This window comes from Pholis gunnellus (genome assembly GCF_910591455.1).
Source record: "Pholis gunnellus genome assembly, chromosome: 13".
Taxonomy (NCBI): Eukaryota; Metazoa; Chordata; class Actinopteri; order Perciformes; family Pholidae; genus Pholis; species Pholis gunnellus.
Genome location: NC_136540.1, coordinates 13915973 through 14159765, shown reverse-complemented (window position 1 = coordinate 14159765; position 243793 = coordinate 13915973). Strand labels below are relative to the sequence as shown.

Below are 243793 nucleotides of genomic sequence, written 5' to 3'. Positions count from 1 at the left end.
CAGTCAGTACCCAACCAAAACAAATAGTTATTTTAAGAAAGTTATTTCGAGATATTTGACATATTAACCAAAATAATACCTTGATCGAACCAAATACATGAGCCTAAACATTTTGCAAGTGTGATGTTTTGCGGTTTAAATGAAACAACAAGGTAGTTTAGAATAAAAAAAATAAATATTAATTATTTAAACAATTTAGGCTATATATGAAATGTATTTTTTTTTTTTTAACATTAATTAGTCCTCCGTCTAGAATAATTATGTTGCTCCATGTGTTTCTAAACCTCAGTTAGCGGGTTTGTAAACTCAGTAATCCGAATTAGAGCCCTTGGTGACCATCTGCTGTCTACACTGTCAGCTCTGCGCACTACTTTGTTACTGCATTCACCTCAGCCCGCCCCCTCTTGTGTGTGTGTGTGTCTCTTTCTCTCTCTCTCTCTCTCTCTTGTGCGAGTGTGTGTGTGTGTGTGCGTTTCTCTCTCTCTTGTGCGGGGGTATCGCCTACCGGGCGGAGTAATTCGTGTTAGTGTCTACTGACTGCTTGTGTGTGTGTGTGTGTGAGTGCGTGCTACGGCTGCTGCTTGTCACTCATTGTGCCGTGAACACGGGTAGCGACAAGGACCAAAAATCCGTCCGGTAGCAGTTGTCTTCCCCTGGAACGGCTCTCTTTACCTCCCCCCCCTTCTTTCCTCAGTAGAGACACCTCGCTTGTTTTAAAAGTGCGTCTGCTCTGCAAGGAGAATATCTGTGACACATTACAATGCTTCAAATACGGGACCTCATCTGGGGATTGCTATTCGCTGGCTGTGCAGGTGAGAAGCTTGTGTTATTTAATATTCGCAGAACGTTATTCAAAGGCTGAAGCCAAAAGCAAAAATCTGTGCAACGCCAAGGCCGAGCTGCGCTGACTCCGGGAGCAGCATCCTCTGGTCCCGCCAGCGGCATCCTTGTTCACTGACTCCGGACAGCGGCGTCAGGTTAGAGCTGCTGGTGCCTCTGCGCAAATCATCACGATCGTACCAAAAGTTTCTCTGAGAAGTGAGAGGATCGTCGCTCGTTTGTGCTGCAAACTGCGTGGAATACCAGAGCCATACTCGGGGTATATTTTCGTATCAGGAGCCGCTTGCCTTCGGTGCATTTTTGAATATCTCCGCGCATTACAGAGGAGCGTGCCAGCTCAGGCTTACCATCCCGAGTTAAGGCACATCGCTTTGCCTCATTTTGACCCACACGTGCTGTGTTGTTTTTTTTTATTTTTTTTGATCCGCCTTAGACTCGAGTTAATTTGTTCGTGGATGCTGGCTGAGATCAGGACTTGGTGGTGATGCAGGGACGCTCCTGTGCCCCCCCCCCCCCCTCGAGCCAGCAGTTGGTGCTTTACACTCTCTTTGGCTGCGTGCAAACCACCGTTTTTCCGCTTCAAATGTCAAATAAGCCCAAAACTATACGGCTCACCCGAAAGTCCAGCTCGGCTGTCTCACTTCTGCTGGGTCAGCCGCGTGACGCACAGGGGATGCGGTGTCCGGAGCGTCTCTCGCTCTTCGCGGGGGATGCTTTGTTTCAGTCCGCTGGAAACCGCTTTAAGGGACATTTTATCAAGACCGTAAAATCAAATTGTGTTTTCTTACAAGCACGCGCTTGAACTCTATTCCCAGGGTGGATTAGATGCGGCCACCTTTCCGTCTCTGGCCATCACCGGATTTGGCACAAAAAACGTTATTCTGCGTTTATGTGTCAGTGTGGGATTTTAGTTTACCATCAGCCTGACCATGTAGGTTAACAGCCTCTGACCTTCTTTATGTGACATAACCTCCGTTTGTTTTTTTTGTTTTTTTTTCTATCTAGCCAAATAAGAACAGTTGAGTTTCCAACTTAATAGCGCAGTGCGTTTTTAGGCGCAAAATGACGTTGACAGCCCACAGGGCCTGGCTGATTTGATCGTTTTTTTTTGTTTTAATTTGGTTGGTTGGTTGGGAGGGAATTCGTCATCCATTGAGGACGACTGAATAGTCATTCAATGTATACAATAGAATCCAATCCGAGCGCTCCCATGGTTATATAGGGAGGGAGGGGGGGACCCATTACCCCCCCTCAACCCCCACCGCTCCCGCTTCTCACATCCTCCTTCCCTCCCTGCATCTGCCCCTCTTTCAGACTGCAACTGTGTGCTCCAAGTGGAGTTTGAGGACCCCCAGGGGTCCTTGGAGAGGGGAAGAATAGCTTTATATATATATATATATATATATATATATATATAATAATGATTTAATTTAATTTATTAGACATTGTGCCTAACCTCAGGTTTAGATTTCACCATTCTTCCTCCATATTCCAATTGTCTGCAAAAAACAGACTTATTTTAATGCTGATGTATATATTTGAGTTAAATATTCAGTAGATGATAGGTGGGTGGATGATAGACCAAGGGCCCATTTGTTATTACGGCATTGTGACCAAGGTATGAAGCCTACTGAGCTTGACATTTTTAAGTTTAAAAATAAACATGTCAGTACCCTCTAGTGGACAAACTGTTCAACGTGTGGTATTTGTGACCTCAAATTGGGCCAATATTGTCGGCTTGGTGAGGAGCTAATGTGTTTTGTGCGTTTGACAGATCTGAGACCTGACAATATCGTCAAACCTTTGCTATGCACGCAGATATGCACCAGGGGAGGCATACACATCGGTTAACAGAGGTTTTTATTTAGTTTTACAGTTTTTACAATATTTTCAAGAAATTTTCAAATCAACACTTTCTTGCCTTCCACCTTTCACACAAAAAACACTGTGTCAACCTGTCACCATACCAAGTACAATTGGGATGTAATACTTTTTCTATGATTCACGATGCTGCTGAAATATTCTGCCACCCCCGCAGTTCTCTGCACCTCATACGGGAGGGAAAGTCAAAGGAACCAAAAGGGAGATAATTAGACAACTGAGCCTTAGCTCTGCTCTTTTACGATAGAGGAAGAGATTCAAAGAAATTGATCACATTATTTGATAGGCCCGGGGTTTATTAAAAGGCTAATGACAGCATCACACTGTTAGAAGGCTGAGCAATTTAATTACATCTATTGATTTCCAGTTCCTGTTCCAGGTCAATGGAAATTAAATTTGGAGTCTAGTCACAAACATTAAGATATGGAGAGCCACACCACCTTAAAAAAAAGCGATTGAATAATGGCCAGATTAAATAGAATATGATTTCAGAAGTGGAGACAGACTGTGGCCTTTCTTGTCGTGGTCTGTCTGCAGCCAGATGGATTGAGTCTAGTGTTTATTACCACTTCTGACCTTGTGCTATCGGAGTGATCTACCATATCCAAAGTCATCATTCTGCAACCCGAAAGAGTGTAAGGTGATGGGGGCTAATCAGAGAGACAAAACTATTCGTCACACTGGTTCTAGAGTTAAAATGAGAGTGCCACCCTTGAGGGATGTGAAGTTATCAGTTGAAGGTTTGCAGAGAGGTGATACTTGGTGATTGCTAATGCCTGAATAGGATTTTATGATATGATTTTCGATTGTTTGCCAGAGTTAGTGATTTTTCTGTTGCTAGTCGTTGAAAGGTTGATTCAGATTTCGAGATGGAGGACAACATTATTTTCATTTTGATGACTTTGCTGAGTTTTAAAATCCTTCCTCATAGTATTTATTAAGCAACGTATCCTCGTACGCATGATATATCTGAAGAAAAGTTATTTCAAAATTTGTGTGCGTTCTCCTACGAATGTCCAGCAACACGGGCGATCAGTGCGCCTGAGCTGGCCTCTGCAGTGCAGAACCTGTTTGGGCTTGGTTAGGTTAAGGAAAATATTGCAGTTTTGGTTACAATACCTTTGTTTGTTGTGTAAAATAACTACGTTCCTGACGTAACTTGCGTATATGGTGTATTACTGTGCAGTACTCCTCGTAGGTGCAAGAACGAGGGCTGCCCGATTAGTCGATGAATCGGTGGCTTAGGTCTTAGTTGATTTCGATTTGTTCTTTTTTTTATTATGCATTTTTCATGCTGGATGACTTATTTCCAAGAAAGTTATTGACACAGTTCTGCTAAACTCAAGATTTAACGTGGTGCTTTTGTGTGATTCTTTGTGGAGAAACTCAGTTTTATTGATCTGCCGATTAAATCCACTAATCGTTTAGTCGACAAAACGGTTTGAGTGTTAGATGACTTTCTTTGGTCCCTCGACCACAGCCGTGTTTCAGTGTCAGACAGACTTTCAGAGTCATGCGCCTATTACTCAAACTGGACTTCCTCAATTGTGTTTTTTCATGTCCTTGGTAACTGAAACAACAAGCCCCCACCAATAGGAAACGCTTTGTGTTGTTAAAATGCTGCTTTTGGTCTGAACGCTCAGTTTCTGCTGTGCACCTGTCATTCCATTGAGAAACTCAAGATACTGAGTTCAAAAGCAATGCACATCCGTGTGCTTTTGAATCTTAAGACAATGTGAACTGTGAAGGTTATTTAATGATCCTCTAGATCTGCAGTAAAACTGAGTTTTTTTGTACATCAAGCATAGAGCTGAACTTCAAAAAAGAAAAAAGAAGTTTAACTTGAAATTTAGAGGGAGAAAAAAATACACAATCCCTAAATGGCTCACATATGGGACTTTAACTGCTGTGGTGAGTTCAAAGCCACTATGAAAATAATACAGGCTATTTTTGACTGAGGGGGAACTGGAAAAAGCGGCCAAACAAGGGAAAATTATAAGGCGTTTTTTAGTCTGCGCTCAGAATAAAACTGGAACTTTGCTCTGTAGTGGCAACACGATCTATGCTGCAGTCAAAGTGACGTACACATTTTGTACCAATTTATCACAGCTTATGTTGTTTAAATTCCCATCAGTGCAGGCACTGCTCGGATTACAGCTGAACCCACTTTGGACTCGGCTCATATTCAGACATCAACTGCATACTACTACGACTACTGTACAGTTTTCATATGGGCAAAAACCAGCATCAACAAGTGATTTATTATTGAGAGTTTAGTTCATTCATTCATCTTTTTCCATATTCTTTTGCTTCCTATTCTACTCAGTCACTTTTTGTGTATTGTTTAATGGTATTTTATACATATTTTCAGCTATAATCCCAGATTTTTTTGATTTTAATACTTACAAATTATTATAACAAAAATGAATGGAGGAACATAGAGCGTAATAAATACAGACCGGGCATAATGTCATCAGTGACTCTTTGCAGATCTGTGGAGAAAACTTCATATAAACGGTCAAAATATGATCAAATGAGAATGAAACACGAGGCAGTGGCTTTTGATGCATTGTCCATACATTCGCGTCATCTCACAGCACTTCTTTGCGCTGAATCAAAAAGTGCAGACCGTTCCAAACGAATGAGTTAAAAATGACGCGGCTGGCTTTTATATTTCTTCTCTCCTGACTGTTAGATGAGGATGGGCTGTCTTTGCATATTAATCAGTGCATGAATAGAGACCAGTGATTTGTATTGTGTGAGCAATGAAGGCGTCCTATAGAGAAATGAATGTGGGGGAGAAAAAAAAAAGAAACAGAAGGAGATGGGCTTGTTATGCAGAATGGGGCCTGCCCCCCCCCCCCCCCCCCCCCCCCCCCCCTCTCCCAACGCTCAACCCCTCCATATAGTTTATTTTGTTTCTTGGCAGTCTACAGTATTAAACATAATTACAAACGTATCTATTTTCTAATGTGCTAACAAGTTACTCTGCTGTTTACAATCAACGACTACCAAGCTTGTTGCCAATGACCTGTCTATAAATAATGTCAAGCAGTCAGATAGATCATTTAACACGAAGATAAACTGTGAATCATATTACGTAGCTACAGTCTGCTGTGTCTTTTACAAACTTTTTTGATCATTGAGAGTTACACCACCCAATGCTCATTGATGAAAGTCATTTTTTCAGTTTTAGAAACTTCTAGTGATCATCATGATCTAAACAAGTATGATTTCAGTGTTGAGTCATTGTGATTAAACATAAGCTTAGAATTTGCAGATTACCTTCTGGCCTGTTCATTGAAATTCACAATAAATTTGGAAATTGTAAAATTTACTGAAAGCTTGTCTGACTTTCCTTGTTCTGGTCGATTTCCCCTGGTTAAACTGAATTTAGCTCTACTACTAAATAACTCCTAATTTCTCTTCAAAGAAGACTTAAGCAGGTTGAACTGGTATCATTTTCTGATGGATTCAGAAAAAGAATAAAGAAAAACCTGTGCTTGATGTGAACATTGAGCAAGGTAAAACATCTCCGGGAGTGGTTCTGATTCCAAACAGTCTTTGAAGCTGCTGGTGCCTGAAGGCTAATAGCCACGCTGCTCACGGAGAATATGAAAGGTGATGGTGAATGGACCGTTGTCTGCTGTGGCACTCGACATCTTCGGCGGATTCCTTTTTTATCCTAACATCACCTGGTTCTCCACGTCAGCACACAGTCTGCTTTGGCACGCAGCGTTGCATTTTTTCTGAGCTCTGTTTTAGCGAAGCTGCCAAGTCTGGTGAGGATGCCCAAGGTGACGATGGGCTACTTTGCTGCGTAAAGGAATCCCAGCATGGTGTCCCTGTCCTCCTTGAACTGCCTGAAGAACTACAAGCACGGATTTTTATTTGGAATAGATACTGTTTGTATCGATGTTCCAGTTCTCTTTATTGTTAGCATGGGGCCCAGTGTTATTTATAGTCACTATTCTAACTCCCTCAGGACTACACTGGCGAACAGATGGTTTTTCTGTCTGTGAAAGTCAAAGAGACTCCTGAGTTGTCTTGTCGCAATACTCCGGTGACAAAAGTGATGCTTTTACATTCCTTTACTGAACACTTCACCTGTTTCAAGCACACAACACGTTGCCTGGATAGACAATACCTCAATATAATAAAACTCCTTGGCTGCAGTAACCTTTATCAGGGATTACATACACACATGACAGCACAGAATATAATTGTATTGTTAACGATGTATAGCTGGCAATGATTCTTTCGTAAGTGCAGCAAGGAGGAGGTTTCGCTTGATCGTCCCTTTGTTCGACAAAGCCTTTTGAGTGATGATGAAAGCAATATCATCCATGTGTCACTTGTAGATTTCTGATGCTGATGCTTCAACACTTAACCATATGCCAGTAAGTGTATGCTTATGCAAAGCTAAGCGTACAATGTAAACTGATATGTGGCTAAGTCGTGCAGTTTTGCATGACTGTTGAAATTTGCGGTCAATGCAATACACTACAAAAAGGACTAAAGGGCATCACATAATTGCACGCATCAAAACACTCATTAACATTCACACACGTCCTTGTTCGGCCCATCCTGGCTACTGTACCTTTGGTACTTCATTCCGTATTGCACGTCCCTCATGTGTTGCAGGCGTCATGCCGTTCAGATGTGTGAAGTCAATGATTCTTGTGATCCCCTGACTTCTTCTGTAGCGTTAACAACAGGTCACAGAGTCCCTTTTGACAAGCAATTTGGCCCACGACGAGGTATGTCCACCATTCTAGCCGGGACTTAACACGCTCCAACTCCACATGTGAACACTTCAGCCTAAGCACGCACCCAATGTAGTCCACCCTGGACATATAATAAATAACGGAGACAGCAAAAGCGCACCCTCCAAAAATAGATTTCTTTGTACAGACTAACGTGCAGCACTGTCAGAACAGGAACCAGACAATGCTGCAGGCTATTCAGCAGGACCGCATGAAAAGTATAACTTTAGTCACCACCTGTAGACTTATTTGGGCATCATTATCCGTCTTTAGTGTGCATCAGTTACACCGATTTGCTGGCAACGTAATCGTCAACACAGCTCTTCCATGCTGTTCGCAGAGACGGAGAGTGCCAGTTCTGTATTGTTTTTGGCTTCTTGTAGCGCTGCAGCTTAGGGACTCATTGAAGTTAAAGTGTAAGACGGTCTAAAGGCAGTTTGTTCCAGGATTTCAGCAGCCTAGCTGATATCACACCTGCTTTATTTGTCTTCAAGGAAGGGGGAGGTTTCTACTCTGAAATCCTGGTTTTCAAACCACCTGGAGAAACAGCTCTTTGTCTTGCACACCTGTTGTCCACAGGGACAATTGTTGCTCTTGTTTTCCACACAGTTCTTTGTGATTGAGTCTCACTATTTAAAGATATTTACCTCTTTTCTCAGCGTCTGTGTTTTTTCTTTGCTTGGAGCTCCTACTAGTTCACAGTGGGGGCCCGTTCCGTCATGCCATTATCTTCACTTGACCCAACTTATTTTTTATGTTCGCCTTTGATTGGCTGCTCAGGCAATCACTCATTTATCCCTGTGTTTTCGTTGTGCTTGCAGTAGATGGGGGGGGGGGGGGGGACAAAGAGAAGCAATGAAGTGCACTCCAAAACCCCAACTGGCACGTTGAATGCACACTATTTCAATTCAGCACATCCCACTTTACTGACCTGAATAGAAGAGGCATTTGAAGCAAGTAAACAAAAAATCGACATGTAGGCCAACTGCATGGCAAACAGCAGAGACAGTTGTAGTAGAGTGTGGATACCCGACCTGAGCCTGGCGGGACCCATCGGGGCAGTTATTTACAGAGGAGGTTCAGGGCGAGTTTGGCCTACTTTACATGGTGCTGGAAGTTGTTTTTAGTAAAAAAATATGGTGTAAAAATAATGTATTAAAAAAATGGACCTACAGTGTGTGTGTGAATGTGTGATTTCAGCTGTTCAGTGGACCGACTGATTAGTTCCATAAGATAACCAAACACTAACAGACAGTAATTTAACATGTTTATGTTGTTGCCCTACTTGATATTAACCTGATTCTAGTTCACCTTTTTACAAGTTATCCAAACCAACAAGTGTTACAACAGTATGTCATGTCAGTTTATGCCAATTTATACAATAAATCTGGAATAAACAATAAACAATAAACTCGTATCAGCCGACACATCGGTTGGCCTCTAGCGTGCACTCCATTAAAATGTGTTTTCCCGCCCTTGCCACTATGATAGAGATTTGCCAAATGGACTGCAGCCAATGTGTATTGCAAAGCTGGGATAATAGCCATTAGGGCAGGACAATCTAAGTTAATGTGTCAATCTGAATTTAAGTTTACACTTTAGCAACGTGATAAGAATATAAATATTAGAGGGTAATTACACTAATTCACATCATATTGTGTAAACAGGCAACAAGCTTGTTGACTTGTAATAAAGCTTTTGGAGACGTCACACGTGTGATCTCTATTTGCTGGCCACCCACTAATATTTAGGCAAGTGTCGGCGGCATCGTGTAGTGTGTGTGTTTTCTGTGAGCACTAGTTTGTGTTTGGCACTCCTCCTTAAAACTCATCGTCCTTCCGGTGTCACTTGCTGGGATGTCTTGGCATTTCCAGAGTTTACCTGAGCTAAAGCTGTCTGACACAATTTGAACAGCTGGAGCTCAGAGACCAACTTCAGGAGTATTCTTGCCTCTGTGTTAAACAGTGTTCATCCATAAGAGCATAAAGACAGACCAAGCTCTTTATCTGTTGCCTACAATCTGAAATCATTGACTCACTTTACCTTTGCTGAGCTGTCATGGATATTCAAGGCTATTTGGTTCTGCGTTTTACTGACTCTTAGTCCCAGGGAGTGACTCACCATCATGATGTAATGCCTAGCAATGGTAGTTAGCTCATCCCTGGGACACTGTGATTGGCTGGCTTCCTCAGGTGCCAAGTCGTCTCAACCTTTGTGTGAAGAACCAAAAAAAAAAACAAGTGCGTCCTCTGGGAGTTGGGAACAAGGGGAGATGTGCAGCCTGCGCAGTATTCTGTGGACTTGTTTACTTTCTAAATTGGCATCATTGTCAGTGAGCACATTCTTGAGACGAGCATCCTCTGTGGCTCCGTGGTGTTTTCAGGCCATGCCAGCAAAAGTCCAGAATTACTTATTTCCCTGCGCACTGTTCACAAGCTCAGGTGGCACGAACTCTGGACAGTTTTGCCAAGCTGCAAAGTCCCAGCTATTTAAATCATGTCTCTAGATTTGGTCTAATCCTAATGAAACTGTGGCCATAAGTAATGTGGAAGCTGTGATCACAATTATTATTCAAGCCCTGTGGAGCTTTTTATAATGCAGCCTTGCTCTGCATTCTAATAGCTCTGTGAGCAGAAACAGCAGACTCAAAACCAAGTAGTTAATTCAGCTGGAAAGAAAAACAAAGAGAATTTTCATTCGTGGTAATATAAAATAATATTGGGTTAGTGTTTCTGGGTAATGGTCTTTGGCGAACTATTCTTTCCTGAAATGAAGAAATGGCTAAATGGCTTCAGAGATGATGCCCTTTGTTTCCTTGTTGGTGTTTTCAAAGAAGGGAAAGGTGCAGCAATTATAACCCAGTGGATGTGTGTGTGGGTGTGTGTTTTTATTCACCATATTCAGTTCTCTCTAAGGACATTACTGTGAAAATGGCTGTGAGCTAATGCTATGGAAACGAGGAAACACAGACACATCTTAGAGCTGTTGACTTGACAGCGGATGCAGCACAGAGACTCTGCGGAGCGTTTGATCAAACTGGAATGTCAAATATCATCTAATTAACTGGTAAAATCATGCCCGCAATCTAATATGGGAGCTGCATATAAGCAGAGCCCCGCTGCTGCTGCCCATGTGGAAGTCGCATGTGAACATTGATGAGGTCAGACTGATCAAAATAGATGGTGTTTTTGTGTTGTGCCGGTAGCAGGTGGTTGCAGGATAACACCATCAAGGTGCTGAGAGGGAGTGGCTGTTGCCACAACTGAAACAAAGTGAACTTAAATTACACCTGAAGGGCGCGGTATCAAACCTCTATATCGAGTATAGGCGTATGCTCTTGGTCCGATTCTTAGGCTTGTTTATTTAGAAGAGTCCCTGACTCAAACCAGGTACCTTTTGTAGCTTAAGAATACATTTAGGTACAGGACTAAACGGCTAAATAAAAATAATACTCTAAACTAAATTGAAAATGATCCTGTATATAATATTTAAAATAGCATCCTAAGAAATAGAAATGTACAATTTTACAAATGTTATAGCTGGGACCAACTTTGCATGAGATCTGTCAGTATTCAACACTCACAAATTAAAATCGAATCTACATTATAAGCCACTTTTTAATAATTGAGTGTATTGTACCGAGCCTCTTGGGTGTCATATGGTGGCAAACAAATATTGATGTGGGAATCTGTACGAACAGATTGAGAAACCAAAGCAAAAGCATTACTATACCAAGCATGTTATTTTAGATTAATTATCAATTGTCTAACTGTGTGCACAGATTAAGATGCTGTGCATTCAGTTTGGCAATCCATTTACACAGAAACTGTGAGGAAAAGAAATATGTGGAGGAGCGCTCAGTCAAGATACTGTGACCACCTTGTCTATTAGGTAAGTCAAAATGGAGAAGTATAATTCTGTGCTTGTAAAAAGAATACATACAAACATGCATATTCCAAAAGCTTCACTTCAAAATATCCCCTAACATGTAACATTTATATGGTGATATTTTTCAACATATGACCCTAAGTAGCCTATAACTATTACTTTTGACGGAGACATAAACTGGAAAGACATGACAGACACAAAAAAAAAGGATATGGCTGCTCTCTTTTGAACAATTTTCGATTTTAAAATAAAGACGGCACACCCAATTTCATTTGAAAGTGGAAGACAATCACAGCGATTTGACCCAACACTAACCCCTCTGAGAGTCCTTTCCATTATGCGTTTATGGTCAGGCTGCTGCATTTGATGAGATCAAGAGAGGTCTGTAATTTATTAGGCTTTCACACTAACTGCATTGTCGAAGAAAAAGCGCCAGGAGTGGCTCACTGTGTGCCGGCGATGGCAGACAAAGGTGGAGGGCGGCAGGCGGGAGGAGGGGTGGAGGAGGACGATGGAGGCGGGACACAATGCAAAGTGTTGTCAAGGAGGAACCACTGAGTCGGCAGGGCTCTTCAACCTCTGGATTCATTGTTTCCCTTTCTGTCCCATTTCATGTAGTAAAGCTCCTTGAGACCAGTGAGGGTGTTAGACATGGATAGATGTCTTCTCTAGACCTTCATTTCATGATTTAATTAAAGAATGATCGTGTTGTTCAGTATGACTTTATACATTATTTAGTTGTCTGTCTGCATGGCAATAGATGCGAGCCTCTCTTCCCATTGCAGATCCAAGACATTGCTTAGAATTTATGTTCTTAGATCCTGTCTTTACTGTTTTTGTTACTAATTTAAATGTATGAGTTGAATGAAACCTCAGATGTCATGAAACGAGCTCTCTTTGCCTTGAATGATGAGCCCATGCGAGGTGCGTTTTTCTTCACAAAATAACGTGCTGACGTTCTGCTGACTGCTGTAAAAGGAGCCAAATGTTAGCTTGTGTTTCGTGGCCTGATTATGTCTCTGGCATGAATAGCCACTCTCCTGACTGACAGCTGTCTCATTTTATCTGCGAGGCTTTTCTGCATAATGCACTGCTCTGCTGCTTTAATAAGCCACCGTTACTGCAAAGTTCTGTAGCTGTGTAATTATTTTGCCCTACTGACAGTTCAGAAAGTATGCCGGCATAAGAAAAATGGATACCATCAGACTTTTTTGCCCTGGTTGGAGGACAGACTTTGTTTTGTTGATACATGAATGTTGACAGGTGATAAAGAAATAGTATTTATTTGGCAGTCTTGGCACAGTTGTTTGGTAGTTTGTCCTCCATATTATTTGGCAGCTTACAGTGTTTGTGCTGCATGATTTACTGTAAAATACTCAAAGATTTAAATGAACAGTCTCTGGCATATGAATTTGTGAATAAGAAATTCTGCAAATCTGCTGCCTTCACTCGTTGCCTTATGGTATATTTGCACAAAATACACTCTCTTGAAAAACATTAAACAATCTATAAACTCCCAACTAAGCTCTGTCAAGTCTTTTTTAATTTAAAAGGTAATGTCGGCAGTGACTACTTTAACCCCCCTGAAGACACATCTAACTTTTCCCTTATGGTTGAAATGCGGACGACATGTTGTACTATCACTGGATTTTAAAAAGCCTATATAATAGTGATAGTTTGGAGCATTTAACTTAAAGTGATAAATACATAAATAAATATATATATATTTAATAAACCATTTTTTGTCACTCAATTCTATCATTATAAGAACACCTTGAAGTGAGTAATGGTGGATTATACATTGGAATATGTTCCTTTTAAAAGATAAAAAGGACCCTAACATAATGACTCAATTACTGGTAAAGGGGCTGAAGTATGGCGTGATCAACTGATGAGTCAGTGATAGTTATGCCAGTAAATAATCCTAGCTAAAGATGAGTTATATCCATAGACACAACGTCTTTTCATCTGTAGAATAGTGTGATCAGATACTTCATTGGCATTGTAGTATCCGCCCTATTTTGAACTAAGCATAAAGAAAGAAGAAAATACTGTCACATGTACAATAAAATGCAGATTAAGCTGCCCATCTTCATGCTGTATAGGTCCTGGCTTCTGAATCTAAAGTCTCTCCCATGGTTTTGTTGCACAACTGAAAACTTTACCATGCTGCAGTTGTCACATGCTAATATTGGAGCAATAGACAGAACGTTGCCATAGAACATTCAAAACAGTCATCATTAAAAACAATCTGGGGTCTTGCTGAATCGTCCATTTTCAAAGTGATAGGATTGCACAGATCACTAAACTGGTATCAGAAATGTACACTTGACTTTTAGATTGTTTTTACCAGGAATGGGTGATGCAATTGCACAGTTTATTTTACTTGCTTTAAGAAAATGTATTAACTCTGTACACATGATTCAACTATTTCCTTTCCCATTCCTGCATCAATCTTTCACTCTATTTTGAAAATGTACTTAACATATACAGTGTTTGTTAGTCGTGTATGTGTGTACAAATGTTAGTGGAACAGCAGAGCAGGAAAAATAATATCTACTATGAGGTTCACCACTTGGAAATGTCTCCATTTTGAGACATGTCTAGAATATGAAAAGGCTGACTATGTCTCCACTGTTTTACCAGTTACATCATCAGATAGCATGTGCCTGCCTCTCTTTCCATCATGCTGATGTTAAGTGGACCAGATGCTGCCTTGCCAGAGTATTAATGGGTTTGGAGCACATGTAGTTTGGCCAAGTTGGTAGACATCAAAATCAAGATTGACTGCTTTGTTCAAGCAATGCAATAACTGTGTACGCTGAGTTATTGCTGAGCTCAGACAATGAACTAGTCTCATAAAGCCTACCTGGGCCAAAAGCAAAGGGTTCTTTTTAAAGATGGTAATGTTTTTTTGTTCTGTCTGTAAAACACTTTGATGACGACCAATATACCGTGACATACTGCAGAATGTCATGAATTCTGGTCTGGTTTAGTCCAAGAAGGATGATTCAGAAGTTTTTAGAGAACCTCTTATCTATTTTTTATATAATCCGCAACATATCTAAAAAAATATCAAAAAAGCTTGACATTTACTGACTATATATATATTTTTACTCCTTTATTTATGCAGGACAACCTTGTGATTTACACCAAAAAGGGTGTACGATAAAAACATATGGGTGCCAGCTGTGATACAACAAAAATATGTGTTTCTTAAGGGTGCAAGATCTGTGATTGGGAGCATTTGGATTGCTTTCAACGGATCTCAACGTGTCGACGGTGAGCCGACGAGGTGGGAAGCATAACTCGCTGTTTGATAACATCCAACGTGTCAGAGTCAAAACAAGTTCGACATTAATTATTTACAGCCTTTTCTTCAACAGCACAACAAGATGACTACAACTCTAGTCCTAAAAAGAAAGCTCTGTGATATTTAATAATACTTTGTTAATATTGGTCTAATAAACTTTGTTGCCTGTAGGGGCTCAGGTCACTAAACCTCTATTCTGTAGTCGCTAATCTTGGCATTGGTTTTATTTTCCTCTGGAGAAATATTTAACTTTTCTTTGAACAAAGACCATTATTGCATTCATGATGATTTATCTCACAGTAGCCACTCTCATTATTCAGAATCACTGTGACTAGTGAGCCATAGGTAGATCACTTATCAGTGTCTGACCCACTGTCAGTGAGAAAGAGCAACTCCAAATGCCACATCATGCTCCCATTTTCCACTGTTTGTTTCCCTGAAATCTCTATCTCAACATCTCAAAGAAAGCATACTCTGGTATGACCTGCTAACACAGTGAAAGCCCACTGTTGTTTTTGACTGTGCTGTTTCATTCAGCTCCACTGCGCTTCGTAGCCGGCCAAGCAGCTCACTTAGTTAGCCACCCTGTGCCATAGACACCTCCTGGGACTTTGTCGACTCCCACTTCCTTGGGACGCAACCCTAAAGGAGCAGGGAGCGAAGTCTCAAATCTTCATGAATCACTGTGTCAGATTTTCACAGGCCAAAGTCTCGCTGAAGTGACTCTGCGTTTCCTGTCAGGACGGAGAGCGAACGGTAATTTCCATGGGAAGTGGAGTACAGAGAATGAGGGAACAATGAAAATGAGGAGCTTGAGGACACAAATGAGCCTGTTGAGAATGGCCCGGTTGTTAGTCCTGAGGTGCAGGAGACTGGGTTTGCATACAGTGTTAGCTGACATGGCCAGCTTCCCAAGGACAGAGCCCTTTTTACAGAAGCATTTGCTCATTAGAGAGCACATCTCGCATTGTTTATGGACTTTAATGAGCCTTACCAAGGGTAGAAGAACAAAGACGAGAAAATACGGGCCTTGCATTCAAAAATGTAACAGGTCCACTTGCCTCGGAAAGGAAAGATTTCAAAGGGATTGAACCCCTGCCTCCTCGGTAATCTTTCTTTTCTGAACAGTACACGCCCCTTATGCGTTTGAGGATGAGGTCTAGCATCCCCTCACACCCCCATCCCCCAGCTTTTTTCTCCAACGTTTTTACCCTTCTGTCTTTCTTTTTCTCATTACTGCTATTGCACAGAACAATCTCAGGGCACCATTTTGCCGAGGACATTGAGGAGCTTAATTAGTTCATTCACGGATATGGCTCTTCTTACTAGCCCAATGGCTTTAGTACCTCTGGAGGGCCTTAAATGTCAGCTCCCTCTTGCAGAAAAGCCTCAACTGTACAGAATATTAAATATCTGTCAGGTTAATAAGGGAGAACACCAGCAAGCTCTTCTGCATGTATTTAAAACATTTGTACCTGATTTGAAGGGCTCAAAGTGGCAGTCCTTTAGCACTGTAGTGGAAGAAGAAAGAGAAAAATGGCAAGTGATATAAGAACGTCCTTATAGTCAATCATTGGTTTTTATCACCGCTGTCTTTCTGTCTTGATTAGCTCGATGCAAAAGAAGACTATATTGCATAAAGGGACTACTAATAGAATGTGGGGCTGAAGAAATGAGGTTCAGGCCCAATAACAATCCGGCCCCTACACCCACTCGTGACAGAGTGAAGTCTGTTTGTGGTCACAATAAGCTGAATGAATCATCCTTCTTTAAGGTGTAGGGTGTAAACTCCATCAAGCTTCCGGACAAATTTCCCTCTCTCCGATGGTTACCATGGTTTCCTTTTGGCATCTTTGAGAAATGGCAGCCTGAGCCAGAAAAATAAAACTTCCCAGCTTGTTTGGTGGCATTTCTTTTTCTTTTCTTTTTGTGAACATCAGGACTCCAGACTAGCTTTTTACATTGGTTGCTCCTAACCTTTTAATTTAGGTTCACTTGCATTATGTGAATTATTGTGAACAGGAATAAAGGTGCAGATGCATGTTTTTTTAATTCAGATTATGCCATCTCCACCACGTTGGGTCAGAAGGATGCTAGAATTAGGGGGTCCATGGGGCCCTTGGACCCCCAATTTGTCCCTGTACTGAGAGTAGATTAAACTTAAACCCAGCCTTTTTTTAAATCAAAATGTCTCCTGTTGTTAAATGTACAGTGTGTCACCCACCCACACACACACTTCTGAAATTAATCCGACGTCTCTGAATTGGATTAGGCATGTTACTGGGGACAGGGGTGACAGGTGATGAAGCCGTTATGTCCGCCAATGATGTCGGGTCTGCGCTTAACTGCTTAATGTCAGCACCAGTGCCACACAATTAAAATGTTTAGTTGCACGATTCTTTGGTCGCATGTGCGAACTGTGGTGTTCCATGACGAACACAAAACGGCATTGCATGTGGTCGCTAAGTGCAACTGGCTAATTCAACATCGATAGAGACTTGCTGTTGGATGGTTTTATAACCCACTTCCACTCCTCGATAATTGAATTAGCATGGAACTGAATATGGTGGACTCTCCACGAGAACGCGCAAACAGAGTGGAAGTGGGCAGGGAGGGGATGTAGGGGGAAAGATTGAAATTGATCTTTAGCGTTATGGAAAGGTGTTCAGTTTAATGAAATATATGTTTAAAACCAATATTTACTGAAATATACAGTACTTTTGCCACAATGGCATGACTTTATATGTTTATCCCTAATAAAATAATATATTTCTTATTTATTGTTTAATATTATATTTTAGTTTTAGTTGTACATATTCATTCATGTATAAAATATATATATTTTATTGATCTTAACTGACTAATGATACAGGTTTCAAATTGATGGCCTGAAAAGAAACAACCTAGAGAGGCATTTGCTAGAGTGCTTTTTGTCTTCAGATTGACAAAAAATTGTTAGCCGGCTTCTTGGTTGGACACTCAAAACTAAATGAACTGCCTCTGATAATGTGATTTCAAATTACAGAGCTCATAACTCGGTATGCATTGATTGAACAGAGGTTTAGGTCAGTCTCCAGTGATGGGAAAATGATACCAAAAACTCAATAACAGCAAGATCCTCCTTTTAGGGAAGGTGCAATTAGGTAATACTTTCCATCCTATCCTCACAATTTCAGTGACATCTGAACTGTCATTAGTGAGACGGGCCCCAGAAAATGGATGCAGTGGAGAACTATAGAGTGCTGGGACTGAAATGTTTAGAGGCCTGGGCTGCTTGCAGGGCATCCTGTAACACTATCCTGTTTGTGGAATGGGGGGTATTCCTGAAATGACATTCAGTTTCTGGGCAACAGCGCGGCAGCTGTGCATATCTTTGTATCCAGGGGGGACGTGGTGTGATAAAAGCCCATTGATGCAGCTGTGTTTGAACAGGGAGATTGCAGTTCGATCAGTGGCTCGGGGGATTCTCCGACCAACAGAGTTGATGGAAAGAACCTCATAAGATTCCTGCAGCGCCTACTTTTTTTTTCTTCTTTTTTTTTTAAAGGGAGGCACAGGCAAAAATATCGTTGGAGACAAGAGCAGACGGCCGAATGGATGACAGTTTTATGTTGCGTTTTACACAGCGGATTTAAAAAAGAAAACAATGTTGGATGGCATCATGGGATTTCTGTTCAGTGCAAGGCCAAAGTGGTTGGCATGGTGATTTTGAGAAATGGAAGTTAACTCATGAAGTATGCATTCATAAAATAAAAAAGCACAGTGTCACTGGTCTTTGTCAGTAGTTCATTTAATGTACAATTGCACAATTGGCCTCACAAATTGCTTTGTATTGTAATATTGTCATTTCATCCTTGACTTTGACATTTTGGAGAAGACACTATTCACTCATAAACCTTTGTTGGAAAATGGAACGACAAACATGGAGCAACACATTTGTGGCAGATTCAATTGACAGAACTATGCAGAATTAGGGCTGAGGGACGATTCAGCATTATCTTTTATGGTCTCACAGTGGAATCATATTGTGATTATATGATTTTATCATGGTATTGTTCCACATATTTCTGTTTTCCAAATTGATGCTTCCAAGCAAGCTTTCATTTTTTTAAACCTATAAATGAGTTTGTAAGGTTTTTGTTTTACACGCAAGACATATTTTGGTCATTATTTTGATTATTTCATAGTTCAGCTGCACCTAATGATTATTTTCTTCTTTCTTTTTTCTCTTAGTCGATTAGTCTAACAACTAATTACCAGAACATTCTAAAGCATTCTTTAAAATTCATATATATAACATTTATTTACCGCAAATTTAAGAACTTGCATACAAATGTCCATATCTTGGATAATGGACCCTAGATTGTTTGCTGTGACTGTCCCTGTATGTCATAAAAACTCTTTCCCTGAACTAGAGAATCAGTATTGTTACCTATGCACTTGACTTAAAATTTTAAATATTTATGACGGGGATTAATTTCATCACTGAAATAATATGCAGTAAAGTTATCAAGCAAAGGATACAGACAGCAACAACAGTGAAAGACTTAAAACATTTGTAGCGTTAGAAAATCTATTTTAAGTGACGGCTGCTAACAGGAACACATTCCACATGTAACATATTTTGGAGGGGACAAAAAGTAAACAATGTGTGTTGTTTTGCTGCTGCTGCCCTATGGACAAAGCTCTCCGGGATGCTTTCACTTTCATAAGTGTCCGCGCATAACAGTTGCACTGCTGTGATAAGCCATTTCCAATTTGCAGAGTTTACGGAACACCACATTTCTGTCTCCACACTTCGGAGGATCGTGGGCGAGGTTTTTTTGGGCTGCAGCTCGTTCTCCGCGGGAATGCTTTCTTTCCCCGAGCGCTGCCATTCTTGCGAACTGCCAACGAACGTTATCTAAATTGAAATAATTTTGTACTCGATGATGCCAATTACTGTGATTCGAACCACATGGGCTCGGTTCGGCGTCTCAGTTACAGGCCTGTGCAGAACTCTTAATTCATAGCTGCGACTAAAGATACAACAATATTTAACCTATCGCACCAAGTTGCACTTTACCGCAGCACTGATGGACTTAAATGCCATCTAAATAATTGACATCTAGTTTGCCTCCAGCCATGTACCACCACCATACAGCCTACAAGGTGATAAGGACTGCGATGTTTTCAGGAAATGTAACAGAGGACATCTTGGCTGTCATTAGTTACTTGTTGACACTCTTACTGCTGAAGCGGAGACGAGAGTGGAGGTGGATTATAACGGAGCCACTCTCCACTGCTGTGGCCTCATTAATCACTGTCCTCTGGCTCTCCATGGGTGTAGGGGGCTCTTTGTCTGTGTTTGGAGCATTCTATGTTGGATTTGATGCAGTGCTCAGATGCTGTAGCCTCCATCCCAGTTGGTGTCCAGGAAAGATGGCGGTCTCAGAAAGCCAACCGACATTCATGCTATTTTTTTGGGGGGCTTTACAGTAAGAATTCCCACTGAAGTCTAGATTAGGACTTCATTAACCTACACAGAAGTTATGCCACATCAGCTGTGAGTTTGTAGAGCTTCTAGACTTTTTTCCCCCCCTGAATTCTACATGCCGCTGTCTCTCTGTGTTTCGCTATTGTCTGATCAGAGGTGCTTAGAGACTTATATTTCAGGGTGGAGAGATTTGTCTTCTATTGTTCCTCGTTCATTCACACCGCTGACAAGTCTCTCAGCCAGCCATTTCTCAAGCCGAGGTTTTTATAAAGAAAGAATGAAAAAAAAGCAAATTCCTAAAAGAATTATTATCATTTTACGAGGCAAAAGTGTCTTTTTGAGGGGGATTAATTTTATGAGAGATACAGAAACTGCAGCGGACACATAATTCTTTATGACCAAATGAAACTCGGTTTCTTTGCAGACTTCACAAAGTTTCGAGAAGATGTATGAAGATAATTTCTCAGTTTGGCTTCAAAGCTCTTAGTTCTTGGCTTTTCACAGTGCATGTAGGATATCTATAAACAAAAGCCTCACTTAGACAGATGCTTTGCTTTGCTTTTTTGCATGAAGATGGCCTCAGAAAAGACTGAATGTGTCTCAATAGGCACAAGTCACTGCTGATTTATAGGCTGCCGAATCGTCTCATCAGAGTGGTCGGTAATGATGAGCATTAAGACTGCGGAGAGCCACGGCTTGTGAGCGTTAACCCTGACAACTGTTTTTACACGGTGATGAAACATCACATTTTGGGCCAGACCTACAGTACAGACATTTTTTATTGTATGTGGTGAATGTCACAAATTAGTTTTTATATTGAAACTGTTCGCAGTTCTAAGACTGAACAAAGTATCGGCCAATTTGATGAATTGTCCTTTGATAGGGATTTTTCTTCCTCTTCCTGTCTGTCATTTGATAGGCAACAATCTCCGCAACCGGTAATTGGTATCGATCAGCAGTCATGTTAACCCCTTGTAGATACGTTATGGTCAATTTGTGGCCATAATCATAGAATTAATCTTCCTGTGAGTGATTGCTTGCATTGCAATAGCGCTCAGGAACTTTGATTGTACTTTGATAATACCATTATTATGATAGCAACATTTTGTCACAAGTTTTGTCAAAAGAGCATTAGATGAACCACTTGAATGTGACTGAAAATACTTCTTAAATAAATAAAAGCTCAAAGCAGCATTCATTATATTAATTAATGATACTTGGCCACTTGGTTGCCAGAAAGCCATCCGACATGTCTCCTTATCAAGTTGTTACAGTTCCATTGTAAAAAAGAAAAATGACAATTTTAAGCATCTAGCAGATGTATTTCTGGCCAACTGATGAATCTAAGTTCAATATGTATTCTCATTATAGCTCTGTTTCCTCCAGCAACTCCGGAGAGTCATCTGGCGCTGGGCAGGTTGAGTACAGTGGGTTTATCAGAGCTCTTTAGCTAAGAGCAGCTGGAGACAAATCAAGATTTTGGGGCCATAAAACCAAAACAATGAAATTAAAGAAGCTAAAAAAGTCTGTTACGTTGAAAATTTGTCATTACAAACCCTTTAGCCATAAAATATTGGTTAGTGGAGCTTAAAAGATGGCTTCTGTAAACAAATGTAACTAACCCTTATGGATGCACTGATTGCATTTTTTAAAAAGTCTTACCTGCAAATTCCAATTTTCTTCCTAAGCCATGGAATTGAAAGGCTCTAGACTAACTAACTTGAAGTTGTGACCAATTGCAAGCTTCATGTCCTCTATATTCACACTGCAGAACTTCCACACCGACGACATGAGTTGTGCGCGTGTATGTGAGACATTACTGTCGGTGCCGCTGTGTGCTGACGTAAAACTATCAAATATAAATGTGACCGGCAAAATATCGCAAATATGACACTGACTGGCTGGTCACCTCTCATGGACGATATAGGATATTAGAGATGCACCGATCGATCGGCATCCTAGTCAGCCCACCGAACCCTCAACAGACACAAAACCAACAGCAGAGGCTGTTATCACAGGCTTGCATTTCTAATGTTGCTTGTATGAATTCATAATCTTGAACAAAGAAAGAGTTGCCACGGCTTTGATACTGCATCAGTATCATACGGACATGATTAGAATATTTACAGATGAATGAAACCATTGTTTGCTAGATGACAAAGTGATTAGTGGAAGGGAAGCAGGCAGCACAAGTTTCCCCCCATTAGACTTTGGGAGCGCCGATCACGCTGTCGCCAGTGATCACAGGACCCATAAACAAAACCCAATTAGAGATGTGGAATAACAGGGCGTTGACGGAGTGGGCGGGGCTTACTCAAGGACCTGCTGGGCTCCAGAGACACCACAGACGTGACGTGACTGCGTCTGGAAAATAAAATATTTCTGATGAATTAATAATCGTGGAGAAAATGTCATAAATAATGAGGACCGTCGACTGGTTTTGTGCTGAAAGTGGAACAGTGCTGAGCCCTCCCCCTCCCCCATCCCCATGTTGATGGTGGCAGGAGGCAAGGCGCCAGACCGATATGTGATGTGATCCCTGAAGTCCCTCAGCAGACAGGCTGAAAAAACGGGAGTCCCTGGAGTGGCGCTAAGGAGGTGGTGGTGAGGTGGGGGTTTATTGTTTGTGGCTATGTGTGTGTGTGTGTAAGTGTGCGTGAGAGAGAAGGCGGGACTCTGAGGAATGGGGCGGCCATGTCTTCTGCTCGGCTTCACCTGAGACAATGAGTCACCCTGGCACATTTGTGCCAAAGGGGGGGCTAAAGGTGATACCGAGCCAAACAAAGTAGCACACACCCAGATGTACACAATGTACAGCTTCCCCATTCTTAAGCTGCATTCATCGATCTTTAGTCTTTATGGAGCAGAAAAGCATTAAAACAAGCAAACATATAATCATCTCGTAAAGTGGTTATGACTAACAATGGTCTCATATAATATTCTTAGTCAACAGTGTGCAGTAATAATAGCAGTAACACTAACTGTATGCAGAAATATGAATTCAACTGTTTCAACACTTAAGCGTAACCCATTTATAATAATTATGTGTTTCTAGTACTGCATATTGATTCTAATTACTTTAATCACAAATTTGCTGTAGAATATTCTTCAACCATGTTTATAGTTCACAGCTCAAAATATTCTTCTAATGACATAAATTGGAGCTAGACTGTCATTAAACAGTGAAACTACAGGATATTAGTCTGCTTCTTTATTGTTACATTTGATATGTTCAACATTTATTCAGCCTCAAAAGGTTTGAGAGGACTGAAGTCCTTGTTTGAAGTCCATCCACAACAAACAGGGAAACTTGAAATGGTCTGCGAGCTGGTCAAACATTTTATTATTTAAACTGAACAAGTGCAAGAAATTCATTTTCCACTGCTACTGAAATGAAAGGTATCAGTTCAAAAAAAGACCTTCCAAACATTAGATCTACACTGAAATCATCTTTATGTTTTTGTCATTATCTCTCTTTCCCTCCTTTTCTGTTTTTCTGTCTTTCTTTCCTTCCTTTCATACCCTCTCCACTCTTAACATCCCTCTCCCAGTAGCCCTCTTTCCCCGTAGTACGGTTTCCTCTAGCAACAGTCCGTCATGGTTCCTCCATGCTTCATTTCTTCATTAGAGGTTCTGAGCATTTTGCAGAATAGATTTCTACTATCAGGGATCCCATGCTGGTCTGGAACGAGGGAAAGTCTAGACGGTTTGGAAAGACTCTGACAATTCACCTTCACACTGTGGACTGCAGCTGCTGTGAGGGTGAGAATTCCATCTGTATTGGTAGCAATGGAAGCACACCGGTCGGTGACGTGCGTCCGTTAGGATGATGGGGCATCCGTCTTTGTCAGATTTCCGGCAGCCTTGATGGTCATAGAGGTTACCTGAGTGTTTTAGTTCAAACTGAAGCTGTTGGAGGAGGCTTTAATGGATACAATGCACTCTTAAAATATTTTGTAACTTCTGATCAAAGGATTCCCTGGAACCCTGAATATGATACGTGGTTACAGATAATGGATGGATGATCAAAGGATAAGAAAAACAGTTAAAATTGTACTTTAACTTCTTCTGTAACATATACACTATTGAAAGGAAAGCCTATTTTTCAACCAATGCTTACTCCCTTACTGTGCATATGCCACACAAACCTTTTGCACGATGCCAGCTAACCATTAGATAGAATTCTAACCCTAAAAAAAACTATTTATTTTATGGATTAGCATTACCGCTATCGTAGCCTAAGGGGAAGAATGTACAACTACAAATCAAGTGTTAGAGCATTTAGCAGTGGGAAATAACACTGGCACATGTTGTAAAAGAAGATCATATGAGTCATCAGTAGTTCATGGAAAGGTTGGGTAGCCATCATGAGGTGTCTCTGGCCTTGTCTGCTCTGCCTAACTTATAGCCAATAGGTTGCAATGCAGCTTTCAGCCTTCATTATCCTGCGCGTTGTCCTTCCATGTAAAATAAAACCCTCAAAGCTTTCATTACGCCAAGAGAATAGTGAAAAAGACACTAAAGAAACAATTTCACAATGGCCCCTCACTTTCCACCCCCCTACATCAGGCAACCTTGCTCGGACAACTCCCGTATTAGCACTCTGCTCTCCTGTTAATCTCAACTACCGACAAATATCCTTTATGAGCTGTTTCATTTTTGAAAGCATTATAATGTCCCACCATAATTCATTTGCCAGTGATTTATTAATACGATTACGTTTTCATGTCTACGCTCTACTCCTACATTGTAATCAAGACTCACCTATTTTCACATCTGTCTCATACACATTGCTTACATACATTCTCTTTCTGCTCTCATTCAACAATCACCATTGTTGCTGTGGTTGTACCCGTGTTAATCCACACATTAAGCTTGAGAGGACTGGGTGTGGTAAAATACTCTCTCCCACCTCCACAGATCTGACACCAGAGCTGATGTGTGAACTCCTAGAAATATGATACTCAGCAAGTCACTGGACTAAACTTCCACAGATTCATCTTCATGAGTTCTGGTTTCTCTGGATTAAATTAGGACAGTCTAATGCATCCGCACCAATGGATCCTGACTTCCTGCTCTTGTAGTTTGATAGCATTTGGTTGGCCATGTGAGTGGAGTGTTGAGACAGTCAGAAAGGGCAAGAAACACATTTGTCAGGTGTTCTGATCTGTTTTCGCAATGCCACTAGGTTAGCCAATCGTATTTGGAAGAGAAAACCAAGGCAAACAGTCAAAATATGATTCAGCCACATTGCCAGATCTCAGCAGTTATTATGAGGGCAGTGTTAACTAAACCAAACAGAAATAATTGCATAATTGTCTGTAAAGGTTAACATCAGCAATTACAAAAAGCCATATCTAAAGAGAGAGCTCAATTTTAAAAAAGGTTTAAAACTGGATTAGTGTGGAAGGAAAACAAAAACAAAGAGAGAAAGGGAAAAAAAAACACCTACACTTTCAAATCTATTTGCGTTTGTGTGTAGGAGGAAAAATAGAATCACATTTTGTTTGTTTTTAATGTTAAACTGTTTGAAAAGGGCATTCTCAGTTTTGGAAGCACTCTTCCATTACATCTCCTACACCTCTCCATGCTCTTTAGCAGCAAACAATGAAGACTTCCTCTTTTGCGTTTTTCGCTCTCCTCATTGCATTTTACAGCGCTCACGTTGCTTGCAGCTTTGGCAGCGGAATTGCTGCTTTTGCTCCACTGGAGACACATTGCTTTGTGTCCCTTGGTAGCTCTGTATCCTTATGACTATTTCCATCACTTTTTTTCTTTTTTTATGGTCCGATGTTGACAGGTTTTTGGAGTCCCCCAGCAGATGTGCTTGCACAGTAGTTTAATCTACAGCTAAAAAGAGGCATTCTTTAACCCTATTATGCTCTCCATATTAACATAATGCACAATGGCACGTATCTATTTTGCTGTTGGATGAAACAAATACATTGATACAACCCTCTTTCCTTCTTCCTGAGGGATTTTAACCATTTCCGTGCCTCAGACAGTGCCTTATGTGTCCTGTCACACTAGCTTACAGTAATTACTTGTCCTCCTTACATCCCCTCTCCTTTTTGTGCTCAAGCAAACTATATGAAGATACTGTCTGAGCTGGCGACACAGTCCAGTGAACCTAAAAGGGATGCCAGATGCACCTCTTTTCCATTAAAAATTAATTTAGAGAAAAGACGAGCAGATGTGCCCCCCCATTTTCACAAGAGAAAGAGTCAAAGCATGGGATCCCTGGCACATTCTATCTAACAGACTCTGTCTTTCTGAAAAGAGAGCTTTTAGTTTCCACACAGCTGAATTCACTTTTGCAACTCTGCAGACACTAAAAACCACACAAATTGCGTTGGTTTTCTTCTATGTGTCTTGGTTACTAATTTAAACAGGATCCCAGCCAAATGCTGCGTTCCTTTCGCCGTGACACTGCACTCAGTCAAACATTAGGGATCTGGTAAGAAAAGCCCTTGGACCCCATAAATGCAGGAGAGGTACTAGTGTCGAAGTATATTTGTGTAGGCCCTCCAAAAGCACACAGAGCTGGTACTGAAAAAAATATCACTCGTGAAATTTGCTTGCTTCGTTTGCACAACTGTCAGGAGTTGTAACAGGATATGAGAGTTTCAGTTGGTGGTCCTCGCCATAAGGATTTGGGAATGAGGGGTATGCTCTGGGAACGTGGAGGTGAAGGGGGTGTGAATATGTCAGTTGGAGTGGTAGGAGTTCAATTTCCCTTTGGAATGCACTGTTGGTATATTTATGCTGTCAGTAAGGCTGAAAAAACCCAGCCACGTACCCCTGTGTAGTTCCAAGTGCTGTCCACAGCTCATGCCAGGATGTAAACAGTCTTTTTTTTTTTTCTTTCCTAGAGTCATAAAAGAATTGGGAGTGTGCAGGGAGCTTCAACTATCACCACACTATCATAATGTGGTGATAGGAGACATAGCAACATTCCTGCTGTATGTTTTCTCCAATCATTGGTGAAGCAAAGAAGTGTTGTGGTTCTGTGAGGCTCAGTTTATTATTAAATGTTTGAGATGCCATGGTACGCCAGTTTTATTTCAATACTACAGATGGGTGGAAATTCAATATCTAGTCGTAATGAAAGAAAAGCCTGGGTCCCTTTTGATCAGAGGAGAAAATAAATGTAAGTTAGCAACAGGAGACACGGTATACAGTGCTCTGAAGCAAGTGGGTGTATGTTTGTTAGTTCTGCCTGTCACTGCCTTCACTTCTGGGCAGCCTCTCTTTTAGCAGAGAACTCTATCATACTGTTAGTGAACAGAGGTACAGTTGTAGTGTTGAGAACAAATGGTATAAGTCTGTTTGAGTTGCTGGGAAATGAAAGTACTGCTGAGTAGCCTCTTGGGGGTCCAGATAAATGGACTTGTCTCTGTGCAGCTGCTGTCTATTGTCCGACTGGACGACGGCTGGAATTCCAACCCTGATGATGATGTTTCCTTTGGTCTGGAGCTGTTTGTCCGGAGCACATTCTGATGAAGTTTTCAACTTGACCTAATCTTAGACGTGTTTTTCTGACCTCGGTCCAGCTTTGTTTTGAATTATATTAATGTAGAAAATATGGTCTTTTCCGTCTTTGAACTTCAATGCATATTTTTTAAAGCCCTCTGCATCAATTAGTTGGATGTTGAAGCTTTTAATGGACCTCCTGCATTTTAGGGGGATATAAATTCAGAGCACATATTCATATCTCCGCTTCATTGCCTGGTCGATTCCCCCCAATTTTCGGGTCGTCAATGATCATTTTTCATGCACGAATTGAAACGCTGCCCTCCAGTGAATTTGTGCTGTAGTCATTAATGGCCCTTGCCCTCAAAGAACCCCATTCATCAAGAAAGATATGAAATAGTCTACTGGATAACTAAATAATACTACCTGAGAACACGGGTGTAAACGTCAACGTCTGAGTTTTTATTGTATGAAATTTGAAACACACCTTCACGAAGGTCTCATGCACTGGAACTCACTATGGCATCCTCTGCTTTTTTCACTGTTGCTTTAACAGGATGTTGAACTATTTCAATTATAGTTCCATTGTAAAATCTAGCTGATGCTCTTAGAGCAAATTGCAAAGAATGCCAGAGGCTTTCCACTTTTCTAAAGGAAAGCAAATGTTTGCAAATCAGCTTGGACTGTTATGACTTCACCAGTAGTCTCAGCTCTTAGTGTATGCCGGAATGATGATTGCGCTTAAACGGCAGTGATTTACTGATGTAGTGAAACTCCAGGAAGATTTCTCTTTTTTGTTCCGTGGCTGTGATGGGTTTAAAATAACTATGGTTGTTGAAACACGTTGCCCAATGTGTGTGCAAGGGTACAAATCCACTAAAGTTTGTGAGATGTATCAAGGAAATTGCAGGTATTCCATTACTGTTAAAAAGAACTTGAGCAAAACACAAAGAGATGGATGAATGAGGAGGATTGTTCCCGTGCAGATGTCCGTTGCCAGCTGATAGGGCTGGAAAATCCTGCACTGCAGCAAGTTCTTCCGTGATGAATAGATGTTTTTCACATCTGCTCATCAACACATTCAACACGTCTATTTTCAGATGTGTTCATTTTTCAAGGAACATGGTAACTGTTTGAATGATTCATGCAGAAAGGCCTCTCGCTCCTGTTTTAATTATGACTCGCATTCGCTTGTCAGACAGGCACTTTGTGAAATGGAGGACTCGGTGTGTGCATTAACTGCACAGCAATATTCTTATATTGCTGGATATACCTTTCATGTGTTACAGTTATTCACCTAATTGGTTTTTAAACTCATGCTGTTTTATTGGAAATGTCAATAGCTGAAATCCATTTTTTCTGGCTTTGCTACAGATTCCTACTCCATACTTTACTCATTTTACAACCAGCATATATGGACGTGCAAATATACAGAATTTGAGTCATTCACATATTTGCCCGAGATGACACATTTCAACTCGAGTGTTGCACAAGCCAGTCAGCATTGACATTCTCCTCCTGTCGTCACTGACATCCTGATGATGTTGAATCAGACAAAAATATTGTAGCCGTCTGTGGACACCCAGAGCTCTTTGATAATATCTCATATTTGCACAGAGACCAGATGAAACCTTTAAAAAAATCAGGATCATTATGTCGTTTTTTACATTAATTCACCACAAAATCTGTTTTGGGTTCATATCACTGTTGCAAACCAGCGGACGTTTGGCTTGGTAGATAAAGTGACTACAGATAAGCAAAATTCACAGAGTGCCTGCGGATGACACGATTGCTTTTGGTTTTCTGACGTATCTCGGACTTCCACAACATGTACAAAGCAGGAATAGTGGTTATTTTGGCCGTGGTTGTTGAAACGTTTTCCGTATCTTCATGGAGGTAGACCCCTCCCTCCTCTTTGGTGCGTCTAGTGCGAGTAATGAAAATAAACACAAATTATCCGAAGGTCCAACTCGGGAGAGTAACGTAAGGCAAAAACAAGCTTTGCGTCTGAACACATCATGAGAGCTTGGCACACAACCACTTGCTCCTGACCGCATCCCTTAATTAAACAAACAAATTTAGACTTTATTGCAAACCAATATCTGCAACCATAGTAAGCCACCAGCAGTATCACTTTAAAACACTTTTATTATACCCTCATGAGTGGATGCTGTTTCATTGCAAACATAGAAAACAGAGCCAACACTATTTAAGTTGATGGCAATTCTCCATGTTTCCAAATCCCACCCTCATACCTAAAGGCACACATACCAACCTTTTGAATTATCAGAGAGGCGCTTGGGCTGTTGGATTAAACTGGAATGGGAGGCCTGGTATTGGCATGGACTACTGTGTTTGTCCACCCAAATGTGAATGTCGAGGCTGAGGCAACATAGCCTGAATATCAAACTGAATTGCTATTTTGTTTTCACTTCATTATTCTGTCTGACATTGTGTTCATGGTTGCTTTATTTTGCCCTAACCAATCAGTAGCAAATGACTTATCCTATCCCCCTAAGACATTTTCAGTCCACACAAAAGTTGTGGAATAGGTTGCTAGGAGCAGTGGACACATTAATCAAACACAGCAGGTGTCGGTTATTTCTGCAAGTTGCTATTTTTGCAGGTCGACTTCCAACAACCTGTAAACCTGCGTCAATCTCATCAATAAGCATAACACCAGACCTGTTCGAATCACTGAAAAACTGAGATGTTGGTAGTTAGGCTCGAGGCTGCACTTTTTTGAGAGACATTAACCGGTAGAATTTATATTGGATGCTTGCTGTCTGGCTATCAGGCCAAAATATCCCCCCACCTCTCTTTGAACCTTTTAGTCTTCTCTCTTTCTGCATTGAAAGATGAAGATATCTATAGTTTTTAATGGTAGGTCAAAGTTAATTTCATAGGTTATATATCATTGAGCAGAGCTGGAAGTCTAATTTAAAAAGGAGATTTTTCACTGAGGTGGTCAATTAGTGATTCAGTAGATTCAGGCAGGATAAAATATGCAGCTTGTGTAAACTCTGTGGGTTAGCTAAGGTAAGTTTGATACGCAGTGATACAGGGACTTATCTCTGGAATGTTCCATGACTCACCTCGCCGGTATTCTGTGGGCAGGGATCCTCCTCTTCCCAGAGAACATGGTCTACTCCATCTCTGATACAGTGAGGTGGCGAAGGCTGGTGGACTCCGACTCTTCAAGGCCATTTTCACAACCACTGCTTCATCACTAACTTCATCCACACTTCATTCCCCTAAGTGTGATTGATGGGAATGTCCTGCCTGGCCTAGCACTGTGTCATGGCTTGCAGCCGAGGGCAAGGAGTCCTGTGAGAAGAACAGAGGGGAGGAAGGGGGTAGAGGATCTGGAACTTTATCGGTGCCACTGCAAATCAGTTTGAGCAGAGTTTGCACTGACATGATATATAAGAGCAAAGTCGCCACCTTTGACAACGTGATGCCGTGCCAAGGCCATAATAACTCAGGGACGCTGGGACAGGTTCAGCACACCTCTGCCAGGCAAACGGGGGTGTTAAGACATTATAAGTATTAAGAAACCGTTATACTCTTGCGAAGTTCACAGAGAGTTTGCATTTAAAGTGACAGCTGCATTTGTAGTTGTACTCATTTCCAGAGGAATTCACGCAGTGTCTTCTTAATTAGTGGGGGGGGGGGGGGGATTTGTTCGGTCCAAGTAGTATGCACAGAGCCACACAAGGTAAATGGTTAAAACAAGACTCCATTCAAACCAGTAAAGTTACTCACCCCAGTAAAGTTTTGAGATACTCGTAATGCAGTCTTTCCTTTTTATGTGTACTTCTGTATACTTCAATGGTCATATTGTACATTCTATTCCAGTCCATGTATTTAACTGCTCCACTTATTATTTAGTACTGCTGCTGCTTTACAGATCAAATCACACATGTTCACCCAGGTAATGACACTTATTTTGAATGATTAAACCCATTTTCAGGACTCAGTTAGCATGGAGACTATGTGCTACATTGACATCACATCTCTCTCACTACTAAGATCTTTAATACTGTATGTTCATTCGTCCGTGGATATGAAGATATGGCTTAACCAAAATATCTCCAGCATAAACTGAGCAGAGAGAGATTTCACATACATTACTAATATGATCAGCAAATTTGCTCTTCCATTTAAAAGCAACAACATCAAAATGCAGTAATGTATCAGTAAAAATAAAAGAGCAAACATATTTTTTGGATACAGATACTGTCATACTTTAGTAAGATTTTGAGTGCATGAAGCTACTTGTAAAAGAATATGTTTGCAGAGAGGTATTTCTACATTTAAATGAGTAAAGGATCTGTAGAATACTTTTCAACCACCGCCTGAATCCGCCTTTTGAGGATCAAACACTCGCCCTCTGTAGGCTTGAAGGACGCTGCAAGAGGTTTGAAGTTTCATCAATTCACTAGACACAGTCGCCTCCAATGGTTAGACCAAAAGAAGCAGCAACATCTGTCAGGACATCCTTTAACCCCTTCTGAACTGTTTCTTCACCATCATTCTGTTTGCTCAAATATGTGACCGATTCATGTTGTTGACAAATGAATTGAAAGTGAGGCAAAGGCAGTAGCCATACTGGTTTTAAACCCATTACTTTACTGATATTTACATCCCTCATAAACTCAGGGGACGTGAGAGCCTCCATTGGCCTTTACATGACCGTTGCCTTGGTCACATACATTTAGCTCCTTCAAACGTCTTGCTCCAGCATTAATTAAAACGTTCCCCTCTGCACTCTGTCGTGGGTCATGTGACTTCACATCCGTAAACCTTGATTACTCGGCATCTCTTTGGGAGGCACACTTCACATGCATGGCCTGTAGGAGTGGTTCCTAAACAGTGTGTTCCCTGACCTGCATGGGCGAGGTCACATGAACGCACAATGCACAACACAAGTGTTGGCCACTACAACTTAACAGAAGCTATTTCACTGTGATATATTCATTTTATTGCATTTAACCCGATGTGGCCCAAAGTGCCTCCACTGATGTTTCTATGTAACAAACATCATTTGCTGTATAATTATACCATGCATGGTACTGTAAGGCAATGCTTAATTCATGTTGTGGATAGAAGCAGCTCAGCGTAACTTTGTGGCCTTGTCTAAAGTTTGGGGTGTTCAATTCCAAAGAGCTCAGCACAAGAGGTCGACACCAGCAGCAGTAATTGAAAACATTTTTCAGGGTCATGCTCCGTATAGATCTGAGGAGTAATTCTAGCCAGCCGAGATGACAGAAACAGAAGTCCATGGAAGTTATTTCCTTGCTAGTGGGGAGCTTATTGCTGAAGATCAGAAAGGAGGCAAATTCAAAGATGGAAACCCAAGGAGACACCCGACTCTTAAACCCTTACCCATCCCTAGGCTGGGTGTAGAACCACAGCACCTTTTGCACTCACCGATTGAACAGTGTCCACAATGCCATGTTTGGAAATCTGTAAAGTCCTGCAAATTGGCACTGGATGCTTGATCAGAGTCTTGTTTGCTACTTATCCTTCCAAATATATTTCCTATTGTTTGTGTGATTCTTGTCCATCTCTGTTAAATGGAATTAAAATGATAGAAAATAATTGTAGAGGAACATACAATGGTCACCAAAGCAATGTATCAAATAAACATGGTTTTGCTACTCAAGTTTACAGATATGTTAATATTTAGTCCGATTGATGACAATCAGTTCAATCATCATAGTGTTAAATAAAGTTAAACTGCTGATAGTTATTGGCCGATATAAGTAAAAATAAGCCATTGGGAGATCGGCGTGGATACTTCGCCGATCCCTGATAATGCCACATTGTGATGAACAAATCTGTGCTGAAATTGAGGAGAGCTGGTAACATTGGCAGCACTGAAGGTTCCATTTAGTTCCATTATGATGCATTAAAGTTGTATTCAGCAATAATTAGTATTGGGCAAAGGTAAATGATAAGTTTATTATTCGGGTTTCGGACTTCCGTTGTAATCGGCAGCAAATATTCAACTTAACCTGCAGCTCACACGTGGTTCGCAGTCATCGGAGGAGCGCTATCTCTTCTTGGTTATATGATCTTATTTTTCCTGCTCATCTCATCCGTGACTCAAAACCATTTTTACATCAGAACCGTGGGTTTTGTTTGTCTGATTGCCTTATTTCTGGTGTTTTCTCTCCCTGTCAGGCTTTGCTTTAAGCAATGTCATCATCTACTCAGATCTCAGTAGTTCACTGGTGATCACAATGTTATTATCAGTGATACAAATATTGGCCAAAAGAAGTACACAAATTTGATGCAAATTGTAATTCTACTTTCAGCTTTCCCTATGATCACTTTAGAAAATGATTTATAATCTCTATATTTGCCTCTTGTTTTTATCTATTTGTTGAAAAGCCTGTTGTATTTTCTCTTTATTTTATGCTTATCATCGTCATAGTGGTTTGGTTATATGCAGTGTTTCTTCTTGCAAAGTGACAGAGCACACAGAAAAAGCTTAGTGAAAACACAATGCATAATGACTTTATTAAAGGCAGACGGTTTGGGAGAAATGGTGTGATTGCTAAACAAAGCAAGAGTCTCTAGAGGTTTGCCCCAAAAATACTACATTCAAAGTTCATTTCATCTAATACCTTCACGGTAGTTTTTCTATCTCTATCTAAGGAACATCACTTGTCTCTGTTGGCTTTGTGTAGATGCTCAACTAAAAAAAGATATTCAGAACTCTCTTGGGTTGCCCGCAGTTAACATTGTCGGTGATGGTAGAGCGGAGATCTATGAACGAACTGGAATAAACAGAAAGAGGATCTACTGACTCCCTTACCAAGTCATCTTCATTGTGTTTTGCTTGGTCAAGCTCTGAGCACATGATCTCTGGAGAGAGAGAGGGATTACAGGAGCACTAAGCTCCAGATATTTTTTCCATCTTCTATGGCTCTAATTAATCAGGGCAGGGTTCTACCAGGGGGCTTAACTGGCCCCTTGTCAATTTGCAGCCATCGTTGCTTAGACAGGCCTCAACAGCACCAACCCAGTTAACACCCACAGTAGGTACCAACCTATAATGGGAAAGGCTTTCACACACTGATGAGATGCTGAGCAAACAAAATGCAACCAATAAAGAACCAAGGTCGCGAAGGGAATATAGCAACTTTTGCCTTTAAATTGATTTAATGAGTGGTATAATCATAAAAATGACTCTCATATATCATAATTGTGATATTGGGATTAAGCCTGCCTTTTATAAGAACAGTGTTTCCAGGGACGGTTAAGGTCATGGAAATATTTGCAATATTTTGCAATCCTGGGAATGTTTTTTTTTTTTCTTGTGCTCTAAACACAATTATCTGGGCTCAGGCTGATTTCTCTGGTGGCAAATGGATTTCAAGCATCAAGAGGTGCATCTAGCTGCAACTGATTCCAAGTAGTTTTTAAAAGTCTGATGACACTTTGGTGATTTTTGTTTTTTACATTATTGTTCACTCATATTTGAATTTACTTAAAATGTTAAGGAAAGCACCTGGATCAGAAATAGTAATACTATTACAACTGTAACTATATGTTTCAACATGCAGGGCATTTGTGAACAGGGCTCATTGTGATTTTGGTGCTCAATAAGCATGTCAACACAACAAAATCAGAAATTATTATATAAGTTATTAAATATAATTCTCACTTATTCTTACTTGCTCTGGCTCACCTTTTCTCAATGGTTGGGCCACATTCGTCAGGCTTTATGAACAGCCCCATTATCTCTGCCACTTAAAAAAGGTTCTATTCCTTTCATTAATAGTCCATTAATTGTTTCTTTTTACTAGGGCTTCAAGCCAGAGCCAAAGAACTGTCAGCCATGCCCTACCTCTATTATCGTTTAGTGAACAGTGCTGTGGAGCTGATGTTGTAATGCACACTTGGTTAGTGTTGATTCCGCTGGCCCATTATTTGCTGGGCCAAAAGGTATTTATGTTGTAATATCTGCATCTAAACAAGGTGTCAAAGCTGAAGATGAATATTGCTATCTTTAAGTCACACATTTGCTAAACTGAATACATGTATCTTTTAATCCCGAGTATGGTACATCATGCTCTTCAGCTCCACAATGGCTGGCACTTTTTCAACTTTTTTTATTTGGAGATCTGTGTCCCGATATGACATTTTAAGTCACAATGGCGAAACGCTTTGTGCAAAGCAATAACTCTTATCTTTCGAAGGATTTCAAGGCTATGTGATACAGTAACTTGGAGGAGTTGCTGTTGTGAAATGTACTGAAACAGAAGTAAGCCTGGGTCTCACTTTCTTTTTTTAATTATTATTATCACTGAACGCAAGGCAAGCTCAGGCCATGGCCAAATTCAGGCAGCACAGGGTGAGAGAACCCAGCAGCTACTTTGAGTTTTGATACATGTCGTCACAAACAAAATGTAAAGAGGTTTATTGTGAGCTAATAACATACCATTTTACTTGAGTTAATTTATCATCCGCTGGTCATTAATTAGCTTCTGCTCTCAGGCATCATGCTGTCCATACAACTGCAAACCCCTTTCAGCAGCACAAGCTCTCGTGTTGTCTTTGGCACCGCCCGCCTCAGGGCTTCGGGCTCTATTGACAATCCGGTAGTATGTTTCAGATTTACTGGTTCGTGTCCAGCCAGCCCTTTTATTTACAGTATGCTGGATTGTGGGATCTGAGGCGAGGAACATCTGCGAGCGATTGAGACAAAAGGAGGACAGGACCTCGTCACCAGTGCCGCTGACGTTAAGCTGCTTTTCAACCGGAGCCCACTTTTCACCACAAGAAGTGTGCTCAGAGCTCGCAATAATTATTAGGTTTGACTGCTACCAATGACAAATTTACAGAAGATTGCTGATCCACTGTGTTGGGAGAAAGAGCACATACTGTAGGTTGCAAGTAGTTGGATTCAGCCTTACATGTCTAAAGATGTGACACAGATACTAAGGGAGATGGAGCTCATTCTCTATATTTTATACCATATCTTATATTAGTGAACTAGATGTTTGTGCATCCAACTCACAGTCAAAGAGAAAATCATTAAATGCTCAAATTTGAGAAGCTAGAACATTTGTGTCTTTGACATTTTTGCTTGAAAAACAAGTTTGGATTAATTAAGCAATGGAACAACCTATTTGGCGCTCTAAATTAATAAGGCAAAATGCCAAAATAGTTAGGAACAAAGCAGTAATCTTAAATGTAAGTTTCTAGACATTGATTGGACATACACCAGGACAAAGCAGACTGACAAAACCCTGCCACAGGTACCAGTATTATGTGGAGTCCCTATCCAATCATTGCAAATATGCATCTTTGCTGGGTTTTAGAGGGTTTTGTGAGCTGTCAAAGCTTTGCAGACTGGCAGGAAGCTCTCTCTGTTTACTGGCCAGCTGGAAAGGAATAAAGCAAGGTTGTGATTAAGTCTGCCTATGAGGTAGAAGGCATGAGTTAGTTTAGAAACGATAAGCCAAGGGACCCAAGCGTTGTTATGTACCAGATGGATAGATATTGCGAGAGGCTTAAAGCAGCGTGGAAAGATGAAGGGATTACAGCAGCCAATCTTTCTGTCAATAAGTGGTTCGGAAGCAAAAAAAAAAAAATTACCTACAACAGTGTTTCTAAGAGACAGAGGCATACACAAGCAATTACATTTTCACTTGGAAAATATCCTTCAAATGTGTACCTGTTTTTATCATAATTTCTAAAAAAGGTTGCAGATGTTTTTACATGGCAGTTATCATTCACTGTCCTGATTTGCTGGGTCTCCTCTGTCTTTTTCACACCGGCAGCGACTTGCGTGAGAAAATCACGTGTCACAAAAAGCTCTCAAAGAAAAAGTTGTTTATTAGTTAAGACTGCAGCCTGACCACATGTGTCATAAATAATGAGAGACTTGTTGAAACAAGCTGACAATCTCAGTTTTTAATGAGGAACGGCAAAAATACGATCTCTTTTGAACCTCTTTTTCACTTTCTGATGTATCTGAAATGCTCTTGCATAATTATATAGATTGCAAAGGAGAACACTCCCTTGAGTTCCCACCAGAACCAAATGAACTGCAGACATTTGACTGAAGTTCGAATGACAGAATCCACACCAGCCTCAAAGAAACCAAACCAAAGGGGAACATGTTTGTTTAAACTACACTAAACAGGTCTCGTGGGATAGCTTCCTTAGGATAAAACTTCCACAGTGACAAAGTTTTCTAATAGCCGCTACTTATTCTGGAAGGCACGAGGGAATTTTGGCAAAGAGAAAAGTTACTCTTGACACTCCACTGGGATTAAGACAAAAAAAAAAACTTCCGTTCTTGTCACATTTTTCCGTCACTGCACCGCTGAAATGATCATTACTGTTGACATTTCCAGCTGCAGCAGTGGTATCAAGCCGTTTGTCACGGTGAAACCAGTCGTAACAACGCCCCCTGTGTGTACCTTTAGAGCGACATGCCATTAAACGTGACGGGTGTATTGGAAATGATATTAAATTGTGGTTTGGAAGCCATCACTCACTGGTTCCTGACAGGTTACTGATGAGAATCACAACTATTTCCTGTCTTCCCCCCACAGGGATATGTTTCTTTGGGCGGGAAGGGTCAGAGCAACTCAGATTGATTGTGAAGATGGTTTTGACAAAGAGCATTTGTTTTTGCTCTTGACGACAACAAGTGGTGAAGTAGCATGTTACCGCTCTCCTCTGTTATTTAGGCCGTGTTGTTCTTAGCTCTGACGTAGAAGTCCGCTGAGTTTGTGTCAACTTTTATCAAACAACGAAAACATTCATGTTATAAATATTCTAAATATTCCCCACATCTGAAACCAGTGATGTTTATTTTCGAACTTTGTTCATTTCCTCAACATCCTGTAACTTCCATAATAAAGCCATTTAAGGAGCAGACAAACAGCAGATTTCAACGGTGTCAGCTAACATTGAAAACATCCCAGGCTCTGTCCTGCTACCTCAATATTTGTGCTGGAGATTCTTGCTTTTTAGAAATAGATTTGACTCATTTCTTATTATGGAACACAATTCAAACACAACGTTTGTACTTGTAAAAGAAAACGACAACTTGCATTCAAGCGAAGCACATTTGTGTCTAAAGGTAATGCTATGAATTACTAGGTATTTAAAACTAAGTATTGTATATTCTTACTATAACTAGTCTTCACCAAATAGAGACTTTATTTTGGTGAACTACTCAAGTAGGACCTACAATATTTGCTCATGTTTTTGCAGAAGTCTGTGCCCATTACAAACTTCCAGGGCTCGAGAGAAACGGTCCAAAACCCAATGATATTCAATTTCAATCATATATAACAGAGTAATGTGCCACATACTCACATTTCAGAGGATGGAAACACAGGATATTTGGCATTTTTAGTTAATTTATTTTTGTAGCAATTCTCTGTCAATCAACTAACCAATTAATGCACCAATTGTTTCAGCATTCATCCTAACAAAAATACACTCTACGTGGTGTGTCATATTAGTGTTGGACACGTGCCGCTGAGGGTACATTGCACACTTTTTAAAAAAAAATATGTTCTGGTACACCGCAAGATGTTTTCTCCTATTGAATTCCTCTGGTGCTGAACATTTGAGCGGATTTCTGTTTCCACTGGGCAGCAGTCCTATTGTTCATTGCTTACAATACACAGCGTCTCTCCCCTGATTCAGTCGTATCGGGAAATGACGGCCCAGCGGCGATGCAGGAGGAACACAAAGGCATACTATCTCGTCTATGGAGAGGAACTGTAATGGAAAATAAAATAACTGTAGCAAAGATTTTTGGATTTCTTCCACAGCTTCAACTAAAGCATGGTAGAATCTGTTCAGAAACTTTTGCAATAACTTTTCAGAAGTGGCGCTGTTACCTCTGTGGCTTTTTTAATTTGGAAAATTACAAATCTGACACTGGTTTGGCTCTTATTGTGTTTTTGCACATCTTATATACGGCATTGACTGAAGTAGAATATCTCAGACCTCCTTTACTCGAACGTACACCTCTGAGAGCTATCTGAATCTGTGTCTTGACTTTTTGTGGCGCTTGTCCTAATGTAAAAGATAAGCTCGCCCGTTGGATCTTCAGATCTTTTATGGGAAGACACAGGGGTCATTGCTCCTATAAAAGCCACTAATGACGTTACAATTGAATTCGCTGGCATACAGGACAAAAGACAGCGGTAGAGATAATAGAGGTTCCGATTATGCATCTGGCTGTCCGGGATATAATGAGATTGCCTAGGTATGAGTTGATTATGCTGTCATATTGATAAAAAATAATTGCATTTCCATAATCCCCTTGAGGGTTTGAGGGTGGAGAGGGGTCTAACAGTGCAAATACACGAGAACTACAGGGGATATCCTCTCCCAAAGAGCAGCATATAGCAGGTGCGTTGGCTCAGAAGGGCCATCCCGAGAACACCGGTGAGTTATTTGGGAATATCTGATTTACGTCTGCTGAAATCTATGATGTCTGAGTATGAATTATTCTGGATCTGCAGCACTGAAGTTAAATTTCTTCCCACATTCTGAATACTTTTTTAACCCTCAGCCACCTCATAGTGTTTTAATCTCTCAGGCGGTTTTGTGAACTCGAATATTCAGATGCTTGTAGCGTGGATGTCAAGATTGGAGAAATTTATTCTTTCCCATATCCTTTAATGTGTGTCCTGGCAAACTTGAATGGCATAGATTACTGTTTTTTGCATAAAGCATAAAGACTCTCAAAGACTCTTTTGCCCTTTCTTGCCTCTTTTAAGCATCTACAGAAGGAGATGGAGGGGGGAACACTGATGCAAATTAGAGGTGTGGAAATGTCGGGATTTTAGGAAGCATCAGGATGTACGATTTTGCATCAATGCAGGGATGCAACATAATCAGGAATTCAGCTCAGTGTGAGTCTACACTGTGTTTTACTGTCACGCTCGTATCTCACCTCTTTCCTGTTTGTTTTTTGTGATGTTTATGTACTGAGGAGGATCACACAGATACAGGACTAGTCTAATTTGACTAAGCACTGTCAAGATAAAAGAGTGCAGATTTATCTGACTGCTTGCCGAACCATGTGCACCGGTGTGGAAAATTGTGAGTTCGATGCATTGAAATGCTTTGGGAACTGTTGTGAATTAGTATCGTTGAGAGATGAATGGTAATCGAATCAAGAGGCCAGTGAAGATTCACACCTCTAATGCAAATAGTTTCTTTCTGTTTCACTTTAAAAGAGCTGTGTTTAACAGTCAGGGCATTAATATAGCAGCAAACGACTACGTAGAGGTAAAGCGGAGTAATGTCTACCCGAGCAGAGACTGAAGTTGCTCTCCCTCTGTGTTTTGCTGTTATCCAAGCTTCTCCTAGCTTTATTGACATGGGAGGGACGGCTGCGAATGCTTTCAGTCGCGGAAGGGCAGCACCCACCCTCTGGGCCCCCCTCAGGTAAACACTATTAGCTGTGCCAGCACCTTCCTCGTTGTTTGTGCTGTTAGCACTGTTAGCTGTGAGCCGCCAGCTGCCAGCTTGCACCTTTTTAAAGCCAAGCGCCAAGGTTTTGAATCTCGGTCACGTTCATTGTTCAGCATGACATACATTAGAAACACAGTCAGCAGTAAGAGATCAGAGCAGATTATCAGAATGTATGTTTGTTATGATTCTTTCTCTGATAGTAAAGACAACTGTTAAAGAGCTAGTGATGCTGTGGTAATGCAAAACATTTAGAGTGATTTAAAAAAAAAATGGGGTGAGCTACGTAATAGTCAATGTGTGTTTCTCCTATAAAGAAAAAAAAGAAAAAATCCCCTAATTTCCCAGAAACTGGCTTGTTGTTAGAAAACTCAGCATGGTTGTTTGACAGACTCCACTGTCTCCTCCTGAGTTATAGCAACAAGCTCATTAGAGCAAAAGTTGATTGACTGTGTTTGCAACTGTTTTGATAATTACATCTATAATTTTAGCGTTGCAAATTGTCCTCTGCATAAAAACCGATCGTTATATTTGATTGAATGTGAAACATTCAGAAAGAAACGAAATGCTCAACGAATTTTTAATTTGATGCGTTCTTGTGTAGTTTCACACAGTGCACTGCAACTCCATGACAGTTGTGTATAGCCCGCATAGCAGCAGGACTGGTATTATCGCTAGTAGCGTTGGCATTGTATGTAGTAATTTGATATTCAGCCATGTAGTCTTAAAGTGTTGTGTCAACAATTAAAGCCGCATATAACCTTTGATTTTGATGACACTGACCATGAAATTGATAATGACTGTGGAGCTTGGTGCATACAGTAAGTGGGAGCATTGAGACACACTGGCGTGTAAATTAAGGATAACAGGAAGTAGCAGGCTGGCTTGTGTCAAGCTCTGGTGTGCTCCTCCAACTGAAGGTACTCGATAAACAGCATTTAGAATTTGTCAGTTTACCATTGAGACGCATCAAAATGTAATGACGTGCTGTTTCCTGAGCACTTTTTCTCGTCATCTCTTTGCTCTCCCTTCCCCGCTGACAACTCTCACATGTCGGACTCATGGGCTTCTTTTCAAGCCGAGACATCAGACACAAAGCAGCATCACTTATCGCTGCTTCCTCGCTTCTCCCCACAGTCTGGCCTGTTATTAGACTTCTCTCTGACGTCCTATTGATTTCCAACCCTCCATTATTTGGGCTTAATAGTGCCAGTTTTTGTACAACCCTACCACGTCCTTCAAACACCCCTTATAGACAAACTGAGGGCAGGTTGAATTCTGACTTGCTGGCCTTGCATATATTCACAGGTTGCCCAGTTAAGGTGGAGAACAGTGTTTAGGCGCAGTATTGGAGATGCAATACTTACTCTTTGCACATCCTTGGTGATACACTAGCACTACCTGGATGCAGGACTTGAACCCCATCATGCAACACCAAAGTTTGGCATGTCATGTGCCAAACGAACCTGAATGTCTTTGTGAAAATAGATCAAGTCAGGCTTCTTAAACAGTAGAGATGCAATGAGTAAGTCTCGAAATGTCTCTTGAAGCTGATAAGAATTTAAAGAAATGCCACGTGTGTTATGACAGTCGGGTTACTTCGTGGTCCGTGTCTAGTCAGAACTCGACTGGGAGCAGTTTGGCACTAATTCGGTGGCTTTGTTGGAAGAGTCTGGAGGGAAAACAAATGAAAAACGTTTGTGGTCTTAATACTGGCCAGCGCTTAAGCTAGTTATCTGTGCCCGCGTGCTCTGCAACTGGCACACTCTCGGCTCCGTTGTGCTTGTTTTCAGCAGTCAGCTTGGATGCCACCGCACACGGAGCAGACACGGTGGCGAATCCTCCAGATCACAAAGCAAACAGCCAAAGGCTCTTTTTTGTTTTTGTTTTGTTGTAGAAGCAGATCCTTACCTTTTGAGTTATCGGCTGGCAAAGTCCAACTAAGGCAGGCAGAGCTGACTCATGACCAGTCGCTGTAAACACACACTTCGTGTTCATGGCAAGAGCTGGAAGCAGCTCGTCTTCATGTTGGCAAACTGACCAGCTGATAACAGCGTATGAGCTCTGATGAATGTACTGGCAAAACACATAAATACAGTGAACAACCAGACTCATTAATTTGTTCTTACTATTGGCAACATTTTCACAAGATCACTCAGCTAGTGAATGACATAGTGCATGTTCAAACCTGAATGCATTGAAAGATCATTTTATGGTCAATGTATGATATTTATGAATGACATAATATGAATTGATTTACATTTTCGTAAAAAAAATGGAGTCGGCCTCCAGATCCAGTCCATATGATCCAGTCGCTTTGCAGTTGCAAGATATTGTTAGCCCACCACTGCTGGTCCATTGTCATAATCAATAAGTTTTACATCATATCAAACACCATTTTTGATATTCTTCGATTTTTTTCAGCAATAGCAATTTAATAGTATTCTTTATTGCGCTGTAAACCGCTATCCCAGTTGCTCCTCTCCTGTTGCATTACAAAAGATTACAGTTACTTAATGAAACAATGCAGAAGTGGTTCCCTGTTTTATGGCTGAGCACAGACTTTCTAAACAGATTCTAACAACGTTACCAACTTATATTTGGCTGCTTAGATAAGTACAACCAATACTTAGGCACCACACCAACCACAGTTACTTACAACACTCTACTTTGGCGAGCTGTCGATTTTCCCAAAAGGCTGGGCAAATTCCAGAAATATTCCCTGATTTTATTTATGTGCACTGACAGACAATCTGTAAACAGTCAGATCTCAGTTTCACAAGAGTCCACACATGACTTTGCCAGCTGTGAAAGTATAGACTGGGCCACCTGAGAATGAGCGTTAGGCTCTATCAAACAGCAGTTATTTTTCACAATAAGTCATTAATTTTAGGAAGGGACACACTATTTTGAATGCAATTTCACATTTAAATAAACAGAGCACTTTTCAATTCAGTGCATTTCTGCTCATATGCTCTATACCAGTGGCTCTCAACCTGACTCACTGAAGGCCATCACACCACACGCAGTGGTGGGAGTCTCTGTGTGGCACCCTTCCTTTCCACAGTTATCTGACTTTTTACAAGAATATCATTTAGGAGGTTGTTATCTCTAAATGCTATTTTCAGGATGCTGCCAAGTGATGCTACAAACGTGGAGTCAAAACTGAGGGCTGGACTCTTGAGACATTTCTCTTTTGAATATTTCTGACCTTTTCATCCTTTTGCTTACACTCCTATCTCTTCAAAGTTACTTTTGCCTCTCTATTTTGCCCTTTGTCTGCCCCAATTATTCTTGCGCACTCGAGAGGGCCACGATCATTACCACTCTGGGAAGGTAAAAGGACAGTGGAGCTTTTCTTCAGGTAGATTAATAAGTTGACCTTGGCATTCTCTCTCCCAACGCCTTTTCAGTCTTGAAAATTGACGCAATTTGCTGGCTATTAAAGGGCATGAATGAGGAAGTGTTTTCTTGTTGATTGTGACGAAAGGAAATTTGACTGAAAAGGGGAGAGCTATTGACTAATATATCTCTTACCGATATAGAGAAAAGGTATTTCGCTAATAAAAAAGAACTGTGGCTGTTTGATTGTATTGCATGAATGGGGAAATGAGGAACACAAACTCCAGTCGCCTTTTTTGTGGTCAGATTTAGCCTTTTATACAGCCTCTACAGTATGTGTGCAATCCAAATAACAAAGACTTCAGTAGTGTCAAAAGGAGAAGTAGTCTTGTAAACCCTTTTCAGACTCATCTCGACAGTGTTTACAGTTTGCAGCTGAGAAACAATGAGCCACCCAACGAAGACAGATGGAACGAATATGTGTATTTAATGCCCTGATTATAGCCCGGCCTCAGTAGTAAAAGGTCGCCAAGTAACCTGAGACTGTGTTAATCCTTTGAGCTGACTTGAATTAAACAAGCAAACAGTACTACGCCGCGCTGCAGGGATTTACATGTTGGATAAACACTGCAGCTCTGACATCACACCCTTCAAAGTTAGTTTGGAAAGGGCACACCTTCCTAACAATGCGTTACTCCACCACGTCTTTTTCTGGTGCGTCATTAACATTAACACCAAAAAAAAAACCCCACGATCAACCTTGTACAGGGTGGTGAAGAGGGAGGAACAGGCTGCGGTTTACTCTCACACGTTGACTTTATTTAAAGGTCAGCTGGAAATAGCATGGTCTTTATTTTGTTCTCTCTTTAGGAAACCCAGCGTTTGTAAAGCTGTTCTGCTCAAAGGCGTCTTGGCTTTATTCACCTTACATCTAGAAAGGTGTCTCATGTGTGACTTTGTGCACTGAATGTACCACTTGAAATTTGTTTACAATGTAACCAATTTCTCTTTTTTTCTCTGTGTCTTTCTTCTCTGCTCCTTTTGGATCCCTTGGTGGCTTCTTCTCATGTCTTCTTCAATAGGTGAGTCATCCGGGTACTTTTACTATACCAGTTAATCAGCCTTTGTGTAAAAAAGAGGGGTAAAAAAATCCAAGGTGACTCTGTCTTTTGGAAATGATAGAAAGCCATTATTTATATGGCTGTTGCTGAAGGCCAATTTGCCCTTTTACTGGTGGGCCTTAAAGATCGTGATTGTGGTCGGCCTGTCAGCTGTCTATCCACATCTTGGGTCCAAAGCCAGATGCCTTCGTAAAGCTATCTTGAGAACTCAGATTTCCATTAACTTTGCTATTATTATTCATGGCCTATGGTCCAAAAGTTTGTGTTCTGAACTTTCCCACTGCCAACATCAGGCCAACGTTTGCTCTTGTATTCTCAAGATGAGGGCAGATTTTCCTGAAATGATGCACTCTGTGGAACTACCACTACTCTCAAGACAAATGTAGACAATAGCCTACTTTTATTACCAGAAGGCTTTAAATGCCCAGGAAATATACTTTCTCATTCAGCTTCTCACTTTGAGCGATGTTTTGCCAGAGTTAAATGCTTTTTGTTACTTCACATTAGAGATCTTTGTCTGTGCTGTTTAGTCTGTGCCCTTCGTGAACTCAAAATAGCTGATGTCTGTTAGTTGTTGTTATTGTAAGTCATCTTTAGAGTACAAAATACCAAAAAATCTAGTTTTGGCTCCTCAAATGTAAAAAAAACAAAACATTTTAGATGTGTCACCTTGAACTTTGACGAAATTGTAAGAACATTTTCACAATTCAAAAGAAAAAAACATTTTATAGGCCACAGGATTAATCCATTCATTTGAAAAATAATCAGATTAGATCAGGTTTTCCTTCCTAAATTCTTAAAATAAATGATAGCTAAGTATTTTGACTATTGATGATTTAATCACACCATGCTGCCACCAGAGGTCACTTAAAAATGTGTTTATATAATATTATAAACAATTAGTTTTAAAGAAAGGCCCTGTGAAGACAAATTGCAAAGATGTTAATACTGAACTTATCAGTAAAATGTTCCTTTTTATGATTACGTTTCGGCACTAAACCTAACCACACCAGTACTTAAGGATGTGAATCCAATCTGTGCTGTCAACATCCTCCTGGTTAATAAACGTTGCACTCTCCCCATTAATAAAGAAAGCTGCCAGGGAAAATAATCCTGGCAACAATTCTTATAAAACACATTCAGTAATAGAAATGTGTAGTGTATGCTGTGAATGAAATTCCCACGAGATGAGAATACTGGCTACATGCCAACATATGGCAATGACACAGGGGGTGAATAATGCTGAACTGAAACTGTCAGCACGTCTGTCATGACTGGGTACGTTGTAAACATGACAGCTAGTGTAGGATATAGGATGTGACTGTAATGACTTTCTTGTGATAATGTTGCAGATAATAAAGTGTAGTGTAGGAGACACACACACACACACACATACACAGCTCTTCAAACAGTTGCAGTCTCACCTTCCAAAGACCTCATGAATTTTACAAGCTTCCCCAGTTTTGTTTTCATCTTAAATTTCCAAATCTGGTTGTGATTAAGCTGCTCAGCAAGAGACTCTGGACTCCGTCCAAGGCCCTCGCCGCACGGGTCCCTCCTTAAACGCTCCCGTCTGCTGCCGGTCGTCCGCCACTGTGCGTTTATTCAAAAGAAAGGGGCCCCATCAGCCCGCTAAACCCACTGTTTCAGGGTCCAGGGTCCTCTCCACGGGGAGTATCCAGTGTCAACCTCGTGCTCCATGAGGTGATCCATGATGGAGCTTTGCTCCTTGCACTAAGGTTTCAGCTCAGGATTTATCACGGTCTACTCACAGCTTGGATTGCATGAAGCCCTCACAGGACCACATGAAGGCTATTTTAAACTCTGCTTCCCGTCAGGAGCACACTGACGGGCGTAGTATTTGGAAATGTGAAAAATGAGCATTTCACAGGACCATACTGGGGTTTCTAAAATGTATTATTGTTACATTTAATGAGCCAGGTCACCAAAAATACCAAACACTGGTATCTTGCAATGTTGTATTGCTTTTATTTTTTGGGGTTTTGAGATTTCCATCTATGAGATTTCTGCCTCCATCCCAATACAATTGAGGTTAATGGAATCTCATTTATGGCTCAGTAGCGTGTGCAGCCGTATGGTCTGGCAGGAAACTAGCAATTGTTTGTGCAAAGCAAGTGGAAAAGACACTGAAGAGGTGGGGCTGATTAGAAGTAATGAGCTGCAGGGTTGCCACACAGACTACATATATATACACATAAACAGAAAAATAACAGTTCACCACAGATCCATCCGCCTAAAGACAAGCAAATACAGCTATTGACAGAATTGTGTGTAAAATACAATCTTAGCTCCATTTCATTAAGTGGCTTAACTGCCCATTTCTAATTATTTGCACATTAGTTTAACAAGCCCCAACATGACATGTGCTATTGAGTATTGCCATTTTAATCAAGACAGCAAGTCATGAAACATTACTTTAGGACACTAACGTGGCTCTTTTCTTTGTCCTTTGTGTTGTGAGTCTTTGATACAAATCATGAATACATCAGAATCTGTTTTATTGGCCAAGTATGTGTAAAAGTGCAATGAAGTGTTCTCACCCTCTACTGTTATACAAGTAACATTAGAGCTGGGTAGCATGGCCATACCCACCATTGAGGTCACGGAGGTCTGGACCTCAGTGTTTTCTGACTAAAGATAATTTGGCTTTGGTGCGGCAACTTAGCTTCACTTTCACCCCAACAGTATATAGCCTACATGTGTGTACTTATAGCCGACATGTGTTTACTTTCTTCCCCGAGACGGACAAAAAAACACAAAATGACCGTCAATCCGAGCTCAGCGTTGGGAAGGGAAGAGATACAGGACAAGATGAGGAGACATGAGAGAAAAAGAAAGAGAGAGGCTGATAGAGCTGAGAGAGGAAAAACAGTTAATACCCACTGTGCCCAGGATAGGATTATCACCTTTTAAAATCTGCATTTAATTCTGCAGTGACTCACTCTCACCCAACCGTGGAATCATACGTTGAACGTGTTTGGTTTGAGATTTCACCTGAGTACCAAATTGTGGTTCCGATTGATTGAATTTGACTGCGACAATATTTCTTTGCACAATAATTCTGTGTCATGGGTAAGCGACCTTCTGTTGAGTGATGCGCACGAGCAAGTTTACAGATGCAATTTTAATTGAATGCTGATCATACGCCCCTGGCATCGCTGCTCGCTGTCATCCTGGGGCGGGATTGACGGCTTTCTTTCAGGACCGTATCACCTTCACGTCACGTTCGGGGTGTGCTGGCAGACGGGATAATTGCAGAGAGGGTACAGCCTAGAGAATGTGTGAAAAAGGCTAAGAAAAGAATACAACAAAAAAAGACTTAACTGCATCAAAACCGTTCTTTCCTTTCATGTTTTGAGAAGGATGGCAAGCGCATTGTTTGAAGGCCCTGATGGCTGACACATCTATAAATCACACTAACTGTTATTCCTGCTATTTGAATGTGTCAGTATGCAGGCAGACTTTGGTTTCCATCCATTTTAAATTCCTTTGATACCTTGTAATCCATTACAGTGAATGTTCATGTTTTATATGGTGGATTTTTATAGTTATGAGAGCGGGCTGCTGTACATTATTGTGTTCATTACCTGCTGTATGTTGGTATGAATCCAAACTTAAAACACATGGACATGTCGTCATGCCATTTCTGTCCGCACAAATGCTTAAATATATGTTTGATATGCTGCATAATATTTCTAAATATAGATAGTTACATCTGCGAAGCCTGTCTCAAACCTCCAACAAGTAAATGTGGTACCTACCCTAAATCCTCTTTCTGTAGTTCCGTACAATTGAAGGGCTGGCCTGCTGGTATTATACTCCACAGCCTGTACTCAAAGTTCCATTTTTTTATTTTTATTGTGAATAGCTCATAGGGGGTGAAAAGGAGGACAAGCTGTCGGGGCAACACTGCTGGGCACGGAAATAGAGGTTACAGATAGTGCCTTTGCTCAGGTAGGAGGTCACCAGTCCCACCTCCCACCTGTGTGGAAGTGCTCAGAGGCCTGTCTAATCAGCCGCCATGACTACGGCGCCGAGCGAGCCCGGGCCAGTAAGTGAGCGATGAGAATGTTTACTCCTCATTCCACATACCCACCATGAGCTCTTATGGGCCCGCCCTGCTATTTTTGCACACCCTCGTCCAGTCGGACAGCTGTGAAGGATTGCGTCGCCTTCTCTCAGCACATGGCATTCCCTTCCATCTGTCGGCCGCGCGCTGAGCCGGTTCCAAAGCAGGTCGTCTCCAAAATCTCCCCCCCCCTCACCCGCCCACCAAGTCGTCTGCCCCACCCCTTCACAGCGATGGCTCGCTAATGACTCCACTACCCCAAAGACATCCAGATCACTTCCAAATTCCCTCCCACAGGGCTGGCACACCCATCCCCAGCTGTCACTCAAAACAACAAAATGTCACAATATTGTAGGCATTCCAAAAGGCCGCCGATTTTCTAACAACATATTGCCGGGCCCTGATTTTCAAAGACGACCACACTCACACTGCACCCCCCGCTAAAAAAGGGAAAATGGGCTACTGCCCTCGAAATTGTCCCCTAGGCAGCCACAATTACAACCTTTAGAGGATGGCTGAGCCTGCCAGCATGAGGGAGGAGGAGAGTTTTGTACAGAAAAGAGGTCAGATGAAATGTGGGTGAGTCAAGGATTTGACTGGCGTTGTGAGGGGCTTTCCTCTTAAGTTTAAGGGACATGTCATTATGCGTGGATCGGAAAATTGCTGGTCAACAACAAAACATTTTTACTAGTGGGAGCACAGTAAATCGCTCTTAATTTGATAAAAAGCAAATATTGCAGAAATCTCAGCCAACATTGTTCTACCCTCTCTACAGAAATGTAGTGTCAAATTACATATCGTTAACAACAGTGCCGTACATTCGGCCCAGCACTGTTGTCACATGTGCTTCAGTTAATTATTTTTTACCATCATTATAATCCCCCGAGTCTTGTAATGTGCCTAAACTACTTCAAGCTAATGTATCACCACTGCGAAGTCTGAGTTGTAACAGGCTTGTCCTCTCTAGGCTTTTTCAGCGTGACTCACAGAAAGCTGTTTACGCCTCAGACAAGTAAAATTGAACTGTGTCCCTTTTTTTTCCAAATAGATTACAGCTCAAGTGAAGTCTTTGTGTCTGGCGCGTTGGTGGATAAGTCATTTCCAACCCTAATCTTCCTCCTGTTTGTCGTCATTATGATTGATAGTGTTCATTGTTTCATTTCTCTTCTACACTTTAGAGCCTGACCTAAGAACACTGTTCTACAGCGTTCACCCACAGGACAAAGACTCCAAAGTCTCCAACAGCTAATCACACGAAAAACATTTCCCTCCAACGTTATAACGAAAGCTATAAAACATTTCATATTTTTCAGCATTTGATATGTTTTAACAGTGCGGGCTGCGAAGAATGTTCCCATCAACTTTATAATTATACAGTTTGGCGGATATGTGAATATTCCCAGCACGTACTGCAAAGGGCTCTGTTGACGTGAATGGAAGCATAGGAGAGAATATGCAGTCGGAAAGATAAGATGTCTCAGTTGCCAGATATATTTACATTCATGCAACCTGCCAGGTGTGTTAAATTATACGTACAGTGGATTGAAATTAAAACATGAATATGTATTTGTACTTGAAGCTAAAGTCACTGGTATCTCTTTCAGTCGGTAGTACTAGTACTTTCCTCTTGTGGCTAAAATGTGCTTTATCTAAGCACTTTAGGTTTCAGCAGGGCAACCTCTTTCTTTGGAGCTTATTTTAGAAAAAAACAACCACATGGTTGTTGAGTTTTACCCATTTCTTTACATAGTATAAGGAAACCAACACATCCCAGATGCAAATGTTAGGTAACACGCTAAGTTTACTTGGTAAATGAGCTACTACAATGGAATTTTCAGAAGGGGTTCACTCATGACTGTGATGAATGTGTTTGGCAACCATGGTAGCCCCACAGAAAGGAAGCGCAACAAGAAAGTCAGCCCCCTGATGTGTTGACTCAAGAATGAACTGACCGGAGCAGAGCTGTCAGGATGCGTTGTAGCTCAGCACACATCCCACCAGTGTCCTTTAAGCGTGGGCGTAGACTTTAATTGCATGGAGGCTAATATCGGGCTAATAGAAAACAGCTGCCAGGGGGCCTGACTGACAGAATGCTGGTCCATGATAGCTGCTTAGTCAGAGATACTCCAAACATTAATGTGAGAAGCAGCCGCCGAAGACCACATTGGGACCTTGTCTGCCCTGTCTTTTTCTAACGCTCATTACATGACATGAAGTGCCAAATATAGACGGGGAAAAAAAGATTACAGGTTGTTGCAGAGGAGAGCCTCCCACTCTCTGCTGCTCTTATAGTTTCTCTCATTCTTTTTCATTATTGTAATGAGAATACTTTAATTTGGTTAGAGTGTCTTTTTCTTCACGCATTGTTTAACTGTTTGATGATGACTCCTGCAATAAAGGGTTTACAAAAATAATCATAGCAAATGAGAGTTTGGGCGACTAGCTATACAAAACGTTCACATACAACTGCACTTCACCATTAGTAGAGTCAAAGTAGCTAACAGAGCAAAATGGAGAGATAGGAAGCAAAGTATCTTTGAATGGGAGTAGACCAACATGTTTCACTTCAAGAACAATGTGGCTAAAGTGTAATTCATTCAAGTTAAAGTTCGATTTTCAGCTGTCTCTGTCTCTCTCTTTACCCTAAACAAAGAGTATTCAAGTGTCTGCAACTGTGCTGGGGGGGGATGAACACTCTTTTTCCAAAAGACTTTCTCTCGTTTGGTTTGATGGCGGTGGTGGAGAGAGCTGCCCAACACTTCGCGCCTAAATCTCCCATAGAACTGCATGCTCAATTAGGTTGAGACAAAACATACAGTAGACTCTGATCTGTAATTAGGTTGACCTTTTAAGTTTCTGCTGGACAACTTGATATTAAATGTCAAGCTCAGTTGGAATGAAAGGAAGCCAAAACTAAGATGCCTCATTTGCATAACTTGAATTTGTCGCTGTAAGCCCCCCACACCCCTTTTTTTCCCCCCTCGCATAGTTTTGTGCTGTTACTGCAAAATCCAGGCTTCTTAGTCAGTGGGCTTTGTTCTGGATGTAATCTACATTTATCTGTCCAGTGGAGATGAGTAATCCAAATGTCTTCATCCGCGTGTTTATTATTCAGCACAACTCCTTGAACTCTTAACCTTTCAGTTACTGGATTTCTACATTCTCTACCATAAGTTCTTAAGAAAAAACAGTAACACATGAATACCTCGATGGCAGCAAGCAATAATGAGCCAATCGGCTTGCAGTGTTTACTTATGAGTATGCGCTGGCAGGAGCCATGCTGATAGCCTGCGCCATATGGTGCATCAAGGCAAACGGTTGGAAATCCATGTGTTCGGGAAGCTGCTCAGCTGCCATCCTGCGCCTGCACCTAGGAGAGTGATGGGGTGGGGGAGGATTTTGAGCGGGAAAGTTGGAGCACCCAGTCCCGCCCACATTCATCATAGGGAGCTCGGTGTCTGCATCTAATCACATCTCTGCTGTTAGCCCCACCCAAACTTGATTAAAGGCTGGACTCCTGGCGTTTTACTAGCTTTCTGTGCCACTTAACTAGCCTTTCACCACCTGCCCTCGTAAAAGTATCTGCTGCTATAATGTTTATTTATGTGTTTATTGGCTTTGAGCCATTAAGGAAGCTCTACTCCTCCCTCACTCGCTCAACCTCTGCACTACCCGACACTTGCCATCCCATAAACAGGCATGGTGTGTTGATGAAGAGAGTGCTGGGGGGGGGGGGGGGGGCAGGTTGGTGGATAGCGGTTGTCTTGCAAAAATCCAGAGTTGGGCTGCTTTCTCATTTCTTTTTTTGGGTGGTTTCTCCTATTTTTTCTCTTCTGATCTTTTCTTTTCTCACCAGTTCTGAACTAGGTATTAACATACTTTTTTTTTTTACACCATGCATATCTATAATATGCTTCCAATGAATCATATTGAGGAAATTTTTAGTGTCTTGAAGAAAGCATCACAGGCCGCGGTTACACTTGTCTCTTCAATGCGACTTTTGTGATCGCAAGGTCCCATGTCGGAGCAAAACGACTTGACAGATATTGCGTCCCCGCATGATTGGATGACAAAAGTAGCTTTGAAAAGTGTAACCACGGCCTGCCTATTTTTAATGTCACTGAGACGGTGTGGCTGACTGCAAAGTGCCTGTCCACTCCTCACTCAGCTGAATTGTTCCTGTTCCGTTTTCACTCAGCAAGCTGTCAGCGGGTATTCTCTGAACGTTTGTGAACAAAGCCTCGGGTCTTTTAAATAATTGATGGGAGCCAACTTTATTTTTCCATTCACAAATTGTGGCCCATTTTGTGACCGACTGTCGAGTGCTGATGCTGAAATGCCCAAAGCCAGCCGACGGTCTGCAGAGCACAGTCGGTTCCTGACAATGAGTTTAATTTCAGAGGAATGAATGTAGGACTATTAATTAGCTGTCAAGAGATGGCCAATGGCGGGACATTCCAGCTTATTACAGATAATGCCATAGAATCAGTTAAAAATAATTATGATGATAATGTTCAGTCCAAGTCGGGGCCGCCATAGGAACAGATGGCAGGTAATCAGCGCCTCATACAGACCAGTCAAGTATAGCGGGGAGGAAAGAGCCCGTTGCCCCTCGCGCTAAGATTTAATTTGTCTGCCACTGTATGTCTTTCTGCCACTAGCTGCAAATGTCTTTGAAGGGCAGAAAATGACGCTCTCTCTTCACAATGGGCTTTAAAGTCTGAGTGAAATGAAGGATGCACTTACCCAGTTTTAATCCTGTGTCCCTGAGTTAATTATTAATTTATCACTTGTTATTTAATTTAAGTATATGTAAAAAAAAAAATCTGTATCGGAGTATTTTTAATTAAAAATGCTTATTAAATCCAAGCCTTTTCGCTTCTGTAAAACGGTTTCAAATTTTGTATGACTCATCCGGCACTCTTTTTCAAAGAATCCTCCAATCAAATGTGACTAGCTATAACCAGACCGGTCATATTTAACCACTCTGAACCGTTTATGGATCGTAGTAGCTGACAGCAATATGGACGGAGAAAGGAATGTGTTTTGGGATATTGGTGGGCAAAAATCGTTGTTTTCATTTCCAATACAACGTGGCAGACGTGTCACGCATTCAAAGGAAACATTTTGAGGATTCTCATCCAGTACTGTGTGACAGCAGCGCGGGCAGGACATGCAGATGAACGTCCGCCGGATGGCTCAAAACGAGCAGTGGAGTTTGGCCGGCGGGTGAGCGGACAGCTCGGGCGCTGCCTGGGGCCATGGAGGGAGGGCTGGGCACCGTCCATCAGCATGTAATCCCCCCCCCCCCAAAAAAAGAAATCTGAAAAGTTTGCCTTTCATCTCTCCCTCTCCTCCTGCATGTAACAACAGGTAATGGAGGTGTGTGTGTGTGTGTGTTGAGCCAACAGTCCTCTGTAGCTCTGTGTCCTGCTAGTTTCTAAGCCTTCGAAGGATAATGTCTCCCAGGTGTTGGGATATCTGCTCTGTTAAATATTTAATTATCCAGATTGAGGTGACGACAAACTACATACTTTAGTTTGCTCTATTTTTGCTGGTCTCAGTGCTGCTCCGGCTGCTTCCTCTTTAATATCTGTGGCAGTGGTGCTGCTACTCACTGACTCAATTCACAGAAGGCTGTGGTTTCACATGGAAATCTGAGAGTAAGATGGCCTTAAAATGCAGTCATCCTGGTCCGGGTTATGGCGGGAATGATGACCGTATTCATTCCTTTGCAAAGCTCTGATTCACAGAGCAGCTAAAAAGCTGTTATAGCTATTCCATTTCTGACTGAAGAGTATGTGGTGCAAAGGTCTAAAACTTACACCACCCTTATTAGGTTTTTCAACTGATTTAGTCAGAGTTTTCTATTTGTTATTCACCGATCCGTGCATCCTCGAAGGAGACTTCAAGTATTACAAAAAAACTATATACGAGAACCCCCCAAAAACGTCAAGAAAAAAGTTCTAAAAACTGTTTAGTTGCACATTCATGGGAGCTGGTGAACTCATGGCCTGATGTCTCAGGCCCTTACTTTTCAAGAGTCTTTACAATTATTGATCTTGACAGTTGAGGGGGAAAAAAAATGCAAGATGCCAGTAGTGACAGCGGATCCCCAGGGCAGCTCATGTCAGACACAGTCTGCACCTGAACTCCTGTGGATGTGTTTGTGTAGAAAGGTGAAAATAGTTATTTCAAACTGGAAAAGCGCGCTTTAAGATACAAAACCTGTCATTGACGATGAATTACATTGGAAAAAATAAATGACTCTCCTCCTGTTAGATGAGTGATTTTTAATCTACTTTCTATAGTTAATGTTGAGGTATTTAAAATGATGCTTAGGACATGGCATCTGTAGTGATAATGACCAGCATATATAATTCCCATCTCTAACCCGTCACTAGGAATTAACAGTTTGGAGTGACGGCTTTATGTTTGCATTGTTGTCGATCCATATATAACGATCCCATATATTACATTACAGCAACCGTCTGGAATGGTCTCAAGTTCTGCAACACTTATGCACCTATCATCGTATCGCATAACTACAAACAAAATAATCATTACAAATAAAAAGTCTTAGGCTACTATGGATATCTTACTTAAAACCTGACACAATTTGTTTTGCTTTTTAGAATCATTCTTCCATTAAGAGGAGCTTAAGATTTTGAAAAGAGGGATGGTTGGGCATTTCTTCCTGACTGATTGGTCACAGTCACAACCCATCACCCTCAGCTGAGGGTTACAGCCTGCTTGTCGCACTGCGTTTCCTTAACTTTGATTACAAAAAAACCTGAATGTCCTGGCCCTGGTATGGACACACTGGTGGCGGGCAGCGCAATCAATCCTTAAAAAAGGAACCATTTGGTATTGAATGGGGTATACCACGTACACTGCATCAGTCACTACGGCATATAAATGAAACACATTTCCGTGGTTGACATTTATCTCTTCCAAATGATGCATAATTCTATTTGCACGTGTAAATACAACATTCGTTTTGAATCCATTAAAAGCCACAGCTCCATTTGTCAACACCTTCCCCTGAAAATTTCAATACGACGACACTTCCTTAGTGTAAGCCGAGTGTTTCTCCTTAGATCTGTCAGGAGCTGTAGGTTAGTATTAATTACTTTGATCAGGTTCATAATTTCAGCAGCCATTGGCGTCAGCTCCGCTGGTCTTTTTCCACCAGCACCAACCCTGTGTTCAACCCCCCCCCGCAGCACTAGTTGTGTTGAAGTGCTAACTCAAGCCACATGTTTGCTCGTGGCCTGGATTCGACTGTATTTGAAGCTCTCCATCCGTCATATGTGGTTAAGATGAAGAATCGGCAACACTAATCCAAATGCTCGTTCACTGACCATTGAACGTGTTCTCCTTAATGTGAATAGCACGGTGAAAAAGCAAACTCTTCCAACCCAGCATCTAAAGAAACTTACTGAACCTCTGATTCCTGATACCGATACCACCATGAGCAGATCAGTAGGCACCATTTACCTAACTGATTTTAAAACAGAGTCCTGGGAGGTGGTAGGCAAGAGGCTGATAGCTTTTTTTAGTGCTGGCTGGTGAGTTAAAGTGAGGGTTTTTAGAAAAGTAATCTCAGAGAACATAGCGTGAAGGATTGTTTCAGAAATCAACCAGCTGGGCTTGCAGCCTTGCCAACAACGCCATGATCTATTCATCACTACGGTGTATTTAAAATGACCCTTGCTCAAACAAACTGCATTCATTTTAACTCGCAATCCTCTGCTTTCAATCATGCGTCTGCATCAAAGAACTGCCGGATTATTTGACTCCACACTCAGGCTTTCTTTTTTTTTCCTTTTCTTTTTTTGGAACTTCCTGCGGTTTCTGTTCAGTGGTCATCTACAGTACGTGTCAGAGAGATTGCATTCATGCTATCAAACTTGAAAAGGGTATAAGATCTCTCCTCTTCCACGCTAACGAAGACAAGCAGATGATTAGAGTCTTTCCTTTCCGCCACTTGGCTCCAAGAACAAAGCGAAGGAACCTTAGCCGACTCCATAGTGTGCAGTTGCTCCAAGGCTGGGGGGCTGATAGGGCACATGATAAACACTGAAAATGACTCCGGAACCCAGAGGACGGCTAAAACAAAATGAGCTGACAATAATAATTTTCCCGGGCCCAAATTTAGATTGTTATGCTTTCAGTAATGATTTTCGCTCAGATGAGGGAAAGTAAGTAATCAAACGTAATGAGAGAAACTGTACGTTCTCAGAATAGACCTGCTTCTGGGGTATTATTTGTTTCAGAAACAGGTGAGTGTTTTGTTATCTCTAGCATCTCTGCGCTAAATGAGAATTGTCTGAATGTATTTATCCACTTAAGTTTCTGAACCTGTTTATGTACATGCAGCTATTGAGTAAATGTGAAATCCCACGCTTTTTATGTCTACTGCAGCCATTGATCCTGCCCGCACTGATGTCTACATTTCCCTCTGCCTTGTGAAGAACAAAATGAAAGGCACTCAAAGTCCATAACTAATAGGATCAAAATGGCGCTGTAGACTACATGTGGATAATTGAGTTTCAGCACTAAATCAGGATGTACTTACAGGGCTGCTGATCATCTTCAATTTGAAAGTCAGTCATCTCACTATCTATTGATAACCAGCTCTGACCACACAGTGTATTAAGAACATAAACAAATCTAAATTATAACCTTTTTAACATTCAACAAAGACCTCCACAGAACACATGTTGCCTGAACACTCTGCACGTATAGATGTGCACCTTTAACCTCATTATTATCAACAGAGAACATGCTGTTCCATAGCTCCAGCTCACTGCTGGGGGGGGGGGGGGGGGGTTGCTATTTTGGAGTTACATACTTAGTAGTAGCCGGTCCAGTGTTTATCTAGTCTCTTTTATGTGGGGTGTTATTCACACAGGCTGGCTGCACTTCTCCATCCTCATCCAGCCCCCCCCCCCCCCCCCCCGTACAGAAGGAAGCCTGGAAACATGTGCTGCGGAGTAAGGTTACACTTTTAGACCTCCGCACAATTTCAGATAACTCTCTTAAGTGCTTATTGAACTTTGCTTCAGAGCAGCGTGGCTCTAGCTCGCAGTCTGTCGGAGCGGAAGAAGGCCACTTTTGCCACACATTCTCCAACACCGGCCATACATCTTCCCGTCCCGGTGTCCAGTTTAACTTCATTGACTCCATTGGCTTTTTCCCTCCAAGACTCGCCTGCTTTTGTCTAGACAGCTGTGCACTGCTGGCGTCTTTGTGCGCTTATCCCATAGAAGCGGAGGACGGGAGAGACCCCATATGCTACCAGCTGCTATACACATTTGCGCTTACCGCTGGTAACTTAACCCACCGAGGAGGAGGGAGGGCCTATTTCAGCTGCTGCCATAACTGAATTAAAGGGACATCCGAGCAATTGCCATATAGGTTATATAATGTTCTAAAAGGCTTCCTGTCATTTGGAGGTATATACAACATATATAATGGTAACATGAAGTGGGTAGGATCACTGTAAATTAGTTTAACATTGATTGATCTGCAGTCTGGCACATTGCTTTTGCTCCTCACCAAAAGGGAGATTTAGACTGGAGGCTCAGTTATATTCAGGATATTGTTTGCCTAAGTAATCAGGCTCCATATATGGTTGCATATGCCTGTTTGTAACAAAGAAGGCCAGCTGCATCAACCACACTTTTTTTTTTTTTTTAAGAAGCTGCTTTATGGTCGAAGACATCCCTCTAATTTATGTCCCCACATGGGCCCCTTAAGGAGCATATGAACCTGAGACTCATTGGAGGGATCGGGTGTTCAATTCCCCCTGTGAATGGATTTACAACCCTCCTCACTCATGGCCGCAGGGAAGAGCACATTATTCTGGCCCAGGTCAAGGACAGCTCCAAACAGGACTAAGACCAGAGCTAATCATATATGGACATTTAAATATGTTGCTTTCTTACAGATCACACTTTTGTTCTGTATGCAGATTACTACAACCTTAGTGTTTTTTTTCAGCAAGTTCATCATCCGTCCACTCCAACCTTCTCCTTGTTATGTTTTGATGCTCAGTATTAACAACACGCTTCTTCTGGCTTTGCTCCTGACAGACAGTTGCTCGCACTAAGTTTCACCACCAGATAAACTGATTGCTTGTTTAGCCTGATTGTCTAACTGCTCCTAATTAATTCCTTGTTTCACTCGTTTTCTCTCGGCAAACTGTGAACAATTACTCAATGGGTACAATTTTATCAGAACTGATAGAAGTGCGACACAAGTTGTAGTGCATGGGATTATAGATTGAAATTGTCGCTTCGGAAAGATTGAAATCATATCTATTCTTGTTCATGACTCCTACAGCCGGACTTGATGATCCAGGAATAAAAGGCATTTACAATGGATCCAGATCCAGTACTCTGATCACAGCCTGCCCATGCCCCCCCCCCCGCTCTTGCATGCCCTTTTAGTGATTAAAATAGAACTAATAATGTTTTGCAATGACAGACATGATCTCAACAGAGAGAAGCTTTTGTTAATAACCCAGCCGTGATGTGCTCATTTCAGTGAACAGGATAAAAAAGTAAAGATTTTAAACCTCACTTCGTTTGTTTCTCGAATATCATAGGCCATGGCCTGACATTAACAACAAAGTCATTGCCAGCCAGCTGGATAGATTTGTACTTTTTTGCCTGTGTGCTGGAGGGTGTTGGCACATAGACTGGGATTAGTAGCTCCAGAAATACCAAACAGCAGACCAACATCTGTTGAGTACTGAACTATTTTCGGAGAGATTTTCCTGCCTCTTTACCAGGAGGGCTTTAAAGTAGATCCATTAGATTCCAAGCACCTATTTGCATCCATCGTCTCATTGACCTAGTGGAAAATCACACTCGATGCATTTTGATTCCACTGTCCAATTTGGTATCATTGACGAGTGACATAATTCTACAGCACCAACAACAACTACAGTGACTTTTCTTGTGCTACAGTGTTGAGTATGTGTGATGTGTTGTAACACTTCCATCAGTGTACAAAAGCTTCCCAAATTGTCTCACTGATCCGAGCAGAATAAATGAACAGCTATCTATTTACATATCAGCACCCTTCTCCACAGCCTTTTGTTGTTGCTGTGAGAAGCATGATTATGCACATTGTAATGATTTCCATGTATATTGAAAGAGCAGCGCCAACTGGAATGCAAAATCCACGAGGAGCACAAGGCTGCTGAATGAAAAATGCCTTTGCTCTGCCTCTGTATTGTGGCCTCAACAGCTCTCTCGTATAGAAACCAGCTGTGACCACTCTCACTACCAGCTCGCCTTGATGAAAAGATTATGAACCCCCGTCTTTGATGTACACTTCTGTACTGTAGTCGCCGTCTGCTCACACCGAACCCACTGTTCCCCGGCCGTGGTCGGCATTAAAATACAGAGACTCCCCATTTGAATTCCAAGTAAAGGGTTTAGGGTATCGTCTGCGAAGATATTTTACATTTTCCTCAGCCTCCTCCACATCTTTGCAGCTGTGTACACTTAAGAGGATCTTGAGAGGTGTCATTCGCTCACCAGACCCCAGCAGCCGTGGTTTTTATATTGTGCATGACAGAGTCCTATGGGTTAAAAGTAACGCCTGAGAGAATTCATAGTATGAAGAGTTAAACAGATGACACAATAGAAATGAAATATGTCTGCTGCGGCGCACTGACCTGTAGACTCGGCTGGGAGTTGGGGGTGAGCGCGGGGGATGGGGGTTACCTTCATACTGCAACGCTGGCTGCCAATTTCCATGTGCTTTACAGCGTTGCAGCAGACTGTCATTTGGTCAGCCATGCACAGACTGCATTCATCCCTGTCTATTATTCTAACAGGCAGACTTTTCCACACTAATGTAACAACACAATATTTCTTTGTAGTCATTGTAAGAAACCAGAGTTAAAGATTATTTTGATTCAGTACCACATGGGTTTTTTACCATTATTTCTACCAGTTATAATTAAAGCACCAAACAAACTGATCTGGGAACTCAGCAAGAATGCTACAGAGAAGTCTAACTGGGGTGGAAACGCCAACAGCCCGAAGATTAAACAGGTTGTAAACAACCAAACAGATGATCTACACCACTTTTATCATGGTACATGACCTTAAACAAAAATGTTGGTTGTAAAAGTGTGGGTTCATAAGTAGGTCAAAGTTTAGCAATGAAATCAGTTTTTAAACCCTGCATGTTTACAACAGAAAGCAGTGATTATACCATTTGTTCATATTCTCTTCTGAATGAGATTTCCTCACCAGATATGTGTCTGACATCTGACATGGAGTGGAAACTTTACTTTTCACTTTAAATCCAAAGAACTCTGCAAATCCTTCCGTATACAGCGTTGCCCCCTTGACCTCTCCTGATTTGTTTGGAGCCACAGTTTCTTTGACTGATAAACTATTCATGGGGCATAGAATTTCTCAAGCCTTGTATTTGCCCACATGCAGACCACACAGATAAATATGTTATGGGGTTTGGCCAAGGCAAAGAAAAGAGAAGGGATCACACAAATAATGGACGGAAAAAGTCACTGGGAGGGGTTTGGTTCTCGCTCCTATGGAAGCACTTGGAGGGTTGTTGATTACTTCCTAACATCCGTCTAGACAGAGTTAACAATCCTGGAGTGTCATCTGGAATATATGTGTTTGCCAGACAGGATCTAATTGGGATTTTGATATACTGCAGAATATACAGTATTTTATGTTTTGTCTACTTTATTGAAGAAAAAAAAAATGCTTTCACGGTGACTCATTCCTGATGAACTGGATCACCAGTTTCCATCTGGAAATCTTTTAGGAAACTGTAATATTTTTAGCCTTCCTACACAGGGGAGTCTGCCTATTGAATTATTCATGTTGAAAATCTGTGCTTTATGCTGTGTGTTATCTTAAACTGTTTAGTTAAAAAATAGATTTTAAGACCAAGTCTCAGCAATGTAACCATAATCTCCATGTCAACTTCTGAGGAGAGTTTTCTGTTAGAGAGGACTCCCTGAGGCATGCTTCCCCCTCTTGAAAGCGTTATGAAACAATAACAAATCAAGACACCCGAGAAGCGAACAAAGTTCCCAAGGCCGATCGCACTTGTCACACTTAACCTCGTTGTCCTGACAAATTTTCCTGACAAAGCGATGTCAAACAGCATGTAAAAGCTTCCCATGCTCTGGAACTGGTCTCATCCACTTTTGTCTGGTTGGCATTGAATTAAGAGGCAGCCATGTAAAAGCTCCCTATGAGCCTGGAGGATAAGAGGTTGTTTGGAGGTCAGCGTGGAAACCTGCAGAGCTGAAGGGCACCAACGATCTCTGGGAAAGTGGTACAATGGAGGCCTTGGTCATTTCAGAGGCAAGACAATGGAGCCAATTGTCATCTCCCCTTTGACCTATGGTACATTTAGCAGCAACCATTTTAACCCACAAATTTATCATGTTGATAATGTCTCCTTTCACACAGTGGCCGTGGAGGCAAAATTCATGTGCTTGTTTAAGTTGGCGTACAATTCTGTCTGTGTTTTACAACCATGAAATCAGGCGCCTGCAATCTTGGGAAATGCACCTGAAATGCTAAACGTTCTGTTTTCATAGACTCAAAGTCTGTAATGGCACCTGTTGGAAATTATAATCCACAATACTGATGTTTTCAGATTTTAGTTGATCATTTTGAATCATCAGTCTCCTTCTCACCATTTATTAGCAAGGTTTACAAAAAGGAAGCATTTATGCTCTTCTTTTCACCCTTGCATGCCTCTGACACAGCATATTTACCAGCTGTTTCCAACCTTAAAGCAAGGAGCTCCCCAGAGGATCCCAAATTAAATCTGACGGAACATTGGATGATAAACAATGTATGAAAGATTTTTTCAATCTTTGCTCGTTTTGTGTTTTCAGTGAAATACTGGGTAGCTTTATCTATTTGTGGCTGTTTCAAATTAAACATTCATGCTAGGCTAGGCTGAACACAATGTAATCAATCTCTGATCTTTGACAAACACTCTTCAACAATGTATTTGAAGAACAGCGCGCTCAAAATCGGGCCACTACCCACCAGTGCCATCCAAATCAACTGCCTCATTAATTGTTAACGGAACTCAGCTATGCGGCTTTATATCACATCACTGAACATGTATAGCCCACACAGAATGGTTGGCCAGCCTTCGCAACACAAATCCCTGTCTGTTACTGGGGGAAGGGCAGCAGTAGTCCTGGGTTGGTTGCCTGCCACACTAAATAAATTGGTTGTGTGACTGGGTGAACATGTGTTAGCCATGGGAATCTATCATGCTCTTTTTCCCCTTCAGGTTTCAATTGTTGAGCTCAGACTTTTGGGCCACTGTGTAACGTACGGCTTGTAACTAAACCAACAGGGACCGTGTAGAAGCCCATGAGCAGTCGGGTGGTTAGGATAGGACATAGGAAGAAATTCAGAAATTCTGGCAATCCAAAGCTGTGGCGAGCCTGTCAGACAGCTGTAAAGGCTCATTATTTCTGACAGCTCAAGCTGAAGTGGATTCATTTGTGTTGGTCAGTACTTCCCTCTGTGAGGGCATGTCCGCCTGAATGGCTGTGCAGGATAAATTAAGAGCTAAAACACAGTAGAGACACGGAAATTCTTATGTAATTTCTAACGCTTCATAGTGTGAAGTACAGAGCGCAACCAGGAAGTGAACATTCTTCAATTCAGAGACCTTTAAGCAGGGATGAACTCAAGGCGTTTTGGCACTGGTCCCAAATCAACAGGGCATATTGAAAACAGAATAAGGGCCAACATTAACTATCTAGTACATCCAACTGCTACATCAGTGCAGAGTTGTGCCAGTGCTGCGACTACAGCTCTAGGAAAAATACTTTTTCTGCAAAGAAAACTCTGCCTTTTTTTTGTCAGCGAGCCTCAGATTCATCTCTTCTGGGGTGAAATGTGCTTGCCAGGGCTGCTGAGAGTTTCATTCTGTGCCACTTAGTACAAATTCATCACTGCTTTCATCCTTTATAGCATTGTGAGCCTAAGTGGCTGTTCATTGGTTGTGAAATTTATCTTGCTTTAGCAGGTGGTGAAGGGAATCCACACAAGGATGGCAGAGCCTATACCAAATTTTTCACAGCCATGTTTGAAATGGCAATCACATCTTGTTGTTTTTGTCCCTCCTTTGTGTTATACTCGAGAGGTAAATAAACCCTTATGGTTGATTACTGCCTGTGTTTACCCATAGACTATTGGGCGTCTGTTGAAAATTTGACAAATACACGATTAAATAGCAATACTATTCCTGAGTTACTCCCTGCTGCTGAATGAGTTTGTTCCCCTGATGGATGACCTATTCTGCAAAACCCTTGCCGGAATTTGGATTAAGTGATTCCCCTGGCCCAGTGGAGGTCTCGTTAACCGTCATCAACAATCATAATTGAAAACGTCACTGCTAATCAGGCGTGCAGTGACCTTTTCCATCAAGAACGTGGGTTGAAGGGACAACAAGTTGAGATTTTTAATTGGTGCTGAAGTACTTTAAATATTTCATACTTTTCAGGTCATGAATAAATAAATTGATGGGGAAGTTTGTTACTTTGATATTGATATATTTTTTATGTTGTTGGTGGTGATATGATACTGAACTATTTTTTTAAAGTATCACAGCCACACTCTTTTTCTTATCTTCACAAAATAACTGTTACTTTAATCTTGGTGATTTAGTGATTTACTTGTGTGTCCTGAAGTGGCTCAGGCTAGCTGTGTGTTGTTTTGCTCCTGGCAAAATGAAATCAAAGAAGCAAGCTCTACTGGCGGTGCTCCTCAGTTGGAAAAGCAAGTTTACATAAAATCGGATGGTGCAACAGAGCTAATATGGAAGCTTCCGCCGTTTTGGACTTGCTCAATTGATAAACAGTGCAAATTTGCATGTCGGAGTTTACCAGACAAAAGCTTGTTGTGTTTCAGCAGGCCATTGCACTACGATATGATTTCAGTTCAAAAGTTACACAAGTTAATGTGTGACTGAGCCTTAAGCCAGCTACAGTCAAAAGTAGAAAAGCACTACTCTAATTGCTGTTTTTACTCAGAAATCAATGAGAGGATCAATATGAGTTTGCTGCTCAAGTACAGTACAGCTATTGGCTAAATACCTCCCATAGTCACAAAGACTGAGAACAGGGGAAACTGTTAGCCTTGCTTCTTCATATTACACACAACAGATCTGTGTTTACCAACCTGCAAGTTTCCAGTTGTCACTCCCTGTGGGCAGAGAGCACTTACCACCAGTGTCTATACCAGATGTTAATTTGTGCAAATATCAGCAGGTCTGTGGCATTCCAATCAGTAATATTGCTGCAGGTCTCTGTAATGCAGCCTTACCACAGACTGATAAACCAGCTGTACTTATAGAGATAGTGCTTTCAGGAGAGGCCCTGTTATCTATCACAACACCTATACTTGGCCAACCACGAGATTCCCATTAACATGTTTGACCGGCATCTGCCCGGGGATTTCCAAATGGAATGGGCACCATTTGAATCAGAATCCCCATTTTTTGTGTGTTGCAATATTTCAACATGCTGGGCAATGACAGTTTATCACTAGCCATCAACACGTCGACCTATTTCTGAGATCCAGTTGATCCATCTTCTCTGACAGGGCAGTTCTGGATGGGTAAGTCATGATGTCGGGATTCATTCTGCCCACTCTGTGGAATTGATGCTGTTTGTCCACAGTTCACTTCTCCCTGGTTAATGGGTGATTAAGTTGGCACAGGAGGCCGCATGACTGATGAGGCTGCATGACTGAATTGCCAACTACAGTGGGGACTGGCTCCTTCTGTTTTGCAGAGCTAGTCCTGCATAAGTGGTACTATGGGCTCAAAAAATTAATACGGTGAAAAAAAAAAGTCACTTGATATGTTTCTCAAGAATATAAAATTAAAATGAGTTCTCAAACTTTGGAAATAAACCAAAAACAAACAGAAAAAACACCTTGCATTAATTTCTTACTTCTTTATTCTATCTAGCTTCATGGTAGATAATGTCATGGATACGATATGACGTAAATGTCCTCGTATATAGGAATCAAACGGAAAATCAATATGGTATAATATTACACTACATTGTCATGAAGTAATCTATTCACTGCTGTCATTTATTGACGATTAGATTAGAAGAACAGGTGCACTGACATGCTGTCCCTCATTGAATCTACCATTTTCCATTTTGGTAGAGCTTATACTGATAAATAGTGAGCAGAACTTCAGTTCTATCAACTAAAGAAGAACGACTTCAATTTAGTGGCACCATCACTTTGCAAGTCAAAAGCCCTGGCCCCTTTTTGGATTTAAAGTTCTCATGGGATATAATGAATATATAATAAAATAGGTTATCGGAGAATGTCTAAAAATAACACTTTATGCACTGCCACGGCGCTCATAATCCTCCTGATTATGAGAGCAATGCTCTCACATTGATTCATATGAGGCGCAGGCGTTTACATCCTTCACTGCAGACATTTTAACCCTGAACTTGTCTTTGAAAAATGTTGTGCAACTGACTCCCCATCAACAATATAGTGCATTAGTTTACTACTATAATTTATTACCGATACAGTTTGTGATAGATTACTAGCCTTTTAATGGTAGGTGATTTGTCATCCAATTAGAGATACTGTGATGAATTGCGGGTTGAAATCTTGCTATCACAGAATCCTACTGTGATATCACTGTTTTCACAATGTTTGAATAATAATTTTACTACCCGCCTTCATTTTCTCTTCCAAATAAGCTTGATGTTTGTTTACAACCTGTTGTCTGACAGCAAGTTTCTTGCCCCATCTATTTTCTATTAAATAAGAACCCAGATCCAATCATACCATTACATATAGGCATTATGACCAAAACTACAAAGCACAACTTTTGTGTAAAGCAGGTAATGCTACCTTAAAACCTAATGCAATGTTGTGCCTACTCGAGCAGTTGTTTTTCTTACATTGTACACCCAGGCGGCCCTCAAATCCATTCCCCACTCAGCCAGTATGTGCAGGTTTATATCTTAAGTATTAAAATCTGGACATCAGGGATAACTTTGATGTTAAAAGTCAGATATTGAACCCTTGAACCCTGCTACCTCGCACTGCATTCCTAATCTAATTCCAAAAATCCACCCGGGAGTGTTTCACTCCAGAACCGACCACACAGAGCCGAGTCAGCCAGCAAGACTGCTCAACAATATGTGTGAGTGTCTGCCAACCGCCACTGAACACTTCATACGCACCGCAATCCCCGTAACCCCTCTGACATTCACTGGAGATATTAGGCAAAATCAATAGCCAACTTCAAAGTAACCATCATTTACCATAATATTTGCAACACCCGGTACATTCAGAGGATATTAAATGGTTTCAGTCCAGGCATTCCACAGAGCAAAAACAACAGATGAAGCAGATAACCTTAGATCCAACCTGAATAAAGACAACTTTGCTTTGCATGGGAGCTTCGTGGAATACCAGCACCAACTCTTTCTTTGAAACTACAATGCCAGATGTTTTTCTTCCTGTGCCTTCATTTCTGAAGAAGTGTATATGCGACTGTGTGACCGCCGTCTTGTTTTCAAGCTTTTGTTCAGAGGAAATTCAGCATTGTTATGAGATCCAAAATGTATTTTAGGCATGATTATTAGTTTTTCCCCATCAAACTGAAAGATTTCTGTTAGCGGTTCGGACCCCAGTCTGTCTGTTCAGAGCAACAACACTTCAACATTAAACTGACCAGATTTAATTTGTTATGGATATTCATTATCCACAGAGGATAGCTCCTGTTGATTTTAGTGACCCCTGCTTTTTTTTCTAGTGCCTCCATATGGTCAAGGTGTGCATTTTTACAACACTTTGGTTGATGACAAGGTTTGAAAAAAAAAAACATTCGCCCATAACTTTGTAAAATTGTATGTGGATATTCATCTTTCCCCCAGGGATTATTAACGCATTGACATTTATTCTCTTTCAACTTTGCTTATCTAATAATCGAATCTCAAAACCTGCTGAACACTTCCATGCCCCCACGGGAATAACACCTTTGATTCTAATGACCCTGTGTCCTTTCATTTCACTCCAACCCGAGGACACAATTATCCCCATTATATTTTCATCCGTTTATGAGCTCCATCATTCATGCAACTTCATATTATGGAGTGGTATACATCTTACAGCCTGCATCAGCTTCCTCCAGGATTATAAGAATTTTAAGTGTTGTTACACACTTAAAGCATTTTTTCACAAAAGTTGTATCTACTTAAAAACTTTCATTGACTTAACTACGGTGAAAAAAGGCTTCGCTTTGAATCCAGTATGATTTCTGAATTGTGCTGATTCGGTCTTAATAGGCCCGAGAATGTTAGTTGTTCTGTGTGTCAGGTTGATAACATTCTTAATGATATGTACGGTCACTGAACTGTTGATAAGACTATACATCTTATTGGGATCTGAGACTAACAAATACAGTTAATTCCAGTTTGCTGAGCAGCCTTAGCACAATTGTTCCTCTCTTTGTGTTATTGTACTTATTATATTCATTTCATAGCACTTTGTAACCTTGCTTGGAAAAGTACCATCCATGATAGTGGAAACCGCTTAAAGTAATTACGTTTACAGTGATCAACCGACCAAATGGATCTACAGAACTTGGAATACAAGTATACAAATGCTGCAATAATTTGCTTATAGTACCAAGTACTCTGCTTACAGCGTTCCTTATGGGTCAGCTCATGCAGATGAACAGCTCCCGCCAACCTCAATGATGTTCAACGGGGGAGCGAGAAACCCCGCCTGGCAATGGGGCGTCGTTCATCTGCATGCACCGCCCACGCTGCAGTGACCCAGAGCCGACCTAAAACCGGCAAAGCCTCACCCTAAGAGGGCCCTTGGTGAGGGAAAAGGCAGAATAATTGGCATAGAGCCAGTAATGTCAATTAGATGGTAATCTGCATGAGCAGTAAAGAAAGGTTATTTGTAAAATGCATATTTGTCCTTGGCATACATAAATGATCAGAAAGGGAAATTCCACTCAATCTGATGTAGACATTGATTTGTACATTTTAAATCTCCATATCTGTGCATGAAAGGGCAGCCTTTCTCACAAGACCTTGAGAGATCACAGGTTCAAGGCACAAAACGCATTAGTAAATGTCTCGCTGTAACATCTGATCTGTGGATTGATGCAACTCTTTAAATGTATATACTGTGTCTCCTTGGTGTTTAGTATTAACCACCACTCACTGATCCACCCATTCAACCCCCATCTGCTTTTGCAGAAAAAAATATCAATTTCTTTTTTCTTTTCTCTTTCTTTTTACCATTGTGCATTTGAAGGTCTAAAGGACTCTTTTGCATGTGATGCCCCTCCTTTTCATTAACCAGACCCCTCTGATTTATGACGACTCTAAAAAAAGCACAACTGTCAGGGATAGAAGCAGGCCTGACAGATGCAAATTGCTTTGAAGATTTATTGATGAACCACTGCTTTACAATGTTTTGTTGCTAGCAAAGTGAAGCCGTTTGAAAGCATTGTAAGGCTTTCACCAGTTTCAATTTCAGTCATTTTGAATTTATAAAGGTACAATGAGTCATTTTTGGAACTTCAATGGGAACTTCAATAAATAAAATTGACATTCCTGATGACTATTTTCCAAATCATACTGTCAGTTGTTTGATATAGATTTCCTCAGGAAACAATTGGTGTCTATTCATTTCACAAAGCTATAAAAACAGCTTTCAAAAGGTGAATCGGTCACTGGGAATCCTTAGCTTTCTTCATTTAAGTTTTAAAAACATTCAAACGAGAGCTAATAAAAAGTGTTGCTTTCATTAACTAGCCCAGAAAAGTGTGCGCAAATATAAACAAATACAATAATGTAACGCTAATAATGAAAAGAATAATGTGAATGAGGTTGTTTTCACTAAAAGATGTTGGATTGGTGTTCAGCAGTAACCTCCTATGTTCAAGTGTTCTTGAATGCACCATCAGAGGAAGAGTTTTCAAAATGGCCCCTGCTCACAGCTACTTTATTACATGATGAATGCCTTACCTCGTAACAATAAGTTTTACAGCTGAATAAACCAAAGTTGCCTGAAAGGTAATAAATCAATCTAAAAAACTCAAGGTGTGTGGAAAATGCTCAGCAGGAATGTAAAATATATTTTAAGTTAAGTTAATGGGCTAAGCCATGGGAAATTACCGGAATGGCCTTTTCACTTTCTTCATGCAGCACCCTTTCCAGTGGATGTGCCATAATCGACAGCCCATATAGTGAAGGAACTCTGCCAATGTGTGTCTCTGTTTGTGTGTGGGTTTATATGAGCTATAGGATGGTCGTAGGCTTTCCCTAATAGTGATGAATGATTCAGGCCAGCATGGCACCCAAAGGCTAAAGGAAATCAGTAGCCAGTAAACACAACAGAGCAGCACCGCAGTTCATTAAACCAAAAGCTCTCCATCTACGTCCTGTCGTGGTCTCAGATCCTGTTTGTGCTGTTGTGTCTTGTTTTGGTTTTTGACATATTTACAGAAATATATGCCTGTTTTTGCTCTATTTTTTTAATGTTGCTCAGTTTCAGCCTATACAACATGTATGTATTTATAGGGATTAGGTGATCATGAAATATTGGTTATGTTAGTCTTTCTATTGGGGTCTCGTGAAGTGTCCTAGATGTTGAATTGGTTGTCTTCCGCAATAGACCCTTTTTCTGTGAGTACACATAGTGATTTATTTTTATGGGCGGAGCATAAGTGGAGGCAGAATATTGTATCCGAACATGTTAGCTAAAACTGGCCAGGAAGTTTTGTTGGCTTGTTTTTTTAACTTGAGAAAGTTAACAGCCTACAGGACCAGATTGACCAACCACGCCGCCGGCTCAATGGCCAGACCTTTACACACCTGGTAGAAAAACAAAGCGTGCATACTAAAGAGAAGCCGTGGCCATATTAATCTTTTGATGCCTATAGCTATCCTACAGAAAAAAGCTCTCTATCACACTACATGAGATTAAACAACAAAATGTTGTGCTGGATTCTCATTTTTCTTCCTGACACCCTGTTATTGGGCTGATGTTGCATTATTTGTTCCTAGCATCCACATTTCAGAGGCATACATATTAAAGTAGGTGTCAGGTCTTCAGTCAACGCAACAACTTTTTTGACTACGGTATAGAAATGAACTTCTGCACTTGACGCACTTTAAAAGCACAAAAAAAAACATTCAACATCCACCATAAAACATCAACGTGAAGGGTCGGCCTGATTGAATCACTCACTTGCACACCATTTATCCAGTCACCAGCCTGTCATTTAAAATCCAACATGTGCAGACAAAACAATGCCGACTACCATTTGAGTCACTCTGATTAGAACCCACTGCGGCTTTCTAATCTCTGGGTATGTAAAGATAGTAATTTCACTAATGGACTTTCTTTTTTTCCTCCCCTTCCTCCCCGGCGACCTTGACTGGCCTTCCACTTATTGTCATTTAAAGGTAAGAGAACTCACTACCATTTAAGATTTGTGTTTTCCCCTAGAGCTTTTCTGAGAATAAGACAGGTGAACTGTAACAAAGGAACAAAGCCAGAGCACTAACATTGCCCTTGAAACCACACAAAGTTCTGTTGTACACTGTACAGGCAGCGGTGAGTTCAATGAATATTAGTGTATCGTCTGAAGAAAATGTTTTTTGTCTCCGTTCTCCAAATCTGCCTCTAAACCTCCTCACACAAGTTCAGAGAGGAAGCATTTATCGGTCTTACTTGAACACTGTACCCTGAGCGTCTTCATCCTGCTGGCTCTGTGGGAATTTACGTTCAAAGGAGTCCTAGTTTAGCTTCTGCTGCAACATTTTAAGCAGAGAGAAGAAACGTATCCCCCACCTCTAATTTTTTTTTTATCTGTGTCTCATCCTCTGAGAAATGCCACTATTTAACTGTGGAAATGGAGAGCAGGTGTTTTTATATACTTCTTTTCTGTTTAGCAGTGTCTGCATTGAATTCTGTTTTCTCTCAAACTGAACCATGGGAGGTTTCAGTTGCTGCATGACAACCCTGATTACTCTGTGGTGGCAGTAATGTGTGCTTACCGTCGAACCTCTGTCATTAGGTTCAGCCTGTTTCTCAGACTCGGTGCTGCGTCACAGATCAGAGATGTCCTCGACTGTAATTGTTTGATGTTACCTTCAAACATTTCTTTCAGATCTGTTTGGAACTCTCTCTCTTTCTCTCTCTGTCTTTGAACCAGATTGACACAATTTGGGTGAAAACTCGCGCTCCTTCTCAGAGTTGTAACTCCAGAAATCGAGACACATGTCACACACACACACACACTGACAGGCTGACTTACTGCTTCCAGTGAACACCATCATTCTGCTTAGAAATCAAATACAATGGGGGCTGGTATAACTTGCATGACCTCTCATGGTGCACATTCAATCAAATGTAAAATGGGAACCCTTGAGGCAAAAAGCGTGACCAAATCTGTGAAGATTGATAATGGAAATTGACAGCAGGAAGGCTCAGAATGTCCTATCAACAGAATTATTTCATCCCTAGAACACTGACATTCTCCTATGCATTTATATATAGATATGTATGGAGTGTTGAAAACCTGGGGACAGACATGCAAAAAAACTGTCATGAATATTATAGTACCACTGGCGATTTAGAGATGTTTCTGGTGGAGCAGCATGTCCGCCCACGGGTGACGAGTGAATAATAAATCCTTATTAACTGCAAATCAGTAAGCCGTCTTTTTTTCCATGGATCTGGCACTCTGCATCTCCGTTCTCTAGATGCCTGCTCACCAAAACTTTGCAATGCGAGCAGCTAACGTTATGGATAGGGCTGTATCGAGTGTATTTTTATACATACGAAGCTTTGATTGAGGTTTTCGAATTAAGCTTTGAATGTCATTCGCAAAAAAGTTGATTTCTGCCTCAAGTGGGAGTTTTTGGACCACAGCGAAACTGTTGTTTTTCGAAAGGCTAAACGGCAACAAATACCGATTGAAGCGTAATATTTCTTCTGGTAAAAAAATGTGAATTTGGGAAATTATTTCATCTGTCTTTTGTCGATTGTATGTGTGTGTGTGTGTCAGATAGAGTGACAGGGAAGAAGAGAAGGTGCAATATTGCACGCAGCGTTTCTGTAAGTTATTCATAGTAATAGTTAGAATCTCAACGTTATCAATGAAGCTTTGAAGCCTCAAACATTGATACAGCCCTAGTTTTGGATGTAATTTGGATTGTGATATTAAAGATAATATAATTATCTTAAATAGAACAAGATGCAAGAACACAGACATTTGAAAGGGAGCTGCAGTTGAATAGAGGAGACATTGCTGAATATATTGTTTCTATTGTTAAGATATTTAGTTTGAAGAAGTTCACATTTTGTTATTGTGTATTCATGTAACTTTATCTGTATTGCTTGCAAATATGTTAACGGTTCTATTATTCCAAAGCTTACAAAGCAGATTTTGGGGCACGCTGGTGATCAGATCGCCTGACGGTGATCTTGAGCAGTTATGGTAGCAGGTGAAACATTTAGATTAGAAGTAGAACTTGTGTTTATGGTTCGAATCAGTATTTGATTTGTTTCAGGAAAAGTCTTCCCGCTAGTTTGAGAGAGCATTAAAAAAGTATTGGATTGAAAAAGGTGTACGTGTGTGTGTGCAAGTGTGAGTGCACATATGGCCTTGCATGCCCTAGTTGTTTGTCCTCCTTTCCAATTCTCAGAAGGTTAGATGCTCATTCAGGTTCGGTTTTTCTTTTGGCACGAGGTAAGTGAGGATTCATTGTCTCCAGTCTAACCACTCACGGTTCTCGTAGAACAAGGCCACTGTTGATTTAATGATTTTGCAACGCAGACTGGGCAGCGTAACTGGAACGTATCGCATAACAATATCATCCCCGCGTTCTCAGGAACACACATCCCACATTCTTCTTTCACTTCAATTATTTTTGTTTCAGAATTAGCATAACCATAATCACATAATGTTCTGGCTTAATTAATCTCCCCAGTAGGCAAACAACATGCCTTTTTACTTTTAATATGTGAGAGCAGAACAGTGGTGTGTCTGCTGTGTGTATCAGAGAGCCTTGCTGGTGATTCACACGGTTGTACTTCTGTGTCTGGGCGGACATAGGGGAGAAGGTAAGGACGGAGAGAGCAGGTTAGAGGACATGTTAAATGCAAATATCTCTCCTCCCGTCTCCTGTGCTCTTGCTGAAACACTATGCTGGATTCTGTTTGATATGGATGAGTAGTACACTCTCCCTCTGTCTCTGTCTTGCTTCCTCTGAATATTTTTCACAGTTGTCCATGAGGGCTGAGGGGGAACTCACTGCAAAATGTTAGCAGTCTGTGGCTGTGTCTTTTGTGGCAAGGCAGAAATGCAATTTGGTAATGAGGGGAGGAGGAGGGTTGAATTAATGCCAGATTCATGTCACCGTGGAAGGAGTGGAACAGGATGGCATTTCATGGCTATCACTTTGATTAGTATTCAAGTGTTTCACTTGTTGGGATTCATCCAGGTGCCAGACAGATGGCTGCCTCTGTTTAAATCTGACATGACATGACCCACAAGTTACATAAATGGTATTCATAGACATGTCATGTCAGAGGGACATTTCCTCTTTTCATCCCATAAAACGTAACCAGTGAAGAGAGTTGTGAAGAGCTTCGCTGCCTTGAAATCTGCGCCAGTAGATGAGGAAACTCTCATTGCATTGAATGCTTGATAAAAGGCCGAACTTCTGCCGTGATAGACAATCTGATCAAAGTCTGGTTCAGGTCTCAGTGGCTAATTTAACTTTTATGGTAGCGATTTTTTGTTAATTATTGTTCATCTTAAGGGATAATAGGGCATCGAGAGAACTGTGGTCTTCGTTTGTTGCTCGTCCCAACTCACGCCAGCCTAGGCTCTATACCCATTAGACCAAATTGGCATTTTCTGGCTCCAGCAACTTTGATTTCACTTCAGTAGATTGTCTTCTTTTGATGTTCTACCTTAAGAGTGTCTCTAGTAATGAAAATTGTGATGTAGAAGAGAAGGGCCCTTCAGGTCGTCGGCAAGGAAACATGAGCAAGGAATCAAACACCCCTGGCAATCAATAAAAGGGGAAGTCCTGCATCGCAATCTGTTCTCCATTCGAGTGAACGTGATAGTCAATACAAATGAAGGGTTTTTATAAGGGCCAACAGTGGACAGTCAATATCAGTTTCAATGTATGAATTAAAATGAAAATTGTCCCCAACTAAGTGTGCTGTTTTCACAAATGAGTGCTCCTCATTTCTCTTATGGTTATTATTTATTCATCTATCAGATGTCCCTCTCCCCAGCAATGTCTTCCAGCTCTTCCTAGAGACTCTCAGTTGTTTCCGGACCAGACGAGATACATACTAAGAATGTAGATGAACTGTTAAATAAAGAGCTTTGCCTTCTAGCTAAGCTTGCTCTTCACCACAAGGGTCCGGTTATTGTTATTGTCTTATATTCTAATATTTATGCCTTAGGCCATTCTTTATTGCAATGCAACTTGTCTGCGTTGTAAATGAAGCAACAGGGAAATCTTAAACTTTACTATTTGAATATAAACTTGAACTTACATGTGGACCTACAGTGACCCTCATGTTGTACCTGGTGAACTGGGATTGAAACCAGAATGTTCTACCCTTGCTGGGTGAAAAGGAGGGATTGAAGGAGGGATTTTTCTCCCTTGCTTAATATCAATTCAAAGTTAATTTTGCTTGGCTTTGTAGTCATCTTCCATCCAGACAGTTTGGGGATTTATTCTCTCAGTTTAAATGAAAAAAAGATGCCATCTTGCTTTGAATTTAATGCACCCCAGACTTCAAAACATCTTTTCAGAGGTGAAATCACAGATGCTAGAACGTTATGATGCTTCTGCAGTTCATGATGTCAGTCAATAACAAAAGAGTTTTGAAAGACTATTTAACAAAATACAATACACTTTTCCAAAAACTTCTTTTACCATTTTCAACCATTCCATATAAATCCATATGTGTTGAAAATATAATCTTTAATTATATGCTTCTGCTTCTGAATGAACTGAATTGAGTTCAAGCCTTTTAGGCGATCTGATGCCAGCTTAATTAGAAAAGTATTGCGCTGGCCTGCAAAACATAATGAGCTAGAGCACTTAATGTTCCACAGTTAAAATGTACTACTCAAGACATGCTCAATGAATAGATTCAGGTCTGTCTTGTGCATTCAATTTGTACATATCCAGATTGTGGCCTCCTTCGAAGATTCACACAGTAACACACACTCGTCTATACCGATATCTGCTGACTGCAGCTCTACCAACACTCAGCAACTCTGCGAGGCCTCTACCCAGTGGCTGGGCTGGGATGGCAGGCTGGGATGAATACATTAGAAGACGGAATGGAAAACGAGAGCAGCACAAAAGATGTCTGTAATGCAATAAGAATGAATAAAGGGCTTTTAATGAGGAGGCCTCTTTTCCTCTGATGGTCCCTCTACCAATCCAATTGTTTCATTATTCCTAGTGGGAAGTAAGAGCAGCAGTGCTTGGAAGCTGGGTTTACTGGAGACCCGGGTTAACAAGGTCAAAGCACAATGAAATCATCAGTCAGAAGGACATTTGCTATGATTTCACATCACGTAAAGGTCACCGTTCATGTTCCACCCCCACTGCAGCCACTGCACTGGTGTCGTTTTACCTTGGGGCCAGGCCCATTGGTACCAATGCTATATGTTTCAGAGAATGATTCATCTTAAGATAAACTCAATGTTGCCTTGAACATCAAATCACGTGTGTTGCCTCTGTGATGTCAGCCATAGGTTTCGGAGGCGAAGCTTTGAAAACAGAAAGATCCATATTTGGTCAAAGGGATGCAAGCTCAAATGGAGCTGAGGGAAAATGTGCAATCGTGAGAGGCTGGCTGACAGTGATACGCTGAGGCATCTGTCAAACAAGCAATCTCCTTCGACAGGAAAAATCATCTCGGAACCACTTCCATCTAGAGTGTGGCTCGGAACGCATTTTTCTGTCCGAACCCGACCCGAGCCCGATGCTTACCTACGAGTTGTGTTCATGCGTGGTCATGTAGGCTAATTACAAACCCCAGCGGCACTGAAGAAGAAGTAGCCCAACGCAGTCAATAGTTTGTATTTCTTTTTTAGACTTTATTTTCACTACTAAGAACTATCAGTGCCATGTCGAACGCAAACCTAAAATGAATTATTACATATCTGTAAGGACCAGGTCAGGTAGCCACACTGTACTAGCATGACACACATTAGAACCGGACCACCAAAGTTGCCAAAATCAATCTCTGTTAATAAGAAAAAGTCAGTCCTGGGAGCCATTCAACGTTTCCGTAGTGACTGCATCCTTTTTGTCTATTTCTACCCGTTGTACAGAAAGGATCTGTGCATTCACCTCACACGTAACGGGTTGTTTGAGTTTGTCTTTAGTGCTCACAGAGGAATTGCACGATAGTGTGGCTTCAAGGCATGGCTGGTGTTGACTAGATTTTCTGCCATCTCGGTCTTGTTGCACACCAGAGTGGAAGATCATCCCTGAGAGCAAACAGGCTCACATGAGGTCAGTGCATTAATTAGACACACCGGCATGTATCTGCACTTGTGTGTTGCTTTCGCTTTATATTGTTTGAGACCAAATGGGAATAGAATATCGGGCAACAATGTTTTGTCAGTTATCAGATGATTATTGCATGTAGAGTATTTTCTGGAAGGTGTTGTACTGCTGATCTGAGGGCTGTTGCTGACTTGGGTTGAACCCATTAGACCAAATCCTGGGCAATTTGCTGTGCTATTTCTCCCTCACTTATTTTCATTTCACCTGAACTTTAAGATGGTCAGTTTGATTAGAAAGGGTTTTGGAATTACTTTTTTCTGCCACACTAGCAAAGCATTCTTGGGTAGTTTCATACTACCGGACTAATTTACGTGGATTTCTTTTTCCAGTTTCTGGAGTTCAAACTTTCTTTGTTTATGTTTGGAAAGTGAAGAATGTGCAGGACTACGTTGTATTTTAGTTTAAACCAAGTTCATAATACAATACTCTCATGCCATGTGTACGTTGAGCTACTTAGCAGTAGTGTCAGCTGAACGCTAGGATGCATTTTTTTGTTGGAAAGAGGACTGTTTTGTCCATCATTTCTCACAGCGCATTCACTCACTTTGTGTGAATATTTTATTAATAAAGACTCCAAACATATCCTTTAAATTTGGTCAAATATCCAAAGGGTTGTTCTGTCTGATTATAAACTAAATTGCCATATACGGGTTAGCCACTTGAACAAGCCTGCAGTTTAACATGTGTGTTTTTTAAAGCCTTTTGTTATCAAATATAGGCAGGATGGTATGTTAAATAAATGAGTAGATACACAGTTTCTTTGCCCCGTCTTTTCAACACGAATTAGATTTTGGAGATAAGTCAGGTTTGTGTCCTTGAAAAATGGATCACACCACTGTAAAGGGGATCAATACACTGCACGAGAAGAGTTATTGTATTTGAGGTGAATGATTTTTGGCTGGGAACCAGAATAAATTAAACTCAGCGGGGAACACAGTATAGTATCTGGTTTACAGTATGTAGCTGGAAAGGCAATATTGTCCTTATCGTTGCTTCCCATGTGAGGTATCGTAAATAATTGCTCCCGGTAGAAATGCCTTCTCTTCTCATAAACGCAACATATAAACGGCAGGAATTGATCGCCACTTTTGTTTATGTATCCATCTCCTTTTGAGGCTTTGTTTTTGTAGCCTTCATGTGCTCATGCGGTTCACTGCGAAACACTTTTGAGTGATTTTTCTTCCAAGGTTGGATTTTGCATGCAGATAAAAAAAATCCTTCTTGAGCTCTCCAAAGGTCACTGGGTGCTTTGATGTTGTTTGACAGCAGTGCGCACAAATAACCCCTACCTGTCCTAAGAAAGCACTTCTGATGTTTTCCTGAAGCAGTAGTGATGGACTTTCTAGGAGAGCAATATGCATGCGCATGTTTTTTCTAGGTGAATGTCTGACCATGACCAGGTGGTGTCTGAGGAACCTCTGCAGCACTTCAACTTGGGAGCATTGGAAGAAATGAGGAGTAACTATTATGGATCAAAAAGGTTTTCCAGATTATTCAATTGATCACCATTACTTTTTTGTGTTGTTGAATGAAAAGGTTTCACTCTTCTACATCTTGCTTTGAACGGACGAACCATTCAATAACAATGACCAACAGTGTAGCATAACCTTGGCTTTTTCAAAGAATATTTTGGTGTCGCATTTGTGATTTGACCCACGCGTTTAAGAGGGGAGGTGTTGAAGATTAGCTTTTGTTGCTCGTCCTTGGTCGGCCAAATTGGGGAATGATTTGAGCAAAGAAGAGAATGGATGAGGGGAGCTGACCATGACTAACTGTGATCAACACACCTGCCGAAATGATCGCTTGATTTCTCCCAACTAACATGATGAATACATAACCTTCCTCATAAAACATTTGCAAAGCACATTTTTGAATATTTGGATACATTATTCATGTCCATGTTTGGTCTTTCGTTGGTGCACAGCTACGCTTTTTAACAAACCTCTGCCACAAGCTGTCAATTAGTGAAATAACGTGTAACCATGGGCAAGATCCCATTCTGCTAGAATCATCCCTCTGCGGGGATGCACAGGTACACCTCTACAGATGCACGTGTTAAACTAGTGTTTAACAGTGTGTGCACACCTCCCACATCTCAACAATGCATTGTGTAGCTGTCCGTTTCTTACAGGCAGATCGGTTGAGTCAACTTCTTGTCAGTAACGCTGAAAAGGAAATAGCCATGCGATGTCTCCGCACACAACCCATTCTCACTTTCACCTTGTCAAATATGGCAGCTTAGTCCTATGCATCCAACTATTAGTTTGCACACGCAGGGCTGCCTCGAGTGGCCATAGTGATTATGACGGGAGTAGAGACATTAACTATTTTAGCTCACATTTCTTGCTTGATTTTTGCATTGAGATATTGGAGAGATTTTGGAGAGATTTTAATACAGCCAGATAATTCTTGAAAACAGCATCTCATGGCCATTAGCCTGTGCACCCCACAAGGCACTTACCTCCCGGCTTGTGGTTGCTGCTTGGGTACAACATCTGAAAATATAGCTTTCATGTTACTTCTTGCATCATCCTACTCTCTGATGAGCTCTAATTTGCAGTTCTCTTCCTATTCCTTTGGCAGTCTTCCTTTGTAAATTAGTTGCATATGTAAATGCTGCATGCAGTGGGTTTTGCTGCAGAGTTTTAGAAGCATAGCCCTGTTACCTATGACAAGCAAGAAGAAAAAAAAAAGCCAATTTGGCTTCTCTGAAATCCTTTCTCTTCGGGGAAAGCTACATCTTAAGAGCCCGAGCCAGCTTTCTCCTTCTTTTTATCATCATTCTCTTATACAGTGTGTATCACCTCGCCTTGAAATCCTTCCAAAGTGCCTCTTATTGCACAGTTTCTTTCTCCATTTTTTTGTTCTTACCTTCTTTCTCTTTACTTTAACTCCAACTTTGTTCGGTTCTTTCTTCTGCTGTTTTTTTCTTTTGTTTTTTTTCTCCTCTCTCCCTCTTTGTTTTCCCGTCCCTGGTTCCCTCTCTCTGGGGGAGTTTTGGATCAGAGAGGCGTTTTGGTGCCAGGCTGCGACAATACTTCACGTTAATAAAAAGGATGGTTAGAAGCACAGTGGGAGCAGCACAGAAACATTTTTTTTTTTCAGCTAGTTTGCCATGCCTCATTTTGTTGTGGTGGGAAAGAGTCCGTATCTTTTGCAGCACGGCTCCATCATCATCAGAAGCAGCACTTTGTAGTTGAACCCATACTAATATTTTAGCTGCTGTGGATTTAATCTTGAATTTGAAAATGACCTTCCCGTCATAAACTAGACTATAGTGAAATGATGTTGACTTGAAATTGGAAACAGAGGTAGACCAATTCACTAAATTGGCCTACAGCAGCTTTCAGGGAGTGACCCAATGGGCAGCTCCCTGCAAAAATTGCCTGTTATTGAGTTAGTGTAAAGTGAGAACATGAAGCAACAGTTCTTCAGTCTGGTAAACAACGAATCAGCCTTTCAAACATGACTGACTTCTTATTAGCCTACAGTAAGTGCTACATGTCATCACGCTCATTGCAACTCTGTAGGGGTGTGTGTGCAATTTACTCTTTCAAATAAGTACACTGCTGTGTTCTGCACCGACCTTCCAGGTGGCTCTACTGTTTGACGCATCTTCCAGTGCAAGTGCACACAAAGTGGATATTGAACAATACATTTGCTCTTTAAAGCTATAGGTTATATTTTACTTTTGTTATATTACTTACAAGAGAAGTCTATCAGCGCAATGTATATTTTCTGAAACCGAGAAGCCAGTTTCTCATCTTGCAAACTGGGAACACCCCGTCAAAGTAAAAGTCTGTCTGTGGAGTGTAACAATCCCACACTCATTACTTAAAACGACTCGCTGAGGAAAGGCCTACCGGCCTCAGTCACTCTCTTAAGTCGGCAGCAGCACCGGACCGTATTGTTATTCACATAGGGTGTTCAGCTGCTGAAGACGTCGTCATAGCAACCGGCAGATCCGTTGTTGCTGATGTTTATTGAGACTAATCTGTGGATGTGTGTGTGTGTGTGGGGGGGGGGGGGGGGGGGGGGGCTGATGTCTAATTGTTAGAGATGCTGACCTCGGGGGTCTTGTCATGCAAACAGCTGATGACACACTGAATCACAACAATGCAACATCTCTCTTTCTTTTCTACGGGCCTCCAATAACATTCAAATCACACCCACTGGATTGGGATCATTAATTCTTGAAAAGAAAGACGTCATGGAAGGAGAACAGAAGCCTGCCGTCTTGTGCCTGAAGCAGAAACATGTCTGTGATCTAAAAACTTAATTGCTAAAAAGTACACCGGGGAGAGTTGGATGTCTTGCATACATTTGCATTCCAAATATGTTGTACTTGGTTCATAGTCTTAAAGTGAGCAACTTGTCTAGAAAGCATTGCCAAACAAATCACTTTTGTATGTTTTCATTTGTTGCGTCTGCAGGAATTAACAGTTACCCACAGAAATGCATTTTAACTGTGAAGGCCAGTTTGGTGCTTTTGGTTCTTTTGTTGTGTGGGAAATGTTTTGAGGTTGAATACCTTGACCTAGTGTACAGATGGTAACTTTGTCTCTACATTGTATTGCTGCAGAGCTGAAACTGGCTTGTGGTACACACACATTTTATTTAATGCATTTTTGCTGTAGTAAAATAAACATACTGTTCCAGTTTCGAAAACAGTTGCAATATCTCACTAATCTGTTGAGGCAAGTTGCTTGAAGTTGCCCCCTTTGAAGTATTCTTGCTCAGCTATGATTGGAGTATTGACCCATAGGGCCGGGGCTCAGACACGATTGGTCAATTCCAAAAAGAAATTCAGGCTCAGGCACAATGTTTTTTTTGGGGGGTTTTTTGAATGGAGGTTAAGGAAATACAAACACCACTTGTGTTGATGCCGTCCTTCCCCGGGGCGTACAACAAGTGTGGCATTCCGCTGTACTCCAGATGCAATTCTTCACCTGGCTTCCCTCATGACACTGTGTGGGATTTGAGACTGATGGCTGTGTGACACAGTCCACTTCTCCCAGATTGTTTTCTGAAACTATAATCGCAAAGGCCATCTAATTTTACTGCTCCTCCAGCCGTGAAATCATGCAGGAGTAGGTGGTTGGGGAGGGGGCATTGAAAAGATATTGAATATTGCTCAGCAGAGAAGAAGCCATTCGTTACAGCAATGCTTAAAAAAAAACATCTTTGAATGATGGGCAACAATACTTTGTGTTGTCGTGCAGTAACATCACTGATGGAGCAAACAAGCATAAAGGGCTGAAGTTAATTACAACTTTGGAGGTGTACAGCGCTGTTGTAACAACACGACATAGACACACAGTGATTCTTCAACAGATAACCACCAATCAGAATTGAATCGTTTGCACTCTGATCAGAGGATACCAACCAACACAAACAAAAGATGCTTCACCTACAGGACCAATGTTATCACAAATGTAAGGCATAATCACACATGTAATTAAAAAGCTTAAATTATAGATAGTTGAGTTCACTTCTTGATCTTGCCTCGAAAGAAAGTTCTCTGTGGCTCTCTGGTGGTTCATAATCGCCACAGACATGTAAGTAACTAAATCCTCACTTTTGGGCGAAAATAAAAAATGCCTTAGTGTTTTACTTTGACAGTAACATATATAATTATTACTGTAAAGTTGTAATCATTCTTTTCACCGTTAACAGCAAACGAGGTGTGTTTAGGTGCATTTGAAACCTTCTAGCTTTACCAAACATGTTATTGTAGACTGAATGGAAAATGTCCCCTGAATAAATTTGAACATTACTTTATTGTTAAAATACTTAGTAATGTTTTCAACACAGTATAACTCAAATCTTATCTTCAAATCTTATCTTCAAAAAATACACCTGTTTTCATCGCAACTTCTTGTAACTACGCCACAGGGACGGACCCTGATGGGCCTATCGAGCTCAACGAGTTGCTATTCTGTTTCAAACTAGGTTCCAACACTGTGCTTCCAATAGCGTGGCATCCCTTTAGTTAACATTAAGATCATGGATTATTCCTTTAATACAACTATACTCAAGGTAAGCCTGTCGAACACAATGTAGATCAAAGAGCTACAGCAGGGAACTGTTGAAAAGCAGACGGGAGTGTGTGTGAACATGTGTGCACCTACTGCATGTTAATACCGACTGCTTAGCGCTTCTGTGGCCTTACAGAAAGGAGAAACATGAATTAGATCTTCGACTAGATTCGCCTTCGCTTTTTATCCTAATACCGAGTTACACTATGTGACAGATTTCACCTCTGATGGTAAGATGTGAATTTAGCCATGGAGCTCTTCATTTGTCTCCCAGTACTTCAAGTATAATGGAGTTATGTCGCCCTGCTTTAGGTTAGAATATTTGTAATCGAGTTGAGCAAGTTTTCGCTCACCTGTGATGTGCGCCACTTGCTTCCCCACGCCCCGACTTCCCTGTATGTCAACAGTGCAGTTCATCAACACAAGTGTCTGAAAGCATAAAGCGTTGCTGTTAAAATACCATGCTACTTCAGCCTCCGTTTAAGACAGACAAGTCACAATTCATGTTGCCATGATTGTTCTAGCCAATTGAGCAAATGATTCAAGCTCTCGTTTGTCTTGTGTGGGCAGTTCTCTAACCTTTCCAGGAGGGGAGGCTGCAGCAACTTTGTATTTGCTCCATTTCACACTCTTGTAAGATGAAGATATGCACCAGGCAGTGGCATTTTTATAAGGTGAGCCCGGTAAATCCAGCTCTCAACCAGGGAACACAAATGTAGTGCAGTTATAATACGCTTGTTGATACGCTCATGACCCTCCGTGTATTAAATCAGTCACCAAAAAGGTTTTCTGCCTGGGCTACACATTGCTCAGTGGTTTGTGACTGACATACAACACAGACTTAATGCAATACGGTGCTCTGTTAAGCAGAAAGGCTTATGGTCAGGTCTAGTTCTGTTTTCTGATTAATAAATACCAGCAAATTGAACCCCACACTATGTTGTTTTCACAGTTGCAATGAGAAGAATCTGGAGCATTATCATGGAGGTGGTGTGGGGCGAGTGATTAAAAAGTGAATAGGATAAAAGCGGAACCAGTACCTTAATGATCTAATAATTGAGATGTTTCATACGCGGTCATTTTGGGGCGTTAGAAGGTTTAATGGACTAGCATAAATGCCGGCATCTGGGCCGCAGGATATGGCTCATAAGCCATCGGCAAGCCCTCCAATGCCTGGATCAATGAGGAACAAGGCAGCACAAGCCCATTAGAGGATCACTGCAGCTTCAAGCTACTGTGAAACACTCTCCAGGCTCACACTCATACACGCCTCACGAATGGCTGGCTTTATTTATCTGCTCTGTCAGATGAATCAATAGCTGCTGATTTCAGAGCAAAACTGCACTGATCATCATCCGTCCACACAAGCACACAGACACACCCACGCACACACACGCCTTTCAGCCTTTTAGTGCTTTGGGCCCGAGGACAACAGCGTCTACGATACCATTCAAATGAGCAACAGGCTATGGCTGTTTCTGAATTCTGCTTGGATACTCTGCAACTTTTTAAAAACCTGGTCTGATCACAGCTCGAAGAGATACCGTGACATTTTAAACTACAGCGCTTTTGAGGGAGGATCAGTAACAAAAGATAAAGTCGTTTAGGGAAACAGCAGAATAAAAGCTGAAAATGTTCCCCAGGATAGCGGAAAGAAATGAAATTCAACGCGGAAAGCTATTACTTGAAGAGCTCTTGAGCTTATTTACTGTCTGTTCTTTCACCCGCATTAAGCCTGATCTTCATTATAACCCAGTAGTCCCAGGTGTGACTATGATAGATGGACATACAGAATACAATATTTTTGAAATTACAATCTTACAGCTATTGATAGGAGTGCAGTAATTACAAAAGGATGTCATCCCTGCAGCACTCTGTAACATTACTGCTGTCTTCATACTCACTGTCGCTCAACAGTACACAACATACAGCGGGCAGCCGGGCTTCTAATACACTGGCAGAAATCCTGATTTCATTTTCCCACCACATCACCCATTAGGTCTTTGATGGATGTGAAGTTTTTCAAAATTAGCCTGCCAGACTACATTATCTTGGCTCAGCAATGGCAAGGACTACTAAAATGTTCCACCATTAACAGGTAAGCAATATATTAAAGTTGGCATGTTTACCTAAAAGTTGTCTCCCGTGCCAATACAGACAGATTACTCTAAATTGTGCCACCCATGCCTCATACCTTTGTCACAACTTTTTCTAGAGAGCACCCACCATACCAACAGTACCCTGACCTGGTCGTTCTAGTGTCTGGTGTGGGTTTGGTTTAAGGCCGCCCCCTTTCAGTCGATGAGTCAATTTAGATTTCTTCAGTCAATAAATGTTTTTTTTATGCTTTTTTCCTGCTGAATGACTTATTTTCTAAGAAACTTATGGAACAAGATTTAGAGTGGTGCTTCTGTGTGAATCTTGGTGGATATGACGTTTGTTCTCCTCTCTCACTGCTTCTATATTTGAGACATACTGTGTAGGTGATACTTTGTAATTCACCTATCAGACCATCTATGTATGGCAACCATATTCACACACGCTGCAAGTAAACAATGTGTTTTCTGAAGCAGCAGCTCCTGCATCGATCAGCTCTATTCTGTGTGCCTCTTTGAAAAACTCACACTTTTATGATAAAGCAACTCTGAGAAACAACAATGCCAAGACATGGAGGAAATCCATGCAGGTCACATTTGTGCCGAGGTCTGTAGGGGGATGTTCGACAGTTAGTTTACAAGAAGAGTCAAGGTTAAACAGATTCCCACTCAATTGATACAAAAACCTGCCAACAAAGTCTATTTTGCTGTTTAAAGGACAAGGGACCTTTTTAACCTTAACTTTAGTCTCAAGGATTTTACCAAGATGTAAAATGCAAAACATCTTAAAATTCAAGATTTGTAAGTTATGCCAGTTCTTTATGGGATGCACATGTCCTTGAGTGATGTGGTTTTGCACTGTTTTTCTCTTTGTTCAATATGCAATACGTGTATCAGTAAATCAGTATCTCTACAAAACATCCCGATGGCCACTAATGCCGGGATTTTGCTCAGTTTGCATGGAGCTGACTCAGATGTCAGTAATTCCAGTGTTCAGTGATTGAATAAACATATTTAGTTCTGTTCCACCATGACACAACTGTCACATGGTGGACTTTACTTTACTGTGGAAACCTCTTCCCCTCCTATAGACTAACACTGTCCATCACATCAATACCTCCATCTGTCGAGGCAAACAGAGGCAGGGCTGCTAATGTGGGCTGTATTGACTCTGTTTTACCTCTCACTCTTTTGTGTGTGTGTGTGTGTGTGTGTGTGTGTGTGTGTGTGCGTGTTCCTCTCTCTCTGAATATGGAACAGCCAGGATCAATATCTTTCCATTAGCAACAGCATGGAGATTGGATGGGTGCATGGTCACAGATGGGCAATCTGCAAAACAATGGGCATTGGCTACAGCCACTTAGTTAATTACAAGATATTTGGTTTAATTCCCCCCCTGAGGACCAACACAGTGAAGGTTGTGGCGACGTCTCTTTGATACGCAGAAATACCGCCTCTGACGAAAACCCTTTTAACTTTCTAGCAAGAAGGAATCCGTTCTGGATTTTGTTCAGTGCACTTTTATGATCCCAGAGAGCCAGCAATATTAAAAGACGATACATGCTGTGCAAGCTGTAAAAAAAAGGAAGAAAAACAAACTTGGCAATAAAATCCAAAAATCTCCCACATACACACCCAACTAAGGCCGAAAAAGGACAGTTGTTACATTTATGGGAATGTTTTGATCCCAACACCATACCAGTAAAGTACCAGTGAAGTATTGAAAGAAATATAAATAGCGATAAAATTACTTTAGTGACATAGTGGTCGGACTAAAAGACTAATAACTTGTGCCTCGCATAGCTCAGACAGAAAACATTTGCTGCAGTCCTGCTTTCCTGGCTTCATGAATTGTTAACATCAATTTCACGGCAAAGCTTGAACACAACTAATGAAGTTTTAAGAAGTTAAAAGGTGTCACACCAACAATTGTGCAAATCTTCATAATGAGCTTTAATTAGTACCGTCATGGATACAAATAGCCTCAACCACCCTCATTGTTATGCATTTCGGCTGCTGGAAGTACAATAAGGTACCGGTGTAGAATAATTTATTTTTCCCACAATAAACTGGTATCTTGAATGTTGACCTTGTCTCAAGAGTTGAGAAACAGCTTTTGATGGAGTACCCTTTGATGGATTGATTTTTAAATCAATGTGGGTTTTTAGAAAGGCATGGTACGGAGCAAAATATTGTTTTTGTGTTCTCTCGAAGGGCACATTTTGAGATAGACACTGTACATGCACTGCATTTGGCACCCAAGTTGCCCTGACCAATGCACTCAATTTACTTCTAGAATCAAGTATGCTAACTGTTTTTCTTACATATTTTGACCAAACATTAAGCCCCGTGTGATTTCTCAAATTTACTCAAATTGTCCTCAATCCCTATACTGTAATATTGGAAGAATCAATACTTGCAATTGGAAGATTTGATGAATAAGTAGAAGAAAGTACTTGGTTGGTTGGAACAAACATGTGTTTTGTAGCATTCCTGAGACTCATTCAGAGCTCGGTGTTGTAATTTACTTTCTTGTTACATAAATTGCTGTACCTTTTCCGTTATTATCTTCAAGTCATGTCAGTTTTTTGTCACTTTAGTTGAATCAAAAGCTTTCATTCGTGGGATGAGGTGCAGATTGGACTCTGGATTTGAAATAAACAATAAGAATACAGAGCTTGATAACAGGGATTTCAGGCAATTCACCATTCAGCGTCCATCAAGTGATTTGGATAATGCAAAGGTACTTGTCATTAGGACAAAAGGAGCGAACGCCAACCCGTGTTATCCAGCCTGTTCAATGAGGAGTTTAGGGGGTGGTGACGAGTTTCTTGAAGAGTGGAGATAATCTGATTAGTAACATGATACACTGCCGGAGGGAGGGAGGGAGGGAGGAAGCAGCGAGCCCTTTTGAGGATAGAAAGCGATGCACATCTCCCTTCACATCTTTCAAAAAAAGAGGACACACCATTTAAGTAGCTAAGTGCTGTGTTACGGGAACGATGGACAACAGGCTCAGTTTTATTTTGTGTTTTTTTTTTTGGCCTTAAGAGGTTTTGTCATTTCTATTTCTGGGTTACTCCATTGGGCTGGCGGGGAATTGCACTTCAGCTGTTTTCTATGGCTACATGAATATTTATGAGGTACCCAAATAGTATGCTAACATCAAACTGGTAAATGTCGTAACCATAGACTACACCACTTTTCACCTTTTCTAGTTTCATACGGGGCTGAAGCCAAAATGATACGTCTCTCACTGTCTCCAGCATCGAAATGAAAATACACGGAAGGCTGACACTTATCTTTCAAAGCCTCAGTTAGTGAACTGCAGAGCATTTGACAGTGAGTACATGCATTTGATGCCCACTAATAGTTTGGGGTTGATGTTTCCTAAGCCAGTATAGAGTGAAAGGTGTTGCTCGGCCATTTTAGAGAGCATAAACACGTTTTCAGCTGTGTCTACAGACAACGTTAAGATGATCATATCAAACGTTATTTATTTATTCTGCTTTTTAGCAGTTTTGCTCAGCGACAAAGCAAGCCAAAAACGACATCAGCACTTTAGTCCTGCCCAATGGGCACTAATTAAGAGGCAGCTGAAACCTACAGCATGTAAATTGTCTTTGTCATGGATGTTACCAGCTCGGCCTACGTCCAGTTTGTTCCGCTGTTCTTTATTGGCAGTGAATGGGTGGGCGCATGGTCCAAGCTTTCACATGGGACAATTAAGAAGAAGAAAAAAAAGATTTGAATGCTGTAGGTTAACACCCTGGGCTATGCCAGGTGCATGTTGGTTCAGACTGTTATTCTGCTGGCTTTATGAAAGTACTATTGCCCTGGATGGACGCCTAAAGCTGACAGTCGTAGTGCTTCAGCTGTTAATGTTGTTCACACCGACCTTTTGCATTACTGTTACGTTGTCTTAATTGGATTTTCACAGCTCATTTACAGGCACCTGGAACCTGGTTCTTGTTATTGCATATCCGAAAACTAAGTCACTGTGTTGACTGGTCGGTCCCAAATGATAATAATATTAATAATAATAACAATAATAATTATAATTGCCCCCCCCCAAAAGATCTCATGCTATTTGGTGCTGCATTAGACACACTGGCCGACTCCACTGGCCGACTCCATTCATGTCTGGGTATTTGGCAAAGCTTATGAATTCATCTCATCTCATTCTCATTCATCTGAAGTCTATTTCGTATTCCAGGGCTGCATTTGGTTCCACATAAAATGTTTTCCTCCGGATGTTGTCGTCTTATCAATCAAGTGGGGAATCCCCTAAATATTCAGATGAAAGATAGCTGCCAAAGTGAATATCTTTTCGGATTTATGGGACGCAAGGGGAGCAATATCCTCCCTTGTTTTCTTCCTCTTCCAGCGACGGTATAAAATGTTTTTTTCAGCGGCGTATGTGGCAATTCTTCACAATGTGATATTGCTATAAATGCGTTATGGAGAGGGACCATATGCTTCTCCGTTTTATATTTTATCCTTTGCATGTGTTGTCTATGGAAGCACATTTCATTTGCCACAGGAAAAACAAGGCCTGCAACTAGGTCTTGTCTGTTTTTTGTAATTATGACCTCTTTTATTGCACATTAATCTATAGGATGCTTTGTCACAATTACGTTTAGTACATGAAAACAACGCTTCCCTTTTTTCTTTCGGTAAATACAACCCATTACCGTAGTAATCATCATTTTTTTGTTCTTTGCCTCATTTGCAACGTAATGATGATTTTGTGAATCAAACAGCATGTCAGTCACTACCAGGCAGCAACCTCCGGTTCTGAAAAGTGAAGCCAATACAGAAGTGCCTTCCATTCTCAAAAAAGAAGTCCGTCTCGAAATCTATGAGGAAATGACCCTACTCATGTATGTCCACATTAAACATTATAAACATGAGTGTATGGTCTCAGTCGCTAGTTTCAAGGTCGCTAAATTACTTGAGTGCTCAGTGAAGGGAGCACATAAGCGGAAGACAATATGCTGTGAGGAAACTATTTTAGCCCAGGCTATGAAGGACATCACAGGCTCTACATTTGTGTATTTCAGGCTGCGGTTTAAATACTCAGTAAGACAATTTAGCACCAAGCTGATCCCAGCTGTCATTAGTTCAGTACTTATCATGTAAGTCCACGCTACCTATGGTTTCATTCTTGCTGAACACTACCCCTGTTGTCTAACTCGCTATATAAACTGCAATGGACAGTGAGACTTTGTTACAAGCCAAGAGTACAGGCCAGTTCATGTGGTTAGAAAGTTATTGGTAATGTTTGACAGATATATTAAGCTCATTTAGTGCTATGAGGCATGAAAAGAAAACTTGTGCCAATCCAACATTGGATATGATGATAGTGATATTTTCAAAGGATTACTTCATCAGTGCTGTTGGTATGTGGGGGTTGAGCATCCATAGGAGCAACACCTCATTTTCCAATCCCCTGGTACAAGAAGTATGGGGGTCTTTTCAGAGGCACTGTGCTGATACAAATTCATGCTGGCATTTGCTGACAATGGGGAAAAAAAAAAAAAAATCACCCTCTAACGTTGGCTTGATGAGCCGTCCTGGGAAAAAAAGGGGGGAGAGCTCGCAGACTGGATTCACCAGTGCAAGCTGCAACTGCACACACTCTGTTTATCACCCCTGAGAAGGCATGATTATCTCCCCCTTAGTCATCCCCCCCCCCCCCCCTTCCCCCCCCTTAGGTCTCAATTAAAGTATGTCGCTGAATTTAGCACAAATGGGCGCCCACCAGTTTTACCAAGCTGCATTTCAGTGATCTGGTGTGAAAAAAAGAGGACACATGCTCTGTTCTCTTCATGTCTCAGAGGCTTTATCCTCATGTTTCAATCACGTTGTGCTCTGGGTCAGACAGGTGTTCTTAAAACTGTTCCACATTAAAGACCCCTGTTAAGACGAGCTTAAGACACTGCAACCCTCCTTTTGTAAATGTTTTGTTCTGTTAATGCCCACTGGATATTTTCTGATCTGGGGGTGGAAGTCAAGGACTGAATCTCGGATCAGAGTGGAGTCGTTTTGTCAACTGTGCAAGCCTCTATATTTTTGACTTTGAAAAGTTATAACTTTGGTGGTTGGATCAAAGAGCCCATTGTGGCGTTTAGCAATGCCCCACCCCCAACAACACATAGACTGCACCAGACTCCACCGGCTTCCTCTTGCTTTTCTCTGAACAAAGACATATGCCATCATAATAAATGGAAAGAATCTGTAACAAAACAAAACCGACACATGGTGGCTTTAAAATAATTCAGTGAATATTTTAACTAATTTTAATTCTGCTGGGGATTCATTTGAAGTGTCTGAAAGACCAAAGGAGATCCCCAGGCCCCACTTTGGCAACCGCTGCTCCAGTAGATGAAAATACCAAGTTAATACAACCATCTGTTAAAATACTGTTCTGGAAGATTATTTTCTGCTGCAGACGTCTGTTGCCCTAATGCCCACATTATGAAAGCAGATCCCCTTAATTAGAAACAAACGGTTCATGAAATCTGAGGAGCAAGCGTTTTACATTTACACTGTGATGTGAGTGGACCCTGATCCCAAAGACAGGGAAAGGCTTTCATTGGGAGTGTATGTGTGTGTGTGTGTGTATTATGTTTGTGTATATTTCCCAGCACCATTTGTTTTTCAGAGTGGGTTGGATCGTCTTTGTTTCCTGCTGCTACGATCACATGTAGTCCATGTGAGGTGTGTTTATTTGCCATATCTGGTGCCCCTCAAGATTCCAGGGTATCTCTTTGCCTTGTTCACTGTTTATCTTGGTTCAGTCTTTCAACTCATTCTTAATAAGCCTGCTTTCAGAAAGCCTTCTGTTTCACTGTTGCAGTTGTGAACAGTAACATCAGGCCATTACAATCATCATTTTGGTGGCTTGCATGAGACTTAGAAAGTTCAATTTGGTGGAAAAGTGGACTTGTTTTCATTTTATTTGATAAACTATGTTTTTTTTCACAACATTTCACAGTCGAAGCTCAATCCATTTCTTACTTTGATTTATTTTAATATGCAATCAAAACTGTGCTCTCTGAATGTGTATTAGATTACCACACTAGTGCTGCGGTAAAATAGTCTTTTCTGCTCAAGAAAGATTCTAACTCAGTGAAAGGACCTTGAAATGGCAGCCATGATAAGAGCTGCTAAAATGATCTAAATGCAACAGCAAGATGCTTAGATCCTTCCTTTCCTATGTCCTTTTGCATAGGGAACACTGGACCATCCTTTACCGAAGGAAAGGAGTTCATGCCATTCCACATTTCCTTGCGGCTGCAACATTTAAACCATTCGGCCGTCAATTCCATCTGCAGCCGCTGTTAAATTGTACATTTTTGATAAATTGAACACATCCCACTTGGGAGGTGTGATTCTGTTTCAGACAGGAATGTTTTTTTGTTTTTACAGCATTGAGTGATGGATATAAAGTTGCTTACAAAAAAAAAAATGTGTCCGCTATTGTGTAAGTGCACTTGGATTCTCTTAATACAGCGGTTGTCTTTTCCGAAATCCTCATGAATTCTCCGTCACATCTTTCCTTGACCTCATGGCGTTTTCCATCAAGGAAAAGTGGTTGACTATTTCACCGCAGCCTAGTGCTGGATCAAGTAGAAATGGAGAATCATGCTCCGTCGGGAGTCGACATCCACATAATTAAATGGAGGTATTTGGGGGTAATAGCGTATGACATTAGCAAGTCTCACATTACCAATTTTCCCTCCTTGACGGCTCTTTTAAACTGATTCCAGGATGGAAACCAACGACTGCATTTGCCAGCTTCGCACGTTTGGGGCCCTCCCACACGGCAGTGAGAAATGACCGAAGAATTCTGGCTTCACAGCCAAAACTTGACATCAGTTACTGTAACTGCACACTCACAGACAGTTGGTGATTCAGATATCAAAGGATGTCAAAAGCAAAAGAGAGGGTAAAGACCGGCGCAGCTCTTTCTGGACAAAGTGCTTAGTCACTGCTGATTAAGAGCCACAGTATTCCACTATACAGATTCAATTCATTATGGGTGAGGAAGTGACCATGCTGATTTAAGGATTACTCACACTGTTCTCAAGTGCACACAGTCTAATTCAGGCTGTTAAAACCAGTGTATCCTTCAACAAGTCATCTGTACTGCTGAAGCAACAAAATAGGTCCATCATTTTCAAACAATTCATTTTGTGATTTGCCTCTTCTATGGTTAAGGTTGGGTGAAGTTTTCAGTCACAAACTTCTTTTAATAACCCCAAGGCTACCAAGGCCCCAGACCATAAAACAGCCTGAGAGCTTTATGCTCCACTTTAGAGAACACATGTGTCCACTGTAATAAGTGTGTGCTTATTTAGTCTTGCATGGAATACCTTAGAATCATAATCAAAGTCACTTCCTTCTCTCAGTTCGTAGATTGTCTTGTGTTTTACAAGAACTTCATCTCCACTTTCCTGCTTTAAAGACAAATAAATCCTGCATGCCTCAAAATAACTCTTTAGGTTCCAGTCATAATATTGTCAGACTGAGTTCGGACTGAGTTCTCAGGAAATGAGGAAAACACTCAGCTGTATTTTCTTGTCCTTGTGCTGCTACCCAAGGCGTTTTTTTTAGAACACACACAAGGAAACTTTGAAAGCCAGGATGGTATTGTGATTATTGTGATATTGAAGCGCTTATTCAGATTTGCTCTTGCTAAGGAATTGAAATCTGAAGGTTTTTCTTCAAGCATCACTTGCAGTGATAGTTTTTTGGTTCCCTTTGCTTGAGAGGCGAGAAAAGTTGTGAGGCCATAGAAGAAGTAGATGAGAGAATTCATCTCACCACATGCTCACTTCAAATGTCCCCTTTCCTCCTTTATGTGATGACTTTTCCAGTCGTGGAGGAAAAATGAGTGCACTCTGGAAATCTGAGGACTCCACGTGGTTACCGCAAGTGGTCGAACCTTTCAGCCAGAGCCAGTGCTCTCATCAGACTGCTATGTGCATTTGCATAAGCAGAACCTGTATGCGGAACCATCTGAATCAGCGTTAGCGGTAGATTCTGACTGACTGTGGCATCCCAGGGCTGAGGAGTGTGAGCAGACTGCACAGTGTCTACCTCTGGAGGTAAAGAATAGCACTGTGTATTGGCAACAATCTGGCAATACGTTATGTATTATGATACAGGGGCTACAGTTCAATATGTTGCAATATATTGCAAATTTTAGGTGAACATAGAACCCACCATGTTATGCGGAAAGTCAGAGTAGAAAGAGTTTTACTGTACTTTTTGAAAGCAATCAGAACAGATCTGCATTTGCATTGATCACAGTCCCTGTGGCATCAAACATCATAGCACTAGCACTTTGAGAGGCCACATGCACTGAAAGGGCTCATGTATTTGCAAATGTAATAAAGTATTGACTGTGTTATTCTTTCCTTGTAAACTATTAAATCAAAATCATATTTTTGAAAATTGATACAGTATCACAAAATCTTGGCATTCAATGTTTTCCATATCTTTTCACATACAGATGATGATATATGAGACTAATATATTGTTTTACACAAAAAAAAGAAATCCTTTCCTTGCAAAAACATTTCCTTTAAATACCTGTTTTTATCTGGAATTTGACATTGTTCCATATGATCTATGTGTCTTTTCCCTCCATTATAATCCATTGCTGTTTGCAGCTGCCGCGATAAATTTCCCCGTGGGAAATCAAAAATGTTTTACTTCATCTTGCTGATGGAGGGTGGTTCTTGGTCACCACCTGTCTGCCAAAACTTACGGCAATCATACAACCTTGGCAGAGCATCTTTGGAGGAATATTCCCAGCAGTCCATCTGCATCTGAATTATGTGCCCCTCGTCTTACTTAATGACTATGCACAAATCTAATGGGTTGCAAATGAGGGGAATGTCTGGAAGAATGCCACCACAGTAATAGCTGCAAAAAACTTCTGCCATCTTCTGCTTTCTTATCACCCGCTCAGGCTCCTAATTCACCTGCCTATTTATTTACCCTGACAAGACTACCGGTCTTGTCCTTAGGTTGTGTGTACCTGCATTTACAAAACAAAGCTATAAATGAATCGAGGCCAGTAAATAACCAGACAGCTGCATGCAACACACTGAAGAGTTATGGAAGTTTGCAACGGATATCTTGGCTGTCTTCAACCTAGACCTTATTAAATTGTTGTTCCTCATAATTGTGCATAGAATCTACCAAAAATGGTTCAGGGATGTCTGCAGGTGTGGGTATGTGCTGTGCTAACCTTTTTTTTTGTGCCCACTCTCGTCGGACCACCTTTAACTCTTCCGTATGATGTCATCAACTGTAGTAGCATCAGCTTTGCCGGCATTAATTTAATTGAAGGAGCAAGTATTTATTTTAAAAGCTACTGCCAGTTTGCAGTTTACAAATTGCACAAAACACTGAATGTTTAGTTTTTTGAAAGCTGTCTTTATTTCTAACACTGATTCATGGACTGTAGCAGAGGTATCACACCTCCATGCACACCTCGTATTATTTTTCCATTTCTGCTGTGTGTTGCAACAGTGTTTATCAAATACAATTTAGTAAATAAAAAAAAACAAGGTTAGAATTTGTATATTAGTGTGCACTTAGCTCTGTGAATTCACTTGTGACTTTTGTAGAAAAGATGACTTGTGAGCTTCCTTTTTATACCAGAAAACAAAATGTGTCCATTTTTTTAAAGCCTAATTGATTGGACAGTGAGATGCTTTACATATATTTGGTACTCACAATCAAAGCTATCAGTAAATCTGTGAAGTGCACGATGAGAAATGATATGAAACTATATTTAAATCAGCTCTTGGGTGGAAAATAGTCAACCTTTCTCTGAAATCAGATTGAACATTCCTTGTGATCTTTGGTCATGTACCCTATTTTCCCTCCCAGAAAGGAACAGCTTACATTTGCAATGCAATCTGAGATCTGTGTAGTGCATCATTTATCTGCTCCTTGTGTTGCTGGCTGATAATTCTGTGTTTTAAATCCCAGCATATTGCCTTGACAACATCATACCCGAGATACATTACACAGTCATCGACTGAATATGATACCCCCGGCCTCACTTTGTCCTTGATGGCAGCACCCTTCCTTAAACTGTAATTCATTTGTTGTTCACTTGTCACTTTTGTTCGTCATCAACCATGCATTTTACCTCTAGCGATAGCTCATCCGTTTAGCATTGCTTTAATAAGAAAGATGTTAGCTGAGAAAAGTAATCCATCAGCATGCACAGGATGAAATGGCTTTCAGACAAATAGGGGCTATTTTGCTGATAAATATGGACAATATTATAGAGAAGATTAAACAGTGCTCTCAGCAAAACAGGGGAAGGAGCAAAGAGATACACAGTTGTGGGCAAGTAACAACTGGAACACTACAGAGACTTTGACATATTCTGTTTATGTCTACTCAGAACAGACATTTAAACCAGAATTTTTACACAGCCTATCAATAATTTTTTATAGTTATAGTTCATTGTGTATTTGGCATATTAACAGATGTCATAAAATATGTGCCACCATTGCTTCCCAAAAAAGCAAACAAACAACTAGGACATGCATTCACTACCAACAATGTACTTTTATTGCAGTGTATGTTTTAGAAGGTGGTAATTGGAACAACCGTACTTATGCCACTGGTTGACAGCAGACTGGAATGGAAATGTGCAACTTTCACATTATCTGTTCTCAGAGCCATGCCCTGAAATTTGTCAAAACACCTCTACTAGCAGTCCCTAGACGCTGGACAGTTCATTACACCCGAATGGTTTGTTAGGTGGAATGAACAACATAGGCCCACTGACAAGTTTGCTGAGCAATTGAGTTGGAGGACTTTTGTGCTAGAGGATAGGCTATGTGTCTTATTCAAATCAAAGGGTGTTGCCTCTTTGGAGCATGAATATGCTCAGCATATTGTATGTCATGCCAATAAGATGCCTTAGATTTAAACAGACATATGGGCCTGATAATTGTGACTCTATAAGGGTCAGAGTGGCAGCAAAACCATTCGGGATCATCCTCTGGGGATCATGAACCAACCCTTTTGGTGTTGTAGTAAAGCGCTAAACATGAAACAAGTCAGTTCTAAATTTAAAAAAAGAAAATGTTTTTTTTCAAATGTACCATTTTAATTGTCAGCATTCAGAGGCCAATAGGACTTGCTATTGCCATTCATTACAAGTAGGACATCTCACAGAGGGATAGAGTAGTCACCTTTTACGTCTAATCCCCACACAGCATTTGGATTTCTCTCTCCAGAACTGCTAATTTCCCTCTATTACCCAACCGCTATTAACTCTGAGTAAAACAGTGCCTCTCTGTGATTGAGGCATTTTAATGAATGGAGCCCTTCAACACAACGCATATTAAAGGTTATCCCCAGGGTTTAGGTTTCCAGGCTGTGATAATCATTTAATATGCATGCCTGAGGCCAAGCCGGGAGCATGGTGATCACCGATTATCATACTGTCTACTAATGAGTTTATTTTCACAAAATGCTCATCTTGTTCACTGCCCTCATGTCTTTGGCTCATACTTGAATATGATCTCATGGTGATACACAAAATGCTTTAATTTGCCAGACTTTTATTTTAGAATTTTGTTGGCAAACCCATTCATCAGTGTAACAGAGTGAGACGGACCCTGGTGGGAAGTGATCAGCTTGGCTTTTGTTTGACAGCATCCAAGGGTGAATAACACAACTTCGTCAAGACCGGAAGCAACTTCTGTTACTTCCCAGTCTGTCATGAACGTGGACGTCTCATTTTTATGGAGGGGAAGCCCAGCAAGGGTGAATTGCAGAGCTGCACTGTAGATTCACCCGGACGATGCTTGCGTTTGCCTCAGGAATGTAGAGTTGAGACCCACAACACATCCACCCTCCACAGCCAGGCTGATGTCTCGAGCGGGCCCAGTTGTCGTTCCTAATCTGTCATATCCATAGCTCAACACGAACAAGGCAGATCTGTTGTCTTCCATGTTGATCATAATCAGAGATGTCACACTCATGTTCGAATCAATAGAAAAAAGGGCGTCTCTGAGTCATAAATATTATTAATTAAATCACCATTCCCCTTTCATTGGGATGTTGTTCTGACAAGATCGACCAGCCTCTAATCTAGTCATCTGTAATTAACACAAACAACAAAGTCACATTTTCACAATGAATTGTGGTAGAGGTAGCAATGTACTCTTAATAAAACAAGTCGAGCTGAGAATTGAAATGTGGGTTAGCCATACGTAGAGATCATCCTCTCCTGACTGGTCGTATAAGTGCGTACACTCTATTCAGTTTACCAGAGAGGCGACTGTTTAACAGTGGCAGCTCCTGAAGAGGTAGGCGTAGATGCTGCAATGACATCAGTTCTATCCGAACTGGAGAGTATTTACTCATTAAAAGAAGTGCACAGAACAACACTGAAGGATTTTCTCTATGGAAACAACATTTTAGCTTTTCTCCCAAAGAGTTTGATGGACAGATGGTTCATCCATTCCCCTGCCGTGTTTCTTTTTTTTTAAAGTGCCTGCCCCTCTCCACACAGTTTCCGATGACTGCTTCTCGGATTGTTCTGTGTAACAAACCATCTGGCGGGTCAGGTTACTATTCAGCAACTCTAGCCTCAGACTGATTCATCTTGGAAATGAGGAAAGAGAAATATGCATGAATTCCACTTGGAATGGAAATTGACCAGAAATCCAGAGGACCAATTAGAATTGCATCATGTGAAACTGCTGACCCATTGCCGACTGTGGTCACGGTGTGTTGGAGGCTATGTTTGGTAATTTAGTGTCACATTGAGACAGTCAAAGCCAATGTGTGGATTTTGGTTGCAACCAGCCATTTTCTTTGTGCAACCATATTAACTGCAATACTGTTTCCATCATTTCCTCGACATCCTAAATTTCCCTTTTGTCCTCCTCTAAATACGTTAAGCTTACCTGAGGGTTTGTTTACAGCCCGTATTGTCCTCTGATTGCAGATGTTTCTTGCCCTGTCAGACGAGTGCACCTGATAAGTAATCAGTTCATCAGTATTGATGAACCCCTGCAGAAATGTCATGGCTCGCTTGTGCTATTGACAAAAAAAAACAAGTAGCCTAAAAATGTAGCTCGAAAAGCATCAATTCAAAACAGTGTTACCGATATTAAATGGCTCACTTCCATATGCAGTTCACAAGAGTGACTCAGACATTCAGCAGGAGACATTCGAGAACTCTCTTTATCCACTTGAAAAGCTCATTTCTGCCTATATAATTAGTTGAGCTGCTACGGCGCTTTAAGATCCCCGGATGGTTTTGTGACCCGTCACATAAACTCCAGTGTCCCTCTGAGGCAAGAGTGAGAGAAGGAGGAACTTGATGGCAGTGAAAGACTCTTATCGGTGTATTCATTGGTGCAGTGGGTAGTGCTCTGCGCCTCCGACTGGACCGCTGCCACTGCTGTTGGGACTCAGACAGGGAGGCCGCTTGCTTAGGCTCAGTATCTGGCTCAGTACCTCGTGGCTAGCTGCTAGCTGCTTCGTCAGGGAGCAAATAGGGCTTCAGCAATGAAATTAGGTACACATTAAAACATTCAAGTCTGCTGTGCCGTCATGCCATTCCACAGAAATGCGTAGGAGGGCGAGAACATATGGCCGTGTCGTCACCCTGGTGCAGTGCAGACGTTTGCTGGTTGTGTTCCACATCATAAATAGTTGAGGAGGATGCCGGCACAGTTTACACTGTGACTGTATATATCACACCTTCAGCAACTCGTAAATCTCTCACTAATTACCCCGCCGGGCTACTCTAAGATTAGGCCCTATCCACAGTCAGTCAGCGTCTACTGCTGACATCATTTTTCTGCTTTAGAGATGAGTTTCTTTTTCCACCAGCAGATGCAGATCCAACGCTTGCTATTTTTTATTACTGGTAACCCATCCGCTGTGGAGGCCACTGCATTGGTCCCACTGATCAACACTTCCTTGTATTTTATTTCCAATGATTATTGTGGCACTAATCTCCAGCATTGCATGTGTTGTTCTGTATTTGTGAATTCTATCCTGTCTTAGGTTAGGGTACTGATTTTGTCTGTATTACTAAACACTGTTTTTTATTAACCTGAGTCAGACCTGTAGCATATCATGGGTTTAGCATCATTTGTAGTCTTACCTGTTAAAATATAGAACGCTCAAGCTTCCCTTAGATAGCTATGGGAATAAGGGAGCTGAGCAATTCCCTCTCTGAGCACCTTTAGCAGAAGTAAAGCACTATTAGGCAGGACGCCCCACATCGTATTTCACATTTAGAGAAATATTCTCTTTATTAGAATGCCAATAGATCCCACTTTAACAAGCCTCGGAGGACTTTTAACGTACTATATCAAAATGACTGGATGTTACGGAGGACTGGTTCACTGCCCAAGATGTGGGTAGTGCCATATTTAAGATACAGTTTGGAATAGGCTTACTTCCACCAGAGATTTCACTGTTTATTCCTTTGAGTGATTAAAAATTCATTGCACATTGAAATATAAAAAACATAAATACAGAAAGCCAAACATCAGGAAAAGTACTGCATTACAAGGAATGTTTATGATGTTCAATGTTGTGAGAATTATAAAGCATAATTACCCAAAATGTTTGAAATTAAGTCTGTAATGTAAAATGTAATCACGTGGGGTTGGGGGATGTACAACAGTACTACAACCTTTAGGTTTTCCTCTTGTCATTTATAAAGTGGAGTTTAGTTACAATTACTGTCTTCTTTCTGGTTCCCTGCACAGGCTTCATGAATCAGGCCAATGAATTCTTTGAATTAAAAAAAAAAAGATAAAAGAAAGAACAGATACACTCACCTCTATCATGAGCATTAGGAATTGTCTTTTGGATAATTTACACCTCTCAGATTGAGCTTTCTCTCATACAGTTTGCATACACATTCGAATTTCTTTGTTAGAATTTAAAGACGTTTACTTTTGTCATAGCTCTCCAAGCTAACTCAGCAATGACCCACTGTTGCTCAACACAGTACACATTATGCAACACAACAATATCAGGTCAGAAGCTTAACTTAACGGCAACGTTCTAATCATTAGTTACTAATCATCCTATTATGTGGGTTGCTGGCTGCTAAAATTATATTTCACATTCTTTGAAATATGGCATTCATTTTATATTTTGCAATAGCAGCAATAACCACAATTAAATCCGAGCTCCAGAAAGGTGAAATTAAAATGTAATGTTCTGTAAGTTTATTGCCACAATAATACAGAAAAGCATTTCCAGTTTTTATATTTAGCTTCCACTTTTATGAATGACTAGCGGTAAGTATTTAATGCTAATGTTTATGGTGTGATGATAGTGTTGATGACTAATGATAGTCAGGCAGTTGTCATAAATGCACATAGATAAAAATGCAGGGAAAGGCATTTATATATTTGCTGGCAGAGGACTCCTGGAGTCCACTATAAATAGATCTATGCGTCAGGGTCACGGTGATGTTGGTGCTGTTTTTGAAATGATGAGCCCGGAACATATACCAGAGCCCCGCTGACAGGAGATGGCTCCTGCCATTCATCATTTAGCCAAAGACAGACTGTTCCTGTTCGACATCATATCATTTATCATAAACATGTGCAGCCTGACTAATGCAACACTACGTAATGACTTTATCAATAACTCTGCATCTTTGACCAGTTCATCAAAAGCACCGTTAGCTTCATTTGTAAGGACAGGAGTCCATTATGTTCTGCTTGTCAAACAAACAACCTCAATTAGTCTATTTGATCGGAGCCACGTCACGCCACAGAGTGCGATGTCTCCTGACTGTCGGCAATAAAACAAAAGATCGGTCACTGCCGAGTGCCTTTGGTTACCTGAGAGAAGCAGCCACATTAGGCTGGTGAAAACCACATTACAATGACAATTCACAATTTAGTGGAGAAAGCGTTTGTTTGCTGTACACGACGCGGTCAAAATAAATCCTCCAGCAGCGTTTCGGAGTCACACAAATGAGATTTTCAATCTGAGAGATGTGATCATGGAGCTTGAAGCCACTTGTCATCTCCCTATTTGCACTCCGTGGCTGTTTGTCTCAGAAGAAGCTATCTGTAAAATTGCAAAGGAAGTGGTCATGCAGCAGAAAGAGAAGGTGATGATGACAGCTGCTTCTGATGAGATTTCACCAGATAAAAAAAGAAAAGCAGTGTGCTGATAATGGAACGGCAGCTTTTAGCACAGACTGTGGTAGAGCTTTTCTACATGTCCTGAAGGCTTGTTGTTGCTAAGCACCTCGGAGCAAAGGTGGCGTCTCTTTTTTCTCTATCTCCGTCTGTTCAGCCTTGGTGACTATTGTTGCTCATGCTCAAGTACCTCATTTTTTCAACTTGTGTTCAGCCCAAACAAACCACAGTTGCGGCTGCCAGATACATTAAAACAAAGCCCTTCCAGTGCACCAAAGCAGTTCTCACCAGGAGGATCTCCCTGATTTCACAAAGCTTTGAAATCGGTATCGGCCGTCATCACCACCACGACGCGCGGCCGATACTGATTGACCACTGTCCGTGCAGCTAAGATACGTTAATATATAACATTGATATCCTTAAGCATCAGGGCTCTGTAGTTTTTAACAAACCTTACTCAAACCGGAGTGAATGTTGCATTTGTTGGGGTCTATTTTCAGCGGCGGATTTGGTGCTCTAGTGAGTATTTACGGCAGCAGGACGTGTACACCAACAATTGTTGTTTGTAGGATAACTTAGTTGTTGCTTTTGGTCATTTCATGGGATATGTTTAAAATACATTTATATAATCACCAGATGTATAAAGTAGCCTACTCGTTACGTATGAATAAAGATGGTCTTCATTATTGTAGTTACCCAACATAACTGCAATGTAAAACCACACGTTGAAGAATTTTTCCCCTGTTGCATTATCTTGTTTCATAGCAACTTAATAAAAAATTCTCCCAACTCACAATTGGGGTTTTGAAAAATAGCTGTAGACTATGTTGAGTTTCAAAGCAGGCTGGGCACGTATTACTACTACGGTGCTGCAGGAAAATTGGAAAAACACAAACCTTTAGTTATCAAAAACCAAAACTAAAATACCATTTGCTCATTAAACCATCATGACTCCGGGCTTAAATAGACTCCATTTTGACTCTGGGATTTCAACACACGCCTAAAAAGTCGTTCAAAAGTAATTTGTCATTTGTGCAGCTTTTATAATGGCCTGAAAATGGCCTGAGCGCTTCGTGAGAGAAAGTCCGAACAGAATGAAGAAAGAAAAAAAAAAGAAAAAGACTACGTTAGAGCTTTTCTGATAATGGATAAGAACTCAGCCAAGGCAGCTCTCACTCTGTACACTCTCTTTACCAACTGCCGCTCCTCCCTCTCTCCTCTCTCCTGTCTTACCATCATCCCTCATCCGCTTTTTGTGTTGGAGGTGGAGCACTGCTGGCTGTGAAGCATCTGTCTCTTCTTAGGTTTGGGATTTTATTCGTCCCTATCTCTTTCTTTCCTCCCATTGATCCCGTTTCTTGTCACGTATCCAGCACTGCTTATCCGTCACTGGCACAAACACCCCTCCACTTCATATCCTTCCTTCCCTCCATCCCTCAGCATACCTGCCTTCTGCCTATCGAGGCACAAGTGATCCTAAGCTCTTCCTGCCAATGTAGCGGGGATGAGGAAAGACATGAACTGAGCCCCAACAACATGTGGCAGGATTAGCAACCTGCAGAACATAAAATGTCAGAACAAAACCGCTCATTAGTGTGTTGATACGCTACCGCTAAAATTAAACACTGGAAGATGTCATTTACTTTGGATGGCACTAACACCGTCGGTTGCATGTTTTAACCTATTAGCTGCACATTGCCCGGAGGTTTACATAACTGCCAATCATTTTTCAAAGCATGTGATCCATTTTTTAGATTGATTTCCTGCCATTCATTTTTTTCAGTGTGCTATGAAAATCGTAATTGAGAGAAATTAAACGTGTTTCAAATGGGTAATCTATCAACCACGGCAACCACGTTTTAACATATAAAAGGATAGGGTCAGCAAACAGTAAGATGTTAACCCGCAGAATGATGGCAAACATAAATGTCAAAAGTTATGCCCCTAAAATAATGCAGCTGCAAGCAGGAAATGTATGGAATCTGCTCTCGCTGGTGTGTTCAAGGGCACTCTTAGACATGTTGAAATCTGAGATTTGCGAGTTGGCTCCTGAACACATTTTTATTAATGCAATAAATTCAATAATTTGCATTATCGTTTTTGATAACGACCATGTTGGCTTCTTGTTTGGCCTCTGGACTTAACTTTCAGATAAGATAAATATACTGCTATGCAGTGCTTTCGGGCAGCAGACCTTCGATTCTTAGATGTCCTTAAATGTAGAACCAAGGAGAGGTCTGAGAGTTGTCTCTACCACGCTGCGGGGAGAAAAGAAAATGAATGAATGAATTTCTTATCAACCTTATTTTAAACCATTGTAACCTACATGTTGTATTATCCTGAATGCTGCTTTGAAGGTAGGGACATTTGCAATAATGTGAACAACATGTGATTTGTAGTTAATGGGCTATAACAAGTAAAAACCTCTGGTTTGTTCCTCAGCAGCGATAAAAAACGGCGTTCATCAGGTCCAAAAAAGTTAAGTCCACAATATATGTGCTTGTGCGGAATATTTTTTCAAAGCTGAATTACTGGGAATCATGTTCTCAGGCGTTTAAGAACAGCGGACATATTTCACAGGTTGTTGAGACATTCAAGTCTTCACTGCTGCTGTTTTATACCTCTCTCTGCAATCAGTCGTGTTCCTGAGGCTTATTATTTTCATGCAGTCATCGGGCCTTTATCTCTGCAATAATGTTACACTTAGCAGGTTTATATGTCTTTATATTGCTCTTTCACGAGCTAGTTTTGAAAATAGCAGAACTATATCACCATCATTATACTTTCAAAAGACAGATATCATCTTTTCATCAGCTACGCTGCTCACTTGTGCTTTTACCCATCCACACCGCATGTTACATTATATAAGTGAACTATTTTTCCATTTCTCTCTCTATTCCTACCGATTATCAGCCTTAATCGTAGTTATTTAATTGGCTATCATCTGAATTGACACACCTCTCAACATTTGAGGATATGCATCATAGAAGATTTGTGTGCGATCAGTCAACACATTACTTCCTAATTACCTCGACAGAGCAGAGCTTTGACTCTACAAGACCTGTCAGCCAATTGAGCCTCTCCCAATGCCCCAGAATCTGTCCCCACTTTGTTCCTCCGGTATCTCAATCCTGTGCGCGACTAGCTCCATCTTTGCCAGTCGGCATCAAGCTTCAGCTGACGGAAAATGCTGCTTTTGTCTTGTCGCTGTCAACTGTCGCAGATACCCCTGTGGGCAGCAGCATTGTGGCAGGTGCATCTCTATGTGAATCATAGGCGTGCTTATGCCTCTGTGACTGAGTTGGCTGACTAACATCATTTGTTACACTGTGCCTGCCGTTAAAGTCTGTCCTCCAGACCTTCCTTAAAGGCATGGTTTGTGTCAGGGAGGCTCCATGACAGAAGATAAGTTTGCCGCTCTGTAGAAACATACAGCTGTACCTGTAGCTGTGTTACCATTCTGGTATTACCTCTGCCTTCCTTTTTACATCATCACTCAACTGGCAGCAGTTGACAGGCAACTGCAAGTAGAGCTACCAGTGGAACATCAGAGCGATTTTCCTTTTGCAAGGTTACACTGATAATATGAACATGAACGAAACCAAATAATTGGACTGTCAACTTCACAAAGCCCAACTGATCTATTTACATTGAAGTGACAAAGAAAATATTCAAAAATCTATTTCTTTCATTCTTCAAGTAGGGCTGCACAATAATTGAATATTAATCGTGATCACAATTTCGGCTTTCCACAATTAAATCAACATGATTGCCTATGATATTGACATTTAAGATGCATAATTCACTGATATAAACCCTACTGTATATCCAATAAAGTGCTTCCTAAACCCACAGCCAACGATGGAGATTGTTTGGCTTTACTGATGGGGAGCTGCTGTGCCAGTAAAACCATTGCTTGATAACCTGTAAATGACATTTCCCTTTTTCCCTTCAATCCATTTAAAACAGATGATGAACAGCCTGTGATGTCTCGCTGATCACTCGTTTACAGACTGCTGTTGCCTCAGACTTGCCAACAAATCGTTTATCTTCTCTCTTCTCGGTTGTCCTTGCGAGTTCTTAAATGTTTCACCGTGGTGAGTCTGAATGTGGCATTGAATATTATATTCATTGAGCACTGAAAAGTGCTGTGAACACTCTTGAGTCCACTTCTCTCCTTTTTGGATCAACTACGGTCCGTTACACCACAATCCAGCCTAGGGCCTACTACTCTTAATATTTTGACCCCCATTGGGCGTATAAGAAAGGCATTTAATTGAAAAAATTGGAATTGATGTCTTTTCTGCAATTTTTCACACAAAGTCATCCAGTGAGCCAGATTGGAGCCTTTGGTGGGCCAGTTTTTGCCCTCGGGCCATATGTTTTACACCCCTGGATTAGGCAGTCACGGCTTAAGAATGATCCACCTGTAATGCTCTAACACTTTTTCCACTGAGACTAGATTTGCTACTATTCCCCAGTCTATAATCAATCCTTCACAAAGTGGAGAAAATGAAAATACTGTAAAAAAAGAGTTTGAGTGTTAAAGTGCAGACAGACTGAATCACCTGTGCTGGACACCCTGTTGTCTGGGATCTGTCTGGAGGAATTTGCCAATGCTGCAGTTGTGTCTGACATGACAGCTTTTCTTCCCAGGGAGGTTAAGCATCATTCATATTCATGAGAGCGATGTCAGAGAGCTGCTGGGAGCCGAGCGCTCTGTGAAACAACTGCAAGGCTTTTTTAGCTCCAGTCCCTTCCTGCTCAACATTTTCTGACGGAATGTCATGTCTCTCTTTCCCCACTCAAATGCAGCCAACACAAACCCACCTCGTTGAAATTCATGAAAATAATCCACGGCATTTAAAAAAAAAGGCCAAATCAATACTTCAGAGCTGCCTCAATCTTAGCTTTATTTTTCTGCATCTGATGTTTCCAAGAGGGACATGTTTGACATGCAGACATGTTTACTAAATCTCTTGCTTTGAATTAAAATCAAGAAAAGTTCTTGTGTATTTATTGCGCTTTACCATATTGCTCTAAGATTTAACAATAGAGTTCTCGGATTCTGGAACAAACAGTGTTTTCCAGTGGTTTGATTTGCACTTGGGCACACAGTCTTCTTCCTGATGGCTGACATTCGTATTCATAGAACAGCTACCTTCGTAGCTGTTTAATGCATGCTGGCAAGCCTGCTAGTCAGTTGCACAGGTTGCCATGCCATCCTATAATTCTGTATCTAATAATGCTACCTAGGATTGTCCTTCCATACAGCCTCAATCACTTCAGAAAGTAAAAAAGTCTCGGCTGCATATTATTAAAGTGTGTTTTCCAGCAAAGCAGCTTGTCCTTGTGGACAACTCAGTGTTTGTACAAGAACACCTGTTTGTTTTTCGATGACCACTGGCTTAAGGTTTTTTTTTTATACTCTCCTCCAGTCATTTCCGTACAATGTGAAGAGTATATGTGATACCACACAACCTTGTTGGGCTCCTGCATTGCTGTGTTTGGTCTCTGACAGCATCCCATGGACCTCCTATTAGTTAAAAAAAGTATACAGCATCTAATCAGGGTGGTGGTAACACTCATATCCTTCTGTGAGGCCTTTTCTTTGGATTTTTAATAAATAACTCCGAGCCAGTGTTAATGGCACTCTCTTTAGCTACATTTTCATGTTGGCTCATGAATGTGTCTGTTTGGTCTATCGACTATAGCAGACAATGGGTTTTCATGCCTTTGGGAAGGCTTCAATTAAGTTGAAACATAATCACAATACAAACATTTTAGTACCCTCCCCAACTCCCATTGAACCATTCTCTCCTTCACTATAGGACATTTATACGTCCGAATACAAGGCTGTGTGGCAACAGTCAGTGCAGGACACCATCCAGGCCTCTGTGGGGGGGCAGGTCACTTGACAAATGAGTTATAATGAGGTTTCCACAACAGAGATTCGTAAACAGATTATGCAAATGCTAATCAAGGTTATTTGGCATGAAATGTCAGAAAGAGAATTAGGTTTTGGCTCACAGGCCAGTAACAGTAATGTGCTGAGATTTGTTCAGTTTTGTCAATATTCCGCTTTGCTGCAGGTTTATAATGCCACAATATTACCAGATGAGTTTTTACAATCGAGACTTAAAGTCAAAAGCACTGTTAACAGCTCCTGTAAAGTGCAATGTCCACTACACCCCACATTGTGAACGTGTCTGATGGAACAAACATACTGTTGATTGTGCTTGTCTTGATCATGCATGGTGCCAAAGATCATGGTAATTCAATTCAGAAGGGGTTCAGTCAATTTACAGGAAATGCTCCTGTTTGATTGTGATATATCTTGCGTTTAAAGTTCAACATAGCAGAATGTGTGTAAGAGGACCCGCTCCCTAAACTGCTCATTCTTAAGTAACTAAAACAAACCTGTCTGTTTTTGGCAATCATATTAGTGTTTGTACATTTACCATTAAAGAGTGAGAAAAGCCCAAATAGCAATAATACACGCTCGAGCAGAATATCTGGAGTTGACAGCGACAGTAACAAGGCACACTGGGTGAGCACTGGGTGAGCATATTACAAAATAACAAGGCAACACTAAAGTGACAGATTTCCTTAATCCTAAAGTGATGACTCATCCTATAAACCAGAATGGCAGAAATTCAAGGGAAATTGAATGTGCTTCTGCAATTATAAAAATAAAATGACAAATTAAAGGGTGAGATCTTGCTGTATTAACAGGCCAATCAGCCAGACTGTGGTAGAAATGTGGATTTAAATAATTCAGGGAGAAATTACTTTTCAGAAGGAAAATGTGAATAATTCAGGGTATTATGACTTAAAAGAACTATCAGCTGCATTCAGAATGAAGTGGAATTGTGATTAATTCAACATCTGGATTAATAGTGCCCCATTCAGAGCGTCAGTTTACATCGGCGGTTGTAGCTGTCCGCTAACCCTTTAACCACTTAAAGAATGGAGGGAAGAAAAGGATTATTTTCAGCTGTAGTCCTTTCCTGCATTTTCGGCCCGGTGCCAGTTCACTTGCTGTGCTGTGTGCTAGCACAAGAAGAAAACTATCTGGGGAGCTCCAAGTCTTGGAGTTTGACTTCTGTGGGTGACAGCACAACGCAGCGAGTGCAGTCTTGCTGTTAAACCGTCGAGATAATTGAAGGAGACGTATCTAGTGTGCTGCCCATAATCGCTTGAAAATGCGGATGGGGATAGTCATCTCAGCGAGAGAACTGCTATTCTGGAAGCGGTATATCATGGGGGGTATATATGAAGAAGCACTGGAGCAGTTATGTAATGACAATGTACACAGGATGGGGAAATAAATCTAGAGGCTGGAGACCTGAAATTGTGGCCAGAAGGTCAAAGATTACAATCAGTGTACCGACTGGAGAATTTCAATGAGTGAACCTCTGTCCTCCCTCCTGACTGACTCAAGTGCCCTTGAGCAAGGCCTTCAACACTTAACTGTGCAGCTGGAGTGGCAAAGACTGTACTGTACTTTGTGGGTAATTAAAGACACTTAATGTAGATTTTTTTTAATGCGATTATCACCTTTTAAAAGATACTTTAGTGTCCTTATGGTTAAAAGCATGATGCTCCTCGGTTGTAGCACTAGTAGGCTTTGTTTCCTTATATATATCAGTGCAAGAGTGCTTTTGCATTTGAACTGGGCAGGTGCTTCTGAAACTCTCCTGTTTGTTTTTGCTTCCTGTGTAGAGATTTGATCAGCATGCAAATGTTCAGAGGAGAGCAAGTATTGCATATCACATACTCTGACAAAAATACTGACTCTCTTGTGATCATTATAGGAAATATGACTTAAAAACCAAATAAAAATTACAATTGATTTCTTTCAGGGATTTCTTATTTTCACATCATTTGTTCAACTCCATGCCCCTGCTCATGGCTGGGAAAATGCACCAGCCTTGGGTTTATGGTTCTTTGTCAAACTGAATACGTTTAAATATTCAACTCAAAATTCTAATTTAGAACGAAGGTTGCAGTTCCATTTAGAGAAGCAGGCTTATTACCAGCTATCGCTGTATGTCACTATTGGCTACAGTGTCTCTTGGCGCCTTTGTCTCACTGCTTAAATGAACGGCAGACTACACAGATTTCCCCCCGAATTGTCTCAAAAATACAACTATACTATCTGAATTAAAAAAATGCTGCAATCAATGGGCTCCAACACTAAATGTATTTGGCAGATACACACTTAGTTTCCTTAATGACCGGTTGTTACCATTCTGTCCCCCCTTGCTTTATCTTGCACTGTGTCCACGATGGAGTTGATGTCGATGTAACAGTTGCTCACAGTTCACTCAGAACATTAGCAAAGCAAACTCACACTTTGTCAGAATGTGGGATGATAGCATGAGGCTGATAGCTTTGGGCTCCCACGCTGATCAGAGATAAACACGGGGGCTGCTGCTGGGCATAATGACAAATTACGATAGCTCTTCAGATATTGGCTGTTATTTTCGTTCAAGTAATATCTGAAAATTAAAAAAAAAAAGATATTGAGATTGTTTTTTTTAGTATTATTTCTATAATTCAGCACGTTTGGCCAAGTCCCGTTTATTCATATTCCACGGTGGGAGTGAGTTCAAGGGTTGCATTTTGTGTACAAAAAATTCAATTGTCAGATATTGTTTACTCTCCCGAAAAATCAATCCTCCTCCTCCATCCGCTGGCAGACTGCGAGTTTGTCACGTCCAGAGCTCAACCAGTGATAAAGCACTTCCCCACTTTTCCAAATGGATCGCCTGCTTGTTTCCAAGGTCACTGCACTAACGGCCATCTGTGGCTGTGTGTATGTGTGCCTGTAAGCACAACAGAGACATTTTGATCTGTGTGCACTCACATCTGTTGTTGTGTATGGAGGCTATTCTGGTACGTATAGTGATTCGCACAGAATGTTTAGGAACATTGCATGTGAGTCATATGCGTTTGTGTGTGTAGGAGCAAGAATGGATGTAAATATGGTAAAATAGTGTGGTACTCATTAGATATGTAATAATATATGATGAAACAAGACCATAATATTATGCCAGATACAGACATTTCCTTTTTTTCATGTTAACATATTAATTCATTTTAAATAACTTGTTTTCAAAGGGACATAAATTGTATAATTTAAAGTACAAAGACAAGTTAAGTTGCATGTGAGCTAATGGAGTCTGATGGTTGGCCATGAGCAAATGTGTTTTTTAATTTCTCATGGATATTAATTGGGTGAAAGTGTGTGACTTTTCTAGTTTTATTCAAATATAAAATTGCACCAGTTTCCTTTTAAATTGTTAATTATTTGTCACCCTTCATAGAGAGGCTTTTATTTTCCTCCCTCCCTTTCACATGTCAGTTTCTGCTAACTGCCCACTGTGCTCTGACTGGTTTCTCTTTTCTATTTTCTCACTGTGTGGTTGAGAGTTGACAGATTCAGTGTGACATTTTGCTTTGAAACAGATTCCCAAAGGCCAGAACTGTGCTCAGCTTTATTTGTGTGACTGCCACTAAATATGCAATAGCAAAAGGGCACAGACACATGAACTCCATCACTGTTTGTAACCTGAAGATCTCCCTTTCTATCATGTTTGGCCACTTCTCACTTCTAACTAAAATGGAACTGTTCATTCGAAGAACTTTACACTTGGCAGGTGTGTTGCTCAGAACCCGAGGAAGCGCATTGTCGAATGTGAGGTTGATTTGATGGGCAGTTCTCGAGATCGATTCAAGCAGTAATACCAGAGGCCAAGCAATCTGCCCGTCCTCAGTAAGAGATTCTGGCACATCCGGTCATTAATTTGTTCAATGCTCTTACAAACTTAAAGAGTTGGCTTAACAGTAGCATGTGTGGATTAAATAGAAGGGGGGCAGGTATTGGTCCTTGTGGTACTCCACAGGCCATGCTGGCCTGCTTGGAAGTCAAATTGTTTAATCAGATAAAGTAATTAATGTCTTGCAAGTAGAACTTCAACCATGACAGAACAGTACAGAGAGTCCAAACATTTTACTGTGTCAACAAAAATATGTCAACAGCAGCAACAACATCTATCAATAGTACAGAAATCGTGTCTGTTTCTAAAAGGTGATCAGGGTTGAAAAAGACATGTATGGTTTGTCACAATGCTATTATATTGGAATACATGGGTTCATGCAAACCTACGCGTGTGTTGTCTATACTGAGATCATCATAGGACGTATTGTACATTGCTCATAGCACATTTTGTCCTGACAGCGTTTGAGTATTTACACTTTCTGTTGTCATTGATCGCTGCAGCATCAGTACATATCTTTGTCGAAACTTTAGGGATCATTGCCAACAATATTTACGTGAACCAATTCTTCGGTACCAAGTCAATACAGAAATTCTGAAAGCGTGATATTACCCGTTTTTCTGGTACCCGAGGAGAGCTAGTTAACGTTAGATTTTAGCAGCCGGTGGGCAGCACAGTCCTGTGGAGCTAACAGTATCGTGACATCCCTAGTTTTACAGTGACGTTGAACACATGGTCATAGCATCGACCTTGGATACTGAAATACTGAATGTAATCTTTCAGAATGCTGCTTAATAAGTAGCCCAGAGCACACAAAGGAGCTGCTAACAATGGCTAATTTGCTGCATTAGAGAGAGATTGTCTGTGGCGGTTGTTTCAGCGTTTCCCTTTTCTTCCATGCCTACTGCTCTTTTCCTCATCCAAACTATCTTTCCCTCATCCCTTATTCTGCTCCTTGCGTATTATCCAGACATGCAATGCAGACATGGCTGGATGGGTCAGCAAAGCGTGTGACACCAGAGACAGCTGTTTGTGTCCTGTTTGCTACCTTAAGTTGACAGTGGTTTCTTTTATCACAGTTGTTCTCTTGCCTTTTTTTTTTTGCCGAGATTCTCTACAGAGATGAGCTAGTATTATGATTGATAGAAACAGGAAACAAGATTTTTACAGAGGTTTGCTTGTACTTAACTCTTGGTTTGTTACCAACCTGCCTGATTGGCTGTTTCTTAACCTGTCAGACTTTGTTTTCCCAGATCCGAGCAATGGATTCGGTGTATTTCAAATCTGATAAAAATGATGAAAACTATGAGACCCACGTTATTATATCGGAATAATACCTCAGGAACCTTGTTCAAAAAGCACCTTACTAGTGGTCACTTCACTTGAAGAAGCGGAGAATGTTACTCATTCTCTTCCCTACCCATCGCCTCTCAGGCCAGCCAGGGATTCAAACCACCAGCCTTCCTCTCTGACCTCCAGGCGTCCCACATGCAGGGCTTCTAGAAGAGACACGTCTCCTTTGTCTTGACTCTCCTGCAGTTTTCCCCCGCTGGTGTGTGTTTGCTCTCATAGTTTGACACACGGTATGCGGTTTCTACACGTACCCCATCTCCCCATCAATTTCCACTGCTCATCTGAAAAGATAGGTGCAATAGCTTAGGCCGTCACATTTCCTCAGACACAGGCGCTACTCCACAATTGTTTTATCAGAGCAAATAAATAGCTGTGTTTTTAAAGTAACAAATGAGGTTGCCTCGGGGTTCGCAATACATTCTCCTATAGAAAAAAAGGTTGGATTCCAAGGTATCAAGTTCCTTAGAGGGACAAATGTTTGAGTAACTTTTCTCTTGGTCTTTTCTTTTCCATTAAATCTGGTGGGCTTATGAGGCTGTTTATCAGCGGCAAAAGCATCCCTCCCAATGTCCCACGTCTGCTCTCTTATTTTTCATGTTTGAGGCTTTGGTTGCGTTTGGATAGACTAAGGCTGTATATTCATTGGCAAAGTTAAAACTGTGACTCTGAATAAACCTTGAAATGTGGATTGTTACTTCTGTTTGAATTGAATTAAAACCCAGTCAGATGGAAAATACTCTAAAGCCCAATTTTAGAGATCAGGATAGAGCCATGTGTGTGAAACCAGAATGATACAAGGTTACCTATAGAGTGCAGCGCTGCAAGAGGGCTTAATCCTCTATTTCTTTATTTATTATATTTATTTATTATTTTTTCTGCAGCAGGATTTCCATCAAGATAACAGGCAACACTGTGTTTAATAAAATGAGCCATTTACTGCGAGACGGTAATAATGGCCCCATAGGCCAGTAGCTGTTCTGGCTCAGGACCAAGGGGTTGGACAGACAGACACAGACCACATTGCCACGCTTTGGACCTCCATCTAATGTCTGTATTAAATACTTTGTCAAGTCTGTCAGTACCTGTCCGTCAGGTGATAACTGAGCCATCCTCCCTTTATATCTTCTCATTTCCACTTTCCCATCCGAATGATGAACCTAATATGAGAATTTCTAATACCCAATGTGATTGACTTGGGGAGGTTCACATTTCTCACTTATTTTCTATATAGGCCGGCACCATGCCTTGTTACATTTTCTTCACCACCTCACCAGGGTTTGTTTATTGCATACAATGTTAAATTAAACAATGCTTCAAGCCTCGAAATTTGCTCTGCTGTGGCTTTGTGAAAATGTCCCTAAGTTTCCCTTCTACAATCAATACACATTGTGTGTTGCTAGTGCCGTGTCATCTGTAGGCATGAAGATTTCTTTGTAAGTGCACCTCAAATCATAGCTATTCATCTCTGAAAACAGTTGCAGCCACACAAAGCGATTGAGGTTAGCCCTGCATTCAGTATATTCTGTAATAAGCTTACAGTCTCTCTCTCTCTTTTTTTTCCCTCTCCCCCTATCCTTGCTCCCCCATTGCTGCTGCCTGGTAATTTCTACTCCATCCATGTGTTGCATCACCAATCCACGTCTAATTGAAGGTAAGAATATTGTCTTCTATGAGATATGTGGTGCAGCTAAATGGTGTATTTACCAGATATGTGAATAATACACCCTCGGTTTTGAATTCCTTTTGAATGTAAGTGCTCAGTTAAACTATTATACCGCATTTAAGTGGAGACACATCAAATGTGATGGAGCAAGATTAACTTTCCTCGAAAAGCAAGAAACCAGAGAGACAGGACTCCTGGGCAATAACCCTGGGCAATGTGCCTTTTACTTCAGACGAGTAGCTACTACGCTTTGCACGAAACCCCAGGAAAGAGCTGAGAAAGCTCTTGTGTTTGAGGCAGGCTCCCTTATTAAGAAGTGAAACATTTTTTAATACATTCTGGGAAGGTTTGAAGTTAATCTCCCTAACCCCGAAGCCCCTCCACAGCCATTAGGAATCAGCCATCAGCCTTGCTGCCTTTGAAAACAATCAAAGCTGCGCTTCTGCCTGCGTTGCTGGATTGCCTTGGCATTTTTCAAGCTCCACAACTGCAGAGATTCATTTATTAGACCCCGATTATCCTTCTGATGCTGCTGTTTGGGTGAAATTGAATGCACGTGTGAATGGTGTCTCTCATCTGCGGCTCTAGATATTAGCTCTTTTTGTGAAGATAACGACTCACTTATTGGGTACACCATTCAATTAAAAAAAAATCTGTGTATGTTACGGCATCAGCCACATCAGACTCAGTGATCGCGATTAACCATCCTCCAAGGCACGAAGTCAGAAGACTCCGGGGACTCATTCTAAGCACTGCTACAGTCTCCTTGCTGCTCTTTTCTTTATTCATTCTACATAGAGCTCTACATCTGTCACAGATCGTGGAGCGAGACTAGCTGTGAATGTATCTGAATATGAAATGAAGTGGGGATGTTCCAAAAAAAATTCCTGAAGTGGGAGCAGCATATGTGAAAGCTGAAATCAGTACGATATGCTTTTAAGATAACACACTGTATCCGTTAGCGGCGACCTCCCCAGCATAACTGTGCAATTTGCGGTGGAGGACGACAGAAAGTCATAAACAAAATAACTCAAGCACTTAACTACCTTTGCCAAGTGCAACAGCCGTCCCCTTTTTTTCCAAGCACACACTTGGAAACAACACAAAGTTCATGCCTGTTGTTCATTCCAATTTCAAATGTATTTCCGACGCTGTTGGATCAGACATTATTATGAAACGAAGCTGATTCAATTAGACGGATGCAAGAATAGGACCCAGAAACACAAACCATGAAAAATGGCTTTTCCTTGTGCCTTATCTCCCAAGAGCATGCTATTGCAATCCTGGATCTAAGCTTCTCTTTGTTTTTGCTGCCAGCGTTTACCATTGTGTGCATCACTTCTTTCCACTCAAAACAGTTAATCTCAAATTCAAGGAAATGTACACAAAAACACCGTAGGCTGTTTAGAGTGAGGGGGGCCCACTGGCAATGGGGACAAATTAAAATGCCTTTGGCCATGTGAAATATGGAAGAGTCACTCTTTACAAAGCTTTGTATTGATTTTCTGAAGGGCTAGCAATGTGGTCACTATTACCAACGTTGGCACAGGATGCTACTTTTTTCCAAAAATGTCATTCATGTCAGCTTTTGGGTTATACCGGCATGGAATCAGTGAGGGCAGCAGCCTGCAGTCAGAGGCTGGTTCTACACAGTGCTGAATTCTACATCAAACAGCGGCCTCGGACAGACCCCAGAGAAACAGTACAGGGAGTGCTTATTAAGGAGGAAAAAGGTTCCTGAAAAGAATTGTGGCAACGTTAATCTCCCTAACCCGCAAGCTCCACAGCCACCATGAGGCACCGGGCTCCGACACAATGATTCCTCTGAAATCGATCAGAGCTGCCTCGCTGCAGCGTTGTGTTGCATTGGAATGTCCAAAGTTAGAAATCACACAGTGTAGTTATTGCTCTCTGTTGTTTTCTTTTGGCCATTTCTTCTGCTGAGCCAGCTAAGGCGTGATACCGCCATTCCACGCAACTGCATGCACATTTTAATTAAAAGACCTTAGATTTTCAATGTTTTTTACTTGACCATTTTTTTAATCTTTTGGCTTCCACCACTCAGACCATTTTCTTTTGGTTCCAATAACTGACGAAGATATACATAGTAACGTACTTCTTATTACATACTCAATCAGTATGTACTGCATACTGCCTACTAAATGAATGGTTAACACTGACTGATCACACTGAAGCATGCTCAAGCGAAGGCCGGCAACAGTTTCAAGGCACCCCGCCAGCTGCTCGGTCACATCTCCAAAAACTATCACAGTAAATTTCCAAGCATGGGGTTATTTGGATGAACTGGCCACATATTGGGAATTTTATTTGTTACTTTCTCGCATGAAAACATATCAAAACTTAATAAAGTGACATATTAACACCTTTTAGCCTGGCTCATGTTCTCACAAGAGTTACAGTCGGTATCAAGGCACTCAGACGCAATGCATAAGGGGACAGTTGAATATGTGCAGTAAGCTCACGTCTCATACTCTGAAGTACCTTACATCCATTTATCTTGTACACAAAATCCACATATTCTGAAGTGTAAACTACTTTACATACTCCATTTTACGTCATACTTACAGGCAAAGTACTGAAGCCAAATCCAGTTTTCAAAATGTCTGAAAGAAGCCTGTAATTAGGGCTGAAAGCACACTGCTGCTTTATTTAATTAGCTAATCTCACAGTGATGCAGGCTCATGGCGGTAAAGTTCTTTGGAAGTGTTGTTGTTTTCTGACAGACTGACAGGGTGACTTATGCTGCTGGGCGCAGGTAACAAATACTCATGCTATTCTCTGGTACACTGATGGATTTGGCCCCAATGTTTTTCCCCTGCATTTCACCTTCAGAATAGCGGTACCCGGGCGCAGCTTAATCACTCCGTTATTGTGACGCAGCACAACATTCCCTGGAGTTTGATAGCAATCCCCCTACTAAAACTGGATGTTATTATCTTGTTCGGGGCGATGCAACATCAAATCCTGTTCCCATAAGTAGACTTCTCTCTGTGGCTCTCCATTTCTACTTGACTGATCGTCAGCAGATGCTCAGCGAGGGTCGTTGATTGGTGTCATGGTGGCAAGCAGTGAGTACAGACCATGATGTGAATTAGGGAGTGACGCTCATAGCGAACACTGTCGCCCACAGCCTAGCCACAAAAGAGATAAGTGGCTGTCATCGCCAGCTGACACCTGACCAGTTCTCTCAGAGTGAGCCAAACTGCAGAGTTTGATTAAATCCAGCCTAGGCCTGTACTAAAGTCTCGTCCTCACGCTTGCTTCTCCTTATTCTCCCTGTTCTTACCTTGTCTTTACTGTCCTGTCTCATCTTTCTCCTCCTCTGTTTGTTTCATGTTCTGAACTGACTTTTTCGGTAAATTGAGCAGGAAGCACAAAGACTAGGATATCCCGTCGTGAACACTGCACTGAGGCTAGCAGACCGAGCCAAACAAGGTCACTACAAGAAAGAGACAACCAGAGAAACAGTAGACAGCTGCAGCAGTGCAACAACAGCAGACACTTCTCATTTCTTTGACAAGCCCATTGACCTGTTCCGAAGCAGATGGAGGCAAAGTGATGGCAGGAAATTACAGTGGGATGGTTTTAATTTGCAGGTCCGTTTTCTGTGGTGTAACAGCTCTAGTTCTTTTTCTGCTGGTATACTGAGAAAAGGATTCTGGGTTTTCGTTTGAGCAATTTTAGAGATGAAAAAGAAGAGACAGTAAAACATTGTAGTCTTTCTAAACATTTGGCCTGACACCCAAGTGATTGGGCTTTATAATAATAATACAAATAATGATGTTTTTTAATAATTGTTTTTTTTTCATGACTGAAGCTAATTATGAAGCTACAAACAGCTAACTTACATAAATGACATACCCTAACACACAGATTGGATACAGCTATGCTAACTCTTTCCAAAGAAAGACAACAGTAATAATAATAATAATAACAAATCACTATTTTATGAGGTGTTACTATTTATTGGTTGCCACCAAGAAATAATCTGGAATAAAACTCATATATATTTGACATAAACATGATGAGAGGAAGAGTTGTTCAGTTACCCGCAACCCTGTGAGTGTAAAGGATAAGCGGTTTCAGAGGATGGAAGATATGAGAATAATTAGAGCAGTGACATGCAATTAGTGCTTGGTAGAGGTATTTTTATTTCACTGGGTCTTCATGAAATACATGCAAATAGTGTAAATATGAAATAAAAGAGATCGGCCATGAGTAGTTGATGTCTGCCCACAGTGTGACGAGGTTCGCTTTAGCATCCCACTGAGTGGATAAGTAGAACGTCAAACTGTGATGCCACTTTTGCAACAAGGTCCTCCAACACCAATTTAGTTCCAGCCCAAACCACCGCTTTAAACTAAAGCAAACATCATAAGAAGACATGAAGTACGGAAACATTTTATATCAGAGGCACAATGCAGTCAAAACATATCTGTACAGCAAAACAGGAGAATTGAGACTATATTGAAATATTGCATGAGGCCAATTCAAGGGCAGGTATTTAGAAAAATAAATCTGAGGATGCTATTCAAGTATTATTTTGAGTGACATGGTTCAGTTTACTGTCTCCACCTGCCACCATGTTAAGCTGTCTCCACCCCTGAAGCGCCGCACATTGCATCCTATTCATGGGATTACCAGGGATGCAGTTGTTTCCATAGCAACAGCAGAGCAGGCAGTGGCAAACGAGCTGCGATGGGTGGATGGATGGATGGTGGCTGTAATGTGTACGAGAGTGTTTGTGAGAGGACGGCTTCGAAAGAAACGAAATACAGAAAAAAAATCTCCATCTGTGCTGCAAGTAGGTTAACAACTATTAGCTTTTGCACATGTACTCAACAACCATGATTCAATACTGGTGGCAAGAAAAACAAGTGTAGTGACAGGAAGCTGTCTCTCACTTTGTGAAAGTGGTGGACTGACTTTGAAGAGTTGCGGACATGGCGCTTTTGTATTGAGTCTGTTGACTTAGTACGCAAAGCTTTCCTCTGTTGCTACTACCTATTGATGTTCTCCACCATGTGACGTGATGACACCACTGCTTGCCAGGATTATCCCGGAGAACATGTGGTGTTAATCACCTTAGCAAACAGGCAGCATGTCTGGAAAGAGGTGTACTCGCTGAGACAATCCTCTCCCTGAAAACGCTGGCGAAGCATACAAGGAATTACCACGGGGTGACAACATCATTACGGATAGCAGCTTTATATTGTAACGGTTACACTGCAGCTGGTAAATAGCACCCCGGTTACAATTGAGCAAGAGGCCTTATTTTCTGTCTTCCTATTATGTTTCTTTGATTATTCCTTCTAACAACTGTAGACGGGCGACAAATGAAGCTCAGGATGCCAAATGTGGATGCTTTCATGAGGTACAGGACTTCTCAGGAATGACTTGATGAGTAGGAATGTTATGTGAATCATTGCGATAGCTTTCACAGTTGCCAGGTCAAAAATTGAAAATCTATGGAAGATTTTGTAATGACGTCTTAGAACGCTCTCCTCCACCATTGTTAAAACACCATTTGGAGGAATGATGATGATCATCCCATCAGTTTGAGTTGGAGAAGCTATGCTAAGGAGAAAACTGAGACTTTCAAGAGACCCACCCCCAACTAAGACACATTGTGTTGGTTGTTCCTTGCATTGCAAGTTGCTCCTATAATGACCCATGTTGTGTTTTTCTAACAAGTTATGGCAGGCGTGTGAGTCATTAGAAAGCGTAACGTATTATATATATATATAAAGATGTCTTGCTGCTGCCCCAGTCCGCAGAAGTAATCGTTGTGCCTCTCCAAACTGGCGGTATGCCGACTGTCCTCCGTTGTTGGATAAGTACCTCATGCAACTATACTTCAAAACACCAGAGCAGTACCTTTTAAGTATGAGGACATAAAAAGCGCATCACACAATGGGATCTGGGATAGCTCCCTGTGCCCCTGCAATGGATAAGCAGAAATAGATTATGGACGGAAAACAGAGGAGAATCCAGTGTCTTTAAAACATAAAGAGTTCTTCTTCACCATGTTGGTAAATGGCTTTGATGAGCTTTGTTACTTTTCACAGCTAAATCATAGACACTGTGTTTCATCAAAATGATTCAAATCATCCTGTTCACCATCTGTTTAAAATAACTAACAAAGAATCCCATCACAGACACAGCTACGAGCATCTTAACACAATAGATGCAATTGGTACGGCATGTCACAGTGCAGTCAAGAACAAAATGTCCTTCTTCTTGTGTTTGCATATACTCTATTTATTTCTCCAGGCTACACTATCAAAAATGCATTGCCTATATGTGAAATGTATCTGGAAGCAGCAGGGAAGCACATATGAGTGAGGCACGTTGTCTCCCCCAGTGAGATGAATGAGGGGGATTCTTCTTGACATGAGATGATATCTGCTCCACACCAGCGGATTTAAAGCAGACACGCTCTCAAAGAGCCAGAGAGATTAAATGGCCCACCAGCAGATAAGAAGTTGCGATAACGAAAGTAATGCTGCAGTTTTTAACTGCTGTAATGCATTATTAAGGCTTTTGCTGAATTCATGGTTGGATCAAAACTGACAGTGATCACATTGCATGTTCAGGAGTTTGCATTTGCCTGCAAAAAGTCACATTTGAACCTGTGTGATTGTATCGTTGGTACATGGGGATTTTACTGGAATTTACTGAACAGAGCGATTAATGAGCATTAACGGCGCTTATCAGTCTCATAGATATGGGTTTGAAGGTACCGTGTACTTACTAGTAAGTTCAGAAGGCAGAAAGTAACATCTATTCGCGTGATTGATCACCGATACAAATACAAGGAAACACCGCGGACCTCTAGTGGTCGTAGTAATCATGACGAGAGCAAAGAGGGAAGTCAAGGGGCGTAGAATGAAGAGCAACAAAGTCTGCTTAGGGCGGAGGGCGCAGTGGGTCGATGGGTAAAATAAATCTGGGACATTCATGAGAACAATCCATTTCATTCATCATTCGGACACTCCATGGGCTTTCCTGAAAACAAACCTGGTTTATTCTTAGTGCAAGGTCAAAGACCTACATTTTTTCTGTATCAGCTCACCTTGTGCTGCCTTATCTGCATGGAGCACCCATCTCGTTGCGCCTTTCCAGCCACCTTTGCTCCGACGGTGCAGCAGCGGTTATACCAAAGAGATGGACAATGCACAGTTCAAGGCAGGGAAAATACAAAATGCTGTTTACACTGCATTCTGCTCTCATGAAAAGCAGAATTGCAGAATGCAAATACGTGACTGTAAATAATTAGATTTATTCATGCCTTTCACAATAAATCTTCTGTTCTTAAACCATCTACAGAAAACTCTTTATGTGAAGTGGTAAATTGGGTATTCTCTCCTTCCTAATTTTGGCTTTAATTCAATACCAGTAGCGATGAAAAAGGTCTTGAGAAAATCGCAAATTTGGTTTTCTGCAGCAGAAAGATACCCGATTTTGTATAACGGCACCCTTGGGTCTTTTTTAAATTACATCAGTATAAATGGCTATCAGAAAATAGCTTCATCCTTAATAGCTCCATCAAGCACTTCTGAAAAATAGAGGTGGAATTATGAAGGCAGTATAAAAGTAATAATTTGTGTAAAAAGAAGAAAAAAAAGGATGATGAATGAAGAGAAATCGTTTAATGGCTGGTAGACTGTCTCCATGGTCCTGATACTGACCCATCCTACTGGATATTGTGTCTTGTCAGCAAGAATTTAGGAAAAAAGCAGGACCTAAGTTTTTTTAAACACGCAATGCCCATGGAATGTGGTTTCAGTTGGCATTCTGGGTAGGTTTGAGCAATAAATCAGAGTGAACAGGCCGATGTGCAAAGGAGGCAGGGTTAACTGGGCTGGCTTGCATGAAAGGCAGAGTCTGAAGCCAGAGCTGTTTAGTGAGGAGACACATTTGGTATATATTTATCAGGTATCCACTGAGCAGCCTTTTAGTGATTTGAGTGGGTGTAAAATGGACCAAAGGGAAAATTCCACCCACCCCTCACATCCACCGCTGGATATCAGTCTGCGATGTTCAGTGCATTCCAATCGTCATTTTCTGATGTAGAGTTGTAATCTACTTTGATGTTGAAGACGTTTTCCTCAGTGTGCCTCGTCTACATCAAGCGCCGTTACTGGTTTTGCAGCATGTCTTAACACATATAGGTGAAGGGAGAGACACCAAATGAGCAAAGGATAATTATAGCAACAGTGACAGTTTCTAGGCAGGAAAGACTGAAACTGGCACTCCTTAGGGACTCAATGGTGTACCCTCGTTCTGAAGCCCCTCTGAAAACCTCTTCTGATCTGAACTTGTAAAATCCCTGATCCATTGGTTACTCAGAACCGTGGGATATGTAGGTGGTGAGAGCTGGAGCCTAATACAAAAAAAACAGTTTTTCTTTTCTGTTGCCTTGGTTTGATCATGCTGTTGTAACGAGGGCTGCTGACGTGGCATTCACAGAGTAAACATTTGGCCCTTTAACCTCTTTCGAATGTTACTTAATCTTCAAAGAATGCCCAGACTGTGGCAACAGGCCTCAGCGGCCGTGGCTACTTGTCTTTTCAAAGTGCCTTTTATGATCGGATGCGCCAGAATAGAACTCAGCTGTATCTGCATATGTGCGTCCACACCCGACTCTTCAATGTGACCTGCCTGATCGGATAGTTATAGAATATCATTCGTTTCTTACATTTAATTTCCTATAAATTCTTCACAATAAAAGTCCCCTGTTATTTAAGTATTATCATGCATTGCTTACTCTTCCTTCCTGTAGTATTTTATTTAAGAATAACCACTAACAAAGCTCTGCTAATTCAATGATAAAGACATTTTCCTATAACTTCTTCATAATAAAAGTCCCCCGTTGTTTTGTAATTTAAAAAGCTTTGATTTTGAAGCAGTAAAATCAGAAAATATTGGGTTTTTCATCAGCAGAAACGTAACGCCTGTGTGATGATGCAACACCTGCGTTTGATAAATTGTCCCGATTGTGTCCACATGCCGTCCACACCTCACTGGGATTCGAACTCAATGCGAGCCGGGCCACCTCGGCATGATCGGATCTCAATGCGAGCAAGATCCGATATCTGAGCGTACAGACTTGACAGTTAATGCGTCCTGGCACGATCAGATGACAAAAGTCAGATTGAAAAGACAAGTGTGATCACGGCCAGCAATGCGTGTCACTCTAAATACGAAGAAGAAAGCCATCCATTGATGTTGCTTCATTCATCAGAGCAGGGTTGTAGGTAATTAGAAAATCATGCAGCCATATAATAGCTTTCTCCGTTTTTGACTCCGAGGGAACAAAACGAACATCAAAGGCCAACATTGTCAAAGTAACTCTACAAGTAACAAATTAACAACAAATTGCCGACACACATTTACTTGGCCTTCACAAGCTGATCTGTGATTCCATTGAAAGGGATGCTGATGTGACTGAGCACTAACACCACGTCCTCTAACAGCTCAAGCAGAAGCAAGCTCTTTTGGGAATGAAATCTTTTGAGAAGCTGATGAAAGATCTGTTGTTAAAGAACCCAGAACCTTTTGGATCCATTCTAATTTGATTGAAGGCCTAAACATGGAAGCTACTTCTAGATTAAAGCAGACACAATAATGATCTCACTGCCTCCGAAATAGCCTGTCTAAACAGTATGACTGCATGTTGTGGTTGCGTGTACACAGGATGTATTGAATTACTTGCAGACTGCTCGACATCTGCTTGGCTGTGTAGTGACGACTTGAATTGGATTGCACTGGCGATGTTAAGTTTGTCTTTCATCTAACACTGTCTGCAGGCCTACAGCTGGTCTGAGACTCATTGAGACATGCACACAGCCGGTATTGTCAGACAAAGTTCGTATAAAGTTGTTCGCACAAAAGCCAATAATGTTGGGTTTTTGTTTAGCCAAGCTGGTGTTTTTTGAGGGCATTTAATAACGCAGCAACGCATTTAAAATGGAGTGAAACTACTGGTGGCTTAAGAGTGCTACATCTTCAGATATTGAACATTCATTGAAACACCTCTGAACCAATCAAACCACATTGCTCTTCTTGTTCTACTGTAGCTTGCATTTGTATAGATAGTTTTTTTAAGGTTATTGCAGAGAATGAAAGTAAATTGCAACCTCTGGCCTGAAGGACTGTCGACTGGGATCCCTTCTGTAAGAAACATAGCATCATAGCAAGATGTTAACTCATTTCTTCCCAAAACATTACAATGTCGTTTAAAGAGCAAAGAAACAAAAGTAGTATTATTTCAGGAAAGTTACAGGTAGTTTTAATATTGGCTGCGTAAAACACCTGTGAGATAATAAATATATCCTGAAACTTTTATAGGAAGTGAGTCTTCTAGATTTCACCGGCCCACTGCTGATGAATTTGTCTCATGGTGTAATGGTGCCTCACAGAAGCTTGATGCACTCAAATACACATGACACAGTCATTTTTAGTTTGCACTCGATCTAATGTCTATCAGCCCACACACTTAAATGCAGCTGGTTGCTTGTGAAGATAGACAAATAATGGCGGTGTGATACAATATAATTGTAATCAGGAATCCATCATGTCTGCGCATTGCCAATTGGATGGGACATCAGCAATGTTCCCCCTAAAGAGCCAAATTTAGAGAAAGTAAACACCAATAAACCGTGAATCCCAGTAGCGTCTGCACTAAAGGATCTGTGAAGTTCTGGCATTTCATCCGAACATGCCCTGAATGATCTCACCGCTTTATCGACACATTAAAAGCATTCGTTTCAGCTCAGCCATATGCTGCGGTAGAGTGTTTCAATTATGGAAAGACTGTGTTGCCATGTTGGACAAATCCACAGTGTGCAGCCTCTTCTCATCAGGACCGAGGTGTAACAACGTGCCACGTCCCGGCTCACGCTAACTGCGTTTTTATGTTCACGTTTGCTCTCCTGGTGCCTCATTTGTCCAGATAACAAGCGTATGAAACGATCAAGCATAACAAATGTTATGAAGAACAGTTCCCGTTAGACTCGCTAATTGGAAGGTGTAGGCGGATTGTTAGAATATATAGAAGACATATTTGTTAGTTATTGTTCGTGAGTGTTGCATCATTTTGCATGTTGACTGTTTTAAACAGAAAAAAATTAATTACCCAGAAATTCAATGAAGTGTCTTTATCTCACAGTATAGAGCAGAGTTTAAGTTATTTTAGTTAATATTGTCTTTTGGAATACAATTTGTACTTTTCGATTCATCACTTACTATACTCCACATGTACTTTCCACCAAAGTCCATTAATACCATTAATTTATTAATATTGATGGTTCATTCTGTTATTTGGTATATTTTTCACACATCATTTCTAAATGTATTCATTTATTTCACCCAAGTGTTTCCATGTTGTTTGGAGGAACCCCCCGCAAAGATCCATTCAGCTGTTCGCAAGAGCGACTGGCAAGCTCTTTTCCAGATGGCAGGAACTTCAAATTGCTGTAGACGACGGATAAAACTCTGTGCTTCTGTTGATGTGTGTTCAGATGTTCTCAAAGGAATGTGACTGTCTCGGAAAAAAGAATGTTCCCTTCTCTAAAGAAAAAGAAAAAAAAAGAAAAAAAAAAGACTCAGCGTAAGTGTACCAAAGAGACTAGGATGAGGACAAGGACATGGATTTCTCACGTTGAGATTTAAATACAGAATAATATACAGAGAATTTCCAGTCAACACCACAGTATTGGACTTGAACTGTTAAGGATGCACCATATTGGATTTTCTCCGGCATTGATCGATAATCATGGACGTTTCTGAGCCTGATACTTTTCATCTCATTACACTACTACCACCTACACATAATAGGAATTGTACACATTCTAGCAATGGGCCTCATGCAACAACCACTGGTACGCACAGATTAGTTCTCACGGGGCTGGTATCAGTGATTTAGACAAAACTTGCCGCATTCACCAATCTTCTCGTATTTTCAATATTCTGTCATAGGAGTCATGTTCCTTTAGTCTGCTGTTATCCAAGCTTAAGTTGATCACTAATGGATTGTATATTTCATTACTTTGAGGCAATTTTGAGTTTAAAAACCCTATATTAATTAACCACACTTCCAAAATGATGTCGACGTTTTCCTGTTTGACTCTGCAATATAAATTGTAGGCCACTAAAAGTATTCATGTAGCCTAAGAATATCACCTTTTAACACAATTTTCTATTGATGCTATCGTATAATACGACAATATCAATAGGTACATCTCAAACTGCAAAATAACACAATTTATTTGACCCCCCCACCCGTCCCTCGGTCATCAATCGCCTTGCTTTGGCGAGACGTTTTTCATGTCGAACCATTTCTTGTTTATTTCAGTGACGGTATGACCCTCATGTGACGCAGCATGAGTCGGATGAATTAAGAGCTACAAGTTAGAGTCGGTGGGAGGTAATGGGACATACTGATGCAATTTGTTTCCTGGTTTTATGATCTGACTTGAATGAAAAGTACCATTTCAATACCTCATCGAAATGCACGACGCGTCTGAGCTACTTCAGCATGCACCACATATTAGCTGTAACTCTTCCTTTTGAGTTTATTTGAATTTATGACCCCTTAAATGGATTAGCTGATTTGTCGGGAGAGCCACAAGTCAGAGCGACCATGGTGCATGCATTCTGTATCCATCCTCATAATGTTCCTCTCCCAGCTATCGAAAGCCTGAATAGCTTAAAGCTGATGAACAGAAGCCATGCTCTGTTTTTTTTTGTGCCGATCAAAGAGGAAACTTTGGCTCGGGCACCAGGGTTTCATGGGGACAAGACCAAAGAAAACCATGTGACAAAAAAGTCAGCCTCCTAAATATCAAACCGAACTGCTTAAGTCTATCATAGTGTATTTTGATGGTTTTAAGTTTCTTCTCATCCCGTCTCTTTGAGATGTAAAGCCTGTCAATAGTGGGTGTACATGGCAGGGCATGTTCATGTCTGGAGGGAGTAAACGTTTTAAGACCGTAAAAAAAAAGAAATATGTCCCTTTTGTTTCATGTGCATACAAATATAATTGGTGTAGGAGGTTGCCACGGCAACCACTATAACACAGATTAATTCCTGACAGCGGTCGCAGTCAAAATAAATGGCTTTGGGAATTGGGGCGTGCTCCACATAAGCAGAGAGCTGGTGTAAATTTAGCTGCCCTCGGAAAAGAGAGAACTGCTAGAAATCGAACCTAAAATGGAGGAAATCCGACAATCAGCACTCCTGATTTCTTCACAGGATGAGGAAGTGTTACTCAGTGACATGTGTATTGGCCTGCCAACAGGTTACAGCCAGATTATTCTCCATGAACTTAATGTCAGATTTCCATTGATTGATATGGATGCATTAGTAATGCAGATGATGATCAAATGCCATTTGACAAAGCTATTTAGCTCAGGTTTAGTCAATAACTTGTTGAATATTTGGTCTCTACCATGAGTAGACAGGGGTTTATCATTTCCGTAGTGTAGATGTGTTTTTTATATTTCTTGTGTACAAGTGGTGTTTTGGCCTAATGATGGCTGTAGAATAAAGACTGACGGTCAGCGGAATGACCTCTGGGGACACCAAACTTCATCTTTCTCTGAGGGAGGACTCTAAGGGGGGAGATGTTTACCTCACCATGACACAGGAAATGCTCATATGCAACGGTCATATTAGTCATTTTGGACGGTACTGCCCTATTTTGTTAGTTGTGAGAGCTTGTTTGACAAAACACCAGTGTGCTGCACTGCTTTGTTTTAATACAGGTTGTCAAGCAATCCAACAACAGCATTAAATGTGCACTCTTGTACATGGAATTAAATTGTGGAGTTAAAATACCACTCACCAGTTTCTTCCTGACACACTGTTGTAGACAGCCATTCCTCCTTTATTGTAACAATAGTTTTGGGTCACCTGGGCTGTCAGAGCTGTAAACCCACCTAAAAGAACCCATATATCCAACTTTCAGTGTGAAGTGTTGCCTTGCGGTTTAAATAATATTACTAAAAACATTGCACGGCACTTTAAAAAGGTACTCAAGAGACAGAAACAATAAAAGCAATAACAAAACAAACAGGGCAGAGAGATGACAGCGAGAGATTAAAGACTTTGCAGAATTTCCTTTGCCCTGACTACAATGCAATGCTGGAAGAAACGCGTTGGCACACCCCCTCACATCCATGACCTACTGCGTTGTGTACAACCATGTACACATGTGCTCTGGTGTTGAGTAATTGTTGTAACTGGGTAGTTGCCTATAGAGAACAAAGGCAGAGAGAGCAGAAGGACACAAGATGTGGATGAAATGTTCTCTGGCTAAATTGAACTCCAGGTTGTGCTTATGTTGAACCTCCCCCTCTCAAATCTTGGCTGCTTTTACTATGTACATCTGGACCCATGGGAGCCCCCCTTTGTTTCTGCAGCCAGAGGGAGACAATAGATGCTCAGGGTAAAGCACACTACCGAAGGTGTCTATTTACCATGACAAAGCTGAGGGCCACGCACTGGTCACCATTGACCCGGGCAAGGCAGTTCGCCAACATATAAATCCTTCAACTAAATACACACAGTCACATACACAGCGTGCATTGTGTGCAAACACATGTCCATAAACATTCACGCATATTTAAACCCAAAGAAAACACTTAAACACACAGCCCGTTCTGCCACACGCCACCCACAGGCGACCACAGATATGCAGCACACAGGAGGAGAAACACTGCTTCTTTCTTGTCTGTCTCCTTTTTTCTTCACATGACATATTCAGCAAGTCTTCTGCAAGCAATGCAAAATTGAAGTAATCAAAATATTCACTTGTCTCTTGCTGTTCGAAACCTTTTTATTTTTCGTTTGCATTTCCTTACCTTTTACTCAATGTTATGTGATATGGACATCAATATGCCATTCATGAAAGGTTTCCCTTTCCCTTTTCTGTTTTACCCTGCAGTCCCTGGAGTCCCACATTTGTATTTGTCTTGGCGTTTTATTGAAGAACGGCTGCAAACAAAGCTCTGCTATTCGGCGGTAAACACAACGTCCCTTGTTGTGTGGTTATTTAAAAGCTTTTATTTTGAAACGGTAAAATCAGGAAATGTTGATTTTCAATACAACACGACTCCGACTGCAGGTCTCAGCTGTGCTCCAGCCTGGTTGTACCGCCTCTCTTATTTTTGGGAAGATGATGCGAGGCCTACTTTTGATAAATTGTCCGGATTAAGCCCACATGCTGTCCACACCTCACTGAGATTCCACTCAATGCGAGCCGCCTCAACACACTTTGGTTAAAGTTATAGAAAGATTGTGGTTTTGGTTACATTTCAATAAATTGAACACATATTGTCTCATGCTTTTAGCACTGTCAACTTTTTCAATGTTTAAAAAAGCCCATGATCTTTGTCTAACCTTAAAAAGCCTGAATTATTCATTATTTTGCTGCCAAATGGTAAGCAGCTATTTAGCTTCCCTGGTAGTTTCCAGTATTATCATGAGATTATTGAGTCCTTGAGTTCTTCTAATACCACTTATTCTGAAGGCCATTTTAGACATGTCTACCAATGCAGAATGTACATGCATTGTGTATCTGTATCATTTTACAAATAGTCTACATGACTTCACAGGACAGGATGATGAGTTTCTCACAGTTAGTGCAGTAGATGGTGATTTGCAGGCCAGCAGGAGTGGCAGGCAATCTGTTTACCCCTGTAGAAATGATCTGAGCTGAAAAACAACTTTAACCAACCGGGGAAGAAGGATTATTTTTAGGCCATGTAACCGCTCTGTCGTACTGACTAAAGGGTATTAAGAAGTAATATTACATTCTTGCACATCATCCTAGAGCCTAAACATGTGAAAATACATATTTTCCTTTCACTTCCATGTGCCACATTTAAGAATCTCTGCTTTGGTATTTTGCTGAAAACGCTAGAGAGTGTGGTAGTTAAAAAAATAGTCAAAGGAATTTTCAAAAAGTCTAGCTATTCCCTGAAGGCTCGCTGCATACTAACTGTTACATTTATTGGAATCTCCCCATGAGGATGAGCAGCCAGATAGCGTGTTGCTTGCTGCTTTGTTGATAACAGTGGTCAGGGGAGTCAGCCTAGTTTGGCACTGTAGGCTGCAAACAGCAGACTGAGGAGATGAGGCAGACAGCAGCAGAACAGATGGCTTGAGGGGCCAAAGGATGTCATTCCTATTTAAAATGTTTCTTCAGCGCTTCACTTGCTGCAAGATGTTGGCTGTGGGTTTTGTCTATGCTCATAGGTATTTCTATACTCATATTTTAGACATAAATACCACTAAAGTTGGTGTTCCAGGCTCCCTGAGAGCCTCAAGTTTCATAATACATGGTATTTCTGGCAAGAAATTGAATAAAAGGACAAGGTCAAAATTATTGATGGATTCTCACTTTGACAAAAAGCAGATGATTATGATACTCGGCAGCAAAACATTGTTGAAAAAATCCATATGAGATATTAGTCAGAACCGCCATATGCACTTTTTCACTTGGGAACTAACATTGGCCTACTTCTGGCTGCTTGTTCTCATTTTTCAAGGGCAAGGTGGGTTTTTTGTGGGCTGCAGTCACCAATTATCTTCCTCTTCTCTCTGTCTATTCCTATGTTACTATTTCCTCTTTTCTCCTTTCTGGGCCATAGCTCTGTCTTCCCTCCCTGCTGCCTTATGTACATACATTATTTAACAATCTGAAGAGTTAAAATGCTATAATAGAGTGCCTCAGCATCCAGCTGGACCACAGAGACATGTTATTTTTTACCAATCTCTTTCGACCCATTCAGAAGGTTAAATAATGTATTTGTTAGCAGCGCATCCCCTCTGTCGGATGCAGAAGGATGCAGATGGGAATCATCAGTATGCCAAGTGTGTCATTAGGTTGAAACCATCCACTGAAAGATTGCGCACACATTTCACCCTGGGAAAATGCAGTGAAAAGGAGATAGGCTGGGACAGAGAGATGGTGCAGGTATCTGATTTCAATTGCTATCTCCAAATCCCCCTCCCTGTCTGTTTGTTTCTACTCCGACTCACACAGGCCGTGGCCTTGTCTTTTCAATGTGATTGTTTGTGATTGGACGCACAAGATGAAAGTAAGCTGTTTCCGCAATAGTGTGTCCACCCTTGACACTTCAATACGACCTGCCTGATCGGATAGGGATCGGAAATATCTCTTGGTCAATGGATTGGCTCTAAAACGGTGGATTAAAACAGCTAATTTCCTATAAATTATTCACCAATAAAGTCCCCTGTTATATTGATATGCAAAGCTTTTATTTTGAAGCAGGAAAATTGGGAAATGTTGGATTTTTATCAGCGGTAACTCAGAACGACTCTGACAGCGGGTCTCAGCTGTGCTGCCGCCCTGGTTTTCCTCCTCTTTTACCTTTGCTCTTCTGGGGAGAGGAACTAATAACTAATATGTGTGTGTGTGTGTGTGTGTGTGTGTGTGTGTGTGTGTGTGTGTGTGTGTGTGTGTGTGTGTGTGTGTGTGTGTGTGTGTGTGCGTGCGTGCGTGCGTGTGTGTGTGTGGGTGTGTGTATGGGGGGGTGGGATTCGGCCCACATGCTGTCCAGACCTCACTGAGATCAGAACTCAATCTCAGCCTGCGAGCCAGGCCACGTCGGCATGCGGTCTGGCTGATCGGAAGACAAAAGTTTTAGTGTAACCACGGCTATTGTTGAGCTAGTGTTCCTCATCCTTTTGAATCCTAGGAAACAACAGTTCCAGTGTTGCTATTCAGTCAGGGTTTTTCTTTTTTTGTTCTTTTCTTTTGATCCAATTTGTTCGTTAGCATCAACAACCAGGAATGTCATGCTTGTCTGCTTCACCTCACTTTAAAGCAATAATCTTTAATATTCACATCACCACCCACTGTTACTGCCGCACAATGACTTTATCTCTGCGTCTTTCAGCAAATTAGTAGAAATATCCCCTGATCCCCTTGCTCCAAAACAGCTATCTTTTGCTGCATTCATATAAAGCTTCAATAAAAAAACACCCACAGACACACTTACATATTGTCAATAGACCGTGGATAAAGGCCTGGGTCCAACACTACTATAGAGGTAATGCTGAGGTTGCCTCTCCTTGTTGATATTCATGTTTTAGCTTGAGTCATTGTGTTCACTGTAACATGCAGACCAAAGGGCAGGTGTAAGGGTATTATACAGTACATGACATGACAGTGGAGCATGGATCATTCCCCAGTCATGGTCACAGTCACCTGTTTGTCTTGTGACAGATGACTGATATTACACAGGACAAGGACCTGCTGCTTTCATCGTTGTTGTTAGGCTCCTGATGTAACTCCTTCGATGACGGCAACCCTTCCTGGTGTTATGCAGCTTGGGTTGAGCCATTGATGCATGTCATTCCGTCACCAATAGTCAGAACTGTTGTAGATGAAACATCTCTGCTTTCCCACATTGCTTATTTGGAAGTGACAACACCCCATATGCTATGCATGCAATGAGAATACTAAGTAGATATTCACATTTGGTTAATTACTGTTATTTTCCATCCATTGTCTCTAATCGTTATGTTCAGCAACAGGTGTGAAGCTTTCACTGCCACTTCTCTGGCCTTTGACTGTAGAATGGAGCCATTAATACTAAACATAGTGATTAACTCAGGTGAGGGAATGACGCATCGCATCACTCATTTTAGTGATGTGAGTGTTAACTCCCTTTTTTCAGTGATGAGAAGCAATTTGCTCCAGGCTGTCCTATATCAGAAAAAATAATGGAGGCAGTTGCTTCTCGTTTTGTTTTCCATAAAAATCCCTGAATACATCAAATGACAATGTCAGCTCACCTCGTCATCGACACCATGAAACCTGAATGCTCTGGGGCAGTGTGATAAAAATCAGTTGTCCGTAAATCTGCTCAGACATCTAAATAAACACACCTTTCCACCCTTGTGCAGACAGACGGGATGGGATTGCATGCGCTATTTAAGCAGAAAGCATAATACTAACTTACTTTCAGACCATATCCGAGAACTAGAGACCGTCTTGCGGGAGGATCACACCAACCCCAACGCCAAATCAGACCGCGGGTGTCAATTATGTGAGCGTGAGTGTGGGTGTGTGGGCATATACTTCCAGTGCCCTAGATCAGACCACACCCGTCCTTAAACTTGGCATTCATTTTGCTCTCAACTAAACAACTTTCAAGTTTCTTGCCGCCACATCGGGTCGGGTAGGACAATCAATGGCCCCTTCGTCCCTCTTGCTTGGGCCACTCCCACCCTGGAACTCAACCTTCATGTGAACTTCTGTTGCTCAATTTTTCTAAGACGCATTGATAACAGCTGATAGCGTTTGTGTGTCAAGGTATTGATTCGTGGGGTATTAATCTGGCCAATCCTAAAGCCTCCTTGAGGGACTGCTAAATTGTGTGGACACTCTGGACCCTATCCTTGCTTACAGGCATATGAATTTAATATTATGACAATAATGAAAAAAATAACCGATTTGAAGATCAAATTAAAGCAATTATTAAATAAAATAGATAAGTAGATTAGCTCAGACACGTTTTTATCAAGTAACACCTTTGTCTAATTAAATTTGAGAACATATTGGAAAATTCTACCGTCATCAGAAAGAAAAGGGCAAAAAAAAGCCGCTATATTCCGCTCTGCATTAGAATCCAAGGATTGAATCAGGAAACTGCATTGCGAGAAGAGGCGAGAGCTATCAACTATTTAATCGATGGTTCTCTGGCCTTTGTTGACGATGACAAGTGTCAGATCAGGTGTCCTTTTGAGGAAGATTTATTCCAGAAAGAATTGGACAGAGAAATCCAATTAAAATGGAATCTGTCAGAGCTCTTTAGATTGAATGTGGGGATTCACGCCGACTCCTTCTCCCTCCATATCTCAGACTTGCCAGATAACTTGCAAATCACACGTTTTCCTCACCAGACACGCAGACAAACCATCTATTCAGTCTGTCCTGCCTTTCAGCGTGTTTATAAGAGTCTAATGCCCAGCAGCCGTCCACTAAAGTTCAAACACCGCATTCTACCGCCAACTGTAGGAGATTTGCATTTCCAGTGTTCATAATCATGTTTCAACCAGACAAATGTTTTGGGTGATAGGGCGGGTGGAATGATTTTGGGGGGTTGAGAACTAAAAAATATGCGCCTAATGCGCTTTAAGCACTGTCATAAATTAGTTAGCATATATTTCATGGTGAATACATGTTCCACTTCTCCTCCTGTGTCGTCGGTGCGAGCTGAGTTTATTTTGAGTCAGAAGCAATCTGGGAGAATGTCTTTGGATAATAATGATGGGAATAAAGTGCTGCGGCCACACTGATTATACAAAAGTTAAGTACAGCTGCATGGCTAATGAAGTTGACATGGCACTAATGCTCTTGATACAGTTCCATTCAGTTCAGTTGTCATTGGCGTAACAAGCTTAAGCTCATCATACTACTGTATTCAGCAGGCTAATTCAAAACCTTTGAACTGCTTCAATGAGGGATACACTTTTCAAAGCAGTGATTCAAAGTATTGTGCACTGTCAATATGGACACTAAAGTGAGGCATTATAGTCATGAGGTGTTTTATGGCACTGTGCGGAAAGTGGCACTTGATGACATGCTTTAGAGTAGCCATGAAATCAGTAGTCCGTGCTGTGTGCTACTTCATTTTTAGAGTATTTCAAAGGTAATTTCACTTGATGACCTTGATGACTGAAATACTCTCCTCTCACCAAACTCAGCTCTATTTGTTAAACATTTTGTGTGCTGTACTTTTGAGAACTTATTGTGCACCTTTTGAGATTCACTTCAGTTTTGTTTTTTTCATCTTTTGCTTTTAAGCTGTAGGGAAATGATCTTCAATCCCACAAATCACATTTGCATTTGCTTGCACATTAGGCTCAGATTTAGCATTTTGCTTGTGTAGATTTACACACTGGGCACATGCATAAATGGATGCAAAGATGATGAAGGCCCTTCACAGGTTTGCAAAAAATGTGTTTTGCATTTTGCGTGAAAAGCAATGAGAGATTATTCAGAGTTGTAGCAATGTGTGACTTAATGAGGTGAGATGTTTACCACCGTTTTGAAAAATGGTTCTGTCACTTCAAGTCATTTTAGTCAGTCATCTAAGGATTGCTTGAAATTAACAATGGGAACTTTAATCGGTACTATCATGCTTTTTGTGGATTGAAACAAGAATTGTAATGTTACCATGGATTCAGTGAGTTAGCTGTGGGGTATACCCGAGCCAACACTTTTGTTTTTCTTTGATCCCCAGCTCCTCCGCATGTCGAACTGTCCTTGGGCAGGATACACAACATACTGAAGGCTCACAGCTTTTCCATCGGTGTGAATGAGCATTAGTGGCACCTTGTATGGCAGCCTCTGCCATCAGTGTATGAGTGTGTGTGAATGTTGACATGTAGCGCTGGAGAGAAAGGCACTACATCAATTCAAGTCTGTTCACCAATTGCATTTTGGCACATTTTTACAGACAACACTTCATTACTCCTGATCTCAAATATAATGGTCTGAATAAGCTAATGACAAATATTTGGAAGTTGTAAGGAGAGTGTTCTTCATTTGATTTCTAAACAGAATCAATTGTCCTCAAACCGCATTAGAGAAACTGTTATCATAAGCAAGAATAAGTTGCTGCGATTAAGACAGATTGTCTATAATGTCTGTGTCTTCAGGTTTGACTTATTACTGTCTTGCGTAGCCAGATTTGTCTCCACAGCACTGTGTCATTGCTAAAGAAAGGTCAGGCTCCACACGTCATCATTCTGGTATAGGTGGAAGAAACGCTCTGCCTCATTTGTATTTCTTTACACCTTGCAAATTAGATAGGGCAGAACAATACCCACAGTTGAGTCACACTAACGTTTTACTGACACACTGTGTGGTTTTTGGGTGGTAATGCATCAATAGGGTGCTTGGGGGTTAAAACCTCTAACAGTCATTCTCTCAAATTAAATTGATTATTGCTGCAATATTAATGTATTCTTTAATTATATATACACATTAGTTTATTCAATATAGTTTTTCAATTATGTTATTAATAAATATGTTTCTGAATCTGTATGCAGCAGCAGACACACTCTTGTCTTAGTCAGCATTTAGTAAATGATTGTCCTATTTTGAGTAAATAGACGATACAGCAGGGTATGCTTTAGGGTGTAGATATCTTGTGAATGACGCTTGATGATGGTCGCTTCCACAGTGCTGTCCGGACTGGGAGCTTTCATTGTTTTCTTCTTTGTTGTTCAAACGTTAACCCTTTTTAGTTACAGTGCGACCAGATATGTCGCTAGATTTGTTTTGTTCACTTATGTTCTTAGTGAATAATGTATAGCTTGTTACTGAATCTGTATGCAGCAGTAGACACTGTCTACTGTCTCACAAGGTAGTCTGTGGCTGTTGCCTTTGATTGAGATTACAAATACGCCGTGGGAGCTCAGCCCAAGTGGAGAGCTGGATTACTGGTCCCCCTATTGCAGCTGAAGGATAGCCATGTTGCAGCTGTGCGTAAGTGATAGACAGTGTCTCAGTTGCGAGAAGAGAGAAGTTGTCTTTCAGGGGATCGGTATCATCGCTCTGCCGGGTGATAGACAGCAAAGGGTTCAGGAAAGGTCAAAAAAAAGTTCTGGAGCCGACTGTCCGATATACCCTGGTGGTATAAACGCTTAAAGATGAATTGTCCTTTTGTTTGTGGAGGAGCTGTCAGCTGAAGCTTCCATTACAGCAAGCAGTGCATGGACCAATGGAAAGGCTCAAGAGGAAGGCATTAAAAGGGCATTCTCAATTATGTAAAAGAGTTGTATTATATCTCAAGCAGTCAGTGTGAAATACCCATCAATTATGAACCACATCGCAGCGATTAGGGTTTGTGTTTCTTAATATCTGTTATGTGAACGAGTGTCTCTTTGGTATGCATTTATGCCGGTGTGGGGATGATACTGAAAGTGCGTACCGAGAGAAGGGGAGTGTCTCTGGTCCTGTGAGGAATGGTGTGAGGAATAAGCACAGAACTGGCCGGAGGCTGTAAAGCCATTGCAATAGATTCAATTGGATTTAAGGCTAGCGTCTGTTCATGGATCGTGCAATATTCAATCCTTACCGCTGGCTCAGTTTGATTCAGTGGGCTATATACTGTAGGATTAGGGTGCCTGTGTCTTGGACACACACCACATCTTATCTTCTCTCCTCCACCACAGGTTAAAACTACTCAATACACACACATACTAGTCACCCCCAGTTTGCTTTAAAAGTGCTACGTTTAGCATATTTAAACACCAATATGTCACTGTCAGATTAATTGCAATACCTCTGTATAATTTCCCGTCGCTAATGAGAACATGGCTGAGACTATTTCTCCTAAATTAAGATCACTTCCTATGAACTACATTGCTTCGTGTTGCAAAGAAAACATTGCTACTTGACTTGTTTGTTTTAAATATTAAGGACAGGTAATAACAGATGTAATGGCCTACTTGCATTCTAGTATGAACTGTTTTAAATGAACCTGAGAGCTCAGATTTCCTTGCTTGCCAAGTGGTGTATCTGTCCCACTGACATATTCGGTCATGATAAACATAGCTGTAGTGTGTCATTGTGATCGAAGAATCACTTCAATTTAGGAGTTGTTATCTCAGTCAACTTTCAACAAGATGTAATGGTTTGCAATGTCAAATCTATTGGAATGGCTGAACAAATCGGAAATGAGCTTTTGAACCAAACTAGGTCATTAAAGTTACTACAAGGATCCTTTAACTGCTTTTAAAACGGTCTCAGTTTAATACTGATGCCTCCATCAGTGAGAAGATTGGCTATTTCTATATAGTTTCAATATAATGCCTGTCATCAGTTCCCCAGTACGAACCTGGCAAAGTCAGACAAAATCATGCAGGTTCACCAGAAACACCTTCAGCTCAGACTCCAGCCCACTGCGGACAGACCCAGATTTGGCTTTCCTACCACCTTTGACCTGCAGTCAGAACTCTGGCAGGAGTTGGAGAGCTCTGTGCCCAGTAGCGGGCAGTAGCTCGTCCTCAGGCCAAGAGCGGAGCTTCACCTCGCTCCTCCACCGGTCCTTGCTGGGAGCCAACACCGACACCCTGCTGCTGGAGTTCCAGGCTGTATTGCTGGTCCCACAGGAGGGGAAGAGCTGCTGCAGTAAAATTAGAGGTTTTCTTAAGGGATTATGGAGCTGAGAAACACTACACCGTCAAAATCAACACAAAATAAAAGCTCCTGGTAGTAACTTCAAGTAAGATACCCACATGTGTGAGGTTTTGTAGGATATGTCCAAATTGGAGTTGTTATCAATGAAAAGCAAGCTTTTACACAAAGCAACTTTACAATTTTACCAAATAAAATGTGTTGACCCTGTGTTTCTCCCCATTATGGCACCATTAATACTGACCTAATCATCACCCCACACAAATGTCTCTGGCCCCGCATGGTACATTATCAGGCAGCAAAGATAGAAAATTTAAAAAAAACAGTCATCACCCCAAAAGGGATGACCCCAATACCAGAAGTCACTTCATCAACGTGTGGATGGTAATGGTAAAATATCTGATAGAGTTCAGGTCAGCTCCCCCTCTCTGAAAACCACACTGTCATATAGATTAATGTTCTCCCCTTCCACCTTTCATGATCTGTGGCATATGCTGTCCTCCTCTGGCAGAGGGACAGAATACATTTTGTGGTTTTGATTAGGTTTTGTACCGGTCACTACCTTGGTGTTGCCAAGGTTCACTGAAGTTCAGCTGTTGATTTATCTTAGAAACCAAAATCTTGGATTCTCCAATTTGTGGTTATGACAGATCCACTTGAATGAGTTTCATAATGGCATATCCCCCATATCTAGTTTTGAGATTGCTGTTTGAAAATTGAATCCAGATTTGTACATCATCTGTCCACTTCATGTGCAAACGTACAAGTGATCGCATCTGCAGAATATTATTTAGAAAAAGTATTTGGCGATAACCAATCGACCCGAGAGCGATGGGGCTCACTGAGGTGATTGGAGGCGAAGCCCTGACTGACTCCATTTCAGGAAGTTTATCTAAACCACTCGCTGCCAAAAATGTCTCTCGGGTCATTTAGCCACTGTCAACAATTCAGATGAGGCTGCTGGCCCATGAAGGATAACACAACCGCAGCTCCTCAGACACTTTAGGAAAGCTTTATGTGAGCCAGTCAGGAGTTTGAAATGAAATCTGTTTTGGATCATCATGTATCACCTATTACATGGAGGACACGAAGGTTACCGTATGGAATGTTATGATATTACAGCGCCGCTAATTGATATGTATTATATTGACAATTTATTAAATGACTATATGCAATATGGTAAGGGTTACTAGTGAGCTCACTGAGACACCTACTGTAGGTCTGCAGTTCCCCTCATGAGCATTTAACCCTCTTTTAGCTCACTTATTTTGCTTGTGCAGACCAAAAACAGAGAGTAAATATTGGGAATACGTGTCAGTTGGACACAAGATTTAGTACAACTCTGTTTGATTTCCTCTTGAGAGGTTTTTCTGCCCCCACAGTCAACCAATCAATGAATGCAGCTTTAAGGAATGCACATCAAAATCCAATGTAATGAAAGCAAATGCTAGATCCATAATATTGACGTCTTTTGGTTATGAGCAAGGCTGTATTATAACTTGGGTAAAGAAGCGGCCAACTGTCCTGCAGCCCCAGTTGAAGTGTTATGAATATGATTTAAACAGTGGATGGCAATGATTACAAAAGAATATGAGAATTACAACATTGCAACATAGTGGTAAATATAAGGTGGGTAACCCAAGCTTATGGACTGCATCCCAAGCCCAGCCCGCTTATATATCTCTGTTATTTATTGCAGGCCTGGAACCTTGTATCCAAGGCAAAAATTAACCTTGTGTAAGAAGCACAACCCTGGAGCCCTCTACAGTGGAAACAGCTTACATAATAGCAGATGAAAGCAGAAGCTTCACATACAGTACTGTTTCCTATCTCTGCATTGCCTTTAGGTTTGTTCAAAGTTAGTCCATTGGTGCAAACAGCAGATCCACGGGAAGCAAAGCGAGGAAAATGACGAGTTAAAAGCTAAATAGAATGTGAGCAGAAGGGATGAAATCTCAGTGCACATGCTGATTGTGTTTCCTCTGAGGTGTAGAAATATGTTTGTGAAAAGAGAAACAAGACCTTGGCTCAGATGATCTAAACCGACTGCCGCTGTGCGTGGTATATTCATTTCTTAACCATTAGTATGCTAGGGAGGGTTCTGTAGCTCTGCAGTGATTATCAGCTCTGTGAGATGCAGGGTCACCTCAGGGTCAGACGAAGAAAAGTGGATGGGGCAGTGATTTGGCCCCTTTGGCCTCATTAGTTTATTAGGGTGCAGACTGGCAATTTCACTCCCAATGTCCTTTGAGCATACAAAGAGAATACATGAAAGATACCGAACGTATACAAGAACCAAAGCCAAACTTGGATGTGAAAGGGCCACACTAGATATGTCTCCATTTAACTGTGAATTTTACAAACTTAAGTTTGCTTCTTGAAAGTCAAACTTAAATCGTAATATCTGTTTTGGGCAAAATAAAAAAAGAAAGAATCAACTCATGTTGGTCACGTTTAATGCTACAAGTTTCAATAAAACCAGCACGTTCTTACGTCCAAGCCATCAAATACAGCCACTTGGTCAGTGCCAAGCGGAGGTATCATTGCTACTAGTGGAGTCTACCTCTTCTGCACATGATATAACTTGTGTACTTGGGAACCTGTATTATTAAAACACACTTTCTGTTACCAGCTGCACCCACACAGATACCAATGGTGAAATCTTAGGGATTTTAACATTAAACGATTAAAAAGAGCTAGAGATAAACAATGACTAGCTCCTGGCTGTTGCGAATTTGAAGAATGTTGGGGTTAGACTTTTCACAGACATGATAGCATCAGAAAGAAAAGGTAAAAATACACTGCTGTTATTCTATAACACTTGTCCATTTGCTGTTGCTTTGACCCTTTTCAAGGACCCAATTCACAAATGATAACAGCATTAAGTGTGTCTTACTTCAGCAGCACTTTGCTGTCCCTGAAGCTTCAGTTGAAGTGCTTTGCCTCGGATTGGGTGATTTATATCCAGTTTGGTCTTAAGTAACAGCTGCTTCATAAGATTGTGTCCCGTGATAAATGGTTCCCATTTTGTTTTGTGTGGGGATGTCTCCAACACCTTGCTTTACAACCATGTGTAAAGCATCCGGAAGCATTTTATTCTGAAAGACCACATAGGGAGTTGCCAGCAGTCACCACAGTCAAATACATATCTTTGGTTTTGTGTACACAAAACTAATACATGAATGCGGAAGTATCACTTTTTTTATAATGCCATTGATGGTCATTGTTTTGGCTAAGAAAATATCAGCCGTCAGTTCATCTAAAATATATTACATTTTCTTTCTTTAAATTATAGCTTGGCCTCAGCTGTATTGCTGTTAATTATAATTTACCAGGGGATTTGACCTCGTGACAGACAGGCCCCGCAGGAAGCTAATTGGTAGGAGCTAAGGCATTTTCAGGTCAGACCTGCTTAAAATTACTCGGAAATACTTTTCATGATCTGCTTTAACTGAGTAGTGCAATGGGTAGGGTTTGTGAAATAAAGGAAATAAATGAAAGCCTTGCAGAGCTTACTTTTTAAGAGTGTCTTGTTTGAATTTTGTAGGTTAATCATCAACAGCATATCGTGTAGGGTGCAACAATAGCTTGTTTTTTGCACTGGGAGCTAAACAGCTTCATCAAGCTAATGCCAGTCAGTCTGTCTGTCCAACATGTTGGTCCAGAGCAAGACACTCAACCAAAATGAGCCAGATTATAATAGAATTTTGAAAGGTTTTTCTTGGTTCCCGGAGCATGGTTCCTAATTTCTTTGACCCCCTTTTTCTACTAGCACCAACATGCAATCAACATTTCCAACCAACCAATATTTTGAGATGGGACAAAAGGATTTCCATGAAATTTGATGTGGTTATTCGTGGTCTTTAGAGGATGAAACCACATGAAACTAGTGAACTTCTGCCCTTTTCCTCTAACAGCATGATAAAATGTTCACTTATACACAATATTTATCTAATTTGACCTCTAAGAGCTTTCCTGTTGGACCAACAACAAGACAATTTCTCTAAATTTACTGGGCAGAGTGCCACGGATGTTTCTGAGTACTGTCTTGCTTCTCAGCTGCAGCTTTATGAACTGCTGGCAGCACTTTAGATCTCTGCCTTGTGTTTTATAATCTTTAGTCATTCCACCCTTTACATTGACTGGTTTTACATGTAATTTATTCACAGCCAGATTTCTTCTAGTAGGTGTTTTTTTTCTTTCTTCTGCTGCTGCTGCTCTTTTCAGCCTTTTAGCCTTCTTTTAGCATTCTCTCCAGCTTTAGTAATTAGGTGCTGTCAGAATGAGAAGGCTCCAATTAATCGGTGACAAAAAGGGACATTTCACTGTTTGGCCTGATGTGTTAAATATCCACATAGTAATGACAGGAGAGGAGCAGCTATTGGAAATGTGTCAGGAAGTTGTTTGGAGGGGATCAGGTGAGACAGCACATTTCTTTTAATTAAGTGGAGGTAAATATGAGGCTGTACGAAGTAGCCCATGTCACACCATAGTCAGTCTCAAACTTTTTACACTGTAAGTTCTAGGAAAAAAAGCACTTAAAAGGTGTTTATTTCTGCAGCACACGTTTGTCTTCTTCCGGATTCACTCCTCTCCACTTGTAATGCGCTTGGATGACAACTGAAGTGTTGGCGGGTTGGGGGAATGATGGTAACAACTGTAATCCTGACAAAGCTCCGGTGGTGAATGACTGAAAGATGTGAAGAGAAGGAGCTTAGTGGCTGACACGTCCATGTCAATTTGATTAAGTCCTGACACCCACACACAGCACATACAAACGGTTGCTTAGTGCTTTGTGCAGTGTTTCAAAGTACAGCAGGTTAATGATAAGTGGTGGAGACAGTTTTGAACGCGCTTCTGAAAGGCTAATTTATCTTTAAAACAAATTCGAATTTAATTATTCTCAAAGTTAGCTTTGTTAGGAAGCTAACCGCTATTCACTGTTCCCCTGCAAATTAATTTTCCTTTGAAACCAGCTCATGTTTCCTGGAAAGAGACGAGTTTTTCGACTGTGCTCTTTTCGGCGCTTTGAGCACCACAAGCCGAGTGCCACAGTCCCATTAAATTGGAGAGAAGGCAAACATCACCATGGCCCATATTGCCAAAAGCATCTTTACTTGGAACAAACAAAGTAGTTTTTGTTGATCTTCAACAGATTCAGCTGTGAGGAAAGTCTTCCACACTGTTTCATTCATATCCGACATCTCTCCTCTTTTGAAATATGCAACACTCTCCTGTAAAATTTAAGGATATCTCAAGTGGCAACCTCCGAGCCAGGTACAAAAGAAGCTTTTGGTCTCTATAGCTAATATCCCCGTTCATAACAACTGTACGGGGTTGAATCTTTGTATTGCTCACTTGTTCAAATTATATTAAAGCTTAACGTTTTGCATAATTAAGGGCGTGACCGCTTGAAGTGACAGATGGGTGCTGTCACAGCTGCTAGCTGGCAGCTAGGTGTCACCTTGGCGAATAAGAGTCACTGAACTTAACCTCTCTGCCGTGTTTGTGGTGTTGTTGCAAATAATGTGGCTTGTTGTTAATTGTCCTGCGGGCATCCTGTTGGCCAATGCGTGAGCGTTGGATAAGGGGATGCCCCTGGATGACCTCTGTGCATAAAAAAAAAGGCATCACTTTTCAGTTTGAGCCTCGATCTAGGATGGCCCATTTTGAGCTTCACTTTAGATTTTCAGAAACCTAAGTATGACCTCATGGCGATTACGTGCTTGTTTTATATGGTGTAGGGTATTTCTGCTGTCGGACAAACACACCACACCACACCAACACACACTTTTTTTCCCCAAAATTACATATTTACATGTAAGGCCCCCACAGAGTAGAACAGGAGTTAGCATGTTCGTTGTATTTCCATTCACATACCCTACAACGGTTGCAACAGCTCTTCTCTGATGCCATACAATTGCTGGGAACAGAGTATTTGATTGGCATGTCAGAGAATGTGTTTAGAAAGCTGTAGTGTGGATAGGGAGCCAGTACACAGACACCACAGTGTTGGTGTCCATACAGTGCTGTAAATGATGTTTTGGAAATGCCTGCCAGAGATCCTTTTGAAGTTTGTGGAGAAGCTTCTTCAAGTTTGCGTGGGTTAGAGAAGGGTTAGAGGGAGAGCTTGGCTGCGCGTCCGTCCAGTCCATTGACGCTTTCTTGATGTGTTCGACATAGCTTTGGGGTGGTAGAGGAAGGCTTTGCCGAGGGGCTCGATGTGTTCAGGTGAGGTCAAGTCTGACACTTTTTTCTTTAATTCTATGTAGTCAATAGACATTGTGTCAAGCCAATTGACGTATGACGCATTCTTTTTTTTTTTTATATTCCCTATCACACCCATCTGCTCTGTGATGTCAGCTTTGCCAAATCTATGGCTCACTTCAGCTCAGAGGACAGTTTGTACCGACACCTCGCACAAAACATGCGCAATTTAATGCAAAAGCTGTTACGATGGTGAAGGAATCTGCTTGAATGCTGTTTCAGGTTTTAAAAGGAAGGCACTGTAAACGGGAGAGTCACGACTCCAAGAAAGCTCTCACACATTAGAAGACATTAGATGAGAATAACCAGTTCTGTCGCATATTATTTGAAGTCTTTGATGTATTTTTTCTAAGAATGATTATTTAGAGATTTAGAGATCCAGCTATATCCCACCTTTTAAAGTCTGCAGTGCTTGCAGTTATTTGAGAAAGGGTTGCAAACATAATCTCTCTCCAGTCTGGGAAACTGTGTCACATGTCATGTACAGTATCTGTCTGTTTGTGCTTGTTCGTCCAGAATTCCCCCCACCTGTCTTCCCCTCCAATTGTCAAATAATGGCAAAAATGCAATCCAACATTCACATAAAGTGCATATAGCTTCAATTTCAAGGATGAAAATAGTCTCATTATACCTCATGAATTCATTAGTCCCTCCTTACTGCCTGTGGGGAGTTAAGGAGGAACCTATCTCATTTTGTAAGAGATGTAAGAGAAAATTAACACTTCTTTGGGAAAATGGGTTCGCCTTTGGAAAGCTTTGAGAGTGTAACATTTTAGTGTGTACTGGCGATCTTGCTCAGGTCTCTGTCGTCATCGCTGACGCCTTGACATTTCATTCCGAACACAGGGATGCACAAGCCATATCACTCGACAATCTAATTCACATACTGTGCACAGCAGAGAAAAGATTGCTGGACAGTAAATCCTCAGATCGTTGCTTTCTAAGTGTTGGCGCTGGCGATGTATGCATCCCAGTGTGGCTCTACTCGGTGCCGTCTGCCCCTGCATAGTGTGTGCTTGCTCCGACATGACTTGCATGTTAAGCACCAACAGCTGACTGTTGTAGCCTCCTTGTAATCGAGCCAGTCGCCACCGTCTGCCAGGCCCCCAATTAGGCATGCAAACCTCCCAATACAAGACAGGAATGAAGCTGCCTCAAACGTCAGGTTTTCCCCAGCAGGGCCGACCACTTCTTGTCAGTTCGCTTTACAAACTCCGTTAAAAGACGTAATGATGGACAAGTGGCCTGTATAAATGTTTTTGCTCTTACATAATTTGGAATTAAAGAACCCTGCAGTTAAGATGCTAAAAGCCTATTTATGGTACCAGGCTGTAAAGTCCATAATTCTCTCGCTGCAGAATGCCAACACTCACATCTTCAGTCAGTGCTTTTGGTCATTGTTATTAAAACCCCCTCGGGCATATTTGCTTCAGAGTGTGGAGGGATTATCAGTGAATTAAGACACCGTTGCTAATATCGCTTCTGAACTTTGAAAGTAGCTTTGAATGTGCTTTGCCATCTAACTTCTCTCCTAACTTTGTCAAATTAATAACTTGAATAATCAATCTGCTGGCAAGCTATTAAGTAGGCAAACACAGTGTGTGTGTGTGTGTGTGTGTGTGTGTGTGTGTGTGTGTGTGTGTGTGTGTGTGTGTGTGTGTGCCTATGTATGGATGTATATGTAAGTTATTTAATGCCTTCAGTTACCTTGAGCTATTATAAAAGACCCTGCCTCTCTTTGTTTTAATTAAAGGATAATACCAGTGTAATTTCATTTTAATCCTATTGCCCTGAATGCTTTCAGTTCAGACTTTATAGGCAAATAAAGAGAGGAAGTTGCAGTTTCATTGTTTTTATTTGTATCTCTCATATTCATTTTAAAGGTGTGTGGTGAATGTATTAATCCAAAGCAGTTACAGTATGGTTTAAATGTTCTTTTATTATGTTGCTTTAAGTTTGAAGGAAAGAAATATTACCACCTGAGGGGATTACAACTGTAACCTCTGTATTTCTAAAATCCTGGCTACTGGCGACATTGATGAAAAGCATTATTTGTGTGAAGTATTATGTATGTAGTTTTTAGAAGACGGGGTTTGTAAGGGGATATTAAAGAGCAAACAGTACCTGTGAGGAGGAACTGCAGGTAAACACTGTGGGATACCGTCTTCCATGTGGATGCAGTGAAATAACTAGTGGTGTCTTGGGTTACTGTGGCCTCTAATTGCCTCAGTGGATGGTTTCAGAGAACAACTCGTCTGTTTTTTTTCCTGAAAAAAATAAATAATGCTGGAAACTTTCATCTCTGGTTATACAGTTGTTCGCCTCTCAAAAGCTGGGAATACGAGGGACATGGCACTGAAAGTCCACAGGGAGAGAAAGGCAGATTGGAATTTTATTTATACATACATTTGTCAGAGTCAAAGCTGCTGTGCAGACAAAATCCTCAGTGAATGAGTTAAAGCACAATGTGTGAACCAGATAACCCCAATTTCCCAGGGGTCTCTACACTGTGGCTATAGATCTACTGTGTCCAAGTCAGCTCGTTAGCATGACTGAGTCAAGAGCAGAGTAAATTGCTGTTTTTATTGTTGTCCGCACCTCGCCGACTGGCTTTTACATGGTATCTTTACAGTGTTCTCCAGCATTAGCACACCGCTAACTTAAGCCTGCTACTAAATCAGTTGGAGCTACAGTAGGTCACTCTGGGTCGTGTGCATTTGCCAGACGTGTTTCTTGTTTTTGGTTTCACTCACTTCCTCCACATTGGTTTATTGATGATGTTGCAATATGCAACCCAGTCGCCAGAATAAATGTTGGTCCATTTCTTCAAACCACGGATACGTTGAATCTCATAGTCCTCTGAAACAAAAATATGTTTGATATGAATATTTCTACATTTACACCAACTGTATAGTGCTTATGCAGTTTTTTTGGAGCAACACAACTTTTGGGTTCGATTGAGTAAAATATCATGATTTGGGTTGAAGGAGTATGTTACTTTAGGGACACAAACATTGGTTAAAACTAACATACTTTGTTAAAGCAAATGTTTTTACTTCGATTAGTAATTAATTTGTGAGTATATTAAAGCAAGACCCTGAATATATAGACAGACAGTTTTCCTGACAGTCATGCTTAATACACCAGCCCCTTGGTTAAGGCTAGCCATACATGTACTAACCTTCCAACATAATGAATGTCAGGATCCTGAAGTGCTTTCATCTAAAAAGTACTATGCTGGTGGTTGGCCCGTTACTGTAATTGTGAGTTTGGTGAATGGTCCCAACTGGTTAGATTTAATGATCTGCCCCAAAAAATATATCCTTCTATTGTAGTTTCTAAGTCTTTTGGAGACTTGAGAGAGGACTGAAAGTCTTAGTGGAGGGATATTAGATTGGTGTCACGAGTGAACACGTCGGGGCACAGACGGCTTCATCCTTTATCCCTGCCCTCTCCTCACCATGCCAAGCGCTTCTTTCTATCCCTTCTGTTAATCTACAGCTCCTTTGCCATTTTTTGCACGTTTCATCATATTTACAACACATTTTATACAATTTATATAACTGATGACCATTTTCTATAGCATCAGGTCATACAAATCTCAAAAGAAATACATATTATAATAGATACAGATATTTAATGAGTCTTCCAAAGTCCAAATCCAAAGCTCTCCTCATGGATAGCTCTAATCTATTTCAGTATTTTTACAAATCACTTTGTCACTGTCTGTGGCAGTCAGAAAGAATAAAATAATACTCCATTTATGTCCTCATAGTGTTTTTCTGGGGCGAGCACCAAGCAATATCACACATGTATTGAAATTAGTTTTGGTCTATAGAGCAGGGATTAAGTTTCTTATGAAGTAATGAACACTGAATACGATTAAAATGTTAAGAATTTGTTCAAATGTGGCATCAAACCTCTAGTTTATATGAATAATAACCCTGTCTAAAGAGAGAATGTTTTTGACAAGAGAGTTATCCAAACAGGATTTGAAAGGCTTCATCTGAACAGGGAAAGAAAACCACTGTTCAGATGAAGAACAAAGATTTTGACGAAGAACAAGTGTTGTTTCAGATTTCTACAGTAATTAAAGCTGGCATCCTCTCCCGTTTTTACACCTTGATTTTATAACTCACAATATGCTCTCAGCAGAGACACAAGCTCACACTTTTGCTTGACGCATGAGACTTCACAACCACTTCATCCTGGAGACACAGCAGAAGTGGCCATTTAGAGACAACACACTGAGGAAATGGCTCTGGGAATAGCTATCTTTCCCACACCGCCTCAACTCCTTTTTGTTGTCTTTAGTGTTGCAGATATGATCAGTTGATTTCTGGCCAGTTGTCCTAGTCTTAGGAGGCATGGCTCGGGGTTGCAGCATGGTATCTGTGATCTTACTGGATGAGGGAAGAAAATGGATATGTTGTTTTCTTTGTATCTACCTCCAGCCCGTAAAAGCAAACAGACAGTGGGTAGTGGTTTTCCATGCCTCTAGAGCCTGCATTACCTGGAACAAAGGACAGTTCATTTATGTGGCAGCACATCAATATTTGTACAACTTTTTGACGAAGCCATATTGGGGGGGGGGAGATGTTATTCTCACCTTGAATAGTTTACTGAAATCAATATGTGAGACTATCCTCGACCAGGTAATTTACATCATTTGTTGCCTGTTGGTTAACGTAAGCTCGCGTTTTCCTGGCCAGCAGCCATGTCTTAGTATCGTCTTCTCTCAGGAGCGCAGGTTGTGAAGTTGGTTGACCATTTCTGCTTTAGAGCGCCGTGATGCTCACATGCCTGCGTACTTTGTGTGTACTCACAGAATGAAAAAAGTGTTTCTACGAGCGGAAGACTGAATCTTCCATGAGCGTTCCGATTTGACCTTCATATACGCAACTGAACATGGCGACACGCTGAACTCAAAGAGCTTGTTGTGTACATGTGTGCCGTTTGTGAATGCGCCAGGTTTCAGCTTCACAGAGTAACGGTGGTGCCTATATGCACATTACGGAGTGTGCTGGGGAAAAACAGAACAACGAAAGGCCACTGCTGTGACCGCCTCTTCTCAGTCATGGACGCGTTTCTATGGCTATTGACGCTTCATGAAACACCAACGTCTCACTGTGCTGTGATGATAGCTGGCTATCTGTCTTTGAATGGCGGGTCTTAGCGAACCATTCCCATGCATCTCCTGCTGGGAATTGGGCTGAGACTGACTCACTCATTTGTGTGAAGTGGCGACATGCTGGAGGCTCAGCGGGGTTTCTCTGTCAAGCTCCGGATCACGATTCAGTAGTGTTTCTGCTTGGCGGTCTGCGCTGCATTCCCATGCTGCACGTCACCAAAGACAGACTTAAATGAAATGGTTTCACATATGAACATTTTTTTATTTCCATGTCCTGTCACTCTGACGCACACGTGCAAGTGATAATTTCCTGATTAAGCCTTTGAAAATGATTCCGCGTTTTAACACTTTTCATTGAATATGCAAGAGTTTGAATTTGAATTTGTTAGCACGCAGTAAGGAACAAACACCAGGTGTTTGTCTGCGTCACAGCAGCTGATGCTGATGCTGAGAGATGAAGTGCAATAGAGTGTGAGGAAAAGGATATTCTTTGATTTACGGCATTATGCCTTCTTAATCATCTGCCAGGAGAAGCAGAGATGGGTTGGAGGAGAACGAGAACACCCTGGAAGGAAAATAAGATAGTGTTACTAATATATTGAAGATTGCTTCTGAGGGCTGAAGATCATCTTACCCCATACTAATTACAATTGCATAATTTGAAATACCTCATTCTTGAGAACTTAATTATTGTCAATATAATATGCCACGCATTCGCTAGCCTTCTGAACTGAGCCTTCTTCTTCTCCAGTTTCAGTCTGTCATGAGGTGCCCGCTGCATGCTTTCCCTTCCTTTGACATTGGCAGGTGTCAAACAATTGATTGTCACAGAGTCACGGGAACAAGAGTTTATAACAGCTTGCACCTTGGAAGTCTTGGCAGCAAAAGGTATAGCTTTTGATGAGTGAATCACAAGGCCATGGAGGGCAGTCATCTCTGGCACTGCAGAGGCATCTTGTACAGTTGAAATGAAGTTCCTCAGGATAGAATGTTACTGTAGAACAGAAACACACACACACGCACACCCATCTTCAAACCCGGCCTCAGTTTTGATCTCAACTACACACCTGTGAAGTTTCGTGAATACCTCTTGCACGGTTGTGACTCTATCGCAGCGGCAAAATCTGTCGAAAGACACATAGAGTCACACAAGGTGAAAACAAAACCAGCTTGTAATTACTGAAAAATCCAGCATTACAGCATAACCTGGCTCATCAATATGGGTTGCCGCTCACTCCATTTGTCGAGACCGGAAAGGTGAATAAAAAAGAAAGAAAATGTTGTTCTTGTTGTGCGTACAATATATCGAGACTGCTTTTTTTTTTTTACAAAGCCGTGTGCTTAATACATAACATTTTAGACCTCAGCCCTAATACCATATACCAGCTGTGATTGTCCTGCAGGACTAACAGGCTAACAGGAGGGCCAACGTTGGTGATATGTAATCGGTTGACCAAAGCCTAGCAAAGTATTCAAGAGTACACCAAACAGTCGCCACTTTATAACACAGTGAAAAGCCTGAAAATACGAAAAATGTAAAACTGATTGCGCTGATAGAAATGCCTTCTATGTACAGTTTATCCATGACAAGTGCGCCCGCTAACAACCAGACAGTTCAACATTGCCCTTGTAGAAAAAGCTAGACTCCTGACCCATCTGCACATGGAGATGTTGCACTCTAGCGAGCATCGACATTTCATCCCGGAGTTTCATTCATAGAGGGTATGCCTGAAAAATGGTTGATCTTTTGAGCAGGCAAAGCAATTTGATTTTGAGCCTTGCCTTATTGCGCTTTGCCCCTGTGTCACCATTCCTCTCACTGCAACCAGAGACCAATGTATATTCTGCTCTGTCGTCTTTTCTTTTCCCAGCTGCCATCCAGGTGCAAATCACTCCAACACAAGGAGAGATCAGCGTGGGAGAGTCCAAGTTTTTCCTCTGCGAAGGTAAGCGTGATCTCAAACATACCGCATTTAACACAGCTTGTTGCAGATTTCCTCTCTTGTTGCAATACTGGCAGTATGAATTTAGTTCATCTGATAAAAGTGATCTCAGTCAGTTTGAATAATGAGACTGATATCGTTTGATGTACTCTGATTAGAAGTCACGTCTTAAAGAAATACAAGACAAAAGACAAGACGGTGCTGAATAAAAGGCAAGGATAAATGAACTGAGCAGTCTTTTCTAAAGGAGGTAGAGGGAAGTTATGATCACAGTCAGGGAGGAGGAGGAGGAGGGCTTGAAAGAGGTGGGCGAGTGATGCAGTCTGAAGAGATAATGAGACAGGGCTTAGACGGTTGAATGTACATGTGCAGTTATCAGATGACCTGAGTTACAGGTGGGTTTTGCATTTGGTGGGTGAGCTGTCTGACATTTTAGACTATTCGGTACATGAATAAAATCATGCCAGTCAGTAGGTCACAGTTATTATAAAACTTCAGAGCCTACACAATAACGGTTCAGTCCACCCAAATTACAAAAGCAGACAGTATGTAGCCATTCAGGTAGACTTGGTCTTATCCACCAATACAAGTAAGATTCTTTAGTTTGGGTGAACTGACCATTTAAAAATGAATAACTGTGTACTGAAGCGGTAACCATTTGACTCCCGCTAGTAGACCTGTTGCAATGGTCTTCTATGCATTGACGCCCATGTATATAATGCATAATAAACATACGTATATAATACATCACTATTTGCCTATAACACTGTATAATTCTAGTTATAAGCACTCATAAATAGCTATAATACTTTATAACAATAATCATAACACAGAATGAATAATTATATAATGACCTATAAGGTCAAGTAACACTTCACAATTGCTCGTCATTTTTTTGTTGCAAGGATCATATTGCATTATAATTTCTTGTTGTAACAGATTATTTTCTTTTTCTAATGTATTAATATCAATGTTACAATGCGTTATAATGTCATTATAAATGACTCCGAAGTGTTAATTGTTTTTTTTAAGTAAAGTGACAAATATATCATAAACTTTATGCACATGATAATGCAAAGTGATTACATTTCATTATGTGAACATATTACAACTATGACAATCATAATACACTATGATTCTTGCCAAAATATATCATTGAGTGACCATCCATTATGTAGAATTATGATACTTGACGTTATAAGTCATCATAAAATGCTTTATAATGTGTTAGGATTATTGTAAAGAATTATGAATATGTATGAATGTTTTTATCTATTATTATACAGGGCTATAAGCAGATTATAACGTATCATAATGCACTGTAGACATGGGCATTATAGAAAGTATTACGCAACCAATTTATTCTTCTATGTTCTGTATTGCTCCATAAAAGAGTGTGGCTTCAGCTTGAAATCCAATCCTCCCATTGAAAAGGATGTCAAAATGCATGTAGTGTTGACGTTATGTTTCAGGGAATCAAATAATGCCTTTTTCAAAAAACGATCGTTGAAATAATTCATGCCAGTCTTTTTTATGTTTTAGTGAGCATATTTAGTCTGGTCCTGAAAAGATGAGACGCGTTTTGATTTAACAATAATGTGTTCGAGCCATCAACACACAAAAGAATTCTTGATTCATCAGCATTTGTGACTAGAAGTTATAATGACTATTCTGGTTTCATCTTTCATTTTGAGTCAGATTTAATTTGTTTTCTCACAGTAGAGCACAGAGTCTTGCCTAAAGTTGTAAAACAGTTTACATCTATGATGTAATACATCAGGGATGCACCTGATTACTTTATTCTAATAGGTATAGGTAATACACTCTGAATGGACGCGTCCAAATCCAAATATCTAACAAAAAAGGAGGCTAAGCTAATGCAAAACTGGAAAACAGATATCCACTTTATTTTGAAGTGATCATTTAAATGGCAGCTGTTGACTTCTTGCTTCCTTGCCTCACTCTCATTTACTTTCTTGTGTTTCAGTGGTTGGAGATGCTAAAGACATAGACTGGTACACCCCCAGCGGGGAGAAGATCCTCCCCAACCGGCCAGACATCTTTGTGAGCCGTGGCGATGAAACCATGTCGACCCTCACCATATACCACGCCAACGTGGACAGCGCCGGTATCTACAAGTGTGTGGCAAGGAACGGGGACAAGGAAGCCCAGGCCACGGTCCAAGTGAAGATCTTCCGTAAGTCCCATCTTTTTTATACTCATTTGCAGCAGTACATTTTTTTTATATAATGCCTCCTGCATTATGTGTTTTTCATTTAAATTATGAGAAAACTGTTTTTTTATTTTTTTCATTAGACCATTGACATTGAAGGAAAAGACTGTAAACAACCTGCTCCCTCTGTGCAGTACAAAAAGAGCAATTACTGTAAACCTTACTCTGTCTCCTGGAAAATACCTTTGTGTTTCACTAATTGCTTGACAGATATGTTCAATGGATTATATTCACTGGCAACGTATTTTTTCCAGTTAAAGTTCCTCTTTAGCAAAACCTTTTAGTACAATATGAATGGAATTTAAAGGAGGACTGCTTATATATGCTGTATACCTTAGTTTTAAAGACATTTCATGTAACATTTATTCACCCCCGGATTGTTGGCATCCAAGCCAAATGTAAACAAAAGATGAAGTTATACTTGGTCATCCAAGACAACAAGTCTTCCAGGTTAAATAGCCAAACTATTCATTCATAAATCCTTTGTTGGTATGTCTTGAAAAACGTAAGCTTTTACTTAACCCTCTACCTCATTAAAATAAATAAATAAAATATAATCTAGGAAATTCTGTTCATAGATTTAAAAGTTTGAAGCTTTTCAGATGCCAGATCGCTCTACGGCAGTTTGTTACGTGACAAGGAAGGATTTTACAACTCTCTTACAACAGTAGAAATACAGCATTCAACGGAGTTGTCCCATTGAAATGACTGAGGGCGCTGTGCACGGTCTTGGAATCTTTGAACTGTCTTCACCTTGACTACCTTCGCACAACGTCTGCGATAAAGTCAAATTTAGACCAACCAAACATTAATAAGAGGAGCAGAAACCAACCATTTAGGTGCCTTGATTTTTTTAAAGCAATCTTAAATATGACACATGAAAGTTTTCACCTTTTAAGTGTCGGTCTGTCCCTCGCATCTCTCTACAGAAAAGATCACCTTCGAGAGTGCTCCCAGCCCACAGGAGTTCAATGAAGGCGATGATGCTGACATAGTCTGCGATGTGGTCAGCTCGCCGCCACCCACCATCATTTGGAAGCATAAGGGCTCCAGGATCCAGGTTGCCAAAGATGGTGAGCCAGCCCAAACACAAATGTTCCAATGCTTGAGCTACTTTCTCACCTCCAACCTGCCATTCCTTCTCATCCCCCCTCCCTCCCTGAGCAGTCACCTCACCTTCCTACCAATGCCGTTCGCCAATTTGCCTTTTCCAATCAATTTGCCACACTCTTCCTCACCTCCTTTTCCTGCTGCCCCTCATCTATGAGCAAATATGAGCATTTTCAGTGGGGAAGTTTTAGACCTCACAGATGATGTATGAACGTGGAAATTATATTTGTTTGGCCCAGCATGAAGTGGTTATTGCCAGTAGAAAGGATGTATGAGGGCAGATTGGACTTTAAGTTCTCCAAATAGAGGGAGAAGTACTCTGGAGGCGGAAATAATCAGAAAAACTGAAGAAAAAAGGGAAAAGTGGAAGGGTAAGAGAAGAACTAACAATACAATTTCCGTCTGTAACAATATAAGACAATGCAATCTAGACCTACCAAGTTATGCAGGTCAGCAAGTTTAACAAGCTTAAAAATACTGAGGTCATTTATATTTTCTATGTTTTTCACCAGTTTTCCCCTGACTCAATCCTATTTGTTTAGCACATGATGAAATAGAAATGAGGTTTTAGGAGCAGAGACATGGCAGACGTTTTTTGGACCGTTTGTGCAGCCCTGTCCTCATTGTAGGATTGCCAAGTATGCTCATTCTTGTAACCGTACTATTAAAGGAAAATATTTTTTGAGTGTATCAAATACTCAGTGCCTTCAGGCTAGAAAGGACTTTGTATCTTGCTCGCTGACAGTGGACGGAAGCTGGAATCAGCTGGAATTTACAGCCCTTGTCATGTGTTCCTATGGCGAGTTGCAGTCACAGCGGTGAAAGACGAAACAAAACAAAAAGCACCACATGTCCGAAGCAAGAATCCCTCTCTCCACAGTTGATCCCTTTGTTCTACATAGTTGTTGCTTCGCCACTAAACACGCGTTTGGAGCTATGAGGTGTGTAACCGAATCAAGGTATCTGCTGGAGAGAAACACTGAACATAACAGTAAACACTGTAGAAGTGAATGGTGCTGGCGGAGTGGATTCAGTCTGATACATTTCTAAATATTTTCGCTGCTGTGACTCAACTTTGGAAACTATTGTAACCGCTGTTCATATTGTGAAGGATGAACATGTAGTTTTTGTGAAGGATTTCAACTTCAGGCAGCAGAGAACATTGACCTCAGAGAGTTCAACTAAAATTACAATCTGCTGTGTAAGGACTGAGGTGGAGATGAATTATTTTTTACACTTGGACTGGGCCTATTTTAACCTTAGAGTAACCCCTCCCTTGGTGACCGCTGGAGAGCCTGGAGTCACCACAGTGTTGTGCTTAGCCCGCCTTTATTCTTGGAGTCTGGTCAAGGAATGTGTTTTCCACTGGAAAAACCACTAATTGTAACCAAAACTGAAGACTGAAAACTGCTTATGCAATGTCCCTCACAGCAGTTGACCTTAACCATATGCTGCATGTTGCATTGTTGAACCTCCCATCAGAACTGCATTGTCATGTGTGTCAACGTAACACGAGTTGAGCGCTGGTCGATGAAATGTAGAGCATCTGTTTCTGTTCAAACACCACACTTGGCCCTCAAATGTGGGTTGACTTGAAATATATTGGCTGAACTTCAGTTGAGGCATGGAGGTTGTTATACTTATTTACATGTGCATGCAGACAAAGAAACAGACAAAAATATTGTGGAAATCAGTGAAAGATGTTTTGGTAAACATAAAAGAATAACTGCATTCAAAAGTATTAGCAGCTACATGTCCCATACGAATGTAATCAGGATAAGCAGCATTTACATGTTGCCGTTAGCAGGTTGGAGCTATTTTCAACTCCTTTATATGTTGGTTAGTTAAATATATGACATGTGTATAAGCTGATCAAATATTGTACATGTGAAATGCTTAGTAAACTATAGCTGTCAAATATATGCAGCGGAGTGAAAAGAGCAGGATTTGCCTCTGAAATGTAATGGCGCAGAAGTGAAAAGTTACGTAAAATTGAAATACCTAAGTAAAGTAAGCCTAACTGATAATTGCATTTTAATATGTCGGTTAATGTACTTAGTTATCCTCCATGACTGGCAGAGAGCTCCAGAATGGGGACAAAAGTGGAGTTGGAACTGTTTGTGCAATAAAGTGCGCAAATCTCAAAAGTGACGGGGAGAAAACGTTCACAATCCCACAGCAACATTCTTTCTAGCACTCAGTATATAATTATATGCATAGAGTGATTTTATAGCATACACTCTTTCTTTAGTTCACGCTGTGGACTTCTCTATTAGATAGCCGGAGAATCTGAAGTGCTCGTACTAGCATGGTAAATTGAACCGGGAACATTGAAGCCCCCATCCCCAAAGAAGAAATAAATTGGCCCGTAAAAGCCACGCTTAACAAGTACCCCCCATATAGCCGACATTTTTAATCAGGTCAGTTTTAAAGTGCACACTGGCCGGTCACCAATTGTGGAGGAGAAGTGCTTTAGTTCTCTAAATTGGGCCACATAAAGAACAAACAACAAAAAGGGACTCAGCTCTTAAGGCTCTTAAATCAGATGCAGTCAGAGAGCCCTAGATTTTAATAATGTGCGGGAGGAAACGTGTGAGAAACACCTGGTTTGTGTTAGCCAGCTCAGTCTGGTACTGTGTGTTTATGGCTGGTTTAATAAGAGGTGCAACAGATTGTCAGGCTCTATGATTGGTGTAAAACACTGCTGAAATACGTCTGGTGTAGCCGGGGTGTCACGCAGGGCTCACTGTGTTCTTCCAACCACTTGCTTGATTACCAGGGATAATTGGGACTTTAAAAAAAAAAATCTGGCTCCAACTTCCCGTCTGAGTTTCTAAGTGAAACATTTCAGTTTTATGTCCCCGTTGAACCTTTACTTGAATTTATGCACACAGTCAGATTTTCAAGATTGAAGGAAATAACCATAATTCATAAACTTAAACTATGGCATACACACATGGTGCTCAGTTCATCTCTTAACTTACAGAAATCATTTCCAAGGAGATCGACGTATTCTTTCAAGATGCAACAACAATATTTATATATAAATATCCATACTGGGCACATTGGTTATTTATTGTGTGAATATAATCTGCATCATTTTATGTGATAAACTACTGTTCTCTTTGCCATTTCTGTTTTAGTGCGATTCAAGATCATGGATAATGGCCACCTGCAGATCCGCGGCATCAAGAAGATAGACGAGGGCATGTACAACTGTGAGGCCCGTATCATGGCCAGGGGAGAAATAGATTTCAAGATGATCAAGGTCGTTGTTAACGGTAAGCGCTGTCTGCATCTCTTTCACCTTCTGCGCCCTGCCTGTCCTGTTGCTCAAAAAGGAGTTGTTGCTCAACATAGAAAGGAAACAGTAATGATGCCCCCCCCCCCCCCTCCAAAAAAAGGAAAATGCTCTTTTAACCCTTTTGATCACATCCATGGTCATATATAGTACCTTAAAATATATGCCAAAAAAAAAAGTCTTTCTATTTTTATTTCAAAATCCAATTTCCTTTCTGTAAAAGTGTGAATAATACCGAGTGGGGTCCCCACTAAAGTGCTCCAGTATCTGTGAAGTATTCCACAGACTCGACACGCAATGTACAGTATTTCATAGACTAGGCTAGCTTTCACACACACCACCAAGGCTGTTTTTAATGAGGCCACTCACACAACTACACAAACACTCAACACATATATTTATATATATTTGTGAATAAATGTTTTGCAGTTTGAATGGTGAAAACTGCTGTGCACATAGTGAGCTTCAAAATACATTTTAGTACTCATTACTCTTCTATTTTCGTCATCTCTCTTTCAGTGCTCCCCACCATCCGCGCCAGGCTGTCAGAGGTCAACGCTACTGCAGACACCGAGATCTCCGCTTTGCTGGCCTGCGACGCAGACGGCTTCCCTGAACCCACCGTCACCTGGGCACAGTATGTTGTTCCACTGGCCTGTTTTGATGATTCGGATCATTGGTGGATCTGAGCTGTCAGAAGACAAAAAAATAATGAATCCCTGTTTTTTAGTTTTGCATAGGTCCACCTGGTTTTCATTCATTTTAGGTATTGTTGTTGGTTGGGAGGTGGATGAGAAAAACAAACACAGGACACCGTTGTTTGAGACTGGTGTCCGTGTCTCAAAGTGTCATGGAGTTATTTTGAAGTTACACATTTTCCATTGTATTGTAATGTTGTTTTGTAGTGGAGCGTCATAGTTTGACACGCTGGGCAACCCAGTGCGTTTGAAAGTGAAGCCAAAAGTTTTGACAAACAAAGTCAGTATGTGACGAGTTTGGATGATAGCATTTAGAGAATTCCAGCAACTATTTCATCTGATACTTCCTGCTCAGTTCAGTTAGTTACAAACCTTCCTAATGAAATCATCCCTTTTTTATTTTCTATTGTTTTGGCAGGAAAATGATTAGCTTTATGATTGCCACTTCTGTAAGGATGAGCCTGTGCCCTTCAGTGACAGGATACACTCTCTAGCACCGTATCACGTATAACTGGATCAAAGGGCCATGTAGACATCAGGTGGACAGTTTTTTTTCAGGGATGTCGTCGGGCTATCTCTGCCCTCTGTCTCCAGCTGCTGGACACAGTGACAATGGCAATGTCACTGTAGGTTGGACATGTATGTAGAGACCAGACATTGATGTATAAAGATGCACATACAAGGACAGGAACGGTTCATTGCAGGGTTCTGTTACGATACTGTGTGTATGTGACCATCAGGATACTGGATGCACTATAAGAGTGGCTTATTGACAACAAAAAGTCTTTTTTCAATAAGATACTTGTCAGCTCAGTCTCTGTGGACTGAATTTGGCAGTGTGTCAAGGCAGCACTTCGGAATGACCACATAAACACTACTGTTTTACTTCTGCTGAAACTCAAACACAATGGCCGATTTAAGCACACACCTGTCTACAGTAGCATCCTAACAAAATATTCAGACTGAGATTTCAGCTTGGTTCCTTAAACTCAGAACATATTTTCTTTCATTGCGCTCATTCAAATATATGCATATCTGGCTGTGCTCTAAACAAGCCCTCTGAATGGGTACTTCAACACCATCTGGAAGCACAAACGCATGTCTCAGGTTTAGCACTAATCCACCGAGGCTGGTAGCTTTTGTGCCACTTTTATAAATTAAGCCTTCTGATCAAGTCTGAGATATAATAACTTTTAAAGTACCCGGCCGCCTGCTTCTTGCAGCTTTTCTGGACTTACTGGTTGTGGCCCCCGATGAAAGAATTGCAAAAGCACAAGATTCATTTCAGGGAGATGATGATGTATAGTGTTGGTAAATAGGGCATGAATGTGAATTTGTGAATTTGCGTGGCCTTGCTTACAAATAGTTGTGTGGGAGAGATGATACGATGCATGCACTTACACTGTAACAAGTGCAAAAAGGCTTTGATGAGTATGATTACTTCCCACACACTATTTAAACTGCATTCCATTTAGATCTAGTTCGAGTGGTGATGTAGCAGGCGCTCACACATGCACAAACCTGTAGCGACTCTGCACCTGGTTGCACCAGCGACTTGTTACTCTAAACATGGCGTAGCCTTAACATACAGTAGGTGTTACAAGGTTAAGATTTAAGCAAATATGAAATGGAACTTCTATGGCTAATATAGCCAAACAAATAGAATAAAAATAGGCTCTCTGCAAAACAAAAAAAGAATAAAAAGCATTATGAAGCTTAGAGCAACTTGATATGGGAGAAAATGGGCAGCGGCTTTGTTTTTATTGGGTGTCTATGCAAGAGCAATTGGATCTGAAACCCTTGATGCGACTACAACGTCGCTGTTTATTTATTTTTAACTTAATATTTAAATTCATCAATTAAAATGTGATCTTTAAACATATTTTGTTGGCAGAGAAGGTTAAAACTCTTCCGTTTTTTATTGGTGGCCCAATTAATCTTCACGACCTGAGAATACAACCTGAACATGAATGAGCAGTATACATTTGAGAAGTAAAGTGTTGATTAAATAGGTATGTGACATAGTCAGAGAGCACTTAACACTCGACATTGCAACATAATCTGTTGGTTAACCAGGTCTTTCAAGGAGATCAGTAATGACTTTTCTAGCATGGATTTATCATTAGCTGGTATAGTATATCTCAAGTACCTTTATTCAGTATGAATTAATGATACATGATCACCTCTCAAGCTCTGATAGGTACAAATAACCAACATTAATTTCCATCATACAGTTGTTAGCTCAATGCACTTTCATATTCATGGTGCATTATTTAATGGTGTCACGCAGCAGCAGCAGCACCAACAGCAACACCGCTGTGAGAGGAATAAAGCTTTTTTTTGCAGACATGTGAGTGAATAAGTCTATTGAACACCCAGATGCTGCACACAGCTGTCTTCCATGCAGCAAATCTGGAGTGTGATGTGGGTGTTGAGGCTGAGGGGGATGAAGCTCCTGGCCAGAACAGAGAACAGTTGAGACAGACAGCGAGGGTGAAGGGAGGACAGATGGGTGAGGCAGTGAAAAAACAGAGGGGTGAAGGAAGCTTGTTTGTTGTTTGTCATTCACTGTCTTCCTGCAAAATGCCTCAGGAAGGCTGCTACTCCAGGCATACAAATACTTACACAAACAGGAAATTTAACATCCAGTGATCCATTCTGCTTCTCAAGAGTGAAAGAGGGTTTTCTTGAAACTGAAGGAGACATGCATCATCATCATCAAATTGATGCATGGCCTTCTTCAAAACACAGAGAAAAGGGCTAAAGGAGAGCTGAGGCAAACAAAAGCTGTGGAACTGTTGGAGAAGTTTCTCAGAGGCATACAGCACAGGGCAGCTTTTGTGGTCTCCCAGCCTTTGTTGTATACCAGCTGCTCTCTCTCTGAGATAAAATCCCAAGCAGATCATTGTCAGCGAGTTAAGGAAGTTATTTGTAGGCCCCTGAAGTCGTGTAGGCAAACACTTGTGATGTGAACCCTGCCATGTCTTTTTCCTCTGTTTCCCTCTGCTACAGTAACAACGTTGTCCTTGAAACGGGTAATAAGTACAGCCTGAGCGACGATGGCTCGGAATTGTTAATAAAAAGTGTCAAGAAAGTGGATGAAGGAGATTACACTTGCATCGCCAAGAACAAGGCAGGAGAGAAAGCCGAGGAAGTCAGCCTGAACGTGTTCGGTAAGAGAATAACTCCATTCGCCTACAAAAGCATAACAGAGACTGAGGTTCTTTTTCTCTCTCGGTCCTTTTTCTTTTGTACTTATTGACATTTGCTGTACACTTCTCCACAGCTGTTCCAGTGGCTCGGTGCAAAGCTACACAGCGTGAAGTGTACAGTGAAAAAAGTGCCCTATTGAAAACTAATTAAGCCACCCCTTAGGACATTGAAAGATATCACACTAGAGTTTCTCTCCATGAGCAAATTTGCACCCGCTTCATGTAATCATGTGCTTGCAGCTCTATTATCAGTCAATGGGGTATGAAACCACAACTCTAATGAAGCCTGTCTGTATACTTGACTACAGTAATGCTAACAATATGTAACAGCTATTTAAAGCTGCACTCGTACATATTTTCAACATTGCATCAAATGTGCAAGATGTCACCCATGGTGTTGCAAACCACAGCAAATGATCAGCCCACTCTGCAGCTGCTCTGCTTAGTCGTTCAGCCTCTAAAAGCTTATTTTCCTCCAGAATTGGTAGAGACCAAAAGAGAGCTAAAAGGAGAATACATTCAACTTACACTCACGCGGGCAATTGTTTGCTAACACGTTCGCCATTTTTGTCTTGTTTCTAGTGAAACCCAGGATTACCTATCTGAGTAACCAGACTGCCTCAGAGTTTGAAGAACAGGTCACCCTGACCTGTGAGGCCTCGGGCGACCCCACACCCACCATCTCCTGGAGTTTCCAAGACAGGGTATTCACTGAAGGAGAGCAGGTACTCATTTTGTGTTTCTTTCTTTGGACAGTGCCACTTTCAAACAGCACACTTAATCAAACACAGGCTTATTACGATCCAGATCTAGATTGAAAACCAAACAAACAACCAAATAAACCTTTGGGAATAGAGAGACTCTAGATATAAATATTTGTTTTGTAGAATTGGCACCTTTCAGAAATGGGAAAAAATAATATGAATGCAGTATTTTTATTCAAGAAAATTCAAATCTGTTTTTGGTGTTTCACAGAATTCCATTTATTATTTCTAAACCTTTTTTATGTCCATGATGTGATGAACTGCACTCATTTTGTCAATACAGCGCAGACACTGTTAACCAATCATATGTATGTGAACTTCTTTAAGAACTGCTGTTATAACAAACCTCGAGTAAATTGTCGTTTATCTCAGAAAAAGACATCCACTAATATTCCCACTGAACTCAGTCACCGGTCCCCTGGCATGCATTGCTCGTGCATTGCTGGAAATGTGCTTTATTTCCAGCCCTCCCATCTTACAATGATCAGCCAATCAGCTGAAAGTGCTCGCTGTGCTTCATACACTCAAAACGTCTTATTCCCTCTTTGTACAGTAAAGTTTGGATTCAAACATCTCCCTAAACTTTTGGTAGCCTTCTCCAATACTGCTAGAGTTGCATCAATGATTTTGTACGTACATGAATGCTGGAGGGGAGAGTGTGCAGATTGCCATAAATCCAATTTCCAGGCAGTTCCATGGCCTGTTATTCCCCAGCGATGTTAAGAGTACATGTACCTCCCTATTAATCATTAGCATTTAAAAGGGAATATTTTTGTGAAAATAGTATGAAAAGTGCTCATTGGAAATTCAGAGAACATTAAGTGAGAGTCATTTTGAGAAAGAGGAAACATGATTTCAGTGAAATTAGCTCTTAATTATTGCTGTGTTGAGAGCCCTGAGTCTCCCTCTATCTGAAAATCTGATTGTTTTAAACTCAGCTTTAGCTACTCTGGCAAACTGCTGTGATAATCCACTTTGAGAATGAGTGGGCAATTTTTCCCAGGATGAACATGATATAAAAGTAAAGAAGTCCTTGCACGTCCAGACACATAAGGGTCATGCATTTTTGTCACGCCTTGGTATATATCCTCATTTTTTCTCTTTATGTCCTGAAGGAGCGTTGGCAATAATGCTGGATGAAAGCTTTGGCCATAGAACATGGAAAACGACTCCTTAAGATGTATGAGCTATGAATACCGCCCTTGTGCATTTTCTCCATTACAGTGGTCACAGCTGTTGGCAGTCGCCAGACTGGGGAGAGAATCTCATCCCAAGTCTATTGTTATGCTCTTATCAGCTCATTAATATGGTATAATTTTGAAAAATCCATCTTAACGGTCTGTTCTGACAACATGCATCATGTGAGCAGTAGACGGATTAGTCACTTCAGAGCGGTAATTTCCTGCGGTGAATGCAGTAAACAGTATTAAGATAATTACCTTTCTGCCTCTAGCAGGTTTGTGGATTCAGGAACACCTTACAATCCGGTTCTTGCTTCAGCATGCATTAGATACGGAAAAAGTAATAATACATCTTAATATTCTGATATGAAATGGTAGTTAGGCACTGTGTATTTCCCTTGCAGAGGCTCCCATAACCTGGGTTATGGACTGGTGCTAGGCTTTCAGAAATTTGCTAGCAGGTCGTATCAGGAAACTATATGATTTTGTGACAAAAACTGAATAATAATATTGGTTATTTTTTAGGTAATTCTCTAGAATATGGGTCAGTCTGTGCTGCACTCCCATGCCCAACATACACATGTTTGACTAAAGTAGGCCATTGTATGCAAAGTAACCAGTCCATTATCAGCTTCAGAAACACGTAAACTGTTTTTGTAATACAAGACAAAGTTTCCAAACGAGCCGCCATGTTGTTCCATTTTGAAATCTGCGAACAGACCGTGAAGCAACACGTACTGTATGAGCACATACCCTCACCAGCCGTTTGCGGGAGCGGTAAACTTTTCCATGGTAACAGCAAGGTCCATCAATCAGAGACGTAGCCGTTAGACTTCAGAATTGTGGCTAGTGTTGTTCATGACATCGCAAATAAAACATTTCTTTCTTTAAAATGATAATATCATACAGCCTTGTGGCTTCTACATGATTATATCCCGTCGTAGCTCACAGTAAGTCTATCTTGGATGGTCACGACACTACGGCTAACGTTCAGAATATGAATAGGATTGTCTTCACTGTTCTCTATGAAATATAAAAGCAAACAAAGTTAAAGAGTGCATTCTTATTTGTCTTCTCTAGTGTGCTCTCTTGCAACAACATTGTTAATATGAAAGTGGTTACTTAGCAGGAACCCCATGCCTTACATAATCAAACACAGTTGGTGTGTGACTGTTACAAATAATGTATGTGCATGTAACAATAGGTGTTCTATTCCTGGAGACACAGTGAAAACACCTGTGCTGGTATGTCTCAAAGGACACCGAGTTGCACATTAAGTGGGCCATACTGGCCTGCTCTACTTCACGGCTCTGTCCAGCTGCATTCAGCTAGTGCTGTGTGATGAATTATGTAACATCAGAGATGTCACTGTGAGATGAACCGTTCTACCTCGGTATGACAAGATCAAACTAAAAAAAGACCACGGTTATGACAGTCTCTAGCATCTTTGCTAGTGGTACCAGTTCAAATCAATACGGGTAAGTAAGGCTGGTGGTGTTCTGTATTCCTCTTATTGTCAACAATCCCATTAAAGACCAACACCAATAATGTGTTAAGTGTTAAAAGACATGGGTTTTGAATTTACAGCAGCAGGATGTTGACAGAATGTTCGGCTGACTCGTGGTAATAAATAAACCACTCATTGCAGCAATGTGTCTCAGTGATGTGTTTTGTTATTACCAAAATTGGACCAGACCAATTGGGCAGTACATTTTTTAATATGTTGGAACACGTAACATATCTTAAAAAAATATAGGGCTCTCTCCTCCCTCACCCTGGCCTCGGTTTACCATTTTATTTACTGGGTTGAAATGTTTCGTCAAACAAGCCTTCATCAAGGGCTCGGATGAGACTTCATAAATTCAACCCAGAACCTTCCCAGTATCATGAATGTCTTCCTTTTTTTTTTAGGCTGACTTTAATGCAGTCAAGCCAAGACTTTTAAAATCTTGCCCAAGGGAGTGATATATCTTTATTTGGCACATTTACACCATAACGGGCTTTAAAAAAACGACTTTGCTCTGGAACACATCTTGGGTTAATTGTTTTAAATTAACAAAAACATATGAAAGCAAAAGCATTTCAACTTCAAGCTCAATTAGTCATTGAAGCACATGACTCACTGTGACATTTTTCATTTGAAAAGCAAGGATGAATGAAATCAATGATTTCCAATATATGGAGGCATTATTTTTAACAATACTGGGCAATGCAGCGCATCCCAGCCTTGTGGAGCTGGGTGTTGCGCCAACAGCTTTGCTTGCAAAAAGTGTTGTTGCTGGTTTAATGCCTCCACCTCAGTTCCATGCTCGCAGAAAGGAAATATAATGGCAATGGTAAATATTTTGCAAAAGAGTGACGGCGGAGTGTCGATAGTGTGCTCAATACACTCGTCTTGGATTAAGCATAATGGTTTTTGATTTGAGTGACCTCATGACTTGTCCTTCTAGAAACCAAACGTCCCATTTTGCGACTCTTGGTTCTACAAATGCCAATATCAGATGATCAGAAGAGAATTTGATTCAGCCATGGTGTCCCAAGTTTTTCCTATTAAATGTGCCATTTATCACTTCCAATCAGTGGAAGCATTCACACAGCACAGTGCATTCATGGCTGTTTTGCGAGTTACTGAATCTTATCTTCCACCTGCAAGACAGGACTTGCCTGTTGCCACTCATAGTTGTCACGCCGTATCTTCTTCCATTTACAGCCCGTCATCGTCCCTCCCTCTACTATCTATCACTGTCGGATCAATTTAAATTCAATGAGGCTTTAATCAGAACATCCCACTGATCATTTGGTGATAGCTGTTACTAATTTGTCATTTGATCATCATGCATCATTGGTCCGTTTTCTGTTTTCCCATGCTCTGTCTCCCATTCACATTCTAGTTCTACATCACAGCAGCAAGACTGCAAGAGCACAGACACACTGAGAATGTTGTGAAATGACAGAAAGTCATTTTACTGGCTGCCGCTATCTGTTTACAACTTCACTGTCTCGTAAAAATGATAATGGTTGTTATCACGATATTATCTCTTAAGAAGGGATTTCAGTGTGATTGTGTTCCTGAGGTTCTTTCCACATTCTTACATATGTTTTTTTACACCATGAGAGTGTAATTATCCGGATGTACATAACTTAAATCAATGAAAGATCTGCTCACCAGTCTTCTGCACACACATGAAAGAGTTAATCAAAACACAGAATAACACGATGAGAAAGCCACTGATTAGGAAAACAAAGTATCGAGATACAGCTAATGGCTCACTCATAATTAGTATCAAAGCCCTGTTTTTTGTCAGTGTGCCTCCAAATTCTCTCTTATGACAGTACATTCATTATTTTTTGAGAAGCCCCCTTGCTGCTTTAGGAAAATCCAGTTTGGCATTTTGAGCAGTTCTGTAAATTCCCTGACTGCATTGAACTGTCAAGCCAGAAATCCCCAAATCCCGATAGTCCTTTTCACTTTTAGAAAACCTTGAACTTAATGATGTCGGGTTTTAATATTGCTTCTGCTCTGTTGTGAATATTTTAATAGAGAAGTGTAATTAATTTATGATCGAATCACAATTGTAAAAAATACATCTTGGTAGAAAAATCAATCAGTATCATCCAATGTGAAAGTAATTCCCTGTAATCCTCATCAATGGTTTAGCTAATTGTGAATACAAACAATGCCAGTATGCATCCATGTTTAGGCCCCTTGGTCATAAATCATGTATATTGCACATTACTGCTGCACTTTCCAAAGCATGTAGCTGTGTTGTAGATGTTGAAATTACCTTTCAGGCAAGCATTGGTTTCCATTTGTTTCACTTGGGTATGAAAATCAATGCACATTCCTGAAAGTTGAGTTGGGTAATCTATCACAGTGAGCATTATGTCTGCATTAGTTTTGATCAAAGTTACATTAGTGTTGCGTGCCATAAACAATAGCAGACACAAAGTTCATCGTGATGGATTACCTAACTCACCTAGCAATATCAAAGTCACTGCAGGTTGATTTCCCTACAATTTTTGTCAATGGACCTAAAAAAAAAGAAACTACCCAGAGGGTAGAAAATGCACTCTGGTGTGTGCTGGAAAATGATTGGCTGCAATTTATTTGGAGCCAATGAGCTAAAACATTCAAAATCACAGGTATGGTCCTTCAAACATGAAAGCATTACACATGTCCTGCAGGTAAATCCAGTCTGCACAAAGCTTACTTTGCTCCTCTGTGTCGGTGTTTGTCTTTGCTTCCTCTGTGTTTGTTCCCTTCTAGGCTTCTTGGACGCGACCAGACAAATATGAGGTATGGCTACTAAATATGGTAGCCTGACTCTAGTTGTAATAGCCTACACTTACACTGTAGACTACCCCTTTTTTAATGCAGAGCAGAAGTGTTGTCATTTAGCCCGCATTTAGTGCTCACTACATTTAGTTGTGCACTAAATATGTAGACCATTAGACGCGTAGTACAGTACATTTAATCCACTTAGTTCCAGTAGACATTAAACTCCCTCTATTTACTTGTCCCCGTTTATTTTTGTCGAGACAGTCACAGTATCTCAAAGTAGATGTTGACCATATAGCATGCTGCTATTTCCTGCTGCATGGTCTGGTTAGTTCTCAGACTTTGCTCAGTTCAGGGCAGAAACAAATTCCTGCACTGGGTTGTTGATAGGCCAGCAGCTCCACTACACTCTCTGCTCTGCCGTGCCGATAACTCACCAAGCTCTACTAAATCTTAACACAGTGGTTTTAAATGTTAGTAGCCGACTAGCATATGCCAGTCTGCATGTTTTGACTTCAAAAAAACACAACAGCAGCTGACACCTTCAGTGGGGCCTCATCAATATGTTGGTCTTACTGGGTCAGTTCACCTAAAGTACAAAAAGAGAAGAGAAAAAAGGTTTTCTTGCAGGCAGGTTTTGAGGTAGATGTCTCTCAGATTTCTGTGCCCAGCCCGGCACAATGGAAGGAGATGGAATTCCTTTTTTGGTGTGATCGTTTGAGGTACAGACATTACGGGGGCTTACGATTTAGTAACATCCCTTGGATCACATTTTACAAGATGTTAAAAATCAAACCTTAGCATGCCATGGAAAATGATGACAAGCGTGTTCAATTATGAAACGTATTCAATTATGAAACAGTATTATACTTTTATACACCAGCTCCCTGCTGTAGTGTTTGATTTGAAACAAACATGCAAACTCTTGGCCCTCCACTACTGTTCCTAGATAGAACTGACACAATTTAACACCCTAACTTCACTCACTGCCACACGCACGACAAGGGAAGCAATTAATTTACTTTACTAAGCTTCTCTGTGAGAATACTCAATGTACCCCATGAACCAATGGTACCGTTAATAAAAATGCACACAATAAATTAACTTGTGCAGCTCAGCATTCTGGACTGTGTGCAAGAACTCTACCAACACTGACAGTGTGAAGAGTCTCTGCACACGCACCAGTCCTTACAACTTGTTTTTCCAAAAGTAGTGAATTGCTACTTCCCTATTTTCACTTTCAAGTTCATTTTACTTATCTGTTCCAACCCTTTCTCCTCCAAAATTGCATTCCCTTGCATCTAAAATGCATTGTCAATGACGTTTCGAGGGAAACACCTTTCCTCCCAGATTACGGTTGCAGTTTTAAACATGTGGTTAAAGTTATGCATTGAAAAAAAAATATATGTATAATAAATTGGTTTTGTTGAGGTAACAAAACCGCTTGTAAGCCTTATGTAGCCTTATGATTTAGCTTAAAATAATTATGTTTGTTATGCTATTTAGTTTGGAACATAAAGGAACATTAGGATAACACTGACTCTTTGACCCACCCATCCAGCCCGACCCCACCACAAACTATAATAAGAAACTTATATATGATATGTCTAAAATATGACCAAAAATGAGTTTCCCTCAAAACGTTATTGACATTGCAGTTTTGTTGTATGGGAACGCAATTTTTAGGAGACCAGGCCATCCAATCTTGTGCCTGGATTTGTGTCACATTGTTGACCAGTCACCTGGATTTCAGGTTGTGTGATTTAAGGCTATGCCGACCGTCTGCAGCATACGTATTAGTATGTGATTGTCTCATTGCGTTATGAGTTTTCCCGTAGTTCATCTCTTTGATTCGAGTAGCAGAGTACTATGTGGAGTGTGGTACTTGTAGGTGGTTTTCCCTGTATCTCTTTTGTTCTTTTGTAGACAACCAGCTATTAGTAGATGTAAAGTTTAGCCGTTTGCTGTAGTGAAGTACTGGTCTTTGTCTAGACGATTGCCAGTCGAGAGATGTGTTTAGAGTGCATCATCTTAACTGTTTACTGTTCCCTTTCTCTTTTTCCCAATGGTTTCCCTATCTGCTTATCTCTACAGGCTGACAGAAGTAAGAGTAGACATTGTGTTGAACCTGATACAGCAGCTTGTATCTGGCTGCGCAGATAAAAACATTGAAGACAGGAATACCATAAAACTAACTTGTCTCAATGATCTGTGGTGAAGATATCGTTCTTAATATTCTATGTGTCTGAAGATATTGTCAGTCTATGGTTCTGCACAGCAGTGAAGACAGAAATGCTTCCATGTTAAATATTTTGATGTAACCCACCATAGAAAACCAACTGTCGATGAATGCACTTCTATTGCACATTGATCAAACTAATATGTTGTCACCAACAACAGTGTTGGTCCTGCTTGCAGCGGCTAAGCCCAGCTCTGTGATAGGCATGAATCAGGCTGCTAACAAGCAGGTATTATATGATTATTCATGATGATGAATGGATCCTGAAAGGTGGTATTATGCTAAAAAAGAACTGCAAAGCCTTTACAGTGTGTCCGTATTTTATCAAGAAGTGCACTTCAGGAAGCACGGTGACACTTGAACCAGATCAAGGTCTGATTATAATAACTTGCCCACTGAATCCTAGTAATGTCAGCGGTGCTGAATGAAGCGTTCAAGCAATACTCATACAAGGTCTGGAAAGCTCAAAATGCTGTGTTGTATTTACCACAAATTTGTATTACTGTTCATCAGTCATTAGTAAATATGGTTCTCATAGATAGTCCAGACTAAATAATGGAAGCAAGGCCATTCTACTTTGTGTTTTTGTGAGCAGCTTCGAAATCTGCACAGTACAAGCAATTTCACAAAAACTTATTCCAATATGATCTGCTTTGTAGGTTCATGGTAAGTAACTTAGCACCAGGGCCCCTCGGCCACCGGAGCACCCTGAATGTCAAAATGTGTTTCTTTAGTTGACATGGACTGCTTGAATGCACCATCAGTTTTAATTTCTGGAGGAGGCGCAGGTTGACCTTCATGTGTCAAATCCTGTAGGATCCAGCCCCCGGATTGGGAGACAATTAATCAAGAATTGTATTCTGGGTGCAGTGGCCAATTAAAGATATTGTTGTCTCAGCTTGTCAGGCTCTACTGAGGAACAACAGCTCTACTTTTATCAGTTTAATTGTCCTTTTCAATGACAGAATTACAAAAATACAGTAGGCCTTGCTCAGGAGCTCAAACTTAATGAAAGAACTTTCAGGGATTGCCGTCAGGTCTATCAACCTTGATTGGTCAAGCAGATGGGTTTTCACATCACAGCAAGAATGACAGCAGTAAACACAATAGCCACCATGTTATTGCAGCATCTGTATTGACTAGGGCAACCTATATTTTAAAAGAGAAGAACAATGCAGAAAGTTTGTTGGACAAATGAAGGTGACCAGACCCTCAATTGTAATCAGGGATAGAGATTAGGGAGGCGCTGGAGGCAGCAATTAGAAAAGAAAAGGTGTACCAGAAATTCTTTCATACATCATATCGCCAAAATAAACAGGGGATTTGAAGAAAAAAAAAGATACAGGATTATAGCAGAATTAAGGATCAAAATGCATTCCGCAGGGTAAACTAAAATGTTTTCCTCCAGAGTGAAATGTCTCAACAACTATTTGGATTTCTTTCTTAGTTGATCAATAGTTCATGATCAAATACCTGGGAAACTAATTACATTCCCATCAGCCTCGGCTCTATTTAAAACAGGATGTTAAACATTATCGTTGAACACCAGCATGTTAACATTGTTAGTGTTGGCATTTAAGCATTTTGGTCACCGCAGTGTCTATACAACACCTTCCCAATCCCAACTCTTTTAATACAGGGGCTTGGTCAGTTACCCTAAGCTTCACACTATGACGCTCTAGGTACTCCTCTAGCATTTGTTTTGGACGTGTCAGTTTCTGCTCTTAACATGCATAGTGTGCTTTTGAAAAATAAAAGTACGTCTTTTACATCCCGGATCTATTAAGAGTCAGATGAAAGCCGGGTGCATCTCATATAGATGCTAAATGGTGCCTCCGTGCGTCGGTATCAGACACCGAGGGCTTGACGAGCAGGGTGTGAGAACGGCTTGGTCTTTACAGCCTCACAGAGCTGTAGTCGTTCTCATATCGTGGTGTGTTATATTTATCAGATTTGTGGCCAGCTGACAAACGAAGGAGCTAGAAAGGACCTCGAAAATTCTCACATGCCCTATTTGTAATCACCATTAGGCTTCTGATATGAACAGTTGTTCCTAGTCTGCATTCAATATTTACAGAAATCCTGTGTGACACTAATGCCGCATTAACATCTTTCTATAGAGTCAGTAAGGCTGTACAGGTGTTGAAGAGGTGCTAACAGGAAAGAAAATCCTCAAAGTAAAACAGGTCCTGACTACTCTTGTGACAGCTTTGATTTAAATTTAGTACAAAAAGAAGCAGCACAAATGAAGAATGAACTGGGTTTGTTTTGTGCCGGTTCTGGCTCTAGACTCCTCCTATATAATCGTTGTATTGCAGAATTAATGCCAAGTGAAACATGAGCATTGCCGGTTTGCGTAACAGAGTGCCAGCTCGGCCCTACAAAGCAAAGAAGGCGCTCCTGCACAAACGGGGGACACTGTGTGACACCAATCCAATGCCTTCCCTTACAACTCCACTGTTTAATTATTTTAGTGAAGAATCAGAGTTGTATAATTAAAACCATTCGTTGGAATGAAATAAATCCTGTTCAAAGGTCTGCCTGTTCACTTCTACCTCTGTTGTATCATTAAATTATTATTCTTCATTAAACTTATCCCTGTTTACATTCCAACAGTGTGACCAATGCAGCTTCTGCCTGTATCATTGCAGTAAGGCAAGATTAATGCTGCCCTTTCAAAAATGTTCCAGGACACTCCCTCAGATCTTCAGTAAACAGCAGAAATGTTTCTGCCACATCTGCATCCCCTTGCTTTGTAGAGGATGTCAGTTCATCCCATAATGCTAATACAACAAAAATCATTCAATTATTTATAAAACATAAATGCTGATGCACCTAGAATGCCTAAAATATTAATAACAAATCATGGCAGGTAGAAGGAAGACGTATATCTTCTGTTGGTTTGAAAGTGAAGAAAAAATGTTGCTGTATTTTTAACAGCCAGACTTTTTCGAGGACCTGCCTCATGGCTCCTCTAAAATATTGATGTCTTCTTTTTCTTGCCTGCTACCGTCTGCGGCACATTTTTTTTTTTATCTCAATCGATGTCCTGTTGGGATGCTTGCATTAGTTTTCTGGCAAAATACTCAGATGTGACGATTAATGTCGCTGAGAACAAAGAACGGAGCAGGACACCTGGCCTCACTGTTGTAGTTGGTAATGTGAACACTGCAGATCAACCTAGGTTGCACCGCATGATTAATAAGGCAAGTTGAGGTCGTTGGGTATGCCCAGATGTCAGCCGCTCACGCTGAGAGCTTGTTCTGAATAAGGCATCCTCAGTGACCCTGTACATCCACAATACAACAGGTTCAACTGAGCAGGCAAGGCAATGAAGGGGATCTGCCGAGGAAAATAAAAACACGGTTTAACAATGAATTTGTCACAACTGCAATTATAGTGTTCCAACTGCAATTAAACTGCCTGTAAACCTGCAACTAGACTGTTAAATGGTTGGGACAGCAATCGACATACTGTAGGAGTTTTATTTCCTGGGGCGTTGTGCATTCGCTGATTTTCATGCTGATGCAGGGATAGTTTCTCAGTGGCCATTATGTCCACTGTATTGCTGCTTGTATATGTGCGAGACAAAGTGTATTTTATTGGTTTATTTGTATGCTTTTGAGAATCATGCATATGATTTTAAGATTGCTGCGTGTACCTTGTCAACCTCGTCTCGGCATCTGACAGCAATGCACGGAGGTAATCTTTAGCGTCTGGATATGCCACACCGGGCTTATAACTCCAATGCCGTCCCACCAGCGTCATTGTAATATGCTCAGAGCAACTGACATAGTATAAAGACCGCAAGTATAAAGAGCGACTTTGGATTGGTGGTTGTGGATGGGTCAAAGAAACACAGGACTTTCACCCAGGAGATCCTTGTTCGTGTCCCATGTCATATGTATGTCACAAGCGTCCTCACACTGTCCCTGACACATCCAACACTGATGCTAGAGGGGTACCGAGAGCAGCATAGTGTGAAGCTTAGCTTATGTTCTTGGGATTTGACGAGTTGTGATTGAGAATGTGATGATGTTGTTCACCTGAATCCCCTGAACATGGGTCAATGACATTTATCGGGGTCTAGAGCTTTACTCTAAGTTCACACTGTGGATAATGCTGAAGGCTGGTGTATCTATATTTTCTTATTGTCAACAAATCCCTAGTTAGATCTAGTCCCCATCCTGTCTGTGGCACTCACCTTACAATAAGAAAACTATAGAATAACACCAGTCTTCTATATTTCTGTCCATGCATCATTTTTTTGCATTCTGTTTCTGTGGTGTTGTATCTTTTCTGTTGTCTTCATCCAGCTGCTCATCACATGGTGTTTTTTGTTATTAACAGTTATTATTCACACTGCAGGTCACCTTTCGATCAAACAGTGTTCGTTACAGTTTGTTTTTAGTTGATGAAGTTCATTTCCCAGTTCACCTTTTATTTCTTTACAAACAGACTAGAGACTTTTTTTTTTTTTTTTAAAGGAAGCTTTCAGTGTTTAGACCAACAACTATAAAAACTCTATTAAACAATCTGAGGGAATCTCTGAGAGAGTAGCAGGACATGCATCCACGTCTATGAAAATGTCAGGCTTTACAAGTGAGACTAATTACTTTTTCCTCTTTTTTGTAGAGCCTTGATAGAAATATTATGGTACGCAGCCACGCACGGGTGTCCTCGCTCACCTTGAAAAACGTCCTGTTCACGTACGCCGGCCAGTATCTCTGCACCGCCAGCAACTCCATCGGACAGGACATCAAGCAATTGTACCTGGAAGTCCGCTGTAAGTCACCCAACTCTTCCTTACTCTAATTATTTATCACTGCTGTCAATATCACTTTTTGTTTGTAATATCCTACTTCATTTATGAATACGAGTATTAACAGCTGTTTTGCATTTGTCTTTTGCTGTTTTCATTTTGACATTTCATCTCACCGTTGAAATGTTTGTTGAAGAAAAACACAAATGTCTGTGATTAATTATTGCCAGATGTTAGATGATATTTTTAACACAGCATCCCATCTCAACAAACATCCTTAATATGTGCAGTAGAAAGAATAAAAGTGAGTATCAAAATGACAAATTCATTGATGCTGGGCAAAAAGGAAGGGTTAGAGTGATTGAAGGGATTTTTTTGAAGTGGGTTGTATGAGGTACTTTTTCATTGTCAGTGTCGTAGATAACAAGAGTAACAGCATGAGAGCAGAGCAATGTACTGCTGTGGGCAGGTGCATCAAAAAGTATTTTAGACACCTGAAAGTGTATGCAATATTTAAAAGATTTTACCGCTTTACCTTTCCGTCAGACAGCCATTTCCAATGAGCAACAGAAGCTGTTTTATCGATATATACTCTCTTCAAAGCATTTGAACTTGCACTTGGCTTTTTAAATCGATCGAGGCAGCTGCAGTCTGCTCGGTAAAAGGAGTCATGTGGCTATAAAGAGAGCATAGATTGATGCCACATGATCAGTTTCCCGTCAAAAAGCATTGTCTGACGGCCAAATGTGTTGAAAATGTTTTAAATGCAACGTACAGTTTTACTCTACAGGTAATACACTTACTATGGATAACCCCACTTCAAAAAATCGGAATTGTCCCTTTGAGTCAGGATATGAAGGCGAAAAAGGACACTTTGTTCCAGGCATTCATCTGTCTTTTGTTGGCATTGACCTGGTACAGCTGCCGCAGCTGCTCCTGCCTCCACATTTCCCCAGGACAGTCTTCAAATGAAATGTCATGTAATTAGGAGTCAGTTAAAAATGTTAGTGACTAGTCGGCGATTGTAGAGTCCCATGGTTTGATCGTGATATATCACCAGGCTCTGTTGCTCAGTGCGTTCCAGGAGTAATTGTGTTGTAATCGACGTTTTTGGTGCCCAGACATTTTCTCAACATGTCTGTTTCTGCTCAGGTAGTGATTTCCTCTGTTTCCTAAAATGGCTTTTGACAGGACTCTGACAGCTTCTTCTGGGCTTTGTTCATTAGCTGTTGATTTTACCTGTAGGCAGAACAATCAATAACTCAAGCTTTTCACAAACACAGACTAACAGACTCGACAAATATTCTCTAGTAAATAGTTCTGCAGCCCAATGGAGTAAAGGCAACACTTACTGCCTGGCTTTAACAGGTTAGATTAAAGTTGCTACTTTGCTCATTTGCCACATTTTACTGAAATTCCTGACTTGCCCGCGATTAAAACAATGTCGCAGGGAGTGAAGTTTCACCTTGTGTATTTTTGGATAAAAAGGTAAAGAAAGATACTACTATGACAGAAAAGTGCCATATTACACGACTATTTTGTTGACAAAGAAGAAAGTCTAATTCTAAAGTCATTTATCAATTGCTTTACTTTCCTAAGGTGCGGATTACTGTATCACACCTATTGTCAGATAAAAACAGCATCAGCAAGTCTTTGGAAAACTGTCATCTTGGCGAAATGATTCTGCTGAAGTCAACACCTTAACGATCACAAGTTTTTAGTTTCTTTTTAACAAGCAACAAATTGGTGCCACCGGTAATTCCCATCTCAGGTGAAGTGAAGCGAAGCGGCATAAAGTTACCGCACGGCACAAGACTGAGCGTGCACTGTGTGTGTGAATGTAAAGGTGATGTAGTCTGTAGGGAGAGCTACGTTTTGGTTTTATGCTGCAACCCATTTATAGTAAGTCGTTGCATAAATGACCACACTATGTTCAAACTAAGCTTGACCTGACACATAACTGCTACAACAGGCTGCTTGCCATCAGATGCACAAAGCTGACTATGTTCATTTTTCCGGGTGTTAAATTAAAACGGCCTCAACCTGTTAAACAACACACCTCGCAATAAACCCTGCAGTTTATAGGAGCATATAAAGATAAGGAACATAAAAACATTGCAGTGGATGCAAGTAGATACGTATTCAAATCTGAAAATCAGAGGAGGACCAGGGGTGGTGCTTGTTAAGACCAAAGGATATGTCTCAGGATGCAGCGTCTGGCCAGTCACCTCTGTTTTTGGAGATAAGTGAGAGAGCAGAGTTTGCTGGGTCAGTGGTACCACTGCGATTGGTTGCCATGGAAACAAGGGTCTCATTTCTGACATAGCCTCAAGGTACAGTGGCTTTTGAGGCTTAGAAATCCGTGCAACAGTGTAATTACTATTTTCTTTGGGCATCCTAACTCTAGACTAAAATGCTTGTGCAAACCATTTTGTCTTTGATTAGCAGTTATACGTATATTAGAGACTGATAGGGGTTATAACGTCGTGATATGATGTGCTGGACTACAGAGACGGAACAAAACTGCTTTGAAACACAGAGATCGTATATCTTAAAATGAAGCTATCCTCAGGAGAACCCAACATACTTTACCATCAGTCAGCATTGCAGACTCAGAAATGTACCCGATGTAACTTGGCATTCTCAAAACACATCCTTGGAAAGATTGGATGTGCACAATGGAAGCCAAATCGCACTTGATCTTGTTTTGGAATCTGTTGAATGTCGCATGGTCAAAAATAAAGAGATAAATGAAGCCAATGAACGTTTAATTGGATTAATATGCCCTGCTCTCAATGCACCAGCAATTTGCTCAGAGATATAATCACGACGCAGCATTGATGGAGTTGTTTGAGGACTTGCCGTTTGATAGAGTAATCAGCAAGTAATCAGGTAGCTGATTCACTGTTGCCAAGCAATTATCGATAAGAAAAGGTGCTTTGTCTTGAACACAGCTCTCACTCTCTGTCCCCTCTATCACCACTCGCCCACTCACACAATGAACACCTTATCAAAGCATGGAACTTCCTATCTGCTGCACAGCATGATCCCATTAGCTTGGCTGAGTGTGTCTACGTTTGCTGAAGGACTGATAGGAAAGTGTTAATAACTTCTCTGTTTGAGCTCCGTTTTGTCAGCAGCTGAGGTTTGTTTAGCATGAATTTCTCATAATAATGCTGTTCAAGCTGCAAGCAGTTCCCATATCTACTTGTCTCTGTCCTGCTGGCTATAGAGTTCTGCAGGGATGACGTATTTTTGGAAGTTTGTACCGCACTGGTTCCCTCGTCAAAAAAGTCGATTGGATTTTTCTGATGGATTTTTGGAGTATTGCAGAAAATAATCCAAGAAATGAACGCATCTTTTATGATTTTTGAAGTATGAATGCAATCCACAGAAGTAAAAAGCTAACATATAAACAAACTACACCACGGGCACCATGAGCGCAAGTATCCACAACATGGCTGTAAATGGCAGGAGAGTAAAAAGTAGAGTATTTTTACTTTTTTCAATTCAACAATTTTTAATAAGCTACTATCTGTACTATAAATACATGTTATGCACGTACACGGATATCAGTATGTAGATACATACATTTATTTATAAATATACACAATCCCGTGTTTTATCTTTGTTTGTGATCATGGATAAGAATTAAAATCCTCACTCCCAAAGGTGACAAAATACGTAATTCCTAAATTCCTACAAATAGTAGTTATATCTAACCTGTATTAAAGCTGTATGGACTGTATAATACATACAATATATTTATATTATATTATTAGTATATGAGTTTCATGGTACGATTACCATCAGAAAATATCATGGTTTCTTCTTCTTCTGCTTCTTAATCTTGTTCTTGTTCTTGTTCTTGTTCTTGTTCTTCTTATTCTCAGTTACAATGATCCCTAACGGATCGATGAACAAAACATGTTAAGTTAATGTTATCAGCACTGTAGCATGTTAAATAACTACTACATGAAAAATAACATCAGCTTTGAGCGTTTAAAATAATATGCTATGAATTTGAACAATTACCATATATTGTTGGTGTAAAACAAGGCAGCCAAGCTAATCCTTTCTTTACTTTTATCTCTCACACACACTCGTGTTATTTTAGTTTTTACTACTGTAGATAACAAAATGCACACGGTATGATAACCATCAATGTTAAAACCCGCCGGTATACCAATATATCATTACAACCCTAGCTGTAGGTGACCTACATGATTATTTGCAAACGTATCAATAATCTCACCTATACCAGGCTAGGAAGCTATGGAAATCAAACAGGCAGGTCACAGGCACTGTAGTCAGTCAGCGAGAGCCCAAAGCAGCATCGGTAGAAAGAGTGAGAGTCTAATCAGGGCTGCAGGAGATGGAGCGTTTATTGACTCAGCCTCGGCCATCAATTCCAGCAGCAGCACACTGCAGAGTTTTCAAGGATCCAGGGTCAGAAATAAAGCCCCGGCAGTGTCAGGGGCCATAGCATTTCATAGCGCGCAGGAAGCAAAGCATACTTCACTGCATTCAGAAGCACTAATCAGTGATGTGAGCAGGATATAATAAGAGGAAACACTGCTGGAAAAACATTGCCATCTCCTGTTATGGCCTCTTACGATGCTGGTGAATAAGGCTCCCGGGTTAAGAGCTCTGACCATATGGTATCAATTCAATTCAATGAGCACATCAAAGTGGGCTACAAAATGGCACTTAGACCATAGAATGAATGGTAGCAGTGTTATTGGTATCCCTGCAGGCATCAAATATAGAGGTGTCACAGGGAGGAAGGATCTAATTTTCCATCAAAACCTAAAGTTGTTGATAGCAGTCAGAAGTGGCAGGGTCCAGCTCAGTTATTTCTGTTGAGTCCAGGCTCGCTCGCTAACTCATGATCGAGTGACTCACTGTGTAATAGTGGCAATCAGCCCTGTGAGGCGTTGGAGTTTTTGTAATTGCTGAGCTGGTTCATCTCTCAATAAAACCAACTTTTTGTCACAAGTAAAATTGGCTATTTAATGTTCCTGAAACCCCTCATAGGTTGTCTTTAAACCTGAAATGGGTACCATAAAAAGACCTTGTGTTGAATGTACAGGTGTAAGACAAATACAGTCATTATGCTATACTTAGCATTTGTTTGCCATTAAGATTCCAGGTTCTATCAGCATTGTTGTGATTGCTCCAGCTGCCCCCGGGAGTGTGTTTTTAAACGTCTTTTTTGATTGCAAAGATTTCTAAATGAAATGTCTCTCTGGTAAGCTGTGATAACATCAGCTGGAAATGCCGAGAAGAGGAGGCTCGGGGAATGGAGGCAATATTGCCATCCCACAATTCCTTGATGCTGCAAATAGAAGAATCTGTGTGGCCTTTCCCAGATTCCTATCAGTCCTGTGGATTTTTCATACAGAGATTTGACGGGTTTGATGATAATACGTATGCTTGTGGAAAAAGGATGTAGAATCAATTAACATTTCCTCTCTCCACGTTTTCACACACTCTGTGCTCTCACTCTCAAACGTCGTGTAGTGTGAGTGGACTAGCAATTCTGAGATTCTGAAAGTCTTGTAGTTAGCTACTAAGGGATAAAGAACTCGTTCCGCTGTTGGAGATTATCAGGCGGTTAAAGACAAAATCCATAAAAAACTTTTAAAAGGTGAAAATGCATCTTAACATCCATTTTCTCATAAATGTGTGCAACATTATTTAACTTTTTCTTAATTTGTTCTCTTTCATTGAAGCACGAGTATGTTTTCTTTTACCAGGCATCTTAATATCTAATTACAGGCTAATTGTACTAACAGTGCTAATGCTTTGTCTAATGATTTATTGCCACGCCTGGATGTACTGTGCAACATTGGTATCTACTTTCTTCACTTTAGATTCATATTTACATGAAGCATTTCCAGTCAACATTGCATCTATTTGTTGCCTAGTGTAAGTTCAGTTGAATTCTCCTGGGGCTATGGTTCCTCCAAATCGAAATCTCTCATAGACCTTGAAAAATGTTCAAATGTTCAAATGTTTTGATGATTCAGATCCATTGCACAAGCCTGCCTTCTCACATCCAGTATTTATCATTGTTTGAAAAAGATAAACCCTTGGATCTTTTCCCAGTGGTTAGTTGATTCTGGCCGGATGAACCATATTGAAGGAGTATCAGTCAAATGTTCCAAACATGCCTGTTGTGATGTTTTCCATCTTCTCTCCCCTGTGTGTTGCTGCAGATGCTCCAAAAATCCTGGGTCCAGTGACAGTGTACACGTGGGAGGGGAACGCGGCCAACATCAGCTGTGAGGTGGAGGCTTACCCCGGAGCCTCAGTGGTTTGGTTTAGAGACGGCCTCCAGCTGCCCTCTGCCAACACCACCAACCTGAAGATCTACAACACACCAACCATCAGCTACCTGGAGGTACACCTTACTGACATATAAAAGCAAAAGGGTTAATAGAACATATAGAGAATATTGTCAGGGCATGCCATCTTTCACATGAATAGCTAATTAGTAGTTTGAGAGAAAGATACTGAGTATGGTGCGCTATGTGCTAATGAACCCGTGCGGGATGATTTGTTCCTACACTGGATATCTGAGCATCTGCATCACGACCGTTTTCCAAATGAATCATTCTTATTCAGCAATGACTAAACTGCTAAATGACACAAAACCGATAACTAATGATTAAATCCTCAAAGGTACATGTTCAAGTTCTTCACAGGTCTACTCCGTTCCCAGAAGTATTTTATTCTTGTTCGCCTGCAGTGCCTGGCCGCATGACCTCTCAGTGTTTTCGTCTTTTTTTCTGTTTCTCAGATTACCCCCGATTCTCAGAATGACTTTGGGAGCTACAACTGCACAGCAACTAATGTGATGGGCTCTGAGTCCAAGGAGTTCCTTCTGATCCAAGCAGGTTTGCATTGCATTTAAATTAAAGTTTGTTGTGTGTTTGTTTTTTTATCAAACAACAGTTTTAAGAAAAATCTAAATAATATAAAATCCCAAATGGGGGTAAGTGCGAAGTATTGGTGGTTTGATGACTCTACAGCCTAGAAATAATGTGATAGCACCTGTGGCGCAAAAAAACAAAACAAAGAGAAGAAACAGTAAAACGATATGACTTTATGGATCTTACCACCCACCGCGAAATGCCCTGTGTGGAAACACAGGGGGCAATGTAACCAGGCGCAAGGCCCATTCGAAGTAATGGATAACATTTTAAAGCCAGTGTAGGGAGCAACTATATTCAAAATGATGCCCAAAAGGCAGCATGTAAAGAGAGAATATGCACAGAATTGTGAGGCAAGTAATGAGCAAAATTTTAATGACCGTGGATGTGTCCTTTAAGTGATACTTTCTTTGCACTGCAAATCATTTGTGTTAGCTTTATTTGGTATGCAAATTGTTTTGGACCCGTTGAAGGAGGTAGGTCACTCAGGACCGTGTCTAAATACAGAGTGGTCGAGTTAATTGTGCTAACAACCTCTGCTGCCACTGTGTAATATACTGTAGGCCCTTTGAGGTGATTTCTCGCTGCATAACTCATTATATGCCGAAAGGGACTCCCTCCAACCGTCACTGAAGAGTGTTCCGAAAGCAACCCAACTCAAATACATCTCACACCTTACACATTGAAATGTCAAAATCAGACAAGTAGCACGAGGCAACGAGCTTCACTTAACAAAGCTATTTCAATTTCAAGGGTAATTAAACTGTTTCTGCATTACATGCTAATGGTAAACAATCCAGCAACGATCCAGTAGATTTATCCTTAAAGAAGCAGCATTTCCAGTTGTGTGTCTGTTTGCATGATGGTAGTGAGCAGCTCTTGGAAGTTTGCAGACTTGCATAAATGGTTGACCAGAACTCAGCCGTGTGTCCATACTTGACACTTCAGTAGGATCTGCCTGATTGGATAGGGATAGGATATATTTCATGGTCAAACGGTGGATAAACTAATTAAATGTTCTATAAATTCTTGACAATGGAAGTCCCCTGTTAATTTTTCTGCTTTAGTAGACTTGCTTTATTGAATAATCGCCGCTAACAAAGCTCCGCTCATTCGCTGATAAACGCATGTTCCTATAAATTCTTCACAATAAACTTTGTCTGTTATGTTGTTGTTTAAAAGCTTTCGTTTTGAAGCGGTAAAATTAGGAATTGTTGGGTTTTCATCAGCAGTCACCTAACTCTGACTCTGACAGCGGATCTCAACGGACCACCTTGGCATGCGGTCTAGCTGATCGGATCCGACCTTGGAGCGCACAGACTTGACAGTTAATGCGTCCTGGCATGATCTGATGGCAAAAGTCGCATTGAAAAGACAAATGTCACCACGGCCTGAGAATAACATCCAGTGTTGCTTTGTTTTACCAGCACTGAGCAGTGGTTTCAGAAGAAAGTCGTTCATAACACAGAACAATATGACAGAGCAAAAAAAAAGGAAAGTTGATGGTGTCGCTAAACGAAAGGTCATGGCGTCAGTAAAATTAAAAAGGGTTCTTCCTAAAGGCAGCCTGGATGTGATTAGTAAATGTCTTGGTAATCCATCCATAAGATACATTTTCTCATGCAAAAGTGTAAGTTTTAGCTTTATCGATGCACCAGAGCAAAGGTCACTCGGTTAAAAAAAAAAAAAAAACCCGAATTAACTATCACATTTTATGAGCAGTAATTGTAAGAAAACCCAAATTGAATGGATGGAATTAACACCCACCTGGCATACTGATTACCGCCATTAGGCCCTTCCCCTGAAAGATAAAAAAGACAGCATAACATATTGTATCTACAGAGGACTACTGAATCGAGTACGGTGCTCCATCTCTGTGACACTTTGCCCTATCTTCATAAATCAAAGTGTGACTCGGGCTGGAGGTAAAGCTGTCGCTGCAGGCTCATTCAGGCATGTCCAACAGATCTGCAGTACTTTGGTGACCAGAGACTTTGGGGCACCGGAGGCATGCCAGCACCACAAGTGTCAAAGGGGCTGATTTAGAGCAGGACATTATCAGTAGGTGTTGCAGTGCCCGGTATCAATCCGACCAGATTGATACCTCAGCTCCTCTGATGCATTCAAATCGAATTCTCTCTCTGCCCATGCAAATAGATAGCTTGGTAAGGCACACATACACAGTCCTGCAACCCTACATTGTATCTCATACAACAAACCAGATACGCATATAAAGTATTAGCTTTCAATAACGAGCTTATCATAATGTGTTAAAAATGCAATTTGAATTACATAACATTATATAATTGCACTATTTTCAGTGCCAAGTTGTTTCTCATGTGAATCAATAAACGTTTCATACTGTGTATATACTGTGAGTTGCACGCCCTTTGTGAATTTCTTTTATTTCATGGGAAACTTTGCAGCACTGCTAACTTTTAATATGAGTTTTTCAAAAGACTTTTTTTTTGCACTGTATTGCAGAGGTGCCATCATCGCCAGAAATCGAACAAGTGGAACCTTTCTCCAGCACAGCAGTGGTGAAGTTTGAAGAGCCTGACTCCATGGGGGGAGTTCCGATTATCAAGTACAGAGTGGAATGGCGTTTGCCTGGCCAGGATTGGACTGGCAAAGAGCACTATGCTAGTGATGGTGAGTCAGCTGTCTCTCCTGTCAAAAATCTATCCAACCCATTCACCAAAATAATTTCAAAGAAGTCTTTTGTTGGGCTTTTTTGAAGCATATTTCTTTTGTGTTACATTGCTCCTTAAGTCCCTGAGTCACCACCACTTACACACATTTACCATGAAAGCCTTAAAAGAATACTTTCAATCAAGCAAATTGGATGCAATGGATGTTTTAAGATTCTCTCTTCAGGTGCAGTGTTTTCTGCGGTCTCTTAGGATGCATCGCCTGCATCAGTTCCCCCTTAAGCTATTTCAATCCTCAGCACCCAAACGAAACAGGAGCTAATTGACCTTCAGATCTTGCCTTTTATTGAAACGTTACTTACCCACTTATTGTAATTGTTACAGTGCAAAGAGAAACTGACATTTTACTGAATTGACTTTTCACGTTGGAGCTTTCGCGAAAATATAATAGTTCTATAATATATTATCAAACTTCAGTTTGAAAGAAAGAATAAACAAACAGGGCTCCGGTGTACCAGCAGCAACAGTAGCTACTCTCCCTCTTTTCAGTTCATAAGCACATTTGGAACTGTAGTGCCAAAACATAATGTATATGCCAAATGGTAATAAGTAAAAGAAAACCGAGTTTTTTTCATCAGAACATTTTCTCTATCAATATGGTTCTTAAATTTCTGCAACACTCACATTTTACTCTATCCATTCATTAACAATTATTTTCGGGTCTATTTCTTTCAAAATACATCTAAGAAGGGAAATCTGGGCCAAAACTACCGAAAACATTTCGGATAGCAACAACAGTTAATGCAAACTCGACAGTAGCTGATGTCACGAGGAGCGGTGGAACACAGTGTAGCCTAAATGACAGTCAGCTCAGACACTGACAGGCCCCAGATAATACCCCCGTCCCACTGAGGGGTTTGAGGCTCTTACAGATCTGGATGGTTCTCGTCCTGTCTGCCACATGGGACGTATCAGTCAGTGGCTGACATGCTCCATGCTCCGCTGTCAACTCAATGCCCAAGAGCCGCCTGTCGTGCAAGCGTTTGCACAAAACAAAACACGTGCAACCACACGCCAACTGTACATGTTACAGAGAATATCTCATTCAACAACATCAGTTACCCCACAACTTAGAAATGAAAGCCTTTCCAAAACACCCTTGCACTGAATGAACCATGCCTGTTGCAATGTACATGCCTACATATGTTTTTTATAGTATATTTGTAGCATTAATATGTAAATTCAGGAATGCTAAATGCTAAGTAATTTGAGATACAACATGCCAGTATGTGATTTGTCATTGATTAAAGATGAATCATTGAGTTTGAGTTACAAGTGTCTCACATAATATTGTGAACCAGGGCTGCCATCACATGTTTGAATGCAGTACTGCCACATATAGATACCCCACCCTTCTGCAGTGGGCCCATACATGAAGCTACATGTCAAAGTTAAAGTAGCTGCTTTGCTTTATACTGAACCCTGTAAACCTGTTAAACTTAGTCTGTGGCACTCGGACCCAAGCCCATTCAGTTTTTTATGAAAATGAAAATCTTTAATCAATTAAATATTTTAACCGGCAAAATAATTTCCGAAAAAAGCTAGACACTGTTTTTTTTGCAAACATTATTCAAACAGTGGTAAAATGAAAAGGAGGAAGGTTTCTGTGGGATTGGCTGAAATGACATTACCATGAGCACATTGCATGGTAATAAACTCAACTCAGTCCAGCGGTCTAACTCAATGATGTGATTCTAAATCTAACAAATAAGGTTGTTGTCTTTGCCTACACAGACAGCACATTGTTGTGGTCTTTTCATGGGATTTGTTGACCAAAATAAAGAATATTTCAAGCCACATCCTTTAATTGTTGCATTAGTGTCAGTGTTGTCCAATCGAAAGAGACAAACACAAGTCAAAATATGTTTCCTGTATCAGGGTTCTATTTGAAAAATGAACAAAGCCAGGAGAATTGTTTGTTTGTATCCATAAAACACAATGTAAATGCTGTATTTTCAAATACAAAAAAAAACAACAGTATTATTTGTGCTGTAGTTCCTAGGATTGCTCACAATATATGACCAAGATTACAGATACGAACAGCAACAAAGTGCTGTTTGGCACAAATGCATGTTGAATTGTTGGAGAACATCATTATTTGCTCAGTGTAAGCTATTGGTTTACTTGTCTTCACTAATACTCTCGACAAGGTCCACAGAACCTTTGAAACATTCCTGTTGTACTTTTTATTAATGTAATTTTCCAATGCTGTGAGCATCCCAAACCAAATTACATTCAACTCCAGTTTGTTTGGCTGGTGACAAGATATTTCAGAGACAGATTTCTCAAAGCCTGGACAAACAATCCGTTAAGGTTAGAAATAGGCCAGGGCATTGTGAATCTAGTTACATATTGCAGCTTTGAGCCCTTAACCATAATCATAGAGCCTATATGCTTCCATCATAGCTTAAAAGATTGATTTCTCTGACATCAATACACAGTCATTGATGCCGCAGTCAGCATGCACTGTAGCAACACAATGATTAACACACACCGAAGTCATTCGAATTTGCAACGATTATGATTTGTGGAGATAACCTTTTAGAGAAGCAGAGGAAACCAGCATGTGGTAATCATGGGTAAATTACTGCGGGCCGACTGGGAATCTCAACTGATCATAAAGGGCTTCTGCAGTGACATCAGTTTTACTGATACTGGAGGTGCTAAAAGCCCAGCCATGGATTCATTTGGCCTCGTGCTTTTTATCAGGCTGGACATATTTTCAAAACCCCCTAGCCAGAACCCTTAAGTGTACCGTACGTTCATGCACGCGCACATGCACGAGCACATGCATGCGCCTATGCAAGCACCATTAGGTGCATCACCTTAAGAAAAGAAACGGCTAACTCTTCAGCATGACAGCTAACCATTAGCGTACTTGCACGTTGATTGATTGACACACACACAGACGAATTAGTGTTGAATTCAGGCGTGTGGTGCATTGTTTATTTTTTTTATACTGGGTTAGGTGATAATGAGTCAGACAGAACATGATAAACGTCTTTGCTAGCACTGAAAACAAGTATAAAATGATTCATTATTTCAATCCCGGACTAACCTGGATGTCTGGTCTCTGTATTTTTTGTTATATTCATACAGTTTCCCCAAGCAGTCACCTATTCTTTGTGATACACAGGGACATATCAGTCAAGTCGGTCTTTATGTCAAAAGTCAAGAAACACGTGTGTTTGTGTGTGTGTGTATCTGCGTTATCCTGATTGAAATCTCTACAGTGCCTTGCTAATATGGTAATAACAGTGTCTCTCTAATGAAATGTTTTACAACACAAGTGCACACTTAAAGTAATTATTCAAAAACTACATGTTATATTTGAGGCTATCAAAATGCTTTATTGCCGTATGATTAGTTAATTCCCTTCACCCATTCAAATTACATTTATAGATTACAGTGGCAGGCTCGCCTAATAGCGTTCTCTCTGTACTACACGTTGCACAATTTGTTTTACAATTTATCTTTAATCGTATTATCCTATTAAATATGCCAGTGATCATAAACCAAAACCCCACTGTAATTACAACAACTTGCCCTTTTTTTGGCATTTGCTCTTCATGATGCTGCTCTTCTTCGCCCATGTGCTCACTGGTGACCATTCCATGCACGTTTTCAATCAGTATCTCCATATTTCAGTATTTCAATATTTTTTGGACAAAGAAGCTAGTACTAGTTTTTCACAGAAGACATTTCGCATGAATAACTGAGTTCTAATTTAGCCTACTCATCAGCGCATGAAGTTTTAGACGGACACTCGGAGAGCTCGGACTTCTGCCAAGAAAATAGGCCCAATCTCTCAATGTTAACACAAGTGAAAAATAAGTAATCCTTATGACAAACCAAACTGAAAACATAATCTCCTTGACGGCATATATTTTGCCTTTATTCCTTGTTCATTCTCTGTCTCCTCTATACCTGCCTGGAATAACGCTACCTCACCTCCCACAGACATGACCGCGATCACCATCGTTGGCCTGAAGCCAGAGACCACCTACGAGGTCAAGATGTCGGCCATCAACGGCAAGGGCGAAGGCGAGAGCAGCCTGCCCAGCACTTTCAAGACTGAGCCAGTCCGTAAGTACTGCCCTCGCTGCTCGTGTCCCTGCCCTCAGTAAGCGCACATCTGAACTCAATGCTTTGAACCTAATGCTGTTGCTCACTCCACTGCCTGCTCATGTCTAGCTGAGCCCAGATGCTTTCGCCCCTACTCTCCTCTATTCTCACGCCAAGCCCCCCACCATCCCCTCCCAGTGCAGGCCTTTTTTCAGCCAGGCCAAAGGGAATGATAATTCCCAGTGCCACTTCATAATCCAACTTGGTTAATAGTGTAAACTAAGTAAAACCCGTGTCCTTCATCACTGGACAGTATTATGTGCTTCTTTCCTAATGACTGTTTGCAACGTTTAAGGCTCACCGTGCCTCCTTCCATTCCACAGAGCTCTGCCTTTTGAAAGCTGTGAAAGCTTTCTGGAAGGTACTTGTGCATTTCTATAGCTGATTTATACCTCCATGTGAAGAAGTGTCAGTTCAGTATTTATAATTCGGTAACGGCGCACATTGTTAATATAAGCTGCCAGGGGTCAAGCCCCGCTCAAGGTTGTTTATATTTCGTGGAGGAAATGGCAGCACATGATGAAATGGAGGAAATGTTCTATCCGTCTGTGTTTGGGAGAAAGGAGAATGAAGTCACCTTGACGGAACAAGGGCGATACAAGGAGAATACCTGCTTGTCAGACAGATGAGGGAAGTTCGCTGCCACCCTCTGTGTTCTCACCATTTACATTTTTCTTGGTGAATAATCTGGCGTCAAATCACAGCTGTGTTAGGCATATGGCATCATCTGCAACCTTACAGCAAAGAGCAGGTGCGCAACACCTGTCGTCAATCAGAACGAGCCGGCTTGACACCAAATGTGACAATTACGTGTTTATTTATGTGCAGCAGCGTGTCACATAATGCTTTCTCATTGAAGGATAAATTAGGCCCAATAGAGGTCCGAAATTGGCTCTAGGCTGACAGGGTCAATGCTGTGCAGAAAAGAAGAGTCATCTCTAAGATGTACATTTATCCAGTAAGTAACATGATACTACATAATTGCATAGACAAAGGTGTTAGTTATTGGACAGATGTGAGCCATCACTCTTAATAATTGTACTGCCTTACAGCCACACTCATTAAATCCAATGTGGACAAAAAAAAAAGAAAGTGAGACAATTCTGCTTCATCACAACTTTCTCTTATTGTTTTTTAAGTTTCAATTGCCCTTTTTATTGGTTACGATAACATCATACTCACCAAAGTCATTTCTGAGATTTGTGACATCGCAACATTCAATAAAGTCCGGAAACAGGAGCAGTCAGGCAATCAGAAAGGTTGTAATACAGTTTAGCCAGATTATCTAAACCACTCTATTTATTTTTTTTATTTTTTTAGTAATAATCCTTCATTGTGCAGGAAATATGAATGATTCAAAACTACACATGAAAGTCTGTCCTTAAACTATGATGGATGTTTACATGGACATTAGTGGGTGATAATAGCCGTGTCAGACGCTGTTCCCAATTTACTTTGTTGGTTTCATGCGATTATTTCTTATAGAATGAATGACTCAAATCATAATGAACCAGAATTATCCTTATTTCTTTGTATCCACTGCAGAGTGAGTGTACCAAGGCCTCAGATCTAATTCTCAGTCAGCTTTTCAAATCAGGTTCATGAATAAATCTTTGTTTTAGTTTGTACCAGCCTCTATGCCATGCTTCCATCTGTGCTTCATCCCCCTACTGCCTCTGCAGAACAAACCCTCCTCGGCATCCTGATTCCTGAAAGAAAGAGGCTTTGTCCTACTTCAAGATGTCCCAGCAGAACTCAGTGTCTGATGTATTTATTGATTTTACACCAGTCTAACTAGAAAGTGTTTTTTATGTATAACATAAAGGATGAGCTCAAGCCTAGTTCAGTGCATCATTAACAGAAATAAAATGATAACAGACATGGAGGAATCAGTTTAAATTGCATGCAAGTTGTCATGTAATGTGTTATTTTACTTCAGAGAAGCATGAGATTGTCATCCAGAAAGCCAGTGTTCTTTTAAGAAAATGCTGAAACGCTACTGCGCGACCAAAGTCACGTCTGAGCGGGAAATGATTGAAAAGACAATTTTCTAATGTTGAGGATAATACAGTAGCAGTATTATCAAAGCCAGAGTTAGCTGCAGAACAAAGAGAAGCGAGACTTGCTGGAGACAAAGCATGTAATAAGACTCAGTACCAGTGTGGCGGTGGGTTAATGGTGTGGCAGGAAAGCGATGCCCTCTCTCATTGTTCATGTTTCTCATTTCATTGACTTTTGTTTCTTCTTTTTGTTTTGTTGTTTCCTCATCATGGTTTCCCATCTGTTCTGTATTCCACTGGACTTCCCAGGGTATTCTTTCACAAGTAAGTTTCATTTCTCCCTGTCTTGTCTGCTTTATTTTTCTCTTTACTTCCAACTCCACCGCATTTATTTGCTTTTCTTTGACCATTCCCTAAAGAGTGCTGCAGAAATATGTCCTTAAACCTGGAAATGAGTGAGCATTTTGCACTTCAGGTTCCATCGTCTCAAAGTCAGTGGTTTTTTAAATGTTTTGTTTTTGTTTAGAAACCTAAAATAAGGTCTGCGGTTTACACACGCTTGGTTGATTTTTAACATATTCTACGACATAAACTACGTCAGTAAATACCCCTCAAGTGAATTGTGAAGCTTTTGTGTCTTAAAAAAGGTGATTGTGAACAAGTGGCTAAATGAGTCGACTGAAACGTCATCACGCCAACGAGTCTGCTTTACAGCCTTGTTGTGGATACAGTGGTGGAGTTTGTTCACATATAACAAATAGTTTTTCACTGGTGTATTCATTCATGATTCAAAAATCCTAAAGGTGGAGTTCCTTTGTGAAGATAATCTTGCTGAACAAAACCTATAAGTATCATTATGTATCATTATAACAGCTTATTTTCTGCAATAATCCAAAATCCAATGGCTATTGGCTTTTATTCGATGGAACCAGTACGATGCTAGCCTACAAATATAGTCATCCCTGCAGCACTCTATTAGAACATTGATTTTCTGATTGAAGGTTTGAGAGTTCCACAGAAATCATCACCCAAAACCTTGAAATGTGTTTCACCTTACCTTGAAAAACAGTACTCATTTCATGACCTGTTGTACTAATTTTCCAGAAGGCAGTCCATTCCGTTACTCTAATACGGCCTCAGGTTTGTTTTCCAATGTGATAGATTGATATGACTTACAGTGCAGTCTGTAGCAAGTGTGTCATTTGTACCCTCGTCCGTAGTGCCACCATTGCTTCTTTAGTATTGCTTGCCCGTAGCATCCTTCTCTTGGTGTCTCAACAGTATAAATTGCATTGCACTTGTGCACTGCAGCAGTTTAGCCAATGAGTGTTACTGTATATCAGGCCTTTAAAGAAGATATACTGTCTTTAGAGACCACAAAGAGGAATACGGTTGTCCTGCCTTGTAATAATCAACGTGAGATTAGAATATTTACTGGTAATAATATTAAAAGCAGGGCAACCTCGCCCATAAATGGCCCCGTCTGGGAAAATAAGGTTTGAATATTCAGGACTTCAATGCACAGAAATCTTAAGGATTCCCTTTCGTACTCACAGTGTGCCTTTATTTTGTTACTCTGTCATTTGGCCATTACAGTTTATGACAATTGTGTCTCAGAGGTCACATCAGAGTACTGACTGTTCTGTGCTTACTTAACTGTAAATAGTTTCCTAGTTTCTGTCGAGGTGCAGGTGGTTAGGAGCTACAGCTTTCTTTGGACTGAGCTATGCTTTTGGTTGCATCTTTTCTGTTGCTATATATATATATGTAGCATTCCATTTTGGACCAATGAGTTATTTATATGTGCATATTTTAAACAATACCTTTGGCGCTGTCTTGGTTTCAGGAGACTTCCAACGTGTGTGTGTTCTACTTCAGCAGAATGTAAGCTAGACTTGGAGTCTGACAATGTAAAATGACTGCTAGTTGTTGCTGTAAATGATGCCGCAAGTACCAAAACTAAAGTCTATTGGCCGAGGTACAAAAGGAAAGGGAGCTGATGCTGAACAAATAAGAAGTCTGGCAAGCACTAGAAATAGTTCAGGACATATCATAATATAAGGAAATTTGTGCTCAACATTCCCCCCCATCTTTGATATTAAGGAGCAGTGGGCAGCCGGCAGCATTTTTGATTGCCTCTCAATGGCTCTCAACATGGTGACGCCTGAGCCAGCGGCTCGTAGCTCACGAGTGGTCCAGACTTGTCGCACGAGTCGTGCAAATAGTCTGCTGTTATCCAAGCCTAAGTGTTTCACTAAAGTAGGTCCAATGTGTATGTGCTAAGAGGTACGGAAAAACAAGAGGAGACATTGTTCCACAGGAATGAATCACGAAGACGGTATAAAAACAGAAGTGAACCCAGCAGGGAGTTGCTCTTGTTGAAGAGAGCTCCAGCTCTTCTCACCATGTTTTCACCATCTTTCAGTTTCATCAGAGACACCACCCCCTATTGCCACCACCAGTGTGGCTCTTAGTGAGTATGCCAGTCGCGCGGTGTGCAGTGTGTCTCTCTTCACCTCTGTCTCTCTTACCTGCTTGGCCTTACACTTAGTGTAGATGTTAATTTCTTTCTGGTGTGGCTCATAGGAGAGCTCATACACGCTCTGTAGAGTATAGTGACAGCAAAATGAGCTTTGTTAACACTAGATCATGATTTTACTAACGTTTGTCAAGGACATGACGGTTGCCCTTCTAACAGCCTGACTATGGTGTTGTGAATGCATTAACACAATGTGTCTGTCCATGAAGACTCAAATCACAGCACATACTGTACTTAAGACTCCTGGTTGACCTGGTAAACCTGACCTTTGAAGACCCTGGTAGACCTGGTCTACAGAACTCTGTGCTGACACTGAAGACTCATAAAACTGTATCACACAACATAATCAGGGACACGCGACATTTAGGCATAAACAGTGAGTGATAGGATCCATGCTAACACCTTACGTGTTACGCCTTCAAAATGAGCACTTTTAATCAATAATGTCAACATCCAATTGGTTAAGCACTGATTGGTTTGGAAATGGGCTATTCTCAACAATATATTTAGTTTTCTCTTCTAAATGTATTGGTTCACTGGTAAGTCATTCTGACAGTCTACCTTGATGCACGATTAGGCAAAAATAAGAGAGGTACCAACCTGCAGTAATGCTTTTTCCTCCACCTCCTACTACCTACCAAACCTGTTTCTGCCTCTCTCCCATCTACATATTGCAATTCTTATCAAAACCACTCAAGACGTTGACTTTCCTTGAGAGCCCGTCTATGTTTCGTATCATTGTGTCCATCCAGCTCAGACACAGTACCAGATTATCTATCCTTCATGACAGCGTGGTTCACACTAGTCTTGTGGATTTGACAGGCTGTGAGGTAGTTTCCTCTACGTGCTGCGTCAGTGCGTGCCCTGAACAACACAACCAAGAATTACACTGCTGATATTTTGCCATTATTTTGTGACAAAGAGCCAGTAAAAGTACAAGTGATTGCACCTTCAAGCAACTAACCCATCAGACTACTTATTGCTTTAATTCCTGAAGCAACATTCGAGGCAACAGTACGTAAACATACATGATTTGTGTGTTTGGTCAAAGGATAATGGGGTAATTGTTGTACGTCTATTGTCGCTCCTTTTAAATGAGATCCTGTACTGTATGAGAATCGTATGTCCTTGCAGTGTTCCTAACCAAATCTCTCCCTTTGAACTCACTTTTAACAACATCTGGCTTTACTTTCGAGTCAGCTAGGATGTAGTTGTTCATAGTGTGTTTTCTGTAAGTGCATCATTCAAAGCGAATGTCACAAATGCTTACAGACCTTATTTCTCTTGATGTTTCATGTGTTCATGCTGTTGTCTGCTGCGTTGTGAATCGTATTCAGTTGTCAAGATTTGTATTCTCAAAGCTGCAGAGTTTCCTCTTTTGACCCTGGATTCTAGTTTTTCCCTGGGAAACCAAACAAACCGCTGTGTTTTTCTTTTATATCTCAAATTTGTCTAAAATGGCACACTCGGTGTTAGAGCGCACCATAGTTCAAATTCAGATTCTAAAACATTAGAATGACAGAAAATGTGTCCGAGGAAAAGCTGTTGATTATGTGAATGCATGAGGCAATTCTTGATGTCCAGTTTTGGTTGTATCTAAAATCCATATCTTAAAATCAAAATCAATTAATTTCTTTCTTCATTTATTTAGTATTCAACATGTTTCCAAAAACCAAAACTGAAAGTCTGGAATTACTTCATATATTTAGCAACATGTTCATTTACTTATATGTATTCCAAACAATCTATTTATCGATTTTTGTTTTTCTCTCGGTTGTTTGTGTTCCGTTTGTGTCATTTTGTCTTTAACATTATTGTTCATTTGTTTATTCTGTTGACATGTTTTCATCATTTCACAAATGTTGTCTATGTTTTTCATGTGCCCCGCGCCTCTCCCCCTCCCTCCTTCTCCTGTATTGTCCTATCAAACAATCATGTGCGTGCACATCATGTGACTTTGTCATGTGGCTCTTGCATGGTGCTGATGATGTCGTCTTCGCTGGCCAACAGAAGGTAATTTTTATTTTGTTTAGTTTGAGATCGTAAGGTCAGCTATGATCATTCAGAAGGCTTTTGTTAAATCAGTCATAGGCGAAACATTAAAACCCTTTCACTTTTATTTGGCCATGTTTCATCCATCTTAAAGCCATTCTGTAAATATGTAGTGAACATTTAGTAAACACGCACTATTTCATCATCTCATTCATCTTAAGACCTTTTCTTCCTTTCAGCCAACAATGATGTGTTTGCCAATTCTCCATTGCACTCATTAATTAACAATACAAGACTATCTCCTCTTAGTGCCTTATGAAAAATGAATAGTATATTGGCAATATAATATGATAATGGGAGAAATACACACCAGGGCCACATTCTCTTCTCTGTGGTTAACTGAGCTCGCTTAATGCGATTGTTAACTCTTTCACATGCATTTGTCCTGATCCAGAAATGATAACCAGATCCAGATTGCATGTTAATACCAGATGGAACTGAGGTCTCTGATTTGAGCTCTCCAGAGATAGCTCAGATTCATCTAAAGCTATCTGCTACAGCATGGGGAACTACGTCATGACCACGACTGTGTTCTGTGAACACATTTTCTTATACGGTGGCTTCTTTTCATGGAGGCACCAATAATACATTTTAATTGGATTGCTCAACTTATTTGACTGAAAAGAAATCATGTATACTTTGAAAAAAAACATTCCGTTTAGGTGTAGTAAATTGCAATGATGGAACAAATCTAATTGCGATCTGTCTTTGTAACTCTCACTTTGGTTACTAGAAGCTAGGGTTGTTCCGTTTCAACGTGACTCAATCAGCCACAGCGCTGTGCAAGTCATATGAGGATGGACTAAATGTTTCTCTTATTTTCCATTTATTCAATAATCAAAATTATCAAAAAAAACTAAAAACCAAGATTATGAATCAAGAACAAGATCATGTAGCAACATATTAGTCAGGATTAGTTATGGGACAAAGAATTAGGTACAACGGGATTATTAGATACATTTGAATCACACACACTTTTATTTTATGAATCCCTGGTGTGTTTTTTCTTGTTTATATAAAACCTTGATTATAAATGTATTTAGCAATATGTTGGTTTTGATAGCCTTTGTTTGTTTCTTAATTGTAGCTGTAGATTTGCTTCTATGTCCTCTTAAAGTCATAGATTTGATTTTGATAATCAGCTTTCTTTGTTTCATCAAAATGTTTATTTTTGTTATTCACCAATGCATATTGAATGGCATTTAAACATCACAAGAGCACCCTCACAAAGCGTCCCTGATTGAAATCTGCATCGCATGCACTGTTAAACATCGTCCTCCTACTCAACTTTTCCTCAAATGATACAGTAGCTCACAGAGTTTCACTGATTGGACAGCGGCCCATTGCATTACTGCTGCATGCAAGTTTATTCACAGTTTCTTGTTGCGTCCTCCTTGTTCTTCTTGTTCTGCTGTTTCCCAAAGAGAAAGTCAGTCCTGTCTGCATGTGGCTGTGTCTTTGGTGTCATGTCTTCTTCTACATATACATAAAACACTGAAAAAAGAAAAAAAACATGAAACACAAATATGATGCTTTAAATGTACTAATTGCAACAGTAATACAAAGTTTAGTTTTAGTAATCTCAGAAATGTATTCGGTCGGGGTATATGTGGAACCACGCCTCCTACAGTAGATGTGTGTGTGATTGGGCAGCGCTCCACATGTTTCCCCTCCGTATGTGTAGCAGCACCCAAGATTTCCAGCTTGCATGGAGAAGCTTCTCATCCTAACCACCTCTTTCTCTGTTTTAGCCTCAGAAAAAAAAAGACCTAACCAAGAGTGATGCTTATGAATAACAATGCTCAATGTACCAAATGTCTACCTGCCACCATGTAAATGCTGCTGTCACTAACTAACACTGTCTGATTCACTTCCAGCATCTGTCATGCTCACCCCAGTCTCGTGGAATGCTTGTTTTCAGCCAGTGCGCTCTGATGATTACAAGAAAAAGTGCCTTCATGCATTATTCATTTTAATTAACTACAACCACAAAGAGTGTGAAATATTGAATATTGGGTGTGGAAACATGATTACAGGCATTTTTTTTCTGTGTCAATTTGAAATGTATGCCAATGTTATTTCAATCCTTACCTACTTAATGACCTCCCAACTAAAGCATGCGTTCAAATCTTCATCGTTTCTTTGATTATATAAGATATAATGAGAGTTTTTTTTATTTTTTATTCTGCCACCTGCTTGTGGGCTGTTTTTGTCAGCTTGTTATCTCAGGGCAAAGGCTGTAACATCATCAAGTAGTCAGTTTAATAACATGATCCCAATGCTAACTGTGTGTAGCAGGTGTGCATAATTAATGAGTTTGGATTTGCTAGACTCCTCCCTTATGGTGGCATGAGAGTAAAGGCCATGCGCACAAAACACCTCAGCCTTCCCTAGCACAAGACTATGTATGTATTATCAAAAGTAATAGAGTAACCAAGGCCTACAGGCTCATTATCCAGTGACCCAGCAGTCATTACTCAGGAGAGCAGAGAAGGTAATGAGGAGCCTCAAGGAGAACAATAGCTCTTTGCCACAGCCCTCTGTCCCCAGCTTGTTTTCCTGAAAATTAAGTTCCCACATTACAAAACTGCACTGTCAATTAGGTTTCAAGGGAACATATTTTATCCCGGATTTCATTTGTTTTTTTTGACGTCTCACAAATATGTAATCTAAGTCCGCGGAAGTCCATGTGGAGAGGATGGGTCAAACACAAGACTATCACCAGTGGAGACCGGTGTTTGTGCCCTGTGTGTTACCAAAAGTGACGTACTTATTTTAACGCAGAACATGGTCTTTTACGAAGCCTAACCAATTAGTTTTGTTGCCAAAACCTAAACATAATTTAGAATGCCGGTTCGACGTATCCCTGGTTTGCAGGAATGTACAATGCTAATGTTTTATTCTGGCACTTGGGTTGCAGACCCTTCAAGCTGCCCTTAAAAGGATATTCCACTCAAAGTATATCTTTGATAATCAAATACTCCCTCACTGTATGCTTGAAAACTGAGTTCATGTTGGTCCCAACAAGTTCCAGTTATCAGTGCCTTCCAAAACTTCCATTAAATGATCGTTTCCTGATCTGCCACTGCCATCTGTAAAGTTTGGTTTGGTTTAGGCACAAACACTTTTTGGTCGAGTTAAGGAAAGATTGTGGTCTGCGCTAAAATGTGTACTTTGTTAAGTTTAGGGAATGATTGTGGTTGAGGTGAAAATAAACCAAAAAGGACTTTTGGTAAGAAACAGTGAACAAACAGAAGACTCCTGTGTCAAAGTCCAACACTTTGTGACTCAAGACTCAAGTCCTTGTCAGGAAAACATAGACATAGATCCTATGTGGGCATTAGAATACCCAACTAATGAGAACATTGACACCAAAGTCATTCATATGTCCCTAGTAGAACATGGGCTGTGATGCTCCATGCTAACCTTTTAGTTGTTTGGAACTGCTGTGTAAACATAAAGCTAAAAGCTTCTAATTTGATATCTGGTGCGTGTTTGACAATGATCATCATTGCATTTAATTTGACCACTCACTTACATAAACTAGTCAGATGTAGCCGCAGTTCTGTTGAGATAATACTAATGGATAATGGATATGGTCAACATATGACAGCATGGAGCACTGGAGCCAATGATCTGCAGGGATTTGATTTTCAAGATTTGATTGGTTGTGTTGTGGTCCTTGATCCTCAATCACACTGTGATTACAACCACCACATCTGTAACTTCCTCTGGATGCAAAGCTCGTTGTTGAAGCATTTTAAAACAGCATAGGTTGAACTGGTGATCAATTTAAGTTTTTAGTTTAGCTGACCTGAAGGACACTTGCCCATTTGAACATAGCAGGACGGTTTGGAAGCACAGTAGCTAACTACAAAGAATGGTGTGCAAGTAACAGCCATATATATGTATACTAATCATGGTTCATTGGTTTGTCCTGTGTAGGGGAACCCAGTGCCCCCATGCTAGAAGTCAAGGTCCAAGAAAGGGGTAATACTCTTAAGGTCAACTGGATCAAGCAGGACGATGGCGGTTCCCCCATTAAACACTACCTGGTCAGATACAAGGCTGTGAGTATCCTGAGCAAGGAGGTAACTTGGTACCACTTTGCTGCTTAAATTGTTTTCCTCAATTCTTTCAATGGTTTCATAAAAATTGGTAGTGGACAGTGTTTGGAAATGTTTGCCAAAACAACTAGAAACAGGAATAAACTTCTTCCAAAAATAACACCTGACAACAACTCTCAGACACATTAAAGCACCCTTTCATCAGAATGTTGAAGTGGTCCTTCAATGCCTGGGGACCTTCATTCCCTCCTAAATCATCTTCTCAGGAAGGAGTTGTCATCTCTGGGTTGTGTGTTGCCCCCAAGACGCTTCACTAATTCAAATTTTAGCACGTTAAACTGAACCAGCTCTAACCACAAACACATTTGTACTCTTATTGAAACTATGATTGTTGTCAAGTTCGATATTATGAATTGCATTATTTTCCTTTTCACATGGCTTTTTTTGTGTGGAACTGAAAAATGTGCTGTAAACTCTTGTGTAGTGTGTCGGCTTATTGAAGAACAATGCGCATTGGCCAATTTGAGAATGGGATAATTCTCAAATAATCTGAAATGAGCCTTTTCCTCTGTGTCTGTATAGAATGACCACAATCCCAGTTGGTTACGCAGCTTTGACTTTTGTCTCCTCTGCATTCCTTTCCTCAGAAGCATGTATCCGACTGGAAACCAGAGATCCGCATTCCCCACAACAGTGAGTATGTGATGCTGAGCGGCCTGGACTGGAATACAGAGTATGAGGTTCACGTGGTGGCAGAGAATCAGCAGGGCAAGTCGGAGCCTGGCGTCATCTCCTTCAGAACAGCTACAGACCCCACTACCATCCCAGGTACGGTTCCCATCATCTCACCCGAAGCATCCACACACAGCAGCCACAGTGCACCAAGGCTCCCACCGTGACCAGAGAGGCTCTATTATTTGGATCCTTGACTATTTACCAGGTCTTTATCCAAAGCTGGCTGGCTACGCTTGCTGGTAAGGGTCTGACATGACTCATCTGTCTCCGTCTGTTGCATGGGGAGGATGCATTGTTTACTTTACTGTGCAGTTTGTAACAAAGTAGGAATCAAGGATTATATTATTTGCTAAAAGCAACACAAAGTTACATGTAATATTGCAGCCTATACAGTAGGTTTGAAAAGACAAAGTCCCACAAAGATCTGTGAAATGAGCACAAACTCTGAAATGCATACAGGGTGTTGCAGTCGTGATTAATGAGAAGAATATATTCCTCCAACTTGAAAGGATTTTTATTCCAGCAATATGACTGACATTATTATCAAATGAAACGTTTTACCGATGGTTCAAATTACAACAGTAAACCCTTGTTTGAGATCGATGTTCGATTAAGTCCAGGAAACTAAACTAAACATTGGGAATGGCTGAGTTTCAATGCAGACTAATTATAATAGATAGATTATGGCCAATGAGCAGAGTGGGGCATTATTTCAACACAATACGCTGGCCTGAGAGTCCTTGTTTTTTGGACTGTAGAATTCTTATTTCTATTTCCATGCAATAAAGCAGACAGCTATTTGACATTCTTCTACAATAGTTAACAATTACAGAGTTTCTCTGTAGTATTTTCTAGAGGTGTAAAATGCTGTTTGTGAACTAAATGACAAAACAATTGAAAAGACAATGAAATCAGAATCAACTTTATGGGCCAAGTAAGTTGAAGCATGCAAAGAATTTGACTCTGGTTTTCAGTTCTCCTTAAAGACGAGTGAATGTAGAGAAAGATGCACACAGGTGTGTTGATAAACAAAGACAACAAAGCTATGTGCCTATGTGTTGCCATTGAGCAGTCCGAGTGCTGTGTGTGCCTCAAAAGTTGCTGAAAAATCTAACTTTCTTGTAAGTAAAAATACGTAAGTCATGACTTGAAGCTGGGTCATCCAAAGTTTATATTCCACATTATTTACCATCGGCCTGTACTCTCCTTCTTTAAACTGTAAATGTCAAGCCTCTGCTTGTTTCCAGCTATGTCTCCTCCACCTAATCCTTTCCTCTTGGAGAAGTACATTTCTAAGTGTTTTCATGCACGGAGCACCCTATTAGCATTTTAAAATGTTGTGCTCACTTTCAGAGACAAGTCTGCACAAGAGTAACTATTGAATCCAGATGAAGAGCAGATGCATACATTCGGTATATATATATAGATATATATTCTCCTCCTTGATGCTTTGTTGCTACAGATAAAGCTCAGCATCATGGTGCTCTGCTCTCCTGGTCTTCAGTAGCTCCTGTAAAGCAGCCATTACAGCTCAAGTTCAGTGAGCAATGAAGTCGGACCAGATGTCAGTCAGACCCAGAGCATTTTGTCCAGTTAATACCAAATACGTCTCTACCCATGTGGTCACGGCCAGCCTTTGTTCTGTTGTTGTTGTTGTGTGTAAGGTGCACATTTTAACTTGGGCTGCCTCCCCATTGCACTATACCTGTGCTATGAAACAACTCATCTGTTTGTCTGCTACTGAAAAAGAACCCTGTCAGGTTTTCTTTCTCTGTCTCCCTTTTCTGTCTTTCTGACATCCTCCCCCTTCAGTTTGAGGGTTTTTCTTGCCTGTTTTTTACTCAACCACACAAAAGAGATTTTGATTCCCGAAATTATGTTTCCCTTTCAACTGTCAAGTGAGCAGCATCAAGGGATCTAATACCAAAAAATAACACCAAAATTACAAACTAGATTTCAAGCAAAGTAATTGGTGTCCCACATGTCAGATTTATGAGAGATGAGAAACATTAATTATTGATAACCATTGTGAATGCATTATGTTTCCCATTGCATCATGCCCTCATGCTCAGTAATGCCCCATAATAGATACAATATATAATTGTTGCTTTAGTGCAACAACTTGAAGACCATGATGGAACCTTGACTTGAATATGTTAGAAAAGACAAAGAAGACCAAAGAAAACACATTTAAAAATGTCTCATAAATGGTAATATATATAAATATAATGTTTCCAACACATGGGTGCCTTTGTAAAGTACGATTACAGTAACTGAATCCTTTAGGGTCAACATGTGCCAGTCAAACTATCAAACGCAGGACTTTCAGCCAGGAGACCGCTGGTCGTTTCCCCTCTGAAACTAAAAGTCATCGTTGACTTATTTTGTCACGTCAGTCGTCAGTCATTTGAGTTGTCAGTATCGTCATTCAAGTGAGTCACTAGTCAGGCGAGTCGTAAATCAGTCAAGTTAACTTTAAACGCAGTCTTTTCCTGACCCTAAGTAGTTTTTTTGCCTGAACCTAAATGGCTGTGAAAATGGAAGATCATTTTTAAAAGACACTATGCATGTAACAAGCATATATTGACACGCCATCCCTGGCACATCCAGAACTGACGCTAGAGGGCTACTTAGAGCGTCATAGTTAAAAATTGCGAGGCCACTGACCAAGCCTCTGTATTTGACGAGTCAAGAGTCAGAATGTATTGGTAAAACTTACAATAGCACGCCAATATTCTAATGATGGCCCCAAATCCTAAAACGAAGCCACAGCTGAAAATGGTCCTCAACACGTATCTCTTCATCTTGCCCACCTCATCAGTTTTCCACATTCTCTCTTCTTTTTATTCAGTCTATAAGACTCTTTCTCTTCCACTGCCAAGTCTAGTGGGTTTCACAGTTCAGGGTTCAGGACTGACCTGAATATACAGTGTGTGGCCTAGTTAAGTGGGGATGCAGCCCTAACAGTCTTTTGCATGGTGCCACTTCCAACTGGATTAATCTTGACTGTTCTTTACTGGAGACCCTTAAAGGCAACGGCTGCCAGTGCATGGCACAAAAAGAAACCACATATTTTCTTTTTCATGCGCTTGCTGGGCAACAGCCATATAGCAGTGGGAGGTTTGGATCATTATAATACTACCACAGCAGAGGTTCACATGGGCTTCATCCAAGTCAGTCCCCCTTTAATTCCCGTAATTACTTTCATGACATGTTTATTTTGTTGTTGTTTTGGGATGTCGAGTATTTCTTACAAGTTGCTGCTGTTTTTCCTTCACTTCAAGACGTGTGGGGAAATAGCTGAGGTTTATTTTTAGCTACAACATCTGCATTTCATTTCAGCAGCTTTCACAGCTGTTCCTTGTAATGTTGGCTTGAAACTGCTGCTCTTTTATAAAAATATATACTGGCTCTGTGCGCTAAATTGGCACTGTGACGCAAATTGCGAATGCCGGGTTGATCCAGGGTCGAGTTTCAATCTGTTTTCATTTGTTTTCATTTTTTCAAACACGTACTCAAACAAGCAGCCACAAACACATATGGACCAAAGTGAACGCATTTTAGAATGAAAGATCTATGAAAACATGTTAATTTGACTGTTCTTTAGACAAAATGATCTGTTGTGTAAAAAAACCATTTTCATAATTTGCCCTGTGTAATTGCTGTTCTCTGCAGATACAACTGGGCAGCATTTTCATGCCACAGAGTCATAGAAGGCGAAATGCTGCCCAGCTGTGGAGAGATAAAACATCATCATAATTCCTGTGCCGAAAAAGTGTCGAAACAAACACAGTCAATTTGCTAGTATGGACACAGAAGGGCCAGGTGTGTTTACAACTGATCCATCCAAATCTCCCCAGCTAAGGCTGACATTGGAGTAAAACTATGAATCACGGCGATTCACTTTTGCAGTTTTGATAACATAAGATCACCCTTCCATCCATGTCACAGACTTGACCTTCATAACCAGCTTTTGTTTTGGATGTGTGGTTTTGCATGGGCCATTCTCCCTGCCATGACCAGTGGTGTAATGGTAGCTGAAGAAGTGGCCCTACTGTGAACTCTGCCACGCCCACTCCTTTCTATCTGTGTGCACAGTCACACCAGCCATCTGTCTGGTGATGTACTCTGCTACAGTAGACATCTTAGTGCTTGTACCGCTGAAGAATCTAGAAAACAAAAAAGGTGTCAAAATAATGTTTTCCCATTTATCAAACTCAAGAGCTGCCACATTTGTGTAACAAAACTCATTTTTTTTTGTTTTGACCTGATCTCTGCTCTTTTGTTCCACCTGTAACATGTCTATCCTTTACGAGACGACTTGCCTCTCCAATATTGTCTGTGTTTAAATGCACAAAATACTCCAAATATGACAATATTTCAAATTTGATACGGGTCATGTAAACAGCATATTCTGTTTGGATATTCCGAAGTGGGCCTTATTCCGAAAGTAGCATTTTCCCATTAAGACATGTGGGATATGTTGATATTATTCGTGTTGTGGGAGCGTTCTGTGGACATGTATACACACAATTTGGAATATATGTCTAAATTGGGGTTTTTACAAGAGCTTATGCCGGCCTCCTATGCATTGGAAACAAACCAACTAGCCTTCAGTTTGCAGAGATGGATCCCCCAAAAGAAAAGTCAAAATGTCTGGTTTGAAGGAGAAACACAGCTACTTTTAAACCAGCCTGTTCTCCCAGAAATACGTGATATGACTTTCTTATTGCGCATTACATGGTGGTGGCACTTAATGAGTTGAAATCACGTATCGGCTTCTTGGAAACAATGCCAATGGAAAGTAAATAACGATACCTTGTCAGGGTGGACACACAAATTAAATGCATCCACGGGACAATGCATGCATGCACGGCTGCATGTTAATGTCAATATTGGTGAAATACTCATTTTTAAACAGTAAACAGCTTACTAAGAATATTGTCTTTTTCTGAATCAAGGCAACAAAAAACGGAATATGTTGTGCATGTAAACATAAGCATCGTTTCCTTGAGCATTCACTACTAATTGCAAAAGCAAATGTGTTTTTAAGGAAACATAATGCTGCCCAAATTTCATCAGCATAAAGAGAAAACATCTCTAATGAATGTATCTGCAATGTGGCAAAATGTAAATCAGAACATAAAATACAGCTAATGTATGAACATAGTGCTGTTATTTTGTCAGTTGCATCCCCTGCTTCAGTTTTACACAACAGTTGATCTGAGTAAAATCCATATCTCATAATTACTATATTTTTTCTCAATATAACGGTGCTGCTTTTGCACAGTGAGTTCATCCCAGCATCACTGCACAGGCTGCTGATTGGATATTGAACCTATCATTTTTTTGTCATTCAATATACCAACCTTTGGCTCATGCTTCCAAAGACACACACACACACACACACACACACAAAAAGCTAGAGGCCGTACTGTGTCCATAATTTCTCCATTAATGACCCGATGGGTGAATCAATGAGGCTTTTGGATTACTGGCGAATAAGCATACAATTGCATTTGCTTTACATTACACCACTGGCCATTAGAAATGACAGATAATAGCCTGACTACTGGATGTGTTCTCACATCCAGGTTGTCAGCTATCGTATCCTAAACTCTGCCGCTGATCTGCTGCACGATTGATGAAAAAACTATTTTTATTGAGACTGAACCTTAAAGCAGAGAAGTTGGACTGTACTGTCTTTGAAACATCTTCCTTTCTGTTCGTCATTCCCCATGACCTCCATTTGTATGGCCTTCCACCCATGCATGCCATGAACCATGTGTCATTTGCCTTGCTACTAACATGCTATGGCTTCTTTTTACTTTGATCCTCTAACTTAGACTTCCTTTTTTTAAATCCTAAATTCAGTTGTACTTCTGTATTTCTGACCTTATTTTTCTATCTCTCTCCCTCTTTCTCTCCTGCTTCCCTTTTTCTCCGTGTCCTCTTCCTGTCTTCATGTGTGATCTTCTTGGACACCTATGGACCATGACATTGCCATACACACAAATAATTTTTCTCTCTGTTTGTGCTTTTATTATTCTTTTTTTTCCTGTCACTTGTGCTATGATTATCACTCAAAAAAAACAACCTCTGTTGTGGACATTGAAATACTATATTTGTCATCTGTGGTTGGTCAATAACCTCAGCTACCCTTGGTTGCCGATGTGTTACCTACAGTCTGGCAGCTCTTCTGCTGTCCATGCTGACTGTGCTCTGGCTCTCATAAACTGATTTTGTTCAAGGAGACAGAGGATAGTCTAAGCCTTTGAAATCTTGGGGCCCAGAATCCTTTGCTTTCTATGCCTTTTTGACCCTTGTGCAGTCACACGCAAGATGAAAAAAAAAAAAAAATATGAAGAGTCAAGACATTGGTTTCATGACGTTATTACAGGGTGCTCAGTACTTGCATCATTCTCACATTTTGGGGATTTAGATTCTGTTGATATTTTTGTTTTCATCTGTTTTCATGTTGTATATGAATAGATTTGGAAAGGGGGATTTTTAGAAGGTTTTGTCAATGCTACAAGTCGGACTTGGGTGCTCAGTTGGGATACAAAGTGTTGCCGCTTTGTTTTAGATACGATTAGTAACACATTCATAATGCCTTAATGTGATCTTGAGAGGGGTGATGAATAGAATAATTACCTTACACTGTTTGATTACGTGTCTACAATGTGCTAACCAGAAATGGCAATTGTAAAGAGACTTTTATTTTGGAATTTATTGCCTAAACAGACACATCATTCCACCGTTATGTAAAAAATGACGTAAAAGCATGAACACTGCATGAAAGCTGACACAAGGCATGATCCAGTATTCATTGATGTGCTATGCAGCTGCTTTGGAGCTCCCCAGTCAAGCATTATGAATGTGTTAACCAGGTGAAGAGTACACATGCTGTGCCTAATTTCAGTTTTTTTGGATACAAGCTTGAAATGTCCTGCTGTACAAAATGAGGAAAGACTTAAAAAAAAAAGTGTGGGGGAAAAAGATATTGGTTATGGGCAGAGTATTCATTTTTCAAGAGAGTTTATTAATTTTGGACATTATATTATGCTCACTTTCAAATACAGTATTATGTAATCGCCTTGTTAGGAGAGGACAGAAGGTTGTGCAGAAAAACTAATCATGTTTCGTGACAAAGTGTACATACTCTTTTCAAACTGACCTTCCAGAAATACAAGTAATACGCTGGGGGTTTTTTGTGTTGGTTTTTTTTGACGGTTCTTGTTCTCTTTTTACCTGAAAGCAGAGAAATGTCTAAAACGTGCAACAGCTGTTAAACACTAAAAAATTTCATTTTCAATAATGTGAAATGATTCTATTCTCTGAGACATTTTTGTAAGTACATATCAGTGTATTTCCATGTAACCATTGTAGGGTTGAAATAAATTGTGTTTCTTTTTTCTTTCATGAAAGTAATGGCTTTCTGAAGCTTTAGTGACTGAACATACTAAGATGTGTGACGCAGTGCTGACTTGTACTGACTGTTCAAGGCCTCGATTGTGAAGCTGATTTTAGCAACTTTTTTCATCTGGAGCTTTAACAAAATGACTGTATTCTGCATTCAGTGTTGCATCACACCATTCACGACTGTTACACCCAGATGTTGAAAGATTAGAAGCCTGGCTATAGCCTAAAAGAAGAAGATACAGTATGCATTTTGAACAAAAAGATGAACAAATGGTAAATACCGTATAGAGGCTTTGAAATTATACATAAATATATTATGCAAAGATAAGAACGACAGCAATGCTCTTTCATTTTGACCTGTCATTTCTTTATGTTATTGAAAAAATAATTAGCATATCTGTTCAAATAAGGAGGTGTCAAAATTGTAATCACAATTACGTTATCATAGCATTCAAAGATGCATCTTTTTTTATAAACATTAGCGTATAATATAGACAGGAAACTGCTGTCATGTTATGTTTCAACCTTTTGAAAGAAACAAACAAACCATGCAAAAATACAGCTTTTTTTTACTTTGAAGTTGTCTCATCCATGGTATTGTATGATCTCTATTTCACAGCATTCAAAGATGCATCTTTTTTTATTAGCTTTAAGAAATATCCAGCAGCCTAATATAGCACGAAAAGAGATTTTAATATGCAACTAGCCAAACATTGGAACAAATCAGATGTGCAGCGGCAGCATGAGAGCGATGGCTTGCCGAGCAGATTTTGGTTATAGTTAGCTAACATGATGTAAGCAGGAATTTAACGGATCCAGTCCCACACAATGTTTGTAACTGTTGGTTGACAGAAACCAAAGGTGACTGTATGTATGAAGCTCATAGCAGTCCCGTGCTTTGTCGACCCCTACAGTACATCTACCCTAATCCCCCCTTTTTATTGTGTGGCTCAGTGGCTCGCTCGTTCCACCTCCGCTGCTGACAAGACCAGAGTTTTTAATTCCAGCCCAGTCGGCAGGAAAAAAATTTTGCATTATAGGTTCCTGCAAACAACAGATACCATAAATATTGTTGTCATCCAGAGCAAGTGACGTTGTACAACAAGAGCTGGACAGACCTACTGACGTAGCATATTAAGCGACTAATTGAAAGGTCTTTGACATCTTTGAAATCTCAAAAAATACCATCAGAGTGTAGGGGACTCAAAGCCATCTATACAGTTTCCATTTGTTCAAACCTTTGTTCCACACTCTGCTCTAGAAGTCATGAAAGTCCTGCAGAGTCAAGACGATGCAATGCATACATGAAGAGACCAGAATCACCTACAGCCATGATCAACAGCACTTCGATGTGAGAGAATTAATAAAGCATTGATACATTTTCAGTAATCAGACACATGTGAATGGTGATTGTTTTGTCTGTCTCGGTAATAAGAACTACAGAGTCTGCATTATGGTGACCAGTGAGAACAACTTTTACTTCTAAGGCTAAAGTTGACCACAGATGAACATTTTAATGGTCGAGTACAGATGGGTTGGGTTCCCATGATCATGAGAGCAGTAAAAAAAAACTCTTGAAGTATCCATTACTTTTTAAAAGAGACAAAACAGACTCTGGAAATAGAAAATCATTCACTATTTCACACAAATATTTTTGACGGCATACCAATGCAACTCAACTTCCCATTTGGAAAGCACAGTCCCACAAGGCTCCATTTGAAGCAGCCTGCAGCACTTAAGAGCACTTAAACTCCAAATAAGCAAATGTCAAAGGTTTTTGATTTGTAACCTATGAAGGGGGCTTTCAGGGGGATAAGGTGAACGTGGCTTGAGAGGCTCTCTGCCTGCTTAGGATGAAGGAGCACCATAAAACTTGCTTCACCTTTGTACGCCTGCAGGTAAAATAACATTGATATGTGGTAAAGCCTGGATTCCCCAAACAGTAATAAGGACACAGGTGAAGAATTATATTGGCAAAGAGACAAATATACCTTTCATATATATATAGTTTAGCCCTTTGGTAATTTCCTTTGGGTGGTTGTCAGCTCTGAAAAAATCCACCTCCGGCCTTCTTTCTATAGGCTGCAATCTAAAATGAGACTTGTATTCCTTCGATTTATTATCCCAGGCTCTTTAATCTCAACTAAGTTCTGTCACAAGGATAATAAGAGCTTACGACACCCTTGAGGTGTTCTTTGTCACTTGCTAGTCCCTCCTGTTGTTCATCAGTGCCTTCTGAGTAATGATAGTGCTGATCAGTGCTGAGTGATTTTCATTTTTGCTAATCAGGATCTCCATCTAAGTATGTGCATCAGACTTACTTGTATTGCATATCAACAGAATATTTCTCCTCCCTGAAGCAAATGGTGCAGTCGCCCACTGCATACAGACTACAGCGGCTTCAAGAGAAGAGACTTCCCTCTCTTTGCATAGCCTGAACAATTTCCTCAGTTTGTTAGTTTGATGTGCTTAATGAGGTGTTCATACCGATAGAAATTCAAATCAATTTAGTGTGAATGAAGCGACAAATGACATTTATTCCGTATTCTTGAAACGTTCCACCGTTGTCTCTCATGTCTTTTATAATCTTGTCATTTTCCTCAACTTCACATCAAGAAAGACTCCATGTTGTTGTTTTTTGGGGATTCAGATGGACATTTCATATTGTTATTCTGACTGAAGCATTTCGTATACAGCAAAAACATCAGACAGCCTACGGTAATCATCTCTTTAACAATATTGTCACTGTATTAAATTGGATATATTATAGAGTCCCAAAGCTTCCTCCCTTCATCCTCTACTGCATAAAAGTTGGGTTTTTTTCAATTCAATATACTCATCAGTTTGAAATCTTAATTTAAATGCCATGAATCCCATCCAGCCAGGCACACTGCCTCCTGCATACGAGGGAAGAGAGATCTTAATCAGTCAGGGAGGGAGTCAGTTGTCAGCATCACTCTGCTTCCTTGTGCCCAAGACGAAAAACGGAACCCGAAGCTCATGTTATTGGAGGAGCAGTGCCACACTGTGGCACAGCTCCGACAGAGGACACAAACATGGGAGTCATTGTAGAAACTCGAGCAAAATAAGGTCAATGCAATACACATCCATAGTCTGTATTTGCCGGCTCTAATGTCTAAACTTTATGAATTTTTCATTTAGTGAAATAGTCAAATTCAAGTCATGATTTTTGTCAACATCAGGTTGAACTGAAACTATTCAATGGACTGTGGCACTAGTTGAATATGCCTTCCCAATGAGGCTTCATCAGTGATTCCTGGCGAGTCCCAGATATTTACATCAGTCCGGGTTGCTCACACCATGAGAGCCCTTAAGATCATATGGCAGTCATGTGACAGTCTTCAAGGCTTTAGAGTATGTAACAATTCTAAAAGACACATTTATTCCTAGCAGATTTTCAGTATGTAGTGTTTTCAAATAGGAAAAGTGACAAAATGAAGTACAGTCAAAGAACTTACTATATATACTAAAACATAAAATACAGGAGTGTGCTGTTGACGCACTCTCCTGTATTTTCCATAATGCAATGCAGAAACGAAATAGAGAGGCTACTTCCAGCTACGATTAAAACAGTATGCCGGTGGGGATGAGGCAGCTCAAGAGTGATTCAGTGTCATTATTTCTGTCAGCGCAAGTATCCCACCATTTCATGTTTTCAAAACTACAATGATTTCTAGTATAGTGACCTCAAAGACATAGTGATGTGACTACATGGCCTGTTTTACACCTCGGTCGAACCATCTTGTCCTCTCTGTCTACTCTATGAGCATATTGCTCCTCAAATTGGTGTTTCGTCTTCTTGTTCCTCTACAATATAATGTGCCATGCGTTTGGGAGTTTTTTGTCTCTGCCATGTACAGATCTGTACAACAGCACTTCAGTGCACAGAGAATTGAACTATTGATGTTTCAGTATGTGGTCCATCTAGTGAAATGAGTTTTGCCTCACTGCTGCCGTTTAAATGTCTCCTACAAAATGACATTCCCATACAACTAAATCACACTCTCAATTCAAGGGAAACATGTTTTTTTTTTTCTCAGGTCAAGGTCCAAGTTTTAAAACATGAATAAATGTTGTAAATAGAAATATGACACAACTTACTAAAAATAGAATCGTTATTTAGGCGATATACATTGTTGGGTTTGGTAAAAAAAACGTCAATTTGGTTTAAAGTGACTATGAAACTGAAACAACAACAAAAATAAAAAAGTACTTGGTTATTTTAGGAGAAAAAGTACTTGGTTCAGACGTGACATGAACAGCAGTATCCTGGGTGGAAGTACCGTGTTTTTAGACCAATCCACCACTCAGATGTCATCCCTATGCGGACTTCTGTGAACTCATTTAAAGCGTGAAAAATGTTGTGACTCGACAAAAGCAAACAAAATCCACGCCAACAAAAACTCTTCTTGAAACATAATTAATAATGCAGTTTTGTTGTCATGTTTAGGAGAGAGGGCGGCTTTAACTGTACTTCCACCGTCTGATGAATAGTCATTTAGATTTGACCTTGTTGTTTTTAACTGGAGCAACCTATCATCCATCAATATCGTGGAAGTTATTTTATAACCGTTTCCCCTAAATTCAGCCTGACATATTCAGTGTCTTTAGAAACAGATGGATTTTAAGATGATTCAATTACAAAGCATGTTTTACAACATGAGTTTGTAAACAGAGAGCCACCACACAGTCAGGCCGGAGTTTGAGAAGTTCAAAATAAAAGTCTTCATGCATACAGTACTAAGCTTTCCAATCTATTTAAATGCATCTTCTGGTGCTATAATGATGTGTAAATTGACTGCCAATATAAAGGTTTTTCATCAATGTACTAGCACAAGAGTCTGACAGATTGTCTATGCTGGACAGTGACCAGTTATTGATTTCTCAGGAATGTGTGGTTTTCAATGAAATTGAGGCTTATCACATGCAGTCCGTTATTAGCAGTCTTCTGGGGAACCGGCTCAGTACTGTACCTGACAAGCCTGTAAAGAGCAATGTGTCTGTAGTCCATGCTGACACCAAGATTTGTGCTTTCTCCCTCAGCGAAGAGCACTCGTGACAGAACCCCACCCCCGACACTGAATACATGCCACGTGATTTATCGTGCCTGTTAAAATGCAAATGAAGCAATTGGCAGAGGAAAAACAAGTGTTGTCTGCAACACTGTAGCCACCTATAAGCACACAGAGCTGTGGCACGCTCCTGCTATTTTGATCACAGCCTTCAGAGAAAATGAAGGATTGCATACAGGGTAGCGAAGGATAGGAAGATGCTGTATTTAAATGAAATGTCTGGATTGACCATGGCTGTGCTTTCTGTCACACAGGTGCAGTAAATATTACATGTTTGAGAAGCGTGAACATATTTCAAATTTGTCATGTTGCAAAGCCTGTGCCACAATGGCTGTCCACAAGGTTTCAAGAAGTTCATGAGTGCAAATTATGCGTCATGAAAGGCTGTCTTAAAGACCTCTATTTTGGAATCAGTGTTTTAAAGCTGAATATGGGTTACAGGACTGTCCCACTTCAAAGGCCCAGAGAATTGTGCTCATCATTTGCCTTGATTTGTGTCAGTTATTATAATGGTGTGTTCAGGCAGTGCTTGTCAACTCGTAAAGTCTGGAAATTTGAAATGTCAATGGTAAATGTGTCAAACTGGACCAATGAAAAAGAAATTGTGTAAGTAAATAATGGAAGGCATGGTTAAAATGGACATATTCATCACGGCATACACTGTTTAAAACATTAGCAAAATGTCATGAGAGAATTCGTGTGAGGAAGAGTCATGTCAAGTCAAAATGTGAACTTATAATGTTTCAGTCAAGTGTTAACAGTCAAGTGTGGTTTTAAATGATGGAAGGGTTCAGCTGGTCGCCCCAAATCCCATTTGATTGGATAATGTGTGCGTTTGTTCACAAGTGCAGGATGAGTCTTTGGAAATGCTTCAATATTTTACAGGCAGAGAGATGAGATACGAAGAGATAGCGGAACCATTAACGCAGGGATTAGAAGATTAATTTCACTGGGTCTTTAATCATTTTACAGTTGGTTATTCTTGTAATTTTAACATAAACAAGCAACAGTGGAACAACCCACTTATAATCTGGTCCGTGGAGGCAGTATTTTTCTCTTCTAAGATGAATTTGTCTTCATATGATAAATCAGCCTCGTTAAAGGACAGCTCTAGACACCCTGGCACATGAATTCTGACCAAAAAATAAATCCTGACGTTCATGTTGGATGGTTTGGACCAAATTCTGTTGTAGCTGCAGTAAATATGTTGATGTGAGGGCACATCGTCTACATTTGGCCTAGTGTCTGTGATAACTGGGCAGAGAATGGGCTGAGAATTTCAGGGTACAATCCTTATAGTTTGTTAACAAGGCCATTTTAAAATAGTTTTTACAAAGCTGTGACAAGCACTGCAGGGATGCTGTATTTTTGTAGGCCAACCTCAGAAGTTACTAGTTCCCTCTACAAAAAGCCAATGGGATTTATCCATTGGATTCTGGATTATTGCAGAAAATAAGCTCTGCGGCAAACACAAGTTTTATAATACGTACACGTTTTGTTCAGCACGTTAATCTTCACAAATGAACACAATGATTTTTGAATAGTGAATACAATTGGCAGAAGTAAGAAGCTAACGTTAAGCTACAAATTAGCAACACCACGGTCTCATGGGCGTGAGTTGTTAGGCGGACTAGTTGGAGTGTTGAGGTTTTGTAGTCTCACAATATTTCCGAGTGGGATTCTTAATTTATGACGTAGAACAACACTTTGAAATTGCTTAAGCTTGTGTTATCCACAGAGCTCATTTCAGGCATCTAACCAAAAACCCATACCAAAAAATGCTAATTTATTTCTGGGTTTTAGGACTCTATATGCTGTGTTCATACTGTTCATACTGTAGGTCCAGTGATACAGACCTGCAAAACATACATTGCATTGAGTCTATTTCCTGCTGCTCATCCCCATCTTCAAGGACGAGTGTATTATCAGTGTACATAGATTCAGAGATGTTCCTCAACCTGCAGCACTCACATTCTCCTCAGACAGATTGATGAGCCCTTGATCCTTTACAGACACTGGCAAGTGATTGCCACAATCTTTACTGCCTCAAGCAGAGCCTCCCTAACCAATGTAAGAGAGACATTCATTTCACTAAAAAAGCCTTAATCTCTCATTGGGTTCTGAAAAGTCTGCGTGAAGGGACATTTTAAAGCCGGCTCTGCATGCGGTTCTACCTTCATGTCCTTTAGTTGGACAACATCAAGGTGGCCACTATGAAAAACATACCACCCACCACTACTCAAAGGCTGAAAAGGCACCCAGCAGCACAATGTGGGTAAGTTGAAAAGATTCAACTTCATGCAAATCTCCTTTGAAGCACAGGAGCAACAACCCGGAGACATCCAATCACACTCATTTTGATTCCCTCAGGAAACAGAAATAGATGTTTTATATTTCACTCAAAAATACTTCACAATTCTCTTTGCGATACAACTTAAATGGGCCCCCGGAATAAGAATGTGTTGAAAACCATTCACGTCCATAATGCACTGTGAGTCAGTAAGTAAGCATTGTACCACAATTTTCGTTTTCCTGTGTGAAGTATTGTGGTAAGTAGCTTGTGTTTTATCCCCATAAAGTGAAAATCTAGCTGCATGTTGTGTGTTTTTGACAGTTCAATCTCTTGTCACGATTTTTCCAAAAGTGAATAGACAACAAGAAAATAATTGTCGGCAAAACTTGACAGAGGTCAAAGTTTTCCTCAAAGAAATCTTGAGCTTTTCCTGCTAAAATGGACTTGCTGGTTGCATGCAAAGATGGAAATTTGGCTACCATTTAATATCCCAGGTTTGTTCATCAAATGCCCAAAACGAATGACGAGAGCTATTCGAAAGCCGTTGTTGAAATGCAAAGCCGCAAAGCCTGAGCCAGCCTTGAACCTCCAAATCCTGCTTATTCCATCCCGTCTATAAACTGCACGTACATTTGTTTGTATGGAATAATCTGACAGAGAAAATAACCTTTACCCTCAAAGTGGAATCATAAATGTGTTGACAGCTTGCGTATGTTGAGATAAACAGCTGCTCGGATAACCCTTTCTAACCTTTACGTTCCCTAAGAAAGTTTTGAAGCAGCTGTTAAAACGATTGAGTGCGGTTACTCTCTTTGTAGGGTGTGTAAGAGTGGGAAGGGGATGGCTGACCTATGACCCACATCCCCGATATTATCTTTAAAGAATATTCAGTTGCGTTGTTTTTTTTCTGTGATATATTCTTAGCAAATAGATTGTAATTACCATTTATGTCTACGCGAGTGGTCTGCTTCTGAAAATCTAGGGTATGAACACGGATGCTTGCAAGAATGTCTTTATAAATGTGAAGCAATGCATCCCAATAAGAAAGTATATGAAAACGGAAGATGCCACTTGTAAAAATGTAATCTATCATTGATCATGGTTTTGGGGTATTTTGATCAAAGAAAAAATTCGGAAATTAGAATTTTAAACTTTTTAGACCTCTCTACATTGAAGCAGGGTTTAATGATTGTTTTCAATACACTTCATAATTAATAATAGCCAAAAATAAGGTGTCTTTAAAAAGCCTCTGACAAAATGTGCGCAAACTGTCACAACTACTACTGGATGGATTGCCATGAAATTCGGTCCAGATATTAATGTTTTTCACATCAGCATTGTTAACGGTCAAGACATGAATGCCTCAAAACATATGACAAGACTAGTGTGAAAGTAAACATGGAAGCGCTGTGACGCACAAAACGATCAGCATTGAATGGTTGTCAAAGTACAGTGTAATATAATATTTGTTTGTACAAACCAACTAAATTTCTTCCCTGGAGGTTCTGTGATTGTGTGTGAAATTGAACACCTCAAGTGTGTCGGCCATGATGATTTTCAAAAGTAAATATCAAGTAGCTATATAACGAAAGCAGGGATGGTTTCAAAATCGTTTCAATGTGTTCATTTCCTGATGGCTCTCGTGTGATTTAGTCTCCAACTTCCCGCTGAAAGAACGACACACTTGAGGTTGTGACAACTGAAACCTGAAGCGGTTTATTAAAAGCTTGACTGCATTCCTCATCATCTCTCTCCCTCTCTCTTTCTAACTTTCTTTCTATCCCCTCTCCCTCATGTTAAACCCTTTCCTCTCCCCTGACTCCTCTCCTCCTCTTTTTCCTGCCTGCTTCTGCTTGTGTATTCCCCTCTTCCTGTCCTTGTCCTTCAGATGCCGTGGACGGTGGCTCAGGCCTGGGCACCGGAGCTATCGTGGGCATCCTCATTGTTGTCTTTTTCCTGCTGTTGGTGGGCGTCGACGTCACCTGCTACTTCCTCAACAAGTGTGGACTCCTCATGTGCATTGCTGTGAACTTCTGTGGGAAGGCCGGACCCGGTGCTAAGAGCAAGGACATGGAGGAGGGCCAGGCAGCATTCACGTAAGTGAACATCTTGCGACAGATTATCTTCTATTGTCTTATTTAAAGCTACACTAATCAGTGTTTTACGTATGCAATGGATCATGTGACTGTTTAATGTGAAAGGATTTTTCTTATAGTGACAACCCCCAAATTACCAGACTCTCCCCTTACCTCTATGGAGCTTGTTAGCGTCTTTCAGCTCATTGTTTTGGCAGCTTTTTTCAAAGAAGCTCCAACATTAAGGCAAAGTTAGCGACTTGGTGGAGACCAAAGCAGGGCTAAAAAGGGACTTAATTAATGTTGAACTGAAATTCTTCAGGTGGTCACAAACATGACTCAAAATGAATTATGATGTTCTGTTTGAGCTGGAAACAGAATCGTTTACTGACATGCTCATCATAAAGACTCTACACTATGATGTCAAACGTGTTTACAGCTTGTGTCGCTGGTCCAAGTTTCCAAAAGAATTGATCGAATTAAATGTGGCTTTAAAGGAACAGAGTGAGATGAGAAGACTGAGATCAGTTCAATCTTAATGCATTCAGGAACCCGTACTGTATTGAACCGGATTCCGGTACCTTTGGCATTACAAACGCTTCGTCACCAGCTGTGATACTGATTGGGATGCACATGTTTGGGATAGAAAAACTGGCTTTAAACAAAATATGCCACTACTGGAAAAAAAAAAAATGTAACGGCCGATTCCTAAAGTGTCTTTCAATAAAAACAAAAACGCTGACCTATGCATAACTTTAAGCCTTAATAGAATTTCAATATGTTAGTTATATAATTCACAGAATGTACAGAATATAAACAGGTGTTACTTGAAGCTGTAACATCTTTGTTCACCAGAGCTTGTTGTGTGTTTAGCCCACCTACTAAATCCTGTCTTTCAAAGATTGTTATTATTTTGATAACATTTTATGATTGTATTAATAGTGCAGGGATGCTTTGATCAGGTGTGGGGGATACATTCCAATTGAAATTCCAACTTCAAAAGTGTTAAAATGAACAGATTGAAATTGTCATAATGTTGAATTAGTCCTAAAAAAAAAGAATGCCAGCAAGCGTCAACAATAAAATATTCAGAACTGTGTTTAACAGACACCTTTGTAAACATCTAATCATGTCAAAATTAATTTATTCCATGTTGGCCTTTGTTCAATCAAAATTCATTTAAATATGTTGACTGTCTCGCACTGTACCAGCTGTGAACTTCAACAACAAATAGATATTTCAACAAAACGGCTCACATTAAATATGTACAGAGCTGATATTTGGCACTTTAGATCTTAACATGTCACTCCCAGCTGGAAAACATTTTAAAGCTCGACACAATCAGAGAGCAGCGCGACGATAACAGACAGGCCCCCAGGGGAAGCCTACAATCAGAGCCTGCAGGTGGAGGATGATCAAATGGTGGAATGAGGGAATTACAGAGCGTGTGGTACAGCTTCAAGGTCGATGCTGGTGTTTTTGCATGTTATAAACACATTGTTCCTGATCACCACAATGTTCCTTTATGTAGTTACACGTGTGAGGCGGGGTGGACATGTGTTACGGAGGTCGATAGTGTCACTGTGTATGTGGGGCACCACGAGTTGCATGTCTGACCGAGCATAGAAGGCCATGCTCTTCTGGGAGCTGTCGATGTTTAACATATTAATAGGAAATCGAGTTGGCGTGTCAGTTTGCTAACTGTCCGTCGCCATCTGACAACAGGAAAGATGAGTCGAAGGAGCCAATTGTTGAGGTGAGAACGGAGGAAGAGCAAACCCCAAACCAAGGAGGGGGTCCGACTGAGCCCAACGAGACCACGCCCTTAACAGGACCTGAGTGAGTATGGAACAGGACCACTTCCCCAGTCTAGGGAGTGTCTTTGGCCTATCTGCATGAAATCTTCATAGAGAGGTGAATCAAATCATTGGGTTACAATCAGTTTTGCCCAGGCCCAAACTATTTCTATATTGCTCAAGTGTAAACACCATAGGGTAGTACTGACACGATGTAATTCATTCGTACACTCTCTATGTGTATGACATGGGTGCAAACCGTGCTGAACTGATTATACTGTAAAGTACAAGACTGTTAGTCACAGATTTAGACCAGGTCAACATTCAGCAACCCCCAGGTCTGTATGCATGACCACTAAACCATCACAGCCATGTGTATGCGCTAAGTTTCAACTAAGAAATATTCATTATTTAACTCGTCATTTTGACTTTAAGGCATCATTTTGTAACCTGATAAGTACAACTTGGTGTTGTGTCAATTAATGTTTTGATGCTGCTCTCCCATTTGGGAAAATGTGTCCTTGACTAAAGACATCCCCATTACAGACCATTTAAGTTGGTGTTGTCACTTTTACACATCTGTGTGACTGAGTAATCAAACAAACAACTTAACACCAACCTTCAGCAGAGTCGAAGCTAGTCCAAAGTCGGGCTGCCAAGCCACTTAACCCATTCAGACAAACAGCTTTGTTCCTTTATGGGGAAAAAGCATAATTAGCATTCTAATCTCCAAATTCCCACATCCTTTCTGTAGTTTACTGTTTTATTATTTATTTTTGTTTACCCCCTACACAAATATTTTGTTGCTAACATTTGGTTTGTGCAGATTTTGCTTTTTCACTGCAGCACAGTAGCACTCACTCTGCCTTGTTTATGCCCTGACCTGCACTGTCCCTCTACCCCTTTATTTCTATTGTCCTTTTTCTTTCTCTCCTTCACTTTTCTTGTGGCTCTATGTGCTCACTCCTCCCTCTTCTCCCTTGTTTGTCCTGCCCCTCCCCACCAAACAGGCCTGCTGCTGCAGACACCACCTCCACGGTGGTAAACTTGCTCCCCTCCACTGCCACTAACTCAGTTGCTGAAAGCTTAAGCACGGCGCAGAGCAGTCCTGCTAGTGAGACCACCACGCTAACCACCAGCGCCTCCAGCCCAACCAAAGCCGCCCCTGCCAAGGCCTCCCCCAAAAACAGCCCTGCTGCCCAGTCCAGTCCGCTTAATGCTAACACCCAACCTGATGTTGGGCCCCTGGTCGACCTGAGCGACACCCCTAAAGCTCCCCCCTCGTCCAACCCAACACCCCCTGTCTCAGAGCCAGTCAGCCCGCCCTCCGCTAATGCCGACGGGCCACAGAGCCAGCGTGACACAGTCAAAGCCCCTGACAGCACCCAGAATAAGGACTTACAAGTAGACGGCCCGGCCAAGGATGCACCCAATGCCCTGTGCACAGACTCGACCACACCAGCCCACAATGAGTATGAACACTTCCATAACCCCGTTCCTCACCTTGTCACCTCTGCTCTGGTAGCATCCCTGTAGCCCAGAAGTGAGTCTTTTTTTTAAGGAAAAATTCACCCTCAAATGCAAACACTGTTTTTGGTGTCATATACCGACATGAACATCTTTGCACCTGCCAGGAACAGAAGGCAACTTGTGTTCAATTATTATTTCCCAAAACTTCCCAAGCTTTTGATAGTTTTTATTATATTCAAGCATTTAAATATTTAATTATATTCGAGCATAAGCAAGAGAAAGTTGATTAAGGCGGAGACACCCCTGGTGAATAGGTTAAAAGAAAGACTTTCTGAAATGATTTTAGTAATTAAGTGTTCTTTAAATCAGGCTATGGATGATATACGAACAAACCCCTCAGAATGTAGATAAGAATGAAACTGGAAAGTTTATTTGTATCAAAGAGAAACCAAAGTGGCTCAGAGTATGAGATAAAACAAATCCAATTTAGAGAAACTATCCATGTATTGTAAAATACCATATATTTTGCAAGACACCGCAGGTGAATAGGGTAATCAACTTTAATTAACAGAATTTGTCATGGAACATCCCCAGTTGATTACTTACATCATAAGAAAAAGAACAGGTTATACGTACATTCATATTTTATTGAATTTTGCATGACCGTCCTTATTTGCTTATTTTCCAATTTTCTTGGGGGTGAAAAATGGAAAATAAGCAAAGAAGGATGGTCATGCAAAATTGGGAACACCAAACAGTTTTTTGCTTCTACGGTTGATGATTATGAACATTTAAGGGTGGACTTTTCCTTTTAAGAATGCCAGATGTTGGCCATGCAGATAGATGGCATACAAATACAAATACATTGGGATGCCACTAGTGTATGCCTGTCTTCATTTCACCTCCACCCTCCACCTGTTTGTTTGCTCACTTAATGGAGTCGACTCTTCTCCTACCATACAGCTTCTTTATATTTCACCCTCATTATCTCTGTGATTATTCGGTTGGTCGCTTTTTAACACCACGTGTTTTCACTCCAGGTCTTCAGCAATGCTAACATGAGTCGATGATGTTAGCTCCACAGGTTTTTACATAGAAACGTAATGTTTTCAAAACGTATATCTCCTTCTAACCTCTCTTACAACGTTGGCTATGCATTCACTTTGTTTTTAAAACTGTTAAACGCTGAGTCCAAACTGAAATTCAGGTGCAATAATGCACACACAGGTATAAGACACTCCTTATATTCTATTTCTATTTCATTTGCTTCTCTGCATTAAGTCAGCAACTGTCCAAGCTCTATCTTAGCAATAGAAAAAGATTTTGAGTCCATCCAATATTGGTGAGACGACAATGGCAGTGAAGAACCATGAAGTTTTTACTGTACTTGTTTATAGGGCCTGTAAATCTTCGTTGTATATGAGCGCTAAGAAGGGATATGAAGACTTTTGTTGTTACAGGTGACCTCAGTCTGTGGTGACGACTGCCAAGTAGATTGAGACATTTATAAACTCATGCAGAAGAAACAAGACACACTTTTCATCAGAAGAATATTTTTGGAGTATAGACGCTATAGAAACACGAGGATTTGGACTTTGGTGTGAAAATCCCAATTAATGTGCACGTATATATATATATCATAACTCCTTTCAACAAGATGCACTTCTTCCATTCTTACCTTTCACAATAAAAGCCCTAGACATACTGTATACACTGCAGAGCAGTCCCCAAAGGTAACTCAGATTCATTCAGAGCATTTTGCTAAAAGGAAACTCATTGAACTAGCTTACAGTAGATTAGGCTATATGACAATTAACTTCAGGCAGACTGCCTGCCAGACACTGCTCTGGGTCAATAGGATCCCAACAGTTGGTCCTGTGCCTGTGTCAATCCATAGGATCCTTTGAAAAAATGTCGCAACTGCCGCAAATTGGCATTGCTGCAGGTATACATAGTATTGATACGAAATATTCGCAGGTGAGAATTTAGCATTTTCCTGACGTTAATCTGTCCCCAGTGTATAAATGCCACAACAGTAAGTGAATTTCAGTTATTATGTGCACATCAGCCATATGGCTGCAAAAGATGCATTTAGCAGAGCTTAGTTATCTCAGCGAGAGTCTGTGAGGCCCGCTGCACACCAAAATGAGAAATTCTTGTTTACTCTATGAAAGACTAAAGAAGCATCTTTGTGTCGGGAAGTCTACCGAAGAATACCGTCCTTTCCTGTCATGTAGTGGGAGGACTTCAACTTAGCTTGTTCGAGTAAATTAAATACTTGTCACAGAGTGACCTCCAGCAGCACCACCATTGCTCTGTGTCCTCTTCATTTTGCGGGCCAATTAAAATGCCAATCTCTCCAAGACACCGCTCTTCTCTGTTTTAATCCTCGCAGAAAGCCCTCATTTTTGGCGGTGCTATGTGAATGGTTATGTATGGAGTTTTTGCCCCAAGGAGTTTGCAGATGTTCCTGATTTCTGGCAGCATGCGAGGATGTCGAGATAGCTGTGGAATGAATTACAGAGGCTTACTGACAATCACTCCGCACTCTCGCCCTCCTTCATCTTACACTTTGCTCACTCACACGGCCAGAGGAAGATGTCAGTGATGAAGTATGGGGAGTTGAGAGCTAGTTGGAAACAGGGCTCTTGTCAACTCAACATCACCTTGATATAACCAAACTTGTCATTGGAGGGATTTTTCTTCATAACTCCTTGACAGTACCGAAGCACAGCTCCCCCACTGATCTATGTGGCGATCCTTCTTCTGCAACCCCAACCGCGGAATGTCTTGTCAGGCTTCTTGTAGGTTCTTGAGTGACGTACTCCTCCTCAGGACCCATTTGTCTCTCTTGAGTAGAAAACCATCCTCGCAGGCAATTTCCACAGGCTACATACCGCATATAAAACAATGTTCCAAAAGCATCTTTAAACCAGTTAGTGAAGCTTTGAATTGCTCTTGATTTATGTAAGAGCCTTTTTTTTAAGTGTTTCAAGAGAACATTAGCCTGGATTGTTCTAAAAAGGGTGCTTAAAGTATATTCGTTAAAAGTATGATACACCTCTGAGATGATGCCCATTGATGTAAGAGTGACGTAGTTAACAGATGCTGCAGTTTAAAGGTCAGACATTGCAGCAAGGTGGTTGTATAGAAGAATATGCTTTCACTGGGTTGAATTTTTGCCATCATTATGTATGTAAAGCAGAAAAGAAGAAACAACATCACACGCAGTAGAGCGCAAGTTATACCTTCCAGTTGTTAAAATGCACGTGTGTGCAAGTGTGAATAGCACACTCAACAAAGCCGCTTCGCCCACATTAAATGCGCATCGCGTTGATTATGTTTGCATCCAGAGACCAAGGCGGATGATGGGACATAGTTTTGCTTCTCGCAATTTTCTTTCTGTGATTAACAAAACAAACCAGCAAATGTTCCCACTGTACAGTCTGCCTACACGTTTTCTTCGCCGCCGGCAAAACTGTATCTTCTTGCTACAGCAGGTAACAACGATAGAGGAAGCACATGGAGGAAATCTGCCTTCAGGGCTTTCTGCCAAAAAGCACTTATTTAATGATCTTTTCCCAGACCTAACCAGGTTTATTGCCTGAACCTTGGGAGATTTCTGGCAGACAGCCCTCAAGGTAAACTTCTCCCATGTGCAGTAAGAATATGTCTTCTTCTACTTCTACTTATCTTATACACAGGCACTCCCTGGTGGCAAAAACCGTGCAGCACATTCCCAAGCATCAATACTGCTTATAATAATACTGCAGCCTCACAAACTAAATATTTACATTAGTACTTAAATTTGAATAAAAGTCATATTATTATAATAGTGTATTTTCATATTTGGTGTTGAGGTAATCCGAAAGTAGTGAAAAGTAATCCAGTTACTTTAATATTGTGATACTTGGATTAGATTACTGACTACATTTTTCAACGCATAATTGTAACAAAATACATTTTTTTAAGTAACCTTCCCAACCCTGTGTGTGACATGTGCTGAGAACATTTAAAGGTAATATTTGTGCAACGTTCTTGGCAACCTGTGAAAAATCACAATGAAGTCAGCCCATGTTGGCAGATTAGAGCGTGCTCCAACTTGAAGAATTATTTCAGCTGAACATGTCCAGGAGATATCAAGTGACCCTAACTCACTTGCAACTCGTCAAATACCGCCGCATGGCCAGTGCCCCTTGGCATCGGGGATGGAAATACTAGTCATCCCTCTTTGCGTTAGTTTTTCAACTTGTCAGTACGGCACGTCATTTCACGTTTGCATAAAATGTCCTATGCAAAGAAAATAAGTCCACGTCCACTTTTAGTTTTGCACGGGCCACGGACACCAGTCTCCTGCCTGAAAGTCCTGTGTTTGTTTGAGGGTTTGGATTGGAGTTAGTTGAATCTCTTATGTCGATGGCACTGACAATGCGGCGGTATTTGACGAGTGAGAACGGTTGCCACCTGTTGCCAAATAACAAATGATTTAAAGTGACATTCGGGATAACAGTTTTCAAAGATCACATCGAGTAGAAAGACACTCATATAAAGACTGTTTCCGATTTAAATCTGTGGCTCCAACTTTGCAGGGCACACGGACAACAGCAATATGTGTCAGCAGGAAAGAGAAGTATATTGATTTAAATTGCTATTTGAGAGCTGGCACAGAGTGCAGAAGAAGAGATGACTGTCTGTGACATAGCAGTGAAGCACCAATATTTTTTCAAATGGAAGCTGCGGCAGCACATCACTACAAATACATTCCAACAAGGGTGCATATGCTAACACAAGAAAATGTTCCACTTAAGCAACATATGGCTTTAAAGTCTATTTCCATTGTGTCTTGGTTCAGTCCAGACGGCGTGTAATCCTCTTGTGTATTGTAGTTTGTGTTGCAGGTTATGCCTCAGTCTCTCATTCCTCCGTGCATTGTGCCTACTGTACCGTCCCCGTCTCATTCCACATCAGCATTCATTGTTCCTTGAAAATAGCTGTGACATCCATGTACTCTTATTTGATGTCTGGCTAGGATAGTGAGCTTGATCCCATTATGTGTGAAATGCATTCAGTTCCAGAAGGGAAAACAAATTCCCTCAAAGCATCTTGCATGTTCTCCCCCCCCCCCCCCCCTATTTTTTCCTTCTCTTTCTTTGAAAAATGACACAAAAGGCAGCTCAGAGCAGACAGTTTAGCTGTGAGAGAAAGAGCCTTGGCGATTCACTGTTAACATATTCTCCCCTCTCTTTGTCTCATTCTCTCTCTCTCTCTCCTGTGTTTGTCCCCACAGCGGTAAGACTGTGAAGGACGATAGCACTAAAGGCGAGACGGAGGTGAAGAACGCCACAGCCGAGGTGAAGACGGTTCCCAACGAGGCTCCCCAGACGAACGGCAACGAGAGTAAAGCGTAATCTCCTCACCCAAGAGCAGCGGGAAGAAGAGGGTGGTTGGGGGTGGGTTTTTAAGGTTAAATGGCGGGGTGGGGGGGGTCACATTCACTGAAACCTCAAAGCAATGCCACACACCACCCCATCGCATAAAAAAAAAAAAAAAAAAAACAAATAAAAAAGATTTAAAAAAAAAAAAAAAAAAAGAATTCATGGGTCTCTTTCTACAGTGTCTTCTGACCAGGAAAATGTAAAGACCTCATTCACATGCCTTAGTTCCTTTTACGTCAGTTTCTATTTGCCTATTTGTCACAGAAAAAAAGCAAAATTCATACTTGTAGTTCACCCTCTCTCGTATGCTATATTAAATTGATAAATTGTTAAATACGGAAACTATTTTCTTGTAGATAACCATGGTTGGACTGTAGCTTTACTTCACAGATCACTGCCCTCATAATGTACACACATGCAAGACTGGTACCAATTACCAATACTACTATTCTTTATGCAGTATGGTCATCATCGTGGTAATGGATTATGGGTCTTTCCTCCTTTGTTGATATTTTGTTGTGTTTAAACAATGTGCAGACGTTACTGCCTATTTAGCTTTTTCAATGTGTTATTTCCAGAGATTAGAACGTTAGCATGCCTGTTTTTGCAAAGTTACTGTATTTCTGTACATGTTGCTGTCATATGGTTCCTCTTTAGATGTTTTTTTTTTTTTCTTAAGCGTTGTCTCCATAAGGTTCTAGCTGAGAAACCCTCAAGCTCAAAGTTTAGGGGTTTTAACCCTGTCTCCCTAAAAATTCTGTTTATACAGTACATGTATATTGGTAAATGGTTCCGCATAATACATTATGAAAGAAATGATTTTGTTACATTGGAGATACGTTCATTCAAGTTTTTATTATGTTGATACAAATCAAGATCTGGATGACATTAAGTTTCTTTCACAACGTATTTGCTGTTGCAAATTAGCTGTATATGAGCGTCATTTTTAGGAGACAGGGTTGGGTTGGGTTAGGGGTAAGGAAATGGTCACATAGTAGATTTTCAGGGGCCACATCCATCCAATTTTCCAGACTGCATAAGTCATACCGTGTCAACTCGGATGTCTCATTCCAAAGGAGGTGCACTGCCTTATTTTGCCTGAATTTGACGTAAACTGTATTCTGAAATCCACCATTCTCACCAGCTCGTACTGCTTTCAGTCCTCGTTCGTGTGACCAAATATACCAAGTGTGTTCACGTGAGTAAATATATTATATCAACTGGACCAATGAACAAGGATGCTACAGGATGTAAACAACGCCAACTGTTTCTTCTTGGAAGTAGCCATGTAGTGAAAGTTGATTAAGTTATAGAGATAGATTTACCAGTAACATGGCACACTATTGAGTCTTGACATGAAAAACACCTGAACTGAATTTAGTTTGAGGTCAAGTTCCTCTTGGTCATTGTTGACCTCACGAGTTGAGGAGGACCAAGTATTAGTTTTGGTCTCTGTGGCGTTCGGGGTGGGAACTAGAAATGAAGAATCCTCTAGACGTCACATCTCGGTCTGGGATCCCACTAGCCTTCCGCGCCAACGCTCGTAAAACCACGTTCTTCAAAGGAAGCGACCCCTCTGACGGGACACCGCTCACGTGTGCATCGCCAATATGGCCAATTGGTTTTCTTTCCGTCGATGTTAGTACACACCTTTATCTCCTTCTCTCTCACACATGCGCCTCACCCTTTCCAGAGGTCTCCTTTAAACATTTCAGATCAGTTCTTTAACTGACAGGTTTGGGGATTAACAGGGACTCAAAAGGGCCACATGTGTTTTGTCAAAACAATTTCAGTCAGCAGGTTTGAACTGAGAAGCAGACTTTTTTTGTGGAAAGAAAACAAGCTCTTGCAGGCTTGTTGGTCAAACTCTCTGAATTCTTGACACACCGGTTTCCACTGCCTGCAATTGCTCTCGGATAACACATTCAGTTTGTTTTCCTTGGGGTGAACCACCTTCGACTTACTTTCTTCTGTGGTTCATAGCCATTGTTGCCTTCTCTGTGCTCACCACTATTGTTCACCGCTTACAACTGATCGGCCTGAGATTTCTGCACCTCTTTAGTGGCCAAACATCTGTTTCTCTCAGCCGTCGTTTTCGCTCTCACACCACAACTGTCGTCAGAGTGAGTTTGCATCATCACGGCTTCCACCATCTTGCAGATGAGTCTTTAGTCTGTGTGTGCCTGCAGTGATGTGACATATATTGTAGGTTTAGTATAGTTTTATCACTTTATACTAGATTCACTTTTATCACTCTTAGCACAAGGTCCACTTACTGGGAATGTTCTGGAATATGTCTGGAAATTATTAAATGAGCCACAATTGACATGTATGACTTTATCTTGTTATGCCTGGCCATAAATTACTCTAAAAAAAAAAGGAAATTCAAAATTTGTTAAGTTGAACAAATACTACAAAGCCAAAAAGTGAACACAGACCTGTGTCGTGGTGTGTTTGGACAAGTTTTAAAGGACTACACTGACTTACTTGTGTAGTTTACCAGTTTACCCAGTGTCTGATAGGACTGACTACATGCTCATTATCCGTCTCCTATAGAGGTATCTGTTCATTGTGCATGTTCAGTGGCCACAGAGAGCCAACATCAAACCTAACAGCAGCTGAGACCTGTTGTGCATTTAAATTTATTGTAACCAAATGTCATCATTTTAATGCCGAAACTAAACCCAAACTGCTACACCCATGAAAGCAGGCAGGACACTGCATTTAGTTTTGCATGTGGCAGTGATTGGCATCCTTGCTATGTTTGATGGGGCAGCTCTAAGGCTGGATGGTTAGCTCATTTTGATGCATACATCACCAGTCTAAACACTCCAGGCTATTTTTATTTTTTTAAAACAGTAGAATAAAGGCAACCAAAAGAATTAAGATTTAGTGAAACATAGTTTTCTTCATATTTTTTACCCTAGTTACAAAATCAGGTTAAATTGGTTTAGCAACAACTCTTTCTAGACCATGCTGATATGTGCACATTAAAAATGAATAAGCACAATATTCAGTTAATATGACCTACCAAAAAAATAAATAGTATGTGTTAAACAGGTACCACTTTCACCAGCATCTGACTATCTCTGTCCACTTAAGACCAGCTCGGACCATCAACCAGTCAGCTCTATAAACCCGATCCAAGCACAAGTTTTTACACTTTGCACCCCATGATGGATTTTAATAATGAAGCTTGAGATTTTGGTTAATGCCAATTGGCTGTGGTCATTTAGCATGCACAGCTTTGTTAACATTTTAGCATGCACACTGAACAGAAACACCTCGACAGAGGTGACTTTGTTATCAGTCCTCATTACATATTTGGTAAGATAACCAGCCATTAAACCCCTTAAACGCAGTCTAAAACTAAAAGCCCATGTCTAGAGATTCCTACTTAAGGTAACCTGCTGAATAGCCTAACTCTGAAAATGTGGCTTAAATGGAAAGACTAAGAAGGGGTCTTTATATTAATTCAGTCAGTGGCCGTTCAATGTGTGGCATTCGGGGCGTGTGCCCGTTCGGGGCAGGCCGATTGCTTGAGCCCCAGAAGTGCCGCTTGCCACATTCTTCATCGCTCATTGACTCTAGGGAAAAGAGGAGGAGTTTGGTCGTAACATTAATATATTCAGCATCCATTCTGTAAGGGTATGCTCCCTACGACATGCTCGTCTCTGGCCGCACAGCCCCGTCCCCGGGGGGCTCTTCGCTTGATTATTTAAAGTGTATTAATATTGCACCAAATCCGACATTACACTTCCCATAAGTCTCCACAATACACCCGGCGAGTATGAAGGTTCTTGAGATATGCGAAAGACTCAGAGACAGACAGAGATTGCTTGCTTTATGGCTAGATTTACACACTCGATCCATCAAGCATAGCCTTTCAGGGGTCCTTTTTTAACAAAACTGAATCATGTCGAAACTGGGCCTATTTTAACTAACCATGAAGGAAATTGGTGTGGGGTGTCTGAAGGTCTTTTTTAAGAAAGTCTGTTTAGAAAGTCAATTAAATGATTTGAAAATGTTCTCTCTCAAGCTCGTACCCTGCTTGGGATGTAGAAGGTAAAGAATTGAGTCAGACCATTTTTTTTTGTACAGTGTTCCTCCTACCTTCGACTGCAAGCTAGTACACTGTGAATGTGTGAATCCATTGTGTCCTTTGTCATAGAGTTGAGCAAAATAGTTTGATTGTGTAAAGATGTAGTAGTATGCAACAGAATTGTCCCAACGGCAACGTACAGAGATCTAACAGCAGCAAACTGGAAAGACACAGTGCCTTTGAACAAGAAAGTGGTGGCATGCATTCCGTTCCTCTCAGTGTCTGTCCATTAAAAGTTTCACATCTCCATCTTCTGCTGAATTCCTTTTTCATTAACTACATTTCACAGCTGTGAGTTGAGCAGTGCTTAATTCAAATTGTGTCGTATGTTCAGAATGGCTGAGTCAATATATATGATGGGTCTGATTGTGGTTCATTACAGACTTCTTATTTTTGCTGTGTTTTGCCATCGATTCTATCGTTGTGATGGAAATTGTACTTACCAAACAACTGCTGAGTCATATGGTTATTCTACGTAAACTTTAAAAACTAAAACTAAATTATGTAAAAAAGAAAAAAATCAAATGACATGAATCATATCTTATTTTCTTTGGTTATTAGTGTCATATACAGATATGCAGTGATAATTGCTGGGTAATATTTGTGTTTGATGTTGTCCAATGTCAAGTCTCTATTTGATAATCTAATGAGATGATGCGATATGCGACGGCTAGTTTAAGTGCAAAATCTGTCAATACTGACAAGCTGAGCACATCTGCAAGTTGAGGGAGAAGTCACGCCTTTCAAACATTAAAGCAGCAGCAACAAAAGTAGAGAAAAAAGAACAAGAGGAGAAAGAAATAAAGCTCCTTTAATTAGATTCCGTTGGCTTTCCCACACCAGCCCATGGTGTGTGTGTGTGTGTGTGTGTGTGTGTGTGTGTGTGTGTGTGTGTGTGTGTGTGTGTGTGTGTGTGTGTGTGTGCTTCATAACTGGTACCTAACTTGCACTGGGGCCTGTCATAATAGCGTGTGCTAGGGCCCGATGTAACTACTGAGAAACTGAGATCTGAGAAAGTGGCAACATCACTGACAATAAGTTTAATAGGGCAAAAAACACAAGCAGCATCAGACAGGTTGTAAAGATGAATGGATAAATAATGATACCCAACCTGTTAGACCCGTTCCAAACCAACATTTCAGGGATTGCAACCTGCCTGACAGCTTGTGTTTCTTACCCGGTCAACAATGTGACCATAAGAAAGGATGGCCGAAGCTACAAAAATAGAAGCCACGCTGTAACAAACCAGAATTACACCTAAAAGATATTTGGACATTACTGACACCTCATCCTTGATAACTGGCATCACATGAGTCAACCACATCATGCAAACCATAACATTACATAACATTACGTAAGTATCAGACACAATGACACTTTGCTCAGGTCCCATGTTCTCTAAAGTATCTGAAATTGTTGAATTTGTCAGAAGAAAGCATGCAAAATCTATTAGAAATTAATATCACAGTTTCTAATATGACAAAAAAAATAATAATGAAGGCTTAATGTATTGTATTGATCTTCTGTCAAGTGTTGTGTAGCTTGTAGCCTGTTTCCCAAACGCTCTATTTTTTTGCTTCAAAAGAAAACTGTTTTCACTTCACAAAGCTGTGATATGTAATTAAAGAAAGGGATAGTTGTCATAAGCAAATTTTACTTTTTCTGCTGAAATACAGTGTAAAAATATACAAAAACAGCCATGTGAGTCTTTATTGTTTTGTCCACAAACGTGCTCAAATATTCAATGTTCTGGAATTGCAAATGTGAGACCAAGTTGACGTGAAAACTTTTTCTGCCCATGTTGGCTGCTCCTTCTGTTGAGGACATTGGGGTGAGTCAGTCCCCTTTGTTCAGGTACCTCAGCAATGCTCGAATGACAGAGGCAGCCTTGCATTTTTCTCTTTGAGTTCACCACTCGAGTCATTCAGAATAAAGACATCTAGGAGATTTTTTCATCTTGCTCAGCGTTTGCGAGGAGAGAAAGCAACATGAATTTTTCAGTGTTTGAAAAAGAGAAGAAAAAACAACAACATCCTGCCAAGGTTCTCGGTCTTACAGTAAGAATCACCAACCCACAACCGGGTATTACCCAACATGCTTCATATTGAGTCAGACGGGGGACTTGAGCCTCCACTGGCAACAGCAGGTCACTGTCTTTGATCCAGAGCTCTTCTCTGTAAACAGCTCTCATACTGTAGGCCAAGCGATGGTAGGCTCCCTCTCTGACTGTCCTCTGACTGCCCTCTGTCACCGGTGTCAATACTGAGTACTAACTGAGAAAAGGAGGAAAAAAATATCTTGACTTCTGCCAGAAATTCTTGTGTTCAATAAAGGTTAAGAAAAAACTAAACACATTGTCCTTTTGTCCTCAATTACAAGGATTTGGTGGTGCTTTGTAGCATGTTCAACAGACTTATTTATAATCAAATATATATATATATCAACATGTTGAATTCAAGATTAAAATATATTTTTTACAAACAATTAACAACTGAAGCACGATACATATTTGCTGTTAAAATATCATTTATAATATCCAGAATAACCCATACAACATTTACAATAAAGTATTTTAAGGCAATTTCCCAATTGAGAAAGTACAACTAATACTAAATACTAATCTATAATGTATTAAATTTCTTTAACTACACAAGTATGTGAAGTTTATAGAGAGCAAATCCAAAGGTAAATGTTCACGGGTAAACAGTGTCATATTTTGGGTGTTCATGGACCTCTCATGAGTCATGACTCAAACTTGTTCAAAACAACTCTTACTGCCTGTTTGATACTGCCATTGATTGACTGCTGACTCTTCACTCTTAACTGGCCCCACAGCTGAGTGCACACAGTAGCCGCTGCTCTGCGGCCAGAGACACTGTGGGGGGTAAACAGTTTGCCCTGTAGACTTGAAGCATAAATAATCCTAATAATTAAAGTGTATCTGTTATGTGAGACGTGCGTGAAAAACACTTCTGGCATGGTCTAGAGGCGGGGCTAGCCTATTGTGCGTTTTGCATAGTCGATTCCTGTCTGTTTACTATTACAATCTTTGAATTCATCTAGAGTCGTTCAACACCATGCAGGAGCGGCATGTTTGAATGCTTTTTGTTACTCATGTCGGACTCTTGGCTGACAGATCACAACCAAACACCAACAATTCACAAACTCATTGAGGAAACTAAAACATTTCTACTCAACATTACATATTGACACAAAGATGTAAAAGGAGAATCTGAATCTGTTATCTCATTTTCCTATTAAATAATAAAGCAATTCATGCAACAGTGAATTTCTGAGAATCTGATTTAACTGGTTTTATTGTCTCTCTGTACTATGATGACTTTGTTCTTCTACTCTGTCTTCTCTGTTACATGGAGAGGAAAACAACAAAACAAAAGCTGCATATGCACACAATAACATACTTCCGCTGTCATTTAGAGATTCCATATACTCTTTATGGTTTCCTTTATAAATCACCCTTTGCTAAATATCTTGTTAACAAGCGAGTAATAGCGTTTGATTTCAATTCATACCAGAATTCCTTTTTAGTTTTGAGGTTATTATTTAAATGTTTAATATTTATTCCAACTGTTATCAACCCAAGATCTTCCTCATTGCCGGTTTTGTAAAAAGAAAATTGTACTACATTGTCATTTGCAAGTGCCTTCATCATTTCAAGTGTTGATTGTAAAAATAATGATTTTGTGCATCTCCATTAATCACAGACATTGTGTGATGTTTATCCGTGTACCATGCAGCTGTGTATATTGACCACTAGAGGGCAGCATGTTCCTGACATACAGTGACGGCCAACGCTGTTGAACAGCTACATCACAGGAACTTTCTGTTTTTATTAAGTATTAAAGTATTAAAAATACTATTGATATTGAATTCATCATAATTTTCATTGTGAATTAACTGGATGATTACATCTGAAGCATCATTGGATGTAATACAGTACTGAGTTAATAACAACCACAATCACATGGATCCGTCACTGGGATGCAGTGAATTCTGTGGAAAGCTTGTCGGTGCTCAATCCGAGCTCTACATACCTCATGAACAGTTTTCATTAATCCCACAAAATTCTCTGATTTGTCCAAAAGGTGGCAGACTAACTCAATTTAACAAGCAACGCCCACATGTGGGGAACGCCAATCATGATGTTGGTTGAAATGTCTCTAAAGTAGGAATATGACTCACCGCAAATGAAGGTTACACAGACTCTTTGCAAACGACACACGACAGAACCCCGTTTTATATGTATTTACATGCAAACACTTGCAGTGATTAGAAAAGTCTCGAGAGCACCACGAAGTGTCACTTTGGATCTGTGTTTATCCAAATGACTAATAAGACTGGATGATGATTCATTCTGTAATGAGGAGGCGAGACAAATGCTGGTCAATTTGGGTTTACACGTTCTCAAATCCCACCACATTTCAGAAGGGAGGATTGAATGTGTATTCCTTCGTGGTCATTTATTTGCCGACTGGAGACGCTAATCTCTTTGAAACGGTCACATAACATGTATAAGATATGATGCTGTTCCTATAGAGATGGTGTCTACATCACATGAGCATTCAAATGCTTCAATAATTAGGCATTCTGAAAAGAATAGTTCCACAGTACTCTTTTTACTGCTAATACATGCTTAAATTGTACAAATACATGCACACCTGTGTGTTGGTTATTGGTTCAAAGGAACCCACGAGTCATATACTAAATATAAATGATCAGACTCTGTGTCTAAATTGCCATTTAGACATCCTCCTCAAAGCTTTATGCCATTCCTCCTCCCTTCTGCTGCAGACTTCATTTCACTGCCACCATTAAGCCCAACTTTGCACACCCCAGATTAGGGTCCTTTTCAGGGGCGCCATCCCTCCCCCATACTATAACAATGGTCCAGTGTGGTCCTCTATGGCCTGGGATTGATCCTACACATAGATAGCTAAAGGCAGAAAGCCTTGTGGATATTACCTGTCTGAACATTCATTTACTTCTGCAGTCACACACACACACACACACACACACACACACACACACACACACACACACACACACAGCCTGTAGCGAATGTTAAGCTGTTTGGTACACACCTCACCTATCTCTTGGTTAGAGGGGGAGTTAGTCAATGTGTAGTAATGAGTTAATTAGTAAAAAAGCTTGTGCCATTTATATAGCTTTTTGTCAACCTTTTGTCATGATCAAAGGTGCCACATTTGAAGCTTTAAATCACAGCCAGATTGATCAAATTAAACAAACCGTAACTGCAGTCAGTGAAAACCATGGACACAGCATGTGTCACATCACGCATCACTTTCTGGAATGGACGTTCATGTTTGGAATAAATAGAATAGGAGTAGAACAAACATTCCCATTCAAATCAACGTAGCAGTGTGGTCAGAGTGGCAGCCATTTTTATGTGTACCGTTTCAAAAAATGCAGCAAGCTACTCATATATAAACCTCTCTATAAACTGTGTGCATAGCACCTTTAATGTAAAATGCAATATCTTGGAGACAGCACCCTATAGCCATTTAGTGGAACTTCGTTTTCTGTGCACTGCTTATTGTTTGTGAGACTGGAGTTGGAGTTGAGAGACGACATGTACGACCAGATTGTTTTACAAGTAGCGAGTTTACAAGTTCATTTTAAACCAATTAAAAGATAAATCCTCACAAGACAATAGCCGGTGGGTTCCGACATTGTATTTCGGTTTGTTGTTTTTTCTCTCCAAGACTGTTTACCTGCATCAGATTTGATTGGTCAAGGCTAATACTACTGAATTAACCAGAGCGCTTCTGCTACCAAAATCTCTTCCCGTTGGATACAGATTCTGCATATGAATGCATGCTCTGTTCATATAGATTAGGTTTCTGGTGTAATTATAAAAGATCTGTACATCTTTATACTAAAATGTTTTCTTTGTTACAATAATCTGGTATTTTTAAGGAGAATTTTTGGGTGATTACAATTGAGGTAATATCTCTATGGATTGGACTGTTTGACCATCATTAGTACGTTTATTTCTGAGATCGATCTAACATGATGAAGTTGCTAAAATGATATCCAAGCAGGACAGGAGACACAAGCAGTCAGTCATCTTAAAACTCCACAGTATCATGTGATAGGATCATATAACATAATGTGTTAAGACCTGAAGGTTATTAACATGCCAGATAAGAGATGGTCAAGTGGTTTGCAATGAGTAGTGTCAGTCTCGTGACAACTAAGTTCCTTGTTTCAATCTTCGTTTCGACATTTCCTCACTGACTTCCCTTCAGGAACCCGAGATGGACCATTCGAGCGTTGAGGGAGTGAGTCAACAGCCATATAGATATCAGGAGCATCTTGTCCTGAATGCATAGTGGGCAGGTCAATGTGTTGCCCAGGCTGACAGAAAAAAACAGGTCTAAATAGAGGATTTAGACCTGTTTTTTAAACTAACTCAAATGCAATATTGTTAGAATTTTAAAAATTACACATTTTCTATAAGGCTGAGGTATTTTTGACAGAAACCCTTTAAAGGTCATGTGAATGAAACCCTTTTTGTTTTTGAACCTATTCTGTTTTTTTTCATGTAGCACTCTCACATCACTTTTTTCGGTTAATATAAAATGAATGCCTGCATGTTCATTTTGGTAGCCATGTATTATATATACGTTTAAGTGTAATATGCCTTCGTGCACTAGGTGGTGTGTGTATGATAAAGGCCGAGGCTGGCCACAGGAAATCTATGTTCATGACAGTAATTGCAGGTGTTGCTGATTTGGAAAGAAGCAAACAGGTTTGGACCGTGGTTTGTGACAACATTGCATGGCTGTATTTATTCTAACACAAAGGATCATGGGCAGAGGTGAGTCCATGAAGTAAACATGCGATAAAGAATTGGTTACGATTGGATATCAGTTAACTGAGCCCATGTCAAAACAAATCTGATCAACCAGCAGCCCATTGTGGCTAAAGTATCGGACCGTATCACTGTCTTTAATAAATGTCTTGAAAATGTATTGTGCCCATGTAACAACCTAAATGTGTTTAAAAACCATGTATGTGCGTTCTTCTGTGGTTATGTGAAAGGTATTTTTCAAATTTAACAAAAAAAAAGAAGTTTATTTCTGTCAATGCAGAATAAAGAGCAAATCATTCCCTGTACTGGCTGCTGCAGTCCGGTCTGTTGAGGTTTCGGTACAAAGTGTTCTCTTCATCTGCCTGTGGAGAATTAGCATCATGATGATATTCTACGAAAACAGTGTTGGTAGTACTTTGTGCCAAGTGAAAGCTTGTAAACTGGTGTAAACAGTCAAATGTATTCAGTGAAGCTGAATTGATTTGATGAAACAGAAGGCCACACTTCCCATCAAGGTCAGCTTTGTTGAGAAGATTAGAGTGCAGGCTGAATATACCTGAGGCTGAGCTGCAGTTTGTTTTGAAATACACACATAAGCAGATGTTTCCCTCTCTCTTTTTTGTCTTTGTGTGTGTGTGTGTGTTGTTTTTTTCCTTTAGATATTTGAAGAATATTTGTTTTTTCATGCGGAGCCACGTTTCAGCCTTCTCATTTCCAGGCAGCTCCTGTCTTGTCCATTTTTTCGCTTTTGCCTCAGCAAAGAGCCAGCCAGCCATGCATTCCTATCCAGAACACTCTGCTTCATTTCTGCTTCCCAACCTTTAAATCACATCAGTGTTACATCATAGCGCACACACAGTACACACACAGCTCTTACTTCCTGCTGTGGCAATGATGCCAAATATCTTTTTCCTCACACAATCTTTTTCTCTCTCTTCCCCCCCTTCTGTCCCAACGTTCTTGTCGTTGCAAAGAGTCATCATCCACATGTTTTCATCTGGTCTTCAACTTAAGAAGAAACTGTTCTGTTTGTCATTCTGCATCGACCAAAAGTATTTTGGAAGGACATAGAGCTCTGTTTTCTAGATGTACTGGTGAGAGGATAAAATGGGATACTATGTTTCATAGACGAAACAAATATATACAAAAAACTCATGGCATTACAAAGATTAAAAGGCATTATCATAAGAATATTGCAAAATGTTAGAAACAAAAAAAGCTCTAATAATAAAAAAGCTCTAAACTTTTGAGCATTATAGGGCTAAAGATAACACACAACACAAGACCAGTCAAATGTTGCTCAGATTGAGTTCTCCTAGCAAATTTGAAGATCAATTGATTAAAATGTGCATCTTATTTAAAGAAATCCTACCAAGCAAATTTTCACTTTTTACATTTTTCTTTACTTGTTACAAGAAATTCTAATTAGTAAACACCTTGTAATTCCTACAACAGATAGAGGAGTTCTTTAGACTTAAAGACAGAGGAGGCTTTATTATTCGATTAATCTAGTAACATGGTTAGAATCTAATATTATCTTTGAGGAGCAGTTATATACATATATGAGTATTAATCGTATGAGGACACAATGTAACACAGAAATGAGGCAGTTTAGAGTTTTTACAACCATCTCTGATGTAGAACCACTCCAGCCCATTTCTGGTGTAAATCAATGAACAGCTGCACAAACACATATTATTTATATGCAGTTATATATTTGGTTAGTCTGAATAGAAGGGGAATACATAAAGGGGTATAGATGGGTAAAGAGGGAAACATTCCATTAATAATTGATGTCTCAAATGCTTTTGAGAACAAAACAAAAGAAGATTACACAGCTGCCTTGTGCTATATTTCGCTATATTAATACATGTGTACTCTGTGTCAGAAATTGACACATCACTCCCAAGGTTTGAGGAAAAACATGAAAGTGATAATGTACAGTAGGTTGGTTGAACATTGGTTGAACTTGTTGTTAAGCAATAATTACTTTTGTGTTTTTGTGCTTTGGTGCACAAAATAAAACAAGTGTAACCATAACTGACAGATTAGCATAATACACTTTTATTTACACAAAATAAAAAATATATATACTTATATCTAATTGTATTGTCATAGAAATTTCCGATTTTGTAAATATTTCTTGCATTCACATTATGTTTTACAGAAACGCCGACTGCCCATTTTCTTTTCTGTCTTAGCCTTCTCTTATTGCACTGGACCTTTCAAAGAAGTGCAACAGGAGTTCCGGCAAATTACTGAACATTTGGTTTTTGATCAGCAAATCTTCAGAAGGGGGCTTCTTCAAAGAAATAACTTCCCACTTCACTTCTTAAGCTGAACAAAAACTCCTCTTAAATGAATGGCTTTTGCTCACAGCTTGTGGCCGCAGCTGGCAGTATTGTTGCCCACTCTCGTCCTCTGGCCACAGAACAGGCAGACAGAGGATGAAGGGCGGCAGAGGCGGCTGACACAACAGGTACACACATGAAACGACTGCAATTATTGCCCTGCCTCATTCTCAACACCACTGCCTGACTTGACAAGGTGTTGGTTGATTTATGTTGTTTTTTTTCTCGGGGGTGGCATGTTTCCTCAGATGACTTTTTAGACTATCATCAGGTTAAAAAGCTCAATGTTTGATTCTCTTTTTCTTATTTTTTGCTTTAATGAGCCACAGCATGTAAAGTATTGCAGGCTGTTGATCATCAATAGAAGAAAATGAACAAAAACAAACTTTGAAAACAAAACTTCAGCATCACCGGGCCGCGAATGATTTTTTTGTCTAAACTAAGTAACGTCACTAACGTAACTTCACAATAACTCAACAACACTTTGGGACGTTAACTCCGGTCTCAAACATTGGTCTTGAAAGTGTTTGACCCGTGCACCTCCCCTCCTGCAAACGCTCCTTCTCACTGTTTGTACTACGTCACTAGCTCTGACCGTTGCATATTCACGTGGATTTGGGGAACAGGGGATCCTAATTTACTTTCCATAACATTTTAAAATGACGTGTCCACCTTGTTAGGCACCGTTAAGAGATTGTGGTAATTTCACGTATTTCTGTGAGATAAGGTTGGCCATGTTGCACCGCCATTGTTTCTACAGTAGCCCAGAGCGGACAAAACCAAACACTGGCTCTAGCAAGGGCCTTTCACGTTGTTATGTTGTAGTGGCAGCTTGAATTTGGAGGTTTCAAATGCACCTGCATGCTACAAACAGTCGTATGAGGATATGTTGCACAGCAACACATCAGCTTTAAAACCATGACCTGACAATGGTCCTCTCTCTTCTTTTAGCCCGGCATAGAAGTTAAGATAGCGTAATTCTTTTTGGCTAAAGGCCCCGTCATGATGCCACAGTGGGGCCCAAACAGCTCCAGGGGCTTAGGGGGCCACAGCTGGGCCTGGGCCCAGGGATTGAAGAAATGTCCTGTGTCAGAGCTGTTGTCGAGCTGTTTTCAGTTGTTGTTGTTGCACCTCTGGCCTGTGTGATCACGGCCTCAGGCACTTCCACATTTGCTTCACCACTTGTTGCCACTGATCCTAATGTGCATTGTCCCCTTCCTTTTCCCCGACTGTGTGCTCAATAGCAATGACAAGTAGGAATGAATGGGTTTGAAAATGTATGATGTATGAAATGACTTACTTTGTTATCGTGACTTTCACTCATCACTACACACACTGCTACAAAGATAGGAGCAGCATGTGTGAGCTACAGTTTTTTTCGTCATATCTCTGTTGATCAGGTTCAACCTCTGACTTCTGTGGCTCCACTGAAGCATGTTGTCTGGATTTCACATAGACTACAAGGGTTTGTTCAAAGCCCTCCCTCTTGACATTGAGTCGTTTAGACACTTTGTTGATTAATGCATCTGCAATTTGAGCTCAGATGATGTCCTCTTTGTTGCTCTGTTGTCTGATGTTGCTTTGAAAACTCACATATCTAAGTGCGGATTGCCAGACTCCTTGAATAGCTGACAAAAGCTGCTAAATTGAATTCAAGCAGAAACATTCTTTTGTCTACCTCTTCCATGCTTTATATACTATTCTGCGTGAGCTGTATACGTTTAGCCCAACATCACCTATTATTCCTCACTACTTTTTATTGTTTTTGTTTCATATTATAGTACTATCATAGATTTTTGTGTTATGATCTGATGCTCAGCAAAGTCTTGAATGCACACACGACAGTTGAGAGTGAGCTGTAGGATCAGTGTGGTTTATTACAACTTTGGTCCAATTTCCCGTGATGTTGTCCATAATTTCAAGAAGTTAAAATAACAGTTTGTTTG

The 243793-nt window shown here is 40.7% G+C and overlaps 1 protein-coding gene across 2 annotated transcripts; it reads left to right on the top strand.

The window, feature by feature from the left end:
• Positions 1-643: 643 nt before the first annotated feature.
• On the top strand, positions 644-228538 carry ncam1a (neural cell adhesion molecule 1a). 2 transcript variants are annotated; one of them, XM_079172237.1, is made up of 22 exons: positions 644-812; positions 153937-154011; positions 155996-156205; positions 157171-157314; positions 160495-160632; positions 161172-161289; positions 164363-164523; positions 165145-165287; positions 170775-170804; positions 177661-177811; positions 184009-184193; positions 184593-184689; positions 187210-187377; positions 191397-191522; positions 193871-193885; positions 195987-196034; positions 202098-202222; positions 202867-203047; positions 219651-219858; positions 221563-221676; positions 222644-223105; positions 228391-228538. In XM_079172237.1, the coding sequence occupies exons 1-22, from the start codon at positions 761-763 to the stop codon at positions 228509-228511; spliced, it is 3072 nt and encodes a 1023-aa protein (XP_079028363.1). In that variant the 5' UTR covers positions 644-760; the 3' UTR covers positions 228512-228538. The 2 variants fall into 2 exon arrangements, with proteins under 2 accessions (XP_079028363.1, XP_079028364.1); XM_079172238.1 differs by lacking the exons at positions 193871-193885; positions 195987-196034.
• Positions 228539-243793: the final 15255 nt, after the last annotated feature.

Excerpts from the sequence above, each read along its gene's own strand:
- ncam1a (XM_079172237.1), top strand. The coding sequence starts at position 761 with ATGCTTCAAATACGGGACCTCATCTGGGGATTGCTATTCGCTGGCTGT. Across the intron at positions 161,290-164,362 it reads CCCACCGTCACCTGGGCACA|TAACAACGTTGTCCTTGAAA; the intron begins GTATGTTGTTCC and ends CCTCTGCTACAG. Across the intron at positions 202,223-202,866 it reads ACCTGGTCAGATACAAGGCT|AAGCATGTATCCGACTGGAA; the intron begins GTGAGTATCCTG and ends TCCTTTCCTCAG.